This window comes from Ruditapes philippinarum, unplaced genomic scaffold (assembly GCF_026571515.1).
Source record: "Ruditapes philippinarum isolate M1 unplaced genomic scaffold, ASM2657151v2 ctg514_1_1_1_1, whole genome shotgun sequence".
Classification (NCBI taxonomy): Eukaryota; Metazoa; Mollusca; class Bivalvia; order Venerida; family Veneridae; genus Ruditapes; species Ruditapes philippinarum.
Window position 1 is genome coordinate 24,264 of NW_026856698.1, and position 228,310 is coordinate 252,573.

At 32.3% G+C, this 228,310-nt stretch overlaps 4 protein-coding genes across 6 annotated transcripts; 2 read left to right on the forward strand and 2 right to left on the reverse strand.

Annotated features, from left to right (window-relative positions):
* Positions 1–1,437: 1,437 nt before the first annotated feature.
* LOC132747419 (sperm-tail PG-rich repeat-containing protein 2-like) lies at positions 1,438–115,152 on the reverse strand. Its single transcript, XM_060736796.1, has 12 exons — positions 115,038–115,152; positions 112,570–112,703; positions 111,678–111,799; positions 111,189–111,338; positions 109,527–109,691; positions 106,227–106,466; positions 101,442–101,555; positions 100,918–101,077; positions 94,549–94,802; positions 64,281–64,464; positions 30,075–30,190; positions 1,438–3,271 (listed from the first exon to the last, which is right to left on the reverse strand). Exons 2-12 carry the CDS (start codon positions 112,679–112,681, stop codon positions 3,140–3,142), a joined length of 1,749 nt encoding a protein of 582 aa, XP_060592779.1. The 5' UTR covers positions 112,682–112,703; positions 115,038–115,152; the 3' UTR covers positions 1,438–3,139.
* Positions 115,153–118,038: 2,886 nt separating this feature from the next.
* LOC132747420 (short-chain dehydrogenase/reductase family 42E member 1-like) lies at positions 118,039–128,365 on the forward strand. 3 transcript variants are annotated; one of them, XM_060736797.1, is made up of 11 exons: positions 118,039–118,183; positions 118,825–119,018; positions 119,487–119,582; positions 119,734–119,791; positions 123,477–123,592; positions 123,876–124,034; positions 124,817–124,951; positions 125,809–125,874; positions 126,216–126,279; positions 126,733–126,806; positions 127,313–128,365. In XM_060736797.1, the coding sequence occupies exons 2-11, from the start codon at positions 118,827–118,829 to the stop codon at positions 127,544–127,546; spliced, it is 1,194 nt and encodes a 397-aa protein (XP_060592780.1). In that variant the 5' UTR covers positions 118,039–118,183; positions 118,825–118,826; the 3' UTR covers positions 127,547–128,365. The 3 variants fall into 3 exon arrangements, with proteins under 3 accessions (XP_060592780.1, XP_060592781.1, XP_060592782.1); XM_060736798.1 differs by lacking the exon at positions 118,039–118,183 and adding an exon at positions 118,189–118,230; XM_060736799.1 differs by lacking the exon at positions 118,039–118,183 and adding an exon at positions 118,241–118,345.
* A 1,855-nt stretch (positions 128,366–130,220) lies between these two features.
* On the reverse strand, positions 130,221–134,520 carry LOC132747416 (luciferin 4-monooxygenase-like). The gene is made up of 5 exons (XM_060736794.1): positions 134,352–134,520; positions 133,681–133,778; positions 132,228–132,372; positions 131,346–131,594; positions 130,221–130,690 (listed from the first exon to the last, which is right to left on the reverse strand). The coding sequence occupies exons 1-5, from the start codon at positions 134,491–134,493 to the stop codon at positions 130,548–130,550; spliced, it is 777 nt and encodes a 258-aa protein (XP_060592777.1). The 5' UTR covers positions 134,494–134,520; the 3' UTR covers positions 130,221–130,547.
* Positions 134,521–168,857: 34,337 nt separating this feature from the next.
* LOC132747421 (clumping factor A-like) lies at positions 168,858–175,197 on the forward strand. Its single transcript, XM_060736800.1, has 4 exons — positions 168,858–170,246; positions 171,771–171,914; positions 173,430–173,579; positions 174,677–175,197. The coding sequence occupies exons 1-4, from the start codon at positions 169,937–169,939 to the stop codon at positions 174,868–174,870; spliced, it is 798 nt and encodes a 265-aa protein (XP_060592783.1). The 5' UTR covers positions 168,858–169,936; the 3' UTR covers positions 174,871–175,197.
* Positions 175,198–228,310: the final 53,113 nt, after the last annotated feature.

Here is a 228,310-nt window from a genome sequence, read left to right on the forward strand (position 1 = left end):
CATTGATTTCAATTAATTAATTTTATACCAATGATACTATTATCAAAAAACTTAAATTTAAGCTCATAAGTATTGATATTGGTGTGAAGCATGGCCTGGCTGTATACCGGTGATATTTGTAAGTTATTACCATTGTAACTCACATTGTAAATATTAAAACCATTTCTGGCAGCAAAAAAGACCTGTCCAACTGGTGTATAATACATGAATGCTGGTTTACAGTACCAAGTGTTTGTTAAAAATATATACAAAACCTTATGTTATATACAACCAGGGTCTTTCAAGTTGAAAGACCCTGACACAGCTAAGAAGTTACAAAACAGAATCACACTATTCACAGGATGGCAATCATAAATGTAATAAACAATAAGACTTATTTATTGAAAAAAACAATTTATTCAAATACTTTTCTCATTATACTGAACAATTACAGCAGTTATGTTAAATGGTCGACATATACAGTTTTATTTATTTTCTTATTTCCAAGTAGGTTGAACAACACAAAATATATTGAAATAAAGACAGGAGAGAGAGATTGAGAGATATTGACTTGTATGTCACCTAGAGACCTATTCCAGAATAGTGACAATTTAAATACAAGTTTTTCTTAATATAAGATTTTAGATAACCATAAAGATGTCAAATCTGCTGTACAAAACACTGTTTTGTTGCATTATTTTAAACAGATAACAAAAATATATGATCAAGTCAAACAAGTTTGAACATAATTGATATAAAAATAAAAATATACATGTATAACACTATCACAGCCACTGATCTGATCACATATTTATTCTGCACTTTTTATTGGTCACGTATTACTAGTATATGAATATATAAAAGTAATAAAAAATGTAACATAGCAGCAAAGTAAAACAAATGGAATGTATTTAAAACTTATGGACGGCATTTATAATGTTAAATACTTTGAATATGATATCACATAATTACATGTACATATTCATTAAAAATAGCATATATTTAAAAATACACTAATGCATAATATTCAAGTTCATACATTCAATATAAAGTTTTAAGCATTATACACATCAAGTAGCTGATCCTTTTTCAGATTCTTTTCAAACAAAGGAAAACCATGGAAAATATTATAAAAAGAAGAATCCAAAAAACAATTCTTTAAAACCTACCATAAATACACTACTCTCTATTTTTCCTTTAAAAGCATACTTAGTGCACTATACTGGTATGTATAAATAATTCCTAAATGATAGACTTTGAACTATTATCTTCTAATAAAAGAACATTAAACATGAATTTATCACCAGTTACTAATGGTTTGTCTGTACTCTCTATATATATTTTCAAATTTCAATCTCAGCCTCAACTTTATTCCTAGACATTAAGGTTGATGCAAACTCATTAACAAAATCTATATGATTCCATGATTCTTTCAATCCTAAAAAAAAGAGTTTCTTATTTTATAGACATTGAATTTATACCCTGTTACTTGAAACAGTCTATCAGACATAAATATTCATATTTTGGACCTTTTTTTAGACATAGTAATTCAATGTAAAATGTCCTGCAATATTAATTCATTCAACTACATAGACACAATGGTTCTCTGCAACACATTCTAATACACATAAAACATGTATTCCAAACTTTTTTTCTTCAACCATCTTTCTAGACATATACATAGTTATACTGACTTTCACAGAAATATGTCCTGGTGTATCATAATATTCCATATATGTATAAAAGCATTCATTGTGAAGCATAATACATACTAATCACTATAATCAAAAGTAAAAATCTCTCTTTTATACAACTTGTTTTATCCCCCCATGAATAGTCCCCTCCCCCATTCTAACAAAGAAAGACCATTCAAAATCACACTTCCAAAATGTTTAGCAAGCATCTGTATGCCTTAATATTTGTAAGCAATTTTCATCATATAATAAATTACAGAAATGCATCTAATCTATACAGCTTAAGTTAATGGGAAAAGTTTATTATTTTCCATGAAGAAATGATAAGTCTAATTTGCAATGAAGATGCTAGAATTCTATGATAGAATCATCTAACTTTTTATACACCTCATCAACTTTATTACTTTATTACTAATTTAAATCACAAGTGTTTCTATCAAACAGCCTGAATTAATTACTGAAATTTCTTATTTCTTTTTTTTTGGTAATAACTTTGGCAAGCAACTCTCTCTATACATACGTCAGATATTACATCTTTAAAGATATTTTCCACCTATGATATGTCAATGAAAGCAAGGTGAACATTGTTGATATGAGCATGTATATTATGACAACTAAACAGGTATCTCTTTTATTTAAAAAAAAAAATCTAATGTTTTCAAAAAAAAAAGATATTCATTTAATATTTCTTTTTAAGTAAACATTTAATGTCATCTTGTTTCAATCTAAGTCAAATTGCTCTTACATAAATATTGCCACAATATTCAATCACAATATGAAAATATGAGAAAAAAAAACTCAGTCTGCCATCATTTTTTGTTTTGAAAACTAAAAATGTCAAAATGATGTTATTCAAGTTGTTTTCCACATTAATGCTTGCTAAATTGTTTCTATTAAACAGCACATAAAATTATTCTAGACTTCAAACCAGTCATCCATTCATATAACTTCTGCAAAATATGACAGTTATGCATGTAAAACATTAAAAAGCAATTTCTAATTGGAAAATTTATGTCAATGTTTAATCTAAAATTAGATTTGATAGAAACAAGCTAACAATTAAATAGTTTGTGAGAGAAGAAGAATAAATATATCTGTGAACAATGCTGAGAGCATGACCGGAAAACTAGTGTTTTAACATGTCAAAATTTCACAACAATCACTCACTTTTTACATAATTATATCAATTTTTTGTTGAAATGTAGATATGATAAAACAAACTGGTGAAGATTTTTGTCACAAAAAAACAATAACAAAACCAGGGCAGAAATTTTCATCCCAACAATACTGTTTTCATTCGAGTGTACTCAATGATCTCTTCAAAAGTCTTTGCACTTACATCAAAGCAAGACAAATATATTGTAAAATATATATTTCATTTAAAACATTCTGATATTGACTTGAAATTTCTCGATATAAAGTTATGACGATTTTTTCACAATAAAGGGAGGTAATTCCACACATGTTTATACTCCAAGTAAGAATGCATGTTTGGCCGTTCCAGCGTTGTGGACTGAGTCTATCTGAGGTGTAATTGGATTGTTCAGGGTGGCATTGAAAGTTCCCTTCAGTACTGTGTCTTGTATCAGAGGAGAAAACTGAAAATATACAAAAAGTAACTATGGTAACTAAGGTTGTCTTCTTTTTTCTTTTTTTTTAATTTCAAAATCATCAAAAATAGTTGAACCTTTAGAATCTGAAAAAAAAGAAAAATCCTTATTTATCAAAACAATGTGATTAAATCAGACCAACAAATTTATACAATAGTTAAAAGAAAACACAATATTTTACTTAACAATACATTGTAACGATACATTTTGATTGATGAGAAACCATCAAATACATTTTTGGAATAACATAAACTACCTGAAATTCTGACGTAAAAGAAGCAATCGCAACAAGAAAAGCCTGTCATGTTAAATTTTTTTAAAGGTCTCGAAATAATTTTCGTGCATATTATCAGTTTGTGAATTTATAAGATAAGCAGAGGTACACACCAGTTATATTATGTTAAACTACAAAAACATAGTTCTCCCTGACATAACATGTAGGTGGCTTGTTAAAAACACAGCCTTTTTGTCTCTAATAAACAGGGCGAACTTCTTTATTATTAACCAGTGTCTAGACATCTCGAATATAAATGTATGCTTCATCAATAAGAATGCGTAATTAAAATTATCCATCATGATAAAGGAAACTTCGATATTAAAGAAAAATCTCTCGGTCAAAAAAAAAAAAAAAATCTTTTCATACGTTTTGGATGAGACATGGGCAACTGTAATTCATTTCCTGATATGTAATGTCTGCACGAGAAATAAACATCAGCTTTTAGATTCTGATAATATATCATAAATAACAAATAATGCAAATACGAGGCGTGTTTGTTGTTGTGTATATAAGGTGTACAGTTTCCCTTTCATGTTGTATTATTAATTATGATAGTAAATATACCTATATGATTACATAGCAACGTGTGCTGCAGTCAGAATATAAATAGGTCTTAGAAAAACAAAACTGCACCAATATTAAATAAAACAAGGAAACCGAATCTAGAAAAATTCCACACAATCTCTAATCTTGAGTTATTACTGTATGTAACTGTCAATGAGTAATAAAAACATCATTTTCCAATTTTAACCCATTTTTTATTGAGAAAAAAATCAAACAAAATTATCATTTCTGCTCAGAATTTTCAGCTGTAAATTACCATGATTGGTATCAAAAACAATTAATTAGACATATAAACTGGGATAACTTATCTAACCTCATAACTCTTGTGTTTTTTTTTACCTTTACAACCTATATTGTACATGTGGAAGAGAAAAAAAAATTACTCCAAAAGTCAAAATCAATCAATTTTATTCCTTATCAAGCAATGTTTATAGTTTGAGAGAGACTAATCTACTTCTAATAAATTTCTACCATGATTTATTGACTTACACTTCCTCCCTAAACACAGAAATAGCAACTTTATCTTCCAGAAATAAAAACATTTAGCAGTATAAAAATCAGAAATCAGCAATATTTATGAATTCAAAGTCACGATAAGCCCTTTATTGTAACTTTGATGTACAATTTGCCAAACAGCAATTCAATCCCAGTTGTCCGGCACACTTAGAAGATAAATTTGAAATTTACGTCATCTGAATTTTACTAATTCATGTTTAAATGGATTCTAATGTATTCATCGAAGACTGAAGGTTTACAAAGTGTTATCTGTGAATCATACCAATTAAAAAATAAATACAAGTTATCAGATATGTTTAGGTGCTTTAAAAGCTAGACTTGACCCGTTGTCGACTTCTTACTAATCAATTTGTAATTAAAATCATCGCCTAAAGATTAGCTGTATTGACATTGCAGAAAAAGCAATCATTTTTATCAATGGATTAAAATTCTAAAATTCTGTTTCAAAAAAAAAAAAAAGTCTGCCACTGATAAATGGTAAAAAAACTACTTGCTAATTTCTTTAAAGGGTGTGCCATTTATACATTTATTACTAAGACAAGTTCTATTTTAATTTGAAACTGCCAAAAAAAAATCATGCACTAAGTATGCACATGCTTCTATTTAAGTGCGACATTATCAAAATAAATTGCCATATTTTATGCATTAAACATTTTTTGTTTGTGTATGTGAAACATTTAGTAAGTCTAGATGAATGGAAGTTTTAATTTTGCAAAAAATATTCAAGTGTATCAGCATTTAAACATTATTTCATTCAAGAATACCAGCTATATGTAAATAACCTGCAACAAAAATTTTTCCCAAACAATTACCAGGACATAGTTGTAATAATTGTCAGCTTTTGTTTAAGTTTTGCTTCCACAGCTAATATATTTAGAAAAAAACTTTTTTCATCTTCAAAACAAACAGACAAAAATTGTTATAGTAGTCTTTGTACGATATGTACTAAATAACACAGTATATTTGTGTATAATTTACATCCAAATATCTCCAGGAAGCTAATTTTCATCCAATTTATCTCAACATTAACAGTAATATGTGTTAACAAATGTAATGAAAATGTTTGCTTATAATGAAAACGAAAAGCTAAATTAATGTACCAGATAAGTGTTATATTCCTGTAACACTTTGTTAAATCATTATAAACAGAACAGAGAACACTTCTAACAAAATGGTGCCAAACATTTCTTTACAAACTTTAACAAATTATTTTTCAAGCTCTAGGGGCTAACTATTGCTCTATTATACCGGTAGCAATTTGTAACAAGAGCTGTCGGTAGGACAGCAACGCTCGACTATTCTTAATGCTTGATAGTAAAAAAAATGCTTGATAGAGTTACCTCCTCCTGTTTACAGGTTGGGGTCATGATGGTGAACAACTGTGCAAAGTTTCAAAGCCATATGTCAATGGACTTTGAAAATATTTGAACTATTACAAAAACTTTAACGTAAATTCTAAGTTGAAAAAGGGGCATAATTCTGTCAAAATGCTTCATAGAGTTACCTCCTCCTGTTTACAGGTTGGGGTCATGATGTTGAACAAGTGTGCAAAGTTTCAAAGCCATATGTCAATGGACTTTGAAAATATTTGAACTATTACAAAAACTTTAACGTAAATTCTAAGTTGAAAAAGGGGCATAATTCTGTCAAAATGCTTCATAGAGTTACCTCCTCCTGTTTACAGGTTGGGGTCATGATGTTGAACAAGTGTGCAAAGTTTCAAAGCCATATGTCAATGGACTTTGAAAATATTTGAACTATTACAAAAACTTTAACGTAAATTCTAAGTCGAAAAAGGGGCATAATTCTGTCAAAATGCTTGATAGAGTTACCTCCTCCTGTCTACAGGTTGGGGTCATGATGGTGAACAAGTGTGCAAAGTTTCAAAGCCATATGTCTATGGACTTTGAAAATATTTGAACTATTACAAAAACTTTAACATAAGTGGTTACGCCGACGCTCGGGTGACTGCAATAGCTCTACTTATTCTTATCGAATAGTCGAGGTAAAAATAAGTAACTTTTATTTTAGAGATTTACAAAGTTCAATATAGATTGACGTCTAAAAATGGAAACTACCAAACTGTGAAGGGAACTTCACTTTTAAAATAATTATTTCAGGAACTCGGTAAATTCTGAGACTCAATGCTCAATGCCAATGATGCAGTAACATAAATAATGAATTATACAAAAAAAACTAAATTGACAGCAATCCTTCAAAACAGTAAGTGAAATTTTGAAAAAAAAGCTTAAGAAACCAATCATCAGAATTTTCAACCATCACGGCATAATTATAGTATACCAAACCATTCCAGAAGTTTTAATTTAAAACATCTTCAGAACATGTACCGGTGTGTATATAAGAGGGAGTGGTTGTGTTGAGGACATTGATGGGAAATGAGACTGACTCAGACTTCACACACATTAGAAGGAGGTATGACAGTTAAATTATATTTCTAATCATTTTCACTTAATACATCATTAACTACTTCAGATGCTGCTTAATTCTCTAGCAGCCTATCAAAGCAATGGCTGCTACATTCTCATAGCTTAAATTAACTACATTCTATTGCCACATGATGCATTCTTAAACTTGCACTGATCAGCTGAGTTTAAATAAAAAAACAACAGCAGCACAAACATTAATTTTCTAAATGCATTTTGTGTAGACTTTTAATTTTCATTGCAGTAATATAAATAACGAGTTTAATTAAATTGAAAATCTTAAACACATTTATGTACCTTTGAACTAACCCAAACAATTAGATTTTGGATTTTGAGAAAGCCTGGTTTTAGGGTTTAAAGTCATCCCTAATTATTGTATGATTACGTTTGTCAAAATAAGCCATTTCATCATACAAAATATATATGCTACCAATTATTTAACAACTAATTTCCAATATTCAGAATCTCCAATTAACTACTGTAATGCTCTCTAAATCTTTATCATCATGTTTATAGAGACAGTTTGTTTTATCTCTTCTTTAGTTCTGCCTTTTTACAAACATAATCGGTTCTCATATATGATTTTTTCTCCTTCATACAAGACACTCACTGTTTTCTCTCCTACATCTATAAACTTTCCAATTATACATTCTGCTTCTTCTTTCTTCTCTAATTCATTCCATAATAATATATTCCATTGAGTTTTTTTCTTCTCCTTTACTTGTTGTCTTTTCACAGTTCTGGCATTGTATCACATTAAAATAATTCTGATATGCCCACTATTGCGGTTCTTTCTAAATTCAAAATTTCACTATTTTCATGTTCTGCTTATTCCAGTGCTAGGGGGCGTGGACGGTAGTTTGCACTAGACAGTACCGTCTATGAACATGCTTAAAATTTCTGTTTTGGACTTAGGGATTCCTATTTTCTCTATTACACACATTCTCCAATATCTTCACCATTGTCATCTTCTAATAGTTGCTGAAGCATTTTGTTATGAACATACACAAGAAGTTGTCCTTGAAACCAGGTAATTCTGTTAAACCAAGTTGCCATCTACATTAGTATGATATTTTTTCTGTGGATTAACACTTACACATCTTCAAAGTCAATTCTTAAAATAATGAATGCCAAGTAGCAATTCTGCCAAAAGTTCTTTCTTCAAGTTTACTTACTCATCAGGCAAGTTTCCTCCTGAACTTGTCTATCACATATTCAGTATTTCCATTCCGTGGCCCTTTCTTTTAAATTAACACAAGCTGGCTGTTTTTTTTGTTTTGTTTTTTGAAAACTTGACAACTTAAGTGGCAAATATATTATCAAAACTTAGTTTTACTTACTCAAAAGTTTTCTTTCAAATATAAATTGAAATGCTATAGCAAGGATTGTGATTGTGGCCATGGTCACTGCTCGAGGTTGGGCAGTTTAACTTCTAGTATTTTGATGCCGAAATCCCTCATGCTTGTAAATGGATGCTTACAAAATTCAAAGCATTAGAGAATTAGGTATCAGGGATTAGGGTTAATTCAAGACTTTCTATAAAACTGTTATACTACTGAGTTTATCATTACACCAAGCCTCACATTTACATGTTACATTACCAAGTATTGTTTTATGGGTTTGTATTAATTACAGGCAATCATGCATTCCAAACTTAATCATATTATTTGATTCTAAATAAAGCATGCAGCAAATGCCTACAGTTGAGAGAGATGCATGAGCAGGTTTTTTTTTCTATTCCAATCAACTTAATGGATATGTACTCATTTTGTTTGGTATTCCTATATCAAACTGTATCAAATAATGTTAATCATTTTTATACCTTGAGGCTGGAATTTTTCATTGACATAAAACAGGTGTCAAAACCTTTTCCAGGCAGTACAGTAATTGTAACACACTTTTTTATATATCTTGTAATAGATTTGTATCATTAATGTAGGAATTTTTTTTTTTACTTTAAGTAATTTTTAACATACTTTAAATACATTAAAGTGATCAATTAAGAGTAAAAATTTTGATATTACTTTGCAACAAACCCATATCCAAGATATAAGTTCTAACATATTACATAACTTCATCACAGCCCTTTTTCTGTCATTTTTTTTTATAAAAATTCTATGAAAATAACATTTCAGCCTTTAAATGGCTATTTTTATTACAGCTCAGATATAAACTTACATCTATGTTTTTTTTCTCCATTTCACACTTTCAAAGGTCATGTATATTATATATAAATTATATATATGATTGAGTAATTGTGAAAATCATACTCCATTTTTTCCTCCTATCATATGTGTAATAGTTTTTAGTTTGTATGTTTTATTGTTCAGTATTTCACTTATAAAAATATACTTATAATCAGTTTTTTGTTTTTTTTTTTTTACTCATAAAAATATGAAGACTTGTGAATCTCTACATCATGTACTGTAATTTCTCAGTTCTAACCTTACTATCTATTATATAGCATCAAAGAAATAAATTGTTTGCCTTAATTGCAGTCAATAATGCTGCTTTTATAGAATCAAATTGGAGAAACTGTTCACAATATTGTTACTATTAATGATGTTCTCTTAAAACTCATTTATTTTACTTGTGTGAATGAAAAAACACTATTGTACACAATGCATGAGAAGAAAAAAATTAACAGCAATATATATTTGTTAATGAAGAGAGCATTAAATTTTCATATATACCATGGGTATGGATTTTGCTTTTTACATGGTACATTAAGTTAGTCCATTTATTTCACATTAACAGGGCACTCTGTCATGTAAAGTCAACACAATTAGTCAAATATGAAAGGCTTTCATTAAGAAATTTGAAAGGCTATTGGTATAAACTTTGTGATGAAAAATATATTTGTAATGAATAAATCAAGTTATCCCCTGTACAGATTAAAGATTGTGAAATCATGAATGAAGGGAGTGAAAAATCACACATAATATTTCATTTTTTCCCCTCTAATTCTGACATTATAAATGCAGGTTAAATTGATATAAATCATACAAATGGATAATTTACACACTTTTATGATACAGGCAGTTATATGCATGTGACATTTCAGTACTAACAATATGAGGAACATTAATTACAATCATCTCAAAAAGACAAGAATTTCCTATTAAACATGTATTGATAACTTTTATTCAATAATTTATCTATTCATTTTTGTCACAATACCCCCCCCCCCCAAAAAAAAACTAGAAAAACCCAAAGATGAAAATTACAAAAACAGGAAATCCAACCATAAATAAGCATCATTTTGTTTGTTTGTTTGGATTTTATGGCACACCAACACAATTTAGGTCATATGGCGCTAAAACAGGAATGAGGAGTTTGGCTAACCTGAAGCTAGAAGATGCATTATAAGACTCCAGTTATTTGAACACATTAAGTCGCCTCGCCTCTTACGATCATGCAGAGATAAACAGTGGTTGCTATGCCTCAACCCTTAAAGGCAACCTATAAGTCACCAGAGGGAATTATAGAATCATACTCTAAATGTAACAGCAAAATATACAATGACTAAAATTAAAAGAGAAACAATTTAATATTGAATAAAGTTTACAAGGAGATAATGATAATGATAAAATATTTATAACAGAACATTTTGTAGGGATAAAGAACACTATGTGTTTCTCCTGAAATTGCAACATAACGGCTGTTGCTTATTGTAAATCTTCCTTCTTTTCCTCCTTCAACGTTTACAAAAACGTTAAACATTGTACCAGTTATTATATCAATCTTAAAATCTTATTTCAACAAATTGTCTTTATCATACTGAACATTGTTTATAGTAGAAAAGACTGATTAATGAAAACCCTTGTAAAACTTTTGTAAACAGCTGACCCTTAACATAGCAGCATGAAAGTCAATTAAATATAAGTTCAGTGACATATGGGCAGTAGCAACACTACCATAATGAGAAAATCATTCTAACTAATGTGTATGGAGAACTGTGTTTATTTTTATAACTCAATGTTTATTTCATTTATCTCAATGAATAATATAAACTGTACGCCCACCCTCCATATGGTACAGATAAAAGCTTAAGAGTTTATTAAGTTATTTATTTAGTAACAGAGCTTACAAAAATGACAAAATTAGAAGACATGACAATACTGTATATTGCAACTTAAATTAGAAGCTTCAGAAACTAATTATTTATTTAAAATTTTGCCACTTTCCAATAAAACATTATCTGTTTATTCCATAAATTAACTGATATTATAATGTTTTAAGGTTTAAATTTTATCCAAATGCATGCAGGTAAATAGATTATGTAAAAGAAAAACAATCGCACTGGTGATTTGTGCAAAGGTTAAAGACAGTCTAAAAGCATTTTGAGTCTGACAACTCTTTAATTATTAATTAATGGACTGTTCCTAATTCAAAGCAGGACAAGTTCATTACAGAAATTCAGGGGGTTGATTCTGTTGCATATTTCTTGTTGAGATAAGACCCTCCTTAAAGTATAATTACTTTATGGAACAAGTATTTTGAATGATGAGGAATGTTCATACATTTTAAGTTTCTGAATGTGTGTCTTGTTATTATGTAATGTTCAGCCAGCTGTCAAAACAACCAAGTTCATTCCTGTAAAACATTTGACAATTTATACACAGCTAATCATAATTTATTTGAAATGAAAATCAGTCCAAGGTATTACAAGAATCTTAAAGCACATGGCACTATGTATTGAATTCCATAAAAAATGATTCAGGAATCTTTGTTAACCCTTTATTTTGACACATATCATGCATATGTCTTTTGCTGCACGCTGTTGTTGAAATGAAAAATATGTTCCACTTCACATTAAGAAATATGCGAAACATCACAAGTTGAAGACAAATCATGAAAAAGAAATACAAGTTCCAATCTAAAGCATCTCAAAACTTTGATAAGGCCATGTTCAAAAACATAAATCTTAATAAATCTTGATATTTTTCCTCTAGAAAACATGACAGCACAAATATACAAGAATGTAAGTTTGAGAGTGATGACATTATAATAACATCTGTTTATATATCATATGCACCAGAATTCAACATAATTTAAACAAAGGTGAAACATTATTCACAAACAAAACCTTGGCAATGACTACCATATTGATAATCTTGACATAACTGCAGCTAAACTCTTGCAGCATTGCATAAAAATGGTTAAAGTTACAATTTCCTCTCCCAAGTTATTTATGGAATTGACAAAAAAAATATGCAAAGACATTTTGAATTATTCCGCAAGCAATGGTAATAATGAAAACAAGTTTTTATGAAATAAAAGAGACAAAGACAAAAGGAATAACATTTTGTTGTGCGGAAAAAAATCCTGATCCATGTCTAGAAAGTATTGCAGACAATGAAATAAAGAATTCAGAAAGTTACTGGCGCTTGTTATCCATACTTTTTGTTTAAAACAATTCTAAAAAGGTCAATCAAAGTTTAAGACACAATGTTTTGTTACAATATGTGGGCATAATAGTACTGGAATACAAATTTTGTAGGAATTAAATTGAATCACATTGAAGAAAGTCAACTAATAGTCATAACTATCAGAAGTATTGATACTAACAGGTAATTGTCATGAAAGGAGTTTGTTGTAAACTGTTATTGGTATAAGTTGTACAAGGGAATTTCTGTAAATATCCATCTGAATTTACATATAACATTCATTTCATAAAAAGAGTAGTACAGACATCTTATATTTTAGGCTGATATTTATCCTAAACATTTTCAAATATCAATTGTTTTTCAATCACCATTAAAACAGTCAATCTTTCAAAATAAATAGTCAATATTAGATTATTTTTCTACTGTTTTCAGTTGTGAAAAATAATAATGCAAGAATTTTTCATTCACTGAAAAAATTGTCAAAGCCAATTCAATTTTAAATCTGCTGTTAATGCAGCTGGCAAGAGTCACTTTTCAAAGGGGACAACATTATTTATTGCTAGGACTTGAAAATGTTTAAGGGAGAAACAGCTAACATTCTCACACATCTTACAAAAAAAATACTGCAGTTTCAAAAATCCTTTCCCTCCTAGGAGACAAATGCGTTAAAAAAAGGAGCAACACTCATTGATTCATTAATGTAGATAACACCTTTTTGCATCATTTCTTTCAGATTGTTTGTCAGTATCACTGTCAAAGGACTTGTTCCTTGACTTTTTGAAGGGTTTTAAAATTGTTTCATTAATCAGTATAAGTGCTCTCAGAACATTAAAGTCCAAATTTCCATTTGCATTCAAATATTTTCGCAGTTATAACAGTGGTTTTGTTAAATTATTCAGGATTTTCTGGCTGTATAAAGATTAAATAATTGGTAATGCTAAGGGAAGATTGAGCTGGTGCTAAATCTGGTGCAAGGTTCTTTATTCTCTCATGAGGCATTAAACATATTTTTCATATTGTGATCTTAAAACCCCCTTTTCCCTGCTGAATTACCGTCCTGGTTTGTTCTGTTTGTAATTTCTAACTGTCCATTGTAAGCTGGAGGGAAATTGCTTGTAATCACAATGATATCATTTTGCAGCAAACATTGAAGCCTTGTCGGACTGCACTGGGTGTGCAGGCTAGTCAGCTGCTCTATACTGGGGACGTACATAGACAGGTAGTTCTTGCAGAAAGCACATTACAGATAAAAACAGACTGGCCTATTGCATGTACAGTTTCATGTTGGTGACTACAAAAGAATAGATTTCATATCTATGAAGCAATTAATAGAAGTCTATAAACTCCTTCTTTAAATAAGACATTTGGAATTATATTTCCCTAAAATGTATGATCTGTATATCAGTCTGTTTGAGTCAGAATTTTCCAAAGAGATGACTATACTGTACATGAAAAAACTCAGCTTCTTGCTCATGGGAATAAATCTATAGTAATTGCGTACCAGTACTGAACTATATTTTACAAAAAATATGTTTTGTTACAAATTACTTTATGAACATTGAAGGTTAATAGAGAAAGACTTAAGTCCCATCATTTATTTAATCAAGTCGAGTATCTGTTATTTACTTTAAGATTTGTGTCATTTTTTGCTAATCATGATTAATGTCCCAAAAATAAACACCACACTGTGGTAGGCATAGTTGTAGATGGTATAATTACACCAGTGAGTAGAAAATATTAAGAAAAATAAAATCATTATCTTTCACAGTACAAAAAGATGTTTTATTATTGCTTCATTACAGCAAATATTCTTCCTCTAACATGATATTTGAACGACAAACTTACGTTTTTTTTTCTTGAACATAATCAAACTACAAGTGATGAGATTCTCCTAAATGTAAACATACCAATTTTATATAATTATTTTCCTAGATGTATTACTTGTTTCCAGACAAGACAATTTAATATTGTCATAAGACATACATTTTTCAGATGATTTTGTACGCAGATATTTCATTAGATTATCCGAGGTCTTTGTTGTTTATTCAACAATGCTAGATTTTGCATACCATATTGGATTTTAGTTTATATCATAGTTAAAAGCAAGAAAACATCCAATGCCTCACATGATAAAAAAACTCGCTGATAAATTGATAATTTATGTTTTTTCAATTAATTTGCAATAAAATAAATGTATCATCAATAAAAACACTCACAGCAAAAAAATAATTTTAGCAAATAAAAGCTGAAGAAAAAAATAACACAATCATTTCATTGTCATAAAGCGGCTACCAAAACTCCCAAACAACTGACAAAATTAATTAGCCCATAAAAAATATAAAAATTCATTGCAAATTTTCCTTTTGTCATATTTAATAATTTTTTCTGTTAATAATTGCTATTCATTGTTTATATTTGCTTTAAAAAAGCTGGGTACAAACAAAGGCTAATAAACATCAAAATTTGGCCTTTAAACCTATAAATCCACTCTCATTAACACAGAATTTCTAGAAATTAAGCCATGATAGTTTTGAATTTTAAAAATCCCCAGACTGTGTGCACTTAATTCTGCATATTTAGATGCTACCAAGACAAAGACAATAAACCAGTCTGTGTCACATGATCAGTTTGGTTCCATGCTGTTTGATTAAATCGTCTGTGGTTAAAAACCAATGTAAAACAATACACTGGTCATGTGCTTCTTGCATTAAAATGCATCAACTTCTCACAAATTTCATTATTTTTTTGAAATTAATGAATCTGAAGTCACAGATTAATGCGTGACCCACACTTTAGATAGTCAGGCTGCAGTTCCATTATTTACTTTTCACACTATGACAAACAATTCAAAATCTCATAAAACAAGATTTATGTCAAATTTTCCATTATCTTCAAAAATAAAACAGGCCTACACTAAAAGCATTAAACATTGACCAAAAATGATTTACACAACCTAGCATCTGTCCAGATAACTTAGATGGCAGATGCATGTACAAGAATTTAGAAATTTTGCACCTTTCTTTTCACTTAATGCATGTATCTTTAACAATTCTATGAAAATACTTTATTTAAAACTTAATGTTATACTAGCTTTTATTTCTTACTGCTGTCCTAGCTGTGTTTGTTTTTTGCTTTATTTTTGCTTTCTTGTTCAGTTAAGTACCATTTTAATCATTCATATCATTTATATGTACTAATTGGTACATGTAGTTAATAATATAAGAGTTTTCCTTACATCCAATCAGAGTATAATTTATCTTTGTTTATTTTACAAGGCTGTTTTTTATATTTAATATCTATTTAAGTACATAATGAATGACTTTTACCATATACCATAACTTTATGGATGGACTAAATAATCAGTATACAATGAATACAAATGTACAAACAATAATATAACAGTCTAAACATATATACTTTTGTAAATTTGTCAGGAGGTCAATTATGAATATGAGTAGAGTATGGAATGCAAGGTTATTACTGATTTATGAACTAACCTACTAACTCTCTAAAATAGGATCACTTGATTTTTGCCTCTAATTAATTAGTCAGTTAATTGCTTTACACCTGTGTGGTACCAATAAATTATTGATGTTAACAGGTAGCCAAAAGATATAAAACAGAAATAAAACTAGTTTTAAGGTAAGCATAAATTTTCTTTCATGATGGTTTGCCCCCTTGTTTTCTTATCCAAATCGACCCTGTCATAACATCTTATTAAAACAGCTTGACAAGCAGGGTTGTAAAATTCTCTCAGCAATTCCTTTAAGACTTGTGTACAGTTATTTACAAGTTTGTCAGCCAGTACAAAAATCCATTTCTTATCTCGTTTATTGTTGTTTATAGAAAATTACATGCAAACTTGGTAAGCTGATTTGCATGCAAGCATAGTAAATTGATTGACAATAAATAACTAGATCCTGTCTGCACATAATTTCTGTGCTTCTTAAATTGGCTACATAGGTCTTAAGGAGAACAATGTCATGTCAGAATATTCAATAGAGTTCCTTCAAACATTTGGCAACCAGTTAACTATAAATTATGATCCCATGTTTCTAGGAAAGAAATATTATGCAGCAATTTTGATTTCTTCAGAACATAACCATTAAAATATTTACAAACAGAAAAAGAACAAAGTATTCAACATTACATTTTTTTCTTAGAAAATTCAAGAAAAATTTTATGCGAAATAACTCAGAATGATACTATTATCAGGCCTAAAAATGAAACATAAAGCACACTGTAAAAACAACACTACTGAAATAGTAAAGGAATATTTTAAAGAACAATTTAATCAGTTCAGACAATACATCTTCATTCAGAATATCCAAATTGGTGATTAGGGACATTTTTTAACAAACTCTGATTCCAGCCCCTCTTGTTTTTTAAATGATATAATTATCTTTGGAGAGAAAAACGTGCAATAAACCAATCCATGCCATAGCTATCCATACTGCCACCATATGGTGTACAATACTCTTGGGTCGACCTGGCCTGAGGACATAGGGCACATTATATCTCCTTGCTTTAGTCCTGAAGATATTGAAAACAGTTCATTCTTATAAATAAAATAACCAAGATTCACTAATGTATCGCACATTACAAACATACCACATAAAAACCGATTATCTTTCACCATGGGACCAGACAAAAAACAAGATAAAAAGACAAGTCCATTTTCTGGTCTCAAGAGCCAGAATGTATCCCCCTATAGGCACGATTTCTGGGAAATTATGATAAATTGTTAGACTTCTTATCTATCGTTTAGTTTTGACACAAGCATAATTCTTTCTAATAGTAATATGTTTTTCAATCAGATTATTTGAAGTGAGTTTTTCTGTTCAACATCAGTACTTACCCTGTCCTAAGAGATATATGTACTGTGATGCTGATAACTATAATCCAATCAGAAAACCATCCTGAAATCCCTTTACAATCATTTGTATAGATTCACAGCTAAATTGAATCAGAAGTCAATGGCCCAGAAAAACAAAAGATTTATGGCCAGCTTATATATAAAACAAAATTTTCACTTAATAATATATAAGACATAAATCTTTTGATAACAACCTAGGTTCTAATTCCCTGTAGGAAACATAAAAGGAGAGAAAAAATGGGGAAAATACAAGAATGAGTTAAATAAAGAAGACTTAAATGTCAATTTGAAAAAACTATTTCACCTACACAGCATGCACTTTTAAAAGCAGGAAAAAAAGTAAAAGATAAATACCACATCCTGAATATATATTGTGTGTATTAATCTCTGGTACGGATTTATTTTTTTGTTCAATAATGTTGTTTGTGTTCTTTGATAAAGGTTACACAATTTATCTAATTTCTCAAGGCTTTATACCAAGGAAAGGCAACTTGCCTTTAGAAATTGGAAGAAAAGACAAATTCAATTTGGGTTCAACAGAAGCAATTGAGATGGATACATTGGAATTATTAGTCCTACTTTAAAGACGGAATTGAAAGAGAAAAAAAACATCTTAAACTACATAATTTATTTAGAGCTATAACTATTGACATTAATGAACTTCTTCAAGAAGATAATTACATATAATACTTTAACCTCTAGCATTTAGGAGTTTTTATTACAGACTAAAGACAACAAATTAAAGAAATGGTCTTCTATGATTGGGCATAATATTTCTTACATCTTCCCATCTTTTTTCCCCCTTCCATCATTATTTGGAATGATGTCAACAGTCATATTTAAGCCATAGTGAAGCAAATTCATGTGAACAAAGCTGGCAGAGGTTGACTTCAATAATCATAACCCTACCATTATGATGAATATGCTGAGCTTTTTATGTCAACAAAACATGAAATGAACATATTCACCAAATGGGTTTTTTCCCCCTATAACTAACTATGTAAATATTATTTGTGGATTGGGACTATTGTAAGATGTAATTCTGACTCACAGGGTGAACAAAATTAAAGAGATATTGATGTCTCTTTCATGAGATCATATCACTTTTTATTGAGATAAGATATATACAATGTACCTTGAAATATGTTCAAACACAGTCATAATGTTCAGAAATTTTAGGGTAAAAATAAATGGGCTTTGAAAACTGAAATTAAAAAATATTAAATCATAAACTTATTTGTATTTTACATCGCTTCAATACTGTAGAGGTTGTACGGTGACTTTCCAGCTTTGTTGGTGGAGGAAGACCTCAGATGCACCTTTATGGATTATTGCAGGCACAAATAGGCTTCTGAGTAAGATCAACCACTGATGTTAGGTAAGCTAGCTGGATAGCTTCCTCTCATGGAAGAATCCAAAGTCTGTAGCAAGATTTGGACCAACAGTGACAAGGGGCAAGTGGTTTGAACTAAACAACCTTAACTACTCAGCCATGGATGCCCCATTAATCAAAAACAGTCTAGTTTTAGAAACATTAAAGACAGGGCTTATAATGAAGAAGATTTATTGTAGACTTACAATACACAGGATCTTTCTTTAAGCAAAATGAAAAATGTATATATAGTTATAACTGATAAAATCATATGAATATATTATGTATATTTTACATATTTTTATATAATTATTTTTTTATTATAAAAACATAATCAAACCTTATACTAATTCTTTATTTAAAAAAAATAACAACATTAATTAATGAAAAATTCGGTGGAAAAAAAGTGAAAAACAGATTAAAAGAGACATTTTCTCAGTGTTTTCACAAGTTGTAGAGAGTGATTGATGTTCCCTAGGAAACAATAACATAATATTGGATATACAGATAGTCCAAGTGACATTCCCATCTGATCTATGTCTTCATACGATTCAATACAAGTCAAGCAGAAAAAAACAAATTGTTTTCTTATTTCTCCAAATGAAGTGTTGTAAAATGAATTGGACTATAAGATGCTGACCTTCTGACTTTAAGATAGAGGAGACTGTCTGTAAGATAGGTCTTAATCTGCAGAATACTGACTGCTACAGACAAAATAATCATTCTCATGTTTCGATTGTAAGTCAAACTGATCTACCCAGGTCAAATCATATGATTATTTTCCAGCTTAAATGGTGAACGAAAGACCTTAGCAGAAATCATTATGATTATCTGGTGGCTGCAATGATGATGAACAAAGATATAAGAAGACAATGGAGAGCTATTATATTAGACATAACAAGGCAATGAAATAGAGATATCAAAAAAAAATCAAAAAATCAAGTATTATGTTATGCATAGTCATTGTCTTTATCGTGCTTGCTTCTGAGAAAAGGAGATAATAATAATAATAATAATAATAATAATAATAATAATAATAAAGTCTTTATTTAAAGTGGCTACACAATTGCAACAAAGGCAATTTACCATGTGGGCCTCATAAAATGTGCATATTTACAGGTACAGAGAAGGAGTATTATTCTAAAAGCTATTATAGATAAGTTTGATTTTACAATGATCAATCAGTGAAATAAAGATGAATGAACAATTTACTGAAATCATGAACAATGCCAAAATGTAGCATTGGTTAAATTACTTCCATTGTAACATTTATACAAGCAGACAAACTTTAGAACAAATATTCCTTAATTTTGTGTTTTATACTGAATACAAAAAACCCAGAGCAAACAAATTGAAAAATAACCACTTTCTCCCTTGTGATTGCAAATAATATTATCTTTAATGTAAGATTGAAATGAAAATCCCTGATTTTTCTCTCTGTTTTTCTTTATTTAATTTGCTTTTCAATAAATATTCATTTAAAAATGTTGAGAGTAAAAAAAGGAAGTGTGATGTTTAATTAGATGAAAAGAAGAAGAAACAAGAGGGCCATGATGGCCCTGAGGTCGCTCACCTGTATATAGGCCCCCCACCCCCAGGCCAAGGGCTTTTATTTGTTTATTTGAACAGACTTGGTAGACACCCATAAGAAAATGTTTCATGCTAAACATCTAAGTTCTAGCTCATTGGCTTTTTTAAAAGAAGATTTTTTAAAAGTTTTTACTATACACATATAGTTAAAAACAATGTCACCCCTGGGGCAGGGCCAGTTTTGACCCCCGGGCGTTTATTTTAACAAACTTTGTAGATATTTACTTAAAGATGTTTCATGCTTAATATCTAAACTCTAGCTATTTGGGTTTTTCCAAAGAAGATTTTTAAGTTTTTGCTATACACATATAAGGAAAATCAATGACCCCCCCCCCCCCCGGGCGGGGCCAGTTTTGACCCCAGGGCTTTATTTGAACATACTTGGTAGACACCCATTAGAACATGTTTCATGCTAAATATCTTAGCTCTAGCTCTTTGGGTTCTTTAAAAGAAGATTTTTTAAGTTTTTACTATATGCATATAGGGAAAATCTATGACCCCCTGGGGCAGGGTCAATTTTGACCCAGGGCTTTTATTTGAACAAACTTGGTAGACATTCACTAGAAGATGTTTCATGCCAAATATCTAAGCTCTAGCTCTTATGGTTCTTTAAAAGAAGATTTTTTAAGTTTTTACTATATGCATATAGGGAAAATCAATGACCCCCAGGGGCCGGGCCAATTTTGACCCCAGGGCTTTAATTTGAACAAACTTGGTAGACACTCACTCGAAGATGTTTCATGCTTAATATCTTAGCTCTAGCTCTTTGGGTTCTTTAAAAGAATTTTTTTTAAGTTTTTACTATATGCATATAGGGAAAATCTATGACCCCCTGGGGCGGGGTCAATTTTGACCCCAGGGCTTTTATTTGAACAAACTTGGTAGACATTCACTAGAAGATGTTTCATGCCAAATATCTAAGCTCTAGCTCTTATGGTTCTTTAAAAGAAGATTTTTTAAGTTTTTACTATATGCATATAGGGAAAATCAATGACCCCCGGGGGCGGGGCCAATTTTGACCAAAGGGCTTTAATTTGAACAAACTTGGTAGACACTCACTAGAAGATGTTTCATGCTTAATATCTTAGCTCTAGCTCTTTGGGTTCTTTAAAAGAAGATTTTTTAAGTTTTTACTATATGCATATAGGGAAAATCAATGACCCCCTGGGTCGGGGCCAATTTTGACCCCAGGGCTTTTATTTGAACAAACTTGGTAGACATTCACTAGAAGATGTTTCATGCCAAATATCTAAGCTCTAGCTCTTACGGTTCTTTAAAAGAAGATTTTTTAAGTTTTTACTATATGCATATAGGGAAAATCAATGACCCCCAGGGGCGGGGCCAATTTTGACCCCAGGGCTTTTATTTGAACAAACTTGGTAGACAATCACTAGAAGATGTTTCATGCCAAATATCTAAGCTCTAGCTCTTATGGTTTTTTAAAAGAAGATATTTAAAGTTTTTTCTTTTGGTTGCCATGGCAACCAGAGTTCTGCATGGAATTAAATTCTTTGAACAATTTTCAAAGGTGACCACCAAAGGAACATTCCTGTGAAGTTTGGATGAAATTGGCTCAGTGGTTTATGAGGAGATGTCATTTAAAGCAAAAGTTTACGGACGGACGACGGACGGACGACGGACGGACGGACGCCGGACGAAAAGCGATCACAAAAGCTCACCCTGTCACTTTGTGACAGGTGAGCTAAAAACAACCTTAAGATGTTTTAACCCTTAAATAGAAAGACTTTTAGAACATATATTGCTAAATTAATGTAAAGTAACTAAACATTGTACAAAGAGTTAACATAAGTCCACAATGAGTAAAACATGACAGCTCGAAGTGGATCTCAAAAAGCTTGAAGATTCATTCTGAACATACTCTTTATTTCCCCTCTTTAAAACCATTGCAAATAGTTAGTCCCAGTAATAAGCTAGTACTCATGTTTTTGTTTATTATTAATGTAGACTGGAGGACAATTGAGGGTTGCTGGCCTATGTTTTCTCCAGATTCTCTCCCGACCAAGATCATGAATCAATTTGAGAGCTCTATAAAGGTATTTATACAGTGAAAGAGATAAGCGAAGGAAAATTGATTTACTAATTATCATGTTAATGACCCTAGATAGTTTCATGGAGAAGTTTTTTCTGTGGAATAAGTAAAGCTGAAAGATAACAGAGGAAACATCACCATATTTCAGAATAATTCTAACATTTCAATGCAAATGTCAGATAATTTCCATCAAATTGTCAGGAAACTGCATCAAACGATTTTACAATTTTCCCTGATAGAAAGTAAAAAGTTTCTGAAGCTTGCTGTGGGCTTTGTGTATTAAAGCTATTGATGTAGTTATATCATCAGTTGATCACATAGATTAAGTAAACAACTGCAGCAGGTTATCTATAATATATGGGCTGATTGGGAATTAATAAAGGTTAGTTTATTCCATTTATGTAATTGCAACCTGATTTAATCGTAGTGAAAATACAATAGGGGATGCATTTTTTTAATTCCTTTAATATTCTACAGGCATAAACATTTAACCTGTCAGCCATACAGAACTGTCAAAGTATCTATTTCAGGAATACAATTTTGCTGATGCAAATGATTTTTCTATTTGCTTATGCATAAATAATATGAAGACTGCAGACATAATATTTATGCATGCATGAAAAGTATGCATAAATCAGCTAAACTGAAGTGCAAAGTTAACTTTTTCCCCTAATGAGGTGCAAAGATTGTTTTAACTATGCAAAAAGATACTAAAGAAGAAAAATTACCACTTTGCCATAAATAATGAAGTACAAATTATAATATAGAAATCTTATTAGCATTGACTTTAATTAAACACTTTTGATTAGCTTGATTGCAAAGAATGCTTTCAACTTATTTGAATCATTCTTAAGTCTTCCACCCTGAATTAATTTAAGTGCTAGTGATGATATATGGGGAAACATTGTCGTGACCATCTTTGCTTAGAGATGCAGAAATAACCAATAGGATGCTATTTCCCCAGGGCTTTTATTTGAACAAACTTGGTAGACAATCACTAGAAGATGTTTCATGCCAAATATCTAAGCTCTAGCTCTTATGGTTTTTTAAAAGAAGATATTTAAAGTTTTTTCTTTTGGTTGCCATGGCAACCAGAGTTCTGCATGGAATTAAATTCTTTGAACAATTTTCAAAGGTGACCACCAAAGGAACATTCCTGTGAAGTTTGGATGAAATTGGCTCAGTGGTTTATGAGGAGATGTCATTTAAAGCAAAAGTTTACGGACGGACAGACGGACGGACGACGGACGGACGGACGCCGGACGAAAAGCGATCACAAAAGCTCACCCTGTCACTTTGTGACAGGTGAGCTAAAAACAACCTTAAGATGTTTTAACCCTAATAGAAAGACTTTTAGAACATAAATTGTTAAATTAATGTATAGTAACTAAACATTATACAAAGAGTTAACATAAGTCCACAATGAGTAAAACATGACAGCTCGAAGTGGATCTCAAAAAGCTTGAAGATTTCATTCTGAACATACTCTTTATTTCCCCTCTTTAAAACCATTTCAAATAGTTAGTCTCAGTAATAAGCTAGTACTCATGTTTTTGTTTATTATTAATGTAGACTGGAGGACAATTAGGGTTGCTGGCCTATGTTTTCTCCAGATTCTCTCCCGACCAAGATCATGAATCAATTTGAGAGCTCTATAAAGGTATTTATACAGTGAAAGAGATAAGCGAAGGAAAATTGATTTACTAATTATCATGTTAATGACCCTAGATAGTTTCACGGAGAAGTTTTTTCTGTGGAATAAGTAAAGCTGAAAGATAACAGAGGAAACATCACCATATTTCAGAATAATTCTAACATTTCAATGCAAATGTCAGATAATTTCCATCAAATTGTCAGGAAACTGCATCAAACGATTTTACAATTTTCCCTGATAGAAAGTAAAAAGTTTCTGAAGCTTGCTGGGGGCTTTGTGTATTAAAGCTATTGATGTAGTTATATCATCAGTTGATCACATAGATTAAGTAAACAACTGCAGCAGGTTATCTATAATATATGGGCTGATTGGGAATTAATAAAGGTTAGTTTATTCCATTTATGTAATTGCAACCTGATTTAATCGTAGTGAAAATACAATAGGGGATGCATTTTTTTTAATTCTTTAATATTCTACAGGCATAAACATTTAACCTGTCAGCCATATAGAACTGTCAAAGTATCTATTTCAGGAATACAATTTTGCTGATGCAAATGATTTTTCTATTTGCTTATGCATAAATAATATGAAGACTGCAGACAAAATATTTATGCATGCATGAAAAGTATGCATAAATCAGCTAAACTGAAGTGCAAAGTGAACTTTTTCCCCTAATGAGGTGCAAAGATTGTTTTAACTATGCAAAAAGATACTAAAGAAGAAAAATTACCACTTTGCCATAAATAATGAAGTACAAATTATAATATAGAAATCTTATTAGCATTGACTTTAATTAAACACTTTTGTTTTAGCTTGATTGCAAAGAATGCTTTCAACTTATTTGAATCATTCTTAAGTCTTCCACCCTGAATTAATTTAAGTGCTAGTGATGATATATGGGGAAACATTGTCGTGACCATCTTTGCTTAGAGATGCAGAAATAACCAATAGGATGCTATTTCCCCCTAAGCATAAACTTAAGAACAGATTAAAATCAGTGTTTACTAAAAGTACATCATATTGTAAATGCAAAGTTTTGCATCTAAGTTAACACTTATAAGCCTATAATCTGTTTTACATCAGTAAGTTACGTCTATAAAATTTATTAAAGAAACTCATTATGGCTCCGGTTTGAGTGCTTACCCATATGACTCACATGTAAAACTCACTCCGGTACAAAGACGCTAATTGCTTAACGAAATTATTCTCCTTTAATCTTAATGATCAGGTAGTCATAACTACATCATAAGAAAATAATTTACAACATTCAACTGCAATAACATGGAGAATCAAGTATCTATCATCCAATAAATATTCACAAATTTATGTCTACATCACAATTAATAGGAATATAGACACTAACTTTATTTCAGCCATTTATAAAGTAGTAAAAACTGCTGGGTATGGGAATATTATACTGAAAATAAGAAGTATTTGGTGTAATAAATATGCAGTGAAATTTATAAAGCTTGAAGTATATTATTGCATAACATCTGTATCATTTATAATCTTGTCCAAATGTTGCAAGGTTGACGAAGCAGCAAAAAACTTGTCAGGGAAAGTTTGTCATTAGAGGCATTATGTAATAATAATAAGCAACAGGCTTAAAATTGTTTATGTGTCAGTTTGGTGTGGGATATTGAATATCTAAAGCAAAATGTCACTCCTAACCCATTACCAGATATATACGCCTTTCTACGCCTTTTTCACCCCCTCCCTTTTTGCTTTCTCAAATGGTGAAAAAATGCCTTATTTAGGCCCTCAAACACTTGCTTTTGTTTGAGAAATGTTGTTTAAAAAATTGACCACTTTTTCGGCGCCGTCCCCCATCCAAAAGATACAGCAGGGGGTTGCCAGAAGGGGGATGTGCCCCCTTGTGTTTGAGGGGTTTGAAGTGGGGCAGAGTCCCCCTCATCGCCAAGAAAATTTTGGACTTGTGAGAGGCTAAAAATGACCCCAGGTCGATCTTAAGGTAAAGTGTAACCAATGCTGAAAAAGCCTTTGACTCTATCTCAATCCATTGAGAAGTGGCAGCACTTTGAAATCAAAATAGTGATTTTTGGCAATTTTGAGATGTCCCCTAGTTGCCATGGTAACAGGAAATTTAAGACTGAGCATGTTGTTACAAAGGCAATGGTCCAGTCAACATTTGTGCCAAGTTTGATTAGTATTGAAGCAGTTTTTATAGTTTTATAGCAATTTGAACTTGTAACGAGAGACTTTTCAATGAAAACAGCCATTTTTCACAAAATGCTCATGCGGTAATGGGTTAAGGAAGATGTTGCCATGCAAAATCTAGTCATATCATTTTCTTAAATATGATTCCTATTGACATATCATTGAGTGTGTGTAGACGAAGCAATGTCACTGTCACATATTGCTTTAAAACCATACAATTTTATCAAACTAGAATATGTTTCCTGCTGTATGAATCTTAACATGCTTCCTAGTTATTGACAATATCTGATTGTTGACATCAGCTACCTTGAACTATTGCAAATCCTTATGACATGTTTCCTAGTAATTGCCATTCTTTATGACTGTTGTCATGCTTGCAAGCTATTGCCAATCTTTATCATTGTGGCTTTACTTCCTTGCTATTGCAAATCTTCTTGACAGCTTACATGTTCCCTACCAATTGCCAAATCTTAATGCTGTTTCCTTCCTAGCTATTGCAAATCTTCATGCCTTTGACATGCTTCCTATAGCTATTGCAAATCTTTTTGACTGTTGCCATGCTAGCAAGCTATTGCAAATCTTTATCAATGTGGCTATACTCCCTTGCTTGCCAATCTTTATGACAGTTTACATGCTCCCTAGCTATAGCTAAATCTTAATGATGTTTGCTTCCTAGCTATTGCAAATCTTAATGATGTTTGCTTCCTAGCTATTGCAAATCTTAATGATGTTTGCTTCCTAGCTATTGCAAATCTTAATGCTGTTTGCTTCCTAGCTATTGCAAATCTTTATGATTGTGGCTATACTCCCTTGCTTGCCAATCTTTATGACAGTTTACATGCTCCCTAGCTATAGCTAAATCTTAATGCTGTTTGCTTCCTAGCTATTCCAAATCTTAATGATGTTTGCTTCCTAGCTATTGCAAATCTTAATGATGTTTGCTAATCCTAGCTATTGCAAATCTTTATGATTGTGGCTATACTCCCGTGCTTGCCAATCTTTATGACAGTTTACATGCTCCCTAGCTATAGCTAAATCTTAATGATGTTTGCTTCCTAGCTATTGCAAATCTTAATGATGTTTGCTTCCTAGCTATTGCAAATCTTAATGATGTTTGCTTCCTAGCTATTGCAAATCTTAATGCTGTTTGCTTCCTAGCTATTGCAAATCTGCATGACAGCTGATATGGTTCCTAGCTATTGGATTTTTTTATGACTATTGGCATACTTTGTGGCAGATGATATGCCTTATATATATATGACCATTATGTATGTTATGTTCAAAGGATTTATAAATAGCTGTTGACATGTTTAGCAGGCTTGGTATTATACACTGGGGCATAAGTTTCCTATAACATTGATATAAGTTTTTGATTATGTAATTATCCACTGGAATAAATTTGCCTTTATCATGCATTGCTGTGATGACATTATAGTCTACATTGGAGTATGTTTCCTCATGCCAAGTTGTCTGTTGCCATTCTTTATTGTCAGGACATTATAGACTAAAATGCACACTTCCTGTTGCTATGCATTATGCATTGTTCAATACTTCATACTATTTTAACCTTTTATTTCTCTCTTATGGTAATAATTTTGCTGCCATTGAATAACATGTATTCTTGCTTTTTTTTCATCTGCTCAAAGTTAACTAAAATCAATAACTGAAATAAACTTATGTCATCATGCAATCAAGCCCTGTGAATTATTTTCTATTTGAGAAAAGTTTGATTAGCATGTCCTTTCACTCAATAACAAAGCATGACACATGATTAGGTGGGTGTATGATTTTTACAGTGATAAAAAGGTGATATTTATAGACCTATGGCATTTTATCTGCAACTGGTGGATGCTTCATTTCTACATTCTGATATTGTAATCCATTTAATCAAAATATGTCAGTTTCTAATTTAAAACAGGGCAAACTTTTATAACTAAACAAAATTCAGTAAGGAAAACAGTACTGCAGTGTTCAATCTAGAATGAATTCCCAGGGGGCCTTTTTGCCCATAAACTTATCAAAAGGGGTCATTTGAGAAAAAAGGGGCCCACACTTAAAATGAACATGAAATTCAAATAAGGTATTAGACACCTTTTTATATAATACTGATATTGATAATTGTGGTAAGTTCATAAAAAAAAATCAAGATTTATTAATTTTAATAATTGACACACAGTGAAAAAGAATCACACAGTTTGTAAATATCCTGGTATATAAATATATCTCAGCTGGTAAACAGCATTTAATCACTTATTTTTGTTCAGTAATATAAACTGTCATTATCATGGAGGCAGCCAGACTGTGTGTTTAACTACATTTAGTAGATTTAAAATGCAGATTTCCTCCAGTTAACGAGCTGCACTAAACATAACTGTAGCTAAATTGCCTAATAAATGCTTTAAAAATGCATAACAATTTAACAAACCACTGAAAAAGTGAATCGTAAATTATCCTGCTAATTTGTTTTTCAAAGACACAAATGCGTTTAAGAAATATTAAGTATATATTTTCAAGTTTTATGTACGCTGATCGTTCAGACTAGCTGGTTTTAATGGTTTGAAATAATATTCTTAAACTTTAACGAAATGTTTCTAAACACTCGAAGGCAAAAAACTTATGTTATGTATTAACAATTAAACAACAATTCTCATTTAAATGTTTTATAAATTCTTTACATTTACTTATCTGTTAAACTTAAATATTAATCATGATATAAATTCTTAAACAGAACTGTATGAAGCAGTTCCAATTTACTTTAATTTTATGGTTTTATTTTTGGCCTTTTCAATTTTCATAAAAAATTGAAATGGTTAAAAAAAGTACTTATTCCATTATAATAACTGTCAAAATAATTGTGACATAAATCTTGACTATATTAAAAGAGAATGAAATAGTTCCTTATCTCAATATGCAGTTTCAAACATATTAAAATATTATCTTAAAGATTTTGTGCAACTTTTCAAAACTGAAATTACTGCTGAAATAATGTCTGAACATTTCTATAATTGTAAGTAATAAAATTTTACGACTTTAAAAAACACTCTCATAAAAGAAAGGAATTATCTTGGCAACTTTTATACAAAATGAAAACAAAAAAATTAAAATGGTCAGATCATATTTAATTGAACTCAATTTCCGTATTATTCTCAGAAGCAGATCTTTAATGATAAGCATTAGGCTTTTTTCTTTGTTCTTCATTTGCTATCAAACAATCAGTCTATGCCTCTAAGCTAACCTTGCTTAAGTCTGTCTGGGGACATTTAAAAAATGTACAATGCCCTTTGTGTCACTTGAAAATCATAATAAAATATAAAATGGAAATTGGAAATTCTGGTGATAACCTGATCGGAAACCCTGACAGCCGTTAAAGGGAAGGCAACTGTCAGGGAAGAAAATGAGATTTCCAGTTTTATGGTCCACACTGAACTAATCATAATAATGTCATAAAATACTGTTATCAAACATCTCTAAGACAGGGTAAAAAGTTCATACCACTGATAACACTTTTATTGTTTTGATTTTAATAAGTCCTGTGTTGTATTTCATTGATTTCCCCAATTTCACAAATGAAAAAATCGAATGTCTGGGGAAATTACGGCTACATTATTCCAATAAGTTTTTATATGATATAAACTTAAGTTGATTTTTGTCTTCAAGGTACTATAATTCTGGCTCTAATTAAAAGAATCACAATAACACACATAGTTCACGTTATATCATGTTAGAAAGGGCAAAATTGATCTGTTTTTGTAGATATTATGGTTTTGTGATTGATACGCCCCTATATGATACATAATAAAAATGAATAGAAATATATGGTATGTATGAGTACATGTATCCTATGAACATGATATATAACATAACGGTTGATATAATATACCTCATATGCACCAGGCCCGGGAACGTCTGATTTAAGTCCTTGTCGGAACCTTTGGTCTTTCGTTACCATCATATTACCACGCTTTTCTCGGAGACCTTGATTATATGTGCCTGGTCCTGAAAATATATCAATACAATCTGTTTATTTTCTTATATTATATATACATTTTGATAGAGGCTCATAGAGAATACTGGGCTTGCCTAACTATGTTGCCTCTTTAATATAAAATCTTTATTATTATTATCATTTTTTCAAGCAATTCAAGGCATTAAGAATAAAACAAAAATGTAATTTGATGCGCAATAAAAAAAAATCAAATGATAATGGTAAATTAAATAATATATTCAAGTCACATCTCATATTAATCATTCATATCAACCTCCATTATAGATGAGTTGATTATTATAAATCTTTCTTGTTTCTTTTTTCCCTCTCCCCACATCCAGTGTTTTAGTATTTTCTATACCTGAATAATCTCAATTAACATTGCATTAGCGTTACCTGCTAAAGGTGTGCATGTCTTATTCATGTAACTGTTTTTAGATCATTTTGACACTGATTATCATCACAGATTCTGTAATGAAATACATAGAGGATATTCAAGTTTTTTCTATAAATACATGATTTATTTTCATCGAGTGGTATGAAAATAAATATTTCATGAGTGGCGGTAGCCACGAGTGAAATATGGTAATTTGCATGCCACAAGATGAAAATAAATCATGTCTTTATAGAAAAAACTTGAATTTTCTGTTTATTATATACATTTTTCTCTTTTTTGACAAAATTTTGAAAGAGTTTCCATTAAATTTTGTGTTCTGGCAGAATTTAAAAGAAAGTAGTCCGGCAAGACACCAGTGAAAATACGGAAAATATGTTTCACTGCAGTGAAAAATAAATTTTTACAGTGAAAATACGGAAAATGAAAATACGCATTTTATTTCATCAATATTTCTCAATATTTCATTTATAAGTATATAATAAATTGTTTTACTGTTTGTTTTTTGTAAGTTTTTTTGTAAGCTTTTAACAAGCAAAACATCGCCTGTATCATTATTGCATTTTAATTAATTAGTAAAAAAAAATGAAATAAAAAAAGCAAATAAAACTGATGCTTCAAGTTAGCGGAGGGAATTCAATACCAGCTGGCTAATGCTGGTTACAGGTAAAACAGAGTGTTAGAGCTCTATGTGACTGGTACCAGATCTGATTACATGGTTTGGAATTATACTAAAAGTGATTTGCATGAAATTATACAGGTCAGTTTCATGCATGTCAAGTCTCCATTACATCACAATGTTCTCGTGCACAGATGCTATATCAATATTGTATGCTTTATTTTCAATGAGACTGAATAACTGATAAGTGATAATTACTGATAAACATTGAAGATAATTTTACAGCAATTTCCTTATGAAGGGTTAGTATGACATTAACAACATTGCACTTCCGTTCAACATTCTTCCTCTCACATGAAATAGCCTATTATTTAAACACTTTCATACTTTCAAACCTATTTTTTATGAAAATGTAATATTTCATTTATATAGGGTCATGGACAGTGGCCTGGTGTAATAGTAAAATAAGGGAAGGGGCTTAAATTTAATGCAATTAAGGGGCTCAAAGAGTTGCATAAATCACATAAAAGTTGCAACTTGTAAAATTATAAGTACTGATTAACTCTGCAAACCAATTTCAATCTGTTTGCAACTATATTTTCCTGCATATTCCTGATCTGATTATAATGCAAATGTCTTCATCTTTGTATTTTATAAACCACCTATATATCCTATGGAAAGAAACCACATATAATGTTGCCATTACAAAAGCATTATGTTTTACAATGTAATAAACAATGCTTGTTTGCATTGACTTCATTTGAAATGGTTACCTTGCAAAGAGGTTAACTGCCATGATAATTTATGATGAGCTGTCATACATAGTGTATGTGTTTTATATTTAAATTAATGCAAAATACATATATTCAACTGCTTAATGCAATGAACAACTGCAATTAAGAGACTGTGCATTAACAATGCATACAAATTAATGCATGCAGATCTATAAATTACAGTCAAGTTCTTAGAATCTAGTGATTTATTTGAAGAATTATTGTAATCAGGAAAAAACATTCATACACATATTAAAATAATTGTCCTCAAAATGCTTCAAAACATTTTTTTTCACAGCATTTTTTTATACTTTCACAGAATTTTTTTTTATACCTTGCCTTTTGCCATAAGTAGGATTTTCGTATCATCTCATTAAAAGGTAGCAGCAACTTTCATTGATTACAAAAATATTGTATAAAAGCTCGGGTGTATTGGTACATTATTAAATTGGTGAAATGTTATTGATAATTGCTGATAATAGTCTGAGGGAAATGGTACACACATCTTTGTTTCACACAGAAAGTGTAATCTTACACTAATTGATACATTTTCCATTTTTTACACAATATAAGATTTAATCAATATACTGAATGTTTTAAAAGTTTTAAAGCTTTCATGTGAAACAACCCAAAAAAAGTCATAATTATGTGAACACTTTTAACACGTTATATTTTATTTAGTTTTATTTCAGTCTGATAATGGATTACTTTGAAGTTTTTGAGATGTATTTTATCGTGACAGGGCTCGGCATAGACTGTAACTATATAAGTTTACCATTATACTGCTGATCATGAAGATAGTTGAAACAGAAAATATTTAAAGTGCTTGGGAATTTTCACTTTTTACACACTTAAAATGTTTTACAATCTTATTTGTTTTATGTTACCAAAATTAATACAAATACATAATACAAATATTTCTATTCAGTATTTTTTGTTGTGTGTTATTTAAAGCACAGCATGCACCTTTACTGAATAGATTTTCTCTAAACACTGCATAACTGCGGCAACATAGATTACCCATGCAATAATTTCAGACCAGGATCTGCTGCCACACCCATGCCATTTGTTCATGATCATGCTGCACTGTTTGCTATTCAGTCAATACTATATATTTTGAAATATTCACTAAAAACAATGAATTGCTTAGCCCATATTGAAAAATGGACAATTAAGGGTGGTAAAGGCATTGGAGGGCTTGGGGTAGATTTGCTTAAGATTCAACAGTGATTCGTGAGTGAGAATTGCAGTGAGGTGTGCTGCAGGCATTGTATTGCCCAGATTACAGTACTACTTTCCAGATTTCAAATAAACTGAACCCAGTACCAAGAACTAATAATAAGAAACTAATCATTCTAAACATTAACAAGTATACAATCATGGATATTTTAATACATTCAAGATGCAGTAAGATGTGTAGATAAGTACATTTCATACAATGCTCAGAATGTTACACCTTGTTACAGAACATTTACGGTAAAACAAGTCTATTCTCTAATTATATCTGATATAAAAATCCCAGTTTATCATATCTAACTAATTGGTCCACTGCATGCTAGTCCACCCCAATCAACTTGAAGTGTGCCTCATCCACCTTATCTATATCCTGATTGTCAGAAGCTGTTTGTTCATTGAGATAATCTATACTCCATCTCTACGCATATATCCACTGTTTAGAAACCCTCTCTCATTGCTTCTGTCATTTGACTAATTGCTTAATTGAATTAATCAGTCAATTTGTGTTGTTTTTTATGTTTGTGTGTTTTCAATTTCAGCATATTAAAATGACCATGGTCAGTACACATGCTGATTTTTATAACATTATGATTCCCTTAGTAAGAAATAATTTATGACTTTCATCTTATGACACTATATTATATAATATAGTAATACATCTTTTATTCTATTATTTTAATAGTCTCAGTCTGAAATACTAATTGCGCTATCCAAGTGCATTCTTTGATACACCTGAAAATCTCTTTCAGATCTATCTAAATATTTCCATCTTTCACTGATGAAACTTTTATCTCAAACAATGACATTTAATTATGATAAAAGTAATGATTTAAGGACAGAAATATCATGGCATTATAAAGTTGTGAAGTACATTCTGAAATGGTGGCACTGAAAATGATCATTGTGAATAATCTGTTTGACAGTTTCATTAAATTTCCAGTACATTTAAATTAATTGGATATGAATTTGAGTAATCAAGTAACATGGAAATGTTCATTGTCACTGTAATTCATGTATATATTATGTGTACTGTTTTTGTTTGTCACATTGATTCAAATGGAATTTTAAAAATACTAAACTTATCAAACTTAATTACTAACTAGCAATTGCTAATTATATACTTGGTTGCTTTAAGCCAACTTCACTTACATATTTTTCATATTATCAAAGTACACCTGATGCCAATAGAATCTTAAATACCCAAACTGATGCCTCTCAATTAATTAAACAAACATTCTCACATGTATTTCCTATGTTCAACAATGCAAACAAACAAAGAAATAAAATTGTTCTTGTATCCACATACACCCAATATATCTTTCACTTTGGTATTTGCATGAAGAAACAAGATGGAATAAAAACCTGCAGAATGCATAATGGAGCAAATTCTTGCAGGGAAGATAACTATTGTTTATGCTAATTGGAAGTTTAATTGACTGGAACTTTACTCTATACATCAATTCACTGAGAAAATGTGAAACACAACTTCTGGAAAAAAAATGTATTGGCAACACTGTACAGCAAAATAAAATAAAGGAGCACTTTTGTCTGTTTGTATGTTCAAAAGACCATTTTTTTCATTGTGTATGGAGAAGAAAATGATTTACTAAAACCAATCAATATTGCCTCAATGTTGAAATATCTATAGCATTTTAAATATATTGTGTATTTATTACCTGTAATATTACAAAGAATAAAAATAATATCTGAACACTTTCTTTTTCAAAGTTTAAACATCTGATAAATTTGTTTGATATTGAATGTATTTTTTTGTCCTCAATATCCATTAATTAATTCATTTAAGTGGAAAATGATGCCATTAATTGATCAGCACTCCTTTGTCCTAACCTGCAATCATTTCAGAATCAATTACTTTTTCATTTGCATTTTTTATGAGCGTTTTAATTTCCAATAATAACAACAGTGATAGGCTTTCACCTTAGCTGACACCACAAAGTCTCCCAGCATCTAATAAAATTGCTGCCATTGTTAAGGTAGATTTATGACTAGGCAATCCACAATCATCCCTTATAAAACAGTAGGTCCCCACTTTGAAGATGTGATATCAATGCTATAAATTGGCAAAAAACAATACCCATTTGGACTGGAAACCTGACTTTTTTTGGTTTAAAAAAGCGATTGATAATGATAATTGAATAAAGGGAAATGGATTTCCACAAACTCTACTTGATTAATGTAAGTTTGCTGCACTACCAGTAAATCTGGACCAAAAATGTTAATAAAACAACAATCTCTTTATAGATGAAAGCACACCATGAAATTAGAAAAATGGCAGTTGCACAACAATTTCGTGCAACTAACGATGCTTGGTAATTGACCAAGACACATCTAGACAATAAAGAAATGTTTTTATATACCTCTGTAATAAAATAAGAATGAAAAACAAACGTTTGCCTCATCTTTGAACCTCTTGTTAGAATAATGAGGACATTGTAGGTTTTTGAGTGTAACCAAATGGAATTCTCTAGTTTATAATATAACAAGAAAGATTGTTATTCCTCTAATATCATAAGTTTCTGCACTGGAATGGTACTTGGAGTAAGAATGCTTGATTCATTGGCTAAATTGAAAGATAAATAATCTTTCAAGAAGACTAATCGGAAAATATTCCTGTCAATTATACAGAGAAAGAAAACTACAGATTCCAACATTGTAAAATAAATCCTGAAACTGCCTGACTGAAGTTCCATGGTATACCAATCACCATAAATCATTTCTTAGTTTTTTCCGATACTTTCAACCAAAAAAAAAAAAATTATGATACAAAATGAACTTTGTACATTTAAATGAGGAAAACGCCTCTTTACAGACCAACCCATAGTGTAACAATATGTAAATTATTTTATCCTAGCTCAGTAAATCAAATCGGACTTGTCTATGTCACATTTAATGATATTTTTATCATCAAGTAAGTCTTTTCATGATTTTTATAGCTATTTGACCAGAGGTTTATGGGAAGACTGATGAATAATAGTACATTACATTTTATGTATTTTTTGATAAACCTGTACCATCTGAAACATTAAGATAAAAACTTAACTTTGATATCATCCAGTTTTAAATGTCCTTCAAATAACATAATTCTCATTACAGTATAATTTAAACATTTCTTGCAAATTGTTCATTAATTTTGAGCTTTTTAACAGACTTAATAAATACCAATTCAGTAGCAGTGAGTATTATGATTATAAATCATTGATTGATCAACTAATTCAATGCTTATCAATGATTGACTGCAGCACTAAAAGTCTCAATTGATTGTTACAATTACTGTTTATTGATATAATAGCATAGATTTTCAATTGATTGATTGTTGCAATGGGTGTTGATTAGAAAAGTAACATTTATTTGTGTGCACAGACAATTAATCAATACAATGTCAGTGTTGTTTAAATGTCAGTCTAAAAACAACATTAATTGATACCAATGCATTATTCTTTTTTCCATTAATGATTTTTGATTAACAGAAATTGAGTATTTGAATAAAAGTTGCTTGATTGACTGTTAATTAACTGATACCATTATACACATAACAGATTGATAGAATATTATGCAAATCAAATTTTGATTTATCAGTACAGAAAGTGTTAAAAGGGTTTTCAAATTGACTTAAACATGGTTGACCTATGAGATACATTTCTATTTTACTTACATTATATATTTAATTTCACAACTTATTTTATAACTGACTTCTTGAAAACATGACTGAGCCATGTCACGACAAAACCAACATAATGGGTTTGCGACCAGCATGGATCCAGACCAGCCTGCGCATCCGCGCAGTCTGATCAAGATCCATGCTGTTCGCTATCACTTTCTCTACTTGTTATAGGGTTTGTAAGCAAACAGCATGGATCCTGATCAGACTGCGCGGATGCGCAGGCTGGTCTGGATCCATGCTGGTCGCAAACCCATTATGTTGGTTTTGTCGTGGCGCAGCTCATGTATCAAGCATTTAACTCCCACATTCTTCATTATTCATGAACTAAAATTTTAAACAGTTTTACTGCTCAATTATACTTTAAGACAAATTAATAATGAACAATAAATGTCAGAATAACAAATCATTTAAATTACAAATTAAACTGATTTTAGTACATTTTAATATGTAACATCAGCATTCAAAATTGTGTATTATAATAATATGAATTAATTATTCATGTTTTTTTTTTAATTCAATGATTCATTTATTTAAATAAAAAGGTACAATTGCAAGAGCATTATCTCTGGTTGACATACATGTATAATGCATTATGTTTATAGACTTAAAATTAGTCAAATATCTTATATTTAAGTAACAAACAAGGAAAGAAGCTTCAATGAAGTTCCTTCAAAATAAATACAAGTTCTTAAGACATAAAGCATGTAGTAAAATTAAGATCCTTAACTGGTATATCCTTAATTGGTATTGTCTGTCCAGTTGCATCTTAAGTACAACAAAACCTAAACAACAAAATACATTAACATCTATTCTACATTTAGTTAGTATAGATGATACTTGGCTATAGTTATTATAAAGTGCCTGCATTTTCTTTTTTTACCTCTTATAGTGTATTATATACAAGACATGATGACAGTTAAATATTCCGCATGGAGGCTGACACTCATGAACTGACGGTGACCGTTGATATTTTAAGGACAATCTAGAAACATGATATAGATACTATAATTGTCACAACAAACATTAACATATAAAACTTTCCTCCTCATCAAACATTTATAATTAACTAGCACCCTAGTTAACTGGATATACAATTAGCTAATTGCTTCTATTTATTTGTACACACATTTCATCTGATGGTGTTTGAATACTATTATGAAATGTTATTTCATTAAAATAACAAATATGCATTTGGTTATGTTAGCATCTCAGTTTGCTGCTTTTTGATTTCCATTTGAAAATTACATTCCCTACATTGTAATATAATGTCATTGATAGTTTGATTTAACATCTGGTAAAATCTCCATACATTTTTTACAATATATAACAAAGGTGCGATTAGAGATATATAAAATTGTTTCATTTAGGAATTAACCAATAAATAATCTTTTTTCCTATTCCAATGATTCAGTAATGTTGATAATTTATAACATTTTATGTATAAATAATGAAATTGTTCCCCTTTGTATTACAATGTTAAAAATTACTTGTTTTACTCTCACATTAATAATTCTCCCTGGTACAATTTTGTGATTGTTTTAATGTTGTGATGAAAATTTAATTCTACTAATGTGACTGAACATAATATTTTACTATGTTTTATCACAACATGTTATAATGAATCAATTTAAGTTTTCTGCATACATTTCTTTTGTCTTAATGTATGTTTAGTTAATTGCTTTCTTACAATTGTGTGAATTTATGTTTCGTAATTATTTTTGTTGCTCTCTATTCAATACATAATCAAAATCTGAACAACAACAGCAACAACCCAAGCAAAAAGTTACGTGTCTCCTCCATTTTTCCTTTCTTATTTATAATTCTTTTTTAACTTTAAATGACTTATATTTAATTCATCATTTGATCTTAATTATCATCCCCCCAGTAATATTATCTTTCAACACATATATGATATAAAACATACAATGTAGTGCTTCGAGTTGTACCAGATCGCTTCCCCCTTGGTGGCACTGTATTGTATATGGATGGCAACATATTTAGTATTATAGTCCTGTCAGCCTTGACATAATCCTTAAAGAATGCCCCAAAACAACAAAATTGACAATGTTGCAGACTCTATGGACGGTAGTAGTAATCCATGCCCCCAAAGGAAGTTGAGTTCTTTACCCTACTGACCATTCTTTGTCAGCAATGTATTCTACATGTCAGTCTACATGTATGTCATTTTCATCATCCATTCAAGGACAGTATCATAAAAGGTGACTTGAGGTGACATAAAGTTCAGGAAAGTTAATCACAGATTCTGTAGCTGTAATATTAACATAATCTGCCATGTAGTTTGACACAGATGTCTGTTAACATTTCATTAAATATAACTTCTATCAGTTCTTAAAATGTTTTACTGAAACTGATAGTCATGTATAACTATAATAGTTTAGGTTTAACCCTTACCTAAATAGACATGTTCATTTGTCAATCTGGACAAAATCAATCATGATTTGTTAGGGAAATTATCAAAATATGCATAGACTTTTTTGTGCTGATCATGGTCTTCATTTTTTGTGTTATGGGTTGAATCTGTAATGGCAGAATCAGGCTTACAGTTTATACTTAAATATTCTTTAATAAATGTAATAAATGAACCGAAGAATCTTTATTTTGGGATCACATTAGCAATCACCTAAATCAAAATCGCTAAGATAAAAATACAAAGATTATTTTAAATTACAAAATTACAAGTATCTTTCCAACCAGCAGTAAAGGAAAATTGCCTTAGAAAAAGTTTCAAATTTTCATAACAAATTAATGCACAAGAAAACATGACGAACATATATTATGCAAAAGGTAATGTATTCAGTTAATCAGTTATATAGACACTTTAATTTAAGTTAAAACTTAATTAAAAACTCTGAACTTATTCAAATGAGCTGTTTTTATATTATTAATTTGGTAATGATAATAAGTCAATGTCCATTTTTTTCAATTTTACACTAGTTTATCTTCTAAGTTTAGCCTACAAGCAATGTACTCTTATATCAAGCTCTCAAAAAATACAGAGAAAAAACCCATAGGGAACACCATGGTTTTAATAGAACTAAACATGTTTATCTTAATTAAACAAGTGATCACACATACATCATTCTAAATTTCTTGAGTGTCTAAATCCCCTACTCTATTGAAATAAGTAAGATGACTTAAAATACTCTTCAATTTTAGAGGAAACTTGGAATATACTCTTCAATAATGGAGGAAGCTTATCACGCTTAAATGTCTGCATCCCTCATTATCACAATATGATCATATAGATAAATACATTTATCATTGTAATTGAAATATCACCAGGATCATTTCATAAAAAAATATGATTTGATAAATCATAATTAAAGCGCAAAAACTGCATGTCAGATTTTGTATGATTTTGGCAATCATTTTCTTGAATCTATAAACTAAGCTCATTTCCTGGCTTGCTTGAATACAGCATGAACCATGTCTTGTTTTCCTCATATTTTTAAATTACAAGAAGATCATAAGTGTCGATATAGAATCAAGATATGTAATTAGCAGACGGATAAGTTTGAAAACATGGCATGATGTAAATAATATAAGTACATCAAACTTTATGGCCATATATATTAATTTGTTATCTTTAAAAACGATTAAAACCAAACTATTTATGATCTCATATATCTGTTTTATTATGCATAAGTATGAGAGGATGATGCCCTGTGATGAATGTTATGCTTTGGTATATATGTATGGATATTTTTTGTTTGCTTGGATTTTAAGTCACACCAACTCAAGTCTGTAGGTCATGTAGCAACGTTCCAGCTTCTTAAAAATCGTTGGAGGACCCCTTCATACATTATTTCAGGCACATTAGCTGGCACCTAAGCAGAACTTAACCACCCTGGAATAGCTTCCTGGACAGATTCCTCATATGAAGAATCCAAACTCCTTGATAAGAGTCAAACCCAAAGCATTGAGGGGCAAGTGATCTGAAGTCGGCAAACTAAGCCACTGGCCGACATGACTAGGTCCCATTGTATGGATATGGATAAAATGCAAAGTATTTAGTAAAATTTTAACCTCAGCTTAAGAAAAAGTACTACTGCATTTTATATGTATCCAAAAGCATCAACATTTCAACAAATAAATATTGATAGTTATATGTGGAGCTAAGGATTTTGTAGAACATGTACTACATGGAATTAAGAAACATCTTTTGAGCGCATTTAATTTCATAAAATACTAAACTATTAACATCGACTACTATAATTAAACATATCTGAACAATAAGAAAATTTAGGTTCCAATTCAAAGTGTTGTTGCAGGTAGAAGAGTAATTTTTCATCAGCTTCTGGTCTATTCTATCAAATCCAGCTAGAGTGACATATCAGTAGTTTAAAACTGATTTATTCACCAATTAACATGAAAATTAGCAATAAATAAAAGATTAAATGCAAGAAGATATTTTTCTTCAGCTACTTGCATGGCTATAAAAAGCAGATTGTGTGATCAAATTTATTGGGTAGACAGGGTTCTTTGACTACTCTCTTGATAAGCCATCTTTGATTCAATGACTGATAGGCTTGGGCTTATCATACCTGAAAAATGCCTTATAAATTTGTCATTTCATATCAAAAGTTGATGAGAAAAGCAGAGAGTCTTAGTCAAGATCTTCCAGAGTGAAATATTAATGTATCTTATATATATTTATCCACAACATTTTCATCATCATTGATACTCAAGATAGGTTAACAATTTTCACTCTTTCTTTGGAAATAAAATAAAATTGAATGTTGTGTGCTATAACCGTTATTCAAATGAATTTTGTTATGAACTTAATCCCAACAATATGCAGTGTGTTGTATGTACTGGTCTTTCATTCAATAACAGCTCAAAGAGGGAAAGATAGTTATATGCACAGAAATTAAATTGTAAATAATTAATTGTTTATTTTCACCGTCTTCCTTAAAAGGGTAAGTATATCTATGTTCTGAACTTCAGTTAATTGGAATTTCTTGTGATTGTGAACAGGTCTGTTGTAAATACTGCACTAGTTAGAACACATTAGCCTGTCAAGCATGCATTGTAACTTAAACTTAAGAGTTTACCCCCAAGCCAGTCAAAGAGCAAAACAGATAACCAAAAAAAAAATATTTTTTTTTATTTCTTTGACTTACTTCATCATAATTATAAAATCAATTTTGTTTCAGTCCTTATGATGACATAATATATATACAAATTAATGGTAAGAAAAATTATTATATTTTTTCATCCATAAGAACATAACAGTTTTTTTGAAGGCAACAAGGTCTATAAAAATCTGAGACTAAACATGTAATGGACCAGTTGAATGATGTAACAGTTACTGTAATGGATCGAAAATGAAAATCTTTTAATGTCATGTATAAATGCTAAGGTACAATCAAGGACTTCTTTTCTGACAAGTCAGGTCATTTAAATTATTCTGTAAACAATCTTTTTTTCAAAAACTGACTGACACACTGTCACAACTATAATTTTTACATCAAAATATTGACAAGAAAATTACTATAATCTGAATAGAAATTTCCCAACAAGATTTCAGAATTATTTTATCAAATCTATCAGTCCTTTTTATCAATATTTTAAGCACTCTTTTAAAGATTACTGTACAATGAAATATTTCTATAACACAAATCTGCAATTAAAATTCCCAATTAAAGTAATTTGTTAAAATTTAATGAAGCTTTAAACTTGAATTTAATAAATTTAATTGAAGGAATTAAGATGTCATAAAAAAGAAAATTAATAAAAACAGTTTAACTCCAGCTTTTTTCTATTGATCTGGCACTATTCTTAATATTTTCAGAATGAGCTAAAAATTACAGCTATTTTCGTATGATATTTTCATTGACTAGTTCAACAGTATGTAGGGTAACTTAAATCTGCCTAAAATCTAGAATTTAAAACATTATTTATATAAACAATCACATAAAATTTTCACAGAAAATAACATGTTTAATTATTCTTGTATTTTATTTTTGTTAATATTTTATTAACAGAACAATTCTGCTTCTTTTTAAAAATTTTAATTTAACATTTTCAGATATGGTTTCCCATATATTAATAAAATGTTATATATAAATCAGTGGTTATCACAGAATTACGTCATAAATACAGTTCTCCAATTGTCTCTGAATAACCTATACCATAGCCCCGTGATTTTTATTCACAACTTTATTGACTCTCAAATCTGCTAATGATGAATCATCCGCAACATTATGCCGCAATGACAAATTATTTCTTATCTGATTTTCATACATTTTTCCTAATCTAAAAACTTCCATATTCATCTTTTTCCAATTTCGCTTTGTTTGTAGACATATGGCTATTGGACTCTGATAGCAATCTATGCTGTTTGCTTGAACAAATATAACTGTAAGCAGAGCTAAATCAGTTAGTTATTCCTATTACCACAGACACGATTTATCTTAAAATATATGGGGGGGGGGGGGTGAAATACCAAATTTAGAGAGAAAACGTAACAATGACAAAGAGAGAAAAGATTCAACATTGTAATGAAAACATAATGATACATGGTACCAGTCTCTATTATCCCATGAGTTCTTCATATGCAAAATAATATAGTCCATTAAAAATATAATGATATATGGAAAAAAATCATCCTTGTTTTTTTCATTTTCACATTTTTCCCCCTATTTTGAAATCCATTTATTAGCAGTATAAATTATAGGATAAATTTGTACATATACCCTATCATTTGTTAATAAATGTTTGCCCAGTGATTTTATATGTCTAAATGTGAGATATCACAGAACATATGATTTGGAGAATAACAGTTATTTCTGGAACATTTTTTGACAATATTCACCATGAAAACTGCAGGTTTCACTTCAATAAATTGGCTGGTTATCTTTTCACAATAACATGGTAAGCCAAAAGTAATGCTGTAAATAAAATTCTCCTCAGACAGATATCATTTGAGCTCTGACACCTCTGGAAGGAAATGTTTTACTTAATACAGCATAGATTTAATACTTCTGCCATGCATTGTCAGAAACAACTATGAAAAATGTGAAAATTGTGTATTCTAACTTCGTTTTATTGCCTCCGGGATTGTTCCCAGTTTTCAAATGCTCTGATTATTCTAGAAGAATTGGTTGTAATAGCAAGTGTTTGTAAATTAAACTGGAAAATTATGGGCGAAATGTCACATGAATCAAACCTCAATAAAAACAGTTGGATCTTATCTATAATTTTTCTATTATTTACATCGGTAGAACACGGACAGGGAGCCTTTTTATATGAATAATATATTATTGTTAGCTAACTACATTAAATAATGACACAGATGTATGAGGTGTTTGAGAAATATTTACTAATTAAAAGATTGATGAAATATATTATCTAGATTGGAAAAAACTAAATCAGAGGAACAGTTATCTAGCAACATCATTTAAAGTTGCCCTGGCATTAACCATATATCATGATGAGAAGAGGCATACATTACAATCTGTGACACACATACAAATGGTGAAGAAAATCACAACAGGTTTGAAACATCAAGGTACAATTTTGATGAACAGTTCAAGACTTATTCTTCCCTACAGAAAATCAAACTGGGATCCCACTGGGATGATCAAATCCCAGTGGGATCCTGACCAATTTTCCCAGTGGGTCCCACTGGGACCCAATTAAATTTCCACTGGGATCCCACCCTCATCCCAGTGGGATTCCCAGTCAATTTTTCAGTAGGGTTGGGCTGTACAAGACCTTAGTTAAAGGGTTCTGAGTACTCATAAAATTAATGGTTATTTAAGTTGTCAAGAACTTTTTTGGACAATTTTAGAAGTTCTAGCCAACTTCTTAAAAATTACGCCAGAACAGTAACTGTTCACAATGGAACAAATATATGAAACAGTAAGTTTGTATAGGAAAAATTCAGGAACAGTTCATATACATCCCCCCTAAATAATTCAACATTTTTTAACTATTATTTTAATAATTGGCAAAGAACATTTTTTAATGATACCATTAGGATATGACGATACTTTATATAAATAATAAAAATTAAGCCTCCTTAAAATTGGGTTACAAATCATCTTAATTTTTTTCAAGTGATCTCACTGGAGGCCTATTTAGTTATATTCTATGCCCACTCTGAGGACTGCCTGCTTTAGTTTGATCTGAGTACAGCAGAAAAATAGCTATAAAATGACCTTATCAGTGTCCATGGTGCCTTCAAATACAGCAAAAATCATTCATTTGAGAGACCTGTCTCCAAATTTTGTTAATTTCCTTTTTTTGTGTAGTTTGGCCTCTTTTATCTGACAATTTATAGAATTTGTAGAATTTAATAAAAGTAGGATTAGGTCATTTATCAATTGTTTTGCAACAAATACAACTGGAAAAGGAGATAACAATAAATTATCAAAGCAATGAGTGAAGCCATGTAATAGAATTATGCTTGCTCTTAGAGACACAATACCTCCAATAAAACATTATAATACAAGTTTATTAGATAAATGCTTAATAGTGAAATAACACAGGCAAAGCCCCCAATGTTGATGATGATTTAACACAATAATTGTTACTGTCAAGAAATGAGTGATATGCTGCTAAAAAACATAAAACAAAAAATTGAACAACAGAATCTTTCCTGACTACACCTAATGTTATATTCATAGAGAAAATATTCATACAAGTTCAGTAAACATTTAAATAATAAAACTTTGTTAACTAATTTAGGGGACTCAAATTACCTAAATTATTTCCATTTTCTGTGATTGGCTGTTTTATTAATTTGGTTATTTTGGCTGGTGTAAAATTAGTGATAACAACAAACCTTAGAGCAACAGGAGTATAGAATCAGACCTGTACATCATAAGTCATTGAAGCAAAGATGACCATTAACTCTAAACTATTGGCTGTTTTCAATCCCTGAAACTACTCATGAACTAATGAAACACTTAAAAGGTCAATGGGCATTTTGCAGCATGATGAAGGTTGCTGAAATTTTATTGTCTTTTAATTGCTAAAGGATACATTAATGAGATGAGGACAGAACATACAGAGCTTTCACACAATTTCATGCTTTCTCCCTTAGTTTTTCAATTGTCTTCATTTTAGTATCAAAGTGACCATTGCAAAATTTTATATTAAATACAAGATGACCAAATAAGTTTCTAGAGCACAAGCATTGATAAAGGTGTTGCAACAACTAACAGAATAACATTGGCTGATATAACAAAATAAAATTAAAAAAATATGATTATGATAATAAAAAAGCAAATATTAATCAATCAAAATTAAAAGGAGGCAATTTTATTTAAAATAGATCTAGAAACATGAAAGGGGCATGCAAATCATAAAACTTTCACAAGCATAGAGACAAAACAGAAAATGATATAACTAAATTTCCCATTACATAAGTAAATACAAATTTCCTATCCTTATATTAGGAGTGAAATATGTTAAAAGAAAGTAATTTCTCACTGTGTTGACTGAAACATCTTTGGAAGATGGATAATTTATATACAGAGCAAAGGCCCATTTGTCACTATTCATTTACATGTAAAAGACATCAGTGACAAAACTCTGGCTCTCTCCATGTATAGAAAAAAGGGGAATACAATTATGACCTTTATCTGATTATGTAGACATTAAAGTCAGCAACTGGGATCTAGATTCATTTGTAATTGGACACTGGAAATACAGATTAGTGAATTGATAGTGAAAACTTGTAAACATACATTTCAATTACTAAGAGAATGTTTATACTGACATACATGGAATGAAACAACAGAAATATCCAGGGATTAAACCCTTCACCATGGCAAAAAATAACAATATTGTTTTAAGATTAATGGGCAGGAAAGTTGGAGCTGTCAACAAGAAGAGAAATAGAGTGTTTTTATATCAAGAACTTCTGAAATGAAAATTCATGGCCATATATCTGATACATAAAAAATTACATCAACATTCAGAGACAAGAAAAAAAAGCCTTAATGTCAATTTCTATTTCATGTCATGTTTTATTCAAAAATTCTAAAGAAAAAAAATCCAAAGAATCAAAATACATGAACTTGTAAGATAAAGTTTGCAAATCTCCACATCTACAACTATGTAACTTCTTCTCATTTCCATCAAACATGAGATAAAGTGTCATTAGTCACTCCAAAAAAGACAAATAAAAATAAAATAAAGAAAAAATATTATCTTGTTTGCTAGAGCATATAAAGCACATAAGATGGTATTAGGTACTCCTGGGACAGTACACAGCTCCTTTGGTCCCCTAATCTGACATTCCACAAGTTATATGTTTGATAATTATGACTTTAAGTCATGATTCACACATTATGCAAATTAATCTTCAGGTCCTGGAAAGCAACAAATCTTCATTTAATTTTCTGGAATCATGAACTTCAACAGTTGAAATTTAACAGATGTTGAAAGCTTTGAGAACACATAATCTTAAGTATTGAGTCATTTAAAATGATTGTGTTTTATGACTTAGCTACATGTTGTGTTTTTTTTTTCTACCACAAACCTGAGATTGCTCAAAGAGGGCACAAATTGAGAACAAATTCTACTACTGTTCATTTCAAGTATCTTATGAAAGTGGAACTGACAAGAGAAGCTTGTTTCTATAATTGAAGAAAATGCCATGACATCTAAAATTCCAAAATGACTTATTTATGACCAGCTAGACCATGAAAAGCAGAAGTTATGTGAAAATTTATTCAGCAAAAACAGAAAGAAACATAATCCCAGAATGCATTGCAGACTAATCAGCAAGCTGTTCAGAGACAAAGATTACCCATAATTCCATATGATTTGTCTGCAGGAAGTGAGGCCGCTTGGAACAAATGTGCCCATTTGTTATGTAATATGGTCTAATTGTAATAACAGATAACTATTATAAAATGTGTCTACTGAAACACATGTAAGTGTTCATAAAATGATCCAACAGTTTAACTTTGTATAATCTTACCCATGTCTAAATTTTCATGACAAAGAAATCTGAGGGACCTTCTTTCTGAAAAGTTTATGTTTAAACCATCAGAAAGGGTGGTCTGCACTTACTCCACAACGATGCATCATAACTTGAAAGCAAATCCCTCTTATGACATAACTGGTATGATAAAATAATCATAACAATACCAGAAAACAGCTGTGAAGGCCATCAAACTATTGTAACTTACATTATATTTCTACTGATTATCCACCATATAAATATGACATATTGGCATGGCAAACCTCAAAACAGAAATTCATTCCAAAGACTTTCCTCTTCACTTGATGCACAGAATAATAAGTTAAGAAAACCAGAACTAGGTGTATGCTGGTAGTTTAACATTGCAGTCTTTATCTTTAATAATAATCATGCAAATCAGCTGTAAGGAAAGTTCTGATATAGATGGCAGACATCGAGCTCAAATTGTTGTGTTTTCATTCATGTTTAATAAATCAATCATTTCAGGCACAGTGAGCATAGGGTCGGGACATGTTGGTCCAGTCATTTACCTATGGTTTACACTGAAAATTGAAAGCTTGAGTGGAGAAAATTGAAATTTATATAATTTACATCCTAAATGGTGAATTTTGAAGCCTTAAGAAGATAACCTTATCAAGTGGCCAGTTCAGCTGTACAGTGTACCTTGAAACAGGAAAAAGAGCAAGACCTTTCATAACTGCATTGCAAGTAATGAGGAGCAAGTAATGAGGAGCAACAACAAATGATAAAATTCTAAGCAGGTTGAACACAATTCAGCACATCTGGGATCCAAAAAAAACAAACTCCCATCACCAAAAAAGTACATAAGTATTAAAGTACATGACATATCAACCATTCTGAGAATTAATGTTAATAAAGATATATCTATCAAAATTCAAGGAGTCAGATTTCTGTATTTTTCTAATCATATGAATATAAAAAAAGAAATAATAAGGAATTCTAACACACCTAATTGACCATAAAATGCTGATAAACCAAATTAACCAATTCAAAACTTATAAAAGGGAGGTAATTACACCATTATCAGTCTTTGACCTGAAATGAAGCCTGTTTTTGTCATTTTCAATAAAAATTTACCAATCCATAAAACCGTCATAGACTTAAACTCTCATAAAACTAAGATTACTGCAGTTTGAGAGTAACATTTTTATGACAAATTTTGGACATGCACTCTCTGTAATGAGCAGGTTTTTGCTGGTAATTGGAAGTCAAGAGTTCAAAATTCATCTCTGGCATTTGTTTGCTACATGAAAAAAGATTAGTAGATGTTGTTTATGGTAACAGTAGATACTGATTAGCTGTTGTATATAGTATAATAAAAAATGGCAATTATAGATACATCTATAAATATACTTTTTCAACATTCAACATCTGGCAAAAAACTGTACATGCATGGGTTTTTTCCCATGCCTTTATAATGCCAGGTTGAATGAATGTAATGTCTTTGCCTTCTTTTGAGTTTTCAACCTTCCTAACTATCAAAGTAATATGGAATTTCTATATAAAAAATACTAAAATTAAACATTAAGTGGCAGTAAATAGACATTCTCAGGATGCACCCATGGATATGCAGGCAGGCACTTTAGCTTTTTTCAGTCAACTACTGCCTGCCTCAGTTTTAAATAAGTATCAGATATTCAATTGATTGAGTTTTTTAAAAAGCAGTTATCTTTCATTGCAAACTGGAAGTGCCAAAAGTACCAAACAGTCAGGTATGAAATTAAAAGACTAAAATTTGGAATCAGAAAATTCCTGTATACCAGGAAGTTGATATAAAGTTTTAGTTGTTTCTATGAAAGCTCAAGGAGTAATATAAGGCACTATATATTTAGCATAATGAAAGTTACAGTATGCAGATGTACCTTACCTTCTGTAAATGTTTCAGATTGAGTGGCCAGCTCTGTCAGTATTTACTATCATGTTACAATTTGTATCACAAGTCTCCTGAAAGTCTTCCAGATTCAATTAAAACCAGTTACAGAACACCAACCTCTTGCCTGCCATATGAACAATATTTACAACTTTTTTATCAATGCATGTCACAACATATTACCTGCTTCATAGATACCCGGGAATTTTTCAATTTTTTGCCAGCTTGGAAAAAAAAAATTGTTTGACAGCACAGTAGATTTACTTTTTTTATGACAGTTCAAACAGAAGCTGACATAAAAACCATGATTGGCTTTGTCATGATGAAGGTTATAGATTAAAAAGCAAGGGTTAAGGTTGAGAAATTAAATTGTGGGGAACCACTTAACACAACATATTATGCTGAAATCACGCAAAAAAATATTGCTTCATAACCTCCTTTTCTATTAACATGTTTTGTTTTATTCAAAGCAGATATTCCGACGTTTTAGTTCACAATTTTCTGCCGATATGCAAATGTCATAATAAAACGTTTCAACGCTCAGGAAGTCACAGAAATAAGACTTTGACACTGGAATCTTTTCTAGAAGTCATTAAAACATTTTTTATGATACCTGTCTCTACATTTATTGGATAGAAAGTGACATACAATCAAATTCTATGAGAGGAAAATGCTGATTCTTTGTTTTTTTATTTTAGACATAAGGAGATTTTCTTATAAATATCTTAATAACAGGATAGAGCCTGTTTATATATGCTGTGTAGGCTGGTGTGGTGGAGAAGGCTGTTTCAACAATTTAAATGTTTTAAAGAGAAACACTGACTATGCATATAGGTTATTTAATTATTATCATATATTTTACATATTATTATGAATATTATACATATTGTAATGTATAGTTTACATAATTATTATGATGTATATTATATATATCTGGGTACTTAGATGATAATAATCGCTAGTTATAAATAAAACACTTTGCTGGAAAAATACATAACCACTAAAAATAAATTAGCTCTGAATCAATAGTAAGCAGAACTTTATTGGAATATTACTGGACAGACAATTCAAAATTCATTTGTCTATCATTACCTGAGAAGGTGCAAAATAACAGTGGTTATTGTTACGAAACAATAGTCATTGTTGAAAAAATACTTCCAACTGGCAATGCATTGAAAACATCAAAAGAATTTATTACACAATATTCAACATCTTTTGCAAGAAAACAGATTTCAGGATTTGTATGTTCTCTGTTGCAGAAAGTCCTGGAGAACCAATATTGACGGCATGTTTGTTTGATCTTGGCAGGATAAATTTTAATGTTGATTTTATGTTTGAGTAGTCACAAAGATTTTTTTTGATAGACAATCATATGAATGCATCAAAATAGACAAAATCCTTCCAGATTTTGACATCAGATATATAAACAACTGACACCTCCAACAGCAGATGTCACATACTTTTAAACTATAAATTTCCCCAGAAGAATTTCTCTATTGGACTCGTTCTGCTTTTGAATTTGGAAATGTCCATTAATAATTTCCAGGAAATTCAAGTTAATATGTAAAACAGTGCATGCAGAAAAGTAAATGAGCCGCATCACGACAAAACCAACGTAATGCTTTTGCGACCAGCATGGATCCAGACCAGCCTGCACATCCGCACAGTCTGATCAGGATCCATGCTGTTCGCTTACAAACCCTATAACAAGTAGAGAAACTGATACCGAACAGCATGGATCCTGATCAGACTGCGCGGATGCGCAGGCTGGTCTGGATGCATGCTGGTCGCGAACGCATAACGTTGGTTTTGTCGTGATGCGGCTCAAATATAGATCTAGCTAGAGTCTTAAGTCAGACTGTTGTGCTGAATTTATACTGTGGTAACTCGGAGACTGTTGCCTTTATCTGAGATTATAACAATCAGGTTTTGTCATCAATCAAAGATGGTTTCTTATAGATCAGAGATCAACCTATGGGCGCCAATCGAGATCACAACAATTTTTAAGTAATGCACTTTTAGGTATACATTATGTTCCAAGAAATTCTAAGAAAGTCTGATCTTATTTTATCAAATGAATACAAATATTTCTTACTTATATATCATCTTCTTACCCCAACTGAATTCTATTTTTCTACCTCCCTCTGTAATTATATCAACCATGAAAGTTTAAACTGCTTGATTAATTCATGCAAGTCATTTAAATTTTCACTTTTGTAATCATCTTTTGGAACAGGCTTAAAATGACAAATTCTTTCGTCTACAGTCAGCAAAATTGTTAAACAACAAAGGGAGGTAATTCTGATTTCAATTGTAATAATATAAAAGAACATTAACGGTCAATTAATCAAGCAATTTCTAATACAAAAAAACTTGAATTGCCATCGGGCCTTGCCTTAATTTGAGGTTCTATTGATCCTTGTGAATAAAAAAATACTAACATTAATTAACATTCATGTTTCTCAAGGGTAAAGGAACGTGGTTGTTTTTGTGCAGGGAGGCATTTCAACATTAACCAGAACAGTCAGTTAACATAGTAACACTGAATATTTTTGCAGTGGGGTTCAAGCACTGTTATATCTCAATCTTGCAATGTAATATTCTGCAGACCTAAACTCTATTTTCTTCTATTTTCAGAAGTCAGCAAATAAAACAAAGGAACTATCTGTGAATAAGACTCATGTCAATGGCCATTGCTGACATTTGAAAATTCATACACATATCTACATGTAAGTAATTTTTTTTCAAATTAGATTTCTTCATTGTAACAATTTGCTTAAATTATTCAAGCTGCCACCTTAGCATTTGTCAACTTCCAGAATTTTGCTACATTACCAGGACATTAAACTGTTTGATTTGAATGATACATACATAAATTATGTTACCAAGGAAAAAATAATATGCAGCACAAATAAATACGAAGAAAATAATACAAATGAATATAAAGAAAAGAAAAGAGGGGATATTTGATTTTTTCTTTGCTGAATATTGCATTACTCACAATCACTAAGAAGTGGGAATTTTTAAATATAAACACAGGACTTAATTAGTGAAGATATTAATGCTGAATTGTGAGATACATGTTATGTTTAGTTGACAAACCTTTTTGCCTTTGGTTTTTAAAAACATTTAATATTGTTCTTTACATCCTCTATATTATTTTATGCACAAGGAGACACCTCCCAAAATATTGCCATTTTTGCAATATTTTTTGTCCAATCAACAAGAAAATGAGACTTCAACAGTGTATGCATCTAGAAATAGCAATATATATCTGTGCCATTTCTGTATTTACACAATAAAAGTAATGAATTGTGTTAATCAAGCTCTAATTATATGCAAGTGTTGTCATCCAATGTTCATTGTGCATTCTAATATAGTAGCTTCAGGCATGAAACATTTTATAAGCCAAGTTTACTAGGTTGTCACTGGGCACAAATTTATCTTATACTACAACAAACATTGCCCAGAAAATTGATGGTTCATTCTATATTCTAATAATTTCTTTGTCTGGACTTTGCCATGTTTTTTTCCTTTTTTTTTCATTTTTGGTAATGTTACTCTCCAGCTAAACTGGTGAACAAAGAAGACATTGCCCGTGCCCCATCAAGCAATACTGCGGGGACACGCAAGCACCTGAGTAGATCTATGAACCACCAACATTCCATAATCAAGCTGGATAGCCTCTTTGATCAGATAAAGACACTGAAAACTTGAACCCACAGAGATGAGGGGCAAGTGTTTTGAAGTCAACAACCATAACAACTCAACCACAGTCTTTCACAACATTTCAATATAAACAAATTTATAACACTCAGACACTTAATTGCAAACAGTCATAATATCAGAAAAAGTTGCTTTGGTTTGCTATAGAATATGAGTGATGATATAAAATCCATCTTGTCATGCAGTCAGAGACTTCAATTATAGACTTCAGCTATATCTCCTCCTATGATGTAAAAAAAAATAATCTGAAATTTAAATTTCTTTGAAATTTCTTGAACTTCCATTTTGAATATTGATTTTGCTTTATAAACTACAGATTTAAGCTAATGAAACAAAAACTTACACTTTTAGAATTAAGAGCATAGCATTTTGAGGTCTATGAGTTTGAGAAATGAAGGCATTTCAAAAACAGGGAAAACTGGAATAATAAATCACTAAATAATTTTAATGTGTTTTAAATACAGTATGATATAATGTACAATTACTGTCAAACTCATTCAATTTAATTCTGAACAATGCTTATTTAAACTAATCTATTAAAAGGAAATTGTTTCAAAGAATCTAGGATATTAAATTATGGGAAGAGTGAAAGAGCTTATTTCCCGTCAAATGCAAATGAAACCTCATTTTCAAGTGAAAAAAAAAATCAAATTACTTAAGTTTGCGACACAATCATTGTTTTCTCTTGAAAGGAAAAGTAAAAACCTTTTACAGATATTGAATCCTTTTCTTCTGACAATATAAATATGTCTGAAATTTATTTATTTTTTCTCTCACATGGCACAATTCCTTATTTTGATCTGAAAATATTTGTATCAACAATGGTATCACACTCTGATCAAGACTATATGACTTTAATGCTTTATAATATCAGCTAACCAGAAAACACTATTAGACGAAATCTGCAGTTACATCAAATACTTGGCAAATATTGTCTGGAAATTCGGTATATTTGATTCCAGACAAGACAAAATTGCTTCATAAACAGATTGATTGTTCTACAAGAAATAGATGCAACTTTATATTGTCTTAATTTCCATTTATGAGAAATGCTAACAGCAAAAATAGCTCTTTTAATATACCATATTTCAATGAGGAAGTTAAACTTTTTTTGTTATTTTAGCCAGGTAGTTTAAATATTGAATATTGAGACGGACTGGTGAGTATCATGTTGTCTTTAACATAATTATACAAGACCTGAAAAGAGGAACAAGTTAAAGGAATAATTTTTATATTTTATTCCCACATCATTTGAATTTTTCACAGGTTATTGGATATTTATGAGGCAAATAACTTTATTATAATTTCTTTACTGGGTTATCTGTTACAACGACACACAATATAATTGCTGCTACAGAAGTATTATAATAATAGGGTTCCTTTTTCCTGCACAAAGTTTCTGATGCAGATAACCAGTTTTTTTTAAACAGATAACCTGGCATTTTGAAATGGATTTAATTGGTTATTTCTGATGCAATGTAGTTATTGCTTATTCTTACGTCAAGTTATCAGTTATTTTTAATGAAGATGACCTGAGTTATTCTTGATACAGATGGTATTAGGTTATCTGTTATTTTTGACTTTGTGATAACTTATATGTTAATCTTTCATCATGAAGGGTTTCAACAACAGTACCGAAACATTATAACTGAACACTTATTGTAACACATGTAACGGTTTCCATTAATCTACCAGTATATGCAATCACTTTCAAAGGGAAAGAATCTTGTATAACTTTTGCTTCAACAATCTCATATATAATAAAAAAACAAAAACAAATTAAGCATAAAAAGGTCCCCAGTTTGCTGATTTCAACTGATTGAATAATGAAAATTTAAATTATTAACGGATTTAATCATCTGACTTCAAACATTACCACATCAAGAAATTATTTCCCAAAGGAAATCCGTTTGCTTTTAATTTTTATTATCTATTAATGATAAGTAAATTGAAATCCATAGAAACAAATAGCTGGAAATGTCAATTATAAATAAATGACTGAATATTATACTTGCTCAGGAAGTATTTGGCAAAGTAAATTTTCTATTACGTCAAAGCTGAACTATTTGCCGTAACAGTAGCGATACATCAGATTTTATAGTCATAATTACATTATATGACCACCTTTTATTCCTATGTTCACACTGAAAAATAGTACCATTGGTTGTTAATAACTTCACATTACAGTTTTGCAAAAAAGTGCTTTGAAACTGTAGTCTTGGTTGATTTTAAAAGCATGAGTATCAATATGTTTCTTTTTAGCAAATCAAACTGCTAAATGAATTAAGTATTCATCCTAACAAATTTCATTTATAACATTAATTGGTGTATATAAAATTTATTATATATTGAAACAATCACAACTTCTTGGCCTTTTTGCAAATCGTCCAAGAACTCAAAATGTGTGTTGTTTCAGAAACATAGCAATAGTGATGTAACCAGTCAGGAGTTCAGAATGTATGTTTTTATCCCTGATAGATTCAGAAACATAGCAAAATTTAAAGAGTGATATAACCAGGCAAGATAAAACTGTGGTATATAATTTATAAATTAACAGAAATCTGTTGATTTCGGAAGCATAAAGTATACCAGTAATTAAAACTTTTGAGCAACCTGAGACTTGATGACAAATGCAATGAGAATTATGCTTTGCAATACTCAATAGTCAGATGGTACAGCTCTGTTAGCACTCAGATTTAGGTAGAAAATGATACTAAATTTCTCTAAGGTTACAAATAAACTGCTTGTTATTAAATCATTATAAATTTATATCAGGTTTTCAAAATGTATTACAATACTTATCCAGAAGAAGCACTTCATAAATTTCTTTGGATGCCCTGATATACATATATACTGAAGGCAATTACAGGCTGTAAGAACTAGGCATTATACCAAAATATATTATTGTCATGGTCTCTTATTTGCTGTTTTAAAATTACATCGGAGGAAAAGTAGCATAATCCTCATTTAAAAGTTAAAAAATGTATTACACTTACTATAATTATAAGATTCTACCATTAATTATCTTTGCTTTCCTTAGGACAAACTCTAAATACATTATTTATGTAGACTTCTAGCTTGATTTTGTAAATCTTCATTACAATTTACTCAAAATGCCTAACAACATTTCTTCAGTCCCATCAACGTGAATGATCAGTTTAAGAAAGGAGAAGAAAAAAAAATTCACTTGTTTCTTTCTCTCATTCATCAAACATTATGTGATTTGATTTTTTTTTTCACCTAAAAAAACAATGCCAAAAAAGCAGCAATCAGTAAAATGATCAAATCACGTAAATTCTTGTTACATCATTTTCCTTTTATCAATTCATTTGGGTATATCAGGCATCAATTATTTACAGTTTTAATTACAACACTTCCCAGTAGAAGATACATAAGTGTGTCAAGACAGTCCTTTTGGGGAGGGAAAAAAAGCAAAGTTGATTTAAATGGTGTAGTCTACAAAAATATTGATATTCAGAACAATCAGTACTGGCATCAGTCAAAATAAAATCAAATTAATGATTGTGAGTGAAACATTCTAAAATATACAAGTTTTGTCATCAATAAATAAATTATCTCCCCTGGTAGTAGCGTCCTTGACAGAACAGAAAAAAACCCCAACATATTACATTATTTTCAGCATATTTGAGAAGTTAACATTTTTTCCATCAAAAAAATACAAATATAAATTTAAGCCCCTTGGGTGCCAATGAAATGAAGAAACTTAATTCTTCTGATTGATCTTGTATTCACTTTAAATTCCATTAGACTTGAAATGACAATATATATATATTAATGACAATGCTATATTAATAACATATATAAAATATGTACTTTAAAAAGTCTCGTAACGAGAGACTGAAAATATCAAACAATCCAAAGGGACTTACTTACGAGATAGAAGACAGACTGAAGTCGGCAATATTCAGACAAATTTAAATCAAATGGATCCAACAAAACCAATATTGGATTTAGTGCGAGGAATCACAAGAGAATTATTATACCTTTCTATCTTAAACTTTTACACCATAGACATAATCAAACAGAAATATGACTGAAAACATTGAAACTATTGTTGACAGTCAATATGTACGTCTGAGGCAAAAACAAAAACAGAATATTTATGGTGTGTTGCTTATGAAACCATTTAAATTTACAAAATCACCAAAAAGAAAAAAAATCCAAGAAAATAAAGTGCAGTTAAATGTACTTGTACTGAAAACAAGCATAAAAATGATTTTCAATTTTAAAATGTTAATGTCAACTAAATGATGGGCATCACTCAATGTCATCTTAAGTGATCCATTCTTGTTTCCTATGATTGTTTTTTTCGTGGCGTCTCTTGTGAAAATACAATTAAATACCATGAATGAGTTTATCTGGAGTCTTTCTGGAACCAGATGAGCAGTCAGTGGCAAAAGTTATCAATGTTGTGTCAACAAATTTATTGTTCAATTTACATGTTTTCTAATATTTCTGTCTGCAAATGTATTGTAAAATTTTTTTTACAAGTTCATTTTTCAGTTATTTTTAGCCAGAAATTGTAATTAAATGCGACAGGACTGAAGAAAGGGGTTAAACCATCAACTACACTGAAATTTTCAAATTGCAAAAAGATATACAATGTATTAACGATACTAAAGAATGTCATGACCATTTTTAACTGACTGACATTTTGTAAATTCTTCCTGCCCGTAAATGATTTTTTACCTAGGTCTTTTTTTTACATGAAATATTAAAATTGTAATGCACTAATACTCTAAGGGATTCACATTATAACAAAAAGAGAAACATGGAATAAAATATTCATAAACCTTCAAGATTAACTTACCTAAATATATATGTGTATCTGTATTTATCTATTATAGGTGCCTTTATGTTATCATAGTTATGTAGTCATTTAAAAAAAAAAGCAACAATATCCCTCCATCAAATGAAAGAACATTAAGTATAATCTTGTAAATTAAAGTGCTTTTTTCCCCAGGATTCAAGAACACATTGACTTTTTTTCCCCTCTTCTACCAAAGTTCAAAATATCATTTTTACAAAATTATGATCCATGACTTTTTCTAAAAATATAAAATGACATATCATATTTTTTTAATATATTTCTCCAGGAATGCAAGAAATGACAATCATAACCAAGAATATAACTATTAGAGTTGTGAGAGATGGTCATACTAACCATTGATATTTCACGTTTTTGACATAACAATAAGATTCACATTAGACCTTTAAGTAAACAGCAATAATTCTAGACAAAAGAACACTTTAAGAAACCATTTCTCAGACATTCTCTGTCTCAAACAAGGTTATAAAAATGCTTTTACAGAGATGACAGTTTGACAATGGTATGATTCAGAGGAAGAAATGTATGTTTAATAGATACTGGTAAATAAGAACTAAAATGAAATATTGACATGAAGAAAGAGGTTGTGACAGTCAGAACAAACAATATAAGTTAATGTAGCATTTGTTAAGGGCATTAAAATGAAGGGTCAAAATAATGCTCTGGTACATAGAAATGCTGTTTCAGGCAATTATTTGTATGGTTTTATAGAAAATAGACAAACTGGTCCTTGCAAAATGGACTGTCAATATGAGATATTGTCATTTATAAAGACAAGTGACTTTGATTTATCTGTTGGATAAAATAAGTCTTTGATAAGTCAGAAAAGTAATATACAAGAAAAACGGGGTGAGGGAATCACACAAGTTTTTTTTTGTTAAGACGGACACAAAATGGTTCACAAACTTGAACAGATCTTAATAAGGTAAAAGAAAAACTCAATGGAATCCCTTTAACACATTTTATTCCTATAGCAAATGATAATAGACATTAATCTCATCCTTTCCTGAGAAAGATTTGAACTCCTATTTTATGAAGCTCTTAAAATATTGGAAACACAGAATGAGTAGTTTCACAGATTTGACCTACACTGTCAAACATCTGAGTTATTTCATATATTTCCCAATGAAATGTCACAGCTTTGAACTTGTTGCAGGATTTACTAGGGGGTCTCATGATTTGTGGCACACATTAACCAAGAGATCAAACACAAATTGCCAGCTTCAATCAATTTGCTACTGACCATATATGACCTGGAGAGTCCAGAGAAACTATTCACCATCTGTTCATTGGTTGATAACAAACAAATGTATAGAAACTACCAAACATAGAAAACCCACTAGGAAACAAATTAAATGATACTATCATAACCATGCATAACAAGAACACTTAATTAAGTTAATTGATTCTATCGGTCACTTCTGAGACAATAAAATGCTTCTGTTCTACCATTCATGCTGTAAGGAGATGCTGAAAACAAGATACAGCAGAAGGAAGTTATCCATTGCCTTTGATGGTGTTTTTTTACACATAAAGAAAAAGCAATATCCGGCTTTATGTTTTGTTTGACAAACATTTACTTTTAAACATTTAACAACTTTTTAATTAAGATAACTACTTAATATTGATGATAACATATAGTCACCTAAGTTCTATACATGGGTAACAAAAACATGATGGTGTAATACCTTAGCAACCAAACTTTCATCAGAATGGTGAACAAAATCTTGCCAAAACTACGAAATTTCAATTGATTCAAAGATGGATAGATAATACTTCACAGAGTTATAAATTGTATTGTTTTATTTTTTTCTTGAAAAGTTATAGATTATCTTACTTCCCGTTTTTTGTTCAGATTAAAAAAAAAAACATTAAAATTTAAATGTGTTTTTTTCACTGCAAGATTAATGTGACATTTATTTGTTCTTCCTTCAAGTTAAATAAAAACAATCTCTCCAGCTGGAGGTAAAATTTGCATAAAGTATTGCTAAAAAATGAAGACATAACTAAAACTGAACAAAAACTTCTTTTTTTAATACATGTACTGATCTTTAAATCTGATTTAACTGAGAAATTAAATTTCCAGCACAACATTTTCAAGAAGAAAAAAAAAGTATTTAATCAAGATTTTGTGACCCTGCTATCTTAAAGCGCTTGATGATATGAAAATGTCAAAGTTTTTTATTTTATTGTGAACACAATAAAAACCTGTAGCATCTATAAGATGAATCTATTACAGTTATTTTTATATGCACAAAAGCATTAAATGACAAGGTGCATGTCAATCGTAACCAGTCACCCATACAGTTTTATTTTTGGTGATTACATTAAGTCATGCCTATCTTTATTTCAAATCCCATCTTGGTTTATTGTTTTTCACTGTTTCATTACTTATTTCAGTTGCTGGAAGCACTTGTTTTGATATCTCTAGTTCATCAAAGGTTGGATGCATAACATTTTCTATCACACCTGTCAATCACATCTAAATGGCTTCTAGAATACTGTAGGGCAGGTGTTTTTAGTTAAACACTTCTTTAATAAAAACTCTCCATGATGACTAAAAATGATACCAGCAATGCATGGGACTACACTGTGACCACATTGGGAAATCTTTCCTACCATATCACTTATCAATATGGAAGCATGTGCACTACTGTTTTTGTTTACCTTTAAATTTGCTGATTTTTGAAGAAATTTTCAGTGTTATTTTGGGAATTTATCAGTCAAGAATTGTGAAATTGTCTATTTTCTGTTGGGAACGGTGCTGCTATCCAGTATCAGTCATATAATGAAGAAAATGCTGATATTTTATGCTGACTACTTGCCAGACAAATTGTGGTAATGATAAAATTCTGTCATTTGAATTTTCTGTGGCAGTTTCTTTCACTTGAATAGATAGGCAAAGTTAGTCACATGGAACTTCTTCATCCAAATCAACTAGGTGGCCAATCTTTTTCTTCCAGATTCGAGCAGTCAGCTTTGAAATTTGGCTGGGCTTTGACAATCACTTAAACTGTTAAATAATATATATGACAGGTGATACTGGTCAGAACCCCAGGATGCAATCATCAAGAGTAAATTAATGTAAGCTGACAAAACAATCTTAGAAACCCAAATCAGTTATTCAATTTAGACTTTAAGTGTATCTGTGCTTTACTTGGACATGTATCCCACTGGGATAGTGTTGGGATCTCACTGGGAAATTTGGTTGAGATCCTACTGGGATCCCACTGGGATAGTGCTGGGATCCCACTGGGATGAGGGTTGGATACCATTGGGAAATTTTGTTGGAATCCCACTGGGATAAGGGAGCCTGACCAATTTTCCCAGTGGGTCCCACTGGGATCCCAATTAAAATTCCACTGGGATCCCAGCCTCATCCCAGTGGGATTCCCAGTCAATTTTTCAGTAGGGTAGAACTTGGTATAATTTATATAATGATGTGTGTGTGGGTTTTTTTCATTCAAATTTAATTTGACATGTTTTGAGAACAATATTTTTGTATCAATGTTTTTGTTTATGTATGGTATCACTTGAAACTTCTTAATCATAACAATATTTGGTATTTAGTCAATGCCAGACACAGAGCTGCAGATTTTCTCCTCCTGTAACACAATTAACATTTACATAATCTAATAGTATTATACTCCCCAACATTACGACAGATACAACAAATCAAAAATGAAACCTGTGAAATATATCAATTCAACAGCCTGGAAACAGTTTTATAACTTTGATATCTGGAGCCAACTCTAATACCTGATTTCTATATATAATATTTTGTTTTGAGATGTAGTAGGCAGTTTAGATCTGTTTTATATTGGCAGTAATCAGTCCCGGCTTTACATACCATAATGTACATAATCTTTGTGAAATAAATTTCCTTGATAACAAACCATCAACATTTTAAAAGATTCAAATGAATAAGTAAGACCTGCCCCAAGATAAAGTATGGGATAATTTGTGGCTCATTCATAAATTTTTAAGATGGGCAAAACTGATAGGGTCATAAAAGCCCTGAGAGCAAAATAACATTCATCATTGAAAATTAATCATCAGACATTTTGTCTCAAAATACATGCGCTTGAATAGTTTAAATTAATCAACCCAACAAATAGTCAGTAAATGTACTAAATATATACATAAAATTTTTAATATAATCAAGCTTTCTGAATATTAGGCATAAAGTCAAGTCCTTGGTGCTTCTAACAGTTAATTATAACTCACATTACATAAAGAAGTTACCAATTTAATACATTGTGTTCATTGTCATGGCCATTGTCTATCAGCTGCACTATCAGTACTGAGTGCTGTGATGAATAATTTTTTTTTAATAATTAATTGAAAATACTTTAGATGTTACCTCCATTAAAGTTTTTAATTGCAAATAAAATTAAGTTGTATTGTTCCTTTGAATAAGGCTAAATGATAGAATAATAAATAATTTGAAATAAATGTATTAGGAAGTACTTTATATCTTTTCATATTTGCAATGCCTTAAGGGCCGAGACTTATTCCAGTTTATCATAAAGAATGTCAAAATGTTTTGAATACATTAATATACACAGATATAGAAGCTAGATAAATTTGTTTCTTTCATACTTTAAGGCAACCAAAATTACATAATCTTCAAAAACAATAATTTTAAAGTAAATTAAATACAAACAGAAGCCAACCATTTTAAAAGATTTATCATTAAAATCAGCTAGACTTTGGGACGAACATGCTTTGTAAATTTTTGAAAGCTTTTAATTTTGTTAAGTACTTCCTAATACAAAACATTATATTTACAAATCAATTTAGAAAATTCAATTAAAGGGGAAGATTCTAGTTTGTATAAATCAATTCTGCCAGCTGAAGTTATCATAGAAATATCAGCTAGACTTGCTGGCTCATTTACTAACATTTTGTTTATTAATGAATGAAAAACATGCTAATGAGGGAAATACAACAATTAAATTCAAACAATTATTATTTCTCTTTGATGAATTACAAAAATGTACCTGTTTTCCTTTTTCTTATAAACTGTTTATTAAAAGCAATACTTTTTTTCCAACCGGTAACACAATTTTGGATGCAACTGATATCATTTTAAAAGTGTTTCTAATTATGTTTTCCATTTTTTTTAAGTTTGATTTTTTATTGTGAAATCACAGAATGGTGAAATCACAGAATCATACTTTTGTAAAAAAACATTTAAAATAAAATAATTTACTCAATTAATTGTATATATTTCTATCTATAAAATTAAATCTTGGTTTATATCAATATACAAACCTTAAAACTTATTCTGTATTGATTGTTTGTTTCACTTAATTAATATTGTATAAGAAATCTTAAAAATGTTAGAACATCATGTTTCATTTAGGTTTATATTGCTCGCAAAATAAATACAAAATTGTATTGTAGAGCTTCTAGTGACATGGGGTCCACTGTATGACATGATCGGGCCAAAACTTACCGTATTTCTTTGATCATTTATATTCTTCTTTCACAACTATATTTTATTATATAATTATGAATGAAATATTGAGAAATATTGATGAAATAAAATGCCTATTTTTATTTTCCGTATTTTCACTGTAAAAATTTATTTTTCACTGGTATTTTCCGTATTTTCACTGGTGTCTTGCCGGACTACTTTCTTCTAAATTAAGCTAATAAACAAAATTAAAAGGAAACTCTTCCTATTCATAGGCTAAATGAGGAAAAAAAGCATATAATAAACAGAAAATTCAAGATTTTTCCATAAAATACAGGATTTATTTTCATCTTGTGGTATGAAAATTAACATATTTCACTCGTGGCTACTGCCACTTGTGAAATATTTATTTTCATACCACTCGATGAAAATAAATCCTGTATTTATAGAAGAAACTTGAATATCCTGTATATATTCTCCAATAATTTCAGCCTGTAATACTCAATGCTGCCTTCATTTCCATGATTGACCATTCAGTAAATTTACCTGGAGTATCTTTGTCTGATTCAGCAATGACCATGTCTCTAGGTGGTGCAAATCTTGAAGCAGCTGACATAAATGAGCCATGTTTTCTACTGGCTACATCAGTTCTTGGTTTTGCTCTCTCCATGTGAATCTGTGAGTGCTCATATGATTTTTGAACATCATAGGATCCTGGTGGTGGCACTTCCTGAAAATATACAGTAACATGTGTTTGTTAAATTAAATGTTCATGTTGGCTTGTATTGAAAATGACAGTCAACTTTAAAAATGTCAAGTTGTTTTTGAAAAATGTCAACTTACATTTGAAAATGTTAATTTGTATTTGAGAAACACAATTCAATTATCAAGATAAGGCCTTCATTTTTAACCCTTAGCCTTCTGGCACCAATGAATCTACCCATGTGACCAGCGCAGACCAAAATCAGCGGCCAGCACACCCATGCAGCCTGATCATGTTTGATACTTTAGTCGATTAACTTATTTCAAAATTTTCCCCTAAAAATGATGATTGGTTTTGTCCATTCAAAGATATTTTAACAATGTAAAAGTAAAATTGTTAACAAGTGCTTGTAATATTAACTAGACCTTGTTTTGGCATCACCATTATTATTTTTTATATTCAACTGACTGTATATTTTACAACTGCATTAAAATTGATTTTTTTTAGCTTTTAAACAAAACATCTGCTTAAACGAAATGTCCAAGAACATTATTCACATAAAATTTGCTGACTTCAACCATGTTTATGCAAAACCAACATTTCTATTCTATATTTGTGTTGGCAGCAATTGGCTGTGTCCAGGTCAATTTTTTAGCATCAGACTTTTAATTGGGATTGCTGGCTGCTTGGGTTCAATTCCTGTTTAAGGGGCAAAGTGTTGTTTCCTTTAGCAAGAAACTTAGCACTCATTACTACTGTTTGATGGTTTCAGGAACAGATTCAAAAGTTTGTTTATAACCTTATAGCTTCCTACACATAATGAAACTAAAATTCTATATAAACTAATTCTATCTTTAATAGGATGATTAATCTTGAACATTTGATAAAAAAACACACAGTTCTCTTAAAAATAAAATCCATTTTGATAACCTGTAAAGATTTGATTATTCTATTATCAAAGCATTAGATTGCCAGAACTAAAAACTTCATATCAGATAATGTACATTAAAACTCAAATGTCAGCACTTTTAACCTGCAAATGGTAAGAATGAGGAAATATCAACACCCAGTCTGCCCAATATCATAAACCTACCATGCAGAAAATGCCTTCATCTCCTTTACACTACTATCTCCAGAAAAACCTGGGGTATCTTTTAGAGAAAAACATCGACATGTCATCAAGCCCATTAAGTTAGGTTAGATTACCTCTAATATCTTAACAGGAACTCTATAGGATATAATGACTTAAGTCTTATATTTTCCGATAACTTGATTTCCAATCATGATTAATCTGCTTACAGCAATGTTTTGTGAGATTTCGCGCCCAACTATGTGTTAGCATTGCATGATAAACTGTATGGAGTATTTCAAAGACAAAATGGTATCTAACTGTTTCGCCTTGATGCGATTCAAGATTTAAAGTTTCTGTCTTCTTCAAATTGATATTTAAACTATAAGGCGGATGAAAAAATAATTTTAGTGGGAAAATCCCAGTAATAATTGTAACATAAAACACCTGTGTAATTTGCTTTTAATGAATGATGGCAACCATTTACCTACAAAAATGTCATTAGCTATCAATTATATTTCAAAATGTAATGACAATTTGAGTATTTTTTACGTGCACCGTGATTGAGTGCAATAGAATTGTGGGCGACAGACGGCATGCTGTTGTTTTCTAATTACATTCAAGTTTTTGCACTTTTCTTTGTTTTATGGATTACAAAGTGCAGCCGAGGCTCATTTTAAACATTTAAGCTGGTAACTTAAACTGAATTAAACTTTTAAGTTTTTGTGATTATTCACAAGATGATGAATCTGTTTGTCCGAACGTACAATCAACAAATGCAGCTCGATGACTGTTATATCTACAATCCTTGCATGTGAGTTTGAATAATCAACAAATAATTGGACAACTTTGACACATCAGAAAAAATTAAAATTCGTTTAAATGAAAAGTCTTGTATATACAGATTGATCTAAAATTTACTGAAAATTATCATTAAACTTCAATCTATCAAAATACTTCAATAATGGTATCCTAAAAAAGAATTTAATTAAGCAATCCATTTATTGAATTGATCACACAGCTTTGCATCCAAAATTACTTAAGTAACATTTTTGACATATTTTGGAAAAGTTCTAAAATAAATGCCTAAGAACTCTTTCACTTGGCAATTTAAATGAAGACATTTTCTTTAATTTCATTCAGGTTCTTGAAATATGCAAATTATTATAAGAAAGATTATTGACCGTGAAAACCATGAATTTGTCACCTGACAATATGTTACCAATGGACTTATTTCACTCCTGGCAGACATAGTTGAATATTAAAGGCCGTAGACAGAATAATTTCTTTCTTTCAGAATAAATAATTATGGTAGCAATAAAACAGGTGATTTATTTACATGCATGGTTACAACACATTTAGGATATAAATATTTGTTAATTGCAATTTAAACTCAGAATGTGTCTGCATGAATATTTAGTTATCAGTACAAAATCAATTGTACAATAAAATAATGAAATATGTTCACATAGAGTATAATTTTATTACGAGGGATACAGCCCTGGTGAAAGATTTACCATCGTTATACATTATTTCACTGCATTATCAGTCTATTGTTTATTCATCCTCATATTGTCAAAGACATTAAATATTTATTGTATACTAAAGTATGTCTGTACATTTTTATCACCAGACTTTTACTGCTTATATTAAGATAAAAACTTATGATAAATTTTTCTATATGGACCTGTGGAAGGTTTTAATCAATCAGATTTACATAATTCAATTAATTTTAGTGCTTTTTTAACAATGTTAACAATGACAACAAAAAGATAAGCACTGTGTAGTAATATATCATTTTTCCTGGAACTTTCAAGAGTTTGAAGCTATTGTAAACTATAAAACACTACTATGTATTGGTTGTCAAAGTACATCAGCTAGCTGTGTATAAAACAATATCTGCAATATATTGAAGAAATAATATTAAGAGAAAAGAAATGCAAAAAATTAAAAAAGCAAGTAGTTGCATTAACCTTTGCAGCCCATCTTGTCAATCAAGGGAATGGGGAAAAAAACTATTGCAATGAGTGACAATTGTTTTTAATCTCTCAGTTTTTAAACTTTTGCCACTTCTTTTCATAGGAATTGTATCAAACTGACAGCTGCATCTGATAGGGCCCTTAATGGACCAGAATCTGAATTGAAATCTATTATTTACTCAATGCAAATGGTTACTAACAGTGCTTATATATATCAAACTTGTGCCTAAATTGTCACCAGTATATTACACTATCATGACTATCACACATATCACAACTATCACACATATCACACTATCATGACTATCACAATAATCATGCTATCACACATATCATGCTATCATGACTATCACAATAATCATGCTATCACACATATCACACTATCATGACTATCACAATAATCATGCTATCACACATATCATGCTATCATGACTATCACAATAATCATGCTATCACACATATCATGCTATCATGACTATCACAATAATCATGCTATCACACATATCACACTATCATGACTATCACAATAATCATGCTATCACACATATCATGCTATCATGACTATCACAATAATCATGCTATCACACATATCATGCTATCATGACTATCACAATAATCATGCTATCACACATATCACACAATCGCGACTATCACAATAATCATGCTATCACACATATCATGCTATCATGACTATCACAATAATCATGCTATCACACATATCACACTATCATGACTATCACAATAATCATGCTATCACACATATCACACTATCATGACTATCACAATAATCATGCTATCACACATATCATGCTATCATGACTATCACAATAATCATGCTATCACACATATCACACTATCATGACTATCACAATAATCATGCTATCACACATATCATGCTATCATGACTATCACAATAATCATGCTATCACACATATCATGCTATCATGACTATCACAATAATCATGCTATCACACATATCACACTATCATGACTATCACAATAATCATGCTATCACACATATCATGCTATCATGACTATCACACAGAATAACTATATACTTTACTGTTAATCATCTTAAAAACATCTTATTTGTTCTATTGTAGCTCAAACAAAGGAATAATATACAATCAAACAAATTATACTGAATATTTTATATCTCAATTTATGACATTGTGCTGTCTAAGATTTATAAAGTTAATATGATTGCATAATAAACTGAGACATAAAATTTGACTTGCAATGCTCCTGGCAATAATAACTAGCCAATTCTCTACAGAGAGCAATGCTTAAAGCCTGAAAATATCTGAAGTTTGACATTTTTGGCCACTAAACAATAGCATTTCTTTAAAATTAACAATGGAATCATGGAAATTCATTATTAAAGTATCAATTATTACTAGTCCAGTGAAATTAACAGGTAATTTGATTACATGGAGGTGATAAAATACTAACATCTTATAAATCTAGAAGTACAAACACCTCTTATGCAGAACATAGAATCTTAAATGTATGGGTTTTTTTCTGTTCGAAGCTTACATCAACAACATTGTTAGTGAACAGAAGAATTTACTGCAGTGTTTTATGATGTCTTTGCATTAACGCAAAGTTCAACTGTTCGAGCAAGACAATGATTTTATTACGACCAATGAAATCAGAAACAATGTTTATTGCACGACAACTGCTGATATATTGTGCGATTGCACTTGGATCATCATAAACGTCCCCCAACAATCATCATAAAGTTAGAGGAAAAAAATATTGGTTACAGCACTTACTCTTATTAGTGAAACAGAATTAGTCGGCTGTTTCTTCCGACCGAAGCCTTGATGTGACAAGTCGCTGGACTGCTGTGAATTTAAAACCCTTTTGTAGGAAAATACCAATCACTAAACATACATAGTGATGATTCCGAGATGTGAATTATGGGTACACATGTAAACACATTGGACTGATATAAATTAATATAGCAAAATTAATCATGGTCCATCAATTATATATGAAATGTATAACTTCAAATTACAGTAATTTAAATAGATAAAAAAATACAATTAAATAAATTTATATCCTATTCATCAGAAAATTATATAATTTTGAACAAACCCTAAACCTGGTTTACCATATGTTGATATAATTAAATGGAATTTATGTTAAGCTGCAAAATGCCAGCATCCTACATTTAAACTACTTTAAAAGTGCCAATATAATCTATACATGTACATAATGCATGCAGATATGCAAATAAAATCATTTTAAACTGCTGAATGTCTATAAAAATATTTGATAAAAATATAAAATCAAAATTAAAATAAACTATAAATTAGACATCTTAAATTGCATCCATTATAAATCACGATTCTTTTCTATATTTCAACATTAAACAAAGTATTTTTCAAACTAAATATTTCAAAAATAAACAACAAATTACAATATTCAAATCATTCCTTCTCTTCCTTGTAAAAATCTAAATTTACTCTACGAATTTCATTTGAAAATATAAAATTAGAATCTGTTAACAAGAAAATCAGATCCTGCTGATGTTATAAACAAAGGTAAGCTTTGATCTAACTAAATGCTTGTAAAGCTAATCTTGATAAAAATGGAAAAAACTAATAATGATGAATATGAAAACTCTCTATGATTTATGGTACAATTAGAAGCCAGGTGAGAGACAAACTCATCTAAAGTAAATTTCAAGATTGTTCCATTCTTCTGATCTGACAATGATATATTCCTGTCAGGTAAATATTTATACTATACCCTTGTAATCAATGGTGTACTTGTTTGGTTTTGCTAACAGAAACACTTGACCACATGGCCCCTCTTGCCAAACAAGCTGATTAGAGGAATTTATAACATGAAAGACAGCTTGAACTCAACCAGCCATATAATATAATGTACTGAATAATATTGATCTTCATTACAGATTTTGTATTTTTACTTTTCAGCTGCCAGCCAGTCAGTAATTTTACATACATTTACATAGGATATAATATCATACATAATTATATAGTTACATTCTTTATTACATGCAGACACTTAAAACATTCATCCTGCAATTTAAATTTCTAATAAGTGTTGCTTTTACCTATCTTATGAATAAAACATAATTTATAAATCTACTAGATATTGTCTTTTCAGACACACTACTTACATTTTACAATGTTAGATGATCTATGGCTTTCTATTTTCTACAGAGGCTGGGTGAGGAATATTTAACATAAATTCTGATGATATCACGGAAAACATTACAAGTTCTTTCAAGGTTTGTAACTTAGGGTGTAACTTTATAAAGATTTCATACTGACAAAGTTTCTAGGAAAACCATGGCACAAAATGCCACTCCATCAGCTTTTTTTTGATAAATGGTCACTTTTCCGGAACATTGTTCCTGCTGGAGCATATTGTGAATAAAATTAATCAAACAAGCCACAATTACAGGCCATGTTTAACTGATTTTCCACAAGCTTCAGTAATGTTTTCCAATATACACACTGACATTATCAATCTGATTTATATGTTAGCTAAGTCCACTGGACATTTTGATATTGGACAGGTCATTCTTGACCATTTCCTTGAAGTAAGAAATGCCCATATTAATGCAGTGGTCCAAGATAACAAATTTTATGGCACATTTAATGCTGCTTTTGCAGATTTTCATTAAGGATGAACTGTAATTACCTCAAACAAATCTATATTGATAAGGAAACATCCCAGAAATCTTTGGACAAAGGGGGACCAATAAAGTCAAGATAAAAGCTATTTAGAAATCAGTCAGCAAATCTCTTAATACTTCTGATCCAAAAATAGATTTTTTTCCTTAAAGAAAATCTGGTCTAAATTTTCTGAATATTGGAATTAAGACCTCTTAGGACAAACAATTTATCTAGAGAAATATTATAATCAATGAAAATGTAAAGAAATAACGGTAATGGCAGTCAGATAAGTTAAATTATCATTATCCCTGTTGTTAAAATTTCATACTTCATGCATAAATATGATTTAACAATTTTTAAAAAAATTTTTTTTTGGGTTTTACAGCATATCAACACAATTTAGGTCATATGGCACCAAAACAATAAAAGTGATTTTGGCTTACCTTGTGCTTTAACTAAAATGATCAATAAGGGTCAAAACCACTTTACCTACTGGAGCTTAAAGTGATGCATAGACTCCAGTAATTTGAACCCATGCATTTGCCTGTTACAATCACGCAGGGATCAATAGTGGGTGCAATTCTGATGCCTAAACCCTTAAAAGCACCTGCCCAGCCACAAGGGAAAATTAACAATGCCAAAAACACAAGTACAGGTGCATTGATAGATAAAACAATGGTTCATACAATATTTCAATTTTCCTGAATGCCAAACATCATGTCTCCAAAACTATAGATAGCCATCATTCAATATAAGGGAAGAGACAGTAGTTGAAGCCTGTTTAAACCAAATTTCAACCAGGTCTATCAATCAATTAATATATCAGCTTGTTCAAACCAGTCATTCTGACTGCAAAATATTTACAAATCATTGTACAGGATTGCATAGACAAAAACAAAAGCAGTCCAAAGTCGTCATATAGTCTCCAAACCCTGATATTAGAAATAAAAACTGGAAAACATATGTCTTAAATGAAACATATCGCAATAAATTACCAATTTCTGAACTAACTTCATATATTGGGAGATATGTCTATTTAATCAGGAAAAGTAAAACGTAGATGCACCAAGACTACACTTATGTACTACATGTATGTGTGTCTAAAGATTTAATGCATTTAAAATGACGTAAATATAATTGTACACATTATTTTTCATAAAATTTTAGTATGTCATGAAGGAAACATGTCTCTGAAGCAGAAGACTTTTACATATCCAAGATAATGTAATAGAAACATATAGTTATGTCTACAATGATCCTGTTTGAAGTGTGTTTTTGTTCTAAGGTTCAGCAACTGGATGTAGACCCATGTCTGCCAGATATGAGAGATTTAATCTGAAGGATTAATTTGGTTCTATCTATTCAAACATCACAATGGTAGACAGTCTTAACAAAAATTATTATAGTACTTATTCTCAAGACTTCATTTTTAATGCAACATATCTTGGAATTTTAAGTATACGTTTAGCATAGAAATTGGTTCCTTGATGTTTGCAGGGAAAATATTTCCCCCTTTCTTATCGATGTTTGTTGAGTAAAGAATATAATTTAATAATGTAAAATTGCAACTATAACGAAACTCTCTGTCTTTATTGAGTTAGAAAGGACAGAAAATGCACTCAAACAAAGACTTGTTCTTAGAAATGAGAACTCAGTGAATATCTTTTTTCAATACAAAATGTAAGTGCAGTAGTTTTTGAACAGCAACATTAGAGAAATTTACTGCAGACATATAAAGAAAGCTTAGAACTCACAGTGAGTATTGTTACAGTAATAGTATCATAAAAGAGAAAATTGATAAACTGTTTGCAAAAACTCTACCAATAACAGGAAAATTCTTGTCACAAATAGAAGAAAGATAGAACAATAAAATGTTTCAAAACATCTTAAATGATCAATAAGTGTTGCAAGCTAGCCTTAAAACTAATTTTTTTTGTAAAGGATTAAAACTGCTTCTGTTGTCCTTTTGGGAATCATATCTATATTAAAAGACAAAAATAAAAGTATGAAAAAATTGCAAAAGGCAATATCAAACACTGAAACAATGCAAAAGAGTTGAGTTATGGTTTGTTGGGCACTCAGCACTTCTCCTTGTTAATTGACATCATTCTGTCTGCCATAAGTTTCAAACTGATAACTCCACTAGTTTTTGAGTAATGTCCAAGAAAAATTAAACAAAACCATACAGATTGCAGAATGATACAATACTGATAATCTGACTGATATTAACTGGTAGAGTTCTAAATGTCACATAATTGACAGCAGCTGCTGAGGCCTTGTTTCCAAGCAGTACAAAATGCAGAGATGTTTTCTCACTTTTGTGCAGTATTACAAGAACCTTTACCTTTATGTGCTAATTCTTATTTGGAAATGCCTGAAACTAGCAAATCCAAATAATGAATGATATTTTTCTTTCCAGGGATAATTGGTGTTCAGATTGATGATAAAATAGACTGCTTTGTCACCAAGAACCAAATATTTACCATATCTATTTCATTTGTACCAAGAAATAAATGACCCTCATAGCATGTTGTATAAACTTGATAAATAGAAACAAAATATTAATACTATGAGAGAGATTTCAGAATTACATGATAAAATTCAGTATTAAAGGATTATGCTTAATATATCAAGAGCTCTCAAAAACCATTTTCCAAGTTATTTGTTATCTATTTTAAATTAAGATAAAAGGGCAATATCATGTATAGGGGGGTAGAACATCTGACATTAAACATCATATCATTATGAAATATTAATATTTTTACACAAAAGTTGAATGCTCTGAGAGAAAACAAATTACTGTTTTTTAACTGTCCTATTTTATTCATGAGAACATTGACTGTTTATTGTACATATTTTTGATGTTAGTGAAGTCAGACAATGATGATAATCTAGCTTATAAACCTATATCTGACAATGATATCACAATAACAAACCACTTTCCACAATTAAATGACTTTGAAGTAGAATATGTCTGTCTGTTGATGATGAAGGATAACTCAATGCTTGCAATACCTGATCCCGACTATAATCATTTAGCTGGTCTTCAAAACTATGATTTCTGCTTGAATATATTCATGTAAACTTAGTAAAACAGTATTAAATACAATTACATTAACTCATTTATAATCATGATTCATTCTGTAAAGAGGCATAAAATTGCCAGAAGTAACAAATTAAAATTAAGAAGTACAGCAAAAATTTGAATGATTTAGATTGACACAAACACAAAGGTCAAACAAAAAATCTCAAATTTTGAATAATTTACTATATTATCATTTACTATAAATAAAAAGAAACAACAAATTGATAATTTACAGATTTCCTTAGTACAAACAGATTCCATTTAAGTGCAGCATATTTTCAAAAATAGCTGACATTTTTATGTCAGGAAACATGGAATAAGCTGGAAAATCATGGATAGATCCGAAATATACCGATAAAAGTTGAAGAGTGGCGCTGTCAAAACTGCTACGCTTAGATTGACAGGAAATCAAGAGCCACTTAGTCGAGCTGTCAGTCTGTTTAGTTTGAACAACTGATAATAAAATGAAACTTCCATCAAAACACTATGCTGTTTAAAAGAACATTTTTACTTTTCTTATTTGTTTTTATAAAGACTTAAAAAACTGCAACATGTTTTGGCAATATATTTTTTTGTTAAAAAAATTTAGAGAAAAGAAAAAAAGTTAACTTTTTACACAGATACTTTTAAGTTAACATACAATTTTTTAAATTTATTTTATTATGCAAAAACTTTTCACTTCTAAAAATACAAAGATATTTAGAAGATAATTATTTAACATGACTTTTTAAAAGAAACAAAGTACTATCATAAAAATATAAAAGTAAATTGAACTTGAAATAATAATGATAAAAAAAACACCTTAGTTTTAATATAAGGAGTCTTAAGGACTGGTCCTTCATACTTAGTATAACTTTTGTTTTCTTTTTTTCCATAATAAAATCTTTGCATGCCTAAATTTTAGTTTCAGTCTAAAATTGCTTCTGAAATGTTCAATCTTAGAGAGCTTATTTCCAGTGAAGCCTTCAAGCAGTATGGTACATATTATTACACACTCGTACTATTCTAAACTCGGAACTTTCCTGCAAAACATGTTAATGTTTTAAAGTTCAAGCGTCAAATTTACATTTTTTACAAGTAGCATTAATGGAGGCATCGCATGAGTATGAGTGTTGGGGCGAAATTGACTGTCTTATCGGGGATATCAATGTCTAGCTTCTGCAACAGGCTTTTAATTATTTACACCATTTGTAAGTCACCGAGGAAATAATATAATGAACGATTACAGACATAGATAAGCATTGTCAATAAAGAACAACATTAAGTAAACTCTCGAGTAAGTAAAAGTTATTTTTATATATCTATAATATATGATGAAGTGTCTGATGTCTCCTTGTTTATAACAATGTGAGAACACTAGATTCTAGATCAGTTGTCAGATGAAAGGCTCTCCCAGTACAGAATGTTACACTTTTTTTTCTCACTGTGGCTTCATTACATAACAAGTCTGTTCTATTCTAAGATCTCCATTGATGGCAAAAAATAAATAAATAAAAAAATGTTCCTAATATTAGACAAAATGTTTTGTGTTTTGGTGCAAAAAAGTTGCAACTCTTTCTTTACATCATCTGACAGAGTTACAATGACTGTTTCTCTATAAGTAAGCCCTGGAAATTTCTTTTTTTTTGTGCGTGAAGACTTATATTAAATGGATAAATAACAGAAGAATGATTAATTTTTTATCCTGCTTTTCAACAAAATAAAGAACACACAGACTCATTCTAATTCTGGAAAATAAAACATAGCAACACCTGTTCCATACATGACGTAAAAATTACCAGCTAACAGACTAAAAATAAATTTCAATTTACTTGTATCATTTAACTTCAACAACAAAAAAACTTCCCCCCAAAAAAATCACAAAAAACTCTTAAGTTCCTGAATCTTAACAGCAATTACATCCATGTTTTATGTTCTGCAGAATTTACTTTCATCCATCACGAACAAAAAAACACAATGAGTTTCCAAACTGAATGTAATTATAGCTCAATTATATACAAGATTTTTTAAATGTGTCAAGGTTTTGATAAATGAAGAAACATTGTATACAGCATTAGCTCATTATCTGAATTATGTTCATTACAATGCGAGCTCTCAGTTCTTTGAATGAAAACAAAATCAACTCAAAGTTCTGAAACAGAGGGAAAGGAAATTTCACAGAAGCCTTGTATTTTGTAACTTTGGCATTGCTATATTAAATGTTATCTGAAAAAGCTGAGCAGGAAAAAAGAGCAATAATTTTATATGTCTTATAGATTGGATTGTTAAAATGTTGTTTTTTTCCGATCAGCAGCACAATTTCTTACTTTTTTGTCATTTATGTTAATGTCTTTTATTTGTACGACATTTACTCAGTTAGTTTTATCTTATTCCTCTTTCCCAAGACTGTACTTGCAAAACGTTTGGCATTTAATCAAGGTATAAACTTTTAGCAATTAAAAATTCAATTTAGAGAAATCCCAAATCAAATTTCTACATTACATTTAAGATAATTACTAGTACGTAATGATTCTGACTGGAGAGGAATGGCATAGCGACTCCCCATACCCCACCCCCCTACTTATAGTACATCAGATGATGTGGTTAACAATATTTTAAGTTTGAACACTTTGTAACTTACAGATAAGACATGTGTTGTAATAAGTCTTGCTTTACTAGGATTACTTTGTGGTAAGGTAATTCTTATAATAATTATTTCTGCATTTAGAACAACTGAGCTTTCATATGATTACAAAGTGCATGATGTACCTTCAGGCAATGTTGTAATAACATTTGCAGTTTCACTTATGAAAATGGCTTTCCTTCCTTTTCAAAGTCTCATTTGTATAATTGTGAAGAAATTATGCTGAGGAAGTGTGTAATTACTAAATTATAGGGACATAGCAATTATGTGGGCCCTTAATTAGCAGTAATGTTAATATTTTCATATCTCATTCGTGTTTGATGTTTATATAACCAATTAATATAAGGCCAATAAACAATAGTAAAAGACATCAATCTTTTGAAAGCAATTAAAATAATGTAATTACATTTCAATAGCATAAACACTGTAGCTGTCAAAATATGTTTTAATGTATTGAAACCTGGAAGTTGGTAGTTTCAACAGATCCATTTTACATTATCATACAAGACTTAGTATATGTATTTTTGTAAGGGAGAGTCTATAATTTTACATTTTATAAAATAACAAGTCATGCAAAATTAACAAAACAATAATCATTATCAATTGAAATCAATTGAACATTAAAGCATAAATGTCTGAAGTCACTCAATAGTTAACATAGCGGCATATTTTTATTTGATCCTTTATATTTTAAGTCATATTTTTTATGTCTCAGGTAATTTACATAATTATCATCAATAGAAACTGTTTCTTAAATACCAGAAAATCTATTGAGAAAGGTTCATAATATCATTTTTAGTTCCAGAAATTAAAGGGAACCAGTCGTTGTCTGGACCGTGGGTTATGTAATTACTGATTTTTATTAAAGGAGCCTTTATTTTTATCAAGATGAAAAAAGAACTGGATTAAAATTGAAAAATACCATCTATTTTAATTCTTCTACATGAAAAAAATTATGCTCAAAGTCATGTTTCTAAATCTGCCGTAAATTTGCAGAAAAACTGTCTCGGTGTGCCAAATTTCTTGCAGACGCTGTGTCAAGAGCTTATAGGAAAGCCTAATTCAATTCATTATCATTCTAAAGATTTAAAGACTATTAAAATCAAGTTGCTGGGAACTTGAAATGCATTTCAGTGCTGGAAAAACACATTGGCTAGACAATGTTCTACAGTTAACAAAGTATCTCTTTATGTTATGATTCATGACTAGGCAGATGAGTTATTTAAAAAAAAATCTAAGAAAGAATGATACATTGTATATTGTAAATATAATGCATGCATTTAAGTGTACTTGAACAAAATTAAAACCACTCCTATAATGACGCCAAAATGTACTGTAAAGGCTTCTTTTTTATTTCAAAAGTGCATGAAAATCTTAATGAAACACTGTTTTGTTAAGGATTACAACTCTTAATCCCACTGTGATATCATCATTTGAGAATATACCAATACGGTACGCTCAGTTAAGGCTCCAATTTAACCTTAAGGTTGACACCAACGTCTAATTTCTCAAGACATGGCAAACCCGGTCTAAAATCTGAGCAGGAATAATCACATTCAAGATAAAAAATATTTGGCTCACAAACATTTTAACCAAGTTACAAAATATAATTGTAACAGCCGACTTAATACACTGTATGATATTACTATATTACATTAGAAACATTCCTAGAGACATTACAGCCTGCTAATCTTCCATTATGCTATGATATTCTGCATAATCATAACTTCAAACATCATTTTAAATAATACTGTATGTTCTAAAACTCAGTCAGCTTGGGAAAAAAGCAATAGATAAATAGCAGGAACAAAAAATTGCTTAAAAACTGCAGTTCAGATGTCAAATTTTCTGCTATATTAAAAACCCATCAATTTTACCCACGATCTCTTAATTTACAAAGAAAAAAATATATTATTACTGACATGAGACTAGTTCTCTTAAAGTGCATACAGCACATACTAAATATATGTCAAAACAAAACTAGTTACAACATTTTTCTCTGACAATGTATACTTAATTATAAACTGTACAAAAGACAAGGAAGACCATCTGAAGACCTACATCAGGCCACAATCAAGCTCCGTGGGGCGTCTCTACTGGGTTCCATTTTTTGTATGTTTTGCATTATATAACCACTAATACCTGCCAAAATAAAACGTCAGTTATGTCAGAGATTATTTTCAGGTTTGCCAGGAATAAAAATTTGCGGAGAAATAAAAATTTGCGGAATGGAAACAGAGAGAGTGTTACAAATTTTTACATAATGTTAGACACTGATATCTAACAGATATGAATCATCGTATATTAACATTGAATACTATACACTTAAAGTAAAACATAACATAAAAGCGAGCACCCTAACTGTAACAGACACAAATTGCTTCAGTTACATACAATGTTGGTAATATGATGCGAAAAACTACTTAAAACAAATTATTAACATCATGTGTGTTCTTGTGTTCTTTCTTTTTTTTTTATAATGGAATAAAATGATAACATAAAGTATGTACAAGATTTGTATCTTACGTATTTCAATGAAACTCCATCAAACATGACGTTCTTTCAAACAAATCTTTCAGTTTTTATAAATTGGAAATTTTGAAGCAGTTACTGAAATCATTTCAAATCAAATTTTATTTTTGTTTGTTTGAAATCTGAGTCATTCATAATCTCATCATTCTGTCAGTGACAATATCAAAAAAATCAGAAGTTTTCTAAACACTTGTCACAAAGAAAATGACAGTGCCATAAACATATCAAAATAAAAAAGTAAACAAAAGTCATCTTAAAATGATGACCTTTTTTGAGAGAAAAACTCAGAAAGGGCTAAAAGAAAATTTTAAGAAAAGTTTGCATTCAATCAAACACTAATTTGTCTTACATTTATACCAGTTGGAAAGTTTTATCTAGCCTTAGGGCACATTGGATTGAGAAATATTCATTTATCTTTTGCAATTTTCCCTATTTCTATTTCAGTATACATTTATCAGACATTGTCAGACAGCCTGACAATTGCTGTCAATCAGGGAAACATTTAGCAACAAATCAGAACATTATTCTTAAGTCCAGGAATTTAGAAAAACACAAAAGTTCAAATCAAGCATGCCTAGGGAGATAAGTGTCTAAACACAGAATCAAGCACAGCAGTGGCCCATGAATTAGCAGATCATGCAAAGGTCACTGGAAAATGATATATCATATTTCAGCAAATATTGTTAAAATAGCTGTTGATACAAATGGAAATGTCAAGGGTCAGGTATACACAGTTTTAATTTTATTTGTAAGTAATAATTTACTTGTATGACAGGTTCAAGATTATGTGTACAGATAAAAGAGTGATCTGAGTAAGATACTGACTTTAATGGAACAAATTTTTAATGGCTTCAAAGACAATAATTACAGGCTCATGGTAACACAGTCATAACCAAGTTAAGACAATAAAGTATCAACTCAAAAGTTGTCATATCAATATGATAATATATAAAGTTAATTTAAAGTAAAAAAAAAATTATCTTCAGTTTTACTGTTACAATTTTGATCTTCAACTGTTAAATTTACTAATTCCTTTCATCTTTGAATAATTTCATTTTAATATCTGGTAAAATATGTATTTTCTTATGAAAATAATCCTCCATAGGTTTCAATAATAAAAAGGAATCCCTCAAAAGAATTTGCACATGTCAGATGAAAAAAGGATTTGCACATGGAGAAAAAAGAATTTGACAAATATTTTCAAAGAAAAGATTCAAAGAGGAATTCTTGTAAGGTTAAAGTTTGGAAGATGAATATTGCAGACTTGTTTTCACACATTTTATACATTAAAAAAAAAAAAGTAGGTGAATAATTGATTTCATTTCCTCACACTTGTAAAACCTGCGAGCATCCCTGTTTTTGACAAAGCCAGCGATCAGGAAATGCATTTAGACAGTTTCTCATTTTATTCCAGAAAAACAGACACAGGATAAACTAAAGTGCCATAAACAACCAAATACATTAGCCGCTGTTCCTGGAACAATGAAACAGCCACAAGTGGTCAAGTGGAATTTCAAGAGAGCGAAGCCCTACTTGAAACAGGCCATAAACTTTGCCGATCATTAACTTGAAATATACAGACTGACATGTCAATTTGTCTCCCTTCATTTTCCAGGCATGGTCAAGCAAGCCGGGTGCAAAACATACTGATTTTATGGCAAAAAGGCATTTTTATGGGAAATTCTATAGCACTATGAATTTATTTACACACACCAACAGTTACTTTAAGATTATGTCTAGCTGCCTTGGACACTGAAAGTGTCATAGAATAATAAAAGTTTGTTATCACAAATAAAATACGATCAGAGAGAGAAATCTTTACACATGAGCCTGTTTCTGCTTAGATTATCTATGACATTTAAATCTTGAATTATAGTACTAATATTTCACATGGAGCCAGGTACCACTAGCATATGCCAAGACATAGCATAAATAATTAAGTGAAGACTTGAAGGGTGACATGTTGATTATGAAGTGGGAAAGTGTCTGTGAGAAAAGAAAAATGATTTTTATATACCTATACCAGTATTTGATCCAAGAAAACTGTTTTCAGTAAATATTTCCACAAAAATCTCATAACAAATGGACAGAAAAAGTAAAACATTATAATAAATGTATGTACCTCCTTTATGAAATCACTTTAATTTGACCACAGGATAAGAATATCATTTTAGTAAGCTGATTTTTTTAACTGTCAAATATTTTTAATTTAACAATCTTTTAAAATATCTAAGCCTCTATCTATAATAATAATGTTAACTTTTTAAATTTCTTTTCTTGAAGGATTTTAAGCCACATTGACACTGTTAAGGTAATATCAAGGTGACTTTCATCCCTGAATTCCCAGTAGCCCTTCAGTGCATTTAAGTTCTGGCAAGAGCAGGCACCTTAGAAGAACCTAAGCTAAGTGGATAGCTTTCTCACATAAAAAAATCCAAAGTGTCTCTCCAGGCAGGATTTGAAAACCACATCAGTGAGGGACTAGTTGTTCATTGTCATTGATCTAATATTGCCACTCAGCTCTTAGTATTATTCAATCTGTACATTTATACAGAGGTTTAAATAAAATGGTCAAATACTAAAAAGTAAAATTGCCTCAACAGTAGCAATGACTTGACTGGCTGTGCTTCATTTAACTAAATAGTCTTGCAGCACGTCTCTTTATATTAACTGCCATCAAACAAAAACAATCTATAAGAAATTTCCGGTGTGCCATTTTTCAATCGCTTTATTAACAATATGTATCCCAGTCTAGCAAACAGTCATCAAAAGAATAAGAGATTTTTAGAGGGGAAATTATCTCCACTACAATACAGTCAATTGAGTACAATATTATTTTTTCTTGCTTTGCAAGGGGCATCATTTTCTTTAATGGCCTCTGTTCCCTGTTATTTGTGATTTCCTATTGATTTAAACAAACTTCCCAAATCATGAAATTGCCTCGAAATGGTTTAATGAATGACAGAATTGCTGGGAGATAAAATGTCTTAGCCTGATGTCATTTTGATGATTTCTGTATGGGTAAATGCAATTTCATCCAATATTGTCTAAATGAGAATGCCTTCATTCCATATACTGCGGCCATGGAAATTGAAAAACAAGTTGTTTCACGGTAATGTCACTAACTCGTAGAAAACAATACGTCTATCAGAGAGACATTGATTCTACCAGCCTGGTAGAGCTGGCAAAATTACTGAATGATTTCAGTAAATAAATTTTAAAGTGGTTAACGGTTTGAACAACGAGACATAGTATAACACCAGCAGAAAGAAGTAAAAGATTTAAAACAGCATAATGGCAATTCAACCTCAGATAATAGAGCAACTTTCCAATATTCTTTTTTAGGTGAAATTATGAACATGCCTTTGATGCAAATGACTCAAATGCTTAATAAATAGAAGAATGTCTGTTTATTAAAGAATACTTTTGTTATAGAGAAAATTCTTTAAAGATAATGAACAATTTTACCAAAGTTATATAAAACTGAAAGATATTGTGAGTTTTATATGAAATATGACACAATTCATAATAATCTGTTTTTAAAAGAATTTCTTAAAAAAAATTTGTAAAGTAGATTTTTAATAGCAAAAATATTTATATTGTTGGCAAACAATTTGTAAAAGCAAAGAAATCTTAATTTTAATAATGAAACATGATAAAAACTACTACCGGTAACTAACATTAGCGTAATAATCAAAGGGAAGTAACTCAAAATAATCTTATTTTATATGAAGATTGAATGTTCTCACATGAGTGGAATTTTAATGAACTTGACATGACCACAAAATATGATATTGGCAGACAATTTTCATGGAATTTCAATGATTGGAAAGGAAATCATTCTGAGAAGATTTATATTTATGGGACTTTGCCATGATACAGTTCAAATAGAAAATGTAACCATTCTCTAAACAGCCTTTGTATTGGACTAGGTTATAGATCATTTTATAGTGAAATGTTCATTATAGAAGGGTTTAATTATTCATTAATAGCAATAATTACAGCAAACTGGAAATAAACACAAAGATGGTGTAACCCTTAATGTTTATAAAAGAGGCATTTACTGTGCATTTATATCACAAACAGGCCAAGAGGGATTATAAAATATAATGGGCAATTTAAAGAGAACAATACAGACAAAAGAAACAAAACAAGACCCACATTGCATTTTGATTGCATAAAGCCACAGCACACTTAATTTACACTTTGTTTTCAGCTGTGACTGTTAATTTAAATAATAAATTTTACTCTGAATCTTTTGTTTGACTTAAATATTAAATCATGTGCATGTGCATTTTGATAAAAATGTCAGAAAACTAATTAATAAGATTTATATTCCAGCAGACCAAATATCTGATTAGGCTTTTGACCATTCTCTGAAATAGCTTTACATATCATAACCACTGTAATCAAATATCAAGATGATCTTAAAACAAGTCGACAATGTATATCTTTTAATCTACAACATTTTCTTGTGGAAAAAAAAAATAGCCAATCAGTTAGAACATGGTTCATGCCAGAAGCCTACTTAAAGCAACTTTCATATTAAAAACAACACCAAAGTCATGAGAGAAAACAGTCTGATTTGATATTATTAATTTAATCATGTATTTGAAAATTAGATATCTTTTTCACCAAAGGTGTCCAAAATTTCAACACCAGATCTCAACTCCCCTATGAAGATTTCCAGCATGGTAGGAGTCACATGACCTATCAGCTGACGCCACATGTGACAGGTCAGGTGATCAAATTTGAAAGAACAATGGCCGTCATGAAAGCACTTGACAAACTAATTGAGACAGGCACTTTGGGATGCTGGAGAGTGCTTGAATGTAATAATATCTCAGAGGAATATTGAAATAAGGGAAAAGTGCCTTGAAAATGATGTGTTAAAACAATACCAGCTTGTCTCAATATTGAAGGAATCTGGTCGAAAATAAAACCTTTTGGGAGGCAAAAAAAAAATGTTCCCCTCAAATAATGCCACTATGACTGAGATGCACTGCACTTCCTCCCTTTCAATTACTGAGAAAATATTTCAAGGAAATTTGGTGTCCTCAGTATTTGAAGTAATATTACACATTATTTCCCGTAAAGCCTTCGGCTTTCGCATGTATTCACAATAGCATGTCAGTCTGACGCTACTCGCTAAACGCCGATTCAAAGAACCGTAAAAAGTAGTCCGTGTCGCTATATAAACCATGTAAACCCCAACAGAATCATAGTCTTTCCGGCGCTTGCTAATTACAGTTTAGTAACGTGTTCGCTGTCGCAGTTTTTTGAGTTTATCGTTTTTTTTGGGGGGTTAGGTAAGTTTCCCGACCTTTTTTGTATATGTGGCTCGATCTAGGACGCTGTCCAGATCATAAATTTTCTGTATATTCTGTATTTTTTGTATTGTTTTGAACGTAAGTGAAAAAATGAGCCATAGCGAGAACGATGTTCTCGTATGTCCATCCTCCGGTTCGGAGCGAGAATTTTCGGGTTTTGAAAGGGAAGATTTCCCTGAGAAAGAAAATGACTCTCCTAAAAAAGGTAGGGTTAAGTCTGTTATTGTCAAACCCGATAGAAATTCTAAGAAAGGTAAAAAATTGAAAAATACTACACAGAAGAATAAAAGTGTAAATTCCAAATCCAAGGATAAAGTGACTAATCCTGGAAAAAATCTTATAGATTTGAACAATATGTCAGCTGATGATATTGAGATTTTAAGAACTAAATTGGGTATTGCCCAGTCTTTTACACATTCTTTGGATGATGATCCAGATGAACATGTTGATTTGAATAATGCACCCAATATGCATATTCAGTTGCAGCCAGATTCTAATGACTCAGATGATGATGATTCTATTGGCATAAGACGACCATCAAAACCCAAAGACATGACAAAGAGATTGATTAATTCTCTTTTTGGAGATGATGAGAATATGAGTTCTTTCTCTATGAAAATGATGTATGGGCTTTGCCCAAAATTAGGGCGAAAAGTAAAGGTGAAGCCATTTCTAGTTCTTTAGCAAAGGCTGTTAATGTGGCGTGTACTTCTCAATGTGAGACAGACTCTTTATGTGAGAGACATTGTGTTCCTGAAAACTGTGAGATGTTGAATTCTCCGATAGTGAACAATGAAGTATGGAAAGCAATGGATAAAAAGGCTAGATCCTATGACAGACTTTTTCAGGAGATTCAAGGTTTATTAGCCTCTGGTTTAGTTCCAGTTTTGAAGTTGGTTAAGATTCTTAAACCAGCTATCATGGCAAATCAAGACGCAAAGCAGTATATTTCTGATGCCATCACTCTTTTGGGTCAAGTTCAATTTAATTTGAGTGTACGTCGCAGATATCTTATTCGTCCAAGTTTGAATAAAAAATACAGGAATTTATGTGGAATAAATACACCTATTACCACTTCCCTCTTTGGTGATGATGTTTCCAAAGAAATTAAAACTTGTGAAACAGGTCTGAATTTGGGGAAAGAGAAGAATTTCTTTCAACCTTATGGAAGGTCAAGTTTTCGAGGAAGATATCCTCGTAGTAATGTCTACAAAGGTCGTGGAAGGTCTTCACCGTATGGTATGTCACAAAGTCATTATCGGGGAGGATATAATTCAACCCGAGGTTTTTCCAGGAAAGGACCAAAACCACAAGCCACTGTAACGGCCCCAAACGAGGGGAATTAAATGCTGTAGGTAATTTAAAAAATTGTTTAAATACTTGGAAAATATTTACAGATGATCCTTGGGTTTTACAAAGTGTTGAGGGCTATCATTTAGAGTTTGATAGTTCACCTCTTCAGTGTTGTGTACCCAAAGAAATTCCTTTTAATGATAATGAAACTAAAATTATTGATTTAGAAGTTGAAGAATTATTGAAAAAAGGAGCAATTGTGCCATCTAAATGGGAGAATGATCAATTTGTATCAAATATTTTTGTTGTAAAAAAGCCAAATGGCAAGTTTAGACCTATTATTAATCTCAAGGCATTAAATAATTTTGTGCATTATGAGCACTTTAAGCAGAAACATTTTAAAATAATGTTAGATCTTATTCAAGAAAATGATTATTTCTGTTCAGTAGATTTACAGGATGCGTATTTTTCTGTGTCAATTCATCATTCATTTCATAAATATTTAAAATTTATATGGAAAAACAGATTATATTCCTTTATTGTTCTACCATTTGGGTATAGTGCAGCTCCTAGAATTTTTACAAAATTGTTGAAGCCTATTTATGCATGGTTTCGATCACAAGGTATCAGGTGTTCCTTTTATATCGATGATTCTTTGAACATGAATAAAGAAAAAGAGGTTTGTAGTAAAAATGCCAGTATTATTTGTGATACTTTACAATCTTTGGGTTATAAGGTGAATGAGAAAAAATCTGTTTTAGTACCAACCCAAAGAATTGTTTTCTTTGGCTTCTTGATAGATTCGGTTACTTTTACGGTTTATTTAACAGATGAAAAGATTGATAAAATTATTTTGAAAGCAAAAGCATTACTGGAAAAAGAGACAGTTATTGTTAGGGAATTAGCATCCTTTATAGGGTCAATCATAAATGCTTTTTATGCCATTTTAGAAGCCCCACTTCATTATAGGCAATTAGAAAGATTGTAAAGTTTTAGGTTTAGGACATGATAACAATTTTTGACAATAAAATCAAGTTAATCAAGACAGTATAATTGAATTGCATTGGTGGATTAATAATTTCATGAGAAGAATGGTAAGAGAATTAGACCAGAAAAAAGTTGAATTTACTTTTGTCGATCAGACGCAAGTAAGCTTGGGTGGGGTTGTTATGATTTAGTTTCTAGGTTTCACGCAAATGGGCGTTGGTCAAGACATGAATTTATGAAAGGCATAAATTTTTTAGAATTGCTGGCCATTTTTTATGGTATTCAATCTCTCTATGACAAAGTTTGTAATTGTCATATTAAAGTTTGTTCAGATAATATAACAGCAGTAGCCTATATAAATGATATGGGCGGAATGGTTTCTTCTGATTTAGATAATTTAGCATTCAAAATCTGGGATTGGTGCTTAAGTAGAAATATCTTTTTGTCAGCTTCTTATATTAAAGGTTCTGAAAACATTCAGGCAGATTTTTATTCAAGACATTTTTCAGACTCTAAAGAATGGATGTTGAAAAAAGATATTTTTCAGCGTATCTGTTTAGAATTGTTTCTTCCTGATATTGATATGTTTGCATCTCGCCTGAATCATCAATTACCAAAATTTGTTTCCTGGTTCCCTGAACCTGGAGCATATAAAACTGATGCATTTCTTTTTTTGGTCATCTTATAACCCATTATATTGTTTCCACCCCTTTTTCATTAATTGGAAAGGTTATTAACAAAAAAAATAGTAAGACGATGTAAATAGGCCAATTTTTGATAATTCCTTTATGGAAACACAATCTTGGTTTTTCCACTAATCATGGATTTAATTAATTTCTGTCCCATTAGAATTAGCCCCGTCAACAAGGGACAATTTTGCGATGCCTTTCCAATGGAATGTTTTACGTTTCCTTCTATTGACTCAAAAGAAGCTGCTTGATTTTGACGGGGTCGCCAGTTCAGTTATCAGGCAGATCCTTCAAAGCCAAGGATTTCCACGCTAACAAAGTTGTGTGGAGTCTCTTACAATCCTGGAGAACTGGAACTAGGGGGAACAGTACCGTTGGCTTGGAATAAATGGTGCCTTTGGGTGTAAACAAAAAATGTCAAAATTTTTCCGTTAAAACGACTGAGTCTGAGGTAATATCATATTTGTATTTTTTACACAACAACAAGAAGTCTTATTCTGTGGTGAGTACACACAAATCAATGTTGTTACAGACACTAACTATTCTTGGAAATGAGTGGTGTAAATCTCCATCTTTAATTAGTCGTTTTATGAAAGGAATATTTAACATAAAACCAGTATTGCCTAAATACAAGTTTACATGGGATGTAGGGACTGTGTTGAAGCTTTTTAGCTTCTTGGTTCCCTCTTGAATCTTTGTGTGTTTGAAAAAATTGACTTTGAAGGTAACTGCACTGATAGCTCTGGCATGTGCTCCAAGGGCTCAAACCTTAGTTTCATTGAATTTAGAATTTATGAAACTTAATTCTAATTACATTGTTTTTTATTTTGGAAATTTATTGAAAACATCTCAACTCGGAAAGAGAATAGTTTTTTGTGTTAAGTTAGAACACTTTCAGAGAGAAAGTTTATGTGTTTTCCATACTTTAAAGTTTTATATTGAGAAAACTAAAAGTTAAGAAAGTCAAAACAGTTACTTGTGTCTTATGTAACTTTTAATGCGGTTTCAACTAGTACAATTGCCAGATGGTTGAAAACAGTATTACAATTATCTGGAATTGATGTGTCATATTTTAAGGCACATTCATTTAGATCAGCTGCAGTGTCTGCTGCGTTTAAAAGGAATTGTTCTATTAAAAACATTTTGACTACAGCAGGTTGGAAGTCTGATAACAATTTTTATAAGTTTTATCATAGACAGTCTGTGAATAAGGGGAATTCTTCTTTTGCAAATGCTGTATTTACAAGTAACATTTAAAGTTTAGCATGAGATTCCTTTTTAAAGGAAGTTCTCTGACATGTTTTTTATTTAGAGATAGTTTGTCAGTGTAATGAAATGACAGTTCTTTTCTCTTTATACTGATAAAGTTGAGTTGAAGATAATATTAATAATTAAGATACATGTGCTTTTTGCAGTCAAAAGAATACTTTATGTATAAGTGGGTAAATAAAATAAATTTATGGTGTTTATCTGTTATTATTTTTGAATGTTAAGAGTTTGTAGAATTATACTTACTAGTCTATAAAAATTATTGCCGTATCTTTAAAGATGCTATTGTGAATACATGTGAAAGCTGAAGGCTTTACGGGAAATAATGTCCCCCTCATCCAAACATTATGTGAAGGAGGAGGCGCATTACTGAAGTAAAGCCAGAGGCTAAGCATGTATCGACCCACCCTATTTTTTATTGACAGTTAATCTGTTCTCTATGTTTACCCTCCCATGAGTTTTTATGTTACGGCAAAATTTTTATTCTTTAAATTATGATTCTGTTGGGGTTTACATGGTTTATATAGCGACACGGACTACTTTTTACGGTTCTTTGAATCGGCGTTTAGCGAGTAGCGTCAGACTGACATGCTATTGTGAATACATGCTCAGCCTCCGGCTTTACTTCAATAATGCCCCTCATCCTTCACACAATGTTTGGATGAGGGGGACATTTTCCATGAATATCAACACTTGAAATTTCTACCGAGACTTAACTTTTATTGCCAAAAATTCATGTTAAAAAATCGAACTTAATTTATGGATAAACTGCATACTGGTAATTAACATATTTAAGTAAATTCTGATAAAAACATAAATTATATGCATTAATCAAGAAAGAATGTTTGCTTCTCAAAATGGCTATAAAGGACCAAATGGAATGTAAACTCTGTTAATCAGAAATGACCTTAAGAAACTCACGAATGAATGAAATATTTACTTTGAATGTATGTTTTATTGCAATTATATGTACATGTATAAAATGTGGTTTGTTAGAATAAATTCATGAAGGAAATTCTTACGCTACATCTTAAAAGCTATTTGCCTTTAAGCAGAGGAAGGCAGAGGTGATTCGAGGGCAAAAATTTTACTGCTATAAATGTCACTGAATAAACCGTTTAATGGCGCAACTTTGTGCGGAATGAAAAACTCAAGAGTTTATCAGTGGAAAAATCGAGCAAAAAATATTCTGCAATTTTTTAATGTCACTTTACCAAATATTAGAAAAAGCAGCGTGCAGTGCAAAAGATTTATGAATAGAGACATTAATACAGGAGCAGCTGTTACTTATAGGCGAAGAAATTACGATGATGCGGAGCATGTCTAGGTAGAATTAAAAATGGATTTCGATAAATTCCGTCAAATCCTGAAATACAGTACCTGATTCTCTTTTATGTGTATTTTATGGTCAAACTACATATAACTGCTAACTGTAATGGTGCATTGCTAAAAGTAATGTGCTTATTCTACCTACATGTAAAGTTTCTTATTTTAATATTAAATTACTTTCCTGGTTTGAATTATTTTAATTTAAAACACTGAATGCATTTAAATATTTTCAATCATTGTTTCAAAGTTATAAAGAATTAGATAAGAATAAAATAAAATAATCTAATTTCTATATTAAACCTGAAGTTATAGTCTAAAGATTTTAAAACTTGCAAAAGTGAAACATTATGTTCTTATTGCTCTCTCTCTTATTCCTAACATGAGCAACATTAATAAAACAAAAACACCCGCAAATACTGAATTATAGGGCCGGAAAAACAGACAATTGATTTTGTCCCCCCTGATTTACTAATTCATAATAATATCAAAAAGTAATTATGATACAAATAATGAATAACTTAATTCATTACTATAACATAATTATACTAAACTTATCAGAAATTATCAAACTATTTTAGATTTACTTGGACGGAAACGTTTTTAGTTGTCTTAAAAGATTCATGTACAATGCTGATATTCCAAAGCCACAGTCTCACCAAAATAATTCAGTAAAAAAGTAACCACACAAAACAATGTTTGAATTAAAAGCTCAACATCATGCTACTTGAAGAATTAACTTGCTTAGTGATTTTAACAGGAGAGAGGGAAGAAAAACTCAATGTGTCTTGATTTTATTCAATGACAGTAATTGCTCCTGGAAATTGTTGTAAACTGTGCCATGTTTTGTACAAATGTATCATCCTAAACCAGATCTGAGCAAACTGTTAAGAGTTTTTTTTCACCAATTCTAGATTCCAACTCATATTTATTTCATAGTTGTTCCAATTACAAACTATTATCTTTCCAGTCATGTAGGGGAGAGTCAATCAGTAAATTACATTTTCCTAGCATGCTCACAAGAAATGCATTTGAAGGACGATTATGCAACCAATTAGGAAATTACATGTCAAGTTTTTATCCTGTATAAGAGAGTACATTTACATCTCTACAGAAATTTTGGACACCTTTTTTAACATTTTTCTACAACTGGTTTGTATGTTTTGTCTTAAAATACTGCCTTGTTACAATAATAGCCATGCAAAACCCATGTCCTACTGAATTTGTGCTTTGGATTTATTTTGCTTTGAATAGTGAACAGTCCATTGTAAGTTTAAAGGTTTTTTACTTTCAAATTTCTAAAATCAAGCAACCAGAGGTATAGTATAGTGGTTAGAGTATAATCTGAAGGCATGGAATTGTGCAGACTTGCCTCGTTCTACATGTATATTGGTGGCCAAGGACAAGCAATAATACATGTACATGTGTGTCTTGTGCTACTGAAGACATTTCATTGCAGAAATACCCATTATAGATTAGATGCTATGATTTGACCATTAAAAAAATGCTTGCAAAATCCCTACAAGAGCTAACTAATGGAGGGAAACACCTTAAACTGTTGGCAAAATGCATTATGCAATCGAGATGCACTGCACTAGATTGTATTGCATTTGAAATGTCACAGATGTTGTGACATATATTGGCTAAATGTCAAATAATAATATAAATGGCTTGCATTGTTTCTTAATGTTTTCTGGCTAAAAAAGATTTACTCCAGACCATGAAGTTTTGCCTTTGAAAATAATACCGAAAGTGTGTATGCAATCCGAATTAATGACATCTTTTATATGTTTTATAATGGAATAAATTACTCATTGTTTATAATTAATAAAATCATCAATTTAAAATAAATTAATTATCAGTAAAATTTCTATAAGTTGCATGGTATTTTTCAGGATTACATTAATCTATGTGCTGGCAATCAGTTTAAATTCTCTTTTGTCAAAGACCCATAATTATACAGATAGAAACTGTTATCTCAAACACATTGTGTGATATTACATTACAGATTTTGAAAGACAGGCTGCATGGGCAGATTGCACTAACAATGAAAAAATCAGCAAAGTTGCAACGTCCCAGAAGACCAGAGTTGCTAGAATGAGGGATGAAGCCCCAAGCCGCTGTCATATTTCAGTCCCGGTAGATTTTTTATATTTCGATTTTGATTCGATAAAGAGATGGTTTAGTGACACCCTGATGAAACAGTGACAATGCTATTGATGAAATAATGTAATGAAATCTCCCAAAATTTTAAAAATTAACAATATTTAAAAGGCGGCATATTGCGCAAGGACTTCCCGGAATGTAAAATTCCACGAGAAACATTTGTGTTTTAGGGCCCCCTCATGACAATTTACCATCTTTAATTTTCATTGGTTTTAATGCAAATAACCATGGTGTAACATTAAAAACAGTATAATAAAGAATGGGTAAAATTTGTCCTTTAAGGGCCATAACTTTTACCAATTTTGCTAATACATCATACTGATATTTAACAAAATAAAATAATCAATTAACCTTTAACTGTAGAGTCAGAATTCTTCAAATTTTTTTTACTTTACAAATGAATATTATTCACAATACGTGTTTATACATTGTGTGTATATTACTTATTTATTCTAGTTTTGAATATTTGTAATCAAAACAGCAATTTAATGAAAAAGTTCAGTTTATTTTTACAGGTTATCTTTCGTCTAAGGCTGCGGATTATTAAACCCAACAATCTAAAAAAAAGTTTCCCCTTTTGAACGCAAATTCAAGAAACCATTTTGCATGACAATACAAAGTGTAAAAAATCAAAAATAAAATGTCTGGCAAAGAATTAGGTGTCAAAATTTTGAGATTTATATTAATTTCAACTGAAACTTTGTTGTTTTAAACAGAATAAATTTGAGAACGAAAAGACAGCATGTCTTTTAGCATGACAATGTCTTAGAGTGGAAACTGATCGTGTCAGACGCTGCGGATAAACTTATGACGGTAGTAATAAACCCGTCAACTTTCTAGGAATAATCTTTAGAAAGTATCAAATTTAAAAAGAATTTGAATATCTTAAGGCATTTCCTATTTAAGGAAAACAAAAACCTAAATAACCCTAACATTTCCTTTTGCTCAATCATAGGAATTGTGCTGCAAGAATAAGACAAAACACGAAAGGCCATTTATGACAATACCAAAGAAAACATGAAAGAAATTGCAAATGTACGGATAATTAAACACATCAATTTTTTGACAGCTGAAATGGAAGCAGCATCGGAAACAGTGTCAATGGTGAAACAACTTTGGCATAATCGGGAAAGACAAATTTCTTTGTACAATTCAATTTTGATTAAATTTATTCAATAATTTCCTTTGGGTAGCATATGATGAAGTTCAATGTTGAAAAGCATGGTAAGAGAGAGGCACAATCTTTGTATGGGAAATGTCTGCACATTTGATGTCAATCTGCCATTATTGCTGGCGATATGAGAAAAGGAAATTGCGCGCATTTCTTTTTTTCTTCTTGTCAAATCTACCATCGCAGTAACAGATATGAAAAAATTTCAAATTTATCTTCTCTGAATAAAAAAATAATCAAAATTGGTTTCTCAGAAAATCCTTTGAAGAAGTAAGAAAGAAGCATTTGTTCTTTTTTCCGGCTGTCTCGATAAGCACTTTTCGCCACTTATGAAAAGATGCCGTTGTCCCAATGATAAATGGTACAACATTTTACAAGCTAATCTCATCAGTTATATCGCTTGTCTACAAGCTAAAATTTTGTTCAAAATAAATCTTTATTAAGCTGAATAGCTAAGAAATTTCACAGTTTTTCTCTGAAAAGAATGTTTAAGTAGATGAAAAGGCCTGTTGTTAACAAAATTATGATGTTCTTTTTACATTGATTTTTTGTATAATCATTGAATTATTGTGCCAGTTTGGTATAACAATATAACTTAATTTACTAGATGCCCTATTTTTTTTTCAACGTATTTTCAACTGACTCGTATGATACAATGATCATTTTTGTAAAGAAAACATTTCAAGAAAATACATTAAAATCATTATTTTAGAACATTTCCATCAATTAGAAAGAAAATGTCAACTCAGTTGATTGAGTAAAGGAACAGTAATCCATAGGTCATACATTGGAAACCTGCACATTTTCCTCTTTTTCTCAGTTTTTATCATTATTTTTTTCTTTTTTCACAAATTTCTAAATCTACATTATTTTATTGACAGCTGGACATGGTTTGCATATGTAATTCACAGTCACTCACTTTACAGTCATATTTCTTACCTTAGCTGGGGCAAAATCGTCCTTTAATCTCGACGTAACTGAAGCGAACGTGGATGAAAGATGATGGTAGCGAGACTGGAATGGTTTCTCCTTCACTTGGTAATGATTTGGGCCCGGCAATTCCGGAGCTTCTTTCTGGGTGATGTTGTTAACCCTGACAGAAGTGGTACCAAACACACCTCGTCTTGTACTTTCTATGTAAGCTTTACGCATGCTTTCTGAACCCATGCCTGTGATGTTGTATGAACCAGGACCTACACAGCAACAGACAAGGAAATGCAGAGTCATTCAATGAAAATAATCAAATGGAGAAAATGATACAACAATAAGTATAACTTTGATAACAGCTGAAGTACCAGTCTTACAAAATATGCAGGAAATTTATACAATGAAGTAAACAGTTAAATATTTACAATCAAAGAAATCAAAGAAATGGTAACATTTTTTTCACATCAAGGTATTTTGTACAACTTCATATGAAACAATTCACCTTTTGATACAAAAAAAAAGTGTTTTACATAAGATATTCAATGGGCAGACAGATATTTTGTTCAATGTTTCCTTTGATAAGTGCTTAAAAACAGGGGCCAGTCAAATGAAGAAGATTCAAGTGAAGAATAACTTTTTTTTTTAGTTCCATTTTCCAATAAAGCCCGGATGTTTTATGAACAATTAAAGTGACATTGTTGCATCTAAAGAGAAAGAAGAGGAGGATCAACAGACAGTTACAGGGCAAGAGGTCCAGTACAGTATGACAAATTCCTATGGAATGCCAAATCAGACAAAATAATTACATGTAAAAGACATGCTAATAATGGTCATAAACCGTCAACTGACAGTGTAATTAAAGGAACGATACTGATTTCTATTATTTTTATGATCTAGGCAGAGAACTTCATTATGACCAAAAAAAACCCTCAGTTCCCCTTTTCTATAGCGCTATTACCATACCCATACCATTTATTATCTTACGATTTTCAAGAAACTGCCACTGTTTGTTTGCTGCTGTTTACATTTTATGGTAAATAATTTGTTTTTGATGAAAGAACTTTAGGTACATTTAAGATAAAATCTGATTAACAAATTTTTATTGAAGGAGTAATGTGTGTAAACATTGGAAGACAATATAAACGATTCAAGCAATATAACTAACTATATAAATGACTTGATCTTCTATAAGAAAATGTTTTATCCCTATCATAACAGACTCTGAATCATCACCTTATCCTGTTTTGGATTTCAGAAAGTGTACTATTGCTTTTAGTAATTAAACAAAAAAGTAAACGTAAAAGTCACCAAAAGCAGCAGTAGGTCTTCACTGTAGCCAGAATAAACAATAATTGTGCATATGCTGTAAAAAATGGAATGCAATTATTGCAAGTTGTGTCCAAGGAGTTAAGATAATACCAATCAAGATTTGTCAATAGTTACTACAATAATAATTCTTTCCTTAATTTAAAAGTTGTTAAGTAAAATTTTATAATTAAATAGTTGATGCAAACTTGTATTGGCATTTTAAAAGCATTTTGTTTATGAGAAATACTGAAGTTCGAGACATAAAAAATTTAAATTTCTGTCTAAAAACTAAATATTTCTTTATGATTAAAATCCAATAAATTCTTAGGGTCTGATGTTTTTGCAATATTTTTTTTTATAAAAGGAGAATGATTAATTATTAAACATTTCTGTATTTGTATCACATAACTGAAGCTACCATGTTTTTCCTTCTTCGCCTTTTGACACAAAAAACTCCCATATCTTCTCCTAAAATTGTTCTTCAGAAACGACAATTATTTAAAAAAAACCTTGAAGATTCACAAGTAGCAACATAATTACCATTCTATCTGTTCATTTCAGGGATCGCAATCTTTTTTTCAAATTGACATGAACAATTCTGCAAATTAATTGATGAAGTTTTTGTTCTATGGATAACAGTAGCCACTTATTGTCCACTTTCATGGTCAGACTGGCAGAAAATCAGATTGTCAACCATGCACATTTGATAAACTGCTTTTCACAAGAGATAAGATTTAAATCATACTCTCTACTAAAACTTTTATTCACCTCAACGATTTCTAAAGAACCCAAAGGAAACAAGCTCTTCCCTGGGGAGGTGAGGACATAAAATTAAGCTGATTTGAAACATAATCTATAGTTGACTTTGACACATTGTAAGGGAGAAAAGCTGCTTGGACAAGGCCTCAGCTGAGCAAACAAATAAATTTCAATTCAAAGTGAGGGGCCAGACTACAGATGTTAGTGTGATTTTGAGTTATGGAAAATAAAATTGACAAGAAATTTGTGATTTATTTCCAGGAAAGAAGAGAAATGCTGGTACCTTAAGAGCAGATGTCCTAAACAAATAATGGTAGTCTGATTGTTTTACAAATTGTTCAAAGGCACATTTACTTTGTTCTGCTGAGAACCAGTCCTTCACTCCATTGATATGTTAAAAGAGCATATATAATATTAAATATATATATATTTCAACAGGTCACAAGTAAAACATGATACTTGGTCAAGCTGACCAACTGTCACAGAGGCAGGAAACTCTTACATGATTATGTAACTGTAATTAGTTCTAAATCTTTGAAAGATTAGAATAAGTTACTTACTAAAGAAGCATATTTCTATAGAAATTTATATACACTAGTCACTATTCTTAAGAAACACTAAATCAAAATGAAGCTCAAAATATGAATCTAAATGATATAAAGGGTTGTTTACATTCCTAATTTGTTCTAACAGAGAGGTTAGATCACAGATGGAATGTTTTTTTCCCCTTCAAGTTTCAAGGTTAAGCCTATTCATCACAGTAAGGAAATTAACATTTGGTAAATGCTGTAACGTTTTAAAAGAACACATTTAGCCTAATCCCCTGCCATTGTCATCAGGCGTTTTACGACCTCGGGCACATGGGGCGAGGAAGATTTTAACGGCAGTATATCAGTGCTGTAACTTAGCTAAGATGATGATATGGAATAAATTTGCTATCACTCCTTTTGTCCTGTCCTTTTATTGCGCTACTTTTATGGGTAAAATGTCCCCATGCATGCTAATAACATTATCAAACTCATTTACTCTCTAATCCTTTTAATATTATCTAAAGATGAACGTGTTTATCCCAGCAATTAAACTTTATTGCAAGATTTCCGTTCATGTTTCAAATAACACTTCACGAAAAAATATGGAAGGAGTGTTTCTTATTTAAAATTCATATACATAATCTGTTCTTTTAATAAAATTGCCTATGAAATTCGGTGGAGAAAAAACTACAAATTATGTATTTAAAATATACATTAGGTAACAACTCTGTTTTTCTTTACAGAGATTTACAAATTTGTCTCAGATTCAATTTCTGCAGACTTGATGAAAAATCTAAAAAAAACATATATAGTCTGATTTTATTGACCTGTCAATTATGAATACATTATAGCACTCATTTAAATATTCGATCCCACTTCGGTTGTGTCCGTTTATTTTACGAGAATTAATATGGAGCATATATAAATAACGTTTGGATAACTCCCACTAGCTTAATAAAGGTTCTCGTGACATCCGCAATAGCGCAGTCGGCTAAGTGATTACCTAATACATGAGAGGTCCGAGGTTCGATCCCCTTTTTATACTTATTCTTTCTTTATTTTTAAGAAATTTTGTATTAAATGGTCAAGCGCCTGCAAAATTTTCTACATGGATATGAAACACCTAAGAAACACTTAATTGTCACATTTTGTATTGTATTTTACGGTACTGAAATTACATTTATTGATTTTAATCCGACTGAATTTTCAGAATTAATTCTATTATAACAAACAGTTATAATATAACAATGGTATATACAAAAATATAGTATTTACAAAAAAGTGCAAAACATATTAAAAACGGAACAACCATAACTTCAAAAATGTTGAAAATAGTTATGAATAAGAAAAAAAACTGGACATACTCTGTCTCGATCTTACAACACGTTGAACATTCAGATAAAACACGTACACGTACCCTATTGCGCTATAACGGTCAGTGTAACTTATTCATCGAAACTAGATAAGTTTAATCACATTTTACTGGGTACCACTCACGGAATTTACCGAACATTTATCGAATATTAATATATTCTGTGCATTGACCGTATAATCAGTATGGAATTGACAGGTTAATAAAATCAAACAATATAATTCAATAATCAACCTTAAAAAACAAGCTGTAATTTAATGATTATCTTTACGAGATTTAACTTGCGTAAACATGGTACATTTTACACTGTCAATAAAACTTGCAAAACCTAGAAACAATAATATAAAAAGTTCAGTAAATTATGTTTAAAAAATGTTTTTTTACTATTTTGTTTTCAGATATGATGAATAACTTTAGTAGCTGCATTTTATGTATTCAATTCTGTTGTTAATTCTGAGAGATGATTCCCATTTTCTGAATATTTGGTTTCACTTAAGAGAATTATAGCATGCTATGTAATTGTTTCGAAACGTTTCTTGGCATTTATTCAAAACAAACAAACAGAAGAATTTCTTTTCTTAATCTTTTCATTTTTTTGAATAAAGGCAGTTACTTTTGTTTTGGCATTCATCAAAAACTGTTACTTTGGTCTGGCAAAGTTAATCAATTCACTTGTTTTCTTGGCTATCAAATTCTGTTGAAATGCACATTAAAGAAGTATTTCAGGAGAGACAGATTATGTAGCTCTTTATAAAATAATTAAAATGATAAGGCTCCAACACATGTTTAAAATTAAACAAAAAACTTTATCATTGTGGTGAAAGGCAAATTCTATTTTCAAATTTTTTGATTGTAAAGATTTATTTTACTCATGTTGTTATGGGAAAATATACATATGGAAGACATAATTTTTGATTAGAATGCAATAGGCTTAAAATTCTAAACTTTAATATGAATACCAATGTGATAAAGATTTGGCTGATGAGTCAAGCCAATGTGTATAAAATTATCTGGGCTGTCTGACCACGCCCAATACTACTATATATGATGTAGTTGTTAAAATTTTACTTTTTTTTATATTAAAATTCCATGAAATAACAATGGACAGGTAAAAATTCAATTAAGGAAAGCCTGAATGCAAAGATTGAGATGAAGGGGTCAATTAGTCATGCCTTTCCAACCTTTCTGACTCAAATGACTCAAACTGGAGATGCTGAAAAAAAATCTCAACTTTCAGCAATTATGATAAAAATCATGTGTGAAAATGTTAAAATTTTACATCCATTTTAGTTAAGCATCATAAAGTCAACAGTAAACTATTTGAGAAATATCTCAACCTATCTTGGTTTTCTCAGTCAATGATCATTTACAAAACGCTATAATAACAACATGAATAAATAACTTACATGTACTTCTCATGTAAATAATGTTTATTTATAACCAGAAACTATGGTCAAATGTTATCATTTTGAAAATGTTATCATAATTTCAAATCACATTAATGAGGCTGGTATGTGAATTTGCTGTCTAATTTACTTTGATTTACGATACTATCATAACAAAAGCTACCGCCAACAATTCATCTAATGTGTATTTATGGTAATCGTTTCCCTTAATGGTGGTCTCATTTCCATTGGGCCGACGTTTTTTATCACACCAAAATGGTGAGGAGGGAGAAGGGCTTCAAATTTAAGCAGTCATTTTGATGGTGTGTTAATAAAGACTTTGAATTGTGCACTCTACTGTACTATAATCTCCTAGTCAACCATGATGAAGGGGCATATGCTTTCTTAAAATTAAGCAAATCACTCGAGTGTTCATGTGTTTACATTTCACTTAAGAAAAAAAGAGAAAAACTCCATGTGGTCTTAATAAAAGGGTTAATTAGTTGTATAAAAATATGCTAATCATATTCATCATTTGTTTTTTAAAAGTGCACTGTTAATATCATGTGATATACTTTCTTGCTTTTTATACAGAGGCGTTCATTGTTCAGTTAAAAGGATCTCACCAATAAAATACTTAAAACTCAAATATCAAATTACGCTACCCAGATGTTTAGTTTTAACATAATTATCTAAACTTGATTATGAAACAAGTTTTTGCAACTTATATTAATCCCTCACAAAGCCTGCTTCCTTGAACTAACCAGAACTGGAGTCACATGATGATGAAACCCAAGTATGTTGCAAACCCACAATCCATGGGTGGACTGACAAGCACCGAAACCATATGGCCACCACTTATCAAGATATAGAACTATAGTGCTGACAAATTACTATCATTGCCACCTCTTGTGATAAAATTTATTCTGTAAGATAATTGCATATATTAACATGTTAATAAAATATATCTTTACTCTTCGATATATCTTAAAATTATAAGAGGTTTCAAAACCTAGAGGACTCTTACCAGGTACATGTTTGGTACCCCTGTTTGGTGTAAACCTCACAGATGTCTGTCCAAAGGGGCTTCTCTTCATCCCAGTTACCCTTTTAAGACTGTCAAAGGCATTCCGTGGATCATTGTAGCTACCTGGGGAAGGCTGCAGTGTCTTTAGTGGAGTAAATCTCTACAACAACAAAAAAATATATAAATAGAAAATGCCAATTTCAGTTTCCCACGGCATCCAGTGTCTATTTAGAAAACTCAATTCAGTTCTGCAATCTAAATTTGTCTTAGTATGTTTAAAAACAGAAAATAATTAACATTTTTTTAATTGCATGCTGGTAGTACTTTTCAACTGGAGTACTAAATAATGCTTTTTCCATATACCAGAAGTTTAATCTGCAGTACAGCATTGTTAGGCTACTGTTAGTTTAATGTAACTTCTTGTCCGACTGAATCTGTATCATTGACCTGGACAGCTTTAATTCAGGAAAAGTAAGTTCGAACACTTTCATTATCAAAGTATAAAGTAACTATAACCACTTTACCTTTGCTTGTGACATGAATGGTGGGTGCTCAACTTCTATACCTTCTGTGTTGACCTTTGGAGGTTCAGGGTCAAAGTTTCCCTTGATATCATATTTACCCGGTCCTGGTATACCCTGAATAACAAGATAAACTAAATTAATATAACAGGTATCAGTTAACCAGTAACCATTTTGTCTCATTGATCAGCATAATTTAATGCCTATTCAGAAATGTTATACTTGTATTGTCTAGATAAACAAACACAATGTCATGGTCTGAATTTCTAAATAACAAATACAATGCAATTCACTACATACAACAGTTTAAAACATTTCTAAACCTCTAACAAAATAAATTCTTCCTCAAGTTTTCACAAAATTTCTTGAAAATAGGCAAAGCAATTTTATTCCATCTCAGACAAATCAATTGCTACACACATATTTATACAATATATATGCAGTCTATACCAAGTATAAGTACTGTCATTGTGCAATAAATGGACTCAATAACAAAAACTGAAAAATTAAATAGATGTTAAATCAATCTTTTGAGGTAAAATAAAATCCACATCTACATAATTATAAGATTGGTCTTCAGATCTTCAAAGAAAAATACAAAAGAAAAACATTATGTTAATAGCAGAGGTGAAGAATTGACAAACAGTCGCCCAATATTGTTATTAAATACAAACATTTGCATAATTTTTATAGTTTTCTCAATGACAAACACGGTTCCTGTTAAAGATCTCTTTAATAAAACTAGTAATTAATCTGTCCCATGTCATTTTTTTCTTTCTTTTTATATTCAGGACTGTCTGAATTCCTTACACAAGGGAATATAATGAAAACACTAAAAAAAGGAATTTAGTCATTTTGTTTACGTGTGGAATACTATTATAATCATCAAGTGAATATTTTTAAAGAAAACACAGAAAGAATTTAAATACAATGGCCACTCTTAACAGCTGAGTCAACATCTTATAATAAATGAGGAAAAAAATGTTTAATTCCTAGTTATAAATGTGCATGTTTTTTTTTTCCAGGGGGAGATGTATGTCTCGCGATGTCTCGCGCTGAACACCCAGTTTGAACCACTCTGACATGACTTTCTGGTACACATGTGGTGTAAGCACCACTTTACAGTTCTTACAAACCGATTTAAAACTACCAGGATATAAACAAATCTATTGGAAAAGAAAAACATCTCGAGACCACATAAACAGCATGATTTAAACCACTAAAACAATTAGCCCAATGATGATTGATCGCGATTAAGACATTACGTAATATCAACAACGATTATAATATATTGAGAAAAAAAGTTCAAGTGATTAAACGAAGAACAAACTAAAGCATTTGTTTCGATTCTAAACGTAGCCATTAAACTTAAGAGCACACTAGAGAAAAGACGTTATTTGTTTCGAATTAAGGAAATAAAGAGCTTACTGCATTACAAACAGATTACGAATGTTTGGAAGTTACGTTGAAGGATCGTTAGAAGTTTGACAATGTTTACATAATTCGTTGATTGCTTCATGAAATATTGTTCCACTTGTTAAATAGTTAAAAGGTTTCAATTTCATATGGCATACTGTTGTGGGCTTTTTTTTTTATTGAGTTAACTGTTTTTATGTTTATTGCATATATAACAATTTATCAGGACATAAATCAGTATATTTATGTCTTAAAGATAGCTTACGATAAAACAATGCTGCAAATAGAACATTCAAACTCTGCGTGAAATCACTCGGAGACTAGTTTAGATAAAATATCTGTAAAATCTTAGAAATATACAGAACAGAAAAATACATTAATATATTTGTAAAGTATGTAATAAACCATTAAAATGATCCACCTTCTACATTTATATTTCTTAAGTATCATTGTGGAATTCATTATTCTGAATATATCTTTCTCTAAGTTTATAAAAAAAACATTATAAATTGATAGATAGAACATTTATACTGAGAAGAAAAATTTAAAGCAATTAAAGTTATCCAGGTTAGGATTCATGCTTTTGATGAACTCAAGGAATCTGCCATCATGCTGCCACATGGTTATGAAGGAACAAAATTTAATACATGGATGAGCCAAGAATTCTGCCATGTGATTGACTGACTTATTATGACTTCTGAACTTAAATCTGGGATTCAAAACTCACATCTTGTACTTTTAAATACCAGTAACATCTGGTGACAGTTGCAGAAAATGACATCATATCAGTATCTACTTCCTTGAGCATCAGAAAAAAGTTGGTAAACAAATCACATTTCTCATAAATAACAGCTGATTTAAAGTAATCTTCCAAAATAAACATGTTTGATTAACAGCATTACAACATCTACATTATTGTATGTTTGTATGCATTAGATGCCATTTCCTGGACTGATATGAGTAAGTAGGGGCACTTGTCTCTGATATGATATCATAATTTTATTACACACTCTGCAGATGTTCTGCATGCCAATTTCTGTGGTAAATCAATTCTCTACAAACACTACAAGCATGTGTGACACTCTATTTTATTTGTTTGTCAACTTATTTTTGTATTCATGTTTTGTTAAAGAAAATGTATTTTATTACTAGTACTGTTTTTATTATATAAAAATACAAATTAAAAGGTTTTAATAAAATGTCTAATTAGGTTTTTAAGCCGTAAGTTATTGGAAGTGAAAGTTATTTGCCTTTGTCACCATTATAGAGCTAGGCCAGCCAACACATCCTACCAGTCTGACCAGGCTCTTTACTGTTGGTTGTGCAAATTTTGTATGTTGATATTGGTAGACGAAGGACTTTTTTAAAGTTTGGAATGGACTGTTACAAAGTCTAATAAGAACAGCCATTGCACAAACAGAGCATGTTGGTATTAAAGAATTCCATCTATCACTGATTTAGTCTGAAACTTGTGGCAAGCTTTACAATAAATATTTGACATTTAACAAAAAGCAGCAACAAAATTGTAATTTATTTTGTAAATTAAGTCAGTATCTTGTAAGTAATCGATGACATTTTTCTAATTTTCTAAACATCTAAAATAAACAGAAATCTTTTTTATAAATAGCTTGTTTAACCATAAAGCCAGACTAATTTTTTTTCTATGTTAGCTATTTAGGAAAAAAAAGAACCCCAGTGATTACATTCCACATTTCACAGGCATGTTCTGTTCAGTTTCAACAGCAAGTGCCCCACTTGAACAGCTAATATAAACAAGGGCACGCACCTGGTCATGTTTGACATGCATGTCGGAAATCCAGGTAGAAACAGATTACATTTTATACAAACAATCATTGTAACTAATCTTTGTTTGTTCATATATTAATAACCTTGTTTTTATTGGTCCCTTTGATTCAATGTACAAATATGATAAAATGACTTTGATATGACATTTCTTCCTTATAGTTCAATTTTGATATTTTTTCTTGTACTGCAGATATTTTTTTATTGTTTAACAACCTGCTGTGATGAAATTTATCTTGAAGAGTAACACTTGAGAAAGAAAATACTTAAAATATCATAAAATTATTTTGAAAATGCATGGTTTAAACAGAATTCTATATAAAAAAGAGAAAAGTGGGGTTTTCAACCTCGTGATTTTATGATCAAAATTTTATAACAGTATCAGAAATGATAAAATAATTTTAAACATGTAAAATGCATTAGATGAAAATGACTGGGAAAAACTGTCTGAGAAATCATTCAAATTCAACAGAAGCATGTCCTCTCAATATTGCTTTATGTTTATAACATTTGCAAATATTTTAATTCAGACAGTACAAGATATTTGAGGAAAGTATCTATACAAGGGTAATTCCCTCCCAGAAAGCATTCTTATGTTTCCTTCATACGACATTAACACATTAGCTTGCATTGTGCATTTATCAAAAGGAATCTGCATTTTGTTTTTACTGGTAACAAAAGGTTCTTTTCTCTATACTAAAGTAAAGAATATATAAATAATTCATGAAAATAGAGAGCTAGACTATATGCAGAAACTTTAATCACATAAAATGAACTAAACAAGTTTCAACTACAATGATACATTTATTTAGATATGTACATGCTTTAATTTCATTCTGCAATACAAAATATATCACTTAAATTTTACATCATAAAGAATATGCATATTTCACAAGGGAAAAATCAATTTAAGATGTTACATCAATCATTATTTTGGTGAAAATTCAACAAATCTTGTAACTTCCTATGTCATGCCATGGATGAAAAAGTAAAGATTTCAGCAGCAAATATACCTAATTCATTGCTATTCTCAATCATTACAACACATTGAAACAGTGTAAAATGCTACAACATTGCAGGGTGCCATAACCTTTACCTGCTGAAGCTGAAAATGATCAACATTTGCCACCAGTATGGAGCCAGACCAGTCTGCATGTTTGTGCAGTCTCAACCTGACACGATACTGTTGACTGACTAGCTTTAAATTTTCACCTTGACATCCCCAAACTTACAATGGACAGTTCAAAAAATGAAAGCCAGTAAAGTCCATTTAAGAAATTCAGTATATTAAGAATTAAAACTTATCAAATAACTGATCGTCATCCACAGATGGTGGCGACATGGCCGAGTGGTAAACACTTCGGACTAGTAATCTAATGACTGCTGGCCATGTGGGTTAAAACCTGGCAAGGGTCAGCCATTCTTTCACTGAGCAAGAAACTTTACACTCATTGTTTAGTACTGGTTGGTTCCAGGTATGGATGCGAGAGTGTTTCAATAAGCTTATAGCTTCCAACACAATCAAACTAAAATAAATTGGTATAAACTAAATAACTGATCTAAACTTACTTTTTTCTCTACATCTTTTTCAATAGCATCATGATATCTTGGGATGTTAGCTTCATATCTACGGGATTCTTCCCGCACAGCATTCATGTTCTCAGCTCTAAGTGGTATCTCTACATATGGCTCGTACTCACCAGGCCCGGGTCCTGGCTTACCAACAAAATCTGATCTTTTAGATGTCAGTTTACCAAAATGGACACCTTTGTATGTTTTGGATGTCTTAGTTTCATTGGGTTTTGAATCCTGAAATAGAAAGAAATATTGTTGCCAGAACTGTTGTCAAATTTCATTTCATATACCTAAGTTGCTAAGGGCCATTTTGATCAATTATGTCAGTGAAAACTAAATACATAAATCTCAAACTCTGATTTTTCTTATTCATTGTCACTTTCCTACAATTTTTGGAGTTGCTTAATCAGAAAATACACTATAATAGAATTTTTTCCCAAAAACTTGCTGATTTTGAATAATTTCAAGTTTATTTATTGTTTTCTTTCTAGACATAATGTTACTGGTGATAAATTGAAGGTCATAATTTAAACCAAATGCACAGGTGTATAAAGTCACTTCCAAAAAGAAAACGACACGGAATCATTACTTCAAGTTTGTTGCTGTTAATATAATATGCTTACGAAACAGTAAATGAAAACAGAACAATGTATCTACATTTCAACATAAGTAGCTTCAAGATGAACACAAAAAAATCTTTATAAAAAAATCTGGGTTATGAATGATTTCTCACCTTTACCCTCTATATTATATTCCCCTATATTCATTAGATAAAGATTCCATGCATTATTACAAGACATGAATACAGGGAGTTCTAATGAAGAACAACTATCAATTGGACTAAAATATGCAGGGACTTTCTTTATCACCAAGAAAAGGCTATAAAATACATGATCTAGTCAGGTGAGATAATAAGATTTGTTAAAAAAACCCAGAATAGGAATCTGCAAAACACCTAGCTACAAGAACTAACATAATTCTACGGAATTCCACTCTACTATACAATGAACATTTTCTTGATCAAATTAAACACAAAATGAGTGTATATCAAGTCTATACGGTAAGAAAGAATGAACAGGCCCACCAATTCTTTCTTCCTGAATTAAATACAGCCAAGGTCTTTAATAAATGGGTTATGCAAATTTGATAGTTTCTGTCACCTATTTCTGTACTGTAAAGATGTGTTTTAAATGTATACATAGACATGTGGTATAATAACTGTTATCATATTGACAGAAGACATATATCACATATATAAAACAATAAAGTCATAAAACAAGATCTCTGTTTTATGACAATGAACCTTACAAAACAAGAACTGTTTCTTGTCTGCTTAAAATAAAAGGTAAGTACATGTATACTGTGTGTTTATTAAGTGTAGATATGCAAATTGTTTCCTATTTACACTAAAAGTAATCTTGGCCTTTTTTTTTCAAATCGTTCTGCGACTTTATTCATATTCATTTCCCACATTGAGACATATCAAAAATAATGAGTTTTATGTTATGTCTAAAGCAGTTTTCTGTTCCTTTATAATGTTTGCAAAACTTTTGATGCATGATGAAAGAAGAAATAAAAAGAAAGAAGATCCCGGCTTTTATAAAAGTGACAAATTTCATTCTTTATATCTTTGAGTCTTTGACAAATAGGCTACTGGAATAAGATATGTAAAATTCTCTGATCAGACAAAATGTGAATAGAATTTTCATTTTCTTTTCAATGCACTTGAAATAGCCTGCTTATACATCTTGTTATCTGACATCACAATGGCATTATTTATGCACTGATTTCCTACGATCTAATTCTTAAAACCCTTTTATATACACACAATGTTTGTCTGACAGCCATTTTCTAAGAAAATTATTCATAAAATTTTAGACATTTGTCAACAAAATTAGATATTTCAGCAATAATTCATGTGTTTGTGTATATATACAAGACATTACAGGCAGAAACATTTTAAAGTCATGTCTCAAAATAATGTAGTCTGTCTCTTAAAATCCATATAATTTATATATTTTTTCTGGGATTTTCAAAAATATCATTTATGTCTGCCATGGCTCCTGCAAAATGTTCTGCATATATATAAAGACTTAACTAAGATCCATTTTCAAAGAAATAATTTTTTCTTTCTTTCAATACTGGCGCAGTCATTGTAATTAATGTCGCATTCCCGTGGAAAACATTTCAACGCAATCTTGTTAACAGAATAAGTGCTTTCAATTAATTTACTAATTTTCTAATTAAATTTCGTGGAAAGATATGGGTACTAAAACATGATGCAGATTTTATGAGAATTTTCAAGTTACTCAATTTAGTTCATCCCCTTGAGAATAATATAAAAAGGGGAACAAAAAAAACGTTTAAAAAATAACCGCTTCATCAGCTCCCGTATTAACATAATCCCTCGTAATAATCCACCATATTAATCACTGACGGACATTAAAAGAAAATTTTGTATTTGATCGTATGGTAATGAAGTCTTTGTGATGAAATGAAAACATTTGCAATAAAATGGGACCAATGGAATGAGATCAATGTAAGACATTTCATTTATCAACCTTTAGACGGATAAATCATTAGAAAAATCAAAGATTTCAAAGAAAACAAATTAAATAGTAAACGTTTTATTAACATCTGTTTCAACCAGTTTGATCACATAAAAGTTCAGGTAAAAGGTCAGCTTTGGAAATGCTAAGTTTGTATAACAGTCACTCGCCTTAATTTGAATTTTGAATGCCCAGTTTTAAATAATAGGATTTTTATTAATCAGTATAGACTCTGGGTCGAATATACAGTTTGAGGGCTTGAACATAATTGTTGGAACTAGGCTGCTAGTGCTTAAAATATAAATAGTTTGAATTAATATTTCAGCATAGTGGTCTTTAAAAATGCAATAAGTATAATTGAAGAGGACAATTTACTTCAATACAAAATACATTTAGGTGGAATTAATCATAAATATTTTGTATGAAACAAAATTGAAGAAGAATATATCTTAGATTCTCAAGCTTACAGGCTCAATAAAAATAATAAAATATTAATAAAAATTCATGGATGCTAATGAAATTCAAGGCAAATGCCACATCTATACTTTATTTGGAGAAAAATGCAAGATCATATGATTATTATTATTCAGTTGTTGAAACATAAAAACAGCAAGGAAAACAAAGGGAACAACAGTTTTATAAACTGTATACAGTCCAAGTTTGAGTATATTTGTGTAAATTTCTATTCAAGTATACTCAATACCAAATGTCACACCTTTGTTTAAACGTTTTTTGTTATACTTACATGTGTAACACCATAGAAAGCAGGACCGAGGGAGATATCTCTGTCTGGTGGGTCTTGTTTCTTCAATGTACCATCTTCACACTCCTCGTACCCATATGCTTGCCCTGGGGTGGGGATTGATGGGGCGTCAGGTTTACGATGAAATTTCAGCTGGCTGGTGACAAGCTGGATTACATAATAATTACAAATTAGGAAAATAAATGTTTCGTTTTTCTGTTATAACATGAATGAGAGTAACATGACTATCTTATTGACATCTTTGGAAGTCATGTCATTAGCATAATAGGCATGATTTACATTAACATACAGTCTGCAATTATGGTCCAAATATCAATAGCTTCTCTATGACTGGTACTTACATACTCTCCTTCTTTCTGAAATGATCTAACTTCCCTCTTTTAATTAAACATAATGGAACCCCTAATTACAAATGCAGGTTATAGTCTACAAGTATTTTCTTTTCTTATTATGTAATCATTGTAATGTACAGATGATTTCATGTTAACTGAAATACTGCTGTTTCATAAATATACTCTCCTATTTCAGAATCAGCAAAAATGAAAACTGGTTATATTGTACAATAATTGCCATTTCTCATATATATATTTTATTTGATAAACCATCAGTCCATGCATAGATCAGCTGTATATAACTATAACAGAACCAGATGTTACAAAGATGCTACAACTTTCATGCTCAATTTGATTTTAAAATCTGTGGTTAAAATGAAACTTCTGCTAGCACTGTGTCAGGAGGCTGGTTTTATATATGCATAAACAGTTACTGCAAGTATTACCCATCCTTAGTTGATAGCAGATAACAAGAACTTTTGTTGTTTTTTTTTTAATTTCATCAATTCAATAAAAAACAAATAAATTTTAACTTTAATTATTAAAGCAATTTGAAAAATCATTTGAACTATTGAGAGAAATAGTGACTTTGTAGTAAAATAAGATACCCCCATAGTCCACTGTTTAGTCAGTCTAGGGATTGACAGTGTGACAGATAGTGGCATATCTTTATCCCCCACACCAAGTGGAAACATAACAGTGAAAAACTGAGAGTAGCTTATATTCATTATCGGTACATTGTTTGTTTGTTTCCTAGCCCAACAGTATTTCAGTCATATAGGCGGGTAGTTTCCTAACCATCACTCCTGGAGAGTTACACTAGTACTAGACTACCTTCCTCTGTGCTAAACTACCAAAGCATCTCCCCGGGATTGAACCCACGCCAGAGAGGTAACTGGATTAGAAGTCATCTACTCTAACCCCTCAACCACAGAGGCGGTTTATCGGTACATAAAATCACATTTTTTTTAATCTAATAGTAACAGATACGGTAAGTAAATATTTACTTCACATTAGATATTGCATTATCTTGAACAAAAAAGACTTTGCTACTTAATGTTTGATGCATTTGAAATAGAAATAAGAATGCTATATATTTGCCATGCTACAGATTTATACTAACATCACGTTCTATCTGTTACGCATGACAAATACATCTATACAAAAAGATAGGAACTGAAAATTTGATGTCTTACATTACATGTATATGTAGTTTTGAAGTGAGATGGAAAGCTTATTGTTACCATTTGACATAACATGTTTGATCTTATGTGTTTTTATTTCATAAATTTAATTTTATCACTAAACTTACCCCCATAGATTTATTTTTGTCCTGCATCTGTGGAGCAGATCTGCTCTGCCGGAACTCTGTATAACGTTCAACATTATATGCTCCAGGTCCAGGGTTTTCAATAGGTTGTTCTGTAAACCTTTTAGACTTATTGGCAAGAGTTTTTCCTCCCTACAAATACATTTATTGTATAAGTTACTCCAGAGGAGGAAGGGAAACAATTATTATTACAAAAAAAGCAAGTATGAATAATGTTATTTCCCTTAAAGCCTTAAAAATCAGTATGTCAAATCATTTCTACATTACATTGCAATATCATTTGTAAATCAAAATTAAAGGCATTTTGGAGGCCCACATACAATGTACATGCATTACATAAGAGAAATTCCAAAAATTAATTATAAAAAGACAAAACATCACACTGAACAAGTTATTTTACTATTTTGCAAAGGGAAATAAGAAATAGAGGGCATAAGAAATTCTGAGGCAGAGTTAAAACAAAGAGTTTACCTTTATAGCATCTTGTGCGAATCCTGGGTCATAGTGACCTGGCCCTGGGGCAGCCACCACCTGGTCAGTAATGTTCAAGAAGGTCTCCCTGCTTGTCATTGACAAAAATGGGGCATATCCATCTATAAAACATATAAAATAGTTTTTTTTAAATTTCAAACAAAATTATTAAAATGCTATACAATTTCAAATACATGTTCAATCATAGACCTTGTTTGTGATTATAAATGTACAAGGGCACCGCGTGTGGTGATAATGCTTGTCTATAAAGGGTAACAACTATTAAAACCAATATTTGTAAGTCAAAAAAGGGGCATACGTAACTTCTCAAAATGTTGCTTTCAAATTCAGTATAATGCCCCTTGCCTTTCAACTTTGCCTTGTCATAATTTAAATTATCAAGTATTTCAAGTTTCATGTTGTTAACTTTGATGTTTTTAAAAATCATCCTACTTAATTAGCAATTTTGATGAAAATTCTCAGAGATTAAAAAGGGCATAACTCAGAAAATACAGCTTTCAGAATAATGATCCGTGCCTTACAACTGTACCTTGACAAAACAAACAATTATTCCTTATTTCATGTTTTTGAAATCATTCTACTGAATAGGTAATTTTGACAAAAACTGTTAGTTAAAAGGGGGCATAACTTTAAAAATATATCTTTCAGAATAATGCACCTTGTCTTATAAATTCAAGACATAATGATAAGCAAGTACTCTCAGTGAGTTTTGTGATGATAACTTTTAAAATATCCTCATCGCAATACAACACTTTTCAATCAGGATTTAGTGTGGCACTTGTATATGAACATAAACACATGTTTATGTTTACTCAGCCTAACATTATGTTTTCTTAATTAACTTCAGGAAATTAAATCTTTGCTAATTTACCTGCTTTAAACCTGGTCTTGGGTGGAGCATCTGCATCATAAGAACCAGGCCCAACATTTTGTGCAGTACTACCTACAACTTTTGATATATCGCGGGGTGCTCTGTCATACATGTTTGGTTTTTATCAACTTTTCCTGAAAAGATAATAGGATTAACTAGATTGCTAGATCATACAAATACTGAAAAAAATACGGGATTAATATTTATTATTAGTTATAAAGGTTACTAACTTGAGAAACAGGGGAATGTAGCCTGAACAACACAAATATGACCTAACATGCTAGCTGGGACTTAAATTAGATCTCAAACCTGTATATCACATCAGCAGACTATATGAATGACAAATAAATAATTAAAAAAATCTGCTGATATTAAAAATAGTCATTGGCTGATATTAAATTTAGCTATCAAATATCAATTGTCTTAATATGCTTCTTTAAATCCTGTCCATCAATTATTTTAACCATATCCTCATCAAAATAACCATTGGTCCCTAATATTATCCCACTTTAAATCTTATAAAAGCAATTATCAATAGTGAATCTTAATTGAATTGAGTTGGATATTGTAAATGAAAATTTTATTATAGGCTTTTTCATAGTGTCACCATCAGGGTCTGACTATTAGACCCATCCGCAATGGCAAATATGCTCGTTTTTTGGTTTAAAAAATATTTAAATTTCAAAAAGTTTGCAAGTTATTGCAGAAATGAATGATTCTTGGGCAACTTTAGTATTAATTTCTAAAATTTATCATCACTTCCTGAACCCAGCCATACTTGTCATTATGAGAAAACATGGTCGTGACCCGAGTAGGGCTCGAATCCATGATCTCTGGGTTGAGAGGCAGACACCTTAACCACTCAATTTTTGCTCAATCTATAAAAAATTGCGCCCACATTTTCAATATAAAAATAGATTAATTTGCCAAAGTTCATTCAGATAATGGAATGATTTAGTCTCAACCATTTAGTTTTGATTTTCCTCAAAATTTATCATCAATCTTCTTGTATTTGTCATGCTTACATTGTTATTAACTTTAGTTTTTACAGAATTTATTTTAGTTTAAATGTGTTGGAAGCTTGAATGTGTTGGAAACTGTAAACGTTTTGAAACGCTCTAGAATCTATTCTTAGAATCAACTAGTACTAAGCAATGATTGCAAAATTTATTGCTCAAGGAAAAAACAGGTTACAATAAACAATATCACACAATTCAAAATACTTTGCAAAAAGTCAGTATAGAATTCAAAAGACAGTTCAAAGGGTAGAAAGAAACTAGACTTGTTTAGGAAGAAGGGTCCTATTATTTCTTCATCCTTTGTACTAGTACATTCAGGGACTTCAAATAGTAATACTCAATCAAATTTCTACTCGTCCTGCATGCTTTGCTACTTGTCCTGCATTTTTGCCTCGACATTCAAGATAAACTTCGCCGATGCCAAAGACAGCTAAAAATTCTCATAATAAATTTCTTTCCATAAATTTGACAGGTTATGTGTTGGTTGCGCACTTTACAGGGTATTGTCAGGCATATACCAGTCACACCTGTATCCAACAGTGCATTCAGAGCTTTGTAAGGTGCGCAAATTGTACATGGCCTGAAGCACAGGCTTTGTTTCCACTTTTCCATCGTTAGATGTTAAACTGATTTTGTGAATTCTAGCTTTTTAATTACATCAGCAACTTTCCCTTTGTCCTGCTGGATGAGCATACAACAATTTTGTACTCGACCTGCATTAATGTCTACTAGTAATATCCTTGGATGGCCATGATTTGTTACCCTAAGCATTTTATAGTTTGATACACTATTTTTCCTTATGATCCGTTCTATGATAAAGTATTTTGCAAATACATTAAATTACTTTGATGTATAAAAATATACAACTGTTTTCTTTATTAACTGACATTTGTTGAGACTTTCTGACATACACAGTAAAGGTGTTGACTCAAGGACAGGGATGAATTTAGGACACCCGACGATCTATCATAATACGACTGGACGAGTTGAATTTTCAATCCCCGAAAAAAAAGTGTGAAAACACAAATACTGCTATGTTGTGTATCATAAATAATGGCCATTGATTGTAACACAGAGATCGACTTTAAATTTTTGTCTATAGGACTTCCTGTTTCATATCCTTCACCGACTTTGTTACTGCATGATGACAAATTTCTTTTGCCTTAAGGCTTAATTGGAAGAAATAGATTTTGCTGACCATGCTTATTTAATTACAAATCAACATTGTTTAGTAAACTTTAAAGTCAATTAAAACTTGACATCTACAAAGACTTAAACTATATTATCTTCAAAATCTACCAATGATGAATCTCAAAATCGGCTCTATCCTAGATAGGATTTGCAAAAAAGTCAAAATGCAAACTTTTCGTGCATTTAGAGTACAGTTAGAGCATTAAAATTGAACCAATTTTAAAGCTATCATATCGATATAACGAAATTTCAAATTACCTGATCAATGTTTGCGTTTTTTCTATCAAATTCAGTTAAAATAGTTTAAAATTTAACCAGGAGCTTGTTCGTTGCCATGGTTCAAAATGGCGCATAAATAAACGACCAGTTGACGGCAAAGTTAACGACATTGCAGAAGTTTAATAACGAAAAGTACGTACAAGCCACGGAAAGTGTAAAAAAAGAGGAAAAAAAGAAACAACAACTTCAGGTTTTTTTTAAAGTTTAAAATAAACAATTACATGATTGTTTTCTGTATTTAAAAATAAAATAGTGAATACAGTACAGTAAATTTTCCTTTTTTGTTGAATAAGACTAAATGTTATAATCTTTATAACTGCGTTATCTTTGATGTATTTTCCTTAGGCACTTGGTTTCGGGATAAAAAGCCTTTTGAAGGGTTTGTAGAACCCAAATTTGATTGAATGTAACGATTTTTTAACGTAGATGTCTCGATTCCAAATTCGTCATTTTTCCGATATTACTAAAAAAAAACCTTCAAAAGGCTTTTTATCCCGAAACCAAGTGCCTATGGTATTTTCATAATAAGCTACCTTCTTTAAATATAAAGAATTTATAACTTTTATTACTTTATAAAAATCTGGAAAGGAAAGATAAGGATAAGCATGCATAGACTTTAATTAAAGTCTGTTATGAGTGTCAGAAATAGATGTTTCCCCAACGCGGAATTTCTGTACAAATTAAAGTTGTATACAATATCTTTATACATCCATCAGGGTCTCTCATTTGAAAATTGAAACAACTTTATTGTACAACTTTATTGTGATATAAATAAACTTACGCATTCTTTTACTTGGGGACCATAGGCCGCTTTTGATGGAATGACACTACTGTGTCACATTGAAGGTTGCATGATAACTGCCGTATGAACACATAGATTTGCGGATGTTTCTAAATTCAAAAATCACCATTTTTGTGTTTAAATGTTGAATTCTGCTTAAGCCGGTGATAGGGGGCGTGAAGGTAACTTGCACTTTCCAGTACCGTCCATGAACAGACTCAATCAAACCGAGCCTGCAACATTTTACAATTTTGGGCTTTCTTTAGGGATTCTGTTTTCCGCTATTACAACAAACACTCTTCTGAAGTATTTATTTATAAAAATCAGAAATTAAACTACATACAGACATGCAGTTATCAATCAATGTTAACAAAAGTCTTACGATTGAAGATGGTTTTGTAAAGATCTATGTAATGTTCAGCACGAAAAAAATCAGTTTTAGCATATAGTGATTTAAGCTGTATTGCTTTATTAAATTAACCATCAGTTAACGTTTTTAAAATGTTAAAAATTTACTCTGTATTTTAATGTCAGCTTGAAATGTATTCCAAAATGCGTCCATTTGTATGGAAATGTTATAATTTGTCTGTGGCCTGAAGAGGGCAAGATTTTTATTTGTTGAAGAGCGAAGATTATATCTATCTTTTTGAGAGAAAAAAAAACAGTAGGCCAGATATATATTTCGGTGCAAGATTATGTAAAAAGCTAATAATTTGTATCTGTTTTCAAAAGTTAGAAGATTTCTACTAAAGACTTTTGAGTACATTTTTTATTACATGCTGTTGATATTTCCGAGTGTATCGTGTGAAATTACTGAATATATCAAAAACAACTTACATGCGTATCCTACAAATGGGATTCAGTATGCATGACTAGATACATACCGTTATTAAAGCATGATTTGTAATTGATTGTCACCTTTGTAAATGGTAATTGAGATCACTCAAAATAATAAATAAATGACAACTTAAACTACATGTACAACACCACCATATAGGTCAAGTCACCCATGATTATTAAATCCCTTTAAGGATTAAGTGCATTGACTCGAAATTACAGACTGTCTATACTTAATGACCCCCAATCAGCCCTTTAAGGCAGGGGCCTCCGTGGCCGAGTGGTTAAGGTCGCTGACTTGAGATAACAGGTCCCTCACCGCTGAGGTTCGATCCTCACTCGGGTCGAAATCTTTCATGTGAGGAAGCCATCCAGCTGGCTTACGCGGAAGGTCGGTGGTTCTACCCAGGTGCCCGCTCGTGCCTGAAATAATGCCCGGAGGGGCACCTGGGGTATTCCTCCACCAATAAAGCTGGAAAAAATCGACGAAAAAATCTCGGCGGGACGCTCTAGGATGGCCCGACTTGAGTGTACGGTCGCCCATATGGGCTTTCCGGCGGCGACCTTAAATAAACGCAATTAAAAAAAAAACAACCTTTAAGGCACATTTTGTAACGGACCTGGTAATTTACGTCTCTGATAAAGGCTGTGGTGCCAAGCAAAGGATTTGCATTTAAAACTGTGATTTGGTACTTATACTAGCCCATGCACCTTCAGTCAGGCCATTGGCAGCTGGTCTGCAGGATACTTGTTAAGGTTCCGTTTTCTCAAATTTACAATGTCCCAAGTTCTATAAATCTTCTGTCGGTGCCCTGTACCTGTCAACGAGGCGTCATACCAAGGGGAAGAAAGGAAGCGAAATCATGTCTAAAAAATATTTAAGTAATCAGTAATATTTTGACTATTGTTTGGTACCTTTTAAAGGCCCATTATGCCCCAATAATGCTTTCATTCTTATTTCTCAAAAGCTTTTTATGTTAGGTGTTAACGTGTTCTAAAAATATACTCATTGGCCAATTACAAGAACCATCTTCTGCTTCTATTGCTACTTTTTTTAGACATTTTTAACATGTAACATGAGATACATATTGTGAACATGTAACAACCGGAAACACAGAAAAATATGAAAAATATACATAGAAATAGGAGAATGTGTGACAATTATATTGTACCCATGAAATAAATAAAGATATGACTAGATTATTAATAATAACCGAAATTTATGATTCAATGACAAAATTTCTAGGAGACTAATATATACTTACATAATAATATATACTTATTATATAAGGCAATGCTGAACACTTTTCGGGAATTAAGAAAAGTTGACAACTCATAAAATAATCAAGATAAAAATGGAAATTAAATCAACATGACAAAAATATCACTGAAAAAGAAGAACAAAAGAGCCCTAACCAACCTAACTAATAAGGATATAATAAAACACAGATTTGCGGTATTGTCGTAAAAATCCGCGAAATTGGCATACGGCAATTGTCAAATGAAAGTAAACAATTGAACAAATTATAATTCTATTTTCATGCTCACGTGAAAGTATTATATAGTTTTAACTACTGATAACGATAAAACCCTTTGTGAACTACAGCCAATGAACTTCTTTGTCTTTGCGTTGTTTTTCCCTGGCATTTAATACTTTATTGACAAATCGGTAGTCGAACTAAAATTACATAACACTCAATGGGCGTTATACCAATCCGTCCTTAAACTAATTCGTACTCTGCATGTGGTTTTTGACTATACTCATTTAATCTGAGACTACAAATTTAATCTGAGACTCAAAATTGTAAGTCTCATATTTGACGTAACAAGCAGAAGAGCCAAATAGGACTTAACTTTAATGACATAAAGAAATACTCTTTTGTTAATCATTCTTTTTCATGCATTTCATTTGTTGTAAAGTTTTATCAGTAAATTATAAATGTGAATACTTGTTTGAAATAAACTATGTTTAAACTTTACTGATACTCTTCATTGGTCCCAGTCTTGGAATAAATGTAACCACCCCTGAATGACGTGAATATACATTGGTTAAAATACTGGTATTGTTATTGGTAGTCTTATTTTTCATCACATTTGAGAGCAGGTGTGTGTTTTTCACCTTATAACATGTTGTTTAATATATTTTAGGTATGGTGGTGTTGAGAAGTAGTAAAAGTACAGATGGTTCTGATTTGAGACAAGAAGTTCATCTTGTTACTGGTGGTGGAGGGTATGCTGGTTTCTGGCTAGGTAGGAATCTGGCTGCTAGAGGTCATAGAGTGATTCTCATTGATGTAAGGGATCCAATCTGGACATTAAAAGAAAACATGAAGTTTATGATTGTAAGTTCTCCATTTTAGGGACTTTTTTTTTTTTTTTTTTTAAACTACTGTCAGACTGTTACTTATGATTTGAGGGGTGAAGTGTCTTGTTCCCTTAGATATTGCCCTCCCAAAATTAACTTGATGTCTCTGTGACAAGTCTTATTATTTGGATTTAAAATATATTTTGCACAAAGACTTCTGATGGTTCTGATCTGTATCTGAATGTATTTCATTACAAAGGGGAAAAGTTGCATTGCTTGTTGATCTAAGGTGCCTGCATGTGCTTGAAAAATTGCATGGAAGGTAACATACATGTAGATTAGTTATTCCTCCTGGCTTTATCATTAAAATTGAAGTCATCATACAGTATTTCTAGTGCCTGTTTGCCAAACTAAAAATAAACAGATACACTTGATTTATAAAAACATGGTTATAATAATAATTATATAAAATTTATAGATAATACAACTTATATATATGTTGCAGTGTGACCTGACCAACAGAGACATGGTAAAGACAATGTTAACCAATGTTGATTGTGTTTATCACATGGCATCATATGGAATGTCTGGAAGGGAACAGGTTAGATGTACTTTGTCTCATTTTGTGACAGAGACAAGCAACTTTTTATAAGAAATTATTGAAATTGGAATATGATTACTATTTTGATTTTAAACACATTATTTGGTTTCATAAAGAAATGGTAAAATATTTATGTTTTATCTATATTTAGTTAAATAGAAGAAGAATAGAGGCTGTTAATGTTGGTGGCACAGAAAATGTTATACAAGGTAATTTATATTGGCAAGAAATAAGTTTGTATGTATTGTTTAAGAAACAATTATCTAAGTAAGATTAACACAACTATAAAAGGAGTTAATACAAAAAAAACAACACTTTTTATAGTAACAATATTGTATATAATATATACTAAGCATAATAAAAAAATAAAATTTCTTCTGTAAAATTTAGCAATGATTCATCATTTACAATGAGAAATGCGTTACATTTTGAGCTCGACTATTCGCAGAATAATCGAGCTAATGCAGTCACCCATTTGTCGGCGTCCCTGTGGTTAAGTTTTTGCATGTAAGCTGGTATCTCCATAAGTACTGAAGGGAATGGATTGAAACTTCACACACTTGTTCCCTGTGATTATCTAAGATGATTGGCACAAGTCCCATAACTCTGATTTGCTTTTTTACATAATTATGCCCCTTTTTCGACTTAGAAATTCTTGGTTAAGTTTTTGCGTGTAAATTTCTTGGTTAAGTTTTTGCGTGTAAGCTGGTATCTCCATAACTACTGAAGGGAATGAATTGAAACTTCACACACTTGTTCCCTGTGATTATCTAATATGATTGGCACAAGTCCCATAACTCTGATTTGCTTTTTTACATAATTATGCCCCTTTTCCGACTTAGAAATTCTTGGTTAAGTTTTTGCATGTAAGCTGGTATCTCCATAACTACTGAAGGGAATGGATTGAAACTTCAGACACTTGTTCCCTGTGATTATCTTAGATGAATGGCACAAGTCTCATAACTCTGATTTGTTTTTTTACATAATTATGCCCCTTTTTCGACTTAGAAATTCTTGGTTAAGTTTTTGCGTGTAAGCTGGTATCTCCATAACTACTGAAGGGAATGGATTGAAACTTCAGACACTTGTTCCCTGTGATTATTTAAGATGAATGGCACAAGTCCCATAACTCTGATTTGTTTTTTTACATAATTATGCCCCTTTTTCGACTTAGAAATTCTTGGTTAAGTTTTTGCATGTAAGCTGGTATCTCCATAACTACTGAAGGGAATGGATTGAAACTTCACACACTTGTTCCCTGTGATTATCTAAGATGAATGGCACAAGTCCCATAACTCTGATTTGCTTTTTTACATAATTATGCCCCTTTTTCGACTTAGAAATTCTTGGTTAAGTTTTTGCGTGTAAGCTGGTATCTCCATAACTACTGAAGGGAATGGATTGAAACTTCACACACTTGTTTTCTGTTGATTATCTAAGATGAATGGCACAAGTCCCATAATTCCGATTTGCTTTTTTACATAATTATGCCCCTTTTTTATGCCCCCACAAGGTGGGAGCATATAGCGTTGCACTTGTCCGTCCGTCCGTCCGTACGTCCGAAATCTTGTGAACGCAACTCCTCTTAAACCGGATGGCAGATTTTGCTTAAACTTACAAGGATGAACAACCTTAATGTGTAGATGGTAGTAAAGGAAGGAATTTTCGCTGCGACCAAATTTAACAGAATTATGGCCCTTTGTTGATTTTTTCACTAGATACTATGTAGAAATTTTGTGAATGCAACTCCTCTTAAACCGGATGGCAGATTTTGCTTAAACTTACAGGGATGAACAACCTTAATGTGTAGATGGTAGTAAAGGAAGGAAATTTTGCTGCGACCAAATTTAACAGAATTATGGCCCTTTGTTGATTTTTTCACTATATACTATGTAGAAATTTTGTGAACGCAACTCCTCTTAAACCGGATGGCAGATTTTGCTTAAACTTACAGGGATGAACAACCTTAATGTGTAGATGGTAGTAAAGGAAGGAATTTTCGCTGCGACCAAATTTAACAGAATTATGGCCCTTTGTTGATTTTTTAGCTCGACTTTTCTATGAAAAGGGGAGCTATCCTACTCGCCCCGGCGTCGGCGTCGGCGTTAGCGTTGGCGTCACACCTTGGTTAAGTTTTTCGTACCACCCCACTTTATTTCAGAAGTATTACAAGTATGGCTTTGAACCTTACCATACTTGTTCACCATCATAACCTCCATCTACAGACAAGAGTACATAACTCTGTCAAGGTTTTTGACAGAATTATGGCCCTTTTTTGACTTAGAAAGTGTATTGAGCTTGGTTAAGTTTTTTGTACCACCTCACTTTATTTCAAAACCATTGGAGATATTGCTTTGAAACTGACCATACTTGTTTACCATCACGACCTTCATCAACAGACAAGAGGACATAACTCTGTCAAGGTTTTTGACAGAATTATGCCCCTTTTTGACTTAGAAAATACATTGAATATGGGTAAAATCCACTTATTGCCTTAACCCTTTGAGATATTGCTTTGAAACTTTTAATGCTATTTCACATCATTACCCCCATCTGTACGCAAGAGAAGGTAACTCTGTCAAGGATTTGTTTTAAAAATTAAGGCCTTTTATCGACTTAGAATCTTGGTTAAGTTTTTAGTACCAGTCCACTTTTTGACTGAACTGTTTGAGATATTAATTTGAAAGTTGGAATACTTGTTTACCATCATGGTCCCAAAACATGGGCAGGAGAAGGTAATTCTGTTAAGGATTTTATTTGAATTATGGCCCTTTTTGACTTAGAAACTCAGTTAAGATTTTCATTCTTGTCCACTTGTTGACTTAAACATTTGAGATATTACTTTGGAAGTTGGAGTTCTTATGTGCCATCATGAGACCTATCTGTAAGCAAGAGAAGATAACTCTGTGAAAATGTTTCTTGATTTGTACTAAGAAATTCCTAGTTAAAGTCTTGTGTGCCCTTAACTGTCAAAGTTTTGTTTTATAGGCAAGCACTAAAAAAGTCGAGCGCGCTGTCCTTCTGACAGCTCTTGTTCACTATATACTATGTAGAAATTTTGTGAATGCAACTCCTCTTAAACCGGATGGCAGATTTTTCTTCAACTTACAGGGATGAACAACCTTAAGTTGTAGATGGTAGTAAAGGAAGGAATTTTCGCTGCGACCAAATTTTTCAGAATTATGGCCCTTTGTTGATTTTTTCACTATATACTATGTAGAAATTTTGTGAATGCAACTCCTCTTAAACAGGATGGCAGATTTTGCTTAAACTTCCAGGGATGAACAACCTTAATGTGTAGATGGCAGTAAAGGAAGGAATTTTTGCTGCAACCAAATTTAACAGAATTATGGCCCTTTGTTGATTTTTTCAATATACTGTGTAGAAATTTTGTGAACGCAACTCCTCTTAAACCGGATGGCAGATTTTGCTTAAACTTCCTGGGATTAACAACCTTAATGTGTAGATGGCAGTTAAGGAAGGAATTTTTGCTGCGACCAAATTTAACAGAATTGTGGCCCTTTGTTGATTTTTAGTTTTCAACTTGTGGCACATGTAGTCCGAAAAATATTTGACCTAGAGTCATAAGATTGACAGAACAGTGGCGTGTGGGGGCATCCGTGTCCTATGGACACATTTCTAGTTGACTTAGAAATTCTAGGTAAATTTTTGCTTGTTAGACGGTATCTCCACAACTACTGAAGGGTTTGTACCTTTTCGGACAATTTTATGTATTCATATAGGTAAGCATTATTATACTCAATGAAACACCCTTGTGACAACTTTTCGAATAGTCAAGCGTTACTGTCCTCCGACAGTTCTTGTTAATGATATAAAATAATGACATGAATTATAAAGTATATTATAAAGTATGTTATGATTGAATAATTTCAGCTTGTATAGCTAACGATGTGACAAGGCTGGTATATACAAGCACATATAATGTTATATTTGGTGGTCAGACAATTATAAATGGTGATGAAAGTCTTCCATACCTACCCCTCAACAAGGTGATCGACTTTCTACAGACATGATTTTGCTGATTTATAATTTTCCTCTTTGCAGCTGATATATTTTCGTATTAATGACTTTTGTTCGTTAATGTTATGTAACAAATTTCAAAAAGAATACTTTTGTATGTTTTTAACTAACCAGATCCCTTTTTAGACTTGAATTTTATACTTGATCAAAAAACTGTTAAACTAGACATTCAACAAAATAAAAAGAAAAACATGTTTGTATTATTCCTTCTGTTAACTTCATTTTCAAGATTTTATGCTAAATTTTTTCCAGCAACCAGATCATTATTCTAGAACAAAAAGTATAGCTGAGCAGAAAGTGTTATCTGCCAACACCAGTGTAACAGATGGTGGGAAAACACTTCATACATGTGCCTTACGACTAGCTGCAGTATATGGACCTGGTGAACAAAGACATATACCTAGAATAGTGGTCAGTGATTAATTTATATGGTGATTATTGATGATATATGTTGTAGTGTAAGAGATAAATTCGAGGAATCCTTTTCCAGTACCTGTCATGCCTGAGATAAAAGGAATATAGTTCAAGCCAATAGTGACCAGTTTATACTTTATAACAATTAGAGATTTTTAAAATTTTGTTTTAAAGATTTTTTTTCCCCAACAAATGCATTTTATACAGTTAAGTAGGTCAGTCGATAACAAGAGAACATTTACAAATTGGTAAAAAAAAATCGTACTATAACTATTATGCCTTATGAATATCTGTCTCTGGTTTGAAATACATTTAGTTTAACACTGTTGTGGGTTCGAATCCCCATAGGGACTTGGGATTTTTTCATGTGAGGAAGCTCCCCAGTTAGCTTACGGAACGTCATGGGTTCTACTCCAGCGCACTCGAGGTCTTCCTCCACCAGTGAAACTGAAAAGTTGCCATATGATCTATATTGTATTGATGCAGCGTAAACCCAACATAGATATAATCATATAGAACTCACTAATGTTTGTTAATTTTTTTAAGGAAAAAAGGTTTGTACGATATAAAACTTATGATAAATAATATTAATTTTACTGTGCCATTTCCACATACTTTAATGCTAGTAGACTAAAAATCATGCTTTGAAATGCTCTATGTGTTGATAACAAATAAAAATAGAATTATTTACAGACCAGCAAAATACCAAATGTATTCCTATTGTTGAAATGTATAAATTTGATACTAATTGTTTTGTAATGTTGTTTTCATTGTTTCAGGATTATATAGAGAAAGGATTATTCAGTATTATATACGAGACAGATACATTACAGGATTTTTTACATGTAGAAAATTTAGCTCAAGCTCATGAACTAGCAGGGAGAGGTCTAACAGAAGATAAAAACTGTATTGCTGTAAGCTCAATACTTGTTACACTGTATATTGTTTGGTACACTATAAGAACAATTTATAAACTTGTTTTTAGATGTTATAATATACATGACTATGTATGCATTGCAATGCTGTACATGTAATTATATTATATTTCCCAGGTTTACATAACACTTTTTTTGTTCACATGTAACTTGTATCATAAAACGGTACCTATGGCATGTGAAGGTCTTAAAATGACATTGCTTCAAGTATGAATTTAATGGATATACCGAGACTCATAGCAAGATTTGTCTGATTTCATATGTTGTTGTGAACCTGTTGCTATTAATGACTAATTTGAATATGTTTATTATTTGAATATACATATAATAAAGGGTTACAAAGGTTGCATTGCTTGAAAAAATATAAACAAAGTCGTAACAATATTATTGAGTTACATTTTTAAGGTTTGATGGGAAACAGCTATAAACTTGGTGACCTTAGGAAGCATAAAGTCATAGCTGATGATGAACATTGAAGATACATGTGTAATTTTCTTTCAGTCTTTTCAGTTTAGTTTATACTAATTTATTTTAGTTTGATTGTGTTGGAAGCTATACGCTTATTGAAACACTCTCAAATCTGTTCCTGGAACCAACCAGTACGAAGCAATGAGTGTAGTGTCTTGCTCGAGGAAACAACGGCTTGTCCCTGATGGGGTTTGAACCCAGGCAGCCAGCAATCCTTAGATTACTATAGTACTTTTATTCATTTTGGTTTTACACTTATCAAAATGTTTGCGTTCACAAATTTTTAAGTACAGACTTAACTTGGACAGTACTGTTGTGATTTTAAAACAGAAGAAAAAAAATATATTTGATTTATTTTGATATTACAGGCTGGTCAGGCATACTTTGTCTCTGATGATGCTCCAATCAACACTTTCTCTTTTTTTGGACCTCTAGTAAGTCTTATTGTTATTGGTCAATTAAAATTACTTGTGAGTTAATTTATTTTTTACAATTTTAAATGTCTTGAGACTAAGCTAGATATAGACATGTAGTTTAATATATTGTCTTTGGTTATGCTTATCATTTTACTTTTTAGAAATTATTTCATTAACCTACATGTAGGCATATAAACAAACAACTTTTAAAAACATAGAACATTTTATCAGCTTTCTTTTGTGAATGTGCCCTAATTTTACTGATATTTGATAAACCATTCTTTGAGAAGTGTTTTATAAAATTATATATATAGATTTTTTCTAAAGGTCTTCTAATTATGTTTATTTCTGTTTTACAGATAACTGGTCTAGGTTACCCTATGCCAAGTTTAAGACTCCCAATTTCTCTCATATATTTTGTAGGTAAGCATTGTTTTCATTCCTTTTTGGTTTATTTTAAACCTTATAACCTTCTAGAATTGAAAGAAATAAGCATTTGTCACTAATATAGACCTTGGGTACCCTGCAGTATGACCCAGCTCTGTACAGTTGGTTAACCAACTTAAAATTTTCATCTTGATATCACCTATATTGATAATAGACAGTTAAAAAAAGGGAAGCTGTGCAAGTCCATTCAGCTGGTTATGGAGTTAATAGCAAGTGCTCTGAAAGTAGTTGACATAGCCAAAATTTCTATTCTCAGTTAACTACATTTTATGATTTAAGTTGGTATTAAGTTTTTTCATGACTCAAAATGATAAACAAGTAATTTTATGATTCGAGTTGGTAAAAGTTGTTTCATGAATTAAGCAAGAATAATTCATGATTCAAGTCATTATACTTGCAGATCTGTATTTTGTGGTCTATCCTTTTCAGCATTTCTAACCGAGTGGTTACATTACCTGATCTCCTATGTGTACAACTTCCAGCCTTTACTTACACGAACAGAGGTGAGAGTCATCATATAGAAGTTTCTATTTATAAAACTTTATTCTTCCATACTGTAAACTGTTGCTATCATCACATAGCATGATAAAATTGCTGTACTCTGGATCATTTAATTTTCCATATTTCTAAGGTTGTTAGTCATATGCCTCAGCATAACAAAGCAACTAAAATCCTAAAAAAAACAACAATGCTTAATTGTCTGCTTCTGTATCAAGTATTGTCTACCCTTGCCTAATATTCACTGTGAAGCTTACCACTGGATAAGTTGCCCATTACCAATGTGTGCTACAAATTGGCATTAAACAGGGAATTGTTTTATGTGAGGCAGCTACCCTGCTAGCTACAGACTGGATATTCCTACTCAGGTACCTGCTTTTACCTGAAATAATGTACAAGTGAGCACTTTAGTACATGTACACTTATATAAGTAAATCTTAAAAGTTATCATATGAACTCGGAACAGTGTTGACTGAATGTTTAAATACAGATAATAATTGTATGATTTTAGGTATACAAGACAGGTGTTACACATACATTTAGTATCAAGAAAGCCAGGGACCAGTTAGAGTACAGTCCTACTATACAGAATGATATATCGAAGGTTATACAACACTATATAAACACTGGACACATGAAACCTACACAGAAAAAAGGGTCTGCTATAACTCAGTGGATAGTGAATATATTTATAGGGGCATTATTTGCTTTCCTTATTATGTCATTTTTACCTGTGGCAAAATAGTCATTAGATAATTTTTATTCATATAAATTTTGTAGTAATTTTTATTTTCTTGTCAGAAGACATTTTTTTGTCCAAAGACAGTTGACAGTTTTCTCTGGCACAAATTTTATGTGCATTCAAGCAACTTTTTTCCAAAATGAGTAAATTTTTTGTCTGTTCTGAAATGGTCATTCACTAGTTCAAGGGTAATTTTAGCATTTCTGAGATTATGTTAATTATATTGGAGAAAATTTATCACAATTTTGAACACTTTATTTACTTTGTAAAGTACTGGGTAATTATGTTTTTCATTGAAACAGTTTCTATTAGCTAGTCTATTGGGTCAGTTATTACAGTAATAAACAAAAATAAAGTTAATGATTTTGTGCTTAATCTATAATCCTCACTTTATATATATGACTGGTAGTTGTTTTTAAAAAAAAAAACATTTCAGGCTATTTCTGTGTTCAAAAAATCTAATCAGAAATTAAATTATGGCCATGGATTTGGTTATTATATAGTAAAACATAGAATAAAAGCTGTGATACAAGGCATGTCATATTTTGATAACTGTTAGTCATACATTTATATTTACAAAATGTATTTATGTAAAATTTATTGTGCAATACCACTTTTAACATATGGTAAATGCTTTTGTTCTACACATGTATTACCATTTTCGATAGGACCATAAAAATGATAACAAGCACAGAATGATTTTGTTTTGACAATCATTAATTTTACCAATAATTACTATCTGAACATCATATGGGTAATATCAACTCTATTATTGTAATTATACTATTGAAATATATTTATTAAAAATAGTCAATTATTTTATGACTTTGTTGCTCTTTATTATGCCTCCTGTCTGTTTTTCCAGTTTTTATACCTCACCTGACCACACGGTTTGGTGGTGAACTTTAATGATGGCCAGAGCTGCATCAGTACTAAGGGTGTAGTACTTAAGCAAAGAAAGAAAATCATAATTTACTTGAAAGTTAACATGACATTTTTACAACTTTATAGTTTTAACATACTTTTTACGAACAATATTTACAACATAATTATATTCATGTCATATCTTATTGTTTAGTAACCAGTCAACTGTAATACAATGCAATCATCTTTCATTTAAAACACAACAGTCTTTTGTTGCCTTTCACACCTCTGTTCAATTTATACCAAAGTAAATAACAATTTTAAATGGTGCCAACAATATCACTTGAAATAGGATTATTTAGGATAGAAGCAATTAATTAGTAATTATTTTGCTTTTTTACTAGTAAATACAAAGTAATAATAGATTTTAATATGGATATTTTGGGGTAAAGAGTAAATGAGTCTGTTTATCTCAATTTAATTTTTACTTAGTCTTTGGTGATTTTTTCATAATGATGAATACTATGTTAACATTTGAATATTGCAGCAAATTATCTATAGATATGATACCTTACTTTTTCACAAAAATAAAATAATGTAATTTACAGCTTTAATTTATGAGAAAAATTGATGCTATTTTTATCAAAAACAAAAAGTACTGCCTAGTAATGCAGTAGCAGTACCACTTTTTAAGACAGTAATGCAGTACCAGTACCAGTAGTAGCAAAATTTTGTAAGAGTAATTCAGTGCCAGTACCAGTACTTGCAAAATCACTGCAGTACGTACTGCAGTACCAGTACCAGTAATGCAGCTCTGATGATGGCAAGCTGTCCATCCTCGACGTTCTTCATTGTCCACAATTTCTTTCAACATCTCCTCATAAACCATTTGGTGGATTTTCACCAAATTAGAAAGGATGGTTCAGCCCTGGGTGTTACTTAGTTAACATATGACTTGAATATAGTAGCAAGAACTGTCTTAAAAACCTTTTCTCGGAAACTGCAATGCCTAGAGCTTAGATATTAAAAATGTAACATATACGTTATGGTCCCCTACAAAATGTATATAAATCACGTTCATGGGGTCAAAATTGGTTTCATTCAGGGGTCATTTACATAAACTTCTATTGCTCAAAATACTTCTAAATTCTTCTCAAAGCAGAATTACTGACCTTTTCTAGTGATACAGCTCAGGAGAGCGATGAATGACCATCATGTCCCTCTTGTTGTTGATCACAAGATAATATGGTAAAAACCACACTATTGCACATCACTTCATTTTACCTTTTAAACTTTGACATAGATTCTAATATGCAGGGGAAGTTTAATCATACTAAAGCAGGTATCCTGATAGCTTAAAGAAAATAGGAGGTTCTACTTTAGTATCCACTAGTCTTGACCATGTATTTATCTTTATAAATACGACATATGACCATAACAATGTAAAACCTAAACAAACAACTGCAACCACAAACATCCACTGATTTATTTATTTTCCATGTGTTACCTGTAAAGGACTTTCATCTTTAACAATCAGTCAAACTTTAGTCATCTTGTAGCAACATAGTATAAATTTTACATGGCTGTTTATGCACTGAGATATATTATGTACAAAATGGATCTGATATTCAGCTTTTACAGATTCTGGTATTGTTAATGAAGTATACAATAGTTTCAGAGAGGAGATAAATCTGGAACCATTCACAGCATCTGATATTTATAGAGTTAGGATTTTCTTAGCATCCAATTTTCTCAACTTTTACTGTATTGTTCAAGGTCATAGCTATCTAATTTACAAAAAACAAAAATACTCAAAAGTCTTTATATTTATTAAAATATATCTCTTTACATACACAATGTGAAACTACCTAGGAGTATCATACACAGTAAACATGTTTTGTTTTAACAAACATATTGTATGAATGAAACATTAATATATATGGTACTACTTTATTATCCACTAAATAAAATACATGTACTTGTATAATTGTATCCACTATATTGATGGTTTATACTTTCAGATAAACTTACATTAGGGTCAAAGTTCTAACAGATATTTCTTGTGAAAACTAAAATCTGCAGAAAGTACTTCATAAATGTTTTTGACATATATACATACAAATCGTAGACTATAACAGATTCAAGAAGCTGCATCTTTTTGTTCTTTCCATGTTTTTGCTCTCTCCCTCAATGTTTTTCTTAAAATTTTCCCTGAAAGAGTCCGTGGGATTTCTGTTACAAACTCAACACCTCCTCTCAGCTTCATATGGGGCGCCACTTGACCTACAAACAAAAAAATCAACCTTTGAGCCTATTTAAATAAATTTGTATAAACGACTTGTTTTGCTCAAAATTTCTAACAATCTATGGTTAATAAGAAATTTAAATGCGGCAGTCAGTTTTTACTATTTTGTTGGAAAACAATTCCGTGTTGTTTCAAACTTAGTATTACAGTAATTTTATCTTGGAAAAGTGCATCATATCACTGTTAAGCCTTCTTCAAAACAGCGTCCCAATTGCTATTTATAGAGTGCCAGTGATGTTTGTTTCAGCTGTGGAAAAGTATGTTAACCATTTCAAAGAATGTTTTGATTACTATAATTATAAACATTGACATGTTTGCTTCCTAGCCTGAGTTTGTTATCTTACTTTAAAAATTAGTTTTCATTTAATTTTTTGAAAGGATATTGTCTGCAAAATAGAACAGACTTAAAGGTCAGTAGTTTAAATAGCAATTGAATATCATCTTTAAGTATGTATTGCAGTTCTGGTTTAACATAGGATGTTTACCCGAATCAAATCACATTTGTATATAAACTTACTATGATTAAATATTTTTGAAAAAGTTGTAAAAAACACTTTTTACATCAAAGTAACACATTTTCTTAGCTCACAAGATCAGCTATATTCATAGTTTATTACACAACAGAACCATTACCATTGACAAAATCAACAAGTTCCTCCTCAGTAACTTCTTTCCCTGCCTTCTTGACAACATATGCCCTGGGTAGTTCTCCAGCTTCCTCATCAGGTAGCCCAACTACACCCACATCAGCCACTGAATTGTGACGTAACAATATATCTTCTAGTGTGGCCGGTGCCACCTGGTAACCCTTATATTTTATTAGTTCTTTCAGTCTGTCAACAACAAACAGGAAACCATCCTCATCTTCCCGACCAATATCACCTGCATGAAATTGTCATATATAAAATTATTCTTATCCCTGAAAATGTTTATATTGTGAAAATATATAAATAAATATAATGTTTTATATATGTTTGTATGTCTAATTATACAAAAGTCAACAGTATTTTGTCACCTTAGTGCAGTAACTGGTTAACTCCTATTAAATTTAATAAGGAGTTAATCTATAACTGCATGAAGATGACAAATTAAACCTTAGCCTGTTGTATTCTGTAATGGATTGTTTTAAATTTAGAACTGTCTGTTACTTATATAACAAGGTCTTCAGAAAATAAAATACAAATATTAAGCAACCACAGTGGTTTTTATGCCTCATCTGATTTCCTGGATAACTAACCAGTATCTGTAAATACCAATTTCTCTGCAAGTGACTCACTTAACTTATCGCACATGATTTCTAAATAAGTGGTGAGAGACTAATTGTCACAGTGAAATTTTGCCTTGCCAAAGGATTGGAACATGGTATACCTGCATTAAGAAATCCTATGCTCTCTCTACTGAGCAGGTGTTATTTTAAAGTTATAAACACCACAAATAATGACAGTGCTCATTATCATTATTGCATGAACTGATGTAAACATATGTATAAAATGTACAACAAATCTGTAACCATACCTGTCTTTGCCCAGCCATCTTCAGTGAAGAAGTTTTTAGTTTCTTCTTCGTTGTTAAGATAGCCAAGACACATGTGAGGTCCTTTAATCCAAATCTCCCCTTCCTCATTGACACCACATGGTTTACCAGTGTCTACATTAACTATCTGTATAAGGAACAAAATACATTTACAATATCCTTGACCGCCCGGTCTAAAGAAAATCAATCAATCAATCACACAAATCTTAATTTGAGCATCATATTTATGAAATAAAACCATGAAAAAATAGTGTTACAGGATCTTTAAGGTACAGTGACGTGAGTCAGGTCTCTTAACCCTTAACCGGCTGGAACCAAAAGTGATCAGCCTTTGCCACCAGTATAGAGCCCGGCCAGCCTGCACATCCGTGCAGTCTGACCAGGCTCTGTACTGTTGGCAGCTCAATTTTTTTGTTTTGATATTGAAATCCCTTGAACTTGGAATGGACTGTTCTGAACAGATCCATTATAGAAATATAGCAGGTTATGGGTTAATCTGTTATTATGGGACAGAGAGATACTGCATATTCCAAAATCTCCAAGTAGCAGACAGAATGAATATGGGTTTAGATTTTTGATCTATATGTGATTGTTACTTATTTCTCCTTTTCAGATCTTTCAATTCATTTCATAAATATTTTGTTCCCTGAACACCAATATTCTTTTCCCATTACATCACAGTCAACATAGCCTTTTATGAAGAATACAAAATTTTAGATTTCCATTTGACTTCACAAAATATTGCAACTGTATTCTCATAGTGACCTTCCAAAGAAAAAGAAGGATGTAAAGTTATCAAAGTGGTTTTATTTCATTCCCAACACTTTTGATATAAAAACATGTTTTTGTTGATATTCTATTTCATGATAAACAAAGATTTATATATAAAAAGCTATAAAGTACAGTTACTTCAACTTTCCTAATTCCTTACATGAAAAATAAGTAGAAACAACAGTTCTGACACCTTCGAATAGCTAAAAGTGAAACAAGTTCTTGCAATTTGTTTATATATTAATCATGAAAGTAACCAGCACTGATTTCAAAATGATGGAAGTAACATGGTTGTGACACAAGTAGAGCTCAAAAGCATGATCCCTTCGTTGAGAGGCATGTCATATGGACCAAACCCCTTCATGTTCATGTAAGTATATGTTAAAATGGTATTAAATATATGTGTAGTCTGTCTATATTGCCAATTTATTCTGATTGTAATTTGTTGTTCTATATTCATGCCATTGTGCTCTGATGAGCTAAAAAGATTAAATGCTATTAGATAAAATTTTGGGAAAAAAAATAATAAAATAACGATAACTTAAAAAGTAATGTTAAAATAATTGACATTTTTACGATGTAATATGAAAAAACAAAAAAGATGTAATTATACAAGAAACAAGCTATTAGTAATGTTGAAGTCTACTATTTTATGACTACTTACCTTCATCTGTACAAGTGAATGACGTTTGCCCACAGATTTATGTTTAAATTCTGTCTTACCATTTATATGTGATACACCAATTTCTGTCATACCATATCCTACAAATAAGCAAAGACTTTAATTAAGTAAAACATTCACAAACATGTATTTACTTATGTATAATTATGTTTGTATGTTTGTCGGATTTTCTGTCACACCATGGCTTTTAAAGGTCATATGGCAACTTTCCAGCTTTACTGGTGGAGAAGGACCTTACTTGTCCCTCCATGTATTAATCGTAGGACAAGCAGGCACCTGAGTAGAACATAAACTTCTGCAAGCGAGCTGTCCCTTACTAGGCTCAAACCTCATTGGTGAGAGGGCAGTGGTAAAAAGAAAAAAAACCTTAACCCCTCGGCAAAAAAACCTTCCTCATGTAGTGTAATTGATTGGTCGGAGCACTACATAAACCAAAATCTTAAGTCACCCATAAGTAGGTAGTTCCGCTGCCATCTGTGCTATAAGCTACAATTTGAGGATAATTTTTGTATTCATGCCACTTCAGAAGTGAAGCTACGGAAGGATACAATTTACTGGGCATTGGACCTATACAGTATTCTATTATTATTGTATAATAACTTGGAGTCATTTTGTTTTAGCAAAATTTTTGAATTTTTGATTTTACATGTTACCTTGATGAACACATGGTATTTTAAGCTTCTCCTTCACCATGTCCTCTATCTCTTTACTAAGTGGAGCAGCTCCACAAACTGCAACCTTGATGGAGGAGAGGTCATAATCTGCTACCTTCGGGTACTTGGCAAACATGACCATTATTGGTGGAACTGTCTGTATAACTGTTGGCTTCAAATTAAAATAAACAATTTCATAACCCTTAACAGAGTTTTGTATGGTAACTTTTAAGATATGGAATTCTCTCACATTTTATGATGTATGAATTGTATATAATGTGTTATAATTTGAATCTATCTTATATATCACTATAAGTTATATACATTTACCCTTTATTTATGATATACATGTTAATTTATGTTGATTAGAAACTAATAACATATTTATGATATATGCCTTGTTCATGTATACTTATCTTGTATTTTAAGATATTTACGTTGTTTTATGATATTAATCTTTTATATTATGACATTTACCTTGTATGTTTTGATAACTTACCTTGCATTTTATGATATCTAAAATGTATTTTATGATATTTACCATGTATATTATGACATTTACCCTATATTATGACATTTTCCTTCATGAATAATTGATATGATTATTATGTAGTGGTTCTATTATGATATGATTTACTGTGATGCTTTATTGATATTTACCTTGTATTTTATGATATTTACTTTTTAGTGGTTTCCCGTTAAGTCTGAGTCTAAGATTCGTGTCAGGTTGTCTATAATTCTCATGATAATCAAACTTTTGTAGTACATAAATGAACTATAATTTGTTCATACACTATTATCATGTTCCAGTAGCTATTTGTTGAATATGACGGTGGCAAGGAAACACACAGTTTGCTATCTGTAGTCTATCATTGTGTATAACTAAGTAAAATTAATATAAATCTATAAAGAAATGACTTCCCATTAGACTTTTTTTTGTTTACAGTATATATTTAGTTAAAATTATGAGTTGATATTTTAGGTATAATATATAGAGATTGCATGTGTGTGTAGTTGGTTTTATATTTATTACGTATTGTATTTGGTAAATTATTATTTTTATTGTTAGATGAACTGGTTTGTAAATCAATTATATTTTTTTGTAATTTTAAGGTTCTATGATATGTTAGCCCATTTTTGATTTATTATATGCTATCTGTTAGTCATGGAGAGAGATAGAGTGGATATTTTTTTGGTTCTATTGTTTTGAGTGTGTCGTGTTAGCTGGTGTGGTCGTGAGTTGTGGTTGTGTTCTTATGTGAGATTATTGAGTGATAGTCTACGAGATAGCGTACAGTTGTGGATCAGCGTGCTTTGACTGGTTCTTAGAGAGTTTGTGTTGTTGTGATTTGTAAAAACTAAGATATCCCAGCGATTAAGTTAGGAGTGTTTTCTAAGTTGGAGAAAGTGATGTAACCATATATTCTGTATAGATAAATCCAAGTTAGAGTGTTAGTAACAGTGTATTGTCTGAGACAGTGTGATCTCCGCTATTGAGTGCTGTCGTCTAATATGCCTTACTGTTGAATCGGTTTCAACTCCCACTTCGCCTTTTAATGAGATTTAAGGAGGTCACCGAAACTTGCCTTACTTAGATAATATTCATAGTAGTGTGTAACATCTAGTACATCTGAGACTGATGTCTCACGGTGTGAGATTACTATCATAGTCTTCACTGTTATATGTTATTTGTGAGTTGTTTGTAGATATTAAAAAATTTCGTTGTTCGAATGTATTTCTATTGAGGTAGGAGACTGCAAAGAAGAGGGAAAGCTGTCGTAGTACCACTCTGTTGACATGTCTTATGTGAATAATGTCCTCTAAACATAATATTGTATAAAATCCAAATATATACTGAATATACAAGAATCTTTATCTATGTTGTTTTATATTAATATGTAGTTCTTTTTCCTTTTGCTAACATATATTGCATATATGGTGTGAGGAATCAAGTATCAGCTTTGGTTTAGGAAAGCTGTTGTCTTCGCTTAGATTTACATATAGTTGCCAGCTTAGCTATCTTGTTTTTTTGGTGGGTTTTACTTCTAATGTCTTCGGTGTTATTGTTTTTATGCGTGAGCGCGTGTCTGTCTGTATTTCTACTTTGAGATGAGCTGAACCGGTTGTGACGTTTATCTTTTCTCTTGCACGCTTCTTCGTGATCTTATTTACGTGGAACCTACCTGTAGAGTAATGTGATGTATCTGTAATATCTTTTTTATTTTACCTTATGTGTTTATGTGTGTATACATTATATTTTTAGTTTGTTAAATGAAACTTCTTTGATCTGTTCGTATTAGGAAAAGTAGTTTTATGGAGAGACTCTTTTTTTTTACTCTATAATATGTGGGCTATTTATATTAGTATCATTATTGATTGGAGAGCGTTTTCAGTGTATTTCGTTTAATAATAAGTTATAATATTAACATAGTTAAGTTATGGCCTCAATAGGTTATGCGTGTTGCTTTTCAAATCTATCTGCCAAGACATCTATATTATTTTCGGAAGAAAGTGATTTTCATAAACCTATTATATGTCTCAAATTAATAGTTTTATATCTGGAGTATTGAGTAAAATTTCTTATTTTGTACTGTTTGCTATGCGCAGATCTATCTCTATTAGACTATGTGTATAGTTAGATTCCAGTCTTTGTATAGAAATTGTAGCTTTTTGTTGTTGAATTACATTGTGCGTTTTGTTTTGTATGTATTATATAATAATGGTTTATGTTTGTTTCGCCTTAATTTTTACATTTATTTACTCGCTCTTCTCCAGCTCACTTGAAGTATCATTCAATCTCTGCGCTAAGTGAGCAAGTATGTGAAACTTTATGATGATACTATGTCGCAATCGCGAAGTTGTAGAGTGATTCATTGTTTTACTACTACTTTGAGTTTTCGGTATTCACTTTTGTTATCGAGTAATCAGAAAAACGAGTTTCTTATGCATTTGTTCATGTAGTGTTCTTCTGTTGTATATCGAATTCTTTCTTTCAGAGAGTCTCGGGTAACGTTCATTTTCTTCGCTAGCGACTCACCGTGTTTATTATGTTGAGAGCTTGCTCTTTAGTACACTTATGTATTACATCAATGTGTTCACTACGCTGCTTAGTTCGTGAATCTTCTTGTAGTCTGTTTAATGTGTATGCCGTGAGTAATTTTATTATTCTCGTTATTTGCAATAATGAGTAGTTATGGAGTTTGAGGTTTGTTTATTTAGTTTGTTTTTGTATCTAAATAATTGGATTGTATTGTATCTATTAGCTTTTTATTATTGTTTAAAGTTCTTTGTGTGCATACAGTAAAGAGAGGCAATGTTTTTCCTTTATGTATATTGAGAGTGCGATCCTGGAATAGCAGGTTGTGTATCCTTATGGAGTACGTTTTCTGATCGATATTGTAATAACTATAACTTGTTGGTGTCTTACAACGTACCTGTTATAGACGAGGTCTTTAGAGAATCACTGTGAAAAACAAAGATGAATAACATCTAAAAATTGTGTCGCTATCTGTATGTTGGACTTGTTTGGTGCTTCATCGCTGCTATTTTGTTTTTCTGTTGTCTAACAGTACGTGATTGTAGTATCAGCTTTGGTGGAGATGATGTACTTTCATGGTGAAAAAGTATTTGAGTATACGAGTGGATCTTAGGTGAGCTGGGTGTCATAGGTACTGTAGTCGTTTGAGCTGTGACTGTTCTAGTGCTTTAATGTTGGATTGGAGATTGCTAGGGCTGCGCTGTTGCCGTAGTCATCATGTCTATTAGAGTGAGAGAGGATCGGGCCTTTGTTATTGATACCAGAGCTTCCTGTAGCACTGGGTATAGGCTTTCTTCCTCACATGTATGAACTCCTACTTAGCGTGTATGATGTATGGCCACAGTTTTGTTTGTATCGTGCACAAAGTTTTAGTGTTAAGAATTAATGTATTATTTTACATAACTGATTTTTGTCATTTCTTATCAGTGTTTAACATGTATGCATTAGTTAAGTCACATATGCAATCCATAAATACATGTATGTTATAGTAATTTCTTCATATTTGTTTATCAACATTGGTCAATAAAGAATAGTTCTCAAGATTTCTTGTAGCATGTTGTTTTACCTTAATTATAGGATTTAATGGTATTATTTTATTTTTGTGTTGATAATGTATTAGCGGATAATATGGAGGCTTGATGGTGCATACGACGCATAACAAACATAGTCATGTGTGTACAAGTGTTTTTCGTAGTCCACAAATTTGGCTTATCTACTATTTCTTAGCTTTTTTTATCAGGTGATCTAACCTTGCAGATTTCTGTATGACCATGGCGAGCAGCAGGTTCTTATATTATTTCTCTCCTTAATCTGTTTATTTAGCATTTTTGTTTTTTAACTTTTCGTTTCTGTTGGTGTCGTTCTATCGAGTTCTTGAGAGTGAAGAGAAATGATAATTAATAATAGTGTTGCATTAAGTATAATCAATATTAATTTTGACTGGTTGTGAGTATAACGTTATCCGTTCTTTAGACTTTTTTACAACATGTCATTTCTTGTTGAAGGCGCAAAGAAAGTTCCTGACTAATACTATGTGTTATAGAATTGAGAGAGAGATTTATTGCACTCCATCAGAGGCTACTTGATGCATAAAGAGAGCGAGAGAGAGCGCGATTATAAAGCTGTTAAGCAGAACTTCATCATATTCACAATATATGAAGACCAGGGGGATGTTCGGTGACTGTAGCTATCATCATAGTTGTCATTTTTAGTTCTTTTTTACTTTACATGCGAGGCGGTGACACTATAGGATTTGGATGGATGCTTTTATCGGTTTAGATATATACCGTGACGTACCTTTCATTTGTTGAGTCAAGGTTACAGTAGCCTCATATAGAATGTCAATATGATCAACTAGGAAGTGGTACACTATAATTCTTTTATAGTTCATGTACATTGAGAGTGAACTCTTGTGATCTCCCTACTGCTCGTGATTACTCCACACTTCGAAGATAACGGAGCACGCATCACGGCACCAATTTTATATGTTCTTTCTAACTAAATATAAGTGACATTCTGTACTGTCAATACTAGTAATAAAGGCCTTGTAACATGTATCATTGTACCATGTTTATATCGCTGTTGAAATATTATCATCGCGTATATTATTGAACATTAGGAGTATGGATACTTTAAACTGGACTATTATAGTTGCGAATCCCCTTAAACCCACCCAAAGGATGATAACTGCCCTAGGCATTTCCCAATTAAACATGAAAGACCTCAGTTTATAAATATAGGCTGTATGAGTAAAATTGTAAAAACTTATTATTACACCAGTATTAAATCTTGACCCCAGTGATCCCAACCTCCACCAAAGGTTTGAGGACCAGTAAAGGTATCTAACTATCAAACATGGAAGATGTCATTAAATACAATGTAAATGAAGTAACTAGGAGAAATTTAAGATAAATCAAACTTGCTGGAACATGTTAACAATACTAGTGTCATATTTTCTGTGATAAAATTTAAATAACTGCAAAAAAATAGACGGCACAGTTATATAGTTTGGCAATACCATTTTGTATTGATAAGATGATGCCATAAGTACAGATAGATCTTTAGATAATTATATTCAACTAACAAGTTAAGGTTAACCATATCCATTTTAAAGTCCTAATATTAGAAATAACTTAGTTAGTGTGTAAATTATGAAGCCATTGTTACACTACATATAGAACTTAAGATAAATCTAACTTGCAGTTTAGGTTATTCTCGTATGGACACTCTGACAGTTTATAATACTATAATTATGCCTAGGGTGCTTAATGAAAATATTGGTTCATATATTTTCTTTCTGAAATATGGATAATATGTAACATACAAGAAAAAGAATCAAACACAGGCTGTTGTCACAGATGGGAATGTTTAACTTTCAGGTAATTGCTTAGCAGAAGAGCCTCGTTGCCACCATAAACAGTCACTCTTAAGCTAGATATTCCAGTCTGTACCGGCAGTACAAGTTCTTATTATGTGTATACATGATTTCAGTTATTTTAAAGGTGACCTTGAGCTTTGTGTCAGAAATCCAGGTCTAGCATGTGACAGTCTTCATTACAAATCATTTAAATTTCTTATAAACAATTAAGAAAGACCTTGACATTTAAGGTTAAGACAGGTTTTGCAAGCAACCAGTCCTACCTTTTATATTATTTTCAAGTAATATGAGAACCCCAAAATCATCAGTTTACATAAGCGACAAGATGAAAAAAAAAAATTTTTGGTCCCCCCCCAAGCCCTTTTTCCACAAATTCCCAAAAAAAAAAAAATATGGAAAAACCCCCCGGGGGATTTACAAAATATGTCTGACTTGTAATTTAATCTTAGAACTTGTATCTTGTACATGTATCTTGTAAAACTTCACTATTTATTCTAAAAATATAAATGCAAAATAAGTAACAAGTTAAAAAGGTTTCCTTCAGGGGAAAGTTTTAATAATTAAAAGATATTTCATTTAACTGATTTCAAAAATGTTTGAAAAAACATTTGTATTGAGAATATAGTTGACAATAATTGGTCAATAGAAGAAGGTCCTTGGAGACAGGTGACCATCGAAGATTGGAGACTGGAAAGGTTGATTAGTAGGTCACCCGTCTGTATCATCCAGATGTTTGAGATTTGTCTTGTACAGACTACAATGCCTCAAAAATTAGTTGCATACCACTACCCTGCAGGCTGGAGTCATAAGGGTGAACAAATACATTACATAGTGACTGCAGTTTCTTGAACCTATACACCCCTTTTCTAATAACAACAAATTTGTTTAATAATGTTAATGCATTAAGATATATATAGTCACAATTTTCAAAACATAAAATGTTTAACAGCTTTTATTTCCTTACTAGTTTTTATGCTCAGAAAAAAGCTGGTCAAATCTAAGATAAATATTTTCAAAATGGCTGTAACATTTTTTCATACTTGTGGCAATAATGGCTTACCTGTATGCCAACAAGAAAAGAGCCATGCAAGCATGCACAAGTGTAGTATTTCACTACACTATACTCTATATAGTTAATTTAAAGCATTTTTGATAATACTTAAGTAAACAATGAATATTTCAAAAATTCAAATGTTTTTTTTACATTGCATAAATTTATGTGAGGAAAAAATAACAAAAATCTTACCAATGCAATCTTCTCTCTATCAAAAGCCTTCAATCTACCCAGCAGAAACTGTCCAGCATTTATAACTGGAATATCCTCTAATTTAGAAACCATGTTTTCCTGCTTTAAATTTAACGCATATAACTATAATAAGAGACGTTGAACACAACGCTGACTTGTATGGCAATGTACATGTGAATCTATTGAAATGTGATACATGTACTTGACGTTTTATAGATATTTACGTTTTATAGATATTTTACAGTGCAAAAAAAGTTAAGTATAAAGGTCAATGACCTAACTAGGTAACTCAACCATGTTTATTTACAGTGTAATTACTCAACCATGAATTTCTTTTTAATTTTATCTTTTAAAACTTTTGAATTACAATATACTGAAATATTTTCAATGAATTGATTGTTAACATTAAGTGAACAGATTGTTATAAAAAAAATAATTCCGGCTGTTGAGAAAAAACACAATTTTGAACAGCTCTCACTGATAACATGTATAATATAAACTTATTTGTTATCCAGAGATCAATGAGAATTTTCAACACTTTATCCAGCATTCAAAATCAAAAATTTGAAAACTCCATTAGTTTAATATTCAATTGTGATGTAGTTTATGTGAAAGTTTTCAATGTTATTTTGTAATAACTATAATCTCATATCCTACATTATTAAAACATATATTTTAAACATATAATTTATCAATACATTTATGTAACAATTTCTTTCTTAAATCAGGCATTAATCTATAAACATAAAATGTATATATTTTATACACTTAAATCTAGATGTAGATACTGCCATCCCAAAGTGAAAATACATATACTGTTTGCTTCAAACTTCAAAAACTCAAAAAACAAAACAAAACAAGAGCTGTCCGTAAGACAGCGCGCTCGACTTTTTTATTGCTTGCCAATAAAAAAAGTTTTTGCAGTAAAAGGCAATACAAGAATCTCTGTATTTTTAAAGTGAACTAGTTGTTTGATACCCTTGAATATTACAGCAATGTTTATATGACATAATTTATGGTAAAGTGAACAAGTGGATAGGAATGAATTTTTTTAGATTTTTTAAGTTTTTTAGTGCTTGCCTATAATACAAAACATTGACAGTTAAGGGCCATAATTCAAATAAAATCTTTGACAGAATTTACCTTCTCCTGGACATGTTTGGGAATCATGATTGTAAACAAGTATTCCAACTTTCAAATTAATATCTCAAACAGTTCAGTCAAAAAGTGGACTGGTACTAAAACTTAACCAAGATTCTAAGTCGATAAAAGGCCTTAATTTTTAAAACAAATCCTTGACAGAGTTACCTTCTCTTGCGTACAGATGGGGGTAATGATGTGAAATAGCATTAAAAGTTTCAAAGCAATATCTCAAAGGGTTAAGGCAATAAGTGGATTTTACCCATATTCAATGTATTTTTCTAAGTCAAAAAGGGGCATAATTCTGTCAAAAACCTTGACAGAGTTATGTCCTCTTGTCTGTTGATGAAGGTCGTGATGGTAAACAAGTATGGTCAGTTTCAAAGCAATACCTCCAATGGTTTTGAAATAAAGTGAGGTGGTACAAAAAACTTAACCAAGCTCAATACACTTTCTAAGTCAAAAAAGGGCCATAATTCTGTCAAAAACCTTGACAGAGTTATGTACTCTTGTCTGTAGATGGAGGTTATGATGGTGAACAAGTATGGTAAGTTTCAAAGCCATACTTGTAATACTTCTGAAATAAAGTGGGGTGGTACGAAAAACTTAACCAAGGTGTGACGCCAACGCCGACGCCGACGCCGGGGCGAGTAGGATAGCTCCCCTTTTCATAGAAAAGTCGAGCTAAAAAACAACAAAATTGCATCATTGAATTTTGAAAAATGACTGATTCTCAATTAATCTATCTATTCTATCATTTAACATCAAATAATTGTACCAAAACAACTATTATCGTTCATAATGTGACAAACTTAAACCAAGATATTTCCCCCATTATATCTCAGAAATGCTATTAACTTTTATTTCTCAAAACCTTTTTATTTTTCATATTTTGTTAAAATTTCCTGAAAATATTCAATTGCCATTATACTTTATCTATCTTTTGCTCTGCTGGCATTTGGTATAATAATGAAGAATTAGTATTTTATATTAAAGTCAAATCCTACTTTTTTTTGTTTTACATTTTCCTAACTTTATGACACATTACTGCACATTCAGCATTACTTTACATCAAAAATAGTTAAATGTTTTTATTCTATTATCAAAACACTACTAAACACATGTTCGACATTTCTAAAGAATTAAAAAATATGGATTTCTCAGGCATATAATTATGCCTTTAATAATTTAATTCATCAAAAATTATTGAACCAAAACAACACACTATTTATCGCTCATAATGTTACAAACTTAAACCATTGAGATATTTCCCCCAAATCAGCACAATTTTATAAATAACTGATTTTTATTTAATAAATCCTTTAAACCTTTATCTTTACCTACAAATTGCCTAGAAATAGAAGTGAACATAAATAAATTACTGAAAAATGAAATATAAGTATCCTTTAAATTTGATTCTGTAACAGAAACACCTTTATGAACTGAATATCAGAGTATGAAATGGAATGGAACATTCCTTACCATAACATTTTACTGATAAACTGACCATGTATTTTTATTCATCTGTTCCAAAGTTGTTGTTTTTATATATTTATATATTATATAAAGTATTTCTGCATATCAAACTGCAATCAGTTCCCACACTCTCTATATCATGATAAGATACAACATGAACTGTTTCCCTTATCTCTTCTGCAGCACAATAAAGGCTGAATTCTTACATCATTTACAAAACAAATCTAAATCTGAGAAATTAAAAATTTTCAGGGAAAAAATCCTACAAATGACAAGCGACAAAATAAAAAGGACAAATTATTAGTTTTGTGAATGACTCGATTGTTTAAGCCTAATTATTGGGTTAAGTGCTATGTCAGAATTTGCCTTATAGGCACTTCTTGTATCAATTTGGCCAATATACTATTATAAGCTGTTACAAGTGGTTCTTAAGTGTTAATAAAAAAAAAAAAAAGAAAAAAAAAAAATATATAAAAAAAATACGACCTTTACCATCAATGAAATAAATTATTTATAACCCTGTGCTTGCTTACTTTTCCAATGAAGAATATTTTATAATACATTAATGATGAAAAGTTTAATGGTATCTCCCAATGAAAGAGTTAAAGAAAATTGAAAAAGAACTTATTCCAATTCATCTTATCTAGCTAAATGCTTGAATTAAGTCTAAAAGTATGTGGCTAAAAAGTAATTAAGAATTTACTTTAGTGAATTTTCAATATTTCTGAAATAATCTATTTTATCAAATATCAGACAACTATACAGAAGGACAATAATAATGCAAAAGAAAAATTATGGTTCTCTAAAGCACTGTTCTTCTTTCCAATAAAATCTATCCACCTATGAAGTTTGAAGTTGATACCTGCAATACTTTTACTATATTGTCCTGAACAAACATTTCAAGTATGAAAAACAACAAAGGGAAATAACTTTACATTTATGGTTCTTGGGAACAGTAGATGTACCCATATATGAAGTTTCAAGTCAATACCTCCAGTAGTTTAATTCAGTCAATTTTAACCAACTCAAAATATTAAAAAAACTTTAAGAGAAAGAGTCAAAGTTACCTGATTATTTACTAAAGTATCTCCAGTCAATGGACAGTAGATTCATAGCAATGAATTGAGCCATATTGACGTAATATGATTATACAAATCATACTTACCAAATTAATAACATTCCTGTCATGGTTGGTAAATTTTAGATCTCTGTTCACTTCAACTATCTGTCATCACTTGCACTCAATTGGTAGAGCTTTGGACTGTGAATCGTCAACCCAAATTCAATTCCCATAAGGTGCAGATCTCTTGATCCTTTCTTTGGTCATTTACGCTGTACCTCTACTTAGCTTGCATGTATAGAAGTAATTTCAGTTCTTTAAGAAAGTAAAGGTATAAGTTCTGGCAAACTGATTGACAGTCTGCCCAGGAACAATGCTCTGGCTTAACTGTGCTCTGGTGAATTTAAAGTGACCTATATGTATGGCCATGATCTGGATGGTAACTTACAAAAACCACTGTTTGTACTAGAGGCATTGGCCTATCAGTTTAGCTATTTGTGCTCAAAGAGCCAAAACTGCTGAAATTGTGTCTTGAATTTGGAAAAGTTCATTTAAAAGGTGAAAGTATTTTAATATCAAAGATATATAACAAGATATAATATAGAGATCTCTACTTCAATATATAGATTTCTACTTCATATGCCTATCACAGTAGCATATTGGCATGCTTTTGCCTTTTTCATAAAGGTAAACTGTTGTAAATTATATTAAACAAGTAATATATATATAATGATGGTATTTTAAGGTTCTCAAAACTATGTCTAAGGAAACTCTTGTTATTGATAAAACAAGGACTTTACATAAAGTGTCAGTGACCTTTATCATTGTCCTCAAAATCTATAGGGATCATCTAGTGGCCATGGGCTTTGTTCCTACCTATACAAACTTTGTCTCATTCCTTCTCAAGTTACTGATTGGACAAGGATTTTGCATAAAATGTCACTGACCTTTGACGTATTGACCTCAATAATCAGTAGTAGTAACCTACTGGTCATGCACAAAATCCCTTGTTAGTAACATAGACCACATCTTAAACCTTCTCAATAAATTGATCAGTGTACATATGGAAGGGCAGACAACCCCACCACAGTATAATGCTCCCCACTATTTATGCAGTGGTATATTGACAATACAGAACCTTGTAAGACTGCATGGATGTGTAAACTGGCCTGGCTCTATACTGGTGCCAAAGGTTACCTTCCTTTAGATCCAGGAAGGTAAGGGTTAACTAAGAGATGTTTTTTTTAAGAGGAAATCAGCTAAAAGATAAAAAGGAAAACCTTTAATCAAAATAAAACTAAAACATCAAATGTTAACATTTATTTTCATAAAATATATCAATTATCACATTACATCATAATACAGCATATCAATATAGCACTCCTAAATAAATGAATTATAGCATATTTGACATACAAATCAAAGAGAATTTATTCTTATGAAAGTTCCATTTTAATAGGCATCAAAATTTTAGTATCTCAACATGTTAACACAAGATTACAGCATGTGGTGTTAATGCTCATGATGACATCTATAGATGGAAACCATAATCAATAACAAATTTTTATAAATAGTTTAAGTTTAAAAGGGTCATAACTCCTAAGAGTACTGATTTAAGGATAATGTCCCTTGTCTTACAACTGTGCAGTGTCATAGTAATCAAGTATTACAAGTCTAAAATAACTAGTTTTGACAGTTATAAAATCATCCTCCTAATACATGTAATATTAATAAATTTCGACAAAACATATAATTTATAAGGGACATAACTTTTAGAATATAGCTTTCAGAATTATTCCTGTGTCTTGTTATTTCAAACAAGTATTCAAAGATTCATGTTGACATTTTATACTTTCTGAAATAATTCTATTATAATAGGCTATTTTGACAAAAAATTCTTAAGTTAAAAAGATGCATAACTTAACTATACTTATTGCTTTCAGGATAATGCTCCTTGTTTTATAACAATGCCTTGTCATGATCATTAAGTGTACATAATTATGTTGATTTCTTTCATAGTTTTAAAAACATTCAACTAAATAAGTAATTTGAAAAAAAGTCTACGTTATAAGTTAAAAGTATATGCTATATATTTCATAAAAATGCCCATTTCTTCAAACTGTCAGGCATAATAAGTTTAAAATTGTTTGAGTAATGGGCTACAATGACAAAGTTATCAACAACACCACATTTTCTTAGACATAAAAAAATTTAATGACCTATGAAAATACAATTAACTGGTAACTTAATAATTAAGAAGAAATAAGTGTTTTTTTATGGCAAGATACAAGTCATCGTAATAAAGGTCTCAGTTACAAAATGAAACAACACCATATTCTATATTTCAGCTGCAAAGAGCAAAACTATCTACAAGAGCTGTCAGGAGGACAGCACGCTCAACTATTCCTAGTGCTTGGTAGTAAAAGACCTTTGATAATGTAAATTCATAAAGTTCACAAACGGGCCATTTCTTTTTTCCAAATCCATGTTCCAGCTATAGGCTCGGAGAGCATCCTATATTATAACCCTTCACTTTTTTTGTAATGTTAACTTCCCATAGCCCTGAGTTATCACACTAGGCCTGCCAACATTGATGTTTGAGTGAAAATATCTGAACAAGCTGCTTAATATTACGATGTTATTCAGGTTACACTGGATATGCCAACAATTCGAAGATTGAAGAACAGTGGTGAGTTTATATTAAAATTTGCTTATATTGTTCATATATATTGAGCAGGGTTTTTTCGATGCTTAGTAAACTATTTGTACTGATGTATTAAAGAACTAAAGGGTGTGTAAGCTCATCTGAGTGCAACATGCTCTACAATAAGCTATAATGACAACCCAATGTCCTAATCTAAAGTTTTACAATTATGTTTGTAAATGGATACAGTGCTGGATATAGTGCTGGGGGTCAGTTATTTATTTTACCTTGGTAACTTTATTGATGTTATGGATGAAATATTTGGAACAGTAGTTAAATTGCCAGTAAACAATGTACATAAAATGTTTAATTATTTCAGTTTTACACCTCATTGGTGCCCTATGCTATTGAACTACATAAACAATATATGAAATGCTTAAAACAGAGCAGTTCTGAGTTGCATCTCATCTACATTAGATTTTTGGTGAATTATCTGGAGCTTAACAATGTTTATTTTGTGTGTTTACCATATCTCTTGGGCACTTTAAGGCATTTACAAATTTTAACAAACAGTCCACGGTTAGTTTGTCTGAATATATGTCAGTATTTTAGTAATGTTTTATATGTAAATATGATACTGTGATATTGTTATGCAGCAGTAAATCTATTGGTCTACTTATCTACTTATTGGTTGTAGGCATTGTAAATTCTAGGCAACATTTTCTAAAAGTTTACAAGTCCAGAGGTGGAGATAAACAATCTTTATGAGAATTATCTCAAGTTGTACATTCACATGTCAATCTATACATTTTGAACCTCTAGCTTTTCTCCCCTTATCCTTAATCACCTTGGAGGGGGAGATATAGGTTTTTGTGACAAAATCCTTTATAGTTGTATTTTATATCTCTAAAAATTTAATTTCTAGCTTGGTAAAATCTAATTTTAGTGGATATGACTGCATCTATGGCTTATATTTTGTTGGTGTTTTTCAGGTGATATAGAAGCTAAGGAACAGGGCAGACATACATGCACTGGCCACCGGTAGCTGTAAAGCTCTTTATCAGCATGCCTAAAGAATATGAGATAAAGATGGAAAACCCTATGAAAAGGGAAACAAGAGGGCCAAGAAAGCCCTGGATTGCTCACCTGACCCATCAAACTCAGACGAACAATAACTTTGACAAGCATCCTGACCAAGTTTGATGACAATAGAGTAAACAAGATTGCATTTGTAAAAAATGCTATGCCACCGCATAAATACAACACTAAAATAGTAATGTAGGAAATTTTTTTTTTTGTTTTGACCCAAGGGCTTTAATTTGAATAATCTTGATAAAGTTTCACTACACAATGTTTACTGCAAAATGTCTCGACTCTAGCCTTTGTCAATTCGAGAAGGTGATTTTTTAAAGTTTTTACTATATACATGTAAAGAAAACCTATGACCCCGGGGCAGGGCTAGTTTTGACACTAGAGGCAAAATTTGAACAACTTTGGTAGAGTACCTATAGATGATATCATATACCAAATATCAAAGCTCTAAGCCTTGTACCTTCAGACAATAATATTTTTTAATTTTTTACTATATGTACATAGTGAAAATCAATGACCCCCGGGGGTGGGGCCAATTTTGACCCCAGGGCTATAATTTGTTCAATCTTGCTAGAGGTTCACAACACAATGTTTCATGCAAAATATCTAACCTCTTGCCTTTGTCAATTTAGAGAAAATGATTTTTTAAGTTTTTACTATATACATATGAGGAAAACCTATGACCCCCGGGGCAGGGTTAATTTTGACACTAGAGGCAAAATTTGAACGACTTTGGTAGAGTACCTATAGATAATAACACATACCAAATATCAAACCTCTAAGCCTGGTACCTTCAGACAAGAAGGTATTTTAAGTTTTTACTATATGTACATATAGTGAAAATCAATGACCCCCGTGGCGGGGCCGATTTGGACCCCAGGGCTATAATTTGAACAATCTTGGTAGAGGTCTACCAGACAATGCCTTATGCAAAATATCTAAGCTCTAGGCCTTTTGAGTCTTTACAAGAAGATTTTTTAAATTTATTCTTATAATTCCTTTTGGTTGCCATGGCAACCAGAATTCTGCATGGAATTAAATTCTTTGAACAACTTTGGAAGGCCTTCACCCAAGGATCAATCCTGCCAAGTTTGGTTAAAATTGGACTAGTGGTTTTTCACAAGAAGATTTTTTAAGTTCACTATATAATCTATATAACACACACACACACACACACACACACAAACAAACACACACACAGGTGAATCGCTATATGCCACCGCATCGCAGATGCTGCGGTGGCATAAAAATATGACCACTAGAGTGTTAACAAAGTTTTTCCATATTTGGGCAGTGTGACCTATTTTTTTGACCCCAGGTGATAGAAGTTGAACACACACAGTTATGATCTATTTCCTAAATAAATATTTTAAACAGATGAGTCAACAAAGAGCCTTAGAGCTACTAAGACAGGCAGCTGCTTCCCTGGACTCAACTCATTCATCGACCAGTGATGATGCTTCATCTAGTACCACTTCAAGGTCAAGGACATTGGCAGCAGTAAGGGACATTTTTGCTCCTTATCCAACCCACAATTCGATTAGAAAGCGTTCAAGTGCTCCAGCTCGTACACCATCACGTGCATTCTGGACCCACAGATTCTGTGTCCTTGGAAGAACAACTGACATAAATTTCATTTTTTTATATTAAATTAGTAAATTGGTTGTTTGTATCAACAAGAAAGCCCATGAGGGCAATGGATTGCTCACATGAAAATGACTGGCTGATTCTGTCAGTCCATAGGTCATGATTGAATAATATTTAACATTTATCACGCCGGACTCTTTTGGCTCTACATAACCTTAAAGCTTGGGTGCATAATTGAGCGTCATTTTCACATTGTAAAAAGAAAAACTGCATAATTGGACAGAAAAACACTTTTTACAGTTGAACACACTTTATTTCATTGAAATCGGGGAATTATGAGTAGGAGTGGATAAAACGAGTTCCAACTATATTTTAAAAAAGTGCTTTCAACGTCCAAAAACAAACTCAAATAATTGACTAATGGTAAAGTTTCACATGTTAAGAAATTTATTTTGAGTAGTTTGGAAGGATATTTTAACTTAATAAAAACGTTTAAAAACTATGCACTGGAGCTTAATTGTCGATATGCCATAAAAACCCAACTCATCATATGCATGAGTATGATATAAGTTAATAAAATCAGGTATATGTATGGATAAACATGTTATCATGTATATAATTATATATCAATTTTGAGATTATAAACTAGATTTGGTTGGTTGTTTTGAGTAAATGAATTTAAGTTTACCCATGCATTCACTTAAATTTTTATATCATATAATTTACAGTAAAAATCAATAAATTATGATGTAGTGATGGAAGCCTTTAAGGATTGAAGTTGATAGATTACCCTTTTCTGATTTTTTAGACTATGGCTCCTACCAGAGAAGAAAAAGATAAACTGTATAAAGCAAATTTGGGTGAAAAGAAGATACATGTACTCGACACACATCGGCTCTGGCCCTTCTACCTTTTAATTACATAAAAATTATATATTTATTTATTTTAAAACTGTTAAATAATTATGTTGCTTTTTTTTTGTAACTGAATACTTACCAACTTTCTTTTCCTACCTCCTGATGACGAAAGTTGGAATAAAAACAATTGTAAAACATGGCCAAAGTTGTCATATAAAGACCTTGTTGATTACTTGATCCACAAAAAGGCATATGACGGAAAGGCAATGAAGTCCTTTAGGTCATTGTATGGATATAACTATGTACAAAATGGTTGGATGGGAGACATTTGGTCCTTGAATTATGATTGAGATACAAACCTGAAGGCAAAAATATCACCTAGTCACCCAGGGGTAGCTCACAAAGATTACGATACCTGGATTTTAGTGAAGGCTGACATTTCAGTAGAAACAGGACACTGGTAATGCCCATTCTTGAAGTCACATAGCTGCTGTAATCTGTGCTGTCACTCTCGCCTGGTCTAATGGAATTGCAGAATAGACTTGTACAGACAAATCACAAATATGGGGAAAAAGAATCACCAATGTTTAAACCATGACTAAATTTTAATAGGCCAAACCAATTTATTATTTGGAATGAAACAAGTGATACTCCTTCTGGAAAAGTGCATGCAGATGCTACCAGTAACATTAAACAGTTTGTCAGTCATAAAGATTTAAAAGAGTTCGCAACAAATTCAAGTGTTGCAAGACTTTGGAAGTGTAAAGGGATAATGTTAAACAAAATTTTCTTGGCACCTGACATAAAACAAAGTAAAGAAGTAGAAATAGTACACCAAGAGCATTGTTTTGATTCTTCTCATCATGTGAATGTGCCCCTGTCATGTGGAAAATGTGAAACTTTTTTTAAGAAATTCATTAACTTGTCTACAGAGAAGGCAACTTTTCTTATTTATACAGTAAGTATTCATTGAAATGCTTTACATGTAATGTTCTTTTATGGAGTATTTACTTAGCCATCAATTCATAGCACCTCTATTTGACCATAGAAATTTTGACTAAATATACTGGATATATTTAAAATTTATGCACATGTTTTTACATAATAAATCCTCCACTGCCATTGTCACAGACTGTAGGGATTGTGCTGCTGGTTCTTGTTTGCCTGTCACTACACAGAAGCATGCCTCTTATGTGAAAGAGAATGAAAATATATCAAGTGAGATTTTTAGTGGTTTAGACTTGCATGCTTCTGTTGCTTGCACAACAAGAGCCACCGCCGGGCGGGGAAAACGCTCGACTTTTTACTTTTTCTAAACGCAAACATAGAAAGGTTTGAACATATCTTAACGTTTCCTTTTTATAAATTTAGTTGGTCTGTCTTGTCACATTAGTTTTGTTTATATATTTTGTATATATATATGAATAGAAACATTACGCAATTTCTAAAAATAGCAACATTGCGCAATTTCTAAAAATAGCAACATGATGCAATTTCTAAAAATAGAAACAATGACGCGATTTCTAGAAATAGAAACAATGGCGCAATTTCTAAAAATAGCAACAATGACGCAATTTCTAGAAATAGAAACTATGACGCAATTTCTAAAAATAGCAACAATGACGCAATTTCTAAAAATAGAAACTATGACACAATTTCTAAGAATAGCAACAATGACGCAATTTCTAAAAATAGAAACTATGACGCAATTTCTAAAAATAGCAACAATGACGCAATTTCTAAAAATAGAAGCTATGACACAATTTCTAAAAATAGCAACAATGACGCAATTTCTAAAAATAGAAACTATGACGCAATTTCTAAAAATAGCAACAATGACGCATTTCCTAAAAATAGAAACAATGACGCAATTTCTAAAAATAGCAACAATGACGCAATTCCTAAAAATAGCAACAATGACGCAATTTCTAAAAATAGCAACAATGACGCAATTCTATAAATAGAAACAATGACGCAATTCTTGTTGTTGTTGTTGTTGTTGTTGTAAATATATATATACACACACACACCAATAAATATATAATTATGGTCATTTAATGCACAAATCTGAGAAAATTCAGCAATTTAACCTTCAAGGTCAAGGTCATTAAAGAGCCCAAGCAAATTTGGGTTTGATAAACAACGAGGTCTGGCCCTTAAGAATGTTCTGTTATAATATGAAGTTGATCCCTTCAATAATAGCAAAGTTACAGTCAGTTACCACCAAAACAATGAAAATTTCAATAATTTGACCTTCAAAGACAATGTCATTAATGAGTGAAGGTCAAGGTCTTTCGGTAAATTTTTAACAGTTATCTTTGAAGATTATTATGTTCAAGTTTCAAGACAATCCATTCAAAAATAACAAAGTTACAGCCAATAATAGCCAAAAAATATGAAAATTTCAATAATTTGACCTTCAAAGTCAAGGTCATTTATGAGTGAAGGTCAAGGTCTGTCTAGTTATTTTTAAGGGATATCCCTGAAGATAATTATGTTCAAGTTTGAAGACAATCCATTCAAAAATAACAAAGTTACAGCCAATAATAGCCAAAAAAATGAAAATTTCAATAATTTGACCTTCAAAGTCAAGGTCATTTATGAGTGAAGGTCAAGGTCTGGCAGGTTATTCTTAAGGGATATCCTTGAATATTATTATGTTCAAGTTTGAAGACAATCCATTCAAAAATAACAAAGTTACAGCCAATAACAGCATGAACAACAAAAAATTGGACTTTTAACCTTGAAGGTCAAGGTCATTTATGGATGAAGGTCAAGGTTAGTGTGGTCTACTGAAAGGTCTTGTCCCAAGGGTTGTTGTGGTCAAGTATGAAGACAATACACCAAGAAATAAAAAAGTTATGATCCAGGTACAAGTTTGCGGACGGGAACGGCAAGGGCAACGGCAACGGCAACGCCGACCTGACTATAACAATACCTCTACTTTTTTTTTCAAAAAAAAAAAAAGTCGAGCTAAAAACTGACAAGAAACAAGAAACAGTAAGTGTTGAATCTGTTACAAATATATCTAGTGTCAAGTCAAAATTTAATGAAATGATATCTCCAGCTCTAAATAAAAGATTAACCTTCCTTCAAGACAACACATCAACAAAGATTCAGCGGAAGTGTTTTTCGAAGGAAATTCCAGACAATCTAACATCCTCAGCTGCTTCTCATAAAATAGCACTGAAAGATTTAAAGCCAATCCTAAAAAAGAACAAGGGTGCCATAGTCACAAAATACGCACAGGATGTGTGACCTTGACCTTGGTCGCAGGGACCTGAATTTTATGCACGGCACTCAGCCTCACAATGATGAACATTTGTGCCAAATTATATTGAAATCCCTCTATGCATGTAGAAGTTTTGCTCCAGACAAGCGTTTTTCTATGAGCTCTAACTGTGATCTTCACCTTTGACCTAAAGACTTGGTTCATGTGCAGGGCACTACGTTTCATGGTGGTGAACAATTCTATAAAGTAACATTAAAATTCCTCCATGCATGTAGAAAATATGCTCCAGACAACATCTGGATATTTAATCATCTCCAGTGACCTTGACCTTGCAAATATTAACCTAAATTAAATGTGTCACACCTGTAGTCATGATAGTTACCATTTGTGCTACAATCCATCAATAAATGATGACTAAATGGTCCCTATACACATCTTCAAATTTTTATCTGAACTTTGACCTCTATGTGTAACCTTGACTTTGGTCGCAGGGATCTGAATTTTGCGTGTGACACTCAGCCTCACAATGGTGAACATTTGTGCCAAGTTATATTGAAATCCCCCTATGAATGTAGAAGTTTTGCTCCGGACAAGCGTTTTTCAATGAGCTCTAAGTGTGACCTTGACCTTTGACCTGGAGACCTGGATCATGCATGGAGCAATACATATCATGGTGGTGAACATTTCCATAAAGTATTATAAAAATTCTTCCATAAATGTAGGAGATATGCTCCAGACAAAATCTGGATATTTCACCATCTTTAGTGACCTTGACCTTGCATAACCTAAATTACATGTATCACAGCTGCAGTCTATGATAATGACTGTTTGTGTTACAATCCCTCCAAAAATGATGACTTAATAGTCCCTTTACACATTTCATCTGAACCTATATGTGTGACCTTCACCTTGGCTGCAGGGACCTGAATTTTGTGCGCGACACTCCGCCTCACAATGGTGAACATTTGTGCCAAGTTATATTGAAATCCCTCTATGCATGTGGAAGTTTTGCTCCGGACAAGCGTTTTTCAATGAGCTCTAAGTGTGACCTTGACCTTTGACCTAGAGACCTAGTTCATGTGCGTGACATGGCTTCTCATAATGGTGAACATTTCTATGAAATTTCATTAAAATCCCTCCATGCGTGTAGGAGATATGCTCCGGACAAAATCTGGATATTTCATCATCTTTAGTGACCTTGACCTTGTATATATTGACCTAAATTATATGTATCACAGCCATAGTCTTGATAATGACCATTTGTGTTACAATCCCTCAATAAATGATGACTAAATGGTCCCTATACACATCTTCATATTTTTATCTGAACTTTGACCTCTATGGGTGACCTTGACCGCAAGGACCTGAATCTTGCGCGCGACACTCCACCTCACAATGGTGAACATTTGTGCCAAGTAATATTGAAATCCCTCTATACATGTGAAAGTTTTGCTCCGAACGGCATTTTTCAATGAGCTCTAAGTGTGACCTTGACCTTTGACCTAGAGACCTGGTTCATGTGTGCGACACTGCTCCTCATAGTGGTGAACATTTCTATTAAGTTTCATTAAAATCCCTCCATACATGTAGGAGATATGCTCCGGACAAAATTGGACGCCGCCCGCCCGCCAGGGGCGTTCCCATAATACGTCCCGTTTTTCAAACGGGCGTATAAAAAGGGAACATTCTAAAGTAAGAAAGCAACGAAATGAAAAAGAAACACCGGCGCAGCGGAAAAAAGGGAAGATTCTGAAGTAAGAAAGCAACGAAATGAAAGAGAAACACCAGCACAGAGGAAAAAAGGGAAGATTCTGAAGTAAGAAAGCAACGAAATGAAAGAGAAACACCAGCACAGAGGAAAAAAAGGGAAGATTCTGAAGTAAGAAAGCAACGAAATGAAAGAGAAACACCAGCACAGTGGAAAAAAGGGAAGATTCTGAAGTAAGAAAGCAACGAAATGTAAAAGAAGCACTTGCAAAAAAAGAGAAAAGGCAACCTTCAGGAAATTTGGATAAAGCTTTAGACGATTTCAAAACTGACATACAAAATGGTCCAACATTTGTTTGCACTGTCTGTAATAGGATGCTTTATCGTACATCACTGAGAAGATATAACTGTGATAATTATGACAGAGACATGTTAAACTGTAATACAAACAAGAAATCATATGATGGTGTAGAATATATTTGTACATTATTTCACAATGCACTTAAACATGACAAATTGCCATCAATTGCAATAAAGAACAATATGGAGTACAAGAGCTGTCGGTAGGACAGCAACGCTCGACTATTCTTAGTGCTTGATAGTAAAAAAAATGCTTGATACAGTTACCTCCTCCTGTTTACAGGTTGGGGTCATGATGGTGAACAAGTGTGCAAAGTTTCAAAGCCATATGTCTATGGACTTTGAAAATATTTGAACTATTACAAAAACTTTAACGTAAATTCTAAGTCGAAAAAGGGGCATAATTCTGTCAAAATGCTTGATAGAGTTACCTTCTCCTGTCTACAGGTTGGGGTCATGATGGTAAACAAGTGTGCAAAGTTTCAAAGCCATATGTCTATGGACTTTGAAAATATTTGAACTATTACAAAAACTTTAACGTAAATTCTAAGGTCGAAAAAGGGGCATAATTCTGTCAAAATGCTTGATAGAGTTACCTCCTCCTGTCTAAAGGTTGGGGTCATGATGGTGAACAAGTGTGCAAAGTTTCAAAGCCATATGTCAATGGACTTTGAAAATATTTGAACTATTACAAAAACTTTAACGTAAATTTTAACTCGAAAAAGGGGCATAATTCTGTCAAAATGCTTGATAGAGTTACCTCCTCCTGTCTACAGGTTGGGGTCATGATGGTGAACAAGTGTGCAAAGTTTCAAAGCCATATGTCAATGGACTTTGAAAATAATTGAACTATAAAAAAAACTTTAACGTAAATTCTCAGTCGAAAAAGGGGCATAATTCTGTCAAAATGCTTGATAGAGTTACCTTCTCCTGTCTACAGGTTGGGGTCATGATGGTGAACAAGTGTGCAAAGTTTCAAAGCCATATGTCAATGGACTTTGAAAATATTTGAACTATTACAAAAACTTTAACATAAGTGGTTACGCCGACGCCGACGCTCGGGTGACTGCAATAGCTCTACTTATTCTTATCGAATAGTCGAGCTAAAAATGAAGTTCCATACGAAATTAAACAGCTCAATTCACTTGAAACTATTTATTTCAAGACGAATACCTTTAATGAAATTGTTAGCTTTACCCCGTGGAAAACAAAAAGCTGTACATGGCTGTGTGGTAAATGTCCAAATAGAACCTGATCAGTTAGTATCTGTCTTGCCAAAAGTACCATCTGCTGATTCATTTATCAAAGTTAAACTCAAAAGAAAACTGAAATACAGAGGACATTCATATAACAGTACGATCAGACCCAGTAAGATAATTGATGCCCTTGTCTTATTAAAAAATCAACTTCAAAATCCACTTTATGAAGATGTTCTTTTAAATGAAAATTGGATTGAAGACAGCTCTAATGAAGATTCTGATTTATGGGATTCTCTGATACCAGCTAATCATTCAGTAAATAGTCATGACAATAAAGACCACCTAACAGAATCAGAGGAAGAGACAGACAAAGAGGATGAACATGAAGACAATAGGTTGAAGTGTGACCTTGACCTTTGACCTGGATCATGCATGGAGCAATACATATCATGGTGGTGAACATTTCCATAAAGTATTATAAAAATTCTTCCATACATATAGGAGATATGCTCCAGACAAAATCTGGATATTTCACTATCTTTAGTGACCTTGACCTTGCATATATTGACCTAAAGTACATGTGTCACAGCCGTAGTCATGATAATGACCATTTGTGTTACAATCCCTCAATAAATGATGATTAAATCGTCCCTATACACATCTTCATATTTTTATCTAAACTTTGACCTCTATGTGTGACCTTCACCTTGGCTGCAGGGACCTGAATTTTGTGCGCGACACTCCGCCTCACAATGGTGAACATTTGTGCCAAGTAATATTGAAATCCCTCTATACATGTGGAAGTTTTGCTCCGGACAAGCATTTTTCAATGAGCTCTAAGTGTGACCTTGACCTTTGACCTAGAGACCTGGTTCATGTGCGCGACACTGCTCCTCATAGTGTTGAACATTTCTATGAAGTTTCATTAAAATCCCTCCATGCGTGTAGGAGATATGCTCCGGACAAAATTGGACGCCGCCTGCCCGCCAGGGGCGTTCCCATAATACGTCCCGTTTTTCAAACGGGCGTATAAAAATGGCTAAGGATAAATATTTGAAAAGTGTTAGCATAAAACATCAAGTAGCACAAAAAAGATCATTAAAACTGTAGAAAATGAAATGAAAGAAGCAAAAGATCTAAAAATCCAACAGACGTCATAAGTATGGGATGTCACATGTCTTGGAATTTGACACAGGAAGTATATGGATTCAATGTGATGTGTGTAACAAGTGGATCCATAAGGATTGTTGCCTGAATAGTCAAGACCTCAACTCAGACAATGACAATGCACCATTTTCTTGTCCTGAATGTGAGTTTGAGTCACTGAAACCCAAAACCATCAATAATCATCTATAATGCTAAGTCTGGCTGCTGAAAAATGGCTTTTGATATTATGTTGTTTTATCATATTTTGCTCCATGAATTGAAGTGCAATTGAGTGTTGCTGCTGACTTCACAGTTTTATTTGCAAAAAGTTTTATCATACACTAACAATAAAATATCATTTAAAATGATTTGAAATATTTACCTGCCAATAAATTTCTAAGATCTAATACAAAGGCAGTTTACTTGAAATGAGTCTTTTTTGTATCAGTATAAAATAGTTCTTAAAAAACTTCTTTAAAATGTCTGAAATATACCAATGATAGATGCTATTAAAGATTCTCAGTCACACATAAAACAAGAGGGCCATGATGGCCCTGAGTCGCTCACCAGAAACAACTGCTTTTCAGAGTTGGAAATTATCCATTGTCAATATTTTCTGACATCTAATTTGAGCATAGAATATGTTTAAACAATAATTTGAAGAAATGCCATGACCTGGGGCATTTAAGCTTTAGCTTTAACGGTGCCAATAAAATTAATATGAGCAAACTTGATAAAAGACTACCTAATAATGCTACAAAGTTTGGTGATCATCTAACAATTATTACAGTAGGAAATGTTTATAGGTTTCTATATTTTTGGCTTTAGTGGCCCCTAAAACTAAAAGGGCAAATCAAATTAATATGAGCAAACTAAATGATAAAAGTGTATCTAAGAATGCTACAGACAAAGTTTGGTGATCATCAATCAATTAGTTCTGTAGAAATAGACGTTTAAAGGTATTTCTATTTTTAGCTTTAGAGACCCCTTAAAGGGGCCAATCAAGTTAATATGATCAAAATTGATAAAAGACTACCCAAGAATGCTACAGACAAAATTTGGTGATCATTCATTTATTAGTTCTATAGAAGAAGATATTTAAAGGTTTTTTTCTATTTTAGGTCTACAGACCCCTAAAAGGGATCAAATTAATTTGATCAATCTTGATAAAAGACTACCCAAGAATACAACAAACAAAGTTTGGTGATCATCCATCTGTTAGTTCTATAGAAATAGATGTTTAAAGGTATTTTTATTTTTAGCTTTAGCTGCCCCTAAAAGGGGCCAATCACATTAATATGAGCAAACTTGATATCAGACTACCCAAGAATGCTACATACAAAGTTTGGTGATCATCCATCAATTAGTTCCGTAGAAGAAGACATTTAAAGGTATTTCAATTTTAGCCCTAGAGACCCCTTAAAGGGGCTAATCAAATTAATATGAGCAAACTTGATAAAAGCGTACCTAAGAATGCTACAGACAAAGTTTGGTGATCATCAATCAATTAGTTCTGTAGAAATAGACGTTTAAAGTTATTTCTATTTTTAGCTTTAGAGACCCCTTAAAGGGGCCAATCAAGTTAATATGATCAAAATTGATAAAAGACTACCCAAGAATGCTACAGACAAAATTTGGTGATCATTCATTTATTAGTTCTATAGAAGAAGATATTTAAAGGTTTTTTTCTATTTTAGGTCTACAGACCCCTAAAAGGGATCAAATTAATTTGATCAATCTTGATAAAAGACTACCCAAGAATACAACAAACAAGTTTGGTGATCATCCATCTGTTAGTTCTATAGAAATAGATGTTTAAAGGTATTTTTATTTTTAGCTTTAGCTGCCCCTAAAAGGGGCCAATCACATTAATATGAGCAAACTTGATATCAGACTACCCAAGAATGCTACATACAAAGTTTGGTGATCATCCATCAATTAGTTCCGTAGAAGAAGACATTTAAAGGTATTTCAATTTTAGCCCTAGAGACCCCTAAAAGGGGCTAATCAAATTAATATGACCAAATTTGATAAAAGACTACCCAAGAATGCTACGGACAAGGTTTGGTGATAATCCAGCAATTAGTTCTCTAGATATAGATGTTTAAAGGTATTTCTATTTTTAGCTTTAGTGGCCCCTAAAAGGGGCCAATCAAATTAATATGAGCAAACTTGATAAAAGACTACCCAAGAATGCTACAGACAAAGTTTGGTGATCTTCAATTAATTAGTTCTCTAGATATAGATGTTTAAAGGTATTTCTATTTTTAGCCATTAGTTCTGTAGAAGATTAGTTCTGTAGAAGATGTCTAAAGGTTTTTCTATTTTTAGCCCTAGAGACACCTAAAAGGGGCCAATCAAATTAATATGAGCAAATTTGATAACAGACTACCCCAGAATGCTACAGACAAAGTTTGGTGATCTTCAATTAATTAGTTCTCTAGATATAGATGTTTAAAGGTATTTCTTTTTTTAGCTTTAGCGGCCCCTAAAAGGGGCCAATCAAATTAATATGAGCAAACTTGATAAAAGACTACCCAAGAATGCTACAGACAAAGTTTGGTGATCATCCATCCATTAGTTCTGTACAAGAAGATGTCTAAAGGTATTTCTATTTTTAGCCCTAGCCTTCGGCTCTGGTGAGCTAATAAAACAACATATTAAAATTACAGCTGAATGAAATTAAAATTATAGCTGGATGAAACTTTTGTTTGGTGAGCTAGAAATTTAGAAATATATAGAAATATATATATCTGGTCAGGTGGTTGAAAGGAAGCATATGACATTTTGTTTGTTTGTTTGTGTCATTTAACGCCTTTTCCCAACAGTATTTCAGTCATATAGGCGGGTTACTACTTCATACTACAAATATATGTACCTTATCATTAACCACATGTTATGTGACAAGGTTCATAACTCTAGTACCAATATTGCAAGAATTATCTCCCCATAAACTTAGATTTTTTTTACTTGAAAAATGATTTTTTTTACTATAACTTTTTTAGTTTTAAAGGCATCTACCTCAAACTTCATATACTTATTCCTTATCATCAATTACTTTTTATGTGACAAGGTTCATAACTCTTGAAGCAATATTTACAGATTTATCTCTCTATAAACTTGAGGATTTTCTTTAAGAAATATTGTAACTTCTTTACTTTTTAAGGTATCTACTTCAAACTTCAAATATATATTTCTTATCATTACACACATGTTGTGTGACAAGGTTCATAACTCTAGCGTGACTATTTCCAGAATTATTCCCCTTGATCTTGGAATTTATGTTAACAATGTTATTTTTTTACTATAACTTAATACATAATTATACATAATTGATTTTTCTTGCATAGTTTTTTCTCCCTTACTGCATCCAGTATTTTATGAGTCGAGCTTCACTGTCTCCTGTGACAGCTCTTGTTTTAATATAGCTGTCATATAACTGAGTTGGAACCAACACAGCTAGCAATCCATAGACTACTATTTTGACATGTTAACAACTCGGCCACTGTATTACTTGTCTGCTTACTCTAAATACACTCCAAATAATTAGAAAAAAGTTTTAAAGTGGGTTAAGTTGGGTAAGGGCCATTTTTTCCTGTTTAAGTTAAGTATGAACCACATTTGTAATCTTAATTATTTCAGACCAAAGTTATCAGACACCTCCCACAGATCCTATTCAGCCGAATGCCCATAAAGAGAAGATTCATGTAGATTCAGTGGCAAAGCAGAAACCAAGTAGTAAGTGTCTTTTTTTATTTAGCTGTAATATTACGGGGTTGGAACCGACACAGCTAGCAATCCATAGACTACAAGTTCGACATGTTAACCACTCTGCCACTGTATTACTTGTCTGCTTACTCTAAATACACTCCAAATAATTAGAAACAAGAGTCATGTCAACATGGCCATCCCCCGCCGAATGTGTTTGCTCATTGGAAGAATGTATATGTAGTATAGCAGAATAATTCCATTTTAAGAGGTCTTTTGGTAATGAAAACTGATGGCTATAGTGATTACAGATTTGAAACCTATGTGAATACTGATGGCTGAAAATAACAAAGGGCAATAACTGAAAAATAATGCAGGGTAGGTTATCATTCTTATGTGCTGCATCCCTCCTCAGTAAAATTTATCCACCTATGAAGTTTCAAGTTGATACCACAAGTACTTTTTGAGTAAAAAATTAAATTGAAAAATTAAGTATGAAAAATTTCAAAGGGCAATAACTCAAAAAATATAAAAGGTAGAGTTATCATTCTTGTGCACTGCACACCTCCTGAGTTAGATCTATGCACCTATGAAGTTTCATGTTGATATCTCAAAGGCCTTTTGAGTTATGCTCTGGACAAAAATTAATTTTGAGAAATAACAAAGGGCAATAACTAAACAATTATGCAGGGTAGAGTTATCGTTCTTGTGCACTGCACTTCTCCTCAATGAGATCCATCCAGCTATGAAGTTTAAAGTTGATACCTCAAATACTTTTTGAGATAAGCTCCGGACAAAATAGTATGAAAAAGAACAAAGGGCAATAACTCAAAAATTGTACAGGGAAGAGTTATCATTCTTGCGCACAGCATTCCTCCTCAATAAGATCTATCCACCTATGACATTTCATGTTGATATCTCAAACACTTCTGAGTTATGCTCCACTTGGGTGAAAAATTAGGAGTGAAAAATAACAAAGGGCAATAACTCAAAAATTATGAAAGGTAGAGTTATCATTCTTGTGCACTGCACAGCTCCTGAGTGAGATCTATGTACCTATGAAGTTTCATGTTGATATCTCAAAGGCATTTTGAGTTATGCTCTGGACAAAAATTAATTTTGAAAAATAACAAAGGGCAATAACTAAAAAATTATGCAGGGTAGAGTTATCATTCTTGTGCACTGCACTCCTCCTAAATGAGATCCATCCACCTATGAAGTTTCAAGTCAATACCTCAAATACTTTTTGAGATAAGCTCCGGACAAAATCACATGAAAAATGACAAAGGGCAATAACTCAAATATTGTATAGGGAAGAGTTATCATTCTTGCGAACAGCATTCCTCCTCAATAAGATCTATTCACCTATGACATTTCATGTTGATATCTCAAACACTTTTTGAGTAATGCTCCACTCAGGTGAAAAATTCAGTATGAAAAATAACAAAGGGCAATAACTCAAAAATTATGAAAGGTAGAGTTATCATTCTTATGCACTGCACACCTCCTGAGTGAGATCTATGCACCTATGAAGTTTCATATTGATATCTCAAAGGCTTTTTGAGTTATGCTCTGGACAAAAATTAATTTTGAAAAATAACAAAGGGCAATAACTCAAAAATTATGCAGGGTAGTTATCATTCTTGTGTACTGCACTCCTCCTCAATGAGATCCATCCACCTATGAAGTTTCAAGTTGATATCTCAAATACTTTTTGAGATAAGCTCTGGACAAAATAGCATGAAAAAGAACAAAGGGCAATAACTCAAAAATTGTATAGGGAAGAGTTATCATTCTTGCGCACAACATTCCTCCTCAATAAGATCTATCCACCTGAGACATTTCATGTTGATATCTCAAACACTTTTTGAGTTATGCTTCACTCAGTTGAGAAATTAAGTAAGAAAAATAACAAAGGGCAATAACTCAAAAATTATGAAAGGTAGAATTATCATTCTTGTGCACTGCACACCTCCTGAGTGAGATCTATGCACCTGTGAAGTTTCATGTTGATATCTCCTAGGCTTTTGGAGTTATGCTCTGGACAAAAATCAATTTTGAAAAATAACAAAGGGCAATAACTCAAAAATTATGCAGGGTAGAGTTATCATTCTTGTGCACTGCACTCCTCCTCAATGAGGTCTATCCACCTATGAAGTTTCAAGTTGATAACTCAAATACTTTTAGAGATATGCTCCGGACAAAAATGTCGGACGGAAGGACGGAGACTATTTCTATATCCCCCGCCGCCTTTTCGGCGGGGGATAACAAAATATGGACAGAACAACAACACCTATAAAGATGAATACTGAAAGTAAGGTTTCTTCATGATCATTAAGTTTTTCATCAACCCCTGTAAAGATGAGACTCTCCAATAGCATTTCTAGCTTCTGTCCAGTCAGATACCAACTCAAGAGAGAAGAAGCTGTCAAATGTGGAAAGTCTCAAAATAAACATTGAGAGTTTCACAGAGTAGCTGGACACATAGTTGCCTGCTACACTCTATTCTGTTGGAAACATTAGAAGGGACGGTGAAGGCAGTAATGAACTTTAATGATGTTGCAGAGAATTCTTTAAAAGAGACAATGATGGAGACTGCTGATGAAAATCAAAAACTTTACAACAACTGTTACATCATGCTTGTAACTTGTCAATGGAGAGGTGCACCCTACAACTAAGTTAATAATCTACAGCTTCAACTTGATGACAAGGTGAGGAAGGAGCAGATGGCAGATCCAACAATGTTGGATGAACCATTTATTGTATCTAATAGTTCAAAGAATGAGCAGGCACTTGATAGTAGTGAGCTTTGTGTTGCAGACTCCAGCAGATATTTGATTCTCCTTTACATTTTGGTGGCATATCAGTGATTGCATTACCAGCTAAGACCTGTATGTCACTCCTGGATCTTCGAAAATAGTGATCATCAGTACAGGGCTCCAGATAAGATGCGTATACGCGTAAATTACGCATGGAAATAACACGTTTACGCATTCAAAACAAAATTTAAGCGTATGAAAACGCACATAAAAATCAGGTTACGCACTGAACAACATTTCTTTCGCGTAAACGTAACCGAAAGTAAACTCTGATTATTTTATTTTTAATTTCGTCTGAACGCTTTGCAAGCGTCTACCGGTAACTTCCTGTAGTTCCGACCATCATCGGTTGTTTTCGTAAGTATAGTATGGTGGTGGAATTAACTTCGTATAAATGCCTTGCAACGTCTAACGGTTACTTCCTGTAGTTCCGACTATCATCGGTTGTTATCGTATGTATAGTAAGGTGGTGGAATTAACGCAATTTTATAAAAACATCCGGTACAATGTCGCTGTCAAAAGTAAACACGATTGACTCGTATTTTCAGCCGAAAAAAATCGACCCGAAAGTAATTGTTAAGTTTATAATCAATGAAATAATTAGCGCTGCCACGTATGAGCAACAGAAACATGTGTCAGCCTCAGATAAAACGTACGCCGTTTGGAAAGACCTGTTCCCGTGGATTGTCATAAATTCAGAAGACCCGTCACAGGTTAAGCTTAAATGTTCATTATGTATAAAATTTCAAATGAAAAATGCATTTACTACAAACTGGTTCTAGCAATATTCAAAAATCAACCGTTGAGCGACACTGCGAATCTGCGGACCACCAGACTGCTACTAAAATGTCATTGAAATTAGAAAGTTCTAAAAAAGATCCTACGCTATTAGATCAAGATTCAGAAGAGATAAAAAACTGTAAATTGTTGGATTCAGACATTTTTTTGATAAGATCGGTTTACTCTCTCATGAAAAATGAATTACCATTTGAAAAACTTGATGCAATTTTGGAACTTCAACGGTTAAATTCATTAAATATGCCATACAGAAATTTAAGCTGGACTACTATTACAGAAATTCAAAATGTAATTGCTGCTGGTTTAAAGAAAAAACTTGTTGATAAGATCAATCAGTCTGATTATTTTGCAATCTTAATAGATTGAAAGTACTGATATCACTGTTTCCAAGAGACTTTCAATTTGTGTGAGATATGTAGTCCATGGTAGTGCATATACATCTTTTCTTGGTAACTGCGAATTACCAGATGGTAAAGCTCATACTATAACTTTAGCTTTAAGTAATTATTTAAAGGAATGTTGATGTTAACTTTTCAAAATGTGTTTCACTTGCAACAGATGGTGCAAGTGTCATGATGGGTAAAAAAAACTGGTGTTTTGGGGTACAGGTTCAAGCTAAATTTGCCCCATTTGTAATACAAACTCATTGTATAGCACACAGATTAAATTTGGCAGTAACTGACTCTATTAAACAAATTGAACCACTAAAGAAACTGAAAGAAAAATTTGCAAACCTTTACCATTTCATATCTGCATCAGGAAATAGGACATTTTGCCTTAAAACAAATGCAGGGGTTGTTAGACGAGCCTAAGCTGTCTGTTAAAGAACCATATTCCATTCGTTGGCTGGGTCTTAAAAATGCTGTTGAAGCCGTCTATGAATCATATGGAGCCATACTTGCAACATTGTCTAGCATGGCCGATGAAAATTCTACAGCTAAAGGTTTTATACAAGTACTTTGCTTCATATAAAAACGGCATTACTTTTAGCTTTCATGTTGGACGTTCATACCATCCTGGGTGTCCTATGTTGTGAACTGCAGGCAAAGAACCTTATTTTTAGTGATGTTCCTCCCCTAATAGACAGTACTGTGGAGAAGATTGAGTCAATGAAATCAGAAGAGGGTAATGGATTAGTAGAGATGAAAAACAGCATTGTTGTGAAAGATGAAAAGGCCTTTTATAAAGGAGATGAGCTTAAATATTATAGCAAAGATATAGAATCACAGTTTTCAAATGTTAAAAATAATTATTTGGATAACTTGGCCAAAAATATTAAAAGAAGACTAAAAAAGAATGATAGTGACACTTTAATATACTTGAGTCAAGTCTTAGAACCATCAACAGTATGTCATCTTCCTGCTGATACCAGTAAAAGTGCTCTAGAATGTTTGGGAAATCAGTTTGGAGTTGAAAAAAACAGTGAAACAAATGGAAGGAGATCTGATTATAGGTATTTCAAATTGACATTTAACTGATGTAAACTTTTTCTTATTTAAAACAATAAAAACTTAACTGATATAAACATGTTTACTTGCAAAACAACATTGTCCAAAAAAATTAAACACAAAGTTGATGAATTTATTTTTTAAAGAATCTGATATCTAGGACTTGCAAAATATATTATAATGTCACTATATTGCTTCCTGATTTATTTAAATAATAACATATTGCATTCTATATTACAGGGACAACAGAGACTGTCACCCATGTTGAGCCATTATTAGACAAAACAAAACTTGAGAAGGAGTGGAAAGGGGTTTATGGGATGGTAAAAGGCACATATAGGAACATTTCCCTCAGTGACCTGTGCAAAGATTATGTGTGAAGCACAGTCTGACATATCCAAACATGGCTAAGTTAGCTAAAATAGCCTTATGCATGGAGATTTCAAGCACAGAGTGTGAGCGCTCATTCAGCACTCAAACAGACTTAAGAGTAAATTAAGGTGGGACATTTATATTAAAGTCTATCTATCTTTATATTTTGAAATTTATGCAGGTGGATCTACTCTAGTATATAATTTTGTTAGTAAAACTAAGAAAAGTTTATAAGTAAATATTCTAATTATTTTTAATGCAAATGTACATGATTTTATGCATTCTTGAAATTGTTCTTGGAAGTATATATGTTGTTGTTTATCTCATGGCAGGTCATCACTCAAAGAGATTTCACTTGAATCACTGCTGAGGGTTAGCCTTTATGGAGAGCCAGTCTCAGAGTATGACCCTGTACCAGACACAAGACAGTGGTTGGTCAAGAATCGCAGAAGGAAGCGTCTGATGCAAGATTATAAACCAAGAGAGTCCAAAAAGCAAAAGAAATGACTGACATATCTTGTATTACAACTATGATAATGCAGTAAACATGGAAGCATAATAAATGTTTTACTCTTTTCCATACATTGTAAGGAGTAAAAATACTCCTGCCAAATTTCAGATTTCAAGTTTTACTCATTCACAAAAAAATCAATGAGTAAATACTCATTGCCCTAAAAAATTATCTGGAGCCCTGTCAGTATGGTCCAATAATTATTAACCTGTGGCAAGATCTTGTTGAAATATATGATTTAAGAACAATAATGAGACAAAAGGATAATGCCTTGTTTGCCACGAGTTTAAACCTGATAAGGGAAGGCAAACAAATAAAGCAAGACATGGACATGTTAATAGCAAAACTGAATGAAAATGAGAATAGGAGTGAACACATTCACTTGTTCAGCTCTAATGCTCTTGTAGATGATCACAACATAATAAAAACTGGAAAAAGTTCCACATCTGTAGCTCTTGATTATGCTGTAGGAAATTTTCCAGCAAGTAGCAAAATGGCTGTGCTGTCAATTGCTAGAGATCTCGAACCTCAGAATTCAAGAATAAACCCCGTGTTTCTATAAAACATGGTGAGATGCATTAACACTGGGTACAACGCTTTATAATTTTAACATAATTTAAATAGATTTTTTTTTGAAAAAAACATTTTACTGGAAACATGCTTTACATACAGTTGACACATGTCAACAGCAAAATTCACCCCTTCGTGAAAACATCGGATCTGTAACTACATCTATCTACATTTGCCGTGTCTGGATATCATTATAATACAGAAAATCTGGCATTTTCTTTTTGATATTTTTCCTATAAAGATCGTTTTTGCTTGCTTGCCAAAATGTTGCAAAGTCACGTCTTTAAACTTAAGTTAGAAAGTGACTCAAATAGCCAAAAGGTGATGGAGAAATGTAGAGCAGAAGGAATTGATTATGAGGTAAAAAGTTTTTATAATTTTATTTGATTGATTTTCGGCCATTTCATAATTTCGTTTATTTGGAATGATGAATGCCATATGATGATTTAATCTTTATAATTCCATACAATTATTTTTGCAATATCATACAGTACAGTATTAATTATTTCAATCATCACTGTTCTTAAATAATAATAGATTAAACAAAAAGTTCCTTTTGAAAAGGTTTATAGGGTGACATACTGTTTCTAACCTCAAAAATAACTTTATTTGCATACTTTGCTTGACTCATGTTTTTTTATTGACTGATAAAGGACAGTGCTTTCCAATTTAAGACAATCAGAATCATTTAATTGACCATGAATATGCTCTATATCATTGCAAACAAGATTTCATTCCTGTGTGATCAAGGAATGGTGTATTTGGTTAAACTAGATAATCAGGTGCTGGTTTTGCTAGGTCGTACATTGAACATTGGATATAAAATTGAAAACTGTTCTGGTCTTTCCACAGAATCGTCTAGTGAAAAAGTAATATGTGAAGTTGATGATGATGAGGAGGATCAGGATCCAACGTATGTTCCTGATGAAAATGATTCTATATCTGACTCAGAATCAGAACCAGATTCTGCCAGTGATATATATCCAGTGCTTACTGAAGATGCTTCAGGTAAATTTAGAAACAGTATATATTATCCTGTAACATGATAGCTTGCAGAATCACGTCTGTTTCAACTGGTCTGTTGGTAATCTTTTTAGCTCATCTGTCACGCAGTGACAAGGTGAGCTTTTGTGACCTCATGTTGTCTGTCGTGTGTCCGTGCGTGTGTCCTTGCGTCAACAATTTCTTTATACAACATCTCCCCCTAAACCAATTGGTGGATTTTGATCAAAATTCACAGGAATGACCCTTGGGTGAAGCTCTACCAAATTTGTTTAAATCATGACCCCCCCCCCCTCCCTCAGTCAAATTGGCCCCGCCCTGGGGCTTTAAAAAAGTGAAATCTTCTCTAGAACCACAAGGCATAGAGCTTAGATATTTTGCATGTAGCATTGTCTAGTGGACTGCTGCCAAAGTTGTTCAAACCTTGACCCCCCCCACTGACCTTGACTTAGTGACCTACTTTTCATAATATGAGCTACAGTCTTGAAATTTAGACCACATGTGCACTTTTTCATGCAGAATTGCCTACTTTCTTAGTTGAGCTACAGCCTTAGATGGTGCAGGTGAGCGATTTAGGGCCATTATGGCCCTCTTGTTAAAAGACATGTCAAGTTTGATAATGGTTATCATAAATCCAATTTTGACAGAGATATGTGCCCTTGAATTTAAAAGATTGTATTGAGTAACATGCATTTTGAAGGAAAGTTGGTGTTTGCATCGAGGTTTTAGAAAAAAATAAGTTTTTTAATTTCATTCATGCATTTAGCTGGGATATCTGTGTCCTATTGACAAATTTCTAGACATATCACGCTTTTTTTTATCACAAAATGAACAGGCCCAGGCCCCTTCACAATTTTGACGAAAAATGCCTTGAGATGAAAAGACAAGTCATAGATTTTTACATACATATAAGTAACTATAGGCGACAAAAATAAAATATTCATGTAATTTACATTTAATGCATTGCGATATATTCAATAATGAATTTGAAACTTAATTTGAAATCTCAGTTTATCGCAATGCATATCACATTACAATATAAAATATTGCAATATGTATTATCTCTGAAATTAAATTGCAATAAGTATCTGGATATGTATCGTTATCAAAATCAAATATCGTGATACATATCTTGGATGAAAAAATGCAAGTGCACAGCCCTACCAATAACTGAATTCTGTCTTTAGTGACAGGGTGCAAATATATGGACCCAATAACTGAGTATTGTCTCTGGCCACAGGGTGCAAATATATGGACCCAATAACTGGGTCCTAGGGTCTTCCTAGATGATGAAAGTTGGAAGTTGCCTTGGATAGCAGCTACATGTATATAGTATATTCTTGGATCATAAATATTAAAGAATAATTTAATTGACCATGAATATGCTCTATATCATTGCAAACAAGATTTCATTCCTGTGTGATCAAGGAATGGTGTATTTGGTTAAACTAGATAATCAGGTGCTGGTTTTGCTAGGTCGTACATTGAACATTTGATATAAAATTGAAAACTGTTCTGGTCTTTCCACAGAATCGTCTAGTGAAAAAGTAATATGTGAAGTTGATGATGATGAGGAGGATCAGGATCCAACGTATGTTCCTGATGAAAATGATTCTATATCTGACTCAGATTCTGCCAGTGATATATATCCAGTGCTTACTGAAGATGCTTCAGGTAAATTTAGAAACAGTATATATTATCCTGTAACATGATAGCTTGCAGAATCACGTCTGTTTCAACTGGTCTGTTGGTAATCTTTTTAGCTCATCTGTCACGCAGTGACAAGGTGAGCTTTTGTGACCTCATGTTGTCTGTCGTGTGTCCGTGCGTGTGTCCTTGCGTCAACAATTTCTTTATACAACATCTCCCCCTAAACCAATTGGTGGATTTTGATCAAACTTCACAGGAATGACCCTTGGGTGAAGCTCTACCAAATTTGTTCAAATCATGACCCCCCCCCTCAGTCAAATTGGCCCCGCCCTGGGGCTTTAAAAAAGTGAAATCTTCTCTAGAACCACAAGGCATAGAGCTTAGATATTTTGCATGTAGCATTGTCTAGTGGACTGCTGCCAAAGTTGTTCAAACCTTGACCCCCCCACTGACCTTGACTTAGTGACCTACTTTTCATAATATGAGCTACAGTCTTGAAATTTAGACCACATGTGCACTTTTTCATGCAGAATTGCCTACTTTCTTAGTTGAGCTACAGTCTTAGATGGTGCAGGTGAGCGATTTAGGGCCATTATGGCCCTCTTGTTAAAAGACATGTCAAGTTTGATAATGGTTATCATAAATCCAATTTTGACAGAGATATGTGCCCTTGAATTTAAAAGATTGTATAGAGTAACATGCATTTTGAAGGAAAGTCGGTGTTTGCATTGAGGTTTTAGAAAAAAATAAGTTTTTTAATTTCATTCATGCATTTAGCTGGGATATCTGTGTCCTATTGACAAATTTCTAGACATATCACGCTTTTTTTTATCACAAAATGAACAGGCCCAGGCCCCTTCACAATTTTGACGAAAAATGCCTTGAGATGAAAAGACAAGTCATAGATTTTTACATACATATAAGTAACTATAGGCGACAAAAATAAAATATTCATGTAATTTACATTTAATGCATTGCGATATATTCAATAATGAATTTGAAACTTAATTTGAAATCTCAGTTTATCGCAATGCGTATCACATTACAATATGAAATATTGCAATATGTATTGTCTCTGACATTAAATTGCAATAAGTATCTGGATATGTATCGTTATCAAAATCAAATATCGTGATATGTATCTTGGATGAAAAAATGCAAGTGCACAGCCCTACCAATAACTGAATTCTGTCTAGTGACAGGGTGCAAATATATGGACCCAATAACTGAGTATTGTCTCTGGCCACAGGGTGCAAATATATGGACCCAATAACTGGGTCCTAGGGTCTTCCTAGATGATGAAAGTTGGAAGTTGCCTTGGATAGCAGCTACATGTATATAGTATATTCTTGGATCATAAATATTAAAGAATAATTTAATTGACCATGAATATGCTCTATATCATTGCAAACAAGATTTCATTCCTGTGTGATCAAGGAATGGTGTATTTGGTTAAACTAGATAATCAGGTGCTGGTTTTGCTAGGTCGTACATTGAACATTTGATATAAAATTGAAAACTGTTCTGGTCTTTCCACAGAATCGTCTAGTGAAAAAGTAATATGTGAAGTTGATGATGATGAGGAGGATCAGGATCCAACGTATGTTCCTGATGAAAATGATTCTATATCTGACTCAGAACCAGATTCTGCCAGTGATATATATCCAGTGCTTACTGAAGATGCTTCAGGTAAATTTAGAAACAGTATATATTATCCTGTAACATGATAGCTTGCAGAATCACGTCTGTTTCAACTGGTCTGTTGGTAATCTTTTTAGCTCATCTGTCACGCAGTGACAAGGTGAGCTTTTGTGACCTCATGTTGTCTGTCGTGTGTCCGTGCGTGTGTCCTTGCGTCAACAATTTCTTTATACAACATCTCCCCCTAAACCAATTGGTGGATTTTGATCAAACTTCACAGGAATGACCCTTGGGTGAAGCTCTACCAAATTTGTTTAAATCATGACCCCCCCCCTCCCTCAGTCAAATTGGCCCCGCCCTGGGGCTTTAAAAAAGTGAAATCTTCTCTGTCCTATTGACAAATTTCTAGACATATCACGCTTTTTTTAACACAAAATGAACAGGCCCAGGCCCCTTCACAATTTTGACGTAAAAAGCCTTGAGATGAAAAGACAAGTCATAGATTTTTACATACATATAAGTAACTATAGGCGACAAAAATAAAATATTCATGTAATTTACATTTAATGCATTGCGATATATTCAATAATGAATTTGAAACTTAATTTGAAATCTCAGTTTATCGCAATGCGTATCACATTACAATATGAAATATTGCAATATGCATTGTCTCTGAAATTAAATTGCAATAAGTATCTGGATATGTATCGTTATCAAAATCAAATATCGTGATACATATCTTGGATGAAAAAATGCAAGTGCACAGCCCTACCAATAACTGAATTCTGTCTTTAGTGACAGGGTGCAAATATATGGACCCAATAACTGAGTATTGTCTCTGGCCACAGGGTGCAAATATATGGACCCAATAACTGGGTCCTAGGGTCTTCCTAGATGATGAAAGTTGGAAGTTGCCTTGGATAGCAGCTACATGTATATAGTATATAGTATATTCTTGGATCATAAATATTAAAGAATAATTTAATTGACCATGAATATGCTCTATATCATTGCAAACAAGATTTCATTCCTGTGTGATCAAGGAATGGTGTATTTGGTTAAACTAGATAATCAGGTGCTGGTTTTGCTAGGTCATACATTGAACATTGGATATAAAATTGAAAACTGTTCTGGTCTTTCCACAGAATCGTCTAGTGAAAAAGTAATATGTGAAGTTGATGATGATGAGGAGGATCAGGATCCAACGTATGTTCCTGATGAAAATGATTCTTTATCTGACTCAGAATCAGAACCAGATTCTGCCAGTGATATATATCCAGTGCTTACTGAAGATGCTTCAGGTAAATTTAGAAACAGTATATATTATCCTGTAACATGATAGCTTGCAGAATCATGTCTGTTTCAACTGGTCTGTTGGTAATCTTTTTAGCTCATCTGTCACGTAGTGACAAGGTGAGCTTTTGTGACCTCATGTTGTCTGTCCTGTGTCCGTGCGTGTGTCATTGCGTCAACAATTTCTTTATACAACATCTCCCCCTAAACCAATTGGTGGATTTTGATCAAACTTCACAGGAATGACCCTTGGGGAAGCTCTACCAAATTTGTTCAAATCATGACACCCCCCCCCCAAGTCAAATTGGCCCAGCCCTGGTGCTAATAATTTTTAAACAAGAGGGCCATGATGGCCCTGAGGTCGCTCACCTGTATATAGCCCCCCCCCCCCCCCACCACACTCATAAGAAGATGTTTCATGCTAAACATCTAAGCTCTAGCTCATTGGGCTTTTTAAAAGAAGATTTTTTAAAGTTTTTACTATACTATTTACTATACCATGTTTGTTTTATTTATTTATTTATTGTTAATAATTACAGCGCTGATTCATAATGCTGTAATGTCATGTTTACATAACTTTATATAGAAATATTACCAGGAAAATACTGTGTTTACACCTGCAATTTTATGTGTGACTAAATCATATTTGTCCAACTTAATTAAATTGTAATTGTTTATATCGAGAATTTCTCGGTACGATTTTGAGGTCACCAAAGTTTGCACCTTTGAACAGTAAAAAATACGAAATGTCATTATTATCTATCGGTGTAAATTATAAGAGAATTACCTTAATCACTTGTTTGCATAACTGATTTATTTATATTCTGTGTAATTAAAACATGTAATATCTTTAAATTTGCTGTCCATTGTCCTGCATCGCACATTGCATGTTTTAGCGGAGTAGTTCACGCATGTGCTATAAGACTCCTCCACTTGACCTCATTTGACATGTAAACAGTTTATTTTTAGAATGAAATTATTATTTGTTTTACGTCCTGTTATCTGGCAAGTTTTGTGGGTAAAATTGTTCCCAATGGTTGTAAATGAAATAATTATGCATAGTTTTTATTCGGTAAAATCGGTGAGTAAATTTTTCTGGCGTCTCCTCCTGAATTCCTCAAGAAACTGAGGATTCGTGAGTTTTCGTGAGGAAACGCCCCTATAATACGGAGGTTTCAGCGTTTCCTGACTCCACTCCGTGACCAGTAGTCAGTTGGTGTAGATCAATTCCTTTGCTGAAACCAGACTTTGATATTGCTTGGTAAATTATTCTATATACCTATTCATTGTGAAGATTTTGTTGATTAATAGCCTATTTAGAGCAGTTTTGTCCTTTTTTATCCTTATTATCTGGGGACGGCCTCATCGATCACCCTCCAGGCTTGCCAGAAATCCATTTGAAGCCAGATATATGCTCTGCACTTAGTCACATATTTTATCATTTATAGGAATAGTTTATTTGTTGACAAAATATTTAATGTTTGCTATTTTTTTTTTGTAGAAATGTCAATATGTCACAGTATCCCTGCCAAGAATGTGGTATCACCAGGCACAATTAGATTGCCACTTTGCACGGGCCAAAGGTACATTGTACTGAGTGTGGTCAAACGTTCCCCCCAAAAAAGGACAGATAATCAGAGAAGAGATTTAAGTAGAGCTCATGGAATAGACTCTGGGTCAAGAGCCTATAAAAATCTTATTCCAGTTGGTCGTTACTTTTGACCAGTTTTTGAAGTTTGTCCAACACCGAAACCGGAAGGAATGAAATCTGCTGTTACTAAGGTGTTTAAGCCAAAACCTGTAATGGAAATTCTGTATGTTCCAATGCCCTCAACATCTTTCAAGAAAAAAATCATCTACAATATTGACAATGCCTATACAAATATATATAAACTTTATGGGGTGTCTATAAAACGCCCCACAACTTTTTTATACTTTGATCATGTGTTTAATCTATTGTAATCTGGTTTGGATAACAAATGTATTTTAGATTAATTAATAGTACATGTTTTCTTTTGTTTACCCTAGATGACAGACACTCGTCAAATGTTAAAATTTTGGCACAGGTAGAAACGCTACCCAGTGATACAGATTGTGAAAGAGATTTGGGTATGAAGTTATGTTGCTTTACACAGCAGGTTAAGCATAATGTACGTGTGCAAATAAATCTATATTATTTTTATGGCTAATTAATTCATATTTTAGTGTAAATATATATATTATTTGGGGTTGGTGTTTAAACAACTGCACATAAGATTTCATTATTGTAAACGATCAATACAGAATACGAGTGAATTGCAACTTGTATTTTCCAAAATTTACAGTGTCTATGTTTAAATTACACATAATTCTAATGTGTTTACCAGATGGATGCCATACGCCTAATGCTGACCTAATGGATGGGACTTGTACAATTTCTGTCGATACAAATGGTGGACTTGTTAATGGGAATGGCGACTAAGGTAAGTAGGCATTTTGCTATTCATTTTAGGTAAAATCAGTCATACGATTGATAAAAATATAATTTTCACACATATAAAAACTGATGTCTAATCTGAGCTTACCATATAGCAACATTATATATAAACTTTATGGGGTGTCTATAAAAAACGCCCCACAACTTTTTTATACTTTGGTCAGGTGTTTACATATTAGACGTCCATGCAGAACAAACATCTATTGTAATCTGGCATGGATAACAAATGTATTTTAGATTAATTAATAGTGCATGTTTTCTTTTGTTTTCATATTTTCATGAGAAATGGAACTGATAGGTGGGCAGTCTGTCACAACTATGACAAAGCCAATACATTTTAAATTACGTTAATTATTACAAATTTTAATCACAACATATAATATAACATGTTCCAATTAAAATATTCTATCTTTCAGACCATCGAAAGGGGAACTGGGGAATTAATAGTGGCAAAAAGACCCAACGCGTTAAACAAACAGAAATACGAGTCCTACAAATTCTGGCCATGTGAATTTTGTTTGGGATTTTATTTTGAAGACTCGCTATGATTACACCAACAGTCTTGCAAATAAAAATCAAAACAAACTCAGCCGTCAACTAATTGCGTATGTGACGCACGAACAATGATTGCTCCTTTCATTCAAGATATATCACATGAGGATGCCAAGATAGAACAAATGTTTGATGGTATGAAGGAAACGAGTGCTAACCCTGGCATTCCAAATTTAATGTGAATATTTGTTGTTGTAATAACTCTTAAAATCATTTATTATAAATTTAAGGAAAGCTAATTTCCTGAGTGGTGTGACACAGAAAAGAGAGTCTGGCCACACAAGTCATTATTATGCCGACTTGGGGACGAAAGAGAACAACGACTAAAAGATGTTGACAATGTACGTTCTAAAGTACGCACTGTCGGGCTGCTGCTTCAAAAGTTGAACTCAACAAATGGGCAGAAGTCCATGGCTAAACACATTTCGCCTCAGAATTTCTTTCATGTTGTAGCGGCTACAAAATCGCTGTGTTTGAAAACCCAATCACCCCAAAACGCCCTTGTTTTGGGGCATTATCTTCAACAAGTTGCCTTATTAAAAAACAGCCTTGGTATAGTAGAAGGATAGATGAGTGCACAAACAGAATTACAAAACTTCCAGACACTATGTCAGACGCACTGCAACACTTGGCTTTCCAGTGTTGCCAAATGCTGGCAAAGGCTGAAACAACTGAAAAAGGCGCCTAAATTGCCTTTAACAGAAGACTTGTTGATACTCTTGTCTTTTCTAAAAATGAACTTAAAAAGAAAATTGACAAACAAAGCCCAAATGATACTGCTTGGAAAAAGATTGCCCAACTAACTCTGGTAAGAATCTTGCTGTTCAACAAAAGGAGAATTTCTGAGGTACAGGAATTAAAGATTATTGATTATCTCAAAGCAGAAAAGAATGATGAGCCAGACGACAACATTCTGAACTCACTAGAGATGTCCGACAGAATTCTGTCACAATGGTATGTTCACAGTATTACAAATTACAATTGTAACAAATGTTGCACGTAAGACAATAAGCTATACATATCATGTAAACAAGCTTCAATTTTGTTCTGATTCTTTGGGTGTTTCAAGTTATGTTTATGTGTTTGGTTGCCATAAACAAAATACCAGTTTTATTTTAGAATGAAGGTTGTAAGAAGTAAAAGGGAAGTCTGAGAAGAGTGTTTGTGATTCTTGCTCCAGACATGATTGATGCTTTGGAATACCTGATGAGAACAAGGTGTAGCAACAGTCTGTTTATGTTTTGCAGATATTGTTTCCAGATTTTGAATTGTATTATTAAGAGTAGTAAGAGTGCCATGAAAATTCACTTTTTAAACAATTTGAAATTATGATGACCACTTAACTTATGATGTATGTACATTATCTATCTTACATGTCTAAGATTATTCCAAAAAGAACATACCATGCACATAATTGTAATAATTAACTGAATGGTTTGCCAAAAGACCATATGTTTGATAATTTCATGTAATAAATCTGATTACTCATTAATAACATCAAATTTTTAATAAGTCGTCATGGATTTTTGAAACTGTATGAAATCATATTTAGGGTGAACATGTTTGCATTCATTTCCAGAAAGACAGACAAAACCTCATTTGATGGATGTGAGGCCATGCAAGATGTAACTACAATGTGTCCAGGACTGAAATACCCAGAAAAGATAAGGTCAAGAAAAATCTGAAAGTATTTAACTACAACATGTCAGGTACCAGCATATACCATATTTAATTTCATTCTGTAATATATAATTACTGGGTAGGTTGATTTATTTGAAATACAAATGATACAAATGATATTTTCCACCAATCCTTTTTGTTTCTTTTGTACAAGGGATTAGCAAGTGCTCTAATTATGCAAAATTCAAAAGTGTTTTACAAAGAGATTCAAGATGGCTGCACGAGGGGTATGAAAGGGTGCACACGCGTTTTATCTTCATTCTTATTTAAGAATTCAGACACACAACAAGGAAAATACACTAGCGGAAGTTTTAATTACAATGGATTGATGGATTTACCGATGAAGACGAGTTGCTGAATTTTGCAGCAACATGGGGTATTCAGGATTTTCCTTGTGTGCGATTTTGTTTATTTCAACTTAGATATTGCGAATACGGATACCTTAAACTACTCTTCTTCCTTTTACACACTAAACTATAAAATAAGAAAAAAAGGTGAAAAAACATGCAAAAGATAATGCTGATGAAAATTGACGAAAATTATCAAGGACAGAATATGTTAGAAATAAAAAAAGGGCTTCACAATATATTCAACGAAGTGTTACAAGAAGCCCGGGGTAATTTGGCGGAGAATGATTTTTGGCCTCGTTGTTATACACAATCAAGGCTTAAACAATCCTGTTGTCGTTCCCCTCCAGCCCTTGGACCATTTAAATGCCGACGCGGTGATCGGTTGTATAGAAAACGTACTCAACAGCAACCAAGATTTACATATTGATGAAAGTTTTGAAATTTCGATCGGATCAGTCAATTTACCTAAAGGGGGAGCATGTTGAAGAATAACAAACATTAAGGAAAGAAAAAAAAATCATTAAATCTTAAAACATTTATTGTTTCAATAGAAAATGACAATCAAATATGTATGGAGAGAGCAGTAGGAGTAAGCTGGGCAAAATTGAATAGATGCAGGGAAGACAGATGGAAAGATATCACAAAAAATCGTCAAAACAAAAGCAAGTGTCAGGAAGTTATTATAAACAATCACATTCCAAATCTCGAGTAGAACAAAACAAGAGGGCCTTGATGGCCCTGAAATCGCTCACCTGTATATAGGCCCCTGGGGCAGGGCCAATTTTAACCCAGGGGCTTTTATTTGAACAAACTTGGTAGACACCCATTTGAAGATATTTCATGATAAATATCTAAGCTCTAGCTCTAAGAAGATTTTTTAAGTTTTTACTTTACACATAGGGAAAAACAATGACCCCCCCTACTCTGGGCGGGGCCAATATGTCCCCAGGGCTTTTATTTGAACAAACTTGGTAGACACTCACTAGAAGATAATTCATGCTCAATATCTAAACTCTAGCTCTTTGGGTTTTTTACCAGAAGATTTTTTAAGTTTTTACTATATACAGATAAGGACAATCAATGATCCTCGGGGCGGGGCCAATTTTAACCCCAGGGCCCTTATTTGAACAAAAATGGTATAATGTTTATCATATCTCACCTTTGTTGTGAAAACCTGCTTTCGCCATGCATTGCACAGTGAAAGCATGTTGTAAGTAACAGGATATAGAACTAAACATATGCTGTATTTTTTTCAATAATATTAGATAAAAAATTTATTAGATATATGTATTTTCACACAATATTGTGTATATCATTAAATTTCAGTTTGTGAGTGATGAAACACTTCAAAACTTAGAAACAACAAAAACAGATGAAGAGTTCATTGAACACGATATTGACTTGGGAGGAAGTAAAACAGTGACAGCAATCAGTGATGGAGATGTATACAGTAAAAAACAAACACAAAATGGATAAAGATTTTAAACGTCATTAGACACTTTGTATAAATTGAAAGAACACTCTTTCAACAGGATATGGAGATCTTGTTTGGCCAAATTGATCTAGCGACAATGAATGACAAATTTAACTTCAAGTCTCATCTATCATACATGTTACCTGTTCAGTTCAATGGTTGTTTGATGAACAAAAAACTTATCATATCAAAGTAAAGGCTAGCTTTACTTTCACACCATGTTCAAACAATATTCATTATTTTTCATAAAGCCTTTAGCTTTCGCAAGTATGAAAAGCATAATGTTTTGCAGATATCGGTAGAGAAGCGTGCTTTAAAGTAAATAAATTAGTATATCACCGGAAATGGTGAACAGCTGATTGTCATTCGATGTTTTGCGCATGGTGTAGAAGCACGTTTTTCATAGAACTTTTTATTGAAGTCTCTGATACTTTTTAGCGTGGTAATTTTTTACCATATTTTACTGTTTTGTTTTCAGTAAGTATTTCTTTATATCCAAGTTATTTATTTCATTTGTGAGCTACTCATGGACGTAGTTTCCTGAGATAATTATGAGCTCAAGCAGAGACAAGGGTCTTCGCAGCCAGAGTAATTTTTGGTCCCAGGGAGATTTTTCTGGTTTCCCTATGGTGGGTGCTAATATTGAAATAAGGGCCGAAGAGCCATTGTCTAAAAACAAGAATAGTAATTAAAATAGTAATGAAGAGGTTGCTCAACCCAGTAATAAAGAGAAACAAAAATCTAAACAGAAGAAAACGAAGACTAAAAGTCAAAATAAACCAAAGAGTAAGAAATTAAAGAAGAATAATATTGATTTGGAAAATTTAACTTCTGATGATATAGCTCAATTGAAGAAAAAATTGGGTCTTTCCTCTGGTTTACAGTCTGACCATTATGATGATGAAGTGTTTTTCGAGCCCGATTATAATGATTTTGATGAGTTTCCTAGTACTAGTAATCAACCCAGACCAAATTTAAGGGTTCAAATTAATGCTGATGATGTTTCTCAAGAGCATGTTGAATGCCATGTTTGGGGATACAAAAGAAAATACAGACCCATCTGATAATGAATGGTCAATGCCGAAATTAAAGTCGGTAGTGAAAGGTGATCCAATTGTTCCATCTTTGGCGTCCCTTATAAATACTGCCTGTACTTCACAATGTAAGGTTGATGACATGATGTCGAGGTATAAAGTTCCTCAGAATTGTTATAAGCTTTGTCCTCCTTTAATTAATTCAGAAATTTGGAAAATATTAGATAAACAAGAGGGCCATGATGGCCCTGAGGTCGCTCACATGTATTTAGGCCTCCCCCCCCCCCACCTGGCAGGGCCAATTTTAGTCCAAAGGCTTTTATTTGAACAAACTTGGTAGACACTGATAAGAAGATGTTTCATGCTCTGAGCTCATTGGGTTTTTTCAAAGAAGATTTTTAAAGTTTTTACTATACACAAGTCATATAGTTTAAAACAATGACACCACTAGGGCGATGCCAATTTTGACCCCAGGGCTTTTATTTGAACAAACTTTGTAGACAGTAACTAGAAGATGTTTCATGCTTAATATGTAAACTCTAGCTATTTCTGTTTTTTCACAGAAGAGTTTTAAGTTTTTGCTATACACATATAAGGAAAATCAATGACCCCCGGGGCGGGGCCAATTTTTACCCCAGGGCTTTTATTTGAACAAACTTTGTAGACACTCACTAAAAGATGTTTCATGCTTAATATCTAAACTGTAGCTATTTGGGTTTTTTCAAAGAAGAGTTTTTAAGTTTTTGCTATATACATATAAGGAAAATCAATGACCCCCATGGGCGGGGCCAATTTTGACCCCAGTGCTTTTATTTGAACAAACTTGGTAGACACCCATTAGAACATGTTTCATGCTTAATATCTTAGCTCTAGCTCTTTGAGTTCTTTAAAAGAAGATTTTTTAAGTTTTTACTATGTGCATATAGGGAAAATCAATGACCCCCTGGGGCGGGGCCAATTTTGACCCCAGAGCTTTTATTTGAACAAACTTGGTAGACACTCACTAGAAGATGTTTGACATGCCCAATATCTAAGCTCTAGCTCTTAGATTTTTTTTTAAAGAAGATATTTAAAGTTTTTTCTTTCGGTTGCCATGGCAACCAGAGTTCTGCATGGAATTAAATTCTTTGAACAATTTTTAAAGGTGACCACCAAAGGAACATTCCTGTGAAGTTTGGATGAAATTGGCTTAGTGGTTTATGAGGAGATGTCATTTAAAGTAAAAGTTTACGGACGGACGACGGACGAAAAGCGATCACAAAAGCTCACCCTGTCATGAGCTAAAAATCCAAAAGTTATGATAGAATGTTGGTTGACATACAAAATTTAGTTGCTACAGGTGTAACCTCTATTATACAGTTAGTAGGCTTTTTAAAAGAGGTAATGTCTAACAATGATAATGCTAAACGTACAGTTTCTGATGCATTGACTCTATTTGGTCAGGTGCAATATCACCTATCATTGCGCAGAAGGTATCTCTTAAAACCAAATTTATAGAAAAAATACAGAAATCTATGTTAAGTCAGAGCACACCAATCTCTTCACAATTATTTGGCGATGATATAGCCAAAGAGATAAAAAATTGTGATGCTGGTGTCTCTATTTCTTCTCCTCTGGATTAATTTAGTAGACCCTTCAGGGGAGGAGCTTTCCCCAGGGGAAACCAGGCTCGTCATTATCAGCCCTATGGTTATGGTGGCTATGGTTTCTATGGTTCAAGTCAACCACAATATGATTCTTATTATCAGTCATGGCAGCCAAGAGGTTCAGGCTTTAGGCGTGGGGCTAGAAGTAGGGGAAGACCAAGTGCTACAGCAACGGCCCCAAACGATCAGAGTTAAAAAGTTTACCAAAGGTAGGTAGGCTCAAATTTTTTCTGGATACCTGGAAAAAACTTACAAATGATCCATGGATTTTGAAAACAACTAGAACTGCCACTATCATGGCGTGAATACCCCCGCATACTACTTTGTCAGAATCAACAGTGGCCATTTAGAGCTCAAGGACAACCTCCCTGCCAAATCTGAGGTTACTAAGCCAGTGCATTGCTAAGTTATGTATTCTACATGCTTCAAATGTGAAAATGTCAAAATCATATACATTGCGGACAGGACATTCTTTAGCAATTGAGAAGAAAGCTTTTTTTTTTTGTCAAGGTCCCTGTGACCTTGACCTTTGACCCAGTTTGGACCTCAAAATCAATAGGGTCACCTTATTAGTCATGATCAACATTCATGCAAATATGAAAGACTGTGGGGTCAAAGGAATCTTAAGTTAATGGGTGGACAAACTTTTTGAAGTCAAAGTCCCTATGACTTGACCTTTGATCCAGTCACCTCAAATCAAAAAGGGTCATCTACTATCATGATCAACATCATGCCAAATATGAAGACTGTGGGGTCAAAGGAATCTAAAGTTATTGGGTCAGACAACTTTTTTTGAAGTCAAAGTCCCGTGACCTTGACCTTTGACCTCAAAATCAATAGGGGTCATCTACTAATCATGACTAACCTCCATGCCAAACATAAAAACTGTGGGTCAAAGGAATCTAAGTTTATAGGGGACAAGCTTTTTTAAAGTCAAGGCCCCTGTGACCTTGACTTTGACCTGGTGACCTCAAAGTCATAGGGGTCATCTACTAATCATGACTAACCTCAATGCCAAATATGAAGACAAAGGAATCTTAAGTTATTGCGGCGGACAAGTTTTTTTGAAGTCAAGGCCCCTGTGACCTTGACCTTGACCTGTTGACCTTAAAATCAAGAGGGGTCATCTATATCATGATAAATCTCCATGCCAAATATAAAAGACTGTGGGTCAAAGGAATTCTTAAGTTATTGGCGGACAAGCTTTTTAAGGCAAGGCCCTGTGACCTTGACCTTTGACCTGGTGACCTCAAAATCAATAAGGGTCATCTACTAATCATGATTAATCTCCATGCCAAATATGAAGACTGTGGGTCAAAGGAATCTTAAGTTATTGGGCGTACAAGCTTTTTTGAATTCAAGGCCCCTGTGACCTTGACCTTTGACCTGGTGACCTCAAAATCAATAGGGGTATCTACTAATCATGACTAACCTCCATGCCAAATATGACGACTGTAGGTCAAAGGAATCTTTTATTGGGCGGACAAGCTTTTTGAAGTCAGGCCCCTGTGACCTTGACCTTTGACCTGGTGACCTCAAAATCAATAGGGGTCATCTACTAATCATGACTAACCTCCATGCCAAATATGAAGACTGTAGGTCAAAGGAATCTAAGTTTATTGGGCGGACAAGTTTTTTGAAGTCAAGGCCCCTGTGACCTTGACCTTTGACCTGATGACCATAAAATCAATAGGGGTTATCTACTAATCATGATTAATCTCCATGCCAAATATGAAGACTGTGGGTCAAAGGAATCTTAAGTTATTGGGTGGACAAGCTTTTTTAAGGCAAGGCCCCTGTGACCTTGACCTTTGACCTGGTGACCTCAAAATCAATAGGGGTCATCTACTAATCATGACTAACCTCCATGCCAAATATGAAGACTAAGGGTCAAAGGAATCTTAAGTTATTGGGCGGACAAGAAAAAACCGACGGACGGACGGACGGACGGCCGGACGGACGGACAGCCGGACGGACGGACAAGCTGATTCCAGTATACCCCCCTTACAACTTTGTTGTGCGGGGGTATAATAATTATGGGTTATGAAATAGAGTTTAATCAAGAACCAATTCAATATTGTGTTCCAAAAATGATTTCTTTCACATCAAAAGAGAGACAAACTGTTTTAGATGAAATTTAGAATTTAGCAGATAAAGGTGCTATTATTAAATCAGAATGGGAACCTGGACCGTATGTTTCAAATATTTTTGTTGTGCCAAAGCCAAATGGGAAGTTTAGGCCAATTATTAATTTGAAACATTTAATAAATTTGAGGTATATGAGCATTTTAAACAGGAACATTTTAAAACTGTTTTAGATCTTGTGTAAAAGAACGACATTTTTTACTTCAGTAGATCTTACTGATGCTTATTTTTCAGTTCCTATACACAAAAAGTTCCAAAAATATTTGAAATTTGAATCTGATAATATTTGTTGGATGTTTATTGTTCTTCCATTTGGTTTAAGTTCAGCACCAAGGGTTTTTACAAAAATACTTAAGCCAGTTTATGCTTGGCTGAGGCATCAAGGAGTAAGATGTTCATTTTACATAGATGACTCTCTCAACAAGCATCAATCGTATGAGTCGTGTTGTAATAATACTGATAAAATTTGTTCTATTTTGATTTCCTTAGGGTTTGTTTTAAATAAAGATAAATCCATTCTTACTCCTACAAGAAGAATTGTCTTCTTTGGTTTTATTTTAGATTCAGTTCAATTTAAAGTTTTTCTAACAGAAGAAAATGTAAAAAAAATATTGTTGAATGCAAATTTATTACTGAACCAGGTTGAAGTTGTAGTTCAGGATTTAGCGTCTTTTATTGGGTTGATTATTAGTACTTTTCATGCTGTCCTAGAAGCTCCCATGTATTATAGAGCATTAGAGAGGAACAAAATTGAAGGTTTAGGTTCAGAATTTAATTTTCAGAATAAAGTCAAACTTTCTGATATGAGTAAGCAAGAGTTGTTTTGGTGGATAAATAATATTCACATCAAGAATGGAAAGCCTATTAGACCTGATAGAGTGTAATTTCAGTGTAATAGAGATTCCTCAAAGTTAGGTTGGGGTTGTTACGACACTTCTTCTGGTGAAGTAGTACTGAATGTGTACAGCACATTAATGTTTTAGAATTATTAGCAATCTTCTATGCTCTACAGTCTTTATATTCTAATAAAAGGAATGTTCATATATTGTTTTGTTGCGATAATGTGACAGCAGTAACCTATATCAATGACATGGGTGGCATGGCATCAGAAGTACTTGATAAACTTGCCAATAAAGTTTGGAATTGGTGTATAGATAAAAACATTTATATTTCTGCAGGTCATGTTTCTGGCTCAGAAAATTCTATCGCTGATTTTTATTCAAGAGATTTCTCAAATTCAACAGAATGGATGTTAAACAAGAACTGTCAGAGGACAGTATTGGCTCGACTATTCAAAAAATTGTCACAAGGGTGTTTTATTAAGTATAATAATACTAATTACCTATGAATACATAAAATTGACTGAAAAGGTACAAAGGCTTGTTATTAATTAACCCATTTGCGCCTGTTGTCTACTTTTGTAGACACTAGCAGTTATCAGTACACTAGGACCTAATTATGAGCGCACATTTGTTTATCATTGTTATTCTATACTTGTTGTCATGATAAGCGTTAATTGGACTATTTTGCTAGACAAAATGCAGACCACTATGTTATTTGCAGTGTGTTTTCAACAAGAATGTGATAAAAATTGCCTTGAAAATATTATTGAAAATGGCTAGCAGAAACAGGTATGTAAAACTTTATATTGTTTTTATTTTATATCATAAAGTATGATTGTTTTATATTGTATAATTATATTTCTGCTCAATTCCTGTTTTATAATTTAGAAATATGTATAAAATGTGTTATGACAGTCAATTTAGATTTTGTCTACAAAAGTAGACAATAGGATCAAATGGGTACGTTTTATCATTATGAAAATATTTTGTTGTTTACAGAAGATACACAGTAAATGAAATCATATCAATGCTTGAGGATGAAGGTAACTTTGAAAGGGCAGATATACATGTTCAACCACCTCCTGTAGATGAACTGACAGATGAAGATAGTGCAAGTGAAAATGAAGAAGTAGGTTACAACAAGCAATTATCATAGTATTGCAAGCAATCCATAAGTCCCCTACCGGTTAGAACCCCAGCAACTTTCTGATGGGCCATTGTCCAGTCAATTTTACCAGTGAATGAATGACATGAATGAACTTAAATCTTTTGAGTTCTAAGTTTGTCTATATCACAGTAATGTGTTATGTTTCCCTGCCTAGTAAGGAAATTATGTTTATAGAACCTTGTCATATTATTATGATGTGGGATTTTAAAGTAAATCCTATAAAGAATGAAGAAGTTTTTACTATATGCATATAGGGAAAATCAATGACCCCCCGGGGCAGGGCCAATTTTGACCCAAGGGCTTTTATTTGAAAAAACTTGGTAGACACTCACTAGAAGATGTTTCATGCTAAATATCTAAGCTCTAGCTCTTTGAATTCTTTAAAAGAAGATTTTTTAAATTTTTATCATATGCATATAGGGAAAATCAATGACCCCCCAGGGCGGGCCAATTTTGACCCCAGGGCTTTTATTTGAACAAACTTGGTAGAAACCCATTAGAACATGTTTCATGCTAAAAATCTTAGCTCTAGCTCTTTTGGTTCTTTAAAAGAAGATTTTTTAATTTTTCACTATATGCATATCGGGAAAATCAATGACCCCCCGGGGCGGGACCAATTTTGACCCAAGGGCTTTTATTTGAACAAACTTGGTAGACACTCACTAGAAGATGTTTCATGCCAAATATCTAAGCTCTAGCTCTTTGAGTTCTTTAAAAGAAGATTTTTAAAGTTTTTACTATATGCATATAGGGAAAATCAATGACCCCCCGGGGCGGGGCCAATTTTGACCCTAGGGCTTTTATTTGAACAAACTTGGTAGACACCCATTAGAACATGTTTCATGCTAAATATCTTAGCTCTAGCTCTTTGGGTTCTTTAAAAGAAGCTTTTTTAATTTTTTGCTATATGCATATAGGGAAAATCAATGACCCCCCGGGGCGGGGCCAATTTTGACCCCAGGGCTTTTATTTGAACAAACTTGGTAGACACTCACTAGAAGATGTTTCATGCCAAATATCTAAGCTCTAGCTCTTATGGTTTTTAAAAAGAAGATATTTAAAGTTTTTTCTTTCGGTTGCCATGGCAACCAGAGTTCTGCATGGAATTAAATTCTTTGAACAATTTTTAAAGGTGACCACCAAAGGAACATTCCTGTGAAGTTTGGATGAAATTGGCTTAGTGGTTTATGAGGAGATGTCATTTAAAGTAAAAGTTTACGGACGGACGGACGAACGGACGGACGCCGGACGAAAAGCGATCACAAAAGCTCATCCTGTCACTTTGTGACAGGTGAGCTAAAAAGGGGCATAATTCTGTCAATATTGTAGTCAGAGTTATCCAACTTGTCAATCTGATGTACATTGTTACTATAAATAAGTATTGGAAGTTTCAATTGAATATCTCAAGCAATAATTGAGATATTTGAATTTACAAATAAAAAAATTTAACCAACGCAGATGCGGACGCTGACGCAGGGCGACTACAATAGCTCTCATATTCTTCTAATAGTCAAGCTAAAAAAGATATTTTTATTCGTCTATGTAAACATTTCTTTTTACCTGACATAGATTTTTTTTCGTCAAGGTTGAATAAGCAGTTACAGAAATATGTCACTTGGTTTCCAGAGCCGGAAGCATTTCATAATGATGCCTTTACTTTGTCTTCATACATGTTCCCACCTTTCAATTTGTTAAGTAAAGTTGTAAATAAAATTATACAAGATGAAGTAGATAAAGCCATTATTGTTTTTCCTTTCTGGAAATCACAACCTTATTTCCCTTTAATTTTATCTTCTTTGATTGATTTCCCTGTTAGGTTACCAAGACATCAAGACTTGTTGCAGTTAACACACACTGGGGAAGTACATCCTCTAGCAAAGCAGATCACATTGGTAGGTGCAGTTATATCAGGAAATTGTTGAAAAGTGCAAAACTTTTATCACAAGCTATTGGTATCATTCTTGAAGGTTGGAGAAAAGGAACATTTTAGGAAGCAATATGATTTGGCCTTCAGATTTGGTGCTGTAAACAACATTGCGATCCATTTCAAACTACTGAAAGTAAGGTAGTAAATTATCTCAGTTTTCTACTTAAAACAGGTTTGTCATATAGTAAAATAAACACCCATAAAAGTATGTTATTACAGACATTACCTTTCTTTGGGAATTCATGGTGTTCATCTTCTATTTTGATACCTAAATTTATGAAGGGTGTTTTTAATGTAAAACCACCTTCTTGTAAATATAGATTTACATGGGATGTTTCTGTGGTATTGAATTATATAAAACGACTTTTTCCACTAGAGGAGTTAGATCTTAAAATGTTAACTTTCAAATTGGTTGCACTGATAGCATTGACTTCAGCTCCCAGAGCTCAAACTTTAATGTCCATGAATTTGGATCACATACATATTGGTGAAAATGAGAATTTTTTTTTCTTTCCTTGTTTGTTAAAAACTACAAGGTCAGGTAGACCAAATAATTTGTGTTGAACTTCGAACATTATCCAGTTGAATCTGTATGTGTCATGCATACTTTAACTTTTTATATTAAAAACAAGAACGTGTTTGTTAAACACAAATGCCCCCGGCTCAGATTCTTGTCAGTAGCAATATTTAAAAAAATGTTTACCCATTCACTCAGTTATGGACAGAAAAATTGCCAAAAAATTGTAAACACAAGTTATATAGCTTGACAAAGTCATGGAATTTTGTAATTGTGAAAAATATAAGTTGCCAAGTCATTGCTCTGACTTGTGAAGTTGAAAAATATTCAACTTCATGCAAGTTATCTTCCTACCAAATATGAAATACATCTGTCATTAAATAAAGGCTGTATGTGCAAAAGTGTAAAAATCTATTTTGAGCACTGGTGACCTTGACCAAACTGACCCCTAACTCTATCCAAAAGAAGAATACCATGTAAGTTATCTTCCTACCAAATATGAAATACATCTGTCAATAAATAAAGGCTGTATGGGCAAAAGTGTAAAATTCTATTTTTAGCACTTGTGACCTTGACCCAACTGACCCCTTACTCCATCCAAAGGAAGAATACCATGCAAGTTATCTTCCTACCAAATATGAAATACATCTGTCAATAAATAAAAGCTGTATGGGCAAAAGTGTAAAAATCTATTTTTAGCACAAGTGACCTTGACCCACGGATCCCTACCCCAATCAAAAGGATGAATACCATGCAAGTTATCTTCCTACAAAATATAAAATATATCTGTCACTTAATAAAGGCTGTATGAGCAAATGTGTAAAAATCTATTTTTAGCACTGGTGACCTTGACCCAACTGACCACTAACTCCATCAAAGTTTATGTTTCTATCAATTATAAATAACATCTGTCTATAGAATAAGGTCAATACACCTGTAAAAATCTATTTTTAACATTGGTGACCTTGACATTGGTAACATTGACCTTGACCCAAATGACCCCATACTACATCCAAAGAAGGAGGACCTCCCTTGGCATGTTTGTATTAAACTAAGACATCAACTAACTAGAAATGTGTCATCATGCCACGGATGCCCCCGCATGCAGCCAAAATTTCAGATGTTATAATATTTAGTTCCAAATTTGTTTGCACAAATTATTTTTTTCATTTTAAGTTCAAAGCCCTTAAAACTTTTCAATGTTAACACAAACCATTTTCATACAATGTTCAAGGCACTGAAATTATTCAGTCTTAACCTTTTGAAAATAGCATATTTCATATTTGTAGCCAAAATAATGGCTACATACATTTCATAGCTGAAACTGAAAGCTCAAAATTTTTCCAACATTCAAGAAAGATAAGTTTGTCCAAAATCATTGAACCACGACCAAATTCAAACTTAAACTGCTTATTCCTAAGATGTATCTATATTATTTTCAAAGTGAAAGGGACATAACTCTGCCAAAAAATCATCGAACCATGACAAAATTCCAACTTGACCTGCCCATTCCTTTGACGTATCCATATGTCAAGTTTGAGTTGAATGTGTTGTACCATTGGGGAGATAATGAACGGAAACTGAAAATTTCATATTATTTTCAAAGTAAAAGGGGCATAACTCTGCCAAAAATCATCGAACCATGACCAAATTCGAACTTGACCTGTATTTTCTCATGACATATCCATATGTCAAGTTTGAGTTGAATGTGTTGTACCATTGGGGAGATAATGAACGGAAACTGAAAATTTCATATTATTTTCAAAGTGAAAGGGGCATAACTCTGTTAAAAATCATCGAACCATGACCAAATTCGAACTTGACCTATATTTTCTCATGACATATTCATATGTCAAATTTGAGTTGAATGTGTGCAACCGTTACTAAGATAATGAACGGAAACTGATGATGACGGAATGACAGAATGACGGAAGGACGGAACAGGGTAACACTATATGCCCCGGCCATTACATGGCGGGGGCATAAAAAATAAAGGCTGTATGAGCAAAAATGATTATATTTATTTTTTAAACCAGTGACCTTGACCTTGACCCTAGAGACCGCTTACTCAAAAAAAAAAAATTAGAGGACCATCAAAGATATCCACCTACTAAATATGAAAGATATCAGTAAAGAAATTAAGCAATTAGGAGAAATTTAAGATAAATCCAACTTGCCGAAATAGGTTAACCAGACAAGGCCCTATTTTCAAAGTGAAAAAAGGGAAATAACTGGGAAATATGGATGACACAGTTAAATGACTTGGTAATATCATGTGCTTTGTATTGATAAGTAAATGTGGAAATTATAAAGCCATTAGTATAGATAGAACTGAAGATATTTCCAACTTGCCGTTTGAGGTTAACCATTATTTATTTTCTAAGTGCTGAAAAGGGCAATAATTTGGTAAATATGAAAGCCAGTAATATGAAACTTGCCCAGATCATGTACTTTGTATTGATTAGTAAGTGTGTAAACTAAGAAGCCATTGGTACAGGTAGAACTTAAGAAAAATCCAACTTGCCGTTCTAGGTTAACCTCGTACGGACGGACGGACAGACGGACGGGCGGACGGACGGACGGTTCAATTACTATATGCCCATGGGCATAAAAACTGAAAAGTTGAGGAAATCAAGACAACTTTCATGTCTTATGTAACTTTTAATGCTGTAATATGTACAAGCACTATAGCCAGGTGGCTTAAAACAGTGCTTAGTTTAGCGGGAATAGACAGTAATTTGTTTAAGGCACACTCCTATCGTTCAGCCTCAGTTTCAGCTGCATATGGTAAATGTTCGCTACAAACTATTTTGAATACTGCTGACTGGAGTAATGAGAAGAATTTTCATAAATTTTATTATAGAAATGTTCTTCCATCAAATTCATCTTTTGCAGAAGCTGTTTTAAGAAGTTAATGTGCCTAGTAATTTAAACTTTATGAAGGCACATTTTGCAGTTTTACTGTAAACATATAATTATATTGCTTTTACGTGACCTTTTTTATTCATACTAACATACATGTGAACTCTCCCACTTTAAGCGGGAGACTCCCTCTTTCTGCAGGCATATTTTCAAAGATTTTTCGTAAAATAAGGGGTATTTTCACAAATAAAAGAAATCTACCTCTTTTTATTGTCAGACCTTCCTAAATGTATGTTCCCTATATGATATGATATAAGCACTGTATGTATTATTTGTTTTCACGACTATTATTGGTTACATAATAAAGAATACAGTTTGTTTGTAATAATTTTCTGTTATATTGAGATTTTACATCTTTATTCTGTACCTGGAATAAATGTCATTAATTTTTATGCTAGCATATAGTCGGCGCCTTGTCCGTCTGTCCGTCCATCCGTTTTCTTGTCCGGAGCATAACTTGAAAACCCTTGGAGATAATTTGTTTAAACTTCATACAGTGGTAGAGGGCATTGAGGGGGAGTGCAGTGTCAAAGAACCATAACTCTGTTAAGCCTCATTTTTGAATTATCTCCCCTTATAGAAAAATCTTGTCCGGGGCATAACTCTAAAACTATAAGAGATATCAACTTGAAACTTTGTAGGTGAATAGATCTCAATGGGTAGATGTGCAGTGCATAAGAACAATAACTCTTTTTGTCCTAATTTTGGAGTTATTGCCCTTTGTTAATTTTAACACTGAACTTTGTCCGGAACATACAGTACTGGACACGCGAAACCCGCAAAAGTCGCGTTATGCCGCGAGTGTAGTCTATGTCGCGACGGGACACTTCGCGGTAAAACATCGCCGCGTGCAAGTTCGCCGAATTTCGTGGCGGGTCACGAAAAATCGCCGCGATGTATCGCCGTAATTTACGGTGAATCTTCAGCAATAATTGTATTAGAAAGTACTACTTGGTCCTTAATTCCCGTGATCTTTAATTTTGAAAACTTTAAAAAATCTTGTAAACGTCTTGTATATTTATAAATATTTAGCATTTGAACATGTACAGCGTATACATTTTGTATATTAAAACAAAGCAATCAGGTGCTGGTGAAAATTAGTTAACAATAAAACGAGATTGAAATTACAAAAGGTAATTGGTACTACATCAAAGAACGCACGATAACAAATTGTCCAATTGTTATTTTGATAATAATACAAATGTAATTAAAATCCATTGTTTACTTTCGCACATATTCTATTTTTAGAACAATGCAAAGCGAAATTTAGCACCGATTCACAGGTGTAACTAATTATTACGTCTAATACGCTAATTATGATTGTTGAAAATTGTAAAAGTTTTATCACTTAAATTGACATTCTTTACCTTCAATTTCACGAGTAAAAAATGCCAGGTGCATGAGTAGGTGATGAGAAATGTAAATAAAATATCACAATCAAAATGCACTTACGATTAATAATATGTCAATAATTGACACAATCAATATCCAACATTTTTTTACTTGAGCAATAATTAAACATGTGTAATCATTCCTTGACAAAAAGAAATGACAGTTTTTTTCTGATATATAAAAAAGAGGTGAAAGTCAATCGAGTGTCGGCATTTCTTTGATGATTCGGCAACAACTACAGGTGTGTAAACATCAAAGATTCACAGATTCTTCAGAAGAGCCGACCAGTCATTTGTCAGAGGTCATTTCGTGTGTAAATTTTGTATTTATTATTTAACAATGGAAACATTATATTCCTTTTATTTATGGATGCTTCTTTTTGCGCGAGAGTTTTTGTTTGTCTTTTAGCGCTATGGAATTTCAACAATCGGCGATAATTTTCGGTAACTAACAATTAAATATTTTAACATTTTTAAAACAGGGGTGCAAATATCCGCCATTCAGAAATTATAGCAGACAAATCTTGCGTGTGTTATTTTTTACAAACGTGTAATAAATTGAGTAATGATCACCCGAGAGAACGAAATGTCCCGGTGATCCACTACATTTAGAAATGAACAAGTTAATGTCGTATCAATTATGTATCATTTTATGTAACTAAATATCTTTTTACACATATATTATATTTATATCTCTACTTTAAACTCAATATGTACCCCCCCCCCTAAAAATAGTTTTACACGTGTACATGCACACTATTTACCTGCAGATGGAGCCGCATACTTGTACTGCGTCGCATTTATACATTGAGGTCATGATTCCGCCATTCACGGAAAGTTTTTAACGGTGTTATTTGATTTCGCCGTGGTTATTTATATTTGCTGTTGGCATCAAAGAAAAATAGAGAAAGGGCATTTTAGCAAATTACAAGATTTTTTTCTTGATACAACTTCATGTAGATCTACTAATTAATTTTCGTACTTGTACATGTATATCTGGTTTCAAGTTCACAGACTACACTTATAAATAGATCTACATTTATTATACAAATGAACATGTATTATTCCCCGCGAATCGCGGCAAATTTTCACGGCAAAATCGCCGCGAGTTGAATTCGCGGCGATTGTCTCAAGTTGCCGCGAATTCGCTCGCGTTATAAAGCATGAGAGTTCGCCGCGAATACGCGAATTGTGCGGGTTTCGCGTGTCCAGTACTGTAACTCTAAAATTATAAGAGATATCAAGATAAAACATTGTAGGTAGATAGATCTCATTGAGTAGAAGTGCAGTGCAAAAAAAACCATAACTCTGTTAAGCCTCATTTTTGAATAATCTCCCCTTTTAGAAAAATCTTGTACTGGACATAGCTGTAAAACTATAAGAGATATCAACATGAAACTTTGTAGGTAGATGTATCTCAATGGGTAGATGTGCAGTGCACGAGAATCATAACTCTGCCTTGCCTAATTCTGGAGTTATTGCCATTTGTTTATTTTTACTTTTTGAAGTTGTCCGGAACATAACTCGGAAACCATAAGAGATATCAACAAGAAACTTTGTAAGTTGATAGATAACAGTGATTAGAAAACCTATTCGGGGAGCATCACCCGGCTCAAACCGGGCTCTTGTTATTTACTATATATGTTACTTTTGATTACAATATAATTCTGTCAACATTCTTTTTCTTGAAATTAAAATCATCAAGTACAATAAAAAAGAAAGTTTACATCTAAACTAATTCAAAGTAATTTATAGTAATTACGTTTCTTCTTATTATATTACTCCTCCACGGTTCTTGTCTGTAAATAGGGCCGGAAACTTATTTGTATAATAAAATATGTTTACACCTGTAACTGATTGAACGATCAGATTTACTGGCAAAAAGGGTGAAATAATTTTTTGGTAGCAAAACGGGCCCGAACAGTTTGTCACTTTAAAACTTCTGTCTATTCACACAAAAATAATGCAAAATAGAACAATAATAATATTGGAAATACAAACTATATACATGTAATATGTTGCATACATAACATTACTTTTCTGAAGAGCAACTGAAAAACTGTTCTCAAACTGGAAAAAGGAGTATTCAGTGGAAGTACTGCAAGGCCTTCATTAATGGCAATGACTTTAGAAAGTTGACAACTGCAGTAGGAAAACACACCAGCTATGACATTCCAACTTTAAAAAAAAGAAGAAAATATCCAAAAGGTGCTAAGACGCACGTAAAGTGACAAAATGTGTCATGGAAAGATCAAACTTAATACAATTTCAATAACATTTACTTAAACTTAGATGTGTCTTACTTCCATGTTTCAATTTTTTTTTCTCACTTTTATGCTTATTTTTTTTTCACTGGTTGTAAATGTTTATTTAGTAAACATTGATTCTAATTTAGATAACATTTACTTCGATTTACTTCACATATATTAAACAACATATAAGAGGAAAATTTGATTAATATGTGCATTGGCATTTATTATCTTTGAATAATTGCTGAACATCGAAAACTTTTTATTTTTGAAGTTTCCATCATCTGTGTGTCACTCGCTGTAGCTTTAAAACTTACAGTTCATGAACTTACATAATTATAGTTCTTGAACTTTTTACACAAGTTCGTGAATTTAAGTTGTCTTTCATGAATGATCCAAAAGTTCATGAACTTCACAAAATAATATTTCATGAACTAAAAAAAATCATGAACTTTTTTCCATGAAATTCAGCATATAGTGTATTTTGCTCTTAGCAGAGTCCTATAATCTCTGGGAGGACTATCTCTTCTAGATATTGTATGTAAGCAAAATTAAAATCGATCCTTTAGTGGGGCAGGAAATGGCAAGACTAAGTACTAACAAAGAATAAGTAAAGAAAACAACAAACATTTCTGTGTCAGAACTAACAATATTATGCCATAATGCAAGATCACTTCATAAGAACATTGAGCACTATCGAAAAGATGAAAGACTTGTGAATACTGATGTTATTGTTGTGCAAGAAACATGGGCAAAAAATACTGACTTTAAGGAACACTATGCCATGGAAGACTTTCAGGATATAGTTTGTCTGTATGTACACTGACAATAACCAAAATAGACCACATCCCGGGACATTTATCTATGTGAAACAAGGACTAGCAATTCTGTCCAGTATTCACACAAAAGAATTGGGAAATTTAGAAGGTACAAGTGTGATGCTTTGTAAGTGCAATAAACTCTATCAAATCATCTCTCTCCACTTTAATCCACCTGGAAATATCAACAAAGTACAGCTGTCAAAAACTACATAAGCAGAATGTGCCATTAGTCATTGTTGGTGACATGAACTCTGACAGAAGACAATGATAAAGTAAATACAAGTCCATTTTAGATGAAATACAATTTTGACAAAAAAGGTATTAACATTATGCACTTAAATATCCATTATCTTTATCCAAAAATAGATGAAGTAAAACACCTGGTAGACAAATATCAAGATATAGACATTCTGGGACTACAAGAAACTTTTCTTAGTGATGTTTTTTCTGATTCAGAGATATGTTTAAAACATTATCAACTGTTTAGACGCTATAGGATATCAAATGGTGGTGGAGTTGTGTTATATGTTAAGTCTACAATACCATGTGAATTAAGATCTGACTTAGAATCAGAGGATATTGAGTCAATATGGTTTGAAATAAAACTTGACAAACAGAAACCATTTCTGGTGGGTTACATCTATAGGCCACCTTCATCATTGGCATATTCATTGTATGTGACCAACACATGCTGGCAAATATCTCCATCTCAACTAATGTTAACAATACCTTAAGTAACTTTAATTCATAAACTACAATTTAAGTGTTATTACACACATTTTAACAAATCATAGCTTCCTTTAATTTGGTTACGTTTTTTTTAATTATAAAATGCGGCATCGCAAAAATATGTGTCAAATGAAAATTTTTCTTTTTCCTTCAGAAACATTCACAATTCTAGTTGTTGTTGATTTTGATTATATAAGATTAAATATTTTTTGATTATTTGAAGTTGTTATTCATTGGTTTTTTCAAAAGGCATCGTAAAACAAAATTTTCAAATTTGTAATTTACGGCAAAATATACCGTACGTTGTTGATGTAACTTTTTGAAGACAAAGTTTACTGGTGTTTATTTGACATGTACAAAATAGATCTAATGTTGGTCACTATCTTTTAAGTTCTTAAACAAATTTATTATCAAACACGTCATTGATATTTTTAGCTTCTTGAAATTTTTGTCAGCGACAATCGATTATCATAGTTCATGTTCGATTATCGCCGATCTGTGTCCAAAACGACCAATTTTCGATTAAAATCGATCATCGAAACATCACTACTTAACACTAATTTTGTGATCTATTGAAATATATAACTCCGCATATGAAAAGCTAAATAACCATGTAACTCACCCATGGAAAGCTAAATATTAATTTAATTCAACTGAATCATGTTTTTCAGGTGGGAAGATGAATGCAAAAGTCTTTGACACAAGATCAGAAAACTAGAAGATAGGGTGGTTGCTTTGGAGAAACAGCCTAGCCGTGATGACCATGAAATGAGCAATTATGATCATATCAGTGACCTACAGGAGTACTTGGTTAAAGTAACAAAAACTATTTTCAATGAAAATGAGCTTAAGAGCCACTCAAGAACTGGGAAAAAAATGGCCAAGTGTTTGACAGAGCCTCGTCCAGCTCTTGACCAGGCTAAAATGATGAAACATGAATCAATTGTCAGGGCGAAAACAGGCATGAGCAAGGAACTGTTTTATAAAAAGTTTGAAAATTTACAAAAAGTTTTGCGGAGGAAACAAAACAATTAGACGAAAAAATTAGAAATCCAAATAAAACACAACCAAAAAAAAACTTGAAAGAAAGACATATGAATTACTACATGTGCAGTGTGAAATAAAAGCTCATTTGAATGACAAAATATGTTATTATATTTTTCTACTCACATAAACAGTTTCTGCTTATATGAGTTTTTGTGACTGGTTTTTGTCTGTCAATTTTCTTGTCCTACATCTTTATGATCTTTTTTGCTCTTTTGAAAAGAAAATAATATGGAAATTACAATCAAATATTACAAAAAAATCTTTGCCATCAGGTTTTTAATAAAATTTGAATTTTCAAAAACTGTTTATCATGGACTGTTCATGAGTAATGGTCCTTGAAATGTTCTATTGCTGTTCATGAAGTGAAAGTGGCACAATGAATTTGTGCTAAATTGAGTCCTTGAAAAGTAACATTTTAGAGAAAATGTAATGAACTGTTCATGTCCAGGTAGTAACTGAATAGTTCATGAGCTTTGTACAGATATTTCATCATGAACTGTTCAAGGAAAATTGATTCATATGTCATGAACTTTTTAAGAACCAAGTACTTTTCATGAACTACAAATTTCTGACCTTATCAAGAATTTGTGCCATTTTTACTTCATGTACATCTCCTGAACAGTTCAAAAAAAAATTCATGAATTTGTATGAACTAATCATGAATAGTTCATGAATAGTAAGCATTCATTTTGCAGGGGAAGCATTCCAACAACTTCGCCTCATGTAGCGGCACATCCTCAAAGAATACAGGAGTTGTTTCAATATATACACCATTAGAACGGCATCAAAAAGGCACTTAGGTTGGAAGCATTACAACCAACAGTTTAGATTGCACCCTACCGCAGATCCAACTGGCATATCTTTTGGCAAGATAGATTATGAGCTTTTTTTTTATACATTGATTCATCTGCTAGTATGTATGGGGTCAGTATGCAAAAAAGCACAAAGAAGTGTTTTGATTTTAACTATAGGCAGTGAACTAAAATGTCATGTCAGTATACTGGGATCCTACATATTACCGGACAAAATATGAAGTTTTTTATCTGTAACTTTTGTTTAAAATAATAAAAAAGAATGGAATTTTACCAAAATAATTTTGGGTTCTTAATGCACGTAAACATTCCTTTCTCAAACATGAAATTAAACAAAGTAGGGCATTATAAGAGGAAAATAAATGTGTAAACAACTCAATTTACCGGACATTGAATTTCAAAATTTTTTGAAGTTGTGAATTAAAATTAATCTTTAAATAATCAGCAAGGAAACTATGACTATTGAATGGCAAGGTTAAGATATTTGAAAAACCCAGTATGTCACTAGAAAAAGACACGGCAGCCATGCCTGATATGAAGAGGCCAATATATAGGGTGTAATTGAAATCTACACTATTAGCTCCAGTAACGTAATGTTCTTTGTCATAAAGTTTCCTTTTGGTCATCATGTAGAATATTACAAAAGTCATAAAATCTATTTTATTTACATTTCATATAGAGTTTCCTCCAATGGGCGAAACCTGTTTCTATGGAACGCCGTGACTGTCTTATGTTATCAATGTCTTTGCTATCTTGTGAAACGATGATATTATTTTGTCATTTAAGCATATTATCATGTGCAATTTACATCATATCTTGTCTAAAGACAATGCTGACTTGTTCAAACAGCATGTTAACTTGTCAAATAATCATTATGACATGTGCAGACAACATGTTAACTTGTCAAAGTATATTGATGACTTGTGCAAACGACATGTTAACTTGTCAAAATATCATGATGACTTGTGCAAACGACATGTTAACTTGTCAAGATTTCATGATGACATGTGCAAACAGCATGTTAACTTGTCGAATTATCGTGATGACATGCTCATAATACCTTAACAAGTTAACATGTGTTTTGCACAAGTCATCACGATTCTTTGACAAATTAACATGTTGTCTGCACAAGTCATCATGATACATTGACAAGTTAACATGCTGTTCGCACATGTCATCATGAAATGTTGACAAGTTAACATGTCGCTTTCACAAGTCACCATGATACCTGGACAAGATAGCATGTTGTTTGCACATGTTATCACGATGATCTGACAAGTTAACATACTGTTTGCACATGTCATCATGAAATTTTGACAAGTTAGCATAGCATTTGCACAAGTCATCATTATACTTGGACAAGTTAACATGTCGTTTGCACAAGATATCATGATACTTGGACAAGTTAACATGCTGTATGCACATGTCATAACGATAATTCGACAAGTTAACATGCTGTTTACACATGTCATCATGGAATTTTTACATGTTAGCATGGTATTTGCACAAGTCATCATGATACGTTGACAAGTTAACAGTACGTTTTGACATGTCAGTATGATACAAGATAACATGTCATTTGCACAAGTCATCACGATTCTTTGACAAGTTCACATGTTGTCTTCACAAGTCATCATGGTTATTTGACATGTTAACATGCTGTTTGCACAAGTCATCATGATACTTTGACAAGTTAACATGCTGTTTGCACATGTCATCACGATAATTCGACAAGTTAACATGTCGTTTTCACAAGTCATCATTAAACTTTGACAAGTTAACATGGCGTTTGCACAAGTCATCATGACACTTTGACAAGTTAACATGCTGTTTGCACATGTCATCACGATAATTCGACAAGTTAACATGTCGTTTGCACAAGTCATCATTACATTTTGACAAGTTACCATGTCATTTGCACAAGTCATCATTATACTTTGACAAGTTAACATGTTGTTTGCACAAGTCATCACGATACTTTGACAAGTTAGCATGTTGTCTGCACATGTCATCATAATAATTTGACAAGTTAACATGCTGTTTGTACAAGTCAGCATGTTCCTTTGACAAGACATGATGTAAATTGCACATGTTAACATGCTCAAACGACAAAATCATATTATCGTTTCACAAGACAGCAAAAACATTAATAACATAAGACAGTCACGGCGTTCCATATGTTTCCTTATATGTTTTTTTTTTCATTTGCATTTCTTTGTAAAAGACAACAACGATAAACTGTTTGGACTAAATTTCAAATTACTTTTTATCATTAAAATATGTAACGATTGTCTCCTGAGGTAATATTGAGAAGAATTAAAAGTGAAACCAATCTAATATAACCCATTAAGGGCCTCCATATTCGGGCTTGGGCAGAACAGGTTATTCCCTCGCATGACCAGGTCATGAAATAACTTGTAAACAAAAGGGCATGTTATTGAAAAAGACCTGAATCAACAACATTTACCTGCAAGTGGTTTTGTTGTTATTTACTTTGAAATAGAAAGTGTGTGTACAATTCAGACTGTATGATATTTTAATCGAAGCAAAAAATAAAGCACTATTCAGCAGTAATAGCTTTAGTCAGGTAAACTGATTGTCCGGTAAATATGTAGGATCCCAGTAGGCATAATTGTTTAAATTGTGATAGCTACCACCCTCTTAAACTTTGTTCTTCCAACAGGTTGCAGGTTAGGGGACTGAGACCACTTAGAGCCACTGCTCCCCAGGGCCAACGATTGGTCGGACCCCGGTTCTACACGGCTAAAATCTTGATTTGAATTTAGGGAAATCGCCTATAAATGTACATCAATTAATTACTTATTTACAAGGTTACACAAATAGGCAGGACGTGGAAATATTAATGGATGTTTTTTTAAATGGTTTTCGCCTGGGTTTTACTGGGCAACGAGTTTCGGTTGACGCCTAAAAATTAAAATCTGCTGATGAGTTATTTTCTGAATTAAAATGGATGAAATTCTCTGAAAATAATTAAATTACAAGAGGGCCATGATGGCCCTGGGGTCGCTCACCTGAACATAGGCCCCCAGGGCCGGGCAAGTTTAAACGAAAGGGCTTTTATTTGAACAAACTTGGAAGACACCCATTAGAAGATATTTCATGATGTTAAGTTTTTACTATACACAAATAATGAATAAAAATGACTTCCCCCCCCCTCCCCCTGGCATGGCCAACTTTAACCCAAGGGCTTTTATTTGAACAAACTTGGTAGACACCCATTAGAACATGTTTCATGCTAAATATCTTAGCTCTAGCTCTTTGGGTTCTTAAATAGAAGATTTTTAAGTATTTAATTACTATATGCAATATAGGGAAAATCAATGACCCCCGGGGCGGGGCCATTTTTGACCCAAGGGCTTTTATTTGAACAAACTTGGTAAACATCCATTAGAACATGTTTCATGCTAAATATCTTAGCTCTAGCTCTTTGGGTTCTTTAATAGAAGATTTTTTACTTTTTACTCTATGTATATAGGGAAAATCAATGACCCTGGGACGGGGCCAATTTTGACCCCAGGGCTTTTATTTGAACAAATTTGGTAGACACCCATTAGAACATGTTTCATGCTAAATATCTTAGCTCTAGCTCTTTGGGTTCTTTAAAAGAATTTTTTTTTAAGTTTTTACTATATGCATATAGGGAAAATCAATGACCCCCTGGGGCGGGGCCAATTTTGACCCCAGGGCTTTTATTTGAACAATCTTGGTAGACACTGATAAGAAGATGTTTCATGCTTAATATCTTAGCTCTAGCTCTTTGGGTTCTTTAAGAGAAGATTTTTTAAAGTTTTTACTATATGCATATAGGCAAAATCAATAACCCCTTGGGGCTGGGCCAATTTTGACCCCAGGGCTTTTATTTGAAAAAACTTGGTAGACATCCATTAGAACATGTTTCATGCCAAATATCTAAGCTCTAGCTCTCTTTGTTTTTTAGAAGAAGATTTTTTAAAGTTTTTACTATATGCATATAGGGAAAATCAATGACCCCCTGTGGCGGGGCCAATTTTGACCCCAGGGCTTTTATTTGAACAATCTTGGTAGACACTAATTAGAAGATGTTTCATGCTTAATATCTTAGGTCTAGCTCTTTGGGTTCTTTAATAGAAGATTTTTTTAAGTTTTTACTATATGCATATAGGGAAAATCAATGACCCCCTGGGGCGGGGCCAATTTTGACCCCAGGGCTTTTATTTGAACAAACTTGGTAGACATCCATTAGAACATGTTTCATGCCAAAGATCTAAGCTCTAGCTCTTTGGGTTTTTAGAAGAAGATTTTTTTAAGTTTTTACTATATGCATATAAGGAAAATCAATGACCCCCTGGGGCGGGGCCAATTTTGACCCCAGGGCTTTTATTTGAACAATCTTGGTAGACACTTTTTAGAAGATGTTTCATGCTTAATATCTTAGGTCTAGCTCTTTGGGTTCTTTAAAAGAAGATGTTTTTAAGTTTTTACTATATGCATATAGGGAAAATCAATGACCCCCTGGGGCGGGGCCAATTTTGACCCCAGGGCTTTTATTTGAACAAACTTGGTAGACATCCATTAGAACATGTTTCATGCCAAATATCTAAGCTCTAGCTCTTTGGGTTTTTTAGAAGAAGATTTTTTTAAGTTTTTACTATATGCATATAGGGAAAATCAATGACCCCCTGGGGCGGGGCCAATTTTGACCCCAGGGCTTTTATTTGAACAATCTTGGTAGACACTCACTAGAAGATGTTTCATGCCAAATATCTAAGCTCTAGCTCTTTGGGTTTTCTAGAAGAAGATGTTTAAAGTTTTTTCTTTTGGTTGCCATGGCAACCAGAGTTCTGCATGGAATGGAATTCTTTGAACAACTTTGTTAAGGCTTCACACAAGGAACATCCCTGTGAAGTTTCATTATGATCTGCCTTATGGTTTCAGAGGAGATGTCGTTTGAAAAGTGTGAACGGACAACGTACGACGGACGACGTACGACAGACGACGGACGAAGAGTGATCCTAATAGCTCACCCTGAGCATATGCTCAGGTGAGCTAATAAAAAGGCCATTTTAGTATACAAGTACCTAAACAATCTTCTCCCTGATTATATGCAAAATCTTTATACAAATACAGAAAATAAATCATTAAGATCATATGATCAAAGACTTCTTTTAGTCCCCAAACCAAGAATTGAATTCTGCAGAAAATCCCTATCATTATAATTCAGGCTCAAAATTTTGGAACTCCCTCCCTTCTAACATAATAAATTCTTCCAACTTACAATCAAAACTAATTATCTAAAATGGTGGTTCTCTGGTGGGCATCAAATAATCTAGCTATATTTTAATATCACACATAAAATGTACTATTTCACTTTCAAATGTGTAAATTCAAATTCTTAATGCATTTTTCAATACTTTTCTTTGTTGTATACATGTAGTTTTCTTTGTTTATATAAATGTTTCGTTTGTAAGCGTATACATGTGTATGTACATTTTGATGGAGGGTCATAGGAAAGACTTGACTCGCCTAATTATGTTGCCTCTTCAAACAAAGTCTTTATTATTATCATTATCATTATTTATTATGATAAATTTATACAAGTATAAAGGTTTGAGACTGAGGAACAACTTGGTATTCATTCAGTCTTTAGTGAAAACCGCCTTCCTATGGGTGAAAAGGAGTTTGAAGCAGTAACTTGTGCACCAAAAATCTAACATTTCCTGATTAAACATAACATTCCCCATACAACAGTATTTAAAGATTTTTATTAACTTTGCAAGAACATAACTAAAATGCCCTGCATAACAGCACCTAGAACAAGGTAAAAATGCTATGTAACCCAGCAACACAGTAGTCAGTGAATTAGTAAACTGTATGGTTTGATTGGCAGCAAAATATCAGCTAGGATGCATTTATTACGTCTAACAAAAGGAAATTTGACACCAGCTCTATTAACTTAAGAGTTTGGAAAGACAATGACAGGGTCCATGTTAGACCATTATGGATTTTACAAAAAATGTTATGTTGGTGGAAAGGGATATAGCTTTCACATTGCCTACATGCCCTTTGGGCATGGGTTTAAAATTGGAGGAAGATGTTTTACTATTCTAAATTGGAAAAAAGGAAAAGAAATATTAAAAAAAATAAAAAAGGGGGAAAAGGGAAAAAAAAATTAAATACAAAAAAGGGGGAAAAAAAGGAAATTTTAAAAAGGGGGGAAAAAAAAAAATTTTTTTTTTTTTTTTTTAAAAGGGGGGGGAAAATTTTAAAAAAAAAAGGGGGGGCCCCAAAAAAAAGGGTTTTTTTAAAGGGAAAAAAAAAATTTTTTGGAAAAAAAAAAATTTTTTAAAAAAAAAAACCCCCAAAAAAAAAAAAAAGAATTTTTACAAAAAAGGGTTTTTTTAAAATGCAGAAATTTTTTTAAAAAAAAAAGGGGGGGGAAAAAATTTTTTTTTCCAAAAATTTTTTAAAAAAAACCCCTTTTTTAAAAAAAAAATTTTTTACCCTTTTTGAAAATTTTTTTTAAAAAATAAATTTTTAAAATTTTTTTTAAAAAAAATTTTTTTAAACCCCCCCTTTTTTTTAATTTTAAGGGAAAATTTAAAAACCCCTTTAAAAAATTTAAAAAAATTTTATTCCCCTTTTTTTTTTTTTAAAATTTTTTTTTCCCCTTTTTTGGGGGGCCCCCCTTTTTTTTTAAAAAAAAAAAAAAAAAAAATTTTTAAAAATTTGGGTTAAAATTTTTTTGTTTTTTTTTTTTTAAAAAAAGGGGGGGAAAAAAAATTTTTTTAAAAAAAAAAACCCCCCTTTTTAAAAAATTTTTAATTTTGGGAAAAAGAAAAAAAAAGGGGGTTTTTTTTTTTTTTTCCTGGAAAGGAAAACCCCTTTTTAAATTTAAATTTAAAAATTTAAAAAAAACCCCTTTTTAAAAACTTTTTTGGGGAAAAAGGGTTTTTTTTTTTTTTTTAAATTTCCCCATTTTTAAAAGGGGGTAAATTTTAAAAAATTTAAATTTAAAACAATTGAAGAGGCAATAACTTTGATTCATTCATGATTCATTCAAGTTTAAATTCAAGACCGGAGATAACCCATCTTCGAACTTGACCTAGAAATTATCAAAGCAACCTTCCTGACAAATTTCCAGAACATTTAGATCAAAACTGCAGCCACTAAAGTGTTAACAAACTTTTTTTATTTTTAGCTCCTGTGACCTAGTTTTTGACCGGAGATAACCCATCTTCGAACTTGACCTAGAAATTATCAAAACAACCTTCCTGACAAATTTCCAGAATATTTAGATCAAAACTGCAGCCACTAAAGTGTTAACAAACTTTTTTATTTTTAGCTCCTGTGACCTAGTTTTTGACCGGAGATGACCCATCTTTGAACTTGACCTAGAAATCATCAAAACAACCTTCCTGACAAATTTCAAGAATATCTGGATCAAAACTGCAGCCACTAGAGTGTTTACAAGCTTTTTCTATTTTTAGCTCATGTGACCTAGTTTTTGACCGGAGATAACCCATCTTCGAACTAGACCTAGAAATTATCAAAACAACCTTCCTGACAAATTTCCAGAATATTTGGATGAAAATTACAGCTACTAGAGTGTTAACAAACTTTTTTATTTTTAGCTCCTGTGACCTAGTTTTTGAATGGAGATGACCCATCTTCAAACCTGACTTAGAAATCATTAAAACAACCTTCCTGACAAATTTCTAGAATATTTGGATCAAAACTGCAGCCAGTAGAGTGTTAAAAGGTTTTTCTATTTTTAGCTCCTGTGACCGGAGATAACCCATCTTCGAACTTGACCTAGAAATCATCAAAACAATCTTCCTGACAAATTTCCAGAATATTTGGATCAAAACTGCAGCCAGTAGAGTGTTAACAAGCTTTTTCTATTTTTAGCTCCTGTGACCTAGTTTTTGAATGGAGATAACCCATCTTCAAACTTGATCTGTATTTCATTGAGACAAACATTCTGACAAAGTTTGACAATGATTCAATCAAAACTGTGACTGCTAGACTGTTAACCCAATTGTTGACGACTATGAACGACGAAGGACGCCGGACATAGCCCAAACCTTCCTGACAAATTTCAAGAATATCTGGATCACGCATGGACAAGAAATGCCAACACTGGGCAAGTCAGTTGTACTCTGACCTCCGGCACGGGTATGTGGTGGCAGCTCAGAAGATGCTGAAAACATTGCCACTCAACAAGACTATCAGGCGTCTATCTGTCCTGGACCCAGCAATGGAAAGTCACAGTCAAGCTTCAAGTACATTGACGAACATTGCAGTAGAACTGCCAAACTTGTTCACCTCGGAGGAGATGGGGCAGCTGTCTCTGGAAGTGAATAAGTACACAGTGGACTCAGAGGTGATGGACTTTGCAGATGGGTACAGCAAGAAGGAACGGATAGACACTGGGTACTGGGTGAAAGTGTTTTAGTTGGAGTCATTCAATGAGCCCAGGTACCCAATGCTGAAGAAGTTGGCAAGTTCTCTTCTCACAATATTTAGTGGCCCTCTGATAGAAGCAACCTTTAACATTATGGATGACATTGTTGAGAAGGACAGGACAAAACTCACAATTAAGAACTACGAGGCATTGGCCATTATCAAAACATCGCTGAAAAGAAAAAATGTAAAAAGTACATCCATGAAAATCAGTAGGCAAATGAAAAAGTCCTGTATCGGCGCCTATTCTACTTACCAGACATACTTGAAAGAAAAGAAAGAAACAGAACAAGCAAAACGTGATAAAAAAACTTAGCATGTCCATTCAGCAATTAAGAATTCAAAAAGCAAAGAAAGTTTCTAAACTGATTAAGCTCAGGAACAGGATTGTGAACAGAAAACGAGCACATGATGATCTTCCAGTAAAAAGGAACCCTGGAAAAGAATTAGAGTCATGTAACTGTGAATGTGTTCCAGTGTTTTTTTCTGAATTAAATTGATGAACAATGTGCTAGACCATGTGAAATTAAATTAAAATAAGTTACTAATCTTCCTACTCTTAACCTATGATCAATGGTGATATCATGCATTTTTTGCATGTGCATAATATATAATGTTGATATCAATTACATGGACACAAGAATAAAAATGTTGCTAAATTTTGAAGGTTATGTTTCATTCTAAATCTATATCAAAGAGTTTGTTTAGGGTATATCCATGAACAAGAGCTGTTAACAGAAAATCATGCATTCTCTGCATGATAATAAATCAGTCTTTGGCAATCATATAATCCTGGAAAAGCGCTGTACAAGCACTCAAAACCACTTATTCCCAGGAGCTTCTGGGGGGCTTTGCTCCCCTGGACCCCCTACTAGGCCTTTGCCCTGGACCCACCGGGGCCCTGGTGGCCCCCAGCTAAATTTTCAGGATTTACAAGATTTCCAACTTCCACCCATGTGGATATAAATTAGATACAATATAACAAAAATGAAATTCTTAGAAAAACATGTTTTTGAAGGGTTTGGGAAGACCATTTAATTTTTGCCATTTGGTAGTAGCTAGTGACTTTTTTTTAAAAATCATTTTCTTAAGTAAAACAACTTACATTCACTGATGTTTACATTTATTGTAGCAACATTGACAGAACCGACACAGCCAAATAAAAGAAAGAAAACGATCAAAGAACAAATAGATGAGCAGACCCTCAAAAATTTAAAGCTTGATAACCAAAGACTAGAAAATCAAATTAAAAAGGATGAACAGGATTTAATCAGAATACAAAATGAAAATCAATTATACAAAACCCATCTTCTATATTACTCGTTAAAACTTCAACAGGAATTCAATTTTATACACTTCGTGGTCAGGTGAACTAAAAATTAAACGAGACTTACCAACAGAAGGCATGCGCGTTACCCCTGCCAAAAAACAGAAGTGTGATCAATCAGAAGGCAGGCGCGTTACCCCTACCAAAAAACAGAAGTGCGACCAAACAGAAGGCAGGAGCGTTACACCTGCCAAAAAACAGAAGTGCAACCAAACAGAAGGCAAACACGTTACACCTGCCAAAAAACAGAAGTGCGACCAAACAGAAGGAAGGCAGGTTACCCGTACCAAAAAAAACAAGAGCACCGCTAGGCGGAGCATTATATGCCCGAAAGTGATTTTTTTTTTTAAGTAAAGATGAAGAATTTGTAAGACATGGGAATTAAATAAAGTATCATTACCTCCTTCACAAGACAATCATCCTTTGAAGTTTCAATATTGTGGTCCAAATGGAACTTAAGTTATGCCCCGGAAACTGTTTTCATTTCTAAGGTAATAGTGACCTTGACCTTTGACCTTGTGACCCCAAAATCAATAGGGGTCTTCTACCCAATATGGACAATCATACTATGAAGTTTAAACACAGTGGGCGAAATGAAACTTAAGTTATGTTCCGACAACTGTTTTTAGTTTTAAGGTCATAGTGACCTTGACCTTTGACCTTGTGACCCCAAAATCAATAGGAGTCTTCTACCTAATATGGACAATCATCCTATGAAGTTTGAATATTGTGAGCCAAATTGAACTTAAGTTATGCTAAAGAAACTGTTTTCAATTTCTAAGTAAAAGTGACCTTGACCTTTGACCTTGTGACCCCAAAATCAATAGGGGTCTTCAACCCAATATGGACAATCATCCTATGAAGTTTGAACACTGTGGGCCAAATGGAACTTAAGTTATGCTCCGGAAACTGTTTTCAGTTTTAAGGTCATAGTGACCTTGACCTTTGACCTTGTGACCCCAAAATCAATAGGGGTCTTCTACCCAATATGGACAATCATCCTATGAAGTTTGAATACTGTGGGACAAATGGAACTTAAGTTATGCTCCGGAAACCAAATTGCTAACGGACGGACGGACGGACAGACGGACGGACGGACGCCAGGGGGTATAACATAATATGCCCGAAATTCTTTCGGGCATATAAAAAAGAGTGTGAGCACACCGAAGAAATAGTGTATCTCAAAGAGGAAATCTATAAATTGAAACGGCGGGTAAGAAAACTCGAGGACAAGAAGACAGCCGAAGACAAGGACAGTGATGGGTATTCTAGAGAGGCTCTCACAAAACTTGTCGAGATGGAGAGAAATCCGTATACAGCAGCTAAAACTTTATTAGGATCTCTTTTCACCCAACAGGAATTGCTGAGCCACTCAGTTAGCGGTAAAGCACCTAACTCTACAACTCCAGCAAAGCCCAAATTTGATGGTCGAAAGTATAGCATTTTTGATAATATCATGCGTGAAAAGTTCTCGACGCTAAAGTCAAAGGACATAACTGCGAAGGTTCAAGGTGTTCAAAAGTCCCTTCAGAGAGAAAACTCAAAAAAAGAAACCGTGGTTGATTTAAATTAAAAACTTTTGAACACCTTGAACCTTCGACAAAAGTGCCTTCAGAGAGAAAAGTCAAAAAATGAAACTGGTGATTTAAATTAAAAACTTTTGAACACCTTGAACCTTCGACAAAAGTGCCTTCAGAGAGAAAACTCAAACAAGAGCTGTCGGTAGGACAGCAACGCTCGACTATTCTTAGTGCTTGATAGTAAAAAAATGCTTGATACAGTTACCTCCTCCTGTTTACAGGTTGGGGTCATGATGGTGAACAAGTGTGCAAAGTTTCAAAGCCATATGTCAATGGACTTTGAAAATATTTGAACTATTACAAAAACTTTAACGTAAATTCTAAGTCGAAAAAGGGGCATAATTCTGTCAAAATGCTTGATAGAGTTACCTCCTCCTGTTTACAGGTTGGGGTCATGATGTTGAACAAGTGTGCAAAGTTTCAAAGCCATATGTCAATGGACTTTGAAAATATTTGAACTATTACAAAAACTTTAACATAAGTGGTTACGCCGACGCCGACGCTCGGGTGACTGCAATAGCTCTACTTATTCTTATCGAATAGTCGAGCTAAAAATGAAACCGTGGTGATTTAAATTAAAAACTGACACTGTAGTTTCAAGTTTAGTGTTGTAGTTTTTGTGTTTTAATAGTGTTAAAAGTTTAGTGTTGTAGTTTTTGTGTTTTAATAGTGTTAAACATAATACATTGTATTGCTTTGGTTTAAACTTTGATCTTCACTGCCTATCCAAGACCATAGTGCCATATGTGAACAGCTTGGATCCAGATGAGACGATGAGGGATTCAAGCTGTTTGACATTCGGTCAATATTTTCACCAATATTTCAGAATTACTTTGTTTACACTCTAGGAAGGTGTTGCATTGCTGACCAATATCAACAGGGTGGCAATTATAAACTAGCATTTTTGATTAACCTGTATGAAAAAGGGTAAATAATTTTATTAGTTGGAAGAATCAAACAAAACTTTTTTGCATTTTGGGAAGGTTTTATTCATCTTTTAAAATTTTACATCATCAATACATAATAATGGTAAATAAACATCTTTAAAAAAAACAAGCAAATGATAATCTTATTCAATAATTATTAGCTCGTCTGTTTTTCATAAAAAAAAAGTCGAGTTATTGTGATAGCCTTGGCTGCGTCCCAAAATTTTAACCTTACTTCATAACTAAAAAACCGTTCAACATTTTCAAATGAAACTTGGTACACATGTTCCTAGGAACAATGCACATGTCTATACCAAGTAACATAACTCTGGCTTAAATGATTTCTCAATTATGCCCCTTTTCTAACTTAGAAAATCAACACAAAAATTAACTTTACCTCATAACTCATAAACAGTTCAATACAGTGGAACCTGTCTAATCCGAACTCGTCCGGACCAGACGAAAAGTTCGGATTAGAAAGGTTTCCGGATTAGAAAGGTTTCCGAATAAGAAGGTTTTTTTACATGTTTTTTCATGTTATTTGCAAAAAAGTTGAAGGAAAGAAAACGGGAATGCATTTGAAATTGCAATTTAGATATTTTATTTTTGCAGTCTCTTATCGTTCATTTTATTACATGTGAATACAAAAATAAAGAAATAAAAATAAATAAATAAGCAAAAATATTATATGCTCAAGGGTAAGTTAACCTACGATGTTAAACAGGAGGCCGAGACATGATTAGATATTGGTACCAGCATTTGTCAATTGTTGTTTACTCTTATCCGAGTCAGCGCCTATCCGAATTCACTGACAGTTTCCTTTATTTTTTATTACTTAATCACATATCATTGAATCCAATACAAAGGACTAAAAGATATTTCTATTGCATTATATCAAAATATCTATAGAAGCTGACGAAAAACAACCAATTAAGCAATTTTAGAAGATATCAAGGCAAGGTAAGTGTAATTTTCACACCTTCGCAGATCATACGTTTCACCTATTAATCGAGCGAAATAACACTTATCAGTTTGGTGTATGTTTACACCTACAAGATGTGCGATTATTTGTTATTTTGAATGAAGGTGTGACATTTGGCAAAATCTGTTCGGATCCGAGAGGTAAATTTTAGAGTAAAATCGTAACAAAAATTGAAAAAATCGTCCGGAATTCGGAGTAGACAGGTTCCGGATCCGAAAGGTTTTTTACTATTAAAAATAGAACGAATAAAATCGGGACCGGACACTTCGTTCGGATAAGAAAGGATTCCGGATTAGAAGGGTTCGGATTAGCAAGGCTCCACTGTATATTCAAATGAAATTTGGTACACATGTTCCTAGGAACAATATTCATGTCTATACCATGTCACATAACTCCGGCTTTAATAATTACTCGGTTATGCCCCTTTTTACGACTTAAAAAAAAAGATTTAATTGCCATGAACAAGGTTTTAATTTTGTGTACATGTTATTTAATGAAACAAAATACCATGTTTTGTTCAATAAAGACCTGTAAAAGGGCTACTGAAGTAATTTGGTATTATGAAACATGAATCGTGGTAATCAGGGCAGCAACAGATGACTAATTCTATAAAACATGTCAGTCTTAGGCAATGTTATTTTGAAATGCAATGAAACATGATTTATCATGATCTTTTAAAGAACATGGTCAAACCATGGTTGAACTTGCCACAAGGCTGCATTGAAGTGGACTATGAAACATGTTTGACCATGGTAATATAAAGGACCACGAAACCTGATTTATCCTGGTCTTAAGATCATGGTCAAACCATGGTTGACCATGGTACTAGGGCAGCCATATACCACATGGCCTATGAATCATGTTTTACCATGGTATTTTTTTATGACCATGGACCAAGGTTAACCATTGTCCCCAGGGTGGCCATAAACCACGGCATGAAACATGGTCGACCATGGATTATACATGGTCATTTCGTGGTCAACCATGTTTTTAAAACATGGTCGACCTTGTTTAAAACATGGTCGACCATGTTTTGACCGCGTTCATTTCACAGGGGTAGAGTGTTAACAAGCTTTTTCTATTCTTAGCTCCTGTGACCTAGTTTTTGACCGGAGATAACCCATCTTCGAACTTGACCTAGAAATGATCAAAACAACCTTCCTGACAAATTTCCAGAATATTTGGATGAAAACTGCAGCTACTAGAGTGTTAACAAATTTTTCTATTTTTAGCTCCTGTGACCTAGTTTTTGAACAGAGATGACCCATCTTCGAACTTGACCTAGAAATCATCAAAACAACCTTCCTGACACATTTCTAGAATATATGGATCAAAACTGCAGTCACTAGAGTGTTAACAAGGTTTTTCTATTTTTAGCTCCTGTGATCTAGTTTTTGACCGGAGATAACCCATCTTCGAACTTGACCTAGAAGTCATCAAAAAAATCTTCCTGACAAATTTCAAGAATATTCGGATCAAAACTGCAGCCACTAGAGTGTTAACAAGCTTTTTCTATTTTTAGCTCCTGTGACCTAGTTTTTAACTCGAGATAACCCATCTTCAAACTTGATCTGTATTTCATTAAGACAAACATTCTGACAAAGTTTGACAATGATTCAATCAAAACTGTGACTGCTAGACTGTTAACCCAATTGTTGACGACTATGAACGACGAAGGACGCCGGACATAGCCCAAACCTTCCTGACAAATTTCAAGAATATCTGGATCACGCATGGACAAGAAACACTGGGTAAGTCAGTTGTACTCTGACCTCCGGCACGGGTATGTGGTGGCAGCTCAGAAGATGCTGAAAACATTGCCACTCAACAAGACTATCAGGCTTCTATCTGTCCTGGACCCAGCAATTGAAAGTCACAGTCAAGCTTCAAGTACATTGACGAACATTGCAGTAGAACTGCCAAACTTGTTCACCTCGGAGGAGATGGGGCAGCTGTCTGTGGAAGTGAATAAGTACACAGTGGACTCAGAGGTGATGGACTTTGCAGATGGGTACAGCAAGAAGGAACGGATAGACACTGGGTACTGGGTGAAAGTGTTTTAGTTGGAGTCATTCAATGAGCCCAGGTACCCAATGCTGAAAAAGTTGGCAAGTTCTCTTCTCACAATATTAAGTAGCCCTCTGATAGAAACAACCTTTAACATTATTGATGACATGGTTGAGAAGGACTGGACAAAACTCATAGTTAAGAACTACGAGGCAGTGGCCATTATCAAAACATCGCTGAAAAGAAAATATGTAAAAAGTACATCCATGAAAATCAAATCAGTAGGCAATTGTAAAAAGTTCTGTATCGGCGCCTATTCTACTTACCAGACATACTTGAAAGAAAAGTAAGAAACAGAACAAGCAAAACGTGATAAAAAAACTTAGCATGTCCATTCAGCAACTAAGAATTGTAAAAGCAAAGAAAGTTTCTAAACTGATTAAGCTCAGGAACAGGATTGTGAACAGAAAACGAGCACATGATGATCTTCCAGTAAAAAGGGACCCTGGAAAAGAATTAGAGTCATGTAACTGTGAATGTGTTCCAGTGTTTTTTTTCTGAATTAAATTGTTGAACAATGTGCTAGACCATGTGAAATTAAATTAAAATAAGTTACTAATCTTCCTACTCTTAACCTATGATCAATGGTGATATCATGCATTTTTTGCATGTGCATAATATATAATGTTGATATCAATTACATGGACACAAGAATAAAAATGTTGCTAAATTTTGAAGGTTATGTTTCATTCTAAATCTATATCAAAGAGTTTGTTTAGGGTATATCCATGAACAAGAGCTGTTAACAGAAAATCATGCATTCTCTGCATGATAATAAGTCAGTCTTTGGCAATCATATAATCCTGGAAAAGCGCTGTACAAGCACTCAAAACCACTTATTCCCAGGAGCTTCTGGGGGGGCTTTGCTCCCCTTGACCCCCTACTAGGCCTTTGCCCTGGACCCACCGGGGGCCCTGGCGGCCCCCAGCTAAATTTTCAGGATTCACAAGATTTCCAACTTCCACCCATGTGGATATAAATTAGATACAATATAACAAAAATGATATTCTTAGAAAAACATGTTTTTGAAGGGTTTGGGAAGACCATTTAATTTTTGCCATTTGGTAGTAGCTAATGACTTTTTTTTTTTATATCATTTTCTTAAGTAATACAACTTACATTCACTTTAACCCCTGATGTTTACATTTATTGTAGCAACATTGACAGAACCGACACAGCCAAATAAAAGAAAGAAAACGATCGAAGAACAAATAGATGAGCAGACCCTCAAAAATTTAAAGCTTGATAACCAAAGACTAGAAAATCAAATTAAAAAGGATGAACAGGATTTAATCAGAATACAAAATGAAAATCAATTATACAAAACCCATATTCTATATTACTCGTTAAAACTTCAACAGGAATTCAATTTTGTACACTTCGTGGTCAGGTGAGCTAAAAATTAAACGAGACTTACCTTGGTCAAGTTGATATTTGATTTAAATTCTTTTTCGTGAAAGAATTTCGTTCAGTTAATTGAGATGTGTTGCGCATGTGCGGAAGCAGTGTTGCACAATGGCAGAACTTTTGACGTTGTTGAAATTGATAAATTTTTGTATTGATCATAGATCAAACTTTATTGTTTTATAGTTTTTAAATTTGTGTGTTTTTGCAATATAACAAGAGCCATGTCAACATGGCCATCCCCCGCCAAATGTGTTTGCTCATTGGAAGAATGTATATGTAGAGCAGAATAATTCAATTTTACTAGGTCTTTTGGCAATGAAAACTGATGGCTGAAGTAATTACAGATTTGAAACCTATGTGAATACTGATGGCTGAAAATAACAAAGGGCAATAACTGAAAAATGATGCAGGGTAGGTTATCATTCTTGTGTGCTGCACCCCTCCTCAGTAAAATCTATCCACCTATGATGTTTCAAGTTGATACCTCAAATACTTTTTGAGATAAGCTCCCGACAGAATAGTATGAAAAAGAACAAAGGGTAATAACTCAAAAATTATATAGGGAATAGTTATCATTCTTGCACACAGCATTCCTCCTCAATAAGATCTATCCACCTATGACATTTCATGTTGACATCTCAAACACTTTTGAGTTATGCTCCACTCAGGTGAAAAATTAAGTATAAAACATAACAAAGGGCAATAACTCAAAAATTATGAAAGGTAAAGTTATCATTTTTGTGCACTGTACACCTCCTGAGTGAGATCTATCCACCTATGAAGTTTCATGTTGATATCTCTAAGGCCTTTTGAGTTATGCTCTGGACAAAAATTAATTTTGAAAAATAACAAAGGGCAATAACTCAAAAAATATGCAGGGTAGAGTTATCATTCTTGTGCACTGCACCCCTCCTCAATGAGATCCATCCACCTATATGGTTTCAATTTTATACCTCAAATACTTTTTGAGATATGCTCCAGACAAAAATGTCGGACGGAAGGACAGAGACTATTACTATATCCCCCGCCGCCTTTTCGGCGGGGATAATAACTTTTGCATTTGGTGAGTTTGTAAGTCATATTTGTTGGTTTATTCATGGAATAAACAAGAGGCCCATGATGGCCCTAGATCGCTCACCTGACCCATCAAACTCATCCGAACAATTACCTAGACAAGCATCCTGACCAAGTTTCATGACAGGTGAGTCAAAAATTTGACCACTAGAAGGTTAACAAGGATTATCCATATTTGAGCAGTGTGACCTACTTTTTTACCCAGGTGACCCATATTCGAACTTGACCTAAAAATCATCAAAACAAACTTTCAGACCAAATTTACAAACATATCTTGTTCTTTTATAAGTACTTTGAATCAGATTTTAGTGCAGGCAGTGTCAACTCCATTTGGACATGAACAAAATGTTCCAGGTTCTGAACTGACATCTGAATCAGAGTCTATCACTGGGTAAGTTATAAGTTGACATTATTTATCTATTATTATTAGAATGACCTTTAGCTGAACTTTGCAAACAATAAGGAGAGCTTTCCTAGTCACCTGAGTGACAGCATTGCCATAACCACTTGTGTTAAAGTCTGCATACATCCTGAAATATTTTAAAGTCCATTGACATATGGCTTTAAACTTTGCACACCACCCAAGTGTTCTTCAAGAAATAATGTTATCAAGCATTTTGATGAAATTGTACCACTTTCATCATAGAATTTAGAATGTATATCAACTCAATTTTCAAAGTCCACTGACTTATGGCTTCCAAAATTGTAGTTATCCAGGTTTTTGTTATACTATCAAATATTTAGAATAGCTGATAGTGCTGTCCTATTGACAACACTTGATTTCCTCCTGACTCCACATTGTTAAAATTATACTTTGGAAGTCATATTATATTATATATTTATTAATTAGGTAAACTATAAACTTAAACTATAAACTTAAATAATTAAAAGAATTTCTGGACAACTGTTATAAAATTGATTTATTGTCAAAAGAAAATAAATTTTGAATGTACAAAATTGAAGACCTCTGTCAAAAATGAAAGGAGATGTTTGATATTTTTTAGGAAATCATCACTGTCTGGCATTGAAGCAATAAGTTCAAGCGATCGAGAAGACATTTCAGAGAAAATGTGATTTTAACTTTTACCCTTGTGTTAGCATTTTTTGTAACCTTATGTCTTCATTTTTTATTTATCTTTGCAGGAATTTATTTAAATTCTTAGGGATGAAAAAGAATGAACTGTCACCAAATCAATACTGGTTGTAGAGACATAAAGAATGCCAACAATTATAAACCCATTTCCTGCCATTACACCACACATGAACACAACGTTAATGACGTCGACGTAACTATGTTATTATCAACACCTAGAAACGTTAACATCCGCCTCAGAACTGAAGAAACGTTAATATCAATATTCAAAACACCATCACCATCCGGACTCAACTTGATACAGTAAAAAAGGAAATCCAAAATAACTCACAAAAACAACAGTCAACAACTACTAATGAACGCTTCATCGAAATATCCAAAAAACTATGATAATGTAAAACCTGCAACAAATTTCTGATAGGATCAAAAAGTAACTTCAACTGACACTTTAAAATTCACCAAGACACGAAATTACGATTTCTATGCTTCATCTGCAACAATTCTTTTAGTCGATCAGAACACCTCCAGAAAGACAGTAATACTATACACAAACAACCGCTAAAAGGATACCTCACTAAATTAGAGAAAAAACATGACAACATCGAAATAAAACCTATCAAACCTTGGAAAAAACCTTTTGAAGCAACCACCATACCAAAATTCCGTACAATACCCGGCGTAAAATCATGGCTCCAGAATACATCAAAATCAACAACGGACAAAATTTTAAAAGAAATGAATTATCCCCACTTCAATTTTCACCATTTAGAAGTAACAATCCTTCTCTGTGCAGCAGCAACACAAGCACATCAACCAATTGCCAGGACGAAAAAGAAACACTGAATGACATTAACATAAACATTTATACCATTTACGGTATTTTATCATAAAAGCATACAGTTAAATATAGATTATGGGACAATGGACATAAAATCACATAAAATCTATTTTTAGAACAAATCATGTGATGTAAAGTATACCCGATTTTTATACATTAGACAATGATTTTATTAGTATTCTGATATTTTATAACCCTGATGAAGACCTAAGTTATCATCATTAAATAAACCTAAAAACTTATCCTGTGTTGATTGTTTGTTCCACTTTTATTGTTTTTCTTGTATTGGTTGTAGAGATGTTAGATAGTACTACCCAAAACCTGGTGTTTTTACACCATATGAGATGAAGCTCCTGTCAACTCTGAAGGAAATTGAAATGAACATAAATTTCAATATTCTGTATTTTTCTATGTAAATCTATATATTGTTGATATTAAAAAATGACAAAATTCACCATTAAGTGGCCTAATTATCAATTATATTTTAAAAACCCACTGGTAGTTTTGAAAAGAATATGTCTATAATGAACAAATGTTTACTTGTTTATTTCAAAACTGAACAAAAACCAAGAAATTGTATACAAATAATATTCAGACGAAAGATTTCACACAGAAAATAAATCTTTTTCCGTCTGTGTAATTCTTATTATCAAATTTAGAACTTTCTGTTCTTGAACACTTTATTAGTTATAAGTTTTGGGTTTACTCTCTTCAGATAAAAATGGGAGTTTTTTTGTTTTTCACTCTAAGAAAAAGTCTTTTGATGTCAGTAATAATTATGTTGTTATTGAAGACTTTAAGTAAAAAGAAGAGGATATTTGTAGAAGTGTTGTAGTGATTATGGATGATACTGGTGACAGGAACAGCAATAGAAGAACATGATCGCAGATTGAATGAAATGTTGTCAAGATTGCACCATAATACTTTGAAATTAAGTAAAGAAAAATGTAAGATTAGAAAAAGTGGAGTATCCTATGCTGGACATACATTTACAAGTGAAGGATTAAAGCCGAAGAAAGTTCAAGCTGGAATATCATCAATACAGTCACCAGAACCAAAAGAGTGCACCCCACCACAATGCCTTCCAAAACAAACGCAGGAACATACACCAGAAGAAAAGACGCTGGCAGCAAAAATGCAACCTGAAATAAGAAATGTAGGTACAGGAATAGACACACTAGAATCTTTGCAATAAAAAAACACTAGAGTATCTGGTCAGTCCTCGGAGAAAAACCAAGACATTATTCTCAAATCATGGTGAAATAGTATCAAACATGTATGAAACATCAATACAACACATATATCTCAAAACAGACACATTTCTTTGGAAGTCCTCCAATTTCCGTCAAACTTATATCATCGTGGACTTTAACACAGATCAATTGGTGTTGCACAGTCTGCACTAAGTTCTTTTTTACGAATTTGTGGTGACTTTGACACAACAAATTTGAAGAAATTTGTTTTTTTATAAAAAGTGTTTTCAATTCACGACCAGCATTGCCAAAATATACAACAACTTGGGATAGAAAAACAGTATTAAACTTTCTACAAACATTGGATAATACCAACATCACATTATTAGAACTTTTGTGCAAATTATGTATGCTTTACCTTTTATGTACAGCTCAAAGAATGATGCAATCGCTTTAACTAATTATTGAATTAGACGATATCAAAATTTCCAATGGCATACTTTTCATTCAGCAAAATCATCTACTTAATTGTATTTTAAAGTTCTAGAGCTGGATATAATAAAGGCTCAATATCTTTAAACCCATACAAGAGTGATAAAGATTTGTATGTAGTGAACACTTGAAAACAATTTCTTAAAAGAACGAAAACTTATGTACTGGAAAAAAATTACTTATAAGTACAGTAAAACCATTCAAAGCTGTGTTTAAAAGTACAGTGATCAGATGGATTAAACTGACAATGTCTAATGCAGGCATTGATAAAAGTTTTGGTTCAGCTTCAACCTTAAAAGCTAGTTTCTATGGTATTCCCTTACAAACAATCATAAGGACAGCTGGTTGGATTAATGCCAAAACTTTTGAAAAATACTACAAAGAAGAGGGCCATGATGATCCTGAAATCGCTCACCTGAATATAAAAGCTCTCCATGAACAAGAATAATTTTCATCCCACAACTTTTAATTGAACAAACTTGGTAGACACCCATCATGCTAAATATCCAAGCTCTTGCTCTTTGGGTGTTTTAAAAGAAGATTTTTTAACTTTTTACTATAAACATATAAGGAACATCAATGACCCCCAGGGCTGGCCAATTTTGACGCCAGGGCTTTTATTCTGGTTGCCATGACAACCAGAGTTCTGCTCGGAATCAAATTCTTTGAACAATAATCCGAACTAAACAAGAGCCCGGTTTGAGCCGGGTGATGCTCCCCGAATAGGTTTTAGACACAGAAAGTACACCTCTTGTAGTTTCAGAGTTATGTCCCTGGAAAAAGTTCAAAGTGCAATAATTCCAAAATTAGGCAAGGCAGAGTTACTGTTCTTTGCACTGCACTTCTAATCAATGTGATCTATCAACCTACAAAGTTTCTTGATGATATCTCTTATGATTTCCGAGTTATGTCCCAGACAATTTCAAAAAATAAAAATAAACAAAGGGCAATAACTCCAGAATTAGGCAAGGCAGAGTTATGATTCTTGTGCACTGCACATCTACCCATTGAGATATATCTACCTACAAAGTTTCATGTTGATATGTCTTATAGTTTTACAGCTATGTCCTGGACAAGATTTTTCTAAAAGGGGAGATAATTCAAAAATGAGGCTTAACAGAGTTATGGTTCTTTTGCACTGCACCTCTACTCAATGATATCTATCTACCTACAATGTTTCATCTTGATATCTCTTATAGTTTTAGAGTTATGTTCCGGACAAAGTTCAAAGTGTTAAAATAAACAAAGGGCAATAACTCCAAAATTAGGACAAAAAGAGTTATTGTTCTTATGCACTGCACATCTACCCATTGAGATCTATTCACCTACAAAGTTTCATGTTGATATCTCTTATAGTTTTAGAGTTATGCCCCGGACAAGATTTTTCTATAAGGGGAGATAATTCAAAAACCGGGCAAAATAGAGTCATGGTTCTTTGACACTGCACTCCCCCTTGAGAGGCAAACAAGTTCATTGATGATCTGAATACTGATGTTGGTTCACATTCACCAAGGTTAAACCAGGACTTGGTACGTAGTAGAAAGAAGAAAGGTCACAAGGCTCGTTACTCTATCAACTTCAGCTTGTTTAAAGATGGAATTCAATGGCTCACGCAATGGTCCTGTCACATACATGGAAAGATCGATACATCAGTTGATACTGATTAAAGAGACCGAGGAAATCCCTGTCGAGGAGCCTGAGGTACACTTATATCAGGGTTCTAGCGTGTTGTCGGGTTACAGTGTCACTGTATTTTTAAGGATTGTGTTTTTTACCTGTTTTTGACCATATTTTTGGATAAGATCACTTTTCTTATTCAGTGTGGCAATACCACGTGACACTGACGTCATTTTCGGCATCATTTCCAAGACAAATGTTGCTCACTCCGGAAAAGAAAATAGCCGTAAATATTTTATTTCTGTACCAATTTCTTTGGGATATGCACCAGTCTACGGGGAAAAATATAAGCTTTAAATAGAATATTGGATCTTCGTCAGTTTATAAGCCGTTTTATCAAACACAATGCATAACCTTGGAAGTTGCTTGTATTAGAGCGGGCTTCAGTTGCAAGCTATTTCGTTTTCTGGCGTTATCTGGTCTACGCCATGATTAAAAAGTCAGGTTTACATCAACCGGGAGTACGGAAGGCAAAACTCTACCTAAATATGTTCATATTTTTGTTATGAATGACATAAATCTTACATTTTTCTTCAATTGTCAATTCTGGCACCAGTTCCAAGTCGAAAAAAAGGACTACAGTTTAAAGCAGATTTTAGAATCCGTTGCAAATGCGAAGCAACATGCCTACCGTTCTCTTTCTATAATTATGTTAACCATGAAAAACATTTTATTTACTATACGATTTACATAATATACACACATGAATATTTAAATGATTTTTACTCGCTGCGCTATAAGTGATTTTAAAAGTCGTAAAATTGTTGTCTGTATTTGTAAAGAAATTGATTTGCTCTTTAATTATTGTTCTTTCACGGTAATGATTATTCGTTAAGCCCATGCATCAGCAGGTTTTGCAGCGTCGGACACATCAGTTACAACCACATCAGTCACCACCCGCTGATGTCCAACCACCACTTTGCTATCCATTGATGGATTTGATTAATACTTAGACCAACACAAATCAACTGAAACTCAAAAATCACCTTGTGTTGTGTGATTAATTTCGCAATCAGGCGGTGTATCTTAATGATAAAATTTAATTGATTTCAATAGAATTTTTTTTTTAAGTTTTGAGATTAATTCATCATCCAATCAATTATATTATATAACTAGAACTATCACTAAATGTGATTAATACCCCCGCAAGACTGCTTCGGAAATGAGGATGTTACTAGTAACAGAATACCTTGTAAAAGTTATGGTTGTGGGCAATTGAAGATAGTTGTGGTTCTTGTATGTTGCATTTCCTTTCAATGTGGTTGGCCATTGATGAAGTTTTATTGAATTACTCTGTAATAAGTCCAGAAAGACAAGGAAAAGGAACAAAGGGCAATAACTCTATAAATACTGAAGATGGAATTATGGTTATTGTACACTGCACTTCCTCTCACTGCACTTGACCATTGTATGAAGTTGTATTAAATTCCAACTACAAGTTTTCAATTTTCAATGCACAGGACAAAAAAGTAGCAAAGGCTAATTACTGCAATTAGTCCAAATAGAGTTATGGTTCTTGTGCACTGCACTTCATCTCACTGCCCTTGACCATTGTATAAAGTTTCATTGAATTCCAACCATTATTTTTCAAGTTATGCACTGGACAATAAAAAGTAACAAAAGGCAAAAACTTTTAAATGAGTCAAAAAAGAGTTATGATTTCTGTACACTGCACTTCCTCTCAATATACTTGACCATTGTATAAAATAGTATTGAATTCCAACTTGATGTTTTGAGTTATGCTCTGGACAAGAAAAAAGCAATGGAAAAGTAACAAAGGGCAATAACTCTATAATTACTCTGGACAGAGTTATAGTTCTTGTGCACTGCACTGCCTCTTATTTTGCTTGATCATTGTATGAAGTTGTTTTGAATTGCAACCAGTATGTTTTAAGTTATGCTCTGGACAAGGAAAAGTATCAAAGGGCAATAACTCTTTAATTTGTCTAAATGGAGTTATGGTTCTTGTGCACTGCACTTCCTCTTAATGTGCTTGACAACTGTATGAAGTTGTATTGAATTCCAACCAGCAGTTTTCAAGTAATGGTCTGGACAAGGAAAAGTTACAAAGGACAATTACTCTGTAATTAGTCATGATGGAGTTATGGTTCTTGTGCACTGCACTTCCTCTCAATGTGCTTGACCATTGTATGAAGTTATATTGAATTCCAACCATTAGTCTCCAAGTTATGCTCCGGACAAGGGAAATGCAACGGACCGCTGGACCAACCGACCACCGGGTGACTCCTATATATCCCCCCCAAACTTCGTTCCGGGGGTATAACTATCAATTAACTATAATTATTCTATACATGTCATTATAAATTAACACTCAACTTACTACTGTTATTAGAGCGCTTCTGACCACCATTGCGGGATTGTCATGTGCAGGATTGTACAAAGATGAACCGTGTAAGGTCCGAGGGTGTAACTTCAAACAAAAATCTATAAGGAGCTACCAGTGCCACTTTGAAGAGAGGCATAGGCCAATATGCTTGCAGATCAGATGTGATTTGTGTGTAGGGAGTTACCCAACTGCCCGCACTAGGAAAATTTTCAATATCGAGTCCTGTACGACACTTTATAAGATTAATGACTGTCTATCTCTTTAAATATATCCTTGGGAAAAACAACAATTACTTAAATACATGGAAATTGTAAGGGATCTAGCCTGACACTTTTATATCATGATTCCATTGTCATCCCCTGGGACCGTATACATACAGAATTTTGCTAATGGCATGCACATCTTTACAACAACCCCAGCAGTCCTTTGGCTTAATCACCAACCAACGTGTCACAACACCTCTAACAGTGCCAGAAGGTTTCTAAAAAAAAACCTGCTGGAATTTTAACAAACGCTCTCAGTGCCATAATCAAAATCACCAAACCACCCATATGTGGATTTTACAGAGATATCCATACAGCCTACAAATGTAAATTTTCAAGCAAGGACCAAGACCATCCAAATAGTTTACAGGTAATCACACCTATCAAAATAAGTGCACTTGCACTATTTCTACAAAATTATCCGTTAGCACAATACTTAATTCAAGGATTTTCAAATGGTTTTAAACTGGGTTATATTGGTAAATTGAAGGCTTTAACATCACCAAACTTGAAGTCTTGTAAAAAAAATCCGGAAATTGTTTAACAAAAGCTCAAGGTTAAAGGTCCTTTTGATGTTCCACCTACCTCTACCAAATCTACACATCTTAGCTACCCCCGTGGTGATTCAGTAAATGATTTTATGGACCTTAGACAGTAAAGTTTCAACCCACTCCCTTTAGTTGTTTTGGAAGTACCAAATTGCATACAAAAACTTAACCAAAGTGTGACGCTGAAATTTGAGTAAGTACAATAGCTCTCCCTATTCTTCGAAATAGTCAAGCTAATATCATGTTTCAACAGCTTGTAAGAAGCAGAAGGAGTCTATGACAGTCATGCAAATCAAGACAGGAGATATAGAGATATGATTTATACTGATGTTGTTGTTTTACAGCAGAGTCAACTAAGTGACACAGGGAATAGTGATGTTGCCAGTGTAAGTTGTTAGATCTTGTTTTGCCTGACATAATCTACTGTATAAATTTACAGAATACAATAATGAATACAGGGCTCATCCTGGGGGGAAATTTTAGGGAGAAGTGACTTCCTCGCGAAAATTAGGGAGAAGGGAAACAACCCAATGTGTATGCATTAACATGCATGGCTATACATCCTTTAATTATAATATAAACACAATTAACATCACTTATAATATTTCCCCAGTTTATTAATTAGTATTAGATTAATTAATAGTAGTATTAATTAAAAGTAGATTAATTAGTAGTACATCTGGCAATGGCATCTAAATGTTTTTGAGCTGCAAATATGATCTATTGATCAGCTATTTATAAGCTTTCTCTAAATATGTGTTTATATATTTTCATGTACATTTGTTGATAATAATGTGTAAGAAAAGATATGATGATAAAATCAATTTCATATTTTTTCTTTCCTCACTTTTATTAGAAGATGAAGTCACCTTGGATATTGATTAATAAAATCTGTTCTATTCTGTTCTGGTAACAGAAATTTCTTTGAAAGTCCTGAATGTTGTAATGTCAGATTTATATGCATATAATTATGCTTATAAAACAATTTTCAAACATCAAAGAGTATGTAAAATATGTACTGCAAACATTTGTGCACATTATATTTGATCACTAAAATTACATATATTCATTTCTTATTGAAAAATTTGACTGAGAAATTGTAGAAAATTAATTTCTAATTACCTCCCTTTATTTTCATGAAATGTTAAATTCGGTAATATCTTTATAAATAATGCTTTTTAAAACTTACAATATTGATAAATCTTAATCTGAGCGTCATATTACGACATAAAAACAAATATGTATATTGAAACAATAAGAACTCTTCTTCTTGACAAATTTTTATTGTAATATACGTTACATGATATACGACCGATATGTAGTTTAGCCCACGTGCGTAAACTGTGTCAAATTTGGCAACAATGCCAAACACCCCCACTGCCTACAACATACCAATCGCAAGATTTTTGCGAAATGGTTTTCTTAAA

Excerpts from the sequence above, each read along its gene's own strand:
- LOC132747419 (XM_060736796.1), bottom strand. The coding sequence starts at position 112,681 with ATGTATGACAGAGCACCCCGCGATATATCAAAAGTTGTAGGTAGTACT. Across the intron at positions 109,692-111,188 it reads ACAAAAATAAATCTATGGGG|CTTGTCACCAGCCAGCTGAA; the intron begins GTAAGTTTAGTG and ends TATGTAATCCAG. Across the intron at positions 64,465-94,548 it reads ACGATTTTGCCCCAGCTAAG|GAAGTGCCACCACCAGGATC; the intron begins GTAAGAAATATG and ends GTATATTTTCAG.
- LOC132747420 (XM_060736797.1), top strand. The coding sequence starts at position 118,827 with ATGGTGGTGTTGAGAAGTAGTAAAAGTACAGATGGTTCTGATTTGAGA. Across the intron at positions 119,583-119,733 it reads GAATGTCTGGAAGGGAACAG|TTAAATAGAAGAAGAATAGA; the intron begins GTTAGATGTACT and ends ATCTATATTTAG. Across the intron at positions 119,792-123,476 it reads CACAGAAAATGTTATACAAG|CTTGTATAGCTAACGATGTG; the intron begins GTAATTTATATT and ends GAATAATTTCAG.
- LOC132747416 (XM_060736794.1), bottom strand. The coding sequence starts at position 134,493 with ATGGTCATGTTTGCCAAGTACCCGAAGGTAGCAGATTATGACCTCTCC. Across the intron at positions 133,779-134,351 it reads AATACCATGTGTTCATCAAG|GATATGGTATGACAGAAATT; the intron begins GTAACATGTAAA and ends GCTTATTTGTAG. Across the intron at positions 131,595-132,227 it reads AGATGGCTGGGCAAAGACAG|GTGATATTGGTCGGGAAGAT; the intron begins GTATGGTTACAG and ends AATTTCATGCAG.
- LOC132747421 (XM_060736800.1), top strand. The coding sequence starts at position 169,937 with ATGAATATGCTCTATATCATTGCAAACAAGATTTCATTCCTGTGTGAT. Across the intron at positions 170,247-171,770 it reads GCTTACTGAAGATGCTTCAG|AATCGTCTAGTGAAAAAGTA; the intron begins GTAAATTTAGAA and ends GTCTTTCCACAG. Across the intron at positions 173,580-174,676 it reads GCTTACTGAAGATGCTTCAG|AATCGTCTAGTGAAAAAGTA; the intron begins GTAAATTTAGAA and ends GTCTTTCCACAG.